Here is a 288,358-nt window from a genome sequence, read left to right on the forward strand (position 1 = left end):
CGGGCATCCATTGCTCTAGGTGGATTTACAATTGGCCTTGGGGATGTAAGAGGAGTAGGAACAATGATAGCAGCTGATGATGTAATTGGTGTATGAGGTGTCGAAGGAGGTGATGAAATACGAGATTTTTGAGGTGTTTATGGGATTGAGGGAGGAGAAGAGATAGGAGGTCTCTGATCTGATTTAGTGGGTTGCACGGGAATGGTGGGAATGAAAGGAGGTTCGGTAGGATTTCCAGAACTAGATGCAATAGTGGATGAACCAAGAGTTGATGATGCGGATTATAAGCACTCAGGAATATTTGAAGCCATAATGGAAGTCTCAATATTCAAGATGTAACTATCAATTGATCTATTTGCCCTTTCAGCTTCAAGATCTTTGACAAACTCTAGATTTAAGACAGTAGAACTAACAACACTTTCAGATTTAGTCTCAAATAATGACAGATCAAACTTTTCGTCAAATTCAAGATCTTCAAGATATTAAAAAACAATAGGACATGAACAAGATTTAAACACAGGAATCACAGAACTTTCTTGTCGGAGAATTCTTGGGATGAGATTTGGGTTTTCATACAAAGGAGGAGGATCGGGATCAGGATTGGCTCTGGTGTATCGTCTGGAAGCCAGTGTGTTGAATTAATCCCAAAAATCAAATGGAAGAAATCAACTTGTTTAGCCTATCAAATTCTAAACTCATCATCCAGAGTCTGGAATTTCTTAATGATACTAGGGTAATCATTTAGATTAGATGTTCAGTTTATAAACTAGACCGAAGATTGACTGAAGCAGCATTCATCTACTTTCTCTAATACAAAGCAAGAGCATTTTGAAGGCTACCTGGCTAACTTCAGGCTCCGTCTGTAGTATACAAAGCAAGAAAATGATAATACAATTTCTTCCCCAGTACGATCACCACTATGTTAGGACCTAAATCTACCTCAGGCTAAGAAAGGCAGGATCTAGGGTAACATCAAACCATGCTTAACCTGGTAGCTAGCCCTACCAGGTCTGGAGAGGGCTCTCTCCTTGTCAATCTCAGGAAAATATGGCCAATAAAGCTTGAGATAACTAATGTAATGACTGATTTTAGGCTAGGTATGTGTACAAAGATGTTTGAATGAATTTAATTTTTGTTTGTTGGCTCAATTGTGAAAGGCAGATTTGGGTCCGGCGAATGGACATAGTCTTGCAGAGATCTCTATGGGGCGAGGTAGGAAAATGGTTTAGCACTTCAAATTGAGTGATATGGAGAGCTTTTATACTAGTGAGGAGTCGGAGAGGGCATGAAAGTCTCAAGGATCCTCTTCAAATAGCTAAAAACATAAATAACTAAACAAAACCCTAGGTAGAGCACTACAACTTCAATGAATTCTACCTTTATCCTTGTTTGATTTAGTTAATATGAAGCAAAGAGAGATGATGGTATCCATAAAATACATGTAAGAGTTGCATTTACAGAAGGAAACACAATACCAAATCAATTTGCCACAATAATCCCATAAAGTGTTGCAAACCCTGGTCTATTCCTTAGCCAAACTGCTAAAATGAGTGTACAATAGTGCTCAAAGCATTCACAAGAGTCCAACCTTTACAAATGACTAAAAACTACTAGATATAGGCATCAAACAACTCATGCTAGGCTTTAGGGGTCGAATTCATGAGTTTAGGAGCTCTTCAAACAAGATCTAAACTAAGAACTGAAAAGTAGGCAGTGGAACAGCATGCCTCTAAAATCTAGGAAACTGATTCATTCAGTTGCAAACTACTTTTTCATGATGAATCTACCTCTATGAGTGAAAATTTAGCATAATTACATCATAATCCATCAAGTCACATTAAATTACATCATGAGATTGACTATTAGCAAGAGAAAAGTCAAATTGTGGAGAAACTAGGCGAAAAACAGAGTTTTTTGGCCAAAATGAAAATTTAATCCTGTGCACCGCGTTCCTGTCCCTATGCACCGTGCTACTTTGAAGCTGATTTTGGAGGCCTTCCTGAGCACCAAATTTTCTCCAAGTGGTCTTGTTGAAAAGGGCGGCCCATCTACTTTCCAGAACAAGTGAAATTTATGAATTTGGTCTCAATTTGCCCCTCCAAAAATGAGTTCTCCCAACACTGCTTCCTGTGTGTCCAAAAAGGGGTAGAAAGGTCATTTTTGAGTTGTTTTTGACATTTTTGGAAGCTCAAAACCTGTCAAAATTTCTTGTCCATGTGAGGGAATTCATATTTTTCCATGAGAAATCCAAAAATGTTGAGTTTTCCTCAAAATGAAGTCTCCCGCAAAAGCGCGTGTCAGGTGGTGCGGCGCATCAGGCAAGAAAACCTATTTTTTAGGCCAAAAATTCAAAATTTGCAAAATGTTTCACAAATTTCTTGAAGTTTGGGCTGAGTGTTCCTCATCAGGTGCTATGTTGGGCTAAGGAAGCCTCAACCAAGATTTGGAGTCTGTCTTTCTCTTTTCTCTTCCTCATGGCTTTCTTCAACTTGGCCTTCAAAATCCTAATTCTCGCTTGGCACACCTTGTTTCTCCTCAAGTATTGGTATGCCATGTTCCTCAACATATTTTTCTCATTGTTGGCCTTCTCTAACATCCTCTCCAAGTGCAAGTTTTTCCTCTCAAGACAAGATTTACGATCAGCTTGAATTTCTTGTTCAAGTGTTGTCAACATGGTTTTCCTCCTCTTGGTAGCTTGTTCTTTTGCCTTCATGTTTTGGAGCTCCATGATGGTTTGCTAATACTCTAGCTATTTGTTCCTCTACTCCAAATAGTTAATTATACATTTGGCTCTTTCCAAGTTGAGAGACAAATGTTGAATGTCATCTTGTTGCTCTCGAAGGATCTCTTTAAGCTTTGAGTTTTGTGAGCCCAAATCAGTGTCATCATCTTGAATGAGGATGAAATCTGCCTCTTGACCTCCTGAAGGTCCCTCATCATGCAAGGGCTACTTACCCTTGTCCTGTACCTGCTCTGCTGATGGAGGAAATGAGACCCCTTCCACCCCAGGTGGAGATAGTACTCATTTTGCTGCTGCAAACAATCTTCTAGTGCCCTTTTGGTATGTGACAAACACTGGCACACTAGTGGTTTGTGTCTCATGAACCTCCTGCTGATGTGAAGGCTCTCCTACCTCATGAAAAACTGATAGGGGCACTTGAGGACTAGTGAAGACCTCATGTGAAATGAAATCCTCCCATGAGATATTCAGTAAACCAAGCTGATGCAAAACCACAATTTTGATTAGTGCAAAGTGATAGATGTTGTTATACTGCTGCTGAGGATGCTTCCTTTGCACTAAGGTGGTCGTCTTCTCAATGTTACGGCAAATGAAACAAGGGAGGTTCATCATCCTCACCCTAGTAAAGTGCATCAACAATCTAATATGATAGGCGTACAGACGAGAAAATCTACCCTCACAGCTGAAATATGTAATTATGAGTTTCATTAAGGGAGTATATGTGTCCTGTAATACTTGAATGGGAAAACTCTACTGACATGTCTCTAAAAACTAGCCTTGATGTAAGGCTCATAATGATCTCTATCTACCAGCTGCCTCTTATTCCACTACTCACCGACATTTGGAATACCGGTTGCTTGAGCAATAGTCTCAGGTGTCAAGGTGAATGTCACACCTGCCAAATTGACTTGACCATTATGAAGATGGAGCACAAACAATCTGGCCAACTCATGGTGATATTTGACTCTTTCCACCATCTCACAGAACTGATAACAAGATTGGTGTTGGAAGCATGTGATAGCAAAAGGACAGGCCAACAGCTTAGCAAGTGAGGTAGGCTCCTCTCGATTATTTTTTCCAATCTTATGAGGCCTCCTTGGTGCATGAATTTCTCTTGAAGAGTCACTGACTGTTTCCTCATTTCTGTCATAGGAAGAATCTCACTCCATGTTTGCCAATGTTTGAGTTTTCCTAGATGATTATGAACAGATTTTATGGTCTCAATAGGGTTTTGTTGTCAAAGATATAAATGTATGAGGGATTATGGAGGGAATGTGTATGAGGGGTTTGCGAATGTTGCTGATAGGTTTTTGGGGAATAGAAGGGTTTAGGGGATGATATTTAGAATTTGGGAATAGAAATTGGGGTTTGGGGATATTTGACTAGGGTTTGGGATAGTGGGATTAGGGATTTAGGGTTAGTAGTTTAGGGATATGGGGAATATGGAATGGGTAAATATGAATGAAAATGGAGGGAAAAAATGAAGTGAGGGAGTGAGAGAGTGAAAATGATAGGAGTAGGTTTAGCAGCAAAATATGCAAGGTGTAAACCCCATGCAATTGTTTTAACAAGCAATGCAAGGAGCTAGGGTTTCAATTTCTTTGCTATTAAATCACCATAAACACCAAGATAAACTCATTCATTAGCCATTAAGGAGTGTTAACTTACTTGGATAATTGAGGAGTTAGTGATTTTTTGATTTTGGAGGAAGCTGCGAGTGAATTCGGGCCCCGTAGTCCTATGTGCCGCACGACCTCACAGGTGCACCACACTGCTTCAATGTGTCATGCCCATTATAAAAAGACACTGTAAAACACTGCCCAGTGCGCCGCGCCCACACCCAGGTGCGTCGCGCCTGTGATTTTTCTTGTTTTGGCACAAAAATCACTCTCTTGGCTCTTGAAACACAAATACACTTGCTCTCTTCCACTTGGGGACACAAATGATTCTTCTTTGATATGAATAGATTTTATATAGCAATGGCTTTTAATTTTTCACTTAAGAAAACCCACTCTTCTAATGTTTGATTTTGACTTGCTTTTAAAACTCTGTTTTTGGGTAGTTTGCTTTATTTTTTCCTTTGATGGATTGAATGCTTTGACTTTTTGTTTCTTTTGCAGGTGATGGAGTTGCTGAGGCTTGGCAAGGTGAACAGGGCTACCTTTGAAATTATTACATATGGAAAAATGAAATTACATCAAATTTGTACATGAAAACATAAAAACTCTGTTTTTCCTCAAAATAAGGTTTTGAGGAAAAATCAATCACTAAGCATGTGATTATTTAAATTATTGTTGTTGGGACTTTATTTGACCTCCTCATGTGCCTGATGACTGTTATTGAGCATTTTGAAGACCTTATTGAGGAAACACTAGACCTAATGAGACTTAAAACCCTAAAAATGACTTTTGCAGATTTAAAGACAAAAAATGACTGCAGATGATCTAGATGTATGAAAATGGGCCAGTAAGTAAAGGACATGAGGGGAAAATGTATAATATGCCCCTACCATCAGATGATCCATGACCCTAATGGAATGTAGCTGATCGAGTGAGACACCTAACATGCAATGCAACAAGAGAATTTGATCATTGATGGAGGGATGAAGATACTGATGCTAACAACAGCGATGTGGAGCAGTTGGGGCATCAGTTTGAAAAATGTATGGAAACATAGTTTTAAATGTCCATGCTTGGTGAGTTATCCATCTTTTTTGGTCTGCAAATTACTCAATACCCACGAGGAATTTTTATATCTCAATCCAAATACCTCAAGGAAACTTTGAAGAAATTTGGAATGAAGGATTGCAAACCTGTCAGCACACCCATTACCATAGGCTGTAAATTGTACAAGTAAGATGAAATGCCATAGGTAAATCAAACCGAATACAGATTGATGATAAGAAGCTTGATGTATCTTATAGTTTCAAGGCCATATATCATGCAAGCAGTGGGAATTATGGCCAGATTTCATGCTAGTGCATGAGAAGGTCAAGTAGTCGTTGTTAAGAGAATTTTAAAATATCTTCAAGGTACAGAAGAGTATGGGTTGTGGTATTCCAAGAGTAAATAATTTAATTTCAAGGCATACACAGATACAGATTGGGTTGGAAGTCTAGATGATAGGAAGAGTAATTCTGGTGGAACTTTATTTTTGGGTGATTTCTTGGTATCATGGGTTAGCAAGAAGCATGGCTCCATCTCACTATCGACTGCTGAAGTAGAATATATTGTTGTTGCGACTTGTTGTACATAGATTCTATGGATGAAGCAAACCTTAACAGATATACAGATAGTGTTTCCTAATCCAATTCCAATAATGTGTGACAACACTAGTGCAATCAACATCTCAAAAAATCCAGTCATGCATTCAAAAACTATGGACATTCTTATCAAGTATCATTTCTTGAGGGAACAAGTTGCAGCCAATATTATTAAACTTGTATATGTGCCCACTAAAGAGAAAATGAAAGATATCATTACCAAGCCACTTGCAAGAGAACAATTTGAGTATCACAGGCAACAGATAGGAGTTGTTACTCCTCCATCCAAATGCCTTCACATTGGTAAGATGTGGCAGCTACTGAAGGAACTCATGGCATAGTAGGTTGCATTGGTTCAAGGGGAATGCAAGTGAGGTTTCCTTTGCATTGATGTCAAAGGGGGAGAAATTTGGCATCATAGCAGATCATGCCAAGCCAAGGGGGAGTCCGTAGTGTTTCCATCAATGCCAAATTAGGAGATTGTTGGATATTTGATGATATGAAGGTGGCTATATGTGTAAGTGTTGGCATTGATATCAAACAAGGCTTAGCCTGCTGATGGGTCTTAATGCCTTGGTTGTTGTGATTCCATCTAAGTAAACAATTTGGAGCCATATTTTGAGGAAAAATATGGGTTTAGTGGCTAATCAAAGTCTTTTCATTGGAAAGTTCTCTGGAAGAGCTTTCCAACGATATGTAAAAGTCCAGAAATGGACTTGTGGTTTGAGAGCTATAGCTTGCTAATGTTCAGGATGATTCGAGACTTGTGCAGTGAGGAATACCGAAGATCGGAGATCCTGAAGAATTGCAATCAGAGGTCCTGACAAATCAGAGGTCTCGATGAATTAGAGGTCCCAGCGAATCATAATCGAAGGTACTGGAAAATCTAAGGTCCTAACGAAATTCATATCAATGATCTCGCATCTCGGAGGTCTCGTAATATCGGGGGATAAGTCAGGACTGTGCATTCCTTGTTAAATCTTCGGGGAGGCCAAAAAGGAAAATACAAAGGAATTTGGTGAAAAACTAGAGTAGGTGAGGCCCCTTTCTCTCTCCTCTAGGAAGGACACGTGGAGGCATCCAGCTGGCTCTAATAAGGAAAGAAGGCAACATTAGAGGAGCTCCAATGAGGACAAGTGGCAGTACCTAATTGGTTTCGATAAGGGACAAGTAGCTTCTTACATCAGCATGATGTCATGTTACAAAGGGACACATGGCAGGCTATTTCATTTTTTGTGGACGACCTAATGGACCGTATCTGAGTAACATGTTTCATTGGTCAGAAGATTCCATGTGGCATGAGATGATGTCACTTCGACAATAAGAAATCGGAGGTTTGCAATGTTTGGTTCATCTTCTAGAATGAAATTTTATTAGGATGCAGGATAGCATGGGGTCGCAAAGTATTTATAAGGGAACCAAAGTCCCCTGATAGAGAACTGAAAGATTTACCGCCTTAGGGCCAAGCCTCCAGTCATCGCCCTTAGTCCTACGGTGAGAAGTATGCGGTAAGGGCTTAGCGAAAGGAGGTTAAAAATCAGAGATCAGTGATCAAAGGTTTGTGGTTGCTGGCACATTGGCCACAAATGAAAAACGCCAATATGGGGGGCTTCGATATGGTTAGCGCTTGGTCACTAAACCAAGTCCTATAGTGGAGATATAGCAGGGGTCTAATTCAAAGGGGCTAGACTTGATCAGAGGTCGGAAATCAACTATTTCATAGTGTTACACCACTATGCAACACTACGATGAAAAACTATGATATGATGGTACAGGGTGCCATTAAGATGTATGAATCGAAAATTGTGTTTTTGAATGCAGAACTATAAGGTTGATGACCGAAGACCTCCTGTGCTCACATTATAAATAAATGCAAAACAAAGACTCCATGACGATGTACAGGTAGATCTCTGTGAATCATAAAGAAGTATGGGGAGCCTCTGTGAAATATGTAAGGAGGGTTGATATTTAATACACATCATGGAGATTTAGTTGTATAACATAAGTGATCAACTCCCATCGCTTTGAGTTTAATGCAACAAATGAACTAGAGTTTGTGTAAATCAGCAAAAGAATGGGGTGCCATGCCTGAGGTGCATGCATGAGCATAATTGATGATGACAATGACTACATCAAGCCCAGAGCAGCACATGAACAAAATTTTGGAACTCCATTGAGCTAATGGGGGAGTGGAAGCATACTTGCAAGAGACTAGAGCAGTGAGCTGCAAATTGTAGTGGAGTGTTGCAAGGGTAGTTCTGTGGTGAAATAATGGAGAGCCCTGAGTAGAGTAACCAAAGCACAGGGTAGTGTTGTGGTTAAACAGTGGAGAGCCTTGAGTAGAGAGAAGCACAAGTGTTGCAGTTGGCAACAATAGGAATACTGCCACAAGTGTTGAGAAAGAAGAGTGCAGAAGTTGAGTCTACAGACTACCATTAAGTTGGTATTTTATTTGTAATTTGTATGCCTATGTTTTTAGTATGAAAATGGTATGAAATGGTAAAAAAAAAGGTAGGGACAAGTTGGTGCCTACACACTTAAGAGGTTGGTGCCTCTAGGCAAGTTGGTGCTTGCTAAACAAAAGAGGTTGGTGCCTCTGGGCAAGTTGGTGCTTGCTAGACAAAAGAGGTTGGTGCCTCTTGGCAAGTTGGTGGTTTCTAAACAAATGTGGTTGGTGCCTCCCGTGAGTGGGTGCTCACAAACAAACAAATGTAATTAATTTGGTGCTTAAATTACATCATAAAACAAACAACAAATTGGTGTTTTTTCCCTCTGGGTTTCCACATGAAAACACTGTGTCAAATGTATGTTGATCATGAGATTGTTGTTTTAGTATGTTTTTTGAAAGTTTATACGAGTTATTGATTCATGAATGAATCATTTCACATATGAAAGAACATAAGAAGGAACTATAAGCATATTAATAAAAGAAAATTATGACTTTCTTAAATTACTAATTCACCCCCGCTCACTCTGGACAATTTCTTAATTCCAACAATCCCATGATCTCTTATACTCCTTGCTCTAGATTTTATGCCATCTTGGCTTTATTCCCTCACTACATAATCCGACCACTTGTTTGTATTTGAGGTCTATTAAAGCATTTGAAAATAGAGAAATAATGAAAAATGTTAATGCATAGAGATTTTACATGGTAAAGCCCTATTGATTTGTCAATCAAACATCCATAGGAAAGGCAGGTTTTCTTATTATTGGGAGAAAATTATAATGAGACTTACATTTCATCTCAATATCTTGACCTTCGTAAATGATGTAGGTATTGTTATAATAGGTTTGATAACTACCATTTGGTTAATAAACCAACATTGTTAAAGTAACCTAGTAAAATTTACTTAAGTAAATTAATTTTTTTAAATTTTCTTTTAATTGAACTATTTTCATACTTTTACCAATATGTAACTTGAAAAAAAATTCTTAATACTTTTTACTTGCCAAAGATCACCTCTTCTATAAGTCAGGAGACAAACATCATCTCAAGTTCTCTAATAACACTAGTCTCGTAAACATGTCTACACAATTTTCTTCTGTGTGCACCTTTTTAATATCTACACCACCTCCATCAATGATATATCTTACAAAATGGTACTTTATATCAATACACTTAGTTTTACAAATGATAAGTTGGATTTGTATCCAAATGCATAATAATTTGACTATGGCAAATATATTTAAGTTATGTTTCTCATCATTCTTTGAAATTAATCTAGATGACCTTTCAACCAAATCTCACCTTTATAATCATGTCAGATTAAAATATACTCTAAATCAAGGGTGGATAAAGAAACTGCTTCTTATAGCTTCGACATCCAAGTAAAATCTCCCCTTGCACGAGTAAAGATATAACCTGAATCAGACTTCCTTTTGTATAAACCACTAGCAAAATATGACTTAACATGCCCATAGGCATAATTTTAAGAACCATTATAAGTTATGCAATAATGATTGGTGCCTCTAAGATGCCTAAGCGCCGATTTTACTGCATTATAATGTTCTTTTCCTATATTTTCCACATACCTGTTGACAACAGCCAATGCATGTAAAATATCCAATATTATGCATACCATCACATACATCATACTTCCTACTAATTTGACATAAGATACATAAGACATATAACACTTAGCTTGCTTACTGCTAAGACATAAACCTGAAGAAAGCTACAATGTGAAGCCAAAAATATATTCATAGGTTTCACATTATTCATCCTCAATTTCACAAGAACGTTTTCAACATAACTGTATTGTGAAAACTTGAGATACCATTTTCTTTGTCTTTGTATATTTCAATTCTAAAGAATTGTTTATTTTTCTTGGATCCTTCATATGAAAGATCCTAGCCATTTGAGCCTTCAACCTATTGATCAAAATAAGGTAATGTTAAACAACAACTTATCCAATCACCCAATTTATAAATTCATCAATTTAAAAAGATAAAATGAAATGGATTGTCATTCACTTATACATACACATGTGAAGAAATTTGATATAAAATCCAATGTTTTAATAATATATATGTCCAATATAAAGATTAATACTCTTGGTGTGCAACTAAAGATGAGAAAATTCAATGCAAAATGATTTTCATGAAACAAACTTCTCTGTGGATTCAACGAGAATATCTCATGTCCTAAGTTTCTTGTATAGATTTTCATAGATTATAACTAACGATTCTTTTCAATCATGTCGGAAGGGTGGTTGAAGGAAAATAATGGCTTATGGTTTTAGACTCTGTATGTACCCTACAAAGTAGCCATAATAGAATGAACATTCCGAGAAAATTGTCAATGGAGGTGCTAGGTAGATTGGTTCATCAATTGGTTCAACCAATGTGTATGAAGGGTTGTTCTTGATTTGTTTCTTGGTCCTAATTATGAATGTCATCTGGATCTCTTACATCTAAATATTCCCAATCTACATAGGATTCTACTTGAAGCTCCAAATTCCATCATGTATAGCCTAGGTACAGTTATTGAACCTTTTCATCCATAGGTAGTTCTAATGTAGCAAGCACAAATCATACAAGTATCTTCTCTGGCACAGGGGCTTTACTGGGAGATAAATACCATACCACATGGGTTCATATTGGGGGATATATATTGAGGAATAAATGACATAATATATTAAGCATATAATAGGGGGTAAAGGGTTATTATATTAGCAAGTATAAAAAATAGAGATCAAACTTAATGAAAAAATATAAAGGGGTATAAAAAAATGTTAATGAAAAAATGGATACCTAAAATATCTAGTGAAAGTAGAGGGTTTTTAAATTGGGAAGGTGTATTGGGTTCATATTGGTAGGGGGTTAGATAATGTGATTTTTAGAGGTATTTTCCAATATGTAGTCAAATTAGGGGTATTTTTTAGTATGCCATGAATGCACGTGATATGTTAAAGGTTCATTGAGTGAAGCCCCCATGCACTCCGGTATTGATCTAGTTGTTGGTTATTATGGTAAAGATCCATAAATTGTTCTTCAATATGAAGTAATACCTTGATGGAATTTTGTGGATAGAATCTTGGCCATAGGACTCGTCAGCTCATGAGTTTTCACTTCACATCTCTTTTTTATTCTCTTCTTTATGTGGATGTTTCCAAAGTATATTAACTAAATTGTGGTTTACATGTGGTTCTTGTTATCCCCAACAACCACCCAATGCCAAGAAAGGTGGTCGAATGAGGTAACCTCAGACCTATTTTGCTTGATATCTAGCCCTATCAAGCTGGAGAGGGTTCTCTTCCTGAAATATGGCAATCAATTGTGATGATTGGAGATCATTCAAATTTTTAGGCTAGATCTTATGCTCATTGTGTTTGAAAATTTGGGATGACGATGCTCAATGAGGGAAAGTGTCACTGTAGCTAGGTTTTGAGATGGCAGAAGGATTACATCACAACCAAAAATAGGAGCAAGGTAGCAACAAGTCAGTGATAGATTAATTTTTAAGTCAAAGTAGTGTAGGGTCTGAAAATGAAGAGAGGGCCTGGTGAGCATGAGGGTCACGAATTCACCAATTCTTGAAGAAAAACATACAAAACGATATCTCAAAACAAAACAAAGCTTCAAAAGCAAGAATTATGTTCATTAAACTTATGGAAAATCACTGAAGACATGAAATATGGAAAGAGGGAATATATAACAATCATAGATAGCCATAACATGAGAAAAAATGATCAGAAACTTACTACACAAAAATTACTATAATATGGTTGCAATTGTTTCTTTTGATTAATCCAAAAGATGAAGTGCAAGCTACAATACCCTATATCGCTGATGTCCAACCATTCTAATGAATGAGAAAATTACACATACAGACAAAAATAACCTTTCCCCTCTCTCAGGGGTCAAATCAATGAGATGGGGAGTAGTTCCCAAAGCATATTTGACTAAAACCTAGTAACCAAGGAGGTTATCAACTACTTCCTCTTTTAGCTAATAAACAAGAGGGAATCTCTCCATACATTAAATAGAGGTAAAGACACGTATTTACCCATATACTAACCCATTTACATTTACATTTGACCACTTACATTCATCCACTTTCATGCTTTGACTTTTACAAAAGTCAAACTAGAAACTCTGAAAAATTACACAATGAAATTTTTAATTAAAATCTCAGAAAATTGCAAAAACGTATCGCCAAGTTTGAGGCCATTTTTCGGTGCCTTCCAGAGGTAAAAATAGAAATATGAAAGAATGTTAAACTATCCTTGGTTTCTAGCTTCCAAAAAATCTTAAATATTTGAAAATGACGCATGGGAACACCTCCAAAAACTCATTCTCCCAAGGTGTCTCCAGAAGGGTCACACTTCTCCTTAGAATTGTCGCACTTCTCCTTAGAAGGGCCGCATTTCTCCAAAAATGCAACAAAACTCTATATTTTCACAAATTTTTCTCGAGCATGATGATGACTGAGATGCTTGAAAATTTAAGAGTGAAAATGAATTAAAAACAACTCATATTACCCTTTTAAACTTGAACTTGGAACCTTGACACTTTATGACCTTTGAAATTTGAAACTTGGTAACTTTATTGGCTTTCTTAAGACATTGGGTATTTTTGGAACTCTAAACTACAGTCTTTTGAACTTTGAAGTACTTATTAAATATAAAAACATAAAATTACATTTGATATCAAAATGTATTGAAGAGACTTGCTTATTACCACTCCTGCTTTGCTAGATTTTATGCATGAAATGAAAGTTTTAGTGACCTTGAAACCCTAATGACCTAATGGAGACACTCAACTGAATGAAATCATGATGGTGATGACTGACATGATGATGATAGTCTCTTAATGATGATACACTTAGCTGAGTGATGAAAGTGACTGACATGTGAAATTCTTGAGAGAGTGGAAATAACCCTAGACACACTAACCAGTGACCAAATTTTATTATGAAAACATAGTGACATGATAAAATTTGACTTTGAGACTCCTAAAAAAACTTGGTAAAATCATATTTGATCACTGGTGACAGGAAGAACTGACTGACACTAACATTGGCTCCAGCTAGGGATGGCAGATCCTTGGAGGTGTCCAGAACACTATAGACCTAGTAGCCTTGTTCATTGGGCATGGAGTCAAAATGAAAAGAATAAACTCAAATTGAAAACTGACTGACTAACTGACTTCGACAAACAATAAACAAAACAAACTGACTAAACTTACTTATGGCAGCAGACCATCGGGATCTCAACCGCCCACCTGTTGAAGATATATATAAACAATCATGTGTAATGATCCATTGAATGTAACCAATCCAACAAATGGATACTTATTTGAATTATGCTTGTACTTTCTTTGAGTAGGTAGAAAAAACAAAAGCTCGGCCACTCGAAGTGTCCACTGAACATGTGTACATGATCCATAAATATAATAAAACGCATCTCCCTTGATGACTGCAACAACTTAACAAAAAGATCCTAAAACTCATAAATGACTACCTTTTCTTGATGATCAACAACGAGACAACAATCTTCTTCCTTTTCATACATTGGTTGTTTTATAAAATGAAGTTGTCATTCTCAAGCGAAATAGATGTAGACTGCAAATTCTTGGATGAACTTTGTAACGAGACTCCTACTAAATAAGACAATGAAGCCAGTTGCCTGATCAAATTTATGTCATCTTTGTTTCAAAGCTCATAGTTAACTAATGGAGGACTTTGACTATAGATACCATCAACAACATCAACTATTAGATCAAGGAGAACTTGAGAGGATTGTTGCAACTTGTCATACATTGTTTCCAATTAGGCTGCATGATTTTCCATAAACTCTTCATGTTCTACACTTTCGGTTGCATTTTCAAACTGAATGTTGCTTGGTAATTGTGATAGTAGACTAAAAAAAGGTTCTATATTAAAAACAACATTCTCAACAACTTCAAGGGAAGGTTTACGACTACTTTCAACTTGGTTATTTTCTTCCTTGGTAACTTTATAGTTTTCTCTTATTATTTCTGATGCAGGAGCATTCAGATCAACAATTTCATTATGTCTAGTTAACTTAGGGGTTTTGTGTTTTCAAGGAAGTTTGATTCCTATGTATGTGATCATTAATGTTTTTAGTGATTAGAATAGGAATTAATTAGATATTTCGAGGATATTTGTAAATTCTCTCGAATGTAGGAGAACATGAGTGATGATGAGTGATGACGAGAGAGTTGGAAATCAATTATAAGTCTTAGACTAGAAAGTGGTGTCATGATTTGTGGAACTAGAGAGGATTCTTAAGGATTAACTGGAGTTAAAAGTGTACTTAGAGGATATTCAGGATTTAGTTCAGCAGATTAAGGATCTGAACCAGAATTGGTTAAATAGAACCTTTTGTATAAATGTAAGCCTAAAAGGCATAGTAGGAGGTAGAGAAGTAGAGAGTCAGTAGTCGCAGTCAATGTCAGTCAGTCAATTAAGCCTACGGGCAACGTAGGGAAAGGGCACTGATATAGAATATCAGGCCAAGAAGGAATTCACTATGTTAATGGTTGTTTATTAATACAAATAACTTGTTTTTGAGTTTGTATGATGCGTGCTATGTAATTGAATTATAGATTATGTGTGACTAGAGTAATTCTGCATAACATAGGTTTCAAGTGTGCAGAACCCGAGAAGAGGTGCAGGGAGGAGTGTTATGGCTTTACACACATACAATATAGGAGGAAGCCTTTAATGTTACAACAAAGGTGAAAAAGGCATAAAGGTGCGAGTAGAGATCACGATCAAAACAAGTGAAGATCAGAAGGCGAAAACAAATTCACAAGGAGAAAACCGAACGAATGGCTTTTACACACTAAGAAATAGAAGAACATAGCAGTGAAGCACAGTCGTTGGATCAATCAGATCAACAAGTGAGAGTGAGGGAGATATACGACTAAGATTAAGTCGTGCATAATAAGTCAAGAAGATGGATGGCAGAGATTAAAACCATGTGCTAGAAAAGGATGAAGCGGTCTCACAAAGGGTAAGCAGTTTCTTCCACTGCCAAAAGGTAGTAAATGGTATTTCAGAATTCTACGCGATTAGCCTTAGCGGTTGACACGTAGCACATGGAGGAGAGAGAAAACCACTTTTCGCAAGTGCCTTCATTCTAATATCGATCGTGCTTAATTCCGCATGAGATTGCGTGATAACTGTTGGATCAAGCGGGATTGATCAATGGTGAAGATCAACCAAGCTTGTTAGTGATTGGGTGACGCGACAGCCGTTGGATCGAACGGAGAAGATTAATGGTGGAGATCGTCCGAGATAGTTAATGATCGGGTGATGCGATAACCATCAGATTGAGGAATGATATTGATGGTAGGGATAAAATGCGCTAAAGAGAGCATCAATACATGTGCAAAGATTCGAAGAAATGCAGAAAGGTAAAGCTTTAAGTGTGTTTTATGAGTTATTTCTATTATACAAGAATTATAATAGAAATGCGCAGAATTAATGTTTTATGGGTTAAGTTTGGGTTTTAACCAAAGTCTGAATACATTGGTATGGTTGACATGTGTAGGTAATAAAATTAACCAAAAGTTTAAGATAGAAGGGTTAAGAGAGAACCAAATATATTTCCGCTTAAAGACTTAAACTTTGATAAAGTGGGTTTTTCATTAGATGTCGTATTTCCTCTTAATAGAGCTTAATTAAAGAGAGTTAAACCTTGGGTTATGAAAGGTTTCCCCATGTAAGGAGTTTTGGAATTCCTGGGACACACATAGTGTGACATGCAATCTTATTTGCATACTATGGGTATATGCGGCTTAGGCTGCATCATTGTGGGATTTGTAGCTTAGGATGGCATCATTTGGTATCAAAGAAGAACAAGGAAATTCTGTGTGTAAGAATTCTTTGAGAGAACTCTATTCTAAGAGTTATGTTTTGAAGGTATGTGTGCAGGCAAGAGGAGATCAGATTTTTAATCTAACAAACAGTAGGCACACATAGATAAAGTGTAGTAGAATTTGTAGATGCAAAGGAAACATAGAACAATCCATTAAAAGTGTAGATGAATGCTATAACAAGATCATGCAAAGGCCTTTAAGGTGAGAATATTGCAACAACCTAGAGCATGGAGTGCTCATATGGTTCCAGAGGAAAGAACTAGAGAGATGCCAAAAGATTGAGCTCAAAGGAGAGAAGCTTAGTGAGGCATGTGTAGCAAGAAGGAGACTTGTTACTGTAGAGGTATTGTTTCAGCTCACAGGAAAATCATAAAGGCAATTCCATAGATGATGTGGGTAGAATTGCTAAGGAATGAAGAAAGATGGTAAGAATTTATGAGTGAAAGAAGAGGTGGTTAGAACCTAGTATTTCATTGTGATTGAAATACAAGAGGAAAATTGTGTTCTTAAAAGGTGCAGATGAGTTGAAGCCTAGAAGGAGTAAAGAGAAATGCTCGAGAGGTTCCAGAGAATAGAGAACCAAGTGCTTGCCAAAAGACCAAGTACAGAGGAAAGCTTGGTGAGGTGAGTGGCAGCAGGGAGGACTTGTTGTTGCAAAGGCTTTAATGCATCTCATAGTAAGTGAGTAAGGAAATCATGAAGATAGAGAAGAAGATGACTACTGATAGTCATAACAGAGATAACAGAGCTTCTGAGGAAGACCACAGCAGAAGAAAAGTGGAGAAGGAGGATGCCAGGGAAAATGGCAAGAGAATGAGTCAAGAGGAGCATGACAAGGAGATTGTAGAGTTAAAAGAACAATTCAATGTATTAAGGATGATACTAGAGGAAAACTAAAGACAAGGTTGGGTCGTGAGGAAAAAGGCAGTGAAATCGTCTGAGTTACAGAGAAGGCTACAACAGAGGCAAGTGAAGTGGCTGATGGAAAATCTTAGAGAAGCTGAGTTGGAAATGGAAGTTTCCATTTGTAAAGCAGAAAATGGTGAAGTTTGTAGAAATTCCCACTGTAGATCACCTGATAATGCAATATACTAAAGCAAAATACTATATCTACTTCTACAATCAAACTTTGTGGAAGCTTAATCAATTTGAGCTAGATCAATCAGAACACATATAACAGAGAAGAAGAAATCATACACATGAAACACAGAAGAATAATCTAGGGAAAGCCTCAGCCTAAAACCCCAACTCTGTATTATCATACAAGTGGAAATATAGTCCAGATTACAAAAAGAATCAGCTCACAAGCTATCCTGCTCTCTCTGCAATCCCTCTGCTGCTCATAAACAGTCGAAAGCCTCTCTCAAACCTTCTCCTCTGCCCTTCAAGCCTCTTATTTCTTTGTGCAATTTTTCTTGGGGTCCAGTGAAGCCACATGTGTGAATTGGCCTCTTCACACACTCAGTAACCTTTGATCTAACTGCGTTGTCCTGAAGTAGATAAATCCTTCTCCATGGATGAGTTTCCTTTATAGGAAAAATCCATCCAACTGATAGTACACTGTCCCTCCTCTAATCTCAACTGGGTCTCTGTCTGAATTGACATGCATGAGTTATTCATGGGAGAATATTCAGTTATCTGAAGTGCAATAGTTATATGCAAGCATGCATTAACTAACTGAACTCACATTAATTTAAACAAATTGTTTAAATCAATCTAATTGGACTTGAATCAGTTAACTGAGCCAACTAATTAAAACTCAAATTCGAACTCATCGTTATCTCTTTAACTAATGGATAAATTCCTCAATTAATAGAGAAACTGTTGCATGTCCTCACATAGACTTCATGTTTGATTTTTCACAACTAATTAACTCATGGTGAATTAATTAATTTATTTTCAAATAACTGTTAAGTTCAAATTCGAATTTTACTTCCTATTTTAGTCTAGGGACTGACTAAAAATAGGAATGCATCCCAAACTACTAAAAATAGAATGCTATTTTTAGCACTTCCATTTTTCATTCTCTGTTGCTCAATCCAGCACTGGTACACAAACTGCTATTTTTAGCACTTCTGTTTTTAGCATTTCCTTTTTCTATTTTCAACACTCCCTCTCAACAAGAAAGGTATTCAACTCGAACCCAATCCTGTACCTTTGGAATGTTCTGCATGGAACACTTCTACCAAGTGTGGTTGCTCCAGCAACTCTAGAAACAAAAAACTCTCCATTGAGCTCTTTGTTGGGCTAGAAACATACTTTGATGCTGAAGCTCTACCTGCTGCTGACAAGTGCTCCCTCTCTGACCTCTAAGCTACTACAACACTCCATGCATCTTGCACTATTGCACACCTCTCTGTGCCATCCTGCTCTGGTGCAACACTCTTGTGCCTCTCGCATTATTGCAGCCTGCTAGCTCTGCACTGTCTTCGGATTCCTGCACTGTAGCTCTCTTTGCCACTCTATCCGCATCTATCTCTACCCACTCAGCCAGTCCTGCTACTCCTTGCTTGGGCTCCCATAGCAAGGTCTAATCAAAGAGGTTGGGTACCTCAATGATCCTGCCACTATTCCAGCCTTCTTGGGACTATCACTCCACATCGCCCCACCTCCTACCTGGAGGTATGGATGCATGTGATCCCTCTGCCCACTTGGCTCGAAATTCCCCCTACTTGAGGTCTCTGCATGAGTGGATGGCTCCACTCGATCTCCTCTTGGCTTCTCTAGTTGTGGCTGCTCCACAACCTCCTGAAGCTGCTTCAGCAATTATGGCTCCTCCACAATTGTCTGAGACTTCTTCTGGCACTGCATGTTGAGAGGTAATTTACTCTCCCTCTCAACCACCAAGTATCTAACCTTTGCCTTGATCCTCAAGCCTTTGAATGCATTTTGTACCTCAAGAGCATATAGGTTCTTGGCTAGCACACCAATCTATTTCATATTTCTCGCCGTCACGAAATTTTCTAAAAAAGGAGCTGATTTTAAATCAGTTATATCTCCCTCATCCGAACTCTGATTCAGCCAATTGTTTTTTTGAATTTGGGTTTTTTTCTGTAAGGAATCCAAATCTGCTATTTGTTTCTGTAAATTTTATACAAAAATTTTCAGATCTGCTCTGAAAACTGTCAGCCCAAAACTCAAAACTTTGAAATCTTCTCTCGGTATAATGTTCTCTCCTTTGATCACCTTTGCTCTAATACCATGTAGAATTTTTCTTCAAATCATCTAGCTCTGATACCATGTAGAAATTCCTACTGTAGATCACCTGATAATGCAATATACTAAAGCAAAATACTAGAGCTACTTCTACAATCAAACTTTGCGGAAGCTTAATCAATTTGAGCTAGATCCATCATAACACATATAATGGAGAAGAAGAAATCATACACATGAAACACATACGAATACTTCCGGGAAAGCCTCAGTCTAAAACCCCAACTCTGTATTATCATACAAGTGGAAATATAGTTCGGATTACAAAAAGAATTAGCTCACAAGCTATCCTGCACTCTCTGTAATTCCTCTGTTACTCGTAGACAGTCAATGGCCTCTCTCAAACCTTCTTCTCTACCCTCCAAGCCTCCTATTTCTTTCTGCAATTTTTCTTGTTGTCCAGTGAAGCCACATGTGTGAATTGGCCTCTTCACACACTCACTAACCTCTGATCTAATTGCGTAGTCTTGAAGGAGATAAATCCTTCTCCATGGATGATTTTCCTTTATAGGAAAAATCCATCCAACTGATAGTACATTGTCCCTCCTATTATCTCAACTGGGTCTCTGTCTGAACTGACATGCATGAGTTATTCATGAGAGAATATTTAGTTATCTGAAGTGCAGCAGTTATATGCAAGCATGCATTAACTAATTGAACTCACATTAATTTACACAAACTGTTTAAATCAATCTAACTGGACTTGACTTAGTTAACTGAGCCAACTAATTACAATTCAAGTTAGAACTCATCATTATCTCTTTAACTAATTGATAAATTCCTCAATTAATAGAGAAACTATTGCATGTCCTCACATAGAATTCATGTTTGATTTTTCACAACCGATTAACTCATGGTGAATTAATTAATTTATTTTCAAACAATTGTTAATTCAAAGTCGAATTTTACTTCCTATTTTAGTCCATGGACTAACTAAAAATAGGAATCCATCCCGAACTGCTAAAAATAGAATGTTATTTTTAGCACTTCCATTTTTCATTCCCTATTGCTCAATCCAGCACTGTTACCCAAACTACTATTTATAGTAGTGCTATTTTTAGCACTTCTATTTTTAGCATTTCTAGTTGGTATTTTCAACAACGTTTTGGGTGAAGATGAAGACTGGAGATCCATGGAAGATCTTATGAATTAATTTGAGAATTCAAGATAGCAAGGAGATATGATGACTAAAGCATCAAGGGAGACCATAGGGTCTTATGCTTTTAAAACTGATAGTTTGTGTATGATTACAGGTAATACAGGAGAAAAGAAACTTTATGAAGATGTCTTCAGGATGGATGAAGATACTGAAGTAAAAGGTGACAAAGAAAATTTCTCAGAAGAGGAAGAATTTGACTGGTTACAGCAGAAAGAGTCGATGGATGAGTCACTCAATGAGAGAGGATAGTCATTTAAAGTTGTCATAGAGATGGAAGATCATAATCTTATTCTGATGAAGAAAAAAGGAATATTGTCTCAGAGAGGTAATCTAAGGAATTTGATTAATGTTATTGATGAAGAACAAATTCAGGGGAATATTAATGCAGATGATGAGGCAATGGTAGCTCTTGAAGAAGGGTTACAGAGAGACAACAAGGAAAAACTTATTGAAGAAGAATGACATCTACTGAAAGATGTTAAGAAAGAAGAAATATATGCTAAAGATTTAGCAAAGTGAGAAAGGACATATGATGATTGGTCAATAAAAAAGGAAGGTATGGAAAATTCTGTGAAATTTCCAAATTCTACTCCAATTGAAATTATTGAGTTATATGGAAAATTAGACTTTCAAAGAAGAGAGTTGGAAAAGGAGAGGATGTATACTCAAGATAAATTGTTGGAAAAGGAAGACAAAGAAATTGTCATGAATGACAATCATAAGGAAAAGGAGATGGTAATGAAAGTTCAACAAATTGACATTACAGAAGGAGGAGTTCATTATTGTGAACTAGACGAGAGAGATATCATTGAAACATATGATATTGAGGACAGTTTAAATCAACATACTGATGTGTTGACAAGGGAATTGAAGGAAAACTTAGAGTAGCATACTGAGGTGTTGCCAGAGAAGGAAAAGGTAATGAGGCCTTATATATTTAATTCTAATAATTGTTTTATGATTACAGGATTTGATGAAGATGAGACATACATATTTCAAGTTGAAGAGTCAGTTTTAGAACTGAAGAAGATTGGAAGTTTCCAGGACAGACATGCTGATAAGGAAGAAGAAAAGCATGAGGATACCATGCTTGAAGAAGTTAAACTGATTGTCAGAATCAGTCAAGGAAGTGAAGGATAATTACTGAGGGTTGTCAAAGAAGAGGGAAGAAAGTTTGCTGGAATTGAAAAACAACATAGTGATATGTTTGAGAGGAATCAAGTACAAAGGAAATTGGGGGACAATTTACTTTTTGAAAGTAAATTTCCAAATATTGAACAAAGGTTGTTTGGAAAGCAACAAGAGGGTAAGGATGAAACGGCGGTAGTAAGAATCCAACAACTACAAATAGAAGACAGTAAACAACAGTTTGAAGATGAGTGGACAGAGTACAAATGGCAAAGTAATTATTAGTCAAAAGATAAATTGGGCATAGAGATTGAAAGAATAATAAGATTGATGATGAAGGTACCTCAGAAGAAAGCAGCAGTAAGAATACCAAGGAGTAGCAGAAAGAGAAAGATAGTAGCAGAATGTGACAACATAGCTAGTGGAGCAAAGCAACATAAAGTTTGGAAACCTGGAGAGCAACAACAAACAACAACAACAACCAAAGACAAACTACAAAAGAAAGTATGGGATCCAGGTAAATAAAGGTTAGAAGCACATGATCAGGAGATCATGATTATTTTAACCTTGGGAGTCTGATGTAGGAGCATTTAGCTCAATAATTTCATTATGTCTAATTAACATAGGGGTCTTGTGTTTTCAAGGAAGTTGGATTCCTATGTATGTAATCATTAATGTTTTGAGTGATTAGAATAGGAATTAATTAGATATTGTGAGGATATTTGTAAATGCTCTCGAATGTAGGAGAAAATGAGTGATGATGAGTGATGACGAGGGAGTTGGAAATCAATTATAAGTCTTAGACTCGAAAGTGGTGTCATGATTTGTGGAACTAGAGAGGATTCTTAGGGATTAACTAGAGTTAAAAGTGGACTTAGAGGATATTCAGGATTTAGTTGAGCAGATTAAGGATCTAAACCAGAATTGGTTAAACATAACCTTTTGTATAAATGTAATCCTAAAAGGCATAGTAGGAGGTAGAGAAGTAGAGCGTCAACAGTCAGAGTCAAAGTCAGACAGTCAGTTAAGCCTACGAGAAAGGTAGGGAAAGGCCACTAATATAGAAGATGAGGCCGAGAAAGAATTCACTATGTAAATGGTTGTTTATTAATACAGATAACTCGATTATGAGTTTGTATGATGTGTGCTGTGTAACTGAATTATAGATTGTGTGTGTGACTAGAGTAATTATGTGTAACATAGGTTGCAGGTGTGTAGAACCATAGAAGAGGTGCAGAGAGAAGTGTTATGGCTTTACACATAGACAGTACAGGAGGAAGCGTTTAATGTTACAGCAAAGGTGAAAAAGGCATAAAGGTGGGAGAAGAGATCGATATTAGAACAAGCGAAGATCGGAAAGAAAAAACAAATATACAGGCAGATAGTCGAACAAATGGCTTTTACACAGTAAGAAATAGAAGAACGTAGCAGCGAAGCGCAGTCGTTGGATCAATCAGATCAATTAATGAGAGCAAGGGAGATAGATGGCTAAGATTAAGTCACACATAATAAGTCAAGAAGATGGACAGTGGAAATTAAACCCATGTGCTAGAGAAGGATGAAGCGGTCTCGCAAAGGGTAAGCAGTTTCTCATGCAGCCTAAAGGTAGCAAATTGTATTTCAGAATTCTACGCGATTAGCCATAGCAGCTGACTCGTAGCACATGGAGGAAAGAGAAAACCACTTTTCTCGCGTTCCTTCATTCTAATATCGGTCGTGCTTAATTCTACATGAGATTGCATGATAACCATTGGATCAAGTGAGATTTATCAACGGTGAATATCAACCAAGATTGTTGGTGATCAAGTGACATGACAGTCGTTGGATCAGACGCATCAGATCCACGGTGGAGATCATCTGGGATAGTTAATGATCGGGTGACGTGATAACCGTTGGATCGAGGAATGAGATCGACAGCATGGATAAAACGTGCTAAGGGAGCATCGATATATGTGCAAAGATTCGAAGAAAGGTAGAAAGGTAAAGGTTTAAGTGTGTTTTATGAGTTATTTCTATTATACAATAATTATAATAGAAATAGGTGGAATTAATGTTTTATGGGCTAAGTTTGGGTTTTAACCAAAGTCTGAAGACCATGGTATGGTTGACATGTGTGGGTAATAAAATTAACCGAAAGGTTGAGTTATAAGGGTTAAGAGAGAACCGAATATATTTCTGCTTAAAGACTTAAACTTTCATAAAGTGGGTTTTTCATCAGATGTTGTATTTCCGCTTAATAGATTTTAATTAAAGAGAGTTAAACCTTGGGTTATGGAAGGTTTCCCGAAGTAAGGAATTTTGGAATTCCTGTGACACACATAGTGTGACATGCAATCTTATTTGCATACTTTGAGTATATGTGGCTTAGGTTGCATCACTGTGGTATTTGCAACTAAGCCTGCATTAATTTTAAAAGAAGAGAAACACAAAGGTAAGGAGTCTTGGTCAAGAATTTCATGGTATTCCATGTGCTTAACATCAAAACTAAAAGATTGCTTAATTAGAACCTCCTAACCCTTGTTTTCAGTTTCACAAACAACTAAAGGAGGATCACTAGGGATGCAGAATCCATAAAAATAATAAGATATCAAATCATTCAAAATCAAAGAAGGTTGTTCCATTTTAAACTATCTTTAGACTGCTTCTCTACTTTGGTGAGTTTATGATCTTCTTTATTAATTTAAATGCAGCATAACATAAAGGTAAATAGTTACTGTCATCCATTTCATTACTCTCTTTGTGTTCATTGTCCAAGATGTAAAAATATTTACCTAATTTAGAGTTTTCATCAAACTCCTCCTCTCTGTCATAAACCACGTGTGCAAGTTGACTGTCTTCCCTAAAGTGTTGAAAACATGTTGCTAGTTGCTCATCGAAATCATCATCATATTCATCGTACTTAGGAAAATCAGGTTCAGGAGAAACATCATCAAACATGAACATTAATAAAGAAGACTATTTTCCTTCATGTTGATCTATAAATCTAGTTTCAGGATTGTCCTCAAGCAAATACATAAAACAATCATTTTCTGATCTATGATAACTGAGAAGCAACAAAATGGTTAGGGTCAGCAACTTCTTCTTCTGTAATAAGTGGGCCATGGTGTCTTTGAATAACAAGTTCATCTCTCATGGTGACCTTTTGCATCAGTTCTTCCATTGTGCTTACCAAAATGTTGAGCTTCACCTATGAAGATGTTAGATGTTCCTTCTTTATGTTCTCCCTCACTTCTTCTTTCAACTTTGACCTCTTGACCAACAGATTAGCTTCAATAGCTATTGCACTGTCCTGCATTTCTCCGAGTGTTGTAGTGTTCCTTTCTCTTAATTGAAATGCCATTTCCGGGTCAAAGGCATCTGGGTAGTGTAAGAGAGCTAAACCAGGAGGCGGTTTTATATCAGTGGGCATTAAATAGTATACTTGATTGAACCTCACTGAAACTTGTTGCACTGTTTCTCCTGGTTGTCTTTCCAAAGGATTATATTCTTCTAAAATAAAAAAAGGATTTCTCTTGATCACCCATCTATCAAGGAAGTCTTTCACAAACTTATGAAAACTGAAAATGCTTGCAGCAGGCAAGTTATTAAACCATTTCTTAGCTTCACCTTGCAAAGTTAAAGAAAAAATCCTGATACTGACATCATCTTCTTCAACCTCAAAAAGGTCGAGAAAATTTTCAAAATTCTGAATATGTTTCTCAGTAGTGACATTACGATATTCTCAATCAAGCCTGGGAAGATATTTGTAATAATGCTTAGGGAAATCATGGAGTATAGGAGGTAAGATGAGTGGCTTGTATCTATCTAGAATTTTACAAGATGTAGGAGTATGTACATTAGCTATAGGATTAGTCTTGATCTCTTGAGGCTCATCAAGCTGAAGATGGTTATCGTAAGATTTAGAAGAAGGATCTTGACCACGATAAAAAGCATACGAAGAATTTGTATTCACAACCTTCAAAGGAAAAGAATCAAATGTGGGTCTGGGATATTTTCTCAAATACAGTACACTTTGGAAAACCTTTTTGACATTCTCAGGTAAAGAAAAGAAATAAATAACATGAAGTCTTGGATGAAAGTCCAATTTGAGTACCTAATCTTCCCATATTGTCCTTTCATGTTTCTGTTGGTAATGCTCATCCTCGAGTGGAGTCATTGAATTAAATTTGAAACTAATTTGGAGTCGCCAATTGAATGACTTCAGCCTTCATATGTGTCTGACCGCTGTCCACCATCACCAAATCAGATCTAAACTTTGATGATCTTTCCCGGGGAATATGAAACTGTTCATTCCCCAGTAATGACGCCAAAATGTTATCCGCCACAATGTCCCAGGATAGTGAGGAGATCGACGAAGGTAACCACAGACCAAGCTTTTAGTTTGGTAGCTATCTCTACCAAACCATAGAGAGCTCTCTATGGAATCACAACTAAGAGATGACTGGATGATAAAGGATTTTAGGCTAGATATGTTTAGATCAAGGTTTGATTTTTGGGAAATTTAGGGTTTTTGATGCTGGATAAGGGAGAAAAACCAAGTAGCTAGGTCAGAGGGTCAAAGGATTACAACAGCAAAGATATGAAGGAGAAAGGTAGCAACACTTTTGTGATGAATTTTAGGTTTTTTTGGTGTAGTGTGATGTTGAGAAGAAGCATAAAGGTTTTAATGAGCATGAAACATGAATTCATTAGGCAAGAGTGAAAATAACATATAATAGTTTTCCCTCAAAACAGAGCTTAATGAAAAGAATTTTGTTTATCAACTGCAAGGAAAAATATTGAAGAGATGATGAATGGAAAAGGAAGCTAAATATCATTCATATAAAGCAATAACAGAGGAAAAAACAACATCATAAACTTATTGCACAAGAATTCCTAGGTAATAGCTGCAGATTGTGTCCTTTGATTTCTAAAAATGTCAAATACAGGCTACAATGGTTCTCTCGTCAAATTTCCAACCATTCAAATGAATGATAAAATGATACATATAGACCAAAATAACCTTTCCCCTCTTTGAGGGGTCGAATCCTTGAGATGGGGAGTAGTTCCCAAAGCATCTTTGACTAAAATCTAGTAACTAGGGAGGTTATGAACTGCTTCCTCTTTTAGCTAATAACCAAGAGGGAGTCTCTCCATAAATTGAATAGAAGTAAAGAAACCTATTTACCCATATAGTAGCCCATTTACATTTACATGTGACCATTTACTTTCATCCACTTTCACATTTTGACTTTTACAAAAGTAAAACTAGAAACTTTGAAAAATTACGTAGTGAAAATTTTAATTAAAATCTCAAAAAATTACAAAAATGTAGTCCAAGTTTGAATCCACTTTTAGGTGATTTCCAGAGGTTGAAATTAAAAACGAATTCTCCCAAGGTGTCTCCAGAAGGGTCACGCTTCTCCTCAGAAGGGCCGCACTTCTCCCAAAATGCAACAAAACCCTCGATTCTCACAATTTTTTCTCGAGCATGATGATGACTGGAAGATGCTTCAAATTTTAAGAGTGCAAATGAGTTAAAAACAACTCATCTTTCCCTTTTAAACTTGAATTTGGAACCTTGACACTTTATGACCTTTGCAATTTGAAACTTGGTAACTTTATTGGCTTTCTTGAGACATTGGGTATTTTTAGAACTCTCAACTATAGCCTTTGGAACTTTGATGTACTTATTACATATAAAAACATAAATTACATTTGATACCAAAATTTATTTAAGAGACTTGCTTATTACCACTCCTACTTTGTCAGATTTTATGCATGAAATGAGAGTTTTAGTGACCTTGAAACCCTAATGACCTAATGGAGACACTCAACTGAATGAAATCGTGATGGTTGTGACTGACATGATGATGATAGTCTCTTAATGATGATATAGTTAGCTGAGTGATGAAAGTGACTAGCATGTGAAATTCTTGAGAGAGTGGAAATAACCCTAGACACACTAACCAGTGACTAAATTTTATTCTAGAAACATAGTGACATGATAAAATTTGACTTTCAAGCTCCTAAGAAAACTTGGTAAAAGCATATTTGATTACTGACGATACGGAAAATTGACTAACACTAACAATTCTAATGTCCAACAACTCTAAAGTGATCTTATTGGTTGTCTTATGTTTTGATTATCTATTTTTAATTGAAACTAAAAATGATTTATGGTAATATTTATAGATGATAAATATGATTAGTGTAAAATTGTAGTTATTTTAAGTATAAGATATAAGCCTTATCCTATTACAACTTATATAAAGAACTAAAGTGATCTTATTGGTTGTCTTATGTTTTGATTATCTATTTTTATGTGAAACTGAATATGATTTATGATAATATTTATAGATGATAAATGTGATTAGTGTAAAATCCTAATTATTTTAAGTATAAGAAATAACCCTTATCCTCATACAACTTATATAAAGAAAATGAACTCTTAGGTATTTGTGAGAGGATATTAAATTTTAATTATTAATGTGAAAAAAATATGGTTAATAAAAAAGGAAATATTTTATTTTGTTTAAGAAATTTTGAAAATTTTGAAAAAAATAATTAAAATTTTCAATTATTATATTTTAAGGATTTGAAATTTAAATCTAAAATTACTATCTAGATTTTTTTTTAAATAAATTTCTTAATTTTCTATGTTTTTATATTATTTTAAATTTTAAATGAAATTTGAGCCCAAAAAATGAAGATATTATTATTATTATTTAAATTTTAGTAAATTAACATTTTTCATCAATATTACATTCAATATTTATCCAAAAGTCAATTTCAATGACTCAAAGTTGAAAATATTATTAATTTCAATTACCAACATCATTGGGTACTATTTTGTTCATACTTATAAAAAAAACCACCTTATATTCTTCATAATAGTAAAAAGGTTTATCATCTATAGGTGCCAAGTCAATTTCAATGACTCAAAGTTGAAAATATTATTAATTTCAATTACCAACATCATTGGGTACTATTTTGTTCATACTTATAAAAAAAACCACCTTATATTCTTCATAATAGTAAAAAGGTTTATCATCTATAGGTGTTGGCACAAAGATAACAGCTTGAGAATTTTTTCGAAGGATGTTTTACACTAAACGTTAATACACTAGATTTAATGGTTGACATTCAAGTGGATTCGATCCAATGGTATTTGAATCTCTAATTTATCGAGTTTATAACTCGATATTTAAGAAAATAAAGGTTCATTGGAAATGTGTTTACATGAAGGACCTCAGAAAAATATGGTTTATTTAGGTATACATGTTAATCACATTTTCATAAATACAAATACAATTAGAGTTGGTTCCATAAATACAAATACAAGTAGAGTTGGTGGCCAAGATTACCTAGGACGTATATTTTTTGGTGCTCAGTTTAAGTGCTTAAAGTATATCTAGATTTACATAATTATCTCTCTCAAAGATAAATCAAATGTTTGTGATGCTGAAAGTGTTTCACCAAATTATCCAAATTTTTGTAAGTCAAGTTTTGTCTCTCTTCGCTTCCTTCCCTTTAACTACAATTTGTTACAAATACAATATTTTGTTCAATGGTCAATTAGAAGTACAAATATTGATAGTGCATATTTTTTATTTATTTTCTAGATCTTTCTTTTCATATTTAATCAAGGGAAGCCACATCAAAGTGACATGTTTTTTTTTAAATTACAATGATTTATTTATGTTAAGCCTATTTTCTATATATTGTGTTTGACTAGAAACATTTCTCATACATTTTGGATAACTAATTTGTGATATCTTATTATTATTATTGAGATCCTTCTGAAATTAGTAGAAGATACACATATTTTATGTTTATATCTTGGATCCATTAAAGCATGTCTTTACTTAAATTCTTCTTTATCCCAATCAATTTGAAATGTTCAAGTCCTAATGTAAAGTTTCTTGAATGACCCACTATGATATTTATTTCTCGTATATCTATTAGAGAACACAATTAACTCTTTATTGACAAAAATGTGTTGAGAAGAATGTATATTTTTAATCTCTTTAATTAGAGCTAGTGGTCAAGGTCACATGAGATATACTTTATGAAAACTTAGTTAATGTGATTAATATACATTTGAAATCACACAACTCTCTCTCTCAAGGATAAAGAATTCCACCAAGTTCTCCCAAATTTTGTAAGTATCAAGTTTTGTTTCTCTCCTTTTTTCCTTTTCTCTAAGTACAAGTAGCTACAATTAATATTATTTCATCATTAGTACAAATTTCTAATTTTGCATATTATTTATTTCCTATATCCTTATCTTCATATTCATTACAAGGACGCCCTATCATGGACTTCAAAGGCACATGTTTTATTTTAAATTCAAATGTCTTTCATATATTGTAGAGTCCTAATTTTAATGATCTTATTATTAATTTTGAGATCCTCTTGAAACTGTTAGAGGATATACAGATTTTATAATTATTTTTTTGATTCATTTAATCATGTATTTACTAAATTTCGCCTCTATGCTTATTGATTTGAAATGACGAAATATTAATATAAAGCTTCTTGAATGATCTACTATGAAACTTGTTTATTTTTCATTTATTAGAAAACATAATTAAGTATTTATTGACAAAATATTTTTGAGAAGCATGTACATTTTCAATCATTTTAATTAGAGCTAGTGGCCAAGATCACATGAGAAATACTTTCTCGACACTTAATTCAAGTTCTTAAAGCACGCAAGAAAAATTTTAGGGGCTAATATTTGCAGGTGGGCTAATTTTCTATGCTCTTTTCCGAAGAAGGATTCACTAATGTCCATTTTTTTCTAAAATGATTTGCCCGAATTTTCTAGTACACTAATATTTTACCTTAGAAATCACCAAAAATATTATATCGACTAATATTAAATCATTGGAAATCTAAATATTTCTACAAAAATATCACCAAAATTTTTACAATTTGCATATTAGGGACTAATAAGATTCGCTAAGGTTTCTAAATTTTAAGATAAACTTTCATCCTTAAAATTTTCCCGAAGGCACATGTAGATAGACAATGATCTCTCTCATGGTTAAATAAAACGATTGTGCTAGTGAAAAAGTTCCACCAAATTCTCCCAAGTTCTATAGGTCTCACGTTTTGTTTAATTCTTTTCTTCCTTCCATATAACTATAGTTTGCTACAAATACTATCTTTTCTTGATTGATTAATTAAAGGGCCAAAAAAACTAACTATGCACATTAATTAAATCCTTCTCTTCTATTCGATCCAAGAAAGCCCCATCATGGACTTAAAAGATATATGCTTTGTTTTATTACATTATTTATGTATTTCAAGCATATTTTTAATATATTGTGTTTGTGTAAATACATTTTCCATAAATTTTTGAATAAATATTTTTTAAGATTTTATTATTTTTGAGATACTCAAGAAAATATATATATATATATATATATATATATATATATATATATATATATATATATATATATATATATATCTTGGATCTATTTACGCATGTATATAGTAAACTTCCTCTCTATACTCATTGATTTAAAATGATGAAGTCTTAATGAAGAGTTTCTTGAATCACCTATTATGACATTTTTTTCATTAGAAACATAATTAAGCTTTTACTGAGAAAAAAATAATAATAAATGATCTTTTATAGTTATTCCAATCCTTATGATTCACAAGAAACATATCTATTGTCATTACAAATTATTGTTATTACGAATTATTGTAATTACAAATTATTATAATTAGGAGATTATTATTGTGAATTTATTTTTAAAATCTTTTTTGGCTTCCTAGTCTTAGGGGTTGGTGGAGATATTTATAGGAATGGTAGAGATATTTTGTGAACTTATTCCTTGTTTTATGTACATATCCTAATTTGTTGGATATGGAGAGTCTTTCTCTCCTTAGTTTGTTGAGATAGTTTTCCTCCTGTAAATATATTTAAGCTTCTCATTTGCTTAATAAAAATTTCTATGAGTTTTTATTATCACTTTTTGTCTATGAAATTGGCTCATGTGTGGGATTTCCCACTTCGTCGAGAAATACCATATCAATTTTTTGTCGTTTTTTCTTTGTAATAGATTAAGAGGTTCGATGCTGAAGAGAATCTACTCATATTTATAAATATGTTGCTTTTATTTACCAATGATAGTTGTCTTCTTTTATTATCTTCAAATTCTATCGAGAGGAAAAAACAATGAAAATAGGCTTCCACAAAATCCTTGAAAAAAACTCAAAAAATATAACCAAAATCTTTAATATAACTAGATAATACTTTAAAAATGCATTATTACCTAATAAAAAATTTGATAGAATTAATTGTAATTGTTTATATGGTATGAAAAATAAGAGAATATTTGTATATGAAAAAATTGATTACAACTCATATACTTTAACATCTAAATTTTAAAATATATTAAACCACATGCGCACCACTACCACCCATCATATCTTTTAAAGATGCTTGAGAATGTTGAATCCTTAAATACCAAATGGGTTTGCAAAGGATTAAATATTCAACACTCCTCAAAACTCCACCTTTGAATTTTAAATGAAAAAATCATAAAGTAACGTAATATCCCATATCCCTTTAGGGGGAACTTATCAAATGAAAATGGTTTCGAGGAATTTGCCTACTATCTTCAATGTTTCATGCTGTTTCCTTTCTTACTATCTCATGAGTCATTAAATAAGTTCAAACTAATGTGTACATATCAAATTACAAAGATGCATTGATATAGATAAATAATTATCTAAAAATTTATTAGCTTTTTATCGGTAGGGATGGAGCTTCTATACGCTTGGAATATATCAAATCATAGAAGAAGAAGAAAATGACAAATATTATCCCATGATGTTTATAGTCTTAATTCTTAAAAGATGTAATGGAAAAACAAATAATTTAAAGGGGAAATGGATGAAAGTAAATTTGTTTAATTTTTTTATTTTAAAAAATGTGAAGGAACTTTTTATATATAGTTTTAACTATTGTAGCAAAATCACAAGGTTTTTATTTAGTGAACTTATGATATAGCGTATTCATTAATGAGATATTAAAGAATATTATTATATTAATTAGATATTAATAAATACATCTTAAATTTTTTTGTTGAATTCCTATACCAATACATGTTTCCAATTAAAAGAATCCTAATTTTCATCTAATACTCTTTTTTATACCCACAATACCTCTAAATCTTCTTAATATCATGCATTATCCCCAATAAATATAATATATTGACATTATTTTATACAATTTTCAACCCCCATTTATGAAGGAATGTGATGGGATATTGGTCAACAAGATGAATCCTCCACGAAGAAGCCTTAACTTCCTTAGCGATTTTGTAGATTCATGTACCTTTGCAAGCTACAACTATAACTTGATTTAGTCATTCTTTGATAAATTCATAAAGTAATTCCATGATTGTCTCCTCACCCTCGCTTAACATGAATATTTCTTCTTTAATACCACCTAAGGTGCCATGTTGTCATTTGGATATTAATTAATGTTATATATTTCCAATAATGAATTTTGTAAGCCATCTCCCTATTTTTACTTTTGAGAAACTAGCAAGGCTACCAAATCATGATCCCATAGAAACATTCATTATCTTCAATTTGAGTAACCATTGCAATTGGGGTCAAAAAATGTTGTTTATTAGGATGTTAATTTCCACAAAAATCCTTCATGTCATTTTATGCCTTGGAATTGGTTGTAGCACTAAAAAAATTCTCACTAATGTCACTTTATTGACACTTCCAAATGTCATATTACCTTGAAGAGGTTGGAAACTTGAATTTCTAGCTAGAGATATAGCTAGGTTTTGACTTTGGAATATTGCTTCAAAAATAATTATTTACTCATGTTTTTTATGTCATTTGAGAAATATTTAAATGTTGATATATTTAAATATAAACATTTTTTTATTGTGTTAACATAATTTTGAGGTAACAAACAAATGGTTTATATAATGTGAGACACAATTTATATGTCTTAAAGTTCTCATACTGAGTCATGTCCATGTTTTGTATCAACCAACTGAATGTTGAATCAATTTGTCTTGCACTTGGACATTAAGACCTTGCCCCCATCCCCACCTACTCCTCTTGAAATTTATCTTCCTTAGGATTATAAACTCAACACCAGCAAGAATGAAAGTATATTTATAATATTAAGACAAACACATGTTTTTCCATACAATTCCACTTGCAATATTGGGATGCACCCCAACAGGCGAACACCCATTCAATTTCCCCTACAATACTCATCAAAACATTTCATGGGTTCATTTTACACATATTTAAATATACCTATGCTACATGCACCCACAACTAAATGAAAAAAAATCTTATCATTGTTCATACATGATTATGTAAGATCGACATACATCCCACCACTAATTATGAAAACTTGGAATGGCATGTCTATGAGCTTTCATGATGAAGAATATTGGATTAAGTACCAAATATTAAGGAAAATGGTAGATATTTACAAAAGGAAGTCATATACGATAAATTAGTAGGAAAACATTAACTAACAAAAATAAACTTGACTCACACAAGGAGAGGTATAGTGACATGATGGTGCAACGTTCTTTTTGAGGTAGGGGACATATGATTCCTATGAGAGATCATTCATCTTTGAAGGTGTGGGTATTGTGTTGTTTTGGGAGTTGTATTTCTTATTATTGATAGCATTATGGAGAAAAAACATTAGGTTTCAATCACTCCTAAAAAACAATTTACAATTCCATATGGCCATACTTGAAACAATTATACTATAACAATATACTCTACCCCAAGGCTTACTACCAATATTAATAGAACTAGAAGCAAGATCGATGTCATTCACTCCAAGTAATTATTATATTACCAAAGGGTCTCGTGATGATTCCATATTCTAAGAGATTTGAGTTAATGAGACTCAATAAAATACTTAAACATGGAATTTATCATAATATCATTTTGGTCATAGAAGGAATGCATGCCATCCATAACAAACATTCATAAATTATGGGAAGAGAGTACATACATAAAAAAATAAAATAAGGAATCATATAGGGGATCCAAATAGGTTGAAAACACATTCAATTAGTATTAGGAAAAGGAGTTGGATTTGATGCATGGGACCCTTTACGCATGTTCTTAAATTTGAATGTTTATTTGATAAATCCTTAGATGCAAGTTAAATCCTTAAAGACATGATAGGTAACTAAAGTCACTATTGTATTGGAATATGATTAAGGTATTTTAATGGCATGTATTTCTACGACCAAAAGGGTATTAGAGGAAGATAAAGGGCAATGCATAGTTAAAGCACCATGGATCCTTATAGGTAGAGAAAAACTAAAAAAGGAAAAGAGACATTCCAAATAAATTTCAACCTTTATTGTAAGTACTATCTACACAAAATTAATATGAACTAAATTCAAACCTTATGTGGATATATCTCTCATTAAAATATTTAGTTTAAAACTTAATATCTTGTCGTTATGAGTTGTTGATAACGATAAGCCAACATGAAATTAACCATTGATCTCCATTAAAACTCTTTAAAAATAAATTTCTAACCATAACCGACATAATATGGATAAGAGAAACACTTGAAGTGCATGAATCTCAATCTATAACATTAATTAATAAAAAAACATTTTACATCAGCAAATGTCACTTATTTTATTTGTGCAGGGTGCAGACGCAAAGAGTCTCTTAGAATCTACATTTACCATATTTCCAATACTTAAAAGAAAATTAGAAATGAAAATGAATGAACCTAGGTCTAGCATGCATCACATATATACTTTTTTCAACCAAGTGAACACATTTTGTATGCTCAATTAAATAGAAAATAAAACAACATGATGTTTCACGAAAGGAAAATCCAAATGCCCCATCATTAAAATATAGAACATTACAAATCATCTCCACTAACTCATGTACACATAATATTCTAGTATAAATGTACAAGGCATCAAATAATTAAACCACAAATAGAATACGTAATATAAGTTCAACCATGAACCTACACAGTGTTAAAATATGTCAAATTCATTGTTAAACTCATATGTTAGAGGGCTTCCTCCTCATGGTTGATTCTTCCTTGATTTAGTTCGAAGTTAGAAACTAACACATAAATGTCATTTACATTACCTAAACATCATTCATACAAAGAGATTACGCATCTCTCAAGATGCAGGTTAAGGGTTTTTCCGTTAAGATTGATTAAGGGCTAATGGGTAAATAATGGTTATTAAGGGGTTTGTAGCTTTATAGGGCTTTAGGGTTAATGTCAATTTAGGGTAAGGTGGTTATATTAATTATGTATTAAGAGGGATATGTATGCCAGGGTTGTGTGCCTTTACGTGGTTGAAGAGTTAAATGCGACGAATATTAGGGGTAGTAATGTAGTAGTCATGGTTAGTGGATAAAAAATTAGGGTTGTGTTAGTTGGGTTATAATAATTAAGGATTAAGGATAATTAAGAACTAATAGGTTATAATAGTCAGTATTTTTCAAGGTTAGTTATGGGATACACAAGTATAAATGGACTAATTTATGATTATACAAACAAGAAGTTTTCTATGGTGCTTGTTATAAGTTAGATGTTAGCAAATTTGAGAATTTGTTTATGTATTTTAAATGACATTATTATACATTATCGATAGAAATTAATAATATAACTTAGAGATAAACATATATAACTAATTAATGAATATAAATTAATATTATATATTGCTCATAGTAGTATAGTCATTTTAGTGTGATTTATCGTGTTAATTAGAATTTTTCATGTTGAATTCATATTTACAATATGCATGGATGTGTCAACTATGCTTCATGACACTTGATGAAATAACATGTACAATATAATTATTTACAACACCAACTACTAGTAGCCCAACTTAATGATGACCATGACAAAAACCATATAGCATTTCTCAAATATATGTATTATTTCCAAATTCAACTAGTTGCGTCACTTAAGATTGGATTCCATGGCCGAGTATTGTAAATTTAATATTCAGTCAATCTTATAATTTCATCTTATAATTCAACATTTCCATATTCATGTGTGTCGTTACCCCCACCTTATTCAACATAGGACAAAGAAATGCACTTTAGTGATATATTTAATTTATTTCCCTTTAGATTGAAGCTCATAACCTACAAGGATGAAACAAATTATTAATCTCCTTAAATGTACTATACTTTGGATACAATATTACCATGTTTCCATTTTAGATGTTTAACATCTACATAAACCTCTCATGTGAAAAACAAAATTTTGTTGCCATCTTGTAAGATGAAGTCAATTGACATGTGTATTGAAGAATGAAGGTTTTGAACCTTGAAATAAAACTCAATACCATAAAATTCATCACCAAAAGTTTCCTTCATGAATTGATATCCATCAGTGTTTAACAACCATTATATTTATATGGATGCACTAGTATATACTATTTCATCAATACATATAGATTACAATACACTGATGTCAAGAATCACACACACACACACACATAATGTAACACTTATGGTATATTGCCCCTAATTTTGTAATGTAATAGTGCTATGATTTTTAATGAATTTAAATTCAATTGATGGTATGAAGAGTGTGATGCAAATCCATGATTTGAGGGGAAGGATCTAAGCGGTGTTGATTTGTAGAAAATCTGATGGTAGGTTAACCTAATAATGCAATATAAATCAAAGTAGAGTACTATAACCTACTTCTGCTATCAATTTGTGGAAGCTTAAAGATCGAGCTGAACAATATAACTAGAAGAAGAAGAATCAATGCACAATACACATGAAAATACTTTGGGGAAAGCCTCAACTAAAAACACCACACTATTGTATTACCATACATGGTGGAAATACATAGGAATTATACTTCGCCATAGCTCTCATAGCTAGCCAGCTCTCAATACAATCCTCACAGATGCTCACAGGCAATCTTAGCTTCTCTCATGCCTTCCTATCTACCCTCCAAGCTCATATTTCCTTGCGTTGTTCCTTGTGGATGATTATCTTGTTACTAAGTGGATGATCTCCTCCAAAACTACGCAATCCTCGAGGATTTATCCTTGACTACATGCATGAGTTTTCTCTTTGAGAAAACACATGCAACTGATAGTACATTGTCCTTGATTTTAATCTCAACTGGGTCTTTCTCAAAATAGACATGCATGATTTTCTGATGAGGGAATCTTCAGTTAACTAGAGTAGCACTAGTTGAGTGCATGCATGCATCAACTCACTATTAACTCACTATTGATTCCTCAGATAGTTTGGAACTAATTTAATTAGACTTAACTCAGTAAACTGAGTTAACTAATTACAACTCAAATATAACTCAATCTTATCTCCTTAATTTTAGGGATAACTCTTGCATGACTTTAGAAAGACTTCTAACTTGAATTTCTCCAACTAATTAAGTCAAAATAACTTAATTAATTATTTCCAAGTAGTTGTTAAGACTAAATTCGATTTTAATTCACAATTTAATTGAAGGACAAATTAAATTGGAATATTCGTGTTTCCATATTTCAACACTCCCTCTCAACAAGAAAGGGATTATCTACCACCTTGATCCTGTCTCTATGGAACTCGAATTTACACTTTGACAAGGCCTTTATCAAAATGTCAACATCTTGCTCCTCTGTCGAAATATACTGCAGCAACATGATCCTCCTCACTACCTGTGAAAAGCCACGGGCAACATATCTTGCCTTATGCTTGTCCACACTACCATCAGCAGCTTTCTTTACCACGTAAAGCTAATGGGAACTCACAACTGACTTGTTCTCTAGTCTTGGAACCACATCCCAAACAATGTTACGAACTATGGAGTTTTACTCCTCCACCATAGCATCAACCCAAATCGGCTACTACACTACTTCCTCAAAGAAATATGGCTTGGTCTTAACACATTCCCCAGCAAGAGCCATGTATCCAGTGTACCTCTCAGGTGACCTTCTCTGCCTGCACTAAGAAGATGGTGCTCCCACATTCTCTCTCACATCCTCCAACAATCTTTCAACTTCTCTTATGCGTTTTCGTCCATCTCTAGAAGACTTTGCTTGAGTGGATGTCTCCACTCCTAGAACCTCTACATGTGGCCGCTCCAAATCAGTCTGAGTCTCCTCCTCCTTAGGAACCAATAGTTCCTCCATAGCCTGTAGTTGGAGCTCCCTCTCAAGGGAAACTCGCATGGCCTTCTACTCATCAAACTTGAGATCTCTGCGAACCATTGTCCTCCGACTAGTAGGCAAGTACACCCGATAGTTGTGAGGTGTATCAATGTACCCCAAAAATATCCCCAACTCTGTTGTTGGCTCAAGATTCTTCCGTGCATCCTTTGTCACATGGAAATATACCAATGAGCCAAAGATCCTGAAGTGACCGAAATCTAGTATCTTACTGGAGAAGGCTTCCTCTCGTGTCTTCATCCCAAGTATGCGATGCAGGCTTCTATTCTGCAAATAGACTGTTGTGTTGCATGCCTTAGCCCACAAGTGAAGTGGTAGGCCTTGGTCATGTAGCATTACCCATGTTACCCCTACAATATTTATGTTCTTACTCTCGGCCAACCCATTATGTTGTGGGTTATGAGGTGCCGTCAACTCTCGTTTAATTCCTTTCACTGCATAGAAGTCCTTAAACTCTTGAGAGACATATTCTCCACTATTGTCACTTCTCAAGGCCTTGATCTTCTTCCTTGACTCTTTTCCGACCAAAGCTTTGAACTCATAAAACTTTTTGAAAGTTTGGTCCTTCTTCTGCATGAAATAAATCCAACATTTACAAGAATAGTCATCAATGAAAATCACATATACCTCTGCTTCGCTATGGATTCTGTCAAGAATGGTCCACACAAATCAGTATGAACTTGCTCTAAGATAGCCTCTACTCGAATTTCTCGATCATGAAAGGAAGACTTGGTGTACTTTGCCAAGGTACAACATTTGTATGTGTCAACTTTCTCAAGTTTACCTTTGGGAAGTCTTACAGATATCTCCTGCAGTATCTTCAAAGCCCCATGATGCAAATGGCCCAACTGCCTATGCCACAACTCACCAATGTCTTGCCTTTGCACCAATTCTACTTTCATACTCAATGTTGCAAAATCATCTACCTCTAGTTTATAGATATTGTTCACCTGAATCCCTATCCTCTTGGTCTAACCCATGGCTATGTTTCTTAGGAACACCTTTCCTTTATTCAAGACAACATCGTAGCCTTTGTCCTCCAAGATCGTGACTGATACCAAGTTCTTCTTCAGTCTAGGCACATACATCACACCTGACAAGGTGGGAGGAGCTCCATGCTCCCTCTGAAAAGCAACTGTGCCCACTCCTGAAACACTATACCTTTCGTCGTCATCCATCTCTATGCGCATCTTGAGTTCTTTCTCCTCCAAGGCACTGAATAAATTTTTATCACCGGTCATGTGGAATGAGGCTCCACTGTCAAGATACCATACACAACCCATCATTAATGACACCATGCATGCGATGAGCGTAAAGTCCATTTCGAACTAAGAGGTTAATGCCTCAACTTTCGATCTTTTTGAGGATCCCTTCTTGGACTTCTTCGATGGGAAATTAGTCGCATAATGTCCCATCTTGTGACAATTAAAACATCTTACTTTAGACATGTCACCCTTCTTCCCTCCATGAGAAGAATTCGATTTGAAATGGGAAGCCTTCCCCTTCCCTTTCCTTACCTTACTTGTTAAGGCCATATTTTCTTCATCATCATTCTTGGATGAAGAACCATCTTGTGTGCTCCTCCTATCTCCTCCTGCATAAGATCCGACCATGGTCGTTCCCAATCCGATAGTTTCTCCCTTCCATTCACAGAGTCCTGGTAGTTATTCCAACTATTTGGAAGGCCAAGGAGAGCGAGGCTCGCCATATCATCATCGGAAGTGGTTATTCCCACACTGCCAAGCTCATCTCTGCAGGTGGTGAGCTTGTTCAAATATGTGGAAATAGTATCGCCCTTCTCCATCTTGATTCTTTGAAGCTTATCCTTGAACGCCAATTTCCTCTAGTTGCTACTGTTCTGGTAGAGGTCCTTCAATGTCTTCCACATTGAAAATGGAGTATCCTTTGGATGGAGACTCGAGACAATATGGTCTCGAACTCCCTCAAGGATGATCAGCCTTGCCTTCGCCACACACTTCTTCCACCCAGCCAGCTCTTGTGCATTAGTTGAAGCTGGCTTTGGGATTTCTTGATCAATGAATTCCTTCAAGCCATTGTCTTCTAATATAGCCTCCATTCTATTTTTCCATGCTATGTAATTCGAGCTACCTTCCAAGGCATACTCAAGTCTCAAGCCATAGAAGCCATTGGCCAACCTTGAAGTCTGATATGAATTCGATTTGCACCTGCAACCCTGAACTTCAAACTTCGAATTCTCTTCTTTGTATATTGTTCACAGCTCTGATACCATGTAGATAATTTCTACAAATATAGCCTCTGATAACATGTAAAATTTCTACAAATCCAACTTTGATACCATGAAGACAATTTCTACAAATCCACCTCTGTTACCATGTAGAACATTTCTACAAATCCAGCTCTGATACCATGTATAAAATCTGATGCTAGGTTAACCCGATAATGCAATATAAATCAAAGCAGAATACTATAACCTACTTCTACTATCAATTTTCGAAAGCTTAAAGATCGAGCTGAACAATATAACCTGAAGAAGAAGAATCAATGCACAATACACATGAAAATAGTTTGGACAAAGCCTCATCTAAAAACCCCACACAATTGTATTATCATACATGGTGGAAATACATAGGACTTATATAATGCCTTAGCTCTCATAGCTAGTCAACTCTCAGTATAATCCTCACAGATGCTCACAGACAATCTTGACTTCTCTCCTGCCTTCCTCTCTACCTTCCAAGCTCCTATTTCCTTGCACTGTTCCTTGTGGATGATTCTGCTGTTACCAAGTGGATGATCTCCTCCAAAACTATGCAATCCTCAAGGATTTATCCTTCACTGCATGCATGAGTTTTCTCTTTGAGAAAACACATGCAACTGATAGTACATTGTCCTTGACTTTTACCTCAACTGGGTCTGTCTCATAATAGACATGCATGAGTTTCTAATGAAGGAATCTTTAGTTAACTAGAGTAGCACTAGTTAAGTGCATGCATGCATCAACTGACTATTAACTCACTATTAGTTCCTCAAATAGTTTGGAACTAATTTAACTGGACTTAACTCAACAAACTGAGTTAACTAATTAAAACTCAAATATAACTCAATCTTATCTCCTTAATTTTAGGGATAACTCTAGCATGACTTCAGAAAGACTTCTAACTTGAATTTCTCCAACTAATTAAGTCAAAATAACTTAATTAATTATTTCCAAGTAGCTATTAAGACTAAATTCAATTTTAATTCACAATTTAATTCAAGGACAAATTAAATTGGAATATTCTTGTTGCCATATTTCAACATGATTTGCGGAGACAAAAAATGCACCCACGTAATAGTTGGCAAGAGAGATTCTCAAGAAAACACCCAAGTTTTCCTACCTCTTAGAAGGAGAATGATTAGGGGACATGAACACCACACAAACAAGATAAATATGGATGTGGAAATTAAGGGAGTTGCTTATTTGAGCAAGGAAATTTTATGAGAAGAATGTTGAAGAAAGAGATATCTTGAGGGCATGCTGAGCACTGGTGTAGGCTACTGAGGTTGAGGGAATGGAGTTCCCTACATTGTTTTGTTGTGAGTTGTGGGTTGATGTTTCCAAGCTCCAGGAAGTCCTAAAAGTAAAATCCCCATTCTCCTAGAAATGAATATAATTCTTAGTTGATTCTACTTGAGAATTTCCCTTGGATTTTGGATCTACCTTATGGGTGATAGCTGCAAGAAATTTTAGGCTACAACCAATCTATGCTTGGGTGGAAGGTTGAAGTGTCGCCTTCAGTTTCTAGCTTATTTAATACATCCCAATAAGTGTTTACCTATGTATTTATGTGTCTATATGTATATGCATATGTATATGTTATAGGTGTGTTTGAATGGTTAATCTGTATGATGAGCTCCTTGGATGATTTGAAAGAGACATTCTTAGATGATTGCATGAATGACTAATATGTCTCGAATTGGAATTCTAAAATCACCCAAGGTTAGTTGTGACACATTAAGGATAAATTATTTTCATATCTTCGTAACTTTGGGCAGCCAATGCATGACCATGGTTGTGGGTGATCTTTTTAGTAGATAAATTCATGTGACGAGTGTATGCATTGTTCCACCTCAGAGAGGTGTTTGAGATCTTTGTGTGAATTCTTAGTTTCTTATGCCTCTATAGTTTAGGGATGAGGATAAATGAGTTGCTACTATTATCTTGGATTACTGATTTATATACATAAGTATGAATGGTTTCTTAATATACATTAGTACCATTGAAAAGATGGTGTATTCTTGTATTGGTTGTGATGAGATGTTTGCATGATTGTTCTCATGACATGAGAGATATAGGAATATATGTAACGTTGGTATAATGACAGTAATTTCATGACTCAATTGGGTGGTTTACGTACTCATATTTTTGTTGTGGTATATGGTATTTTAAGGTTTGCAATTTATAAAGGACAACATACCCCTTCGACTAGATAATGTGCTTAATGTGCTTGATATGCATGTATGGATGTCCTAGAGTTTATGGATTTTGCATGCTTTATTGGTCCTTACTTTTCTAACTCATGGAATGGTTTTTTATGCATGGATGAACCAACAATAAATGGTTTGGATGTTACTAAGTTATAGAGCACGATTTTCTATGGATTAGCTACATTAATGATTGTGCATGAGGCAGAATTCATGCCTCTATGAATGTGTTTATTTATTGGTCAATTTCACTTACAATTTTCTTGTTATAAATCGAAAGTGATTTATGTGTTAAAGAAAGGTTGGGAAGATTAGATGCTCATATGAGCCTTGGTCAATTCCCTATATCAGTTCCAAAAGCACATAAATTTCCTCTTTTCATTTAAAGGAAAAATCAGACTTGGAGCAGGTTGGTTTGGTCCTAATTCGGTGATTTTGAGGCCCAATTATGTTTGCAAACATAAAGGATGTCTTGAGTGGAGTTCTAGTCCAAGAGGGCCCAGTGGATTTTGAGTCTGAGTGGGATGAATGCAGGACTGGGGGTCTTAGAGTTCAATCTTAAATAGCCTAAGTGTCCCAAACAACCTAAATTGCCCGACACCCGAATGGTATGAAGGCCATTTGAGTTTGGGGGCCCATTTGTGTTCGAGGGCCCATTTGATTTTGGGGTCTAGTTAAATATGCCACACAAACATTATGTGGGTGCCATGTGGCAAGGTTGTGCCTATGTGGCAGGTAATTAAATGGTGAACTTTAAAATCTCATAACTTTTTATTTGTGTGTCAGATTTTAACAACCACACCCTCCATCCACTATTTATCTATTTACCAACTCTTCATATTTCTTTAAGTCTTGAAGATGGAGCCAACTTGTGGTTCCAAGACATTGACTAAAACTCTTGAATCTATGGATCTTCCTCCATTGGTAAAAAAATTATATTTTGTGAGAAATCTCTCGATCGGACTACTGCAATGGTGGTGTTTGTTTTTTATTTTTGAATGTTGAAATTTGAGGCTTTTTGAAACCCCATTTCCATAATGATACCATGGAAGTCGGGTTAGCTTGATGTAACACCTTCCACTACCTGAGAATAATCCAAGAGTGTGGGAGGGCGTTAGTGTTATATCTATCTATCTATCTATATATATATATATATATATATATATATATATATATATATATATATATATATATATAACACTTTTCTATGGGATAGAGGGTGGGGTGTTGGTTATATATATATATAACCAACACACCACCGTCTATCCCATAGAAGTGTAATATATTTCCAATGGCTCATGATCTCAATAACACTTAGTTCAAAAAGAGTCATACATGTTCCAAGTGGTATTTGAGCCTAGTGAGGGGTGGGGGGATAGCATTTATTCTCTCTAACCAATAGAGATAGACTCAATTGACAATCATACGTAAGAAAATATGTAGCCATTAATTATTATATAATATCTAACATGTAAATTACTAGCGAACAAAATAACATAAAAAATAAAGCATTTTCTAGCCTGCATGAAAATTTAAATATAGAAAACAAGAATGAACCGATTAACAGCATGGAAGGAGGTTTGATTTTGGTGACACATTGACATATTTCAGGGATTTGGAAGGAAAGTGACTAGTCTAATAGAAAATTAAGACTTTCCATTTAAGATTAGGGAGATAATTTTTAGTTTTCTCTCTAATTTTGGATGATAAAACAAGTTTGATGATAGGATTTAGGAATTTTGATGGGTATGTTTGGTGGGAAGGTGTGTTGATGTGAAGATTATTTTTAAAAATGGAAAATAATTAGGATATTTTATCATTGGTTCTTATTGTTGGTTAATTTGAGGGGAGTGTCTTAATATTGTGTATGTATTGCCACTATGAAGAGAATGTGTAAGATTGTCAAAAGGTAGAGTAAAAGTGTGGAAATGTAGAAGGAATATATGGAGAATTTGGAAGATTTCCCTTTAATAGTTATTGTTTATTCAAAGATATGTCCTTTTTTTATTTCCCAATGTTTGTAGTTAGGAAAATGTAAATATTAACATTGTTTTTGGGGGTTATTTAGGGTTAATATAGTTATTAAAGGTTAGGTTTTTCAATATTATTGTTAAAATGATATTCCAACATATTCTACCACCATTTAAAAAAACAAGCCATTTTTTTTTTAAATAAAAATGTCAAAACACACCCACCAATAACCCATTCATTATTAGTAGTTGAAATTCAAAACATAGAAATTTCATGAGAATAAGAACCTTTATTTACTATATGTGAGAAAATATATATGGCCACAAAATCATAGAAAAATAAATGAATGCACAATTTGATACATGATACACATGATAAGGCCTTTGAAAGAGAAATATCTATAAAGAAAATTGATAGCGCTCCATTATTTCTCTCAATTTTATGAGGAAAAATCAATCCTTTTATTACCAAATAGATGCTTGGATGTAAACTTATCTTTTATTTATATCTCACCACACTAATAATTCAACGATTCTCCAAACTATAATTACCTAAACTTGTGATTTATCCATATAATTGATAACTGAAATTTATTTATTGTGTATAATTAGATTATTTACATATGGAAAATTAGAAGTACAAATCAGATAAAACTAAAACTTGTATATAAACTACTATTTATAATCCCTTATGATCTGATTAAAATTTAGTAGTACCTCCCTTAATGTTTTTTCCTCCCCTCGAAGTACCTTCTCATTCTTCTTTTTCCTCTTCTCTCTCCCTTTGAGCTATTATATTGGATCCTCATTTCTTTTAACTTGTTGCTCCTCATGGTTCCCCTTCCCCTTCCCATTCCTTTGTCTTCCTTCTTTCCTCCTCCCACTCTTCTCTTTCCTTTTTTGTTCTTCTTTATTCCCCTCACCCTTAAGCTCGATTATATATACTTCCTCTTTTGACCTTACCCTCTCATTTTCTTTCCCTTTAGTTTCTCCCTCACCTCCTTATATATCTCTGTTCCTTATCCTATCTCTTTCATCTGCGAGATTATGTTTTTTTTTACTTTTGGATAATTTTAAGCCTTTCTAGTCCTAACATAATATTATTCCCATATTATTAACCCCTCGCCACTTTAATTATTAATTACACTAAATTAATACATTTTTCCTTAATATTAATAATGTAATCCGATTCCTATAAAGATAATACTTTGCTTTATCAATTGCAACCTCATTTATTAAAAATATTATATATTAATCTTAATTATAAAATAAAACATTATAATGAATTCTGTCACCCTCTTTATTTTCTATTGCATTTATTGTCTTATGGATTATGCATTTTTATTAGTGTAATATAATTATTGCAAAAAAAAAATTAGATACTTTAGGATGGTACACATTTTCTTATTGGATTAATATATATTAGTATAATATATATCTAATATAGTAGCATAGAATATCATTTTTAGAATACATATTTAGAATACTTTTTATTACTATTAATTATTCCCTTATAGAATTAATTCCTCTCCCTTATTAATTTCATTCCATAGAATTTCTACAGTGTGGAATCATATATATTATTTTTCCTTTGTTTTTATAGGATTCTCCTTCAAGTTCGTCCCCTTTTGTGGTGTGTTTTCTTGTTTCTTATTTTATATTTATTATTTTTATTGAACTATTTTTTTGAAAAAATTTATCTAGATGATGATTATTATTTTACATTTGAAATATTGATCAACAAAATGGACACTGTGAGTTATTCTCTAATTATACAATCACCCACAACAACAACCAAAGAAATATACATGTTGAAAAAATGTAGCAAGAAAGACTCAATTTGACTTTAGCCTTAGTCAAATTGAGTAAATTAAATTTCCACATTAGCAGGACAACTTGGAGGAAATTAACTTGTGTGACATGGATATTATCACTCAGTTAGCTCAGTAAAATTGAGTTAGAGGGCCTAGAGTTCATTTATGCATGTGTGGTTGCTAAATTTTAATAATCCAGTTTAGTTATTTTTGGTTTTATTCAGTTAACTAACCTCTAACTATTGATAGAGCCATTAAAGGTCAATTGTGTAGTGGGACAAAAGTCTAACTCAGAGATCTACTAGCTAGCTGATCAATCATCCCAAAATACCTAGTGCATGTGGAGAGTTTGATTTCCTCAATTGAAGTAGAAATGTTAAGGAAATGTAACATAAATTATAGACTAGTTTTGAGTGTATAGGTGTTGTGTGCAATTAGTGAACAATCCTTGGTAATTGCACAATAAATTTGGAGGAATTTCCTAAATAATAGGGTCTAATTTCCTCAGTATTTGCACAAGCAAATAGAAGGCTAGGTGAGATGATATTTGGTTAAGTGTTGGTTAGAATTGTTCATTGAGAAGAGAGAATATTTATTCTTTTGTAGGTTGAGCTCATAGATGAAGCTAGCAATTGTAATAGTTTCCCTATTCATTTGATTAATGAAAAGAGTTTTGAGTATTTTTTCCCAATTATGCTCTGTTGAAATTGGAAGCCACGAAAAAATTATCAAAGGAAACTCATTTTCCCTAATCAAGGTTTCTATTAATGAAAGGAATTACATTAATAATGTCAAATAAAGAAAACAATAAATATATTAACAACGAAATTTCAGTTTGAATTTGTCCCTGCAAATAGTTTCAAGTTGGCTCTAATATTAGTTATAACCCTTTGGTCTCATGACATATAGAAAGGAGATATCTATCATCCAAACTTACATCAACTTGGTTTGCATGTCATAACTTGCTCTATTGTATGGTTTGCATAACTTTGGAAGGGTCACATTACTTGCTGCATTACCATGGAAAAACTACATTAGTTGTAATCACTATTTTTTGATACATTTACTATGGATTGATTTACATGCTCCATGCATCAGTAGAATAACCCTTTCTCTTCATACATCTCTGATCATTGCATGAGGGTATGGTCTAGGCACCTCTCAATGGTATGCTCTATACATTGCATAGAATATCAATACAATATAGATTATCTTGGCATATCATATTTTTATTGCCACCACTCGGTGGCATGGTCCGGACATCACATACACAGTCATCATCGTAATATACAGTCATCATATATTATTTACATGTCATCACATTTACTTTACTTGGTATCTCATATAGTCTTGTCTCCATTATCGATTATAAACTGAAATATGTCTTATAAATAGAGCATGCGTAAGGATAGCTCAGATGTCTTGTTCTATAATTCACATAAGAATTTTTTATGGCATTAGATGGTATCTAAGATTATGACATTGGTATAGGCATCATATCTCCATACATAGCAAGTATGGTCTCACTTTGGTCTTGCATTATTGTTGAAGTTATCATATATATATTCTCAATATAATGCACAACGACATGGTTTCTATTAACATCATATGGCCAAGCATAGTTCTTCATACCCTAGTTCATAATAAAAAATTGTTGACACAATATGACAATTTTCTATGAAACAAGTATATGTTTGGCATCTGACATTAAAATAATTCATGTAAATATTGTATCAGGTATTAGGATGATGTATTGAGCTTTATATATTTGAGATGTAAAGTTTGATGTATGTGTCAATCTTTCCAATAAGAAAGTAATGGAAGCATGATAATGATCTACTATGGCACTTATATCTTATGATTCATTTATTAGATCCATTCTATGGTATATATGATAGAGGACTTCTATGATTCATGATATTTGATAACATTGACTATGAAAATAGATCTTATTTCTATGATGATGATGATGATGAATCTTATCTCTATGGCATGGATATTTCCTCTCACAGTGATATGGCAACAACTTAATTCACAAATGAAATTGTGAACTGACTTGCATTGGTCCGAAGAGGCTCGATGTAATGATGTATCTCTCCCTTTGGATGTACTTTGTATCTTAGCTGGACATTTTAAGAAATCTAATAGAAGAAGAAGAATTGATTCTAGCTTTCCCCCTTAGGGTTCTTCCATGTTCTCTGACTAAATCTCGATGTCTCTATGTGTGTTTGATTTTCTTCTATTATGTTGAATTATTGTTGATATTGTTCTTTCTACATAATTGCATTTGATATAATGGTGTTATGATGTTGTGGGGTGAAGTCAATGTACATGTGAATGATAAAAATATATAATACAATTATCTAAAGCAAAGAACATTATAGCCCTTAGAAAAATTAACATGGTATCAGAATTCGGATGAAGAAACATGCCTATGAAGACACTTATGTCATATAGAAGTAAATATTATGAAGACCTAAAATAAATCTAGGGTTTGAATGAAACCTTAGGAAGCAAGAGAAGTTAGGAATTGATGTATATCAGAGGTTAGCGTTTGGATGGAACCCTTAAAGTTTGCTTGAAACGAGACGCTTGCTAGAGGTTTTGAAACCCTAGTGTGAGCTATTGCCTCAACATCTGTGACAGATTTAGTGAAAACCTTAGATGACTTGAAGAATATATGTTTGATCTTAGCCAATGATAAATTCGATTTATTATGCATACTATTGCTGATGTTCTGTGGTATTTTATGATTTTGGGATTTTGTAGATGATGAACTATAGTTTCTTCTGAAGATCAAATCAAGAGGGAGCTAGATAAGTATCTTCAAAACCTATTTTTTATGGTTATCTTTTTTAGGTTTATCACTTTGATTATTGTTCCTGCATGAATATTTGAAGCATTTGTATGCTTCTAACCTCCTAATGAAAGAAGATTCTTCTTAAGAATCATCTAGTGCAGGGAGGAAGATGGTGCAAGAAAAGGAAAGTTAGAGTAGGAACCTAATATTTTGCAAGATTTTAAAAAGTATGTACTACGAAGGTTGAATATTACAATTTTTTAATATGTAAATTAGGTTGATGACTTGATTGAAAATTGAAGAGGCTTCACATTCAGAGGGAGAAATCCTTGATCCCATATCCTTCTATTTATTTGTGGTGGATGATTAGAAGTCCCATCATAGCCTCTTCAAGGGGGAAACTTACTTTACATCACATAAATGAACAATTATTTGATGATACAAATGATTATACCTCCTTTCTATATATAGGAGTCTGAGGGGTCACAATATAATTAGAGCCTACATAAAAATAATAATGTAAAGGCACAACAATAACAGTAGTGGGATTCTATGGTGTATAATAACAATATGGGGGCTACATAGGAACAATAATAACAATAAGGGACTACACTAGTATTATAGGGACCTAACATGCCCCTGTCCTTCAAAAGAGTGTTGTCCTCAATGCTTGAGTAGTTTTGGATGCTTCTGTATAAAATTCTCATCCTCCTACATGGAATCTTCAACAGCTAAGTTCTTCCACTTAATGAGATACTCTGAAATTGACTGATTTCGTAGTTGTCAGGTTCTTATTTCCATGATTTCTTCAGGCTCCAATATGATCTTTCCTTCTTCATCAAGTTCTGGAAATATTGTTTGAACTATGAGCTTATCATTGATAACCTTCTTTAATCATGAAACATGGAAAAATGGGTGTACTCGGGAAGATGTAGGAAGATCCAATTTGTATGCTATGGTTCTGATATTTTGCAGCACCTTGTAAGGACCATAGTACTTGGGTGATAATTTATTATCCTTCTTAGCTTTATTTATGGACAATTATGTGTATGGTTGTAGTGGTAAAAATACCCAGTCACCTGCATCAAAAATTCTTTCATTGCAATTTTGCTCAACCTGTTATTTCATTCGATTATGTGCCCAACTAAGGTTATCCTTTAAGATTTCAAGAACTCGTTCTTGATGCTTGATGTGATATTCCACTTCTTGAACCTTATAATTTTGCCTTAGATATGATGTGATGGATGGTGGATGATATCCATAAAGTGCCATAATTGTTTACTGCAATATGGAAGGAAGTGTTATACCACCATTTAGGCAGAGGTAACCACTTGACCCATTGTGTTTTTTTATCAGATACAAAGCAACGAAGATATCCTTCTAGACATTTGTTTACTATCTCAGTTTTTCCATTAGATTGAGATGATAAGATGAGTTATGATCTAATTGAGTACCTAGATAAGAAAATAATTCCATCCAAAAATTTCCACTGAAAATGGGTCTCTATCACTTATAATAATCGTTGGGTTTCCATGTGGCTTTTGAATTGTTTCCATAAATGCAGTAGCTTGTACTAGACTTAAATGGATGAGATAATACACAAAAGTGTGCATACTTGGTAAGTATATCAACTATAACCATGATGACACTATTTCCTTTAGACTTGGGTAAACATGTGATAAAATCCATTGATACCTCCTCCCAACGTTGACTTGGAATGGCTAAAGGTTGTAAGAAACCCAAGGTCTTAATTGTCTCAAATTTCTTTTGTTGGAAAAGAAAACATTCCGCCACAAACTACTAAATATCATATCTAAGTCCATCCCAAAAAATTTCCTTTTTGACCCTGTGGTAAGCTTTTAAAAATCTTTAGTGCCCTCCTATGGGGGAGTTGTGCAATTCCAAGAGAATCTTTTGTTTGAGTTGGGAATTCTTATAGAGATATAAACGATAGATGTACCATAATGAATCATTTTTCCAGATAAATGTATCATATGTATTGGGGTATTGCTACAACTTTTGAAATAATGTCCACACCTCTTCATCTTTCTTCCATTCATCCCTTTCTTTAGTTATCCAATCATGTTGGATAATAGAAATGGCATAGAGAAATGCTTCCACATACTCATCTTTTCTTGAGAGTGCATTTGCAACAACATTTTGCATCCCTTTTTGTAGATGATTTCAAAGTAATAACCCAACATCTCGGTGACCCATTTTTGTTGCTCTTCTGAAGATAATATTTGTTCCAAAAATTATTTAAGACTACTGTAACCTTTTTTTACCTTGAAGTGTCTTCCCATTAGTTAAGGTATCCATTTCTTTAGTGCATGTAGTATTTTCAACATTTCCTTCTCATAAATAAGCTTGTGTAAATACTCTCCATTGATTGGTCAAATTTCAAAAGAAATGGGCCTTCCCTCTTGCATTAAAACAACACCAATTCCATTTCCTGAGGCATCACATTCCACAACAAAGGTTTTTTGAAATATGATGTAGCTAAGACTAATTCTTAGCACATTGCCTCTCTAAAATGTTCAAAGGCCTTAGCTTCTTCTAGAGTCCATGAAAATGCATATTTCTTTAGTAATGTTGTCGGAGGCACTAGTATTCTCCCAGAACTCTTAACAAACTTGCAATAATACCCAGTCAACCCAAGAAATCCTCAAAGATTCTTTAGGGTTGTGGGGATTTTCCATTCCTTAATGGATTTAATTTTGTTAGGGTCTACCTTAACACCCTCATGAGATACAATATGACCCAATTATTCCAGCTCCTGTACTCCAAAGAAGCATTTGCGGGTTTTTTCATATAATTGTTTCTCCTCTAATAGTTTGACCACCCTGTCAATATGTTGAACATGATCCTTACAAGAATTGTTGTAAATTAGTATATCATCAAAAAATACTAACATAAATTTTACAAGGAAGGGTTTGAAAATGGAATTCATCAAACCTAGAAATGTGGAAGGTGCATAAATAAGGCTAAAAGGCATAACCAAAAATTCATAATGACCTTCATGAGTTCTAGATGTTTTCTTTGGATTTCTTCAATATTCATTCTAATTTGACGGTATCCTAAATGAAGATACAACTTGGTGAAGTAAATTTCTCCATGTAATTCATCTAACAATTCATCCGTGACGGGAATGGGAAATTTATATTTAAGAATGATATTTCTGAGCTTCCTATAATCCAAACACATGCACCATGATCCATCCTTATTGTGCACCAATACTATTGGAGCAAAGAAATAAATTTGACTAGTTTGAATTATACCAGCCTCTAGAATTTCTGTAACCATATGTTCAATTTCACTCTTTTGGGCATAGGGATATCTTTAAGACCTAATGCTTGGAGGAACACTTCTTGGAATCATTTGAATAACATGATCATAATCACGAATAGGTGGGAGGTCTTTGGGAGTCTCAAATACCTTGGAATGATTGTCTAAGACTTTTTTGAGATCTGGAGAAATAGATTCTTTCGATGTTTGAACCTATAGTGCGCATAATTGTGCAATTATTCCCCATTTCTCTTTCTTCAAAATCTTTTTCATGCCATTGGAGCTAATTATCTTCCCCAGTTTTGTTGCATTACGCCTTAATTCAATTCCTTTCCTTCCCAAAAAACAATCATGAAAATTTATTGAAATTAAAAGCTATCGTCCCCAAATATTTTAACAATTGGACTCCCAGTTCAACATCAACACCACCCATTGGAATGGAAAGAATTTAACATTCAATACATATTCCCCCATTGTTAGCTTGACATTATGGAATTTCTAGAGAATTTTATAGTTCCTCCATTTTCAACCATCACTTGAAACTTTGGTGTTCGATATAGAAATAAATTTAATTCCTTGCATATCTTACAATGAATAAAATTATGGGTACTGCCAGAATTAATCAACACAATTACCTTTTTATTCTTGATATATCCTTCTATCTTGAGAGTTTGGGGAGTGGTAATTCCTACTAAGGCATTACAAGATATGGTCAGATTCATTTATTGTTTCACTGGGGTTGTTTTGTGGTGTATATCCTCTTATTTTGATGTTTCTTGTTCTTTTTCTTCCTCCTCTTCATAGTCTATGTAAAATAATTTATTCTCAGCACACTTATGACGTTTAGTGTATTTTCTATCACAACTATAACAAAGCCCTTTTTCTACTTTTTCCTCCAATTGTTGTGGTTTCAACCTTGTAGGTTGTGGAAGGCTAGAAGGAACAACACTTCCTCTTTATAGTTGTGAGTGGTAGATTTCCTTGTTGCCATAATTTTTCTTTCGATTTTTCTTGCTAGCCTAAATTCCTTCTCAATTGAGTCATGTTCCCAAAGGAAAACCTCACGTTAGATGTTATGCTATGCCCCTCTAGAATATCATTTACCTTGATATTCAATCTTTGGAATTCCTCAATGTTCTCTGACACTGAACCCTTTTGTTTGAGATTTATGAACTGGTTAAAGAAGGTATTCCTCCTTGTATCCTCATAATATGCTTCCAATTCTTCTACAAAAATTCTTCAAGTGACAATTGATTTACGACAAAAAAGGCATTGATACCACACAAATTGATTTTGTTCTAAATATAAAGATGCAATGTGTACCTTTTGTGTGTTTGACACATTATGTAGATCAAAGAATTTCTCCATCTCTAGTATCCATGTTACTAGATCCTTTCCATCAAACTTCCTCATATCAATATTTGGAATGTGTCTAGTCTTCAACCCACTATTGGAGTATATAAAATCAAAATTCGTATTCCTTTTATCCTCATCATGATTTTCATGGAGTACCTTATCACCACTAGGAAGCATTTCTTCTAGCAACTTTGTCAAAACTTCTTTCAAATATTCCACGTCCCTTTTCATTTATGTTTTTAAACCATTCTTCAAACCTTCCATATTAACATTTATGCCATCCTAAAAATATTCCACATCTGCTATTAAACCATTCTTGAGGCCATCCATCTTAGCTTCCATGTCTTCTTTTAAACCATTCTTCAAGCCATCCATCTTAGCTTCCATTTCAATTTTGGTTACTCTTTGTGAGAGTGAAATTTGTTGCACTTGGTCTCGTAATTTTGATATATCATGTTGCATTTATTCTTCTTCATCATGCATCATAGGAGATCTTTCTGGCTACTTACTAGGTGTGCATTTTTTTTTCTTATAGGAATTTTAGAATCAAACAACGATATCTATGCTTCACTATGCCCTTTAAATCACTTCTAACATATTTTTAAAACAAAGTTTATGATTTTTTTTTTTTAATACACACGTTTTTCTTGCTTTTTAGGAGCTCAATATTGAAACTATTGTAGCTTCCTAAGTTCATCTCTTCAAGATCTAAAATTCCATCTTCTAGTATCCCTATGAATCTTCTTTCCCATTCCACAAGTCAAACCAAAATTGGATTCTTCAAGATGAAGTTACACCAAATCTCCCATGATGGCCTCATTATGGTCTAGTTCAGTAGAGAAAACTTGTATGGAATTCCACATGTCACGGTTTCATATTTTAGCCCTAAAATTGATACCTGAGAAACCAAATTCCATGAAATTTTTCTTAGTTTTTACGAAATTAAAATTTGATTCTTGAAGGGAAATTTATGATGATTTTCCTTAGGCCAATTGTTTAAGATTGAATTCTAGAGCATGCAAGAACCCTAATTTCTTTGACCCATATCTCATAAAATATAGCAAACCAAGATTTGAAACTCCTACACAATGTTCACCAAGATTTTGGCTCCATGTCGTTACAATATTAATGGCTTAATATTTGTAGAGAAAACGTTATACCGAAAATTCCGATATGTCCTATTCGAGGAAATAAAACCCTAGAATCCAAATCTCTGGCACCAAATGTTATGCAACTAGATCACAAAAAAAGAAATAAATTCAAAAGTAGCCTCTCTGGGGAGGAAACCTCCTTTACATCACATAAATGAACATATATTGGATGATACAAATGATTAGACCTCATTTCTATATATAGGAGTATAACGGGTCACAATATGATTAGAGTTTACATAACAATAATAATGTAAAGACACAACAATAACAATAGTGGGCTTCTATGGGGCATAATAACAATATGGGGGCTACATATGAAGAACAATAACAATAGAGGGCTACACTAACAATAATAAAAAAGGGCTACACTAGTATTATAGGAACCTAACAGATGGATAAGGAAAATAAAGGAGTTTTTCTCTAAGTTCTACATAAGGCAACATGATTTTTTAGTGATTTATTTCAGTTGATATTGAACCTCACTACGTACTCAAGTTTGTTGCAAATAATCTTCTAAGATATCTTAGTGGCACTATCAACTATGGAAATTTAAGGCTACATGGATATTTTGATGTTGACTAGGCTAATAGTGTGGTGGATAGAAAGAGCATGTCTGGATGTTTAGATCTACTTTAATTAATTGGAGCATGAAGCAGAAATTAGTTGTTCTAAGCACCGCCAAAGCCAAATATAAGCTAGTATGGCCTATTTTGAAGCTATTTGGTTGAGAAAGTTATACAAATATGTATTCGAGCATGTTTTGGATAACATTGTTATCTATTTTGGCAATCAAAGTATGATTCTCCCTTCAGATAATCTCATGTTCCATGATCACTCCAAGCATATTGATATCATATTAATATGGTAAAATAAGGAGCAATAACGCTCCATCTCATCAGGATAGATGATCAAGTTGTATTCATCCTCATGAAGCCCTTGGGGAAGGTCGAATTCTTACCCTTCCAAGAGAGACATGGAATCATGGAATGACCCTCCCATGAGGGTCCCACTTAAGTTGGACATTGAGCTCTAGGAGTTCCTGGGGGACTGAGGTACTTCTTGGAGCTATGCACGACCATAGGGTGAGTGGTTCACCTTCCCTTATAGGTACATTGTGTACAGGGTGAGTAGTTCACCTTCTCTTGTGATACCCCATGATGATATATGTGAGCATAGGGTCAGTGTTATGAAACCAGCTCACAAAAAGATAGAAATGATAGATCAACGCCTTAGAATTCAACCTCTTCGAGGGGGCAACCTCCTTTACATTACACAAATAAATGACGCTTTGATGATTCAATTGACAAAACCTCCTTTCTATATATAGGAGTCTAAGGAGTCACAATATAATGCAGCTGACCTAACAATAATAATATAAAGGCACAAAAATAGCAATAGAGGGATTCTATGGGGCACGGTAAGAACAATATGGGGACAATAGGGGCACAACAATATTAATAAGGGATAAAACTACATTAGTAATGGGATAATCACTGGTATTATAGGGACCTAACATGCCCCTCTCCTTCAAAAAAGTTTTTTCCTCAACGCTTGAGTACTTCTGGATGCTTCTGTATAAAATTGCCATCCTCCCATGTGGAATATTCAGTGGATAAGTTCTTCCACTTGATGAGATACTCTGAAATTGATTGATTTCATAACTGTCGAGTTCTTGCTTCTGTGACTGCTTCTGGTTCCAATATAATTTTTCTTTCCTCATCAAGTTCTGGCAATATTGTTTGAACTGGGAGCTTGTCGCCTATAACCTTCTTTAAACATGAAACATGGAAAATTGGGTGCACTCGAGAAGCTGCAGGAAGCTCTAATTTATATGCCATAGTACTAATCTTTTGCAACACCTTGTACGGATCGTAATACTTTGGTGATAATTTATTATCCTTCTTAGCTTACTTGAGGGACATTTGTTTATATGGTTGTAGCCGTAGGAATACCCAATCAACTACATCAAAACTTCTTTCGCTGCGATGTTGATATGCTTGTTGTTTCATTCTATTGTGTGCCAACACAAGGTTATCCTTTAAGAGTTGGAGGACTTGTTTTTGATGCTCGATGTGATGTTCCACTGCTTGAACCTTAGAATTTTCTCTTAAATATGATGTGATGGATGGTGGCTGATATCCATAAAGTGCCATAAATGGGGTCATTTTTGTTGTTGTATGGAAGGAAGTGTTATACCACCATTCACCTAGAGGCAACCATTTAACCCATTGTGTCTGTTTATCAAATACAAAGCAACAAAGATATCTTTCCAAAAATTTGTTTACTATCTCAGTTTGCCCATTAAATTGAGGATGATAAGATGAGCTATGAGCTAACTGAGTACGGAGACAAGAAAATAATTCTGTCCAAAAATTTCCACTGAAAATGGGGTCTCTGTCACTTACAATAATCTTTGGGTTTCCATGTGGCTTTTGAATTGTTTCCATAAATGCAGTAGAAACTGTATTGGCTTTAAATGGATGTGATAATGCACAAAAGTGTGCATACTTGGTAAGTGTGTCAACTACCACCATGATGACACTCTTTCCCTCAGACTTGGGTAAACCTGTGATAAAATCCATTGAAACCTCCTCCCAATGTTGGCTTGGAATGGATAAAGGTTGTAATAGACCTGGGGTCTTAATTGTTTCAACTTTATTTTGTTGGCAAACCAAACATCCTGCCACAAACTTTTGAATATCCGATTTAAGGCCATCCCAAAAAAATTCCTTCTTAACCCTGTGGTAAGTTTTTAAAAATCCTTAGCGCCCTCCTAAGGGAGAAGTGTGCAATTCCATAAGAATCTTTTGTTTGAGTTGGGAATTCTTACAAAGGTATAAGTGATCTTTGTACCATAACGAATCATTTTTCCAGCTAAATGTATCAGATGCACTGGAATCTTGTTGTAACTTTTGAATAAGTGCCCACACTTCTTCATCATTCTTCCATTCCTCCCTTGCTTCGTTTATCCAATCTGGTTGGATAATAGAAATGGCACACAACAATGCTTCTACATCCTCATCCTTTCTTGAGAGTGCATCTGCCACCACATTTTGCTTCCCTTTTTTGTAGATGATCTCAAAGTCATAACCCAACATCTTTGTGACCCACTTTTGTTGCTCTTCAGAGGACAATCTTTGTTCTAAAAAGTATTTAAGGCTATCATGATACGTTTTTACCTTGAAGTGTCTTCCCATTAGGTAGGGTCACCATTTCTTATGTGCATGTAGTATTGCCAACATTTCCTTCTCATAAATGGCTTTGTGTAAAAACTTTCCCTTGATTGGACGACTTTCAAAAGAAATGGTTCTTTCATCTTGCATTAAAACAACACTAATTCCATTTCCTAAAGCATCACATTCCACAATAAAGGTTTTTGTTAAGTCAGGTGTAGCTAAGACCGATGATTGGCACATTGCCTCTTTAAGATGTTTGAAGGCCTTTGTTGCTTTTGGAGTCCATGAAAATGCATCTTTCTTCAATAATGTTGTTAGAGGTGCTGCTATTCTTCCATAATTTTTAACACACTTGCAATAATACCCTGTCAACTTGAGAAATCCTCGCAGATGCTTTATGGATGTGGGGATTTTCCACTCCTTAATGGCTTTAATTTTGCTAGGGTCTACCTTAACTCCTTCATGAGATACAATATGACCCAAATATTCCACCTCTTGTACTCCAAAGTAACATTTGGATCTTTTTGCATATAATTGTTTCTCCTCCAATAGTTGTAGCACCCTGTCAACATGTTCAACATGATCCTTCCAAGACTTGTTGTAGATTAGTATATCATCAAAAAATACTAACACAAATTTTCTAAGGAAGGGTTTGAAAATGGAATTCATCAAACCTTGAAATGTAGAAGGTGCATTGGTAAGGCCAAAAGGCATGACCAAAAAATCATAATGACCCTCATGAGCTGTAAATGCTATTTTCGGAATGTCTTCAGTCTTCATTCTGATTTGATGACATCCTGAATGAAGATCCATCTTGGTGAAGTAAATTGATCCATGCAATTCATCTAGTAATTCATCAATGACAAGAACGGGAAACTTATCATTAATAGTGAGCTTTGTGAGCTCCCTATAATCCAGACACATGCGCCATGATCCATCCTTCTTGTGCACCAATACTACTGGAGCAGAGAAATAACTTTTACTAAGTTGAATTATACTAGCCTCTAGCATTTCTGCAACCATACGTTCAAGTTCACTCTTTTTGGCATAGGGATATCTGTACGGCCCGATGTTTGGAGAAACACTTCCTGGAATCAGATGAATAGCATGATCGTGATAACGAATAGGTGGGAGACCTTTGGGAGTCTCAAATACCTTGGAATGATTGTCCAAGACTTTTTGGAGATATGGAGAAATAAATTATTTCGATGTGGAAACATCTAGCGAACATAATTGTGCAATTACACCTCTTTGTTCCTTTTTTAGAAGCTTTGTCATACCGTTAGAGCTGATTATCTTTCCTAGTTTCCCTGCAACACCCCTTAATTCAACTTCCTTTCCTTCCATAGAAAATTTCATGAAAAGTTCTTGAAAATTAAAAGTTATTGTACCCAAGGATTGTAGCCATTAGACTCCTAGTACAACATCAGCACCTCCCATTGGAATGGAAAGCATTGGGCTAGTCAATACATATTCTCCCATGGATAGCTTGATATTATGGCACTTTCCAGAGCAATTTATTGTTCCTCCATTTGAAACCATCACTTGACACTCTGGTGCTGGATATAGGAAGCAATTCAATTCTTTTGCTACCTTACAATGAATAAAATTGTGGGCACTTCTTGAATCAATCAACACTATTAACTTTTTCTTCTTGATTTGTCCTTCTATCTTGATGGTTTGAGGAGTGGTAATTCCCACCAATTCATTACAAGATATGGTCGAATTCATTTCTTCTTTATATAGGCTTTGTTCCTGAAGTATATCCTCTTCTTTTGACCTTTCTTGCTCCTTTTCTTCTTCCTCTTCACAATCTATGTAGAATAATTTCTTCTCAGCACACTTATGACCTTTAGTGTATTTGCTATCACAACTGTAACAAAGCCCTTTTTCTCCTTTTTCTTCTAATTGTTGTGGTGTCAACCTTATAGGTTGTGGAGGACTAGGGGGAACAACACTTCCATCTTTATAGTTGTGAGTGGTATGCTTCCTGGTTGCCATAATTCTGCTTTCCATTTTTCTTGCTAACCTGAATGCCTTCTCTAATGAATCAGGTTCCCAAAGGCAAACATCATGTTGGATATTATACTTTAAATTCACTATTAACACATCAATCCTATGCTCCTCTTGAATATTTTTTACCCTTATGTTCAATTTTTGGAACTCTTCAATGTGCTCCATTATTGAACTCTTCTGTTTGAGACTTATCAATTGGCTAAAAAAGTGTTGCTTTTTGTATCCTCATAATGTGCTGTCAATTCTTCCGTAAAAATAGCCCAAGTGATAATTTTTTTACGAGAGCAAAGCCATTGATACCATACAAATTGATTTGGTTCCAAATATAAAGTTTCAATATGTACCTTTTGCGTTTTTTTGGACATTATTGAGATTGAAAAATTGCTCCATCTGTAATATCCATGTTGTGGGATCCTTGCAATCAAATTTCCTCATATCGATTTTTGGAATGTGGTGGGTCTTTGATCCAACTGTAGAGTCTATGAAATCATGATTAACATTTCTTTTGTTTGCATCATGAGTTTCCTTTACTACCCTTTCACCATTTGTAAGTATTTCTTGTAGAAAATTTGTCAAATCTGTCTTCAAATCTACCATGTCTGTCTTCAAATCTGTCTTCAAATATATCTTCAAATTGTCCATCTTAGCTTCCACACCATTCATCTTAGCTTCCACGCCCTTTATCTTAGATTCCACACCATTTATCTTAGCTTCTATTAGCTTTTGTGAGAGTGACATTTGTTGCACTTGGTCTTGTAATTTTGATATATCATGTAGCATTTATTCATCTTCTTCATGAGTCATGCTAGAGCTTTCAGGTTGCTTACTAGGTGTTTACATTTTCCTTCCTTGGGGCATTAGTTACTGATAATAATGCTCTACTATGCCCTTTGAATTCCTTCAAAATAATTTTTCAAACCAAGCTTAAGCAAAAATTTAAAAAAATCTACGCACCTTTTTTCACTTTGTAGGAGTTCGATATTGCCTCTGATGTATCTCTATAATTTCGGATCATCCAGTTTTGAAATTGTGACCTACAGTAGCGCTTTGTGTCCTCTTTCCAATGCCACCAGTCTGATCCAAATTAGATTCTCCAAGGAAGAGTTATGCCAAATCTCCCACAGTGACCTGATTATAGACTAGTTCAATAGAGCAAACTTGTATGACATGCCACATGTCCCTGTTTTGACCTTTGGCTTTGAAAAATATATAGAAGAAACTACCATCCGTCCTCTTTCTGTACCTTTTTATGAAACTTGAATCCGATGCTCAGAGAGAAGGTTATGATGATTTTTCCAGGTCACCTGTTTTGAATGTAATTCAGCAGTTTGCAAAAAGACCAACTTCCTCAGATCATATCTCCGCAAATATAGCGCGAAAAGCTCTGAAATTCAGATCCAAGGTTCAGTGCAATTTCATCTCAAATGGGTTTTATTTTTCGCTTTTGAAACATCGCAAAAAAAAGTTATAGCGAAAATTCCACCATGACCTATTTGGAGTAGCGAAACCCTAAAATCCAAAGCTCTAATACCAAATGTTATGAAACCAGCTCACAAAAAGATAGAAATGATAGATCAATGCCTTAGAATTCAGCCTCTTTGAGGGGACAACCTCCTTTACATTCCACAAATGAATGGTTCTTTGATGATTCAATTGAAAAAACCTCCTTTCTATATATAGGAGTCTAAGGAGTCACAATATAACCTAGCTGACCTAACAATAATAACATAAAGGCACAAAAATAAAAATAGAGGGATTCTACGGGGCACAGTAATAACAATATGGGGACAATAGGGGCACAACAATATTAACTACAATAGTAATGGGGTAATCACTAGTATTATAGGGATCTAACAGTCAGTGGATCACCTTCCCCTATGGCTAATGATATATGCATAGGATGAGTGGTTCACCTTCTCCTATGGCACATGAGCAGGATGAATGGTTCACCTTCTCCTGTGGATGCCCCAACATACATCCTACCGTTGCAATCTAGTACTCTTGGGAAGTACTTCTCATTTGGCCAATGAGTTGGGAAAAGTGGTCAGGGACCATAGCACTACATATGGACGCATCATGTAATGTCGTACTCCCTATGTCTAGGATGCATGAGGTTTAATAGCTTGATCACTAAGGATCACATCGAGTAGGGGTTCTAACCCTAGACATGAGGACTTTCCTCTATCAATCTTGTTGAGGGAAACAGGGTCTTACAACCCACCCTCTTTTGATCCTTAGAGTGTGATCCTTGCCCTTCTGGTAAGTTGATCTTGATTATTGGATACAAGGTTGGTCTAGGCTCCCCGTTGTTGTTCCAGGTTGAGTAGGGTTCCCTGATGTTGTTCCAAGTTGATCTAAAATCTTTGATGTTGTTGTGAGTTGAGTTGGGATCCTCTACAATGTTACATTATTTAGATTCAATATTATTCAATGATGGAGATGCGCCAATATGAGATGATGATGATGATTCTATTTATTAGTGGATATAGGATGGAACATCGATAATTCCCTATGATAATGATGTGGGTTGAGATGGACTCCCGTATGATGATTATTCTTCTTCTTTAGATCGAGATTGTTCAACTTATGATCAAAGGATTCCTTGTTTATATCGTTGAGATGGAGGTCATGTGATTTGACTTAAAGTTTGGTAGGGTTTGATGGATTGATATACACTACCATTGGTTATGGATTCCTCTTCTTTCATGAGATAATATGAGATGGGTATTAATGATGATACAAATGTTTATCTTCCATATGTACTCTCAAGATACATCATGATGAGGTGATATTTATAATGCAGTTGGATATTTCTGATTCGGATTTAAACAAGAACACAACAAATTATAGATATAATCATACATACAGAGATGTAGCATAAATAATACTTCATTTCATTACTGTAAAATACTGAAATATGCTGACAAACAGAAATGGAAATAAACTAGCTAAGGCAATGGTAGCTTATCTCTGAGAAGAGATGTGGTAGCTACATGCCTGTGAACTATCTTACAATGAAGCTCGAAGGCCTATTTATTGTTGAGAAACAATGGAAAACCCTAAACATCCAAAAACCTAACCCTAGGAGATGAAGCACCAACTATGGGCCCCGTTTTGGGTAAATTGGTACATCAACTTCCCGGGGTCATAATTTTGGCATACGATCTTCATTTGATGCGCACAATACCTGGTTAGAAAGATATATCAGAGGACTACAACTTTGGGAAGATAAAAATTGGTACATCAACTCATGTTGCTCCCAGTTTTCCTAAAAAACATCATTTAGGGCCTCAAAATGACTCCGAAAGTTCAGGACCTGAAAAACTGCTAAAATAGTAAATTGTGCTACAATTAAGGAAAGTGAAAAACTAAAAGAAACAATGGTGAGGGTCCAAGTGGAATTGATGAGTGGCCACCAATATCCACCTGGATCATTCCTCCCCCCTTAAGCAACAATGGTCCCCATTGCGTTGAGTTCGTCCATGAGATGACGAAACTTCTGCTGAACTTGGTCCCTGGTGAGCCACTTGCCCTGGTGAAGGAGTTAGCCTACTTTGAAAACTCGATACAGTTGGATCTTTTGTTGGTGAGTGTGCTTGATCTGTGTGTGCATGATCTGATCAGTTGCATCTTGTTCCATGCAATCTGGATTTAACTCTGTTGGTGTGAGTTGTTCTGCAATGTCGGATGTGTCTAGTAATGGTGGAAAGTATTGTCAAAGGCGGTCCACATTGAACACTGGGTGCAGGCCAAGGAATGGGGCAATTCTAAGCTCAAATGCATTGTCCCCCACAACCTTGGTAATGGTGTAAGGACAATATCGGAGTGGTCTGAGTTTCTGATAGGCTTCGGTAAGGTGTTCCTTCTGCAAATGCAGCTAGACTTTGTCGCCCACTTGAAACGTGTGTGACACCCGATGTTGATAATGTCGTTGCTTGTACATGGAATTTGATTTCTCCAAAATGTCATGGACCTATTGGAGGATATGTTGGAAGTGCTTAATGAAGTTATTTTCCTTATTTGTTTCGGACTGGATATGAGCCGAATCTGCGTGAGTGGCTGCAAATGGCATGGCCACATCAATGGGACATAGTGGCTGGAATCCTAAGCCCACCTGAAAAAGACTGTGGCCAGTCGAGCTGTGGAGAGCCTGGTTATAGTTTTGTTGAACATAGGGGAGGCTCTCATCCCATGTTCTTGTATGCTTTGGGTTGTACATGTGTAGAATGTGTACGATCATCTTGTTGACAACCTCCATCTGACCATCAGTTTGGGGATGGAAGGCTGTGGACGTAGTGAGTTTGGTGTCCAGCATCGACCAGAGACTGGACCAAAATGTACTGAGGAACCTGTTGTCCCAATATGAGATGATAGACTGTGGGATCCCAAAGTGTACCCACACTCATTCAAAGAAGAGTTTAGTAGTGGCTTCTACTATGATATTTTTCTTGCAGGCTATCATAATGGCCATCTTCGAGAACCTATCGACGACCACAAAATCACAGTTGTTTCCATGCTTAGTAGAAGGAAGGCCTGACATGTAATCCATGGAGATGGATTCCCAAGGTCTACTAGGGGTATGAAACAGAGTATAGAGGCCTTGCTTCTTGATGGTCGGTTTGACAATGGCGTAGGCAATGCAGGATCTGATGTACTTCCCGACATCCTATCAAAGATTCGGCCAATAGAAATACTTCTATAGTACTAACACCATTTTCTCGACCCCGAAATGCCTAGCAGCCTGATTATAGTGTGATTCCCAAATAATCTTGGCACGCTCACTTAAAGGAACACAAAGGTGACCTAGGTGGCATAACAGGGCATCCTAGAGGTCAAGATCTAGAACATGCTGACCCTCCAAGAGTGTCTGGTATGTGTGGCCAAATTCTGGGTTGCTTTTGTAGAGAAGTGGCCAATCAGAAGTCTCGTGCCCACAAGAGTTGAGCATGGTGGTTAACGCCATGATCGGTGGTCGACTGAGGCAATCTACAACATTATTGGTGTTGCCCTTCTTATACTTGATATTCAAATGGAACTGTTGTAGGTATGTGTACCACTTCTGATGGCGATCATTTTGCAACTTCCCTTGCATCTCTATGAACTATAGGGGCCGGTGGTCTATGTGGATGACGGTTTCCTTCCCCAAAATGTAATGCTTCCATTGTCGGAAGGCCTGAATAATGGAATACATCTACTTTTCATAAGTGGGATACTTCTGAACTGTGTCTGAAAGTATCCCAATGTGATATGCCACTGGATGCCCGTGTTGACTAAGGACTGCCCCAATAGCATAGTTATAGGCATCTGTCTCAATCTCAAATGGTTGTCTCAAGTTTGGTAATGAGAGCATTGGTGTCGAGGAGAGGCGATGTTTCAACTCTATGAATGCCTTCTGTTGAGATTCAGACCAAAAGAATTTTTCTTTAACTCCTCCCTTGGTGACTTCACTCAAGGCCCAAGTGATATGAGAAAATCCCCACACGAACATGTAGTAGAAGCTGGGAAGACCCAGAAAGCTGTGGAGCTTTGTCAGAATGGTTGAAGATAGACAATCCCAAATGAATTGGATCTTGGATGGATCCACATGCACCCCCTGTTCATCAATAATGTATCCTAGATACTGAACTTGGGTCATGCCAAAAGTGCATTTCTCCAAATTGGCACATAACTTATGTTGCCGCAGTGTTTGGAGAACCTGTCGGATGTGGTGGAGGTGCTCTTCCCAACTCTAGCTGAAGATCTGGATGTCATCCAAGTATACCACTACAAATGAGTTGGTGAATGGCCGCAAGATGTCATCCATTAGCCTCATGAAGGTTGCAAGAGCATTCGTCAACCCAAAATGCATAACCAACCATTCAAAAAGGCCCTCCTTGGCTTTGAATGCAGTCTCTCACACATCAAAGCGTTCGATTGGTACCTAGTGATATCTTGACTTCAAATCGATCTTGCTGAAATATTTTTCCCCCTTCAGTTGGTCCGGAAGGTCATCAATCCGTGGGATAGGGTACCTATTCTGGATAGTGAATCTTGTTCAGCGCTCAATAGTCAATACAGAGTCTCTAAGTCCCATCCTTTTTCTGTACCAACATGATTGGGCTCCCATAGGGCAATGAACTCGCGAGATGTGACCTTTCTACAACAGCTCCTTAATCTACCTCTTGATTTCATCATTCTCCAGAATGGAGCACTGATAGATTGGTCCATTGGGTAGCGGTGCACCTGGGGTCAGATCGATGGAATGCTTGACTTAACAATGCAAAGGAACCCCTGCGGGGGTGGTGAAGATGTCCTCGTACTCCTCCATGACCCTGTCCATTTGTAGTTGTCGTGCGGATGGGCCCTGTCTGGAGGTCGTGGTCACTGTCTTCTTCTTTCCTTGAGAGCTTATCATTAGGAAAACAAATTTCCCGGTTTTGGAAATGAGCTTACTGCATTGTCTTCAAGTAACCAAAGAGAGAGTGGTAGGTGGTGCTACCTTCAGTATCATGTACAACTTATTTCCCAAAGTAACAATAACAGCACAAGGCCTTGATTCATGCACAACATGTCACTTCCACAAGTATGGTTTTCTTAATAATACATCACAAACATTAAGGGGGAAACTTCACACAATACCTTATCTGTGAAGGGCTTGATGTTGTATGGAAGGTGACACTACTGGATCACACGAAGATCCTGTCCTTGGTGAAGCCACCCGATGGTGTACGGTTGTGGATGTGTTGTGGTCGGTAAGCCTAGCCACTTCATGACCTATGACAAAATGAGGTTCTTTTGGCTCCCACTGTTGACAATGAACTGTAGCAGGGATCCCTTTACCCACATCTGGGAGTAGAAGAGGCGCTCCTCCTCCTTTTGGATCTTCGTGGTGGAAATGGTGGCATTGAGCTTCACCTCGATAATATGCTTCCCTTTATCATTCCCCTTGTCAGGTTTTGACTCAAATTTGGAACATGCATCTGATTTTGAAACCTTTAGCTCTGCCACCAGTGACTGCTTGGCCCGACACTTGCTTGTGTTGTGAGTGGAGCTCTTATGGAACTCACACCACCTTCCCATGTACTTTTTTGGCTTCGCGGCATTGTTCTTTACTTGCAACTTTGGTAGGTTGTCTTGGGCCACCCTACCTTGGCTTTGTCCTTTGTTCTGCGGTTTGGGGTCACCTTTTCCTTGCTTTGGATTCACAGATCCAAAGTCTCGCTTCTTCTGTTTAAACTTTTACTCAATCTTGATGGAATGTCAGTAGGCCGTGCCGAGCGAGGAGATGTTCAGGAATTCTATTTCTTCCTGGATGTACTAGTGCAGGAAGCCGTGGTATTTGAGTACCAAATGTTGGTCCAAATCCTTGATACCCAACTTTTTGCGAAGGGTGTGGAAAATATTGGTAAACTCTGGCATGTCTTGGTCCCTTCCCTGCCATAGTGTGGTCCACTTTATTGACCCTCATAGCTTCCGACAGGGTAGTACTGCTCCTTGATGGCAGCCTGGAATGAATTCCAAGTGGATGTGGCTGAAAACAATGAGGTTGTACTTCATGCTTCTACTCACAGTAGGTTTCCCACCAGTCCTTGACGTGGGGGGCAGCTTAGAGAAGAGCGAAAGTAATCTTTTCCCGGCTAGAAAAATCATGAACATAAAATACCCTTCTAGTATATTTAACCATTTATCTATGGCGTCTGCATCTATCTGATCCTCAAATATGGGAATGTCAAAGTTATCTTGTACCTTAAAGGGTGTGGCACTTCTAGAGTAGCTGTTGGAAGTAGATGTGTCACCCCTGGGTAGCTGTTGAAGGATATGTGAAAAGTTGTCCATCATTGCATTCCTTTTTCACTCGAGGGCCTCTTTGAGCAAGATTTTGATAGGAAATCCTACCCCCTCATCTTTATTTTCATCTGCCATGGGATGCCATCAGGATTTGCGAGGCGAGTCTTGTAAAGGTTCGACCAATTCAATCCCTAACTCCTTATATCCTGACCTCGTTGGGGACATGTAAAGAAAGACAAAGAAAGAACAGACCGCTCTGATACCACTGATCTATATTTAAATAGGAATGCAACAAACTACAAATAGAATCATACATACAGAGATGCAATAGAAATAATACTTCATTTCATTATTGTAAAATACTGAAATATGCTTACAAACAGAAATGGAAATAAACTAGCTAGGGCAATGGTAGCTTATCTCTAAGAAGAGATGTTGTGGATACATGCCTCTGAACTGTCATACAATGAGGCTCGAAGGCCTATTTATTATTGAGAAACAATGGAAAACCCTAAACATCCAAAAACCTAACCCTAGGAGATGAAGCACCAACTATGGCCCCCGTTTTGGGTAAATTCGTACATCAATTTCCTGGGGTCGTAACTTTGGCATACGATCTTTGTTTGACATACAGTCACCTGCATGAAATTCTTGCAACATTTTATTAGATTCCTCCTTTAATAAACAATTCAACAATATGCCTTCATGATTTTCCAAAATAAGTCATTATAAATTATGCAAAACTTTAAAGATTTCATCTTTAAAAACCTACTTTTAGTCCTAGATAGCTCTGGAGGAGCTTGAAGGTTTTGTAGAACATATATTATGTCAGCATACCATGGTGATTTTGTAAAGGCTTGGCTGATCTGTGGAGTCGTCATCTCCTCCTCGTTATCCAGTTCTCCAATGAAGTTTATTTCTAGGGCTCGATAGTTTGATTCAGCCATTAGCTTAGCCAAACCTTGGCCTTTCATCAATTTTGTAGGCTTAATTATCAAATCATACTCTAATATTGTAGATATCCATTTCCCATTTTTCCATCAGGTCCATCCTATCTTAGAATGTCTTTAACCACAGCATTGGGAACATAAGCTACTATATGGGAGTACAAAATATAAACTCTGAAATATTTTATGGCTTTAACCAAAGAAAAAGCTTGTTTCTCCATTATGTTATAATTTAAAGGTGCATCTCTCAAGGCTTTACTAAAGAATGCTATTGGCTATTTGAAACCTTGATTATTTTTCTACAAAAGGACTACAGCAATGGTGTGTTCTGAAGCAAAAGAAAATATGATAAATTCCCTATCAAACATTGGACTGATTAGGACTGGTGCTTGAGTTAAGGCCATCTTTATATCTTCAAATGACTTTTTTTCCTCTAGAGTCCATATAATAGTCAAATCTTTCTTTAACATGTTGTTTAGTAATCTAATTAACTCAGCTAAATTAGAGATAAATCTCCTCAAAAAGTTTATCTTCCCTAGAAATGCTTGAAGTTCTTTGATATTCCTGGGATGTGGTATCTGCAAAATAGCTTCAATTCTTGTTGGGTCAATCCTGATACCATCTTTGGAGATAATGTGGCCTAATAATTTCCCTTCTTCCAACCCAAATAGAGACTTTTTAGGATTCAAAGAAATTCCATATTTCCTGCATTTAATAAATACTTGCCTAAGATGATCCAAGTGTTGTTGATCTGATTTAGAGAATATTGTGAGGTCATCAAGGTAAATTACCAGGAAGTCATGGATGTCTTTAGCAAAGACTATGTCCATTACTCTTTGAAAGGTGGCCCCTGCATTTCTTAACCCAGATGGCATTTTCACATAAATGAAAATGCCCCATGGAGTTGTGAATTCATTCTTTGCCTGATCATCTGGGTGGACTAAGATTTGGTTATAACCAAAGAACCCATCTAGCAGTGAGATCCCGGAGGAACCTACTACCCTCTCTAGTATGTGATCCATTTTCGGAAGAGGATATTTATCCTTAAGTGAAATTATATTCAAATTCCTAAGGTCAACACATAGCCTAATTTCGCTAGTTTTATTTCTTGTGGGTACCAAATTGGAAACCCAGTCTAAGAACTTGATAGGTGCAATGATTCCTGCTTCATACATTCTCTTAATCTCCTTTTCAATAGAAGGCAGTAGAATAGGGTTAATTCTTCTAAGCCTCTATTTAAAGGGCTTTTGATCTTCCTTTAATGGAATAGTGTCTTGTATTATCCTAGTATCGTAGGATTTTAGGTCCTCATAACTCTAGGCAAAAAGATCCTGGAATTCTTTCAGTAGTTCCATATATTTTAGTTTTTCATTGGGAGGTAATGATTTTGACAGCTTTATTAATTTTGGATTCTCTTCCTATCCTATGTTACATTCCTCAATGTCTAATTTCAAAGGTTCCATTTTAGGCTTTTTGGGAATACCATTTGAATCAAATAAGTCCTCCAAAGAAGTTAATCCTTTGGGTAGAAAATTATCTTTAAGGTTTATGACTTCAGTTTCTTCATCAATGACTTCATCAATTTCCATTTGTTTTAGGTTTTGAATATCTGCTTTAGTAAACTTTGTAGGGTGAAATGTATCTATCTGATCATCTTCTAGTTTGTTAATTTCTACTTTATCAGAACAATCAATCTCTACTGTTATGTCTGTGTCTATGTTACTATTCACAAATTCCCCATTTAGAGTTACAAAATGGTTAATTTGCTAATCATTATCAAACACTTGTTAGTTCTTTAAATTGTCAGGAATAGCAGGTCTATACCTAACCTCAGTAGTGTACTAATGGTTGGGCTGAAAAGGCAACTTACAAGTACTAGCAAACATTGCTAAGCTGTGAGCCTGCACATTGTGTTTTCTGGGGATAATAGCAAGTTGGGTTTCTAACAAAGTATTTGGTATATCTATGATTGTTCCTCTATAAAACCCTAGTCTAGGATCTCTAGTTATATAAACAACATTAATTTGTTTAATCACTAACTCAGAATCTCCCATGATAGAGACTCTAATGGCTCCTAACCTTTCGACTAGCTTTAGACCTAACAGAAGTGCTTCATATTCGGCCATATTGTTTGTGCATTTAAAGTTCAACCTGTAGGCATGACCTTCTGAATGATCATTTTCTAAGTTATAAATCCATGCACCTACTCGACACCTAATTTGTTGACTGCCCCATCAAACTCCAGAGGCCATAGGATTTCATGCTCATAATTTTCATCTGGGGTAGTGAGATCTTTCTTGACTGAGGTATCTACATTATCTTTTTTATCTGATGTTGGATGAATTTGGACATTTTGATTTTCTTTTAATATTGCAATTTCTTTTGGTTCTATTGTTATACTACTTGAATTGTCTTCTTGATTATTTTCATCATTGTAAAGTATGAAGGAATCAATATCAGAATGTAATGAATATATGGGAAAATTATGAGGTCTCTCCTCAGAGCTCACTACATGCTTCATTAGAGTCTCTCTATATAGCTTCTTCGGGTGTCCAAAGACTGATATGGTAGCATAAGACATGTCCAATTGCATAGATCCCTGGAGTTTGGCGCCCCAAGATCTAGACAACAGCATACCATACTTGGGTGGTATGTCAGCAACAACTATGTCCATAAGTATGGTCTTGGTAGGGTATTGAACTAGGGTGAAACACAAATCTTTTATGAGACCTAAGAATTTAACTTGGCTTGAATCAAAGGAAAAGAGATCCTTATAAGGCTTGGTGATATCCAAGTTTAACTTTTCCATTACAGACTTAGGCATAAGATTATGTGAGGCCCGAGAGTCAAGCATGGCATTATGTAGGATTTTATCGTGGATGTTAAGGCTGATGTAGAAGGGTGGTACCCCTCCTTCAATTGGCTTTACATTAACATCTGGTCCAAAAATTAACTTAGGTTAGTCATCAAATAGATTCACAAAATCTTCATTTTCAACAAACTTCAAAGATTTACTAATTTGAGATCTGTAAGTTTCATGTTTAACCAATTTTGTCAAAGGCACTGAAATTTTGAGTTTGGCCACCTCTGCTCCCAAATTGAAAGGCAGAGAGGATTTATATGTTTGAATATTTGAAATTTCAGAGCCAAAGTTCTGAGTAGTATGTTTTTATTTTTCATTGTTAAGAGTGTTTTTGTTCAAATTTGCTAATATGATTTCAGGAGGTTGTTCCACCATTACTTTGAGGAGGACTGAAGTGGAAGGCTACTCATTAGAAGGTTGGTTATTGGTTATATCTTCAATGGTGGGACTAGGATGATTTTGATATGGTATAGAAAGGATTTGTAAGGTTTTTGTAACTTGAGGATTCTGATTTATAGCTTTTACTTTCTTAGGTTGGTTAGGTATTTCTTTTTTATTCTGATCAGGAACATCATTGTTCTTCTTCCTTCTTAAGTTGTACTATTTATGAACTTCGAAAATCGTAGATTCATACCCTTTCTTAAAGTCGAAAGATTCTCCTATTTGAGTTTGTAATTGTTGAAGCATGTATAATTCTTGATCATCCTGAGTTAGAAAAATAGTTTCTTCATTATCTAAACTGTAAGGTTGATCTAGGTGTCTACCTGAGGGTCTTCTTGGTGGGAAGTCTCAGCATAATTTTCTTGGAAGGGTGGCCTAATGTTTTGATTAGGTCCATTTTTACCAGTGTTTTGGTTCTGGATTTTCCTAAAGTTTGGGTTCCTTACTGGATTAGCCTGTTGGTTATCCCAGTGAGGTTTTCTTTCAATGACTTATATTATATCCATCAATATTTCCATTCCTTTAGCTAAAGAATCCATTTTCTGATCAAAGGGTGAAGATTCATCTTTAAAATATGTTCTTCTCTCATTTCTAACTCTAGCCCTTTTAGACAACAAATTAGCTTCTACGCTAACCACTACACTTTGCATATCTTCAAGTGTAGGGGGATTCCTTTCTCTAAGCTGAAAAGCCATATCTGTGTCATATCCGTCTAGAAACTTAATCAGGGCTAAACCATGTAGAGGCCTAAGGTCAAGAGGGATTACATTGTACACGTTGTTAAACTTGGTACAGTGGTCTTGAACAGTTTCATTGGTCCCATTTTAAGGTTTTCATATTAAGATAGAATTTGAAGGGGGTTCTTTTTCTTCTCCCACCTATTAAGGAATTGTTGATAAAGGACTTCTAAACTATCTATGCTCTGAGGGGGCAAAGATCTAAACCATGTTCTCACTTCTCTAGCTATACTTTGGACAAAGATTCTCATTTGGACATCTCCTATGTCAATCTCATGCAGTTCAAAATAATTTGTCATTTCTCAGTGTGTTGTTGTGCTGTGTATGTTCCAATGCCATCAAATGAGGTGATTTTACTTTGATAATCTGTTGGTAAGACACTTTGAGGAGCAAGCATTACAAGGGGGGTATATCTGAGTGCCATAGCTGTAAGCTGTACAGAGTTGAGAACAGAAGTTGGGGTAATTGGAGGATTTGGGACAACAAGGGGAGTTGATATAACAGAGGTAATAGGTGTTTGAGGGGTAGTGATGGGCTGATGAGGGATTGAAGGTATGAACGGAAATGAGGTTGAGGGATGATCTTCATTGGTTTGGGGAAAATATGGTGAGCTAAAAGATGTTGAAGCTGTTTCAGAAAGTTCAAGGTGTCTATCAGTGGAAAGGGGTGTTTGAGAGGAGTTCAATAAATTTTCATCAATTGACAAGTTGGCTCGTTGGATTTCAAGTTCTCTAAGGAATTCCGGATCTGGGACTAGGTCCAATAGTTCACTATCAGATGTGGTTCTGAGCAAAGAGAGACAAAAATACTCATCAAAAGGGATGTCTTCAATGAATAACCACTCAACAGGGCATGAATGGGATCAAAAAATAGGTCTGAGGCTTACTAAACTTTCTTATCTTGTGATTATCCTCGGAATAAGGTTTGGATTTTCAAATACAGGGGGAGGATTTGGATTACGGTTGGCCCTGGTATAGTGAGTTCTCCTTGAAGCTAGATTTTGAGCTTTTTATGATTGTTTTAAATTTTATGAACTTTTGAAACAACTTCTAATAACCCTTTAAGATGCTTATGAATAAAATTTTTAATTCTTCAAAGGTTTACTAAAACTAAGGGTTTTGAATCCCCAATATGGTCGCCACTATGTTATCACTCAGGTTTTTTCCTTAGAAGTTATTAACGAAGGAATGGCCTAAGGTAACCACAAACCAATCTTTTTGACTCAAGTTCTAGCCAACCTAAGTCTAGAGAGGGCTCTCTCTTTATAATTTAACTTTGTTGAATTAGGATTTCAGGCTAGTTCTTAATGTTCAAGGTTGTTTGTTTTGATTTGGTGGTAGAATTAAGAAGACAGATGGGTAGAGCAAATATTTAGGCCATTGAGCTATGGATTCAATTAAGAAAGGCTTAACTGGATTTGATTTATCACTGAGGTAAGAGTTCACAGGGCAGGCTAACACAGCAAGATCAAATTTGCAGGTTTAAATGGATGAGAGTCCTAACCAGGGCTAAGGGCAATGAAGAATCCTTAATAGGGATTAAGACAAAGAAGGGAAGAATGGCCAGTAGCAAAGGGCAATGAAGAATCATATACTATGGGCCAAAGGGGGTAAACTATGGAAGTAAGGAGGCAATTAAGAATCTCTGGACCAAGGCAGTTTAGAAGAAAACATAAATAAAGCAAACAATCAAAACAGAGAGCACTTTAGCTAATTCTGATGATATCTTTCCTTCTTTGCTTTTAAGATTATATAAGAAACACATATGAATGATTCATGACATAAAGAGAATACAATATTTAAACATGAGAAAATGATACTTATTTGTTCCATATGTGCACAAGAATCTAGTGAAATGTCCTCAGCTTTATTTCATAATCCAATAAACCAATCCAGTCTTGAATACAATAGCTCCTTAGCTTAAAACAAAATGTCTCTAGAAATTCTTTTTTAATCCACATTGATTTCTTCGACTTGTGAAGTATTTATACAAAATTTGATACAAAATATCTCATAACTGTATGAGAATCAATCTATTAAACAAAAATTATCTTCTACACGAAGATAGAGATAGATGGAAATCTATTTGCTTGCTGTCCCTTTATTTATGAATGTGTTGGCTGCTGGAATTCGGATTTGGATCTTGTAGTTTCCTTGGTAGTTATGTGATGGATTCAATCTTATCTTTAACCTACTGATACTCTTTACCTCTCTTGATTAATCCTGTATTACCTAGATGTTATCTTTACCTTCTATATTTACTACAGTAACTTATAGTAAATCTATAAAATTGATCCACCATTCACTTTCTGGTAATTTTATTCTAATCATTTTCCTGTAGACTTCATCGGCTTCTGTATATCTAGCAAAACTGGGTTTGCTGGTAAACAAGCGCTTGATTTCATGTTCTATATAGAACAGATTCTCCAGGCCATCATAAAGTACCTTTCCTATGGGTAATGCTTTTACTCCTAAAGAACTATCTTAGCTCTCGGACTGTTTGTGCAATCTATCAATGTAATCTTCTTTTGTCATTAATTTTTCATGTATGACCAAGGGACTAGGAAGTCCTTTTTCTCTCAAAATGCCATATTTTAACATGAAACTATTGATGTTTGCTTGAATGCTTTGACATTTTTTCTCCAAATTCGACATCAGGTTCCTTTTAGTAATAACCTTCTTTATCTCAACGATAGTTGTGGTTTTGTCTTGAATTTCTAATTCATCCAGTTGGTACCTATTTCTACTGTTCAAAAAATCTATCGATTGATTTGATTCTTCAGGCTTGTCTCCCAGTTCTTCCTTTGTCTTTTGTATGGTTTCCATGGCTATTTTGACTAATTAAGTTTGCTAAAAAATAACCTGAATGGAAAGCCAAATATCATTGATGGAATCAATGATATTGGTCCATAGTATATCCTTGATATCTCCCAATGGCTTTTCTAGTGTCAAATCAGTTTCAAGGATTCTTATTCATTCTACCATTCTTTGGTTTTTTCGTGCTTCTTCTTTATTCTGAATTTGTGCAAGTTCACAACTTATTTCCAAAATTGTTACTTGGTCTCTGAGCTTCTTCAGTTCTGTGGCTTGGATGCTCATTTGTTCCATATCCTTAACCAATTCATATGTTCTTTTTGTTTTTGTCCCTGTACTGGTTGATGTACCTATGGCTAAAGTAGTACCTGCAACTGGCAATGTTGTTACTGTTGGAATCGTTGGTGCCAAAGAAACTGCCAGGGTAGAGGGTACTGCTGTGGAAAATGTAGGTATTATAGTCTGAGGAGTGGTGGCCAGCTCACTCTGCTTGGACTGCATAAAATTCTCTAATTCTTTCTCAGTTTCCTTTAATTTATCATTCAACTTAAGGACTAGGTCCATAAGCTCTTCCTCCTTCTATTTTTCTAAAAGGAGGAATCTTAAGTTGCTTCTTTAGTGCAGCTATGTCATCATTTTTCTTCTTTATTAATTGCTTTGCTTCTTTGACATCCTTGGCATCATGTCCCAGCTCTATGATCAAGTCTTCCAAAGTATTTATTCTAGTGTTTTTGGCCTGAGAAGAGGCCTTTTCCAATTGAAGCTGTGCAGATGTGTTATTGAATGAGTTCCATAGTTGATGAGTTGAGATTGCTTTGTTGGTCAATGTAGAGCAAACCATTTCGCTTGTTTGTTTATGCAACTCTATTTGGTCAAAGGGATGAATATCCTTTGCCAAAACTTCAAAATCAGTTTTCAAATAGTCAACCATTGATCTTAGTTGTTGCATAGTTGGCTTAAGAAAGCTCATTTTCATTTTTCCTTCTTTTATATCAAAGGTTGACATCAGCCTTGTCTGGTTGGTCGGAGCCATTTTGAGATAATGAGCGTAGGTTTGGACCTTTAGTTTTTCATTCCTTACTTTGATTTCTTTATACTTTTCTTTAATATCCTGGCTCTGACCAGAAGGAGCCCTAAAGGAAGATACCTCTGTGCTATGTTTCCTTTCTAATACCTAGAACTGTAAGGTAGATGGAGTGCCTCCTAAAGGGGTAGTATGCCCACTATCAGTTCTTTATGCCACTATGTTTCCTGCTATTTCTTCAGTGTATTCTTGTTTAGAAAATGGGTTTAACCTTTGCCTCTTACCAAAAGTTTGATCCATAGGCATGCTGGAAGGAGTGGGCTCCTCTTGGTTTCTCTTAAGGTTTCTTTCCTCATTGAGAGGAGTCTACAAAACAGGATGATTTCTCAAGATTTTTTCAGGTTGAGAAAATTCCTCTGAAGTTTTAGGCTACTCAGATTATTCTTGTTGTTCTGAAAGCTCCTATTATTTTGATGGATCTACTTGTTCTAATGGTCTAGCCTCTAATGATCTTGGTTGGCCTGATGGCCCTACTTGCTCCGAAGTCTGTCCACTGTGTTCCCGTGACTTGCTTTGAGATGGATTTTCTCCAGGCACCTGTACATATAAATCTTTATCAATCCTCCTTTCTAAATTCATCAACACATTGTCAATTGCAACCTGTGTACTATCTTGATCTACTAATTTTTTTTCCATCCATTTAGTTTGATTGGCATACTGTTCAATTTTTGGGATCCTATGGTGGATTTAAGGACATAGCTTATTTTTCTTCCTCCTATTACAAATAAAGTTGTAGGGATCATAGGTCCATATGAAACTTTATTTTAATCTTAGCCTTTGGAGGATTTCATCTACCTCCTTTCCTGCTTCTCTACTGTTACAAATGAATGGGCCAAGATGATCTTTGATTCTTAGTTGGGCCTTCTTCTTGATTTTAAGAAAATGAATCTTATCAGAATTGATCATTTGCCTTTGGTACTCCAAAGAAAATAATCTCATGGGGAGATACCTTGGCATTTTGTAAGGTGGCAACTCACATCCATAGATTCTGATTTCTGTATGGTTTTGGTACAAGTACCAATCCCCTACTTTGTATTGCTTTAACAATTGCAAGACCCTCTTGATGTCTGCACTGATCTTGGGAGGAGGGCTTCCTAGCAACATGGTAGCCACTGGGTGTACAAATAGATCAAGGAAATATGTATATGTGAAGGGAGAATTTGACCTATGGAATAGAGGGGTCCATAAGACAACAGATCTAGCATTTCCTTTGGTATCAAGTTTTTGGACAGAGAAGGGAAACTTATCAGTCTGATAGTAAAGAAATAAATGGTACAAGACTGATGAATATTTGAACACTCTTTCATTTTCCAATCTTATAAATTGATCATGCATCTTATCTGAGATGAATTTTGCATAATCAAATTTGACTGCAGGAGGCTGGCTAGGAGTGAAAATAGGCATGCAGGCAAAAATGATATCATCTACATATTCACTAGTGGTAAAACCTAAAATGCTTGATATCATTTTGATATCTTTGCCCGAACCAGAAAAGAAGACAGACATGTAAGACGAGGGGTTCTTTGTTATGTATCTTTCTTCAGAAATGAAAGTGTGGAGGATTTGAGTACTTTTGGAACTAGATAGTTTGGAGAATCTGTCGAGCAAGTCAGCAATGGTAAGGGGGTTGAGGTTTTCACCGTGTTGTAACTGTAACATCTCATTTATGGATTCTCCAGTGATAGTAAATAGGAATTTCTAATTTGGGGACATTACGGCTCTCATGATAGGGTCATAATGTGCATGACAGTAGTGAACAATTTCCAGGAAGACATGAACGCTGCGGAATTGATACTTGGGCAAGTTTGATTCCTAGAGGCCTATCTTATCTGCATGGCTCAAGTAGTTATCTTGGTGTCTGGAATGTAATTTCAAAGGGGATTCTTCAAAGATGGGGTCTTTAATCTGAAAATATTTGTTAGCCGGGGGAAGATGGTCTAAATCTTCGTGGGGAGAAGTAACTGGCATGACATTCAAAGCAATTGGGGCGTCCATTCTTGGTTCTTGTGGATTCAAGGATGTGGCAAAGGGTTTCAGAATAACTGGGAATAATTGGTTTGTTTCAGAGTGTTTCAAGACTAACATATAGCTTAGCTTACTAAATTACTTAATTTTTAAAGCAATATAGTTCAGGTTTGGCACGAAAACAGGGTTTCTCAGTCGAAAATATGGTAAATACTTGGTTTTGGTAGCTTGAACGGTAAAATGGTGGTTGTGCATTGTTTGTAGGAAGCGCACAGATCTACACAATGGTCTGGAGTTTAGCAGCTGTGGAAGGTTGACGGTAGCAGGTTGACAACTCGAACGTACTCTGTGTTTGCATGGATAACAGAAGGTTCTTTTCTTGGTAGAAAACAACAACAATGAGTATTTTTGGTTTATCTACAAAGTCAATGATTTTGGCGGGTATAATGGAAACCAATAGCTAGCGCCAACTAAGGAGGTGTCATTTTGTCATGTAGTGGAGGTGGTAAGTGGAATCTATCACAACGCTTTTGGGGACTTGGCAGTATTGGGAGAGGTCTGCCCGATGCCATTCATCGGGCGACACGTAGCATAGGGATGAATAGTAAAACCACTTACGTCGGGCAGGTAAAGGTTAGTATCAGAGGCCGCCCGATATGAGTGCCAGCCATTAGATCTGAAGGGGTCAGATCATATGGTGATCTGGAATGTGACTTGATTAGGGAGTTAATGGAGGGGCCCGACGGGATTTTAATTATGAGTTAGGGCAGCTTAATGATGTTAGGGGCAATGTGATTGGAGGAAGGGTTATTAATTAATCATGGTTTTATACATTAATCCCTTTTTTTAAGGTGAAGCGTTATGGCTCTTAATTAGTCGCAACTCGATTAATTAATCCATTTAATTATTTATTATTATGGTTTGTTTTTCAAACCATCAGGGCAGGATATTTAACATATGGGATTTTAATTAACTATACGAGAAAAGGGTTTTGTTTCTTGGGAGTTAAATATAATAAAAGTTAAAGTTAATATGAAATGGAAATGAGAACAAATCGTGCCAAGTATAATGTCTTGACACCTTTGCTCATGCATTTGAATTTACACATCATAACTTAGGCTTAATGCTCTTTTATAGGTTTTTATGTAAACAAGGGGTTTCAGGTAAGGTTAATTACTTTTCTTAGGTAAATGGTAATTTTACTTTAGGAAAAGGGATTTTTAGGTGAGATGAATGTTTATGAAGGGAGTGAATGTTTGTAAAGGGGTTGAAGTACTTAATCCTTATAAGTTATTGGGTCGAGGGTCCAGTCCCTCTAGAAGTTAGAGAAATGCTCTAATCCCCTTTAACTTAAAGTTTTAGGCACTTTGATTTTTGCTTGTGGGAAATTAGTAAAAAATTGAAATGAATGGGGGGGAATTAATCACTTGACTTTGTAATTGTTCCATTGTCATCCACACTTTAAGTAATTTGATGATGAAAGTAAATGACAAGATAAATCACCATAATTCTGCAACCATCCAACTACTTACCCATCTACTCTTCCTACCATTTTTCTACTCTTTATTAGGGTGCACTTAAACTGGCAAACCCTTATCAAACGTTTCTTTTCTTTTACAATAGAAATCTATCTAAATCTATCCTTATTACATCCAAGGTCTCACATTAAACTGTTGAGCTCCTTTTTTATTTACTCTACCTATCTACTTATCTGCCAAGATTAAACAGTTTGGTCGGATTTTATTCTCTATCTTTAAGCATGCAATTGAAAACATGGAATAACCAAGATTAAACTATTTAGTTACCATGGATTGTGGAATAAATAACAAGTTGCACACAATCATTATTGTACAAAAAATAAAACAGTAGTGGCATTTGGACTCGCACACTTTCCCGGTCTTTTTTCTTTTTTTTTTTTCTTTTTCTTTGGGGTTCATTTTTCATCTTTTTTGACATTTTTCATTCTTTTTGTCCTTTGATTTTTCTTTTAGGACCTAACCTCTTTACATTATCTAATTTTTTTTATTTTTTAAAAATATGGAAAACATTTGCAGAAAGCAAAGGTATGTACATATTATAGATTTAATCTCATCCATTCATATATTATGACACCTATTGGTATAGGAACATAACAGTGGCTCCACTTGGGGATGGAATTTCCTAGTGAAATTTCAAGAACTAGTAGATCAATGGCCTTCTAAATTTCTATGGTTTTTTACTCTGAAACTTTCCTTTTTACTTTGCTGCTTTATTGATATTTATTAATAGTAAAAATTTAAAGCTTAGAGCCTTGTCTTCAGGCTTCAACCCCAAAGCCTACCATCCAATCCACACTGAATTTTATGCAGGATACAGTATGTACAAGTGATTAGTGGAATCAATAACTCGGATCTATATAATGTTTAATCATTTGACCATTCACTGGTCCTCCTTCTACTTCTGCACCATCTAGTTCTTTAAGAAACTATGCATTATTACCTCTGAAAGCATAAATAATGTAAGGACCTTTCCATAGGAAGTCAAACTTCCCATGTTTCTCCTTATCTTCCCTTCTTCAATCCCATTTCAGTGTTTTGTCTCCTAGATAGAAATATTCTGCCTTAGTTCTTTTGTCAAATGTTTCTTAATTTTCTCCTGCACCACTTGAGATCTGATGTAGACTTGTTCTCTGGTTTGCTGCAAATGAATAGTCTGGTTGATCCTTCTCTGAATATCACTAGGCTCAACTTGTGCTTCTTGAAGTAATTTCATCACAGGAGTTCCCAAAGAAGATGGGAAGATGGCCTCCATTCCATAGACTAGTTGATAGGGACTAGTGCTAATAGATTTCTTTGTGGTCAATCTGTCTGCCCACAAAGCATTCACCAATTTCTTATTCTAAGTCTTGTTATTGTCTTCCAATAGTTTTTCGATGATATTAATTAGGCTTTTATTGGATGATTCTGTAATTCCATTTCCCTGGGGATAGTAGGCTGTGGAATGACCAAGGTTTATGTGATATATGTTGCAAAAATCAATCATCCTTTTTAATTTAAAGGTTTATGGAAATTTTATTATTTGGCAAATTTGGATTTGCTGGTGAACAAGTGCTTTATTTCATATTCTATATAGAATAGATTCTCCAGGCAATCATAAAGTACCTTTCCTGTGGGTAATGCTTTTACTCCTGAATAACTAGCTTGGCTCTTGGACTGTTTGTTCAATCTATCAATGTAATATTCTTGTGTCATTAATTTGTCATGTATAACCAGGGGACTAGGAAGTCCTTTTTATCTCAAAATGCCATATTTTAACATGAAACTATCGATGCCTACTTGAATGCTTTGACATTTTTTCTCCAAATTAGACATCAGGTTCCTTTTAGTAAGAACCTTCTTTATCTCAATGATAGTTGCAGTTCTATCCTGAATTTCTAATTCATCCAACCGGTACCTGTTTCTACTGTTCAAAAAGTCTATCAACTGATTTTCTTCTTTAGGCTTGTCTCTCAGTTCTTCCTTTGTATTTTGTATGGCTTCCATGGCTGTTTTGACTAATTCAGTTTGCTCAAAAATAACCTGAATGGAAGGCCAAATATCATTGATGGAATCAATGATATTGGTCCATATTATATCCTTGATATCTCCCAATGGCTTTTCTAGTGTCAAATCCTTTTTAAGGATTCTTATTCGTTCCACCATTATTTGGTTTTTTCGTGCTTCTTCTTTATTCTGAATTTGTGCAAGTTTACAACTTGTTACTTGGTCTCTGAGCTTCTTCAGTTCTGTGGCCTAGATGCTCATTTGTTCCATAGCCTTAACCAATTCATCTGTTCTTTCTATTGTTGTCCCTATTCAAAAAATCTATCAACTGAATTTCTTCTTCAGGCTTGTCTCCCAGTTCTTCCTTTGTCTTTTGTATGGCTTCCATGGCTGTTTTGACTAATTCATATTGCTAAAAAATAACCTAAATGGAAGGCCAAATATCATTGATGGAATCAATGATATTGGTCCATAGTATATCCTTGATATCTCCCAATGGCTTTTCTAGTGTCAAATCCTTTTTAAGGATTCTTATTCGTTCAACCATTCTTTGGTTTTTTTGTGCTTCTTCTTTATTCTGAATTTGTGCAAGTTTACAACTTGTTTCCAAACTTGTTACTTGGTCTCTGAGCTTCTTCAGTTCTGTGGCCTAGATGCTCATTTGTTCCATAGCCTTAACCAATTCATCTGTTCTTTCTATTGTTGTCCCTATTCAAAAAATCTATCAACTGAATTTCTTCTTCAGGCTTGTCTCCCAGTTCTTCCTTTGTCTTTTGTATGGCTTCCATGGCTGTTTTGACTAATTCATATTGCTAAAAAATAACCTGAATGGAAGGCCAAATATCATTGATGGAATCAAGGATATTGGTCCATAGTATATCCTTGATACCTCCCAATGGCTTTTCTAGTGTCAAATCCTTTTTAAGGATTCTTATTCGTTCCACCATTATTTGGTTTTTTCGTGCTTCTTCTTTATTCTGAATTTGTGCAAGTTCACAACTTGTTTCCAAACTTGTTACTTGGTCTCTGAGCTTCTTCAATTCCATGGCATGGATTCTCATTTGTTCCATAACCTTAACCAATTCATCTATTCTTTCTTTTGTTGTCCCTGTACTAGTTAATGTACATGTGGCTGAAGTAGTAACTGCTACTAGCAATGTTGTTACTGTTTGAATCGTTGGTGCAAGGAAATTGCCAGGGTGGAGGGTACTATTGTGGAAACTATAGGTATTACAGTCTGAGGAGTGGTGGCCAGCTCACTCTACTTGGACTACATCAAATTCTCCAATTCTTTCTCAGTTTCCTTTAATTGATCATTCAAATTAAGGACTAGGTCCATAATCTCTTCCTCCTTCTATTTTTCTAAAAATTTAGCAGTTTGAGGATGGTGAAGAGGAGAAATCTTAAGCTGCTTCTTTAGTGCAGCTATGTCATCATTTTTCTTCTTTATTAATTGCTCTGCTGCTTTGACATCCTTGGGATCATGTCCCAACTCTATGATCAAGTCTTCCAAAGTCTTAATTCTGGTGTCTTTTTCCTGAGAAGAGGCCTTCTCCAATTCAAGTTGTGTAGATGTGTTATTCAGTGAGTTTTGTAGCTGATGAGCTGCGATTGCTTTGTTGGTCAATGTAGAGTAGACCATTTCACCTCTTTGTTTATGTAGCTCTATTTGGTCAATGGGATGAATATCCTTTGCCAAAACTTCAAATTTAGTTTTCAGATAGTCATCCATTGATCTTGGTTGTTGCACAGTTGGCTTAAGAAAGCTCATCTGCATTTTTCCTTCTTTTATATCAAAGGCTGACATCAGCTTTGTCTAGTTGGTTGGAGCCATACTGAGATAATGAGCATAGGTTTGGACCTTTAGTTTCTCATTCCTTGCTTTGATTTCTTTATACTTTTCTTTAATATCCTGGCTTTGACCAAAAGGAGCCCTGAAGGAAGATACCTCTATGCTATGTTTCCTTTCTAATCCCTAGAACTATGAGTTAGATGGTGTGCCTCCTGAAGGGGTAGTATGCCTACTATTAGTTCCTTCTGCCACTTTGTTGCCTACTGTTTCTTCGGTGTATTCTTGTTCAGAAAATGGGTTTAACCTTTGCCTCTTAGAAAAAGTTTGATCAATGGGCATGCTGGAAGGAGTGGCCTCCTCTCAGCTTCTCTATGTTTCCTTCCTCATTGAGAGGAGTCTGAAAAACAGGAGGATTGCTCATGATTTGTTCAGGTTGAGCAAATTCCTCTGAAATTTCAGGCTACTCAAATTATTCTTGTTGTTCTGAAAGCTACTATTGTTTTGATGGCTCTGCTTGTTCTGATGGTCTAGCCTCTGATGATCTTGGTTGGCCTGATGGCCCTGCTTGCTCTGAAGTCTGTCCATTGTGTTCCTATGACTGCCTTTGAGATGGAGTTTCTCCAGGCACCTGTACAAATAAATCTTTATCAAGCCTTCTTTCTAAATCCATCAACACATTGTCAACTGCAACCTGTGTACTATCTTGATCTACTAATGTGTTTTCCATCCATTCAGTTGGATTGGAATATTGTTCAATTTCTGGGATCCTATGGTGGAGGTAAGGAGATAGCTTATTTTTCTGCCTCCTATTACAAATAAAGTTGTGGGGATCATAGGTCCATATGAAACTTTCTTTTAATCTCAACCTTTGGAGGATTTCATCTGCCTCCTTTCTTGCTTCTCTACTATTACAAATGAATGGGCCAAGATGATATTTGATTCTTAGTTGGGCCTTCTTCTTGGTTTTAACAAAATGAATGTCATCAGTATTGATAATTTTCCTGTAGTACTCCAGAGCAAATAATCTCATGGGGAGATACCTTGGCATTTTGTAAGGTGGCAACTCACATCCATAGATTTTGATTTCTATATGGTTTTGGTACAAGTACCAATCCCCTACTTTGCATTTCTTTGACAATTTCAAGACACTCTTGATGTCTGCACTGATCCTGTGAGGAGGGCTTCCTAGCAACATGGTAGCCACTAGATGTACAAATAGATCAATGAAATATATATATGTGTAGAGAGAATTTGACTTGTGGAACAGAGGGGTCCAGAAGACAACAGATCTAGGATTTCCTTTGGTATCAAGTTTCTGGATAGAAAAAGGAAACTTATCAGTCTGATAGTAAAGAAATAAATGGTACAAGACTGATGAATATTTGAACACTCGTTCATTTTCCAATCTCAAAAACTAATCATGCGTCTTATCTGAGATGAATTTTGCGTAATCAAATTTGACTGCAGGAGGCTGGCCAGGAGTGAAAATAGACATGAAGGAAAAAATGATATCATCTACATATTCACTAGTGGTAAAACCTAAAATGCATGATATCATTGATGTGATATATTTTCCCAAACTAGAAAAGAAGGTTGACATGTAAGGTGGGGGGTCCTTTGTTATGTATCTTTCTTCAGTAATGAAAGTGTGGAGGATTTGAGTACTTTTGGAACTAGATAGTTTGGAGAATCTGTCGAGCAAATCAACAATGGTAAGAGGGGTGAGCTTTTCACCAGGTTGTAACTGTAACATCTCATTTATGGATTCTACAGTGATAGTAAATAGGACTTTCTGATTTGGGGACATTATAGCTCTCATGATAGGGTCATAATTTGCATGACAGTAGTGAACAATCTCTGGGAAGACATGAACGCTGGGGAATTGATACTTGGGCAGGTTTGATTCCCAGAGGCCTATCTTATCTGCATGGTTAAAGTAGTTATCTTGGTATCTGCAATGTAATTTCAAAGGGAATTCTTCAAATATATGGTCTTTAATCTGAAAATCTTTGTCAGCCAGGGGAAGATGGTCTAAATCTCTGTGGGGAGTAGTAACTAGCATGACATTCAAAGCAATTGGGGCATCCATCCTTGGTTCTTATGGATTCAAGGACGGGGCAAAGGGTTTCAGAAGAATTGGGAATAATTGGTCTGTTTCAAAGAGTTTCAGGTCTATCAAACAACTTAGCTTACTAAATTACTTAATTTTTAAAGCAATATAGTTCAGGTTTGGCACAAAAACAGGGTTTCCCAGTTGAAAATAAGGTAAATACTTGGTTTCGGTTGTTTGAACGGTAAAATGGTGGTTGTGCACTATTTGCAGGAAGCACACAGGTCTGCACAGTGGTCTGGAGTTCAGCGACTGTGGAAGGTTGACGGTTGCAGGTTAACAACTTGAATGTACTCTGTGTTTGCATGGAGAACAAAAGGTTCTTTTCTTGGTAAAAAACAGAAACAATGAGTATTTTTGGTTTATCTGCAAAGTCAATGATTTTGGCAAGTATAATGGAAAACGACAATTGGCGCCAACTGATGGAGGTGACATTTTGTCGTATAGTGGAGGTGGTAAGCGGAATCTATCGCACCTCTTTTAGGGACTTGGCAGTATTCAGAGAGGTCCGCCCGATGCCATTTATCGGGTGACACGTAGCAGATGGATGAATAGTAAGACCGCTCATGTCGGGTGGGTAAAGGTCAGTATTGGAGGTCACCTGATATGAGTGCCAGCCATTAGATCTGAAGGGGTCAGATCGTACGGTGGTCAGGAATGTGACTTGATCGGGGAGTTAATGAAGGGGCCCGATGGGATTTTAATTACAATTTAGGGTAGCTTAATGATGTCGGGGGCGATATGATTGGAGGAAAGGTTATTAATTAATCATGGTTTGATCAATTAATCCCTTTTTAGAAGGCGAAGGGTTATGTCTCTTAATTAGTCGCAACTCGACTAATTAATCCATTTAATTATTTATTATTATGGTTTATTTTTCAAACCATTAGGGCAGGATATTTAACCTATGGGATTTTAATTAACTTTACAAGAAAAGGGTTTTGTTTCTTGGGAGTTAAATATAATAAAAGTTAAAGTTAATATGAAATGGAAATTAGAACAAATCGTGCCAAGTATAATGTCTTGACACATTTGCTCATGAATTTGAATTTACTTATCATAACTTAGGATTAATGCTTTTTTATGGGTTTTTATGTAAACAAGGGGTTTCAGGTAAGGTTAATCACTTTTCCTAGGTAAATGGTAATTTTACCTTTGGAAAAGTGATTTTTAGGTGAGATGAATGTTTATGAAGGGAGTGAATGTTTGTAAATGGGTTGAAGTACTTAATCCTTATAAATTATTGGGCTGAGGGTCTAGTCCCTCCAGAAGTTAGAGAAATGCTCTAAGCCCCTTTAACTTAAAGTTTTAGGAACTTTGATTTTTGCTTGTGGGAAATTAGTAAAAAAGTGAAATGAATGGGGGGGAATTAATCACTTGACTTTGTAACTGTTCCATTGTCATCCACACTTTAAGCAATTTGATGATGAAAGTAAATGACAAGATAAATCACCTTAATTCTACAACCATCCAACTACTTACCCATCTACTCAGCCTACCATTTTTCTACTCCTTATTAGGGTGCACTTAAACAGTTTGGTTGGATTTTATTCTCTATCTCTAAGCATGAAATTGAAAACATGGAATAACCAATATTAAACTATTTGGTTACCATGGATTGTGGCATAAATAACAAGTTCCACACAATCATTATTGTTATAAAAATAAAACAATAGTGGCATTTGGACTTGAACACTTTCCTGGTCTTTTTTTTTCTTTTCTTTTTCTTTGGGGTTCATTTTTCATCTTTTTGACCTTTTTCATTCTTTTTGTCCTTTGATTTTTGTTTTAGGACCTACCCTCTTTACATTTTTTAATTTTTTTGATTTTTTACAAATATGGAAAACATTTGCAGAAAGCAAAGGTATGTACATATTACATATTTAATCTCATCCATTCATATATTATGACACCAATTGGTATAGGAACATAACAGTGGCTCCACTTGGGGATGTCATTTCCTGGTGAAATGTCAAGAACTAGTAGATCAATGGCCTTCTGAATTTCTGTGGTTTTGTACTCTGCAACTTTCCTTTTTACTTTGCTACTTTATTGATATTTATTGACAGTAAAACTTTAAAGCTTAGGGCCTTCTCTTCGGGCTTCAACCCAAAAGCTTACCATCCAATCCACACTGAACTTTATGCAGGATACAATATGTACAAGTGATTAGTGGAATCAATAACTCGGATCTATATAATGTTTAAGCATTGGACCATTCATCGGTCTTCCTTCTACTTCTGCACCATCCAGTTCTTTAAGAAACTATGCATTATTACCTCTGAAAGAATAAATAATGTAAGGACCTTTCCATAGGAAGTCAAACTTCCGGTTTCCCTTTATCTTCCCTTCTTGAGTCCCATTTGAGTACTTTTTCTCCTAGATAGAAATCTTCTTCCTTGGTTCTTTTGTCAAATGCTTTCTTAATTTTCTCCTACACCACTTGAGATCTGATGTAGACTTGTTCTCTGGTTTGCTACAAATGAATAGTCTGGTTGATCCTTCTCTAAATATCATTGGGCTCAACTTGTGCTTCTTGGAGTAATTTCATCATTGGAGTTCCCAAAGAAGATGGGAAGATGACCTCCATTCAAAGACTAGATGATAGGGATTGGTGCCAATAGATTTCTTTATGGTCAGTCTGTCTTCCCACAAATCATTCACCAATTTCTTATTCCAGGTCTTCTTATTGTCTTCCAATAGTTTTTTGATGATATTAATTAGGCTTTTCTTGGATGATTCTGCAAGTCCATTTCCATGGGGATAGTAGGTTGTGGAATGGCCAAGGTTTATGTGATATCTGTTACAAAAATCGATCATCTTTTTTTTATTTAAAGGCAGTAGCATTGTCTATGATGATTTTAGTTGGGCAACCGAATCTGGACAGAATGTTGGTCTCAAGAAAACCTATTATGACAATATCAGTGGCTTGTCTTGAGGGTATTGCTTCTATCCACTTTGTAAAATAATATATGGCAGTTAAGATCCATCTATGTTGGGTAGAGGAGGGAGGATGAATTTCACCAATGAAGTCAAGACCCCATTGTTGAAAAGGTGTTTCAGTAGATATAGGTTTCAAAGGTAATGGTAGTAGTTTTCTTTCCCCTTCAAAAATTTAACATTTGTGGCATGAGCTTACAAATTTTTTCATATCAACAAATAGAGTGGGCCAACAAAAACTATCCCTCAAGATCTGATCAGCTTTTGTCTTCCAATAGAGATGTCCCCCACAGTCACCTACATGAAATTCTTGAAAAAATTTATTAGATTCCTCCTTTAATAAACAATTCAACAATATGCCTTCATGATTTTTCCAAAATAAGGCATTATCAATTATGAAAAACTTTAAAGATTTCATCTTTAAAAACCTACTTTTAGTCCTGGATAGCTCTGGAGAAGCTTGAAGGTTTTGTAGAACATATATTATGTCAACATACCATGGTGAGTCTGTAAAGGCTTGGCTGATCTATGGAGTCAACATCTCTTCCTCGTTATCTAGTTCTCCAATGAAGTTTATTTCTAGGGCTCGATAGTTTGATTCAGCAATTAGCTTAGCCAAACCTTGGCCTTTGATCAATTTTGTAGGTTTAATTATCGAATCATACTCTAATATTGTAGCTATCCATTTTCCCCTTTTTCCATCAGGTCCATCCCATGTTAGAATGTCTTTAACCACAGCATTGGGAACATAAGCTACTATATGGGAGTATAAAATATAAACTCTGAAATCTTTTATGGCTTTAACCAGAGCAAAAGCTTGATTCTCCATTATGTTATACTTTAAAGGTGCATCTCTCAAGGCTTTACTAAAGAAGGCAATTGGTTGTTCGAAACCCTGATTATTTTTCTGCAAAAGGACTACAGCAATGGTGTGTTTTGAAGCAAAAGAAAATATGATAAATTCCCTATCAAACATTGGACTGATTAGGACTGGTGTTTGAGTTAAGGCTGGCTTTATATCTTCAAATGACTCTTTTGCAACTAGAGTCCATTTAATATTTGAATCTTTCTTTAACATGTTGTTTATTAATCTAATTAACTCAGCTAAATTAAAGATAAATCTCCTCAAAAATTTTGTCTTCCCTAGAAATGCTTGAAGTTTATTGATATTCCTGGGATGCGGTATCTGCAAAATAGCTTCAATTCTTGTTGGGTCAATCCTGATACCATATTTGGAGATAATGTGGCCTAATAATTTCCCTTCTTCCAACCCAAATAGAGAATTTTTAGGATTCAATGAAATTCCATATTCCCTGCATTTAATAAAGACCTACCTAAGATGATCCAGGTGTTGTTGATCTGATTTAGAGAATATTGTGAGGTCATCAAGGTAAATTTCCAGGAAGTCATGGATTTCTTTGGCAACGGCTATGTCCAATGCTCTTTGAAAGGTGGCCCCTACATTTCTTAACCCAAATGGAATTTTCACATACATGAAAGTGCCTCATGGAGTTGTGAATGCAGTGTTTGCCTGATCATCTGGGTGAACTAGGATTTTGTTACAACTAGAGAACCCATCTAGCGATGAGACCTTGGAAGAACCTACTACCCTCTCTAATATGTGATCCATTTTTGAAAGAGGATAGTTATCCTTAAGTGGAACTTTATTCAAATTCCTAAGGTCAAAACACAGCCTAATTTCGTTAGTTTTCTTTCTTGTGGGTACCAAATTGGAAACCCAGTTTGAGACCCTTATAGGTGCAATTATTCCTGCTTCATACATTCTCTTAATCTCTTTTTCAATAGAAGGCAGTAGAACAGGGTTAATTCTTCTAAGCTTTTGTTTAAAGGGCTTTTGATCTTCCTTTAATCGAATAGTGTGTTGTATTATTCTAGTATCATAGGATTTCAGGTCCTCATAACTCCAAGCAAAAACATCCTGGAATTCTTTCAATAGTTCCATATATTTTAGTTTTTCATTGGGAGGTAATGATTTTGATAGCTTTATTAATTTTGAATTCTCTTCAGATCCTATGTTACATTTCCCAATGTCTGATTTCAAAGGTTCCATTTTAGGCTTTTTGGGAATATCGTTTGAATCAAATAAGTCCTCCAAAGGAGTTAATCCTTTGGGTAGAAAATTAACTTTAAGGTTTATGAATTCAGTTTCTTCATCAATGACTTCATCAATTTCCATCTGTTTTATGTTTTGAATATCTGCTTTAGTAAACTTTGTAGGATGAAATCTATCTATCTAATCATCTTCTAGTTTGTTAATTTCTACTTTATTAGAACAATCAATCTCTACTATTATGTCTATGTCTATGTTACTATTAACAAATTCCTCATTTAGAGTTAGAAAATGGTTAATTTTTTGATCATTATAAAACACTTGCCAGTTATTTAAAGCGTCAGGAATAGTAGGTCTATGCCTAACCTCAGCAGTGTACTGATGGTTGGGCTGAAAAGGCAACTTACAAGTACTAGCAAACATGGCTAAGCTGTGAGCCTGCATGTTGTGTTTTCTGGGGATAATAGCAAGTTGGTTTCTAAGAAAGTATTTAGTATCTCTATTATTGTTCCTCTATAAGACCCTAGTCTAGGATCTCTAGACATATAAACAATGTTAATTTATTTAATCACTAACTCAGAATCTCCCATGATAGAGACTCTAATGGCTCCTAACCTTTTGACTAGCTTCAGACCTAATAGAAGTGCTTCATATTTGGCCATATTTTTTGTGCATTTAAAGTTCAACCTGTAGGCATGACCTTCTAAATGATCATTTTCTAAGTTATAAATCCATACACCTGCTCTTGCACCTAATTTGTTGACTGACCCAGCAAACTCTAGATTCTATAGGAGTTCATGCTCATAATTTTCATTTGGGGTAGTGAGATCTTTCTTGATTGAGGTATCTAGATTATCTTTTTTATCTAATGTTTCATGAATTTGGAAATTTTGATTTTCTTTTAATACTGCAATTTCTTTTGGTTCTACTGTTATACTACTTGAATTGTCTTCTTAATTATTTTCATCATTGTAAAGTATGAAGGAATCAATATCAGAATGTACTAAATATATGGGAAAATCCTGAGGTCTCTCCTGGGAACTCACTACATACTTCATTAGAATCTCTCTATATAGCTTCTTGGGGTGTCCAAAGATTGATATGGTAGCATAAGACATTTCCAGTTGCAGAGATCCCTGGAGTTTGGCGCCCCAATATCTAGACAATAGCATACCATACTTGGATAGTATGTTAGCAAGAACTATGTCCATAAGTATGGTCTTGGCAGGATATTGAGCTAGGGAGACACAAAAGCTTTTATGAGACCTAAGCATTTAACTTGGCTTGAATCAAAGGAAAGGAGATCCTTATAAGGCCTGGTGATATCCAAGTTTAGCTTTTCCACTACAGACTTAGGCATAAGATTATGTGAGGCCCCAGAGTCAAGCATGGCATTATGTAGGATTTTATCATGGAATTTATGGTGGTACCCCTTCTTCAACTGGATTTCCATTAACATTTGGTCCGAAAATTAACTCAGGCTGGTCATCAAATAGATTCACAGAATCTTCATTTTCAACAAAGTTTAGACATTTACTAATTTGAGATCTGTAAGTTTCATGTTTAACCAATTTTGTCCAAGGCACTGAAATTTTGAGTTTGGCTACCTCTACTCCCAAATTGAAAGGCAGAGAGGATTTATCTGTTTGAATATTTGGAATTTTAGAGCCAAAGTTTTGAGTAGTGTGTTTTTCTTTTTCATTGTTAGGAGTGTTTTTGTTAGGATTTTTTAATATGATTTCAGGAGGCTGCTCCACTGTTCCTTTAAGGGGGCTGAAGTGGAAGGCTGCTCATTAGAAGGCTGGTTATTGGTTACATCTTCAACGATGGGACTAGGAGGATTTTGATGTGGTCTAGAAAGGATTTTTAAGGTTTTTGTAACTTGAGGATTCTGATTTATAGCTTTTACTTTCTTAGGCTGGTTAGGTATTTCTTTTTTATTATGATTAGGAACATCGGTGTTCTTCTTGCTTCTTAAGCTGTACTATTTATGAACTTCAAAAATAGCAAAGTCATACCCTTTCTTATAGTCAAAAGATTCTCCTATTTGAGTTTGTAATTGTTGAAGCATGTATAATTCTTGATCATCCTAAGTTAGAAAAACAGTTTCTTCATTATCTAAACCCATAAGGTTGATCTAGGTGTCTATCTAAGGGTCTTATTGGTGGGAAGTCTCAGCATAATTTTCTTGGAAAGGTGGCCTAATGTTCTGATTAGGTCCATTTTTACCATTGTTTTGTTTCTGGTTTTTCCTAAAGTTCGGGTTCCTTACTAGATTAGCCTGTTGGTTATCCCAGTGAGGTTTTCTTTCAATGACTTCTATTCTATCCATCAACATTTCCATTCCTTTAGCTAAAGCATCCATTTTCTGATAAAAGGGTGAAGATTCATCTTTCAAAGGTGTTCTTCTCTCATTTCTAACTCTAACCCTTTTGGACAGCATATTAGCTTCTACACTAACTGTTATACTTTTCATATCTTCAAGTGCAAGGGGATTCCTTTCTCTAAGTTGAAAAGCCATATCCGTGTCAAATTCGTCTGGAAACTTAATCAGGGTAAACTAGGTGGAGGCCTAAGGTCGAGAGGGATTGGATTGTACATGTTGTTAAACCTGGTACAGTAGTCTTGAATAGTTTCGTTTGGTCCCCTTTTAAGGTTTTCATATTCAGATAGAATTTGAAGGGGATTCTTTTTCTTCTCCCACCTATTAAGGAATTGTTGATAAAGGACTTCTAAACTATCTAAGCTCTAAGGGGGCAAAGATATAAACCATGTTCTCACTTCTCCAGCTATACTTTAGACAAAGATTCTCATTTGGACATCTCCTATGTCAATCTCATGCAGTTCAAAATAATATGTCATTTTCTTAGTGTGCTGCTGCGTTGTGTATGTTCCAGTTCCATCACATGAGGTGATTTTACTTTGATAATCCACTGGTAAGGAACCTTGAGGAGTAGGCATTACAAGGGGGGCATATCTGAGTGCCATAGTTCTAAGCTGTATAGAGTTGAGAATAGAAGTTGGGGTAACTGGAGGATTTGGGATAACAAGGGGAGTTGATGTAATAGAGGTTATAGGTGTTTGAGGGGTAGTGATGGGCTGATGAAGGATTGAAGGTATGAAAGGAAATGAGGTTGAGGGATGATGTTTAGTGGTGTGGGGAAAGGATGTTGTAGCTGTTTCAGAAAGTTTAGGGTCTCTATCAGTGGTAAGGGGTGTTTGAGGGGAGTTCAGTAGATTTTGATCAATTGACAAGTTAGTTCGTTGGATTTCAAGTTCTCTAAGGAATTCCGGATCTGGGACTAGGTCCAACAGTTCACTATCATATGTGGTTCTGAACAAAGAGAGACCAAAATACTTATCAAAAGGGATGTCTTCAATGAATAACCACTCAACAGGGCATGAATTTGATCTAAAAATAGGCCTGGGACTTACTGAACTTTCCTGTCTTCTAATTATCCTTAGAATAAGGTTTGGATTTTCAAATACAGGGGGGAGGATTTGGATCAGGGTTGGCCCTGGTATAGTGAGTTCTCCCTGAAGCCATATTTCAAGCTTTTTATGATTGTTTTAAATTTCATGAACTTTTGAAATAACTTCTAATAACCCTTTAAGATGCTTATGAATAAAAATTTGAATTCTTCAAAGGTTTATTAAAACTAAGGGTTTTGAATCCCCAGTATGGTCACCATTATGTTATCACTCATTTTTTTTCCTTAGAAGTTATTAAAGAAGGAATGGCCTGAGGTAACCACAAACCAATCATTTAAACTCAGGTTCTAGCCAACCTAAGTCCAGAGAGGACTCCCTCTTTATAATTTAACTTTGTTGAATTAGGATTTCGGGCTAGTTCTTAATGTTCGGGGTTGTTTGTTTTGATTTTGTGGTGGAATTAAGAAGACAGATAGGTAGAGAAAATATTTATGCCATTGGGCTATGGAGTCAATCAATAAAGGCTTAACTAGATTTGATTTATCACTGAGGTAAGAGTTCATAGGGCAGGCTAACACAGCAAGATCAAAACTGTAGGTTTAAATGGATGAGAGTCCTAGCTAGGGCTAAGGGCAATGAAGAATCCTTAATAGGGATTAAGACGAAGAAGGGAAGGATAGCCAATAGAAAAGGGAAATGAAGAATCCTATAATATGGGCCAAAGGGTAAACTACTGAAGTAAGGAGGCAATTAAGAATCTCCAGACCAAGGCAGTTTAGAAGAAAACATAAAATTAAGCAAATAGTCAAAACATATAGCACTTAAGCTAATTCTGATGATATTATTCCTTGTTTGCTTTTAAGAGTATATAAGAAACACATATGAATAATTCGTGACATAAAGAGAATACAAGTATTTAAACATGAGCAAATGATACTTATTTGTTCTAGATGTGCACAAGAATCGAGCGAAATGTCCTCAGCTTTATTTCATAATCCAGTAAACTAGTCCAGTCTTGAATACAATAGCTCCTTAGCTTAAAACAAAATGTCTCTAGAAATGATTTTTTAATCCACACTAATTACTTTGACTTGTGAAGTATTTATACAAAATTTGATACAAAATATCTCATAACTGTATGAGAATCAATATAGAAAACAAAAATTATATTCTACACGAAGATAGAGGCAAATGGAAATCTATTTGCTTGTTGTCCCTTTATTTGTGAATGTGTTGGATGCTAGAATTCAGATTTGGCTCTCGCAGTTGCCTTGGTAGTTATGTGCTGGATTCAATATTATCTTTAACCTACTGACACTCTTTACCTTTGTTGATTAATATTGTATTACCTGGCTGTTATCTTTACATTCTAGATTTACAATAGTAACTTATAATAAATCTGTAAAATTGGTCCACCATTCACTATCTGGTAATTTTATTCTGATCATTTTCCTGTAGACTTCATCGGCTTCTTTCTACTTGGAAAAATTGGGTTTGCTGGTGAACAAGTGCTTGATTTCATGTTCTATATAGAACAGATTCTCCAGGCCATTATAAGGTACCTTTCTTGTGGGTAATGCTTTTACTCCTGAAGAACTAGCTTGGCTCTTGGACTGTTTGTGCAATCTGTCAATGTAATCTTATTGTGTCATTAATTTGTCATGTATGAACAGGGGACTAGGAAGTCCTTTTTCTCTCAAAATGCCATATTTTAACATGAAACTATTGATGTCTTCTTGAACTCTTTGACATTTTTTTCTCCAAATTAGACATCAAGTTCCTTTTAGTAAGAACCTTATTTATCTCAATGATAGTTGTGGTTCTATCCTGAATTTCTAATTCATCCAACTGGTACCTGTTTCTACTATTCAAAAAATCTATCAACTGATTTTCTTCTTCAGGCTTGTCCCCCAGTTCTTCCTTTGTCTTTTGTATGGCTTCCATGGATGTTTTGACTAATTCAATTTGCTCAAAAATAACCTGAATGGAAGGCCAAATAGCATTGATGGATCAATGATATTGTCCATAATATATCCTTGATATCTCCCAATGGATTTTCTAGTGTCAAATCATTTTCAAGGATTCTTATTCGTTCCACCATTCTTTGGTTTTTTCGTGCTTCTTCTTTATTCTGAATTTGTGCAAGTTCACAACTTGTTTCCAAACTTGTTACTTGGTCTTTGAGCTTCTTCATTTTTGTGGCCTAGATGCTCATTTGTTCCATAGCCTTAACCAATTCATTTGTTATTTCTATTTTTGTCCCTATACTGGTTGATGTACCTGTGGTTGAAGTAGTACCTGCTACTAGCAATGTTGTTACTCTTGGAATTGTTGGTGCCAAGGAAACTGCCAAGGTGGAGGGTACTGTTGTGGAAAGTATAGGTATTACAGTCTGAGGTGCGGTGACCATCTCAATCTGCCTGGACTGCATCAAATTCTCCAATTCTTTCTTAGTTTCCTTTAATTGATCATTCAACTTAAGGACTAGGTCCATAAGCTCTTCCTCCTTCTGTTTTTCTAAAACTTTAGCAGTTTGAGGATGGTGAAGAGGAGGAATCTTAAGCTGCTTCTTTAGTGCAGCTATGTCATCATTTTTCTTCTTTATTGATTTCTCTGCTTCTTTGACATCCTTGGGATCATGTCCCAACTCTATTATCAAGTCTTCCAAATTCTTTATTCTGGTGTCTTTGGCCTGAGAAGAGGCCTTATCCAATTGAAGCTGTGTAGATGTGTTATTCAGTGAGTTACTGTAGTTGATGAGCTGCGATTGCTTTGTTGGTCAATGTAGAGTAGACCATTTCACCTGTTTGTTTATGTAGCTCTATTTGGTCAATGGGATGAATATCCTTTGCGAAAACTTCAAAATCAGTTTTCAAATAGTTAGCCATTGATCTTGGTTGTTCCACAGTTGGCTTAAGAAAGCTCATCTGCATTTTTCCTTCTTTTATATCAAAGGATGATATCAGCCTTGTCTAATTGGTTGGAGCCATTCTGAGATAATGCGCATAGGTTTGGACCTTTGGTTTCTCATTCTTTGCTTTGATTTCTTTATACTTTTCTTTGATATCTTGGCTCTGACCAGAAGGAGCCTTGAAGGAAGATACCTCTATGCTATGTTACCTTTCTAATACCTGGAACTGTGAGGTAGATGGTGTGCCTCTTGAAGGGTTAGTATGCCCACTATCAGTTCTTTTTTCCATTATGTTGCCTGCTATTTCTTCAGTTTATTATTTTTCGGAAAATGGGTTTAACCTTTGCCTCTTAGAAAAAGTTTGATCAATAGGCATGCTGGAAGGAGTGGCCTCCTCTTGGTTTTTCTTAAGGTTTCTTTCCTCATTGAGAGGAGTCTACAAAACAGGAGGATTGCTCATGATTTGTTCAAGTTGAGCAAACTCCTCTGAAATTTCAGGTTGTTCAGATTCTTCTTGTTGTTCTGAAAGCTCCTGTTGTTTTGATGGCTCTACTTGTTCTGATGGTCTGACCTCTGATGATCCTGGTTGACCTGATGACCCTGCTTGCTCTGAATTCTGTCCATTGTGTTCCTATGACTACCTTTGAGATGGAGTTTCTCCAGGCACCTGTACAAATAAATCTTTATCAAGCCTCCTTTCTAAATCCATCAACATATTGTCAACTGCAACCTGTGTACTATCTTGATATACTAATGTGTTTTCCATCCATTCAGTTTTATTGGCATACTATTTAATTTCTGGGATCCTATGGTGGATGTAAGAAGATAGCTTATTTTTCTACCTCCTATTACAAAGAAAGTTGTGGGGATCATAGGTCCATATGAAACTTTATTTTAATCTCAACCTTTGGAGGATTTCATCCGCCTCCTTTCCTGCTTCTCTACTGTTACAAATGAATGGGCCAAGATGATCTTTTGTTCTTAGTTGGGCCTTCTTCTTGGTCTTAACAAAATGAATCTCATCAGAATTGATCATTTTCCTGTAGTACTCTAGAGCAAATAATCTCATGGGGAGATACCTTGGCATTTTTTAAGGTGGCAACTCACATCCATAGATTTTGATTTCTGTATGGTTTTGGTACAAGTACCAATCCCCTACTTTGTATTGCTTTGACAATTGCAAGACCCTCTTGATGTCTACACTGATCCTGGGAGGAGGGCTACCTAGCAACATGGTAGCCACTAGATGTACAAATAGATCAATGAAATCTGTATATGTGTAGGGAGAATTTGACCTGTGGAACAGAGGGGTCCAGAAGACAACAGATCTAGGATTTCCTTTGGTATCAAGTTTTTGGATAGAGAAGGGAAACTTATCAGTCTCATAGTAAATAAATAAATGGTACAAGATTGATGAATATTTGAACACTCTTTCATTTTCCAATCTCAGAAACTGATCATGCATCTTATCTGAGATGAATTTTCCATATTCAAATTTGACTGCAGGAGGCTAGCTAGGAGTGAAAATAGACATGTAGGAAAAAATGATATCATCTACATATTCACTACTGGTAAAACCTAAAATGCATGATATCATTGATGCAATATCTTTGGCTAGTCTAGAAAAGAAGGCTAACATGTACGCCAGGGGGTCCTTTGTTATGTATCTTTCTTAAGCAATGAAAGTGTCGAGGATTTGAGTACTTTTGGAACTAGATAGTTTGGAGAATCTGTCAAGCAAGTCAGCAATGGTAAGGGGGGTGAGGTTTTCACCAGGTTGTAACTGTAACATCTCATTTATGGATTTTGTAGTGATAGTAAATAAGACTTTCTGATATAGGGACATTACAGCTCTCATGATAGGGTGATAATTTGCATGACAGTAGTGAACAATCTCTAGGAAGACATGAACGTTGGGGCATTGATACTTGGGCAGGTTTGATTCCTAGAGGCCTATCTTATCTACATGGTTCAAGTAGTTATCTCGGTGTCTGCAATGTAATTTCAAAGGGGATTCTTCAAAGATGAGGTATTTAATTTGAAAATCTTTATCAGCCAAGGGAAGATGGTCTAAATCTCTGTGGGGAGTAGTAATTGGCATGACATGCAAAGTAATTGGGGCATCCATCCTTAGTTCTTGTGGATTCAAGGATGGGGCAAAGGGTTTCAGAAGAATTGGGAATAATTGGTTTCTTTCAGAGTGTTTCAGGACTATCAAACAACTTAGCTTACTAAATTACTTAATTTTTAAAGCAATATAGTTCAGTTTTGGCATGAAACCAGGGTTTCATAGTCGAAATAGGGTAAATACCTGGTTTTAGTTGTTTGAATGGTAAAATGGTGGCTGTGCACTATTTGCAGGAAGCGCACAGGTCTGCACAGTAGTCTGGAGTTCAGCGATTGTGGAATGTTGATAGTAGCAGGTTGACAACTTGAACGTACTCTGTGTTTTCATGGAGAACAGAAGGTTCTTTTCTTGGTAAAAAACGAAAATAATGAGTATTTTTGGTTTATCTAAAAATTCAATGATTTTGGCGGGTGTAACGAAAAACGACAGCTGGCACCAACTGACGGAGGTGACATTTTGTTGCGTAGTGGAGGTGGTAAGCGGAATTTATCACACTACTTTTGGGGACTTGGCGGTATTGGGAGAGGTCTATCCGATGCCATTCATTGGGCGACACGTAGCAGAGAGGTGAATAGTAAAAATACTCACGTTTGGCGGGTAAAGGTCAGTATCGGAGGTCACCCAATATGTGCGCCAGCCATTAGATTTGAAGGGGTCAGATCGTACGGTGATCGGGAACATGACTTGATCAAGGAGTTAATGGAGGGGCCTGATGGGATTTTAATTACGAGTTAGGGAAACTTAATGACGTCAGGGGAGATGTGATTGGAGGAAGGGTTATTAATTAATCATGGTTTTATCAATTAATCCATTTTTGTAAGGCAAAAGGTTATGGCTCTTATTTAGTCACAACTCAACTAATTAAATTTATTATTATGGTTTATTTTTCAAACCATCGGGGCGGTATATTTAACATATGGGATTTTAATTAACTATACGGGAAAAGGGTTTTGTTTCTCTGGAGTTAAATGTAATAAAAGTTAAAGTTAATATGAAATGGAAATGGGAACAAATCGCGCCAAGTAAAATGTCTTAACACATTTTCTCATGCATTTGAATTTACACATCATAACTTAGGCTTAATGGTCTTTTATGGGTTTTTATGTAAACAAGGGGTTTCAGGTAAGGTTAATTACTTTTCCTAGGCAAATGGTAATTTTACCTTAGGAAAAGGGATTTTTAGGTGAGATGAATGTTTATGAAGGGAGTGAATATTTGTAAAGGGGTTGAAGTACTTAATCCTTATAAGTTATTGGGCCGAGGGTCCGGTCCCTCCAGAAGTAAGAGAAATGCTCTAAGCCCCTTTAACTTAAAGTTTTAGGCACTTTGATTTTTGCTTGTGGGAAATTAGTAAAAAAGTGAAATGAATGGGGGGGAATTAATCACTTGACTTTGTAATTGTTCCATTTTCATCCACACTTTAAGAAACTTGATGATAAAAGTAAATGACAAGATAAATCACCATAATTCTGGAACCATCCAACTCCTTACCCATCTACTCATCCTACCATTTTTCTACTCTTTATTAGGGTGCACTTAAACTAGAAAACCCTTATCAAACCTTTCTTTTCTTTTACAATAGAAATCTATCTAAATATATCCTTATTACATCCAAGGGCTCACATTAAACTGTTGAGCTCCTTTTTTATTTGCTCTACCTATCTACTTATCTGCCAAGATTAATCAGTTCGGTCAGATTTTATTCTCTATCTCTAAGCATGAAACTGAAAACATGGAATAACCAAGATTAAATTGTTTGGTTACCATGGATTGTGGCATAAATAACAAGTTGCGCACAATCATTATTGTACAAAAAATAAAAAAGTAGTGGCATTTGGACTCACACACTTTCCTGGTCTTTTTTCTTTTTTGTTTTCTTTTCTTTTTCTTTGGGGTTCATTTTTCATCTTTTTGATCTTTTTCATTCTTTTTGTCCTTTGATTTTTCTTTTAGGACCTACCCTCTTTACATTTTTTTATTTTTTTTATTTTTTACAAATATGGAAAACATTTCCAGAAAGAAAAGGTATGTCCATATTACAGATTTAATCTCATCCATTCATATATTATGACATCTATTGGTATAGGAACATAACATGTGCAACAAATTTTCTTCAGGATCGAGAGAATGTCTTTCAACAGACTGAGACTGGAGTATGCCTTTGAAGGTAGCTCAAATTTCATAGCCTGTAAGGATTGAATGAAATCAGTGCTCTATGACAATTGTATGTTAGAATATGTTAAAACTGATATTGAAAAACCTCCACAGTCGGATGCAGAACAATTAGCCCAATGGAAGAAGGATGTTCCAAATACCAGGTGAATTCTTCTGGAGGGTGTGCGAGACCACGTGGTCTCAAATATCCATGGAAAAGAGATACCATTTTCTATGTGAAAGGCACTGACTAAGCTATTTGAAAATAGCAGTGACCATAGAAAATTGGTCGTGGAAGATAAAGTTGGAAACATTAAGATGCAGAAGAATGATACTATTCCGCAGTATCTCTCTAGATTTACACAAGTTCAAGATGATCTTGGAGGGGTTGGGGAAAATGTTGTAGAAGATCACCTGGTGAGCCTAGCTCTAGTAGGCCATCCAAAATCCTGGCACAACTACTAGGACCCTATGAATGGAAGGGAAAAATTACTGAATTGGGAAAATTTGTGGTGTGATTTGGTTCGAGAAGAGTTTAGGAGAAATAACCAGGATGGAACATCATCCAAAGTTGAGGATGAAGATAATTTTTCATTGGTTGGAAAGGGGAAGAAGGGAAAAGGGAAGAAGACCCAGAGGAAACCTGATTCTAGCCAAAATAATGGCAAGAAGAAAGAAATTAGCAAGGCAAAATGCTTCTACTGCCATGAGTTGAGGCACTATGCAACAAAATGTTCGCACAAAAAGTCTAATAAGAAGCATTCAAGAGGAACATCAGTTGAAGAATTGGCTTCAAAATTCGAATTAGACTTCACCCAAGTAACATGCATGGCCAAAAATGTTATGGGGAGTGTGTGGTACCTTGATTTAGGTGCCTCATTTCATATGATAGGGTGCAAGGAGTTTTTCGGTAGCCTGGAGGAGAAGGATCTCCAAATGCATATCAAAATGGGGGATGATGGGTGATGAGCGCCAGTATTGCAGCAAGGATGTTGCAACTCTTGGGCTACCAATTTTACTTTATCAACTCGAGGTTTGTACAAACTTGGAGGTGACAATGTTGTATACACAAGTAAAAGTGATGGTTCTACCTATTATCACTATTCAGCTGGTGAGAGACCACTAGGGTTTCAATCCAGACTTCTATGGAGTCATAAGAAGCTTGATTATTTGATGGAAGAAAGGTAAATCTACTCTAAGAGAGATCTACTCTAAGAAATGTTAAATCAACATGAACCAAATGCTACTATCTAAGTTATAGAAGTAAGAAGAATCAAACATCACTAATGTGCAAGTAAATAGATTGAACTAAATCTGTTTTTGTTTTTTTTCCTTTTTATGCAAAATCAAGTATGCAAACTAATTGCTTTTGTTGATGTGGCAGGTGAATTAAGGATGTTTGAGGATGGTTGGAAGGGTTATGAGATGGTTGGATGGTTTCGAATACGCTTGGGAGGCTTTTGGTGACTTCCTAGAGGTTTTCCATCAATTTGGCCTCAAAGCAGGCCATTTCAGGAAGACCTACAGGATGGAATAGAAACTGAAAGGATCCCCTCTAAACCTACATGATACAGCTGAGAGAAACATTTGAGGTGTTGGAGGTGATGGAAGGCCAAGTAAAGGTGTTTGATGGGTGGAACGGAGTGGCAGAAGGTCTAGGATCACTCATAAGTCAACATCAAAGATAGTAGATGGCTGAATTCGCTCAATGTGCTTGGAAGAATTTCTATGAAAAATGATGAAAAATAGTGAAGGTGATGGTGAAAACAAGGGATGGCTAAGGTGGATGTAGTGGAAGGTGGATATTGGCTATGAATTCTTAGTCTCCTCTGAAATCACCTGCTCTACAAAAAACATGTATATCTTCCAAAAATCTATACAAACAAGAAACATTTTCATAAACTAGCAAAGCATAATTAATGAATTAATTGCCTACACTATGTATGAGGAAAGTTGTTGAAAGGAATGGAAGCATGGATGAGATTTTCTGCAGAAATGAAGATGAAAAATATGACAATGGAAATCTACCTTGCAAAACTAACCAAATACTAATTTAAACACAACAAACTCCAAAGCTCATAAAAGAACTAGAAATCTGTGTTTTTGGGGCTGCTTAAGGGTCCTTTCCTCAAGTCATGATCCCAGAGGGAGGAAGTGAGGCCGAGACACATGCTGACGACCTTGTGGTGATCCTTTTATCTCTGTTAACCTACTACTGAAGTCAAGCACAAATGGAAGCAAACCAATAAACAACCAATCTAATCTACACGACTTGTAATGGAAATGCATCTAAAAAGCAAATTAACAATGAAGCTATGAAACTACACTAAACATAGTTATACAAGAAAGAGGAGCCTTGGCTGCTAGGGTTGGGCCCTAACCCAAGAGCTTTAGCCCTCTGAGTTAACTCAGTGTTGGCTCAAAATAAAACTCATTCTTATTACCAAAACAACAAATTACATCAATAGAACTTTCACAAGTCTGGAGCTCGAAAATAGCTTAGAGTTTTACAATAAAAATTTGAATCCTAATGAGGCTCTAGGCCTCTCTACTTATACAACTGAAGTCCCCAATGACTTCCTTAAAATCAGGGAGGCTCGGCTCCCGAACTCGAGATAAACTAGCTCTTTGTCTCTCACTTGCTCGACTGCCTTCTAATCCTCATGGCTTGGCTGCTTGCACTCTAAGCTGGTGTGATGGATGGAGGAATATTCGAATGGGGGATAAGTAAATGAGGATGATTTTCCTCCTACAATTCCTCTCCCTTGTCCCATTCGAGTTTTAACCTTAGTATTTGCAAAAATTCCTTGATTTTCTCCTTCAATCCTACATTCAATGCATATTAGTCCACTAGGCATAATATCCAACTCTAACTCATCTCATAAACAAAATATAATAAAAAACATGTAATAAGTTGTGAGAAAAGTTGGTTTTACTAAGCTAGGAGGTGAATTAAGGCCCATATAATTACCCAATGATGAAGCTCATCATCATCCCCCTACTGAAAGTGTTGCACATCCTTTGAGAAACTCAATCAATATCCATATCCTTCATAGCTCTAGTGGCCTCCCTAACATCCCATGCCTCTGTTGTGGTCTCCTCTTCTTCTCCATAGAAGCTTGCTTTCCTCTCTACCTCCTCCCACTGCCTCCCTTCTTCTTCTTCCTTCCTTCCTTCTAGCATTCCTAAGAGTAGTGGTGGACTAGGTTTCAGGCCAATCCAATTGACTTTCAGCCTTTGCATAGATTGCTTGTACATGGGTGTCATATTTAGTACCTCTCTAAATCTTTGTGGGGAGTGGTACTCTCTTATCTTTAAGCTGTATGGAATTGTGTTCCATCTCCTTAGGCAAGCATGTATGACATCATCCCCTAATAGCCTAGACTTGTCCTCAAAATGTGAAATTGCTTGCTCTTGGGCTGGAAGATATCTAAGTGCAAGCTGAGGATCATTTGCAATCAAATTATGGGTACTAATGAGGGCCATGAGGTTTGATTTTTCAACTCTAATCATAAGAGGTTCAGTTTGTTCTCTTTCCAATATCTTCTTCATCTCTACAACCCTTGACTTCTCATGGTTCATCCATGATGCCAAAGCCATCAATTGTAAATCTCCTAGCTTGGCATTAGGGTCCCATACATTCATGTATGTTAGGGCCATGTTGTGCAAATAAAACTCAGTCATATTGGCCTGATCTTCTAGTGTGCTATGATCACAGAGATAAATGAACTGTCTATAGTCGTAAAATGGCATGGTGCCTCTTTGTGCTAAGGTCTTGATCTAGAACTACAGCTACTGTTCCTTGAGGTATAGGGCATAGGATTTAGCTATCATCCTACACTGGATTTCTTCCAAAGGGAGATTGGCCATACATGCCAATTGATTCTCACTTTCCTGCAGTTGTCCTCTCAACCATGCATTTTCTATCTCTAGTTGATTTTTCATTATGGCCTCTTTGTCTCTCAAGCCACTTAGGTCTCTACCCATCTCCTTGAGTTTCTCCTCCATGTGCCCAATGTCTTCCACCCCCTTTGATTTGGCGATTTGCATCCATCGGTGAATTCTGACCCTCTCCTTCTTAAGCTTGAAGAACAGTCGGATAGAAAGTTTTTGAGGTATGACCTTGCCTCCTTCAATAAACCTGTAGTACGAGTCCAAGTTAGGTTGGGGGTTGGGCTCTTTTGTCTCTGGGTCCTCTTATTTAGTTTCTTGTTGCTCCCCTGTCCCCTGCACCCTTTTCCAATTTTTGTGCCTCATGTAGGCTCAACAGAGTATCCTTTAGGATTGCTTCTGCTTCCTATAGATTCTGTTGCGTATCTTGTAGGATTTCCTTTCCCTTGGAGGAGGTTGATCTAGTAATAGACCTTCTCACATAGGTGATAAGAGACTTAGGGGAAGGCATTTTCTCCTTTTTTTTAGGGGAGTCAATCACAATAGGAATTTTGGTTGGTGTTTGGGGTTTCCCATGTCTTATTATTGTTCTTTTTCTTGTCCTAAAATATAAGGGGTCTGCCTATGTCTTTTGCCTTTTTACTTCATGGGGGTGCTAAGAGCAGTGAGGGAAGCTACTTCCTCTCCCTCAGTGGGTTCTAGAGACACCCTAGGTGAATCCTCCTTGTTTTTTGTCCCCTCTTTTCCATTTCCTTCTTCACCTATGTCCTTCCTTTCTTCTTCCTCTTGTAGATCCTCAACATCTTTATCAGTTTCCTCCTTAACATCCTCCTTTGTTTCTTCATCATCCTCCTCCTCTTTCTCCTCTTCTTCTTCATCTTTCCCATTTTCTATTGTTTCATCTCCTTCTTCATCCATCTCATCTTCATCTCCTTCTGTTTCTTCCTCTTCCTTCTTTACTTCTTCTTCCTCTGCTTCAGTCTCTTCCTCTTTCTCTTTACTAACAGTAGGACTAACATCATATGTGAGAGCTTTGATGTTGTCCTCTCGCGACATGTCTCTGAAAACTGACCATGTTATACGAATTCTAAGGTTTTAGAGGGCATCTTCTATAAGGATCTTAATTAACCCATGGTGAGCTAACTGTTGGGAATTTCCCTCCTACACTTTGATGCTTAAGTCTATTAGTGATTGCAGCAAGAAGTATGGTATGTTGAGCCTTTGGTGAGGGGGTGTTTCTGCTCCAAATCTTAATTCTTAAAGAATCCTAAAATGATAGCCATATACCACACTATACCTACCCTCACATGAAATTTATTTGATCAGTTGATAGCTTACCACATTCTAGGGATATGGCAGACTTGCCCTTCTTACTCCATTTTTGTCTTGAGTGGGTTCCTCAACTTCTAAAAAGAACGTCCTTTTGGTAACCTGGCTATCTCCATTGTCTTCTTTCCTCCATGGTATTCCTAGGGGAAGTGTGGTAACTCTGCTGATGAGCTTAGGGGTGAGTTCTAAGGAGAGGTCTCTTACCACAACAGTGGCATGGATTCTGGTGAGTGGAATGAGGGAGAGAGAAAACTCTCGGGCCACCTCATCATCATACCCTTTGAATTCTTCGAAAAACCCCATCCAATTATGTCTTGTGAAGATTTCAAGCACTTTGGGGTGTTGGTTGGATTCTCATAGTGTTACTGGGCTCCCTGTTATTAAATTCTCCTGTCATCTTGGTTGGTGAAGTTTGAGGAGATGAGAAGGTTGAGACAATTTTCAAATGCAGAACCAAAACTGAAATGACTATGTGTGTAATTCCGTTACAAAACTGCTAAATTCACTCAATCTTAGAGGACTTTTGGTTCAATTACTTGTAAAGAGGGATGTAATTACAAAGCCTACCTCTTCATAGTGTTTGTAGTGGCCAACTCCTGTGTTTTCCCCTCTGAAACTCCTCTCAGCCAATCCTGTAAACAATCCCTGTGTATCCTGTAGGAATTCATGTGCATGATCTTGTAGGAATTCCTGTGCATGATGCTGTAGGAATTCCTGTGCAATCCTGTAGGAATTCTTGTGCAGTAAAATGATGGATGTTTGCTTTCAGTAGGTTTCTTGGGTATGAGAGTGACCTGTGAGAGCGAGCTTCGAGGAAGTGAATGTGTGAATGCATGGGGATGATGAATATTTCCTCTTATGGTCATTCAGGGTGAGGCGATGTGCTGGCAGCAAAGGAACATTTCCATTTTTGGACCATTGATCCCCACTACCACCTCATCACTCCCCACTCCTTGTAATCAGCTCCCACCTTATGCATCCATAGCTTTAACTACTTTTTTCCTTCTCCTTCTCTATTTTTGAGTTGACTAAGTGAAGGTGACCAAGTTAACTGGCCACCTTTTCGCTTATAAACCAACTTCCTCGTAAATTTTACATTTTTTTGACTACATGATGCATATGAGAGAGTGAGCAGGATACTTACCTATGGTGCCAATACCTTGTTATAGTTTTTGAAGACTAAAGGTTCTTGTTGTGTGTATGGTTGCATGCTATTCTTCTTCCCTTCTTGTTGCTTTTTGATGATCCTTTTGTTTGTGAAGGTACCTTTTGTTGAAGATGGTGGTGGTGTTGCTACTTTTGATCTCCTTCTGCTCCTGGATCATCATGCTGGAGGCTTGTTGTTGTTATGATTTGTATTTTGTGGGATAGGCTGCTACAAGATTTCCTACAGGATGTCCTGTAGCTACTTCTCCCTCATAACTCTTAGTCATACACTTTTCTGAAATGGTGACATGGATGGAGAGAAAGACTAGGAATGTGGAGAACAAGGAATACTCAGGTGATTCTCTCTGTTCCTCCCTGTTTCCCTTCTTTTCAAAGACTGAAAAAAATATATATATTTTGAAACTAATTTTGTTTTTAAGGGTGAGTGCAGGAGTGATGATGGTGGACAAGGTATAATGATGGAATGATGAACGAGGTGCATTTTATTGGCATAGAAAGTAATTTATTTGCCTTAGGACTACCTCCTGTAGGACTCCTAGGTCACTGTAATTCCTATAGGATCATCCTGTAGGATTTCAAGGGATTCTGTACGTTTACAGGGGATCATGTAGAAAACATAGTCTCTTTGTAAACTGAACTAAAGGAGTGGAAAAAATGATAGAAATGGTGGAGGAATGAATGGTAATGAGTGGTAAAATAAAAATGTGAGTGACAAGAGTCTCTTTGTGATCCTCCTTTGCTCTTTGACCATCCCTCTTACTGACTTGCAAATGGAAATTTAATGATTTTTTTTTTGAAAACAACTACGTTGCCTCTGAGAGGTTTTCACCCTAGCTATTTGCCCTGAGCACCTCAAGAGAGGTTTTCACCTAGGAATCTTTCTTTATTTTTTTTATTTTTTATTTTTTGACACCACTGGGCTGCCCCAAGAGGTTTTCAACCCAATGGTGGGACTTAGGAACCTTATGGAGGTTTTCGCTTGAGTCCTTATTTTTCTTTTTTCTTTTATTAGTGATTTGATGAGGGAGGAGCTAAAACTTGCTCCACTATCATCAGTGTTTTATTGATATCATCAATTAACTGTTGTTTTGATAAAGGTCTCTTGTAAATTTTCAATCAGTGTTCATTAACAAGTAAAGGGATGGCCTCTTCATCTATGGTTTTGATCTGCACTGAACCATTATCATGGCATATTTCTACAACATAAGGTCCTAGCCATCTTGTCCTTAACTTGCCCTTGAAGTCTCTATACCTGGAATCATATAATAATGCTCAATCACCTTCTTGAAATTGCTTCTCCTTGATTTTTTTATCATGATAGATCTTCCTCTGAAGTTGAACTACCTCTTTATGTAGGACGGCCTGCATTCTGAATTCATCCAGACCATTCATTTGGAACAATCTCTCTTTTTGTGCATTACTGAGATCTAGATCTAGTTGGGCTACCATCCTTAATGTGTTATACTCAAATTCAATGAACATCAAGGCCCTTTTTCCATAGATGACCTCAAAGGGTGTGAATCCAATGGTGGTCTTCCATGTGGTATTATAGGGCCAGGTGGCCTGAACTAGTCTATCTGCCCAATCCTTCCTGCTGCTTCTTACCACTTTGGTCAAGATGACCTCCAGTGCTTTGTTGGTCACCTCCACTTGCCCATTAGCTTGTAGATGATAGGGAGTGGAGGTTCTATGCTTGATCTTGTGTTGGCTAAGCAAGTCTTCAATCATGTTGGAGGTAAACTAGCTGCCTTGGTCTGTGACTAGCTCTCTAGGGTACCCAAATTTGTAGAATACATTCTCCCTTAGGAACTCAACCACATTCTCCTCTGTTGTTGCATTAATTGCCTTGGTTTCAACCCACTTAGTCAAATAGTCAGTGCACAAAATGATGTATTTTTTTTGCTTGGAAGGAGGGTCAATAGACCCAATGAAGTCCATGCCCCACTTGTCAAATGGCTTGAAAGTCACTTGAGGCTGTAGAGACATTTCATCTCTTGGAGTATTCCTTCCAATCCTTTGGCACCGATCACACTAACTAGTATATATTTTCAGATCTTGATGAAGAGTGGGCCAATAATAGCCTGCTTGTAACACTTTGAATGTTGTCTTATTTGTTTCAAAGTGACCTCCACAAGGCCCATCATGATAGGTCAGAATGATGTCAAAGAATTCCTCTTCCCTAACACACCTTCTCAAGATTTGATTTGGGCCAATTTTGAAGAGATTTCCCCCAATCCAAGTGAAGGGGGTGCTCTTCCTTACTATCTTGCTCTTTTCTTTGGAGGACAAGTTTGGTGGGAACTGTACTGATACTAAATATTTTGCTATATCAAAAAATCATGGAGAGAGAACAGAAATAGAAAATAAGCGCTCATCCAATAACTGGTCGTCAACCATTCCTTCTTCACCTATAGGCAAATTTACTCTAGAAAAGAATTCTGCAACAACATTTTCCTTACCAGGATTATCAACAATAGTTAGATCAAACTGTTGTAATAAAGGTAACCATCTTATAATCCGAGCATTCACATATGGTTTGTTCATTAAATATTTGATTTCATCATAGTCAGTATGCACAAATGTTTGATAGTATATAATATAATGCTTGAATTTGTTCAATGATTACACAACAGCTAGGAGTTTCTTTTCGGTCACTGTGTAATTTAGTTCAGCCTTTGACAGATTCTTATTGATAAAATAGATAACATAAGGAAATTTTTCATCAATCTGACCTAGGGTTGCCCCTATGTATTTTTGTGAGGCATCAGCATGAATATGAAAGGGGAGGGCCCAATTTGGGCCTCAGAGAATCGGTTTAGTGGTTAGCTTGTCCTTTAGAATGTTTAAGGCCTATTGATAGCTTTTTGACCATATAAACTCAGTCCTTGGCCAAAAATCAAATAAAGGAGAGGCCAAATTGCAGAAGTCCTTTATGAACCTTCGGTAGTACCCACCTAACCCTAGGAAACTTCTGACATCTCTCTACTTTTGAGGAGGTGGGACCCTTTGAATGATAGCTATTTTGTTTGGGTCCACCTGCAGTCCTTTCTGAGATATTGAATGACCTAGCATGGTCCCTACAGTCATCAAGAATTTACATTTTTTGTGACTGAGATACAGGTTCATTTTCAATGCATTTTTGCAGTACTTTTCCTAGGTTAGATAGAGCTTCTTGAAAATCATAGCCATAAGGTGTAAAATCATCCATATAAATTTCCACCGCATCATGGACTAACTCAGAAAAAATACTCAGGACTTCTCTCTAGAAAGTGGCATGAGAATTACATAGGCCAAAAGGAAGGACCCTATAGGAAAAAGTACCCAAAGGAAAAGTGAAGGTGGTTTTGTCATGGTCTTCCGGGCTGATCTAGATTTGGTTGTACCCACTGAATCCATCTAGGAAAGAGAAAAACCTTTTCCCTACCAGGCCATCTAGCACTTGTTCAATGAAGGGTAGAGGGAAATGGTCCTAATTTGTGGCTTTGTTCAACTCCCTATAATCGACACAAATTCTCCACTTACCATTTTTCTTTGGAACTAACACCAAAGGAGAGACCCACTCACTGTTGGATATAGTGTAAATGAATCCTGCATCTAGCGGATTTTGCGGTTCTTCTTTGACTATATCTTTAGGAGCTAGATTCATCCTCCTTTGCGTTTGTTGGACTAGCTTTCAACGTTCTTTGATGTATATGCGGTGAGTACACACTAAGGGTTGTACTCCCTTCATTTCTTTGTAACTCCAAACAAAGGCTTCTAGATTTTCCTTTAGCATGTTGAATAACTTCTCTTCTTAGAGAGCAGAAAGAGATGGATTGATTTTCAATGTTCTCTTCGGGCCGAATTATATGGTTTTGACATGGAGTGGGTTGGAATTGGCCAAGTATAAGTCATTTGGATTATTGTTTTTGGTTTCCTTTACTACATCTTCTAAGTGAGATGAACTAGGAGTTGGACTTTGGAGTAGGTGTTCAATCAAATCATCCTCATCCTGCTATCCTCCCCCCATGGTCATTTCTAAAGTATAAAGTTGGGCAGAATAAAATTCATATTCTTCCGCCTCCTCCAACCATAAAGGTAAATCATGCTCTAGAGAAGGCTGAGCAAGAGGGTATATGACTAACTTCTTGGACATATGCCCATTCTCGATGGTCATATTCCCAGCTCTGCAACTAATGTAAGCATCGACAAGGGCCAACCATGGTCTCCCAAGGATGAGAGGGTAACCAGTAAACTTAGCCTTCGGCTAGAGAACTAGGAAATCTGTAGGGTACTCCCAAGAGTCAATGGAGACCATCACATCCTCCACAATTCCCTCAGGGGTTATTGTGGAGCAGTCTACAAGTTACAGAAATGTTGTGGTCTTCCTCAATGAACCTTGTAGGTTGAGCTTGAGGATGGTGTCCTTGGTCATCACATTAATGGCAGCCCCAAGATCGATAAGAGTGTGTGAGATAATGGTGTGATTGATGTGCACATCTACTACAGGGCTTCGATAGACCAAATATTTTGGATAGATTACCTGCCCCAACATTAAGCCACACAACTGTCCAATGAAATTAATGGTAGGGGCATCCCTTCTTCACCTCCTTGGATGTTTGAAGCACTTCTCCTTAATCAACTTATTGTAAATAGGAACATCTTTTATCGCTTGGAGAAGTGGAATATTCACACATAGATTTTTCAATTCTCCAAGAAGTTTAGTCTCTTTTGGGGTAGGCTAGAGTAGTTAGGGTAATCTCTCACGAAAGGGTGGATTCACTTTAAGATTGTTTTCCTCTCTTTCTTCCTCAGCCTCCCTAGGTGGAGGTGGAGGTTGGTTATCAGGGAGAACTCTCTCAGATCTCAAGTTAATCTCCTGGATTTCCACAGCATAAGTTGGATATGATGTATCTCCACTGTATACTTGTTGAGCCTACCTGTTGTTCAGGTTCGGATTTGGCTAGGCAGGCATATAAGGTTTCTTAGGTGGAGAAGAGTGTAGCAGTTGTGGTTGGGTAGTTGGTGGAGACAATAGAGCTAGAGCATTGTTGTATTGGGGTCTCCACCCTGGGGCAGTGCATTCGATTAAGGTTGTGGCAGAGCATAAGGTTGAAATGACTAGCTGGCTAGTTGGGTGTGATAATGAGATGAAAATGACCAAGGAGGAGGTACAGACTAGGAAGGATGAGCAGGGGGTCCCCAATAATTCATGGTTGTGGTTTGGTTGGGGTTGTAATATGCATGCGACGACCCTTGCATGCCCTATTGGTATGGTCTAGGCACATGAGGTCTCCTTTGGTTAATGTAGCGGAGCTACTCAGTGACCCACTTAGCTCCTTGATATACAACTTTGAGTCTAGGCAAAAAAGGGCACTTGTCTGTGGAGTGGTTTTCTTCATAGACTGAGAAAATTTCAATAGAATTCAATGGACATTCATTCCTAGGATGCCTCCTGGTGCATTTAGGACAAAAAATGGTCAAGGCTCTCTCTACTTCCTCCTACTTCCTCTTAATGTGCATGGTGTCCATTTGCAAGGCAATGGTTTGGAGCATCTCACTTTTGAAATCTTCCAGCATGTTTCCAATTTCACCCTTGATGGATGAGTTGGAAGACGATGTATTGACCATAGGTTGACTACCGCTACCCTTTTTCTTAGCTGCCCTAGAATGGTTTCTAAAGACAGTATTGATATCGTCATAGGGTAATTGGTAGATATCTCCTCCTGTTAGAAAATGTAGGGTATCCAAAAGATCTTCCCTTACTCACCTAAGTAGGACCAGCTTTAGTGACTCAGGGTCAAGTGTGCACTGGCCCTTTTGTAACTAAGAGGGAATCTTTCTTCGTAATCCTCTAGGGATTCATCATTGCCTATGGTCATTCGGAAAATTTCCTCTTTAGAATCCTTTGACCTACAGTAGTCCCAATATTTGTTATTAAATGCTTGTTGCATCTAAGCCCAAGTTATGATGCTATCTCCAGGTAAACCTATGAACTAGTGCAATGTTGCATCCTTGACGGTAGATGGAAATAGTTTTAACTTCTACTCATCATCTGTATAGTCATAGGTTCGGCATATAATAGAAAACTCAAATAGGAAAGTGTCGGGGTCCTCTGTGGCTAGGCCATGGAAATGAGGTAGGTCAGAGGGTATTATATTTTTCATCTTAGTGTTCCCATTGGTTTCCCTGATGGGGAAGACACCCTCAACTCTCTCTCTGTCCCCTCTGTCATTTCGGTTTTTAGCCATTGGTTCAGTAGGGATGGGTTCTTCTTCTTCTTCTTCCACTGTAGGTTCTTCAAATATGTCAGGTTTCTCACCTAAGGGTTCCCCCAGTTCACATCCATCGAAGAAGAGGGAAGATTGGTTGTTTGATGCAATGGGGGTATTTGGCAAAAATTTCCCTAAGCTGTCCCTATTCCTATGAGGCATGAAAAGAAATGTTTTTGGTTTGGTTTCGTATTTTTTCAAACTTGGAAAGTACTTTGCAGAATTGAAATTGTTGATTGAATGAAAATTACTGAAGGAATGAAAAAGCTACTTTCTGAACTAAAATATTGCTTGCAAAATGGAAAGGAAAGAAGAAAATGCAAAATGGAAGAAATGAAACAACTAGATTACACTTGCAGAAATAAACTAATGGAGGAATATTGAAGAAAAGAAATAGAAGAAAAGAAAACAGTAATCACATTTTACTCAGACACCTCCCCAGCAATGGTGCCAAAAAGTGATGAGTGTCAATATTGCAGCAAGGATGCTACAACTCTCGGGCTACTAGCTTTACTTTATCAACCAGGGGTTCGTACAAACTTGGAGGTGACAGTGCTGTATACACAAGTAAAAGTGATGGTTTTGCCTATTGTCACTGTTCAACTAGCGAGAGACCACTGGGGTTTCAAGCTAGACATCTATGGATTTAAAAGAAGCTTGATTATTTGATGGAAGAAAGTTAAATATACTCTAAGAGAGAGCTACTCTACTACAATAATGGAGAAGGTCGACATGTAATGCTAAATCACACCATTTCCTAATTAATCGCTAAGAAACTATGCTTGGAAAAAATTCTAAATCAACATGAACCAAATGCTACTAACTAAGATATAGAAGTAAGAAGCATCAAACATCACTAATGTGCAAGTAAAGAGATTGAGCTAAATCTGTTTTTGTTCTTTTGTCTTTTAATGAAAAATCAAGTATGCAAACTAATTGCTTTTGTTGATGTGCCAGGTGAATTAAGGATGTTTGAGGATGGCTGGAAGGGTTATGAGATGGTTGGATGGTGTGGAAGACCCTTGGGAGGCTTTTGGTGACTTCCTAGAGGTTTTCCATTAATTCAGCCTCAAAACAAGCCATTTCAAGAAAACTTACAGGATATACTAGAAACCTACAGGATCCCCTATAAACCTACATGATACAGCGAGAGAAAAATGTGAGGTGTTGGAGGTGATGGAAGGCCTATGAAAGGTGTTTGATGAGTGGAATGGAGTGGGAGAAGGTATAGGATCACTCAGAATTCAACATCAAAGATAGTAGATGGCTGGATTTGCTCAATGTGCTTGGAAGAATTTCTATGAAAAATAATGAAAAGTAGTGAAGGTGATGGTGAAAACAAGGGATGACTAAGGTGGATGGAGTGGAAGGCAACTACTTTCTATGATGTCTTAGTCTCCTCCTGAAGCACCTACTCTGCATAAAACATGTATATCTTCCAAAAACCTATGCAAACAAGAAACATTTTCATAAACTAGAAAAGCAAAATTAATGAACTAACTGCCTACACTATGCATGAGGAAAGTTGCTGAAAGGAATAGAAGCATGGATGATATTTTCTGCAGAAATGAAGATGAAAAAGATGACAATGGAAATATATATTTCAAAACTAACCAAATACTAATTTAAAGACAACAAACTCAAAAGCTCATAAAAGAACTAGAAATCTGTGTTTTTGGGGCTACTTAAGGGTCCCCTCCTCAAGTCATGATCATAGAGAGAGGAAGTGAGGCTGAGACACCTGCTGACAACCTTGTGGTCATCCTTTTATCCCTGCGAACCTGCTATTGAAGTCAAACACAAATGGAAGCAAACTAATAAACAACCAATCTAATCTACACTACTTGTAATGGAAATGCATATAAAAATAAAATTAACAATGAGGCTATGAAACTACACTAAACATACATATACAAGAAAGAGGAGCCTTGGCTACTAGGGTTGGGCCCTAACCCAAGAGCTTCAGCCCTCTAAGTTAACTCAGTCTGGCTCCAAACAAAACTCATTCTTATTAACAAAACAACAAATTACATCAATAGAACTTTCACAAGTCTGGAGCTTGAAAATAGCTTAGAGTTTTACAATAAAAAATGAAATCCTAATGAGGCTCTAGGCCTCTCTACTTATACAACTAAAGTCCCCAATGACTTCCTTAAAATCAGGAAGGCTCGGCTCCCAAACTCGAGATAAACTAGCTCTTTGTATATCACTTGCTCGACTGCCTTCTAATCCTCATGGCTTGGTTGCTTGCACTCTGAGTTGGTGTGATGGATGGAGGAATATTTGAATAGGGGATAAGTAAATGAGGAGGATTTGCCTCCTACAATCCCTCTCCCTTGTCCCATTCTAGTTTTAACATTAATATTTGCAAAAATTCCTTGATTTTCTCCTTCAATCCTGCATTCAATGCATATTAGTCCACTAGGCATAATAGTCAACCCTAACTCATCTCATAAACAAAATATAATCAAAAACATGTAATAAGTTGTGAGAAAAGTTGCTTTAACTAAGCTAGGAGGTGAATTAAGGACCATATAATTACCCAATGATGAGGCTCATCAATGGGAGGCACAAAGATACACGAATTGGTACTATCACCTTTGAGAGGGAGAAAGCCTCTCCTCTTTGCCTCAAAGATGTTATGTTTGTACTTGGGCTGAAGAAGAAATTGATCTTTATAGCAGTATTGGAGGATCATGGTTATGATTTTATTTTGAGTAAAGGGAAAGCATTTCTAAAACACATATCTACCGAGAATGTAAAGTAGATCGGGGTTCGTTTGAATAAACTGTACAAAATTTAGGTGGGAGGTTGCATTGCATTGAGCAGTAAGGCAAAAAAGTTGTAGAGTCAAGATGTTGGAGGAATCTAGCACATGAGATTAGGTCAACTACACCATGGAGCCTTAAAAATCAACCAGAAAATTACCACCAATCTCCCTAAAGGCTCCTTTGACCAACAACATGTCTGCAAGGGTTGCACGATATGGAAATATGTAAAATCCACTTTCCATGACTGAGAGAGAAGAGAAAATGCAATCTTATTGTGAGTCCACTCTAATGCTTATGGACCCTTTTCCAAAACCTCCACAAAAAAAAATAATTACTATGTTATTTTCATTGATGATTTCTCTAGAAAATGTTGGATCTTCTTCATGTAGAACAAGGATGAATTTTCTCAAAATTTGTTGAGTTCAAGGTAGTAGTTGAGAAGGAGACTGGGAAGAAGGTTAAGGTTATGAGAAGTGAAAATGTAGGTGAATTTGTTTCGCATGCCTTCAAATATTTCTATGCGAAAGAAGGTATTCAAAGAAAACTAACAACACCCCATAACCCACAACAGAATAGGGTAGAAGAGTGGAAGAACATGAGCATAGTGGGATCAACAAGGTCCACATTACATGATCAGGGGCTTCTATTACATCTATGGGAAAAAGTGTTGGGCCTTGAAATTGTCATTGGCTTCTATTACATCTATGGGAAAAATTGTTGGGCCTTGAAATTGTCATTCACTTCCATTACATTTTCACTTATGTTTCCATATTCTCACCTTCATTCCACCTTTATTTCATTACATTTACCTCCATTTCATTACATTTACCTTACCATTATCATTATTGGGTCACATTTATGTTTTTCCAAGCTTTATTAATTCTTAGCATTTTTAAGTGAATTTATGGTTAAAAATTAGAAAATAATGTGCATACTCTTATACCTAACAAGTGGGATGAGATTGTTGACATGTGTAGGTCAAAAGGAAGCTTCTAAAAGACCTTTATGTGGCCTCCCAAAACCAAATTCGAATTTGAGTGGAGAAGATCATGGGATCATGAGGATATGTGTCTCATTTCCTATTTGTATTGAAACTCTAAGAAGGCATGTGTCTTATTATTTCCTATTTTGATTGTAAATCTAGAGATATGGGGAGAGATTCATGGACTCTCATTAATGAGATAGCTTGTCATATTTTTGTATAAATATGTTAGGTCCCTATACTACTAGTGTAACCCCTTATTGTTATTAGTACAACCCCCTTATTATATTGTTGTGACCATGTACTCCCCATATTGTTATTATTGTGCCCCGTAGAAGCCCACTATTGTTATTATTGTGCCCTTACATTATTATTGTTATGTTAGCTTTGATTATATTATGACCCCTTAGACGCCTATATATAGAAAGGAGGTCTTGTCATTTGTATCATCCAAGACTTGTTCATTTGTGTAATGTAAAGGAGGTTGCCCCCTTGAAGAGACTTATTCCTAAGGCGTTGATCTATCTTTTCTATCTTTTTGTGAGCTGGCTTCATAACATTTGGTATCAGAGCTTTGGATTCTAGGGTTTCGCTACTCCAAACAAGCCATCGTAGTATTTTTGCTATAACTTCTTTTTTGCGACATTTTAGAAGCTAAAAAAAACCCATTTGAGAAGAAATCGTGCTGAACTGCACATCCAAATTTCAGATCTTGTCTCGCTATATCATCGGAGATATGATATGAGGAAGTTAGGGTTTTCACAAGCTCCAAAATTTCATCTAAAATAGGTGATCATGGTATTTTCGTTATAAACTTTTCTCTACAAAGTTTTAGAAGCTAAAGAAAAAAAAACCCATTTGAGAAGAAATTGTTTTGAATCTCGGGTTCGAATTTCAGATCTTGTCTCACTATATTTTCAAATATATGATCTAAGAATGTTAGGGTTTTTGAAGACTCCCGTATTATATCCTAAATAGGTGACCTTGGGAAAATCGTCATAACTTTCTCTTTGAGAAAAAAATTTAAATTTCGTCAGAAGTTACAGAAAGAGGACAGACTATAGTTTGTTGTGCATAGTTTTCAGATTCGAAGGTCGAAACAGTGACACGTGGCACATTGTACAAGTTCACTCTACTGAAACATTATATAATCAGGTCATCTTAGGTGATTGGCATAACTCCTTCTTGGAGAATCAAATTCTGATCAGACTTGCGGGGTTAGAAAGAGGACTCAGAGGGCTATTGCAAGAGACAATTTTAGAACTTTTAGATCTGAAAGTATAGAGTTACAGTCATTTCAAGATCGAGCTCCTGAAATCAAGAAAAGGTGATATGAGGAAGTTTGATGGAAAGGATCCAGTAAATTGGATACTATAGATGGAGCAATATTTTGATCTACATGGTGTACCACTGTTACAAAAGGTATGTATTGAATCTTCATATTTAGAACCGGATCAATTTTTATGGTATAAAGGGATTTGTTCTCATAAAAAACTTGTTACGTGGTCAATTTTCACGGAGGAAATGATAGAACATTATGAGAATACAAGGAGCAACACCTTCTTTAGAGCAACACCACAACAATTGGAAGAAAAAAGAGAAAAAGGGCTTTGTTACAAAGTGGAAAGAAAAATTATGGAAACAAGGAAGTCTACCCCTCATAACTATAAAGATGGAAGTGTTGTTTCTCCTAGCCTTCCACAACCTACAAGGGTTACATCACAACAATTGGAAGAAGAAAGAGAAAAAGGGTTGTGTTACAATTGTGATAAAAAATACATTAAAGGTCATAAGTGTCCTGAGAAGAAATTATTTTACATTGATTGTGGAGAGGAGGAAGAAAAGGATCAAGAAACATCAAAAGAAGAGTATATGAACCAAGAACCAACCCAAGAGAAGGAAGAAATGAATCCGACCATATCTTGTAAAGCATTGGAAAGAATTACCACTCCTAAAACTCTCAAGATAGAAGGACATATCAAGAAGAAAAAGTTTCAAGAAGTGAAAGATCACATCGAGAAAGAATGAATGAATCCGACCATATCTTGTAATGCATTGGATAGAATTACCACTCCTCAAACTATCAATATAGAACGACATATCAAGAAGAAAAATGTTCAAGAATTGAAAGATCACATCGAGTCTCAAGAAATCAATCTGACTATATCTTGTAATGCATTGGAAGAAATTACCATTCCTCAAAATATCAAGATAGAAGGACATATCAAGAAGAAAAAGGTAAGAGTGTTGATTGATTCGGGCAGTAACCATGATTTTATTGATTGTAAGATAGCCAGGGAATTGAATTTCTTCCTATATCTAGCACTGGAGTGTCAAGTGATGGCTACAATTGGAGGAACCATAAATTGGTCTAGAAAGTGCCATAATATCAAGATATCCATGGGAGAATATGTATTGAACAACCCAATGATTTCCATTCCAATGGGTGGTGCTGAGTTTTTTCTAGGAGTCCAATGGCTACAATCTTTGGGTATGATAGCTTTTAATTTTCAAGAAATTTTCTTGAATTTTTTTTGGGAAGGAAAGGAAGTTGAATTGAGGGGTATCGAAGGAAAACCTTGAAATATAATCAACTCTAATAGCATGACAAAGCTTCTAAATAAAGAACAATGGGGTGTAATTGCACAATTATGTTCACGAGAGAATCCCACATCGAAATCATGTATTTCTCCAGATCTCCAAAATGTTTTGGACAATCATTCCAAGGTATTTGAGACTACCAAAGGCCTCCCACCTATTGGTGATCATGATCATGCTATTCATTTGATTCCATGAAGTGTTCCTCCAAACATCAGTACTTACATATATCCATATGCCCAAAGGAGTGGGAACTCATTCAAAAGTTGTAGAAGATCTCAGTTCAAACAATATTGCGAGAACTTGACAAGGAAATAAAAATCATATTGGAACTTGAAGCAATCACAGAACTGAGAAATCAAAAGCTACGAAATAGATCAATTTCAGAGTATCTCATCAAGTGGAAGAACTTACCCACTGAAGATTCCACATGGGAGGACAAGAATTTATATAGAATCATCAAGAACTACTCAAGCATTGAGGACAACACTTTTTGAAGGAGAGGGGCATGTTAGGTACCTATACTATTAGTGTAACCCCTTATTGTTACTAGTACAACCCCCTTATTATATTGTTATGCCCATGTACTCCCCATATTGTTATTATTGTGCCCCATTGAAGCCCACTTTTGTTATTATTGTGCCCTTACATTATTATTATTATGTCAGCTTTGATTATATTATAACCCCTTAGACTCCTATATATAGAAAGGAGGTCTTGTCATTTGTATCATCGAAGAATTGTTCATTTGTGTAATGTAGAGGAGGTTTCCCCCTCGAAGAGGCTTATTTCTAAGGTGTTGATCTATCTTTTCTATCTTTTTGTGCGTTGGTTTCATAACAAAATAGGGGAAATTTTCTCCTATCATTTTCATGTGTAAAATTGGAATTATACTCAAGCTTTGAATATAGAATTAGATTGTGGCACCTTACTCATGAATGTTCCTTCATTTTGACTTGGTTTTGCTTACATATGGAGCATCTCGATTTACCATCTCTCACACTTTTAGATCAGCTACCTAAAATGTGTGAGATTTAATTGCTTTTATAGATTAAAGTTCATTTTCTTTCTTATTATTAGTTTTAGAATGACTGTCTAATCTTTTATTTTTTAAAAACATTTCAATAGAAAAGATTTATGTATTTTCCAATTGGATTAAGTTTGAGGCAAGAGCTCATAGTTATTTAGTTTCCTTTCATTTTCTGAGCAAACTAGGGCGAATCTCAAAAACTGAGACATGAGTTTTCTCTGGAACGAGGGAAATTAGGTAACACATGAGTGATTTTCTGGATTTTACAACCGTTTAGGAGAAATCCAAAATTGATTTGTGCAGAAATGTAATTGCTAGAAAGCGTAAATTGTCTCAACACCCTATTTTAAAACGAATTTTTTGAGAAAACCAGGGCGCATCTAAAAACATTGGGAAATGATTTTTTCAAGGGGATGAGTTTAGTAACCCAGAAGCCATTTCCTCAAATTCCTACCTTGTTTGGTGACTACATGAGGAAAACAGATTGTTTTCATGCACGAGGTTTTGCTGGCAATAACAAATTTAATTCACTAAGACTTCTAATAAAAAAATGACTCTTCCTCCTCTGCAAAATTTCAACAGATTTACCCTCCTTACATCTTTGAACACTTGGAAGAAATTGCTAATTTAATGCGACACCCATGTGTATACTTGTTTCATCACATGTCAGTGCAGTCAAGGAGTGATTCTGCTTTGAATGTTATGAAGCATGAATACACAATCAATGAATTCATATTTGTGCTTGATACATTAATGTGACTTGTGCCAGACATGTAGATAGCAACCAATGTGAGATGTGGATTTCTAGGTGAAACAAAGGAAGAAAATTTTGAGGCCACTATTAATCTTATCAAAGAATACATGTTTCTGCATGTTCACATTTCACAGTTTTATCCAAGGCCAAGAATGCCAGCTTCGAGAATGAGAAAGGTCCCTACTTCTGAAGTAATGAAGCGAACAACAATAATTTTCAAAGATTGAATCAAAGAAATCATTTTATTTGTGAAAAAAAAATTGCGATAATTAATACATATGTAGTGAATTTATTGAAGCAATTTATAGAGCAAAATATACTTGCAAAATTTGATTGAAATAATTTTTATTTTTTTTGTACAAGTACTTTTTCATATTTTTGCCACTTCAAATATTTTTGACAACATGTTATCTTTGTAGCACAAATGAGGATTCAATAATGGATTGCAAAACAATTGGAAAATTATTTAGATGATTTATGAACATTTGGCATTAATATTGTTGCTGTGTATTTTCCTATGAAGTTTTAACTTGCAAAGCACATCAAATCTTTGTGATGCCAATTGTTTTACCAAGCATAGTGCATGAAGTCATCCGACAACAGGGAGTTAATTTAATTTTCATGGTTATTTCTTAAAATTGGATTGTTATCAATATCATGAATTGGACTGAATATAACACTTTTGATTTTCCTTAATCTGTTTTATTTGACATTTACATTTTGCATAAGAATCAGAAAGTAATTTGGCCATTTCTTTTTTAACACACTTATGTTCTTTATGTCAAGTTTTTTTGCAAGTTTGGGATGATCAAATGATAATTGAAGAAAACTAATTGTGCACACAATTGGTCTTCAAAGGACCGATTCCATGAGAAACATAAGAACAAGTCCATGTCCATATCCATCAAAACCATTACCTTTCCTCCCTTTTGAATTATAAATCCAACCAAGCAATTCAAAGCAAGTCACAGTTATTTTTCTCAGTAAGAGTCAGTTGTTCATTTTCCTTTATTCACATACACTTTCCGCCTGACCCACAAATAAAAGCAAGAAGCTCACTTACATGCTTATTGGCCATTGTCATTATTATTTTCTATTGTCATCTTCCATTTTAATTTTTCCTTTCCTATACTTTTTCATTTCACAAATAAACCCTACTTCAATGCAAATTTTTGAGTCCATAGTCCTTTGAGTCTAAAAGCCTTGCAAAAACACCTTCAGGCTTGCATGCCTTAATGTTAATTCCTCATGCCGACGAATAATGGGAATACATCAATGTCCCTTATTCATCGGATCTTCTAGGTACTCAACAACAACAAAATTATTCATACTTAGCAAGATGTGTTTGAGCATCTTAACTCTCATTGTTATCAATGGTGAGAGTTCTCGTGTTGACTAGTGGCATCCACTAATTGAAACTAAGTCAACAATTTCTTGCTATGTTCAAAATCAGAAAAATTGTTCACATAGCAGGAATTGTGCCAATGAGTTTTGAAGACATGAAGACTGCCATATTCAACATTTTGGAGCAAATGTAGAAGATATGCAGCTACAAAACCAGATGGCAGCTGTGGAATCAGAGAGTAGCTGCAGAACCAGATAGCAGCTGCAGAATCAAACAACAGCTGCAGAATCAAATGACAGCTACAGAATCAAATAACAGCTGCAGAATCAAATGGCAGCAACAGAATCAACACTATTCCGCAGTAGATTCAGCAAGTTTTAATAAAAACAAATAAAAATTCATCTTGACTCTTTTCTCCATGACTTGTCCAACCACTTGAATAATATTATGATCATAATTTTGTAGCCACCACACATACAATTCATCCATTTTCAGACGGTAAGTTAAGGTACGTCATTTTCTAACTTTTTACCATAGAATTCCTTGAAAAGCTAGAATGATAATTTTTGGAAAAAAAAAAAAAACATTTCTCTTCCTCATCTCATAAAATTTCCAATATCATTAGTTGTGTGTGGGGAGGGGGTTACATTCATAATTACGTTTTTCCATATTCATATCACATTCAAAATCCCACATACTTTCAAAAGATATTAACTATTACATTATTGTTATGAGCATACAAAGCTTTGTCAAAAGTACTAAAAAGATAATTGGATACAAACACAATCATGGTTGTAGCACAAGAACCAATCGTGTTGCAATTCAACTAAAAGATTTTTGAGAAGTAAGAAGTTATCAAATGATATCATGCAAAGTTCAGCCAAAGTTCAAGGGTCAAAAAAAATTAATGTAATAGATTGCATGAGGACATGCAATAGCTTCAGTTGAGGGGTATGTTGGGCTTTGAAATTGTCATTCACTTCCATTACATTTTTACTTATATTTCCATATTTTCACCTTCACTCCACCTTTATTTCATTACATTTACCTCCATTCCATTACATTTACCTTACCATTATCATTATTGAATCACATTTATGTTTTTCCAAACTTTATTAATTCTTAGCATTTTTAAGTGAATTTATGGTTAAAAATTAGAAAATAATGTGCATATGGTTATACCTAACAAGTGGGATGAGATTGTTGACATGTGTAGTTCAAAAGGAAACTTCTAAAAGACCCTTATGTGGCCTCTCAAAACCAAATTCGAATTTGAGTGGAGAAGATCATGGGATCATGAGGATATGTGTCTCATTTCCTATTTGTATTGAAACTCTAAGAAAGCATGTGTCTTATTATTTCCTTTTTTGGTTGTAACTCTAGAGATATGGGGAGAGATTCATGGACTCTCATTAATGAGGTAGCTTCTCATCTTTTTGTATAAATAGGGGAAGTTTTCTCCTATCATTTTCATGTGTAAAATTGGAGTTATGCTGGAAATAATACTGAGAGGGGGGGGTGAATCAGTATTATCTAGCAATTTAATAAATCTTCCTTATTTGATCTTTGAATTATTTTTGCATGTCAGTACCATAAAATAATGAGCATGAACAAAGAAAACAGATAGTCACACCAAAGAACACAAGATGTAAGGTGGAAACCCAATGTGGGTGAAAACCACCTGCTGCAATATGTCTCTATCTTCTTTCAAATTAGAAACTCCTTTTACAATGATTTTGTACTGGTGCAGTCCTTTACCAGTACGCAGGCTGCAACCTGCAGAGAGCTACAACTCTCTCTCTCGTTTTCCAGTCTTCTCCTGGAAGGGAGCTACAACCCCCTACTTCTTTTCATAAAGCATCAAATGATCATCAAGTACATCACAGTTACAGTCCACTACAGTTATCAGATCAGTAATAATAGAACTAACCCAGAACACCTTATCAACAGAGAAATTCAATCAACAGAACATCTTAAGACAGAGACACAGTTTTCCCTTCTGTGGCCTGTGACCAGACGCAGTTAGCCTTCCGCTCCGCTGCGTCCACACGCAGAGATCCTTCTGCTGCGCTGCGTGCCCACACACTGTTCCTTGAACTGCACTGCGTCCTGTTGCTGCAGGGACGCACCCAGAAACACTATCGCGCCGCGTACTTTGCTGCAGAGACGCACCCAGAAATGCTATCGCACCGCGTCCTTTTTCTCCAGGGACGCACCTGAACCTTAGTCGCTCTATGTCCCAACGCAGATCTCCTGTTACTGCACTGCGTCCCAGACGCACCTGAACCCTTCTGCGCCTGCGTCCCGGCGCACCTGAACCCTTCTGCGCCTACGTCCCGGCGCACCTGAACCCTTCTGCGCCTGCGTCCCTCCGCACCTGAACCCTTCTGCACCTGCGTCTCGGCGCACCTGAACCCTTACTGCACCTGCGTACCTCCGGGCATAGATGATTTCAAGACTTCAAGAGTAACCCAAACAGTCAGATCTACAGATCTGATCATGCGCCAAAGAGATCTCAGTCTTTCAGAAGATTCGCCTTTTTAGATCTAGACCAGATCTAGCCTCATAAGATATTCAACCAAAGACATATCCAAACCAAATGATCTTCTTTGCTTTATATAGGCAAGCTCCTCCTCAAAACATGGAACAATACCACGAGCCGACACCATAGTAACACAATACCGTCGGCTAGATACCAAGAGTAAAACACAAGAAACCCCCACGTGTGCTTTTATCTGCCTTAAAATGTGTGCACTGGGTGGACGCACCTCCTGAATAGCTGGCCTGCGTCTCTGGACGCGGCTTCTGCATGGTGTACCTGTGGGTACGCATCTTTTGAACTGATTTCCTGCGTCCTTCTTTGTTTTCAATAAAAAGAGAGCCTTGCCATGGGAGTTGCCATCAAGTACAACATCTGTAACATATATAGCCATTCCTGAAACATAATGCCAACAATCTCCCCCTTTGGACTTGATGGCAACCTCACAAACTTTGCTTCATTCTCCCCCTTTGACATCAAGGGCAAAGGGTATGCTCCCCCTAAGATCATGTTCCCCCTGAACCAGATCTACAACAAAGAACCATAATCCTCAATGAAAGAGATAGAGACATATTGCAGCTATTTCCAAGATCTCCTTCTGACCATCCTCCATAATGCCAACAATGCATTATGTGCTCCCCTTGAACCTGTACCATCAATCAGAAAAGGTTCAACAATAAGATGATGCATCAACAACCCCTAGCTTTTGCCTGAGGTATTCAAAAGTGTCCCTGGGCAAGGGTTTGGTGAGAATATCAGCAACTTGTTCCTTAGAAGGAACATACTCCAACTTGACCTTCTGTTCAAGCACTTGTTCCCGGAGAAAATGATACTTGATTGGTATGTGCTTGGTTTTTGAATGCATAACCGGATTCTTTGAGATGCTGATTGCACTTGTGTTATCACATAAGATGGGGATAGGTGGTGTACAAGTGATTTGAAAATCCTGCAAAGTCTGCATCATCCAAAGGAGTTGGGTGCAACAAGATGCAGCAGCAACATATTCCGCTTCAGCTGTAGACAAGGCAATCAAACTTTGTTTCTTGCTTAACCAAGATACCAGTCTAGAACCCATAAAGAATGCACCACCACTTGTGCTTTTCCTGTCATCCACGCTTCCGGCCCAATCTGCATCTGTATAAGCATGAAGTGTAAGATCTGTATCTCTAGGATACCATAAGCCATAATTTTGAGTCCCTTGAAGATATTTGAAAATTCTCTTCACTGCCTGTAGATGAGTCTCCTTCGGATTTGCCTGAAATCTTCCAACTATTCCAACTGCATGCATGATATCCGGTCGGGTACCTGTCAAATAAAGTAAACTTCCAATCATAGATCTGTAGGTTGGTTGATGTACTGCTGCAGATTCATCATTTGCACTGAGACTACATCCTGTGACCATGGGTGTACATACTGGTTTTGCATCTTCCATGCCATATTTCTTCAAAATCTGTTTGAGATACTTGGTTTGAGATAAAAAGATTCCTCCTTCTTTTTGTTGGATTTGCAAACCAAGGAAATATGTCAGTTCTCCTAGCAAAGACATTTCAAATTCTTTCTGCATGACCGAGGCAAAGTTTTGACTCATAGCTTCTTCATTGCTCCCAAAAATAATGTCATCTACATACACAACAAGTATTAGCAATTTGTCATTTTCAACTTTTATATAAAGATTGCTATCTGCTGATCCTTTTGAAAAACCTTGTTGATGAAGATATTTGTCCAAACGGTAGTACCAAGCCCTTGGAGCTTGTTTGAGACCATAGAGAGCCTTTTTTAATCTGCATACAAGATTTGGATCATTTCCAAGAATGAACCCATCTGGCTGTTCAATGTACACTTCTTCTTCCAAGTCTCCATTTAGAAAGGCTGATTTCACGTCCATTTGAAATACTTTGAAGTTTTGAAAACTTGAGAGAGCAAGAAACATTCGGATGGCCTCAAGTCTTGCAACAGGAGCAAAGGTTTCTTCAAAATTTATCCCTTCTTGCTGCGCATATCCTTTACAAACAAGTCTGGCTTTGTTTCTAATTACTTCTCCATTTTCATTCAATTTGTTTTTGAAGACCCATTTAGTCCCGATAACATTCTTATCTTTTGGTCCAGGAACCAGCTCCCAAGTGTTGTTCTTTTCGATCTGCTCAAGTTCTTCATCCATTGCTTTCACCCAACATTCATCTTTGCATGCTTCTTTCACATTTTGTGGTTCAGTCGAGGAGAGTAATGCCAAATAGCTTGAAGCTTCTGCAACTGTTCTTCTAGTTTGTACACCTGCTTCTTTTTGTCCCATGATCTGAGATTCTGGATGGTTCTTCTGAACATATCTGGATGGAGTCTTTTCTTCTATTCTTGTTTGCTCCTCTGGTTCTTCTTGAGGTTCTTCTTGAGGTTCTTCTTCTTCATCATTCTATTTTTGAGGGTAGCCTTCATCTTCTTCGATGTCTTCACGATGTACTTGCCTAGGAATGTATCCCTTCTCATCAACCACTACATCAATGCTGTCAACAATTCTGCCAAGTCTTTTATTGTAGCATTTGTATGCTTTGCTATATGGAGAGTAACCAAGAAGAATGCCTTCATCTGCTCTAGGTTCAAGTTTGCCAAGCTGCTCATCAGTATTCTTGATATAGCATTTGCTCCCAAAGATTTTGAAGTGCTTTACTGAAGGAGTTCTACCACTCCAGAGCTCATGAGGAGTTTGAGTGCTGTTCACCCGGACATTTGTTTTGTTGAGAATAACAACCGCAGCATGTGCAACTTCACCCCAGAAAGTTGCGGGAGTTCCTGATTCATCAAGCATAGCACGAGCCATTTGTTGGATTGTTCTGTTCATTCTTTCAACAACTCCATTTTGCTGAGGAGTTCTAGCTGTAGAGAATTCTCTCCTTATCCCATGTTCATCACAGAAATCGAAAAATTCATTTGAAGTAAATTCCCCACCTCTGTCGGATCTGAGGCACTTAATTTTGTGACCTGATTCATTTTCAACCAAGGCTTTGAAAGATTTGAATTTTTCAAATGCTTCATCTTTGTGCTTCATAAGTCCTAACCAGACAAACCTGGAGAAATCGTCAATGAATAATATCAAGTATTCTTCTCCTCGAGGTGTCCTTTTTCTGAAGGGACCGCATGTATCTGTATGTACTAGCTCAAGAGGCATGCTAGCTGATCCTTCTTTCTCTGGAAAGTTAGTTCGGGTTTGTTTTCCAAACTGACATGATTTGCATATGGTGTTGTTAGGAATTTTGATATCTGGAAGATCGCGAACTGCCTGATATTTGCATGCTTTCCTTATTTGTGAGAAGCTTAGATGTCCCAACCTTCGATGCCATAACCAGTGCTCTTCATCCTTGCTCAGATAGCATTGTTGTTGTCCTTCTTCAAATATGTACAGATTATTTGGAGTTCTTTTGCCTTTGAGCACTGTTTTACCTGTATCAAGATCACGAACAAGACATCCATTTGATCTGAATATAACCTCGGTTCTTTGATCACACATCTGGCTGACACTTAGAAGATTATGCTTCAATCCATCAACATACAAAACATTTCCAGCCTTGACCTTTTCTTTTAATTGAGCAATGCCTTTTCCTTTTATAGTTGCAGGAGTATCATTTCCAAAAGAGACTTTCTTTCCCTTTTCTAAAGTAGAATAAGACTCAAGTTTTTCTTTATCACCTGTCATATGCTTCGAACATCCACTGTCAATATACCATAGATTTTCCTGTCCCTCTGCATAAAATGCTATCCCACATCTTTCCGTTTGAGGTTCCTTTATTCTCCATGTTTTGGTGCTTGAGGCTTGTTCCTTTTTCTGCTCTTGTTCCTTTTTCTGCTGAAACCTACTCCTGCATTCAGAGTCTTCATGACCAAAATTATTGCAAATAGAACATTCAACTTCATTTTCAAGAACCGAAAAGTTGTTATAGGTCCTTTTTGTAATCCCTGTCATACTTCTTTGTTTTTGAGCTTCCCTAGTCATGATTGTTTTATATGCAACACATTGAGCTGCTTTGTGACCAAAGTTATGGCAAGAAAAGCATTGTCCATTGAAGAAGCTTCTGCGGTTATTGAATCTACCAGCCAACTGATTGTAATTTCTATTTTCATCTATTCTTGAACCAAACTGAGAAGATTTTACCTGTGGCTGGTTGTAGCTTTTGTTCACCCTTAAGATAGATTGCCCCTGATAGTTTCTGTTTGTAATACGTCCCTGCTTTACCTGATGATCTTCATTGTTCTTTTGCTCATTTCTTCTTGCCGCATCAAGATAACTTTTTGAGGTGGATGCTTGAGAGGTTTCTCCATTATAACCCAGACCTGTCTTGTTTAGAGGGGACCGCTGCACATTGATAATCTCATCCAAAGTTTCAGATCCTTTGACAAACTTAAGATTAATAGCTTTTTTTTTCTCAATCTCTTTTCTAAGACCAACAACTTCACCTTCTAGTTTTTCAAGGTGTTTTTCCTTTTCATCAATTTGAAATTGTAGAGTATCAATGATCACATTCTTTTCTTCTATACATCTCTTGAGTCTAGTAATTTCATCATAAAGGTTATCCACATCTACAGCATCCATATAATCATCATCTTCAAATGCCATTAACAACTTATATTTATTACCTTGTTCATCTTCATCACTGTTTGATAAACCATCACTATCTTCATGGGTGTAGTAGCTTTTCTTATTTGCACCTTGTTTCTTGTTCCATCTAGCAGGTTCCTTTCCTTTATCCTTATAAGGACATTTTGCAGCATAATGACCTACTCTTCCACAAGCAAAGCATTTAAAAGGCAGCTTACCTCTGAAACTTCCAGAACCCCTTTGAAGATTTCTGACAAAATTTGATTCTTCTTCCTCTTCTTCTGGAACATGGCTTGCTTCATAATAATCTTCTTTGCCTGATGCCTTGAAAGCAGCTTCCCTTCTGTCTGATGGACCTCCCTTTCTCATTTCATAAGCAGTTAGAATTCCATGTAGCTGAGACATAGTGAGAATTCATAGATTTTCCTTTTCTTCTATAGCAGATACTTTAGATTCAAATTTGGGGGACAATGATCTTAGAACCTTTTCAACCACTATAGCCTCTCTTATTTCTTCACCCAAATTTTTCATACAATTAACAATCTCATCTACTCGAAGAAAATAGTTAGCCACACTTTCATCATTATACATCTTGAGAGTCTCATACTGAATCCTGAGAGTTTGAAGTTTAGCACGCTTTACCTGTTCATCTCCTTCATAGCTTGTGACAATTTTGTCCCATATCTCTTTTGCATATTTGTAGTGCATTACCTTCATGAATTCCGTTTGGGATATACATCCTAACAGAGTACTGACTGCTTTTGCATTTGTTTCATACTTCTTTTTCTCTGCTGGATCTGTAGGAGTAGCTGAAGGAAAAGCGTAGCCTGTTTCTACAATGTCCCAAACTTCTGTACCAAGAGATTGAAGATATGCAGTAACTCTTACCTTCCAATAATTGAAGTTTGTCCCGTCAAAAACCGGTGGCCTGATTGATGCTTCTCTCTCGTAGTTGCTCATGATGAACGATCTACCTTCAAGCGATCAAGCTTCTCTGAAGGACCTGCTATGATACCAATTGTTGGAAATAATACTGAGAGGGGGGGTGAATCAGTATTATCTAGCAATTTAATAAATCTTCCTTATTTGATCTTTGAATTATTTTTGCATGTCAGTACCATAAAATAATGAGCATGAACAAAGAAAACAGATAGTCACACCAAAGAACACAAGATGTAAGGTGGAAACCCAATGTGGGTGAAAACCACCTGCTGCAATATGTCTCTATCTTCTTTCAAATTAGAAACTCCTTTTACAATGATTTTGTACTGGTGCAGTCCTTTACCAGTACGCAGGCTGCAACCTGCAGAGAGCTACAACTCTCTCTCTCGTTTTCCAGTCTTCTCCTGGAAGGGAGCTACAACCCCCTACTTCTTTTCATAAAGCATCAAATGATCATCAAGTACATCACAGTTACAGTCCACTACAGTTATCAGATCAGTAATAACAGAACTAACCCAGAACACCTTATCAACAGAGAAATTCAATCAACAGAACATCTTAAGACAGAGACGCAGTTTTCCCTTCTGTGGCCTACGACCAGACGCAGTTAACCTTCCGCTCCGCTGCGTCCACACGCAGAGATCCTTCTGCTGCGCTGTGTGCCCACGCACTATTCCTTGAACTGCACTGCGTCCTGTTGCTGCAGGGACGCACCCAGAAACACTATCGCGCCGCGTACTTTGCTGCAGAGACGCACCCAGAAATGCTATCGCACCGCGTCCTTTTGCTCCAGGGACGCACCTGAACCTTAGTCGCCCTATGTCCCAACGCAGATCTCCTGTTACTGCACTGCGTCCCAGACGCACCTGAACCCTTCTGCGCCTGCGTCCCGCCACACCTGAACCCTTCTGCGCCTGCGTCCCGGCGCACCTGAACCCTTCTGCGCCTGCGTCCCGCCACACCTGAACCCTTCTGCACCTGCGTCCCAGCGCACCTGAACCCTTACTGCACCTGCGTACCTCCGGGCATAGATGATTTCAAGACTTCAAGAGTAACCCAAACAGTCAGATCTACAGATCTGATCATGCGCCAAAGAGATCTCAGTCTTTCAGAAGATTCGCCTTTTTAGATCTAGACCAGATCTAGCCTCATAAGATATTCAACCAAAGACATATCCAAACCAAATGATCTCCTTTGCTTTATATAGGCAAGCTCCTCCTCAAAACATGGAACAATACCACGAGCCGACACCATAGTAACACAATACCGTCGGCTAGATACCAAGAGTAAAACACAAGAAACCCCCACGTGTGCTTTTATCTGCCTTAAAATGTGTGCACTGGGTGGACGCACCTCCTGAACAGCTGGCCTGCGTCTCTGGATGCGGCTTCTACATGGTGTACCTGTGGGTACGCATCTTTTGAACTGATTTCCTGCGTCCTTCTTTGTTTTCAATAAAAAGAGAGCCTTGCCATGGGAGTTGCCATCAAGTACAACATCTGTAACATATATAGCCATTCCTGAAACATAATGCCAACACTTATTATTTCCTTTTTTGGTTGTAACTCTAGAGATATGGGGAGAGATTCATGGACTCTCATTAATGAGGTAGCTTCTCATCTTTTTGTATAAATAGGGGAAGTTTTCTCCTATCATTTTCATGTGTAAAATTGGAGTTATGCTCAAGCTTTGAATACAAAATTGGATTGTAGCACCATACTCATGAATGTAACTTCATTTTGACTTGGTTTTGCTTACATATGGAACATCTCAATTTACCATCTCTCACACTTTTAGATCAGATACCTAAAATGTGTAACATTTAATTGCTTTTATAGATTAAATTTCATTTGCTTTCTTAGTATTAGTTTTAGAATGACTTTGTAATATTTGCTTTTCTAAAAACATTTCAATATGAAAGATTTATGTATTTTCCAATTGGATTAAGTTTGAGACAAGAGCTCATAGTTATTTAGTTTCCTTTCATGTTCCATTAATTACTTTCTTAGATCAAATTATCAATTCATTGTATAAATGAATAAAATATCAGGCCAAGAAGGTGACTTCAAATTGGGTGATTGAATGTTCAACCTATGCAATCATTGAGTTTTACATTTTCATGCTTTTATATTTACTTTTAAGATCCTTAATTAATTACATTAACTGATATTCCTAAAGATCATTCTATGAAATTGATTTAATCATATTTCAAGATTGAATGGTTGAATATTTAATGCATGCAATTACTGAGTTATTTTATACACACTTTACTTGCTTTTCTACGAAAGTAGAAGTTAAAGTATAAATAGTTGCTTACACATCATCTCAAGAAGGTAACACTTCATAATTGAATGCTAGAGTAACTAAGTATACATTAGTTGTTTTTTATTTCACAGGTTAGTTGAATTTCATTTTCATTACTTGATTTCATAGATTAGATGAATTGGTTTTCGTTATTTTGTAGTTAGATTGATCTAAACTGAAAGACAATTTACAACACATACAGTGCACGCATGCTTCACAAGTTTATGAAACCCCCGGATTGACCAATTAAATGACAGGAAATCACTTTTCCCCAACAAAAAGTATGAAACATCATAGTCTACTTACAGAACAAGAGTCCTCATAGAATACTTGGTATGCTCACACTAGAGGAAGATTTCTCTGGGAGAAAGAATTATGTGTCTCATTTCAAAAATTTTGGAGCTTCAATTTATTATCATGTCTCCAAGGATTCGAGGAAGAAACTTGATCCTACAACAAAGTTGGGAGTTTTTGTATGACACTCTGAAAGTGCACACATTACCGGGTGTATTTTCCTTCACTGAGGATGAAAATTGTGAGGAGAGATGTCAAGTTTGATTAGGACAAGGCTATCATATGCTCTTTGGAATGAGAGCTAAGTATCCCACTAGAGCTGGACCTTCTACCTCTAGAGGAGGAGCCTCAAGATGAGCTTCAGAAGGTTTTGGAGCAGCCACATGTAGGAGAGTAGACATGAGGTGGAGTGGAGGCACCCACTCAACTAGAATCTTCTAGAGAGGGGAGAAAGAGAACCAGAGAAGTTAATATATTGTTGCAGGATGCATGGTAGAATGTGGGTGCCCCCACATCACATCATAGGAAGAGGAGGTCGCCTGATAGGTACACTAGTTACATGGATCTCATGGTAGAGATCATCGAGACAAAGCCTTCTTCATTTGAAGAAGAATTTTGTCAACCTATTTGGGTTGATGCCATGGTGGAAAAATATGAATCCATCATGAAGAACAATGTATGGGAAGTGGTGCCAAGTCCAGAAGGGAAAAGAGTGGTCAAGTCGATATGAATCTATAAAGTGAAGCATGCAGCTGATGGGAGCATCGGGAAGTACAACACCAGATTTGTGGCCAATGGATTTTCTGAGACAAAGGGAGTGGACTATGAGGAATATTTTGCACCAATTGCAATATATTCCTCAATAAAATCCATTTCAACATTGGTTGCACAGATGGCATGGAAAATCCACCATATGGATGTGAAGACCGCCTTTCTCAATGTTGTTATTAAGGAGGAAATTTTCATAGAGTAGCTAGAAGGATTTGAGACATATGATCAAGAGTCACATGTGTGCAGAATCAAGAGAGAATTATATGGTCTCAAATAGTCACTCCAAGCATGGTACACTCAGATCAACCATTATCTCATTGGATTGGGTTTCACCAAAAGTGAAGTAGATGTGAACCTTTATCGTATTGTGGTAGATGGTAATTTGCTTATTCTTTTTTTCTATATTGATCATTTATTATTGATAGGTGATTAACAATTGGTCCACTCTTGCCTAATGCCATGGCCTAATGCATTACTTCATCAGGCTAGAAGTATGGTAAGGTGATGGTGAATTATTTGTGTTCCAGGGGAAGTACACCTATGAAATACTTCAAAGATATCACACGGAGATGAAATACTTACTAGGTGTGCCCATTTTTTTCTTCTAGGAATTTTGGAACTAAAGAATGATATCTATGCTTCACTATGCCCTTTAAATCACTTCTAACTTAATATTCAGACAAAATTTATGATTTTGTTTTAAATACACACCTTTTTATTCCTTTTTAGGAGCTCAATATTGAAACTATTGTAGTTTCCTAATTTCATCTCTTCAAGATCTAAAATTCCATCTTCTGTTATCCCTCTAAATCTTCTTTCCGATTCCACAAGTCAAACCAAAATTGGATTCTTCAAGCTGAAGTTACGCCAAATCTCCCATGATGGCCTCATTATGGAATGGTCTGGTAGAGCGAACTTGTATGGAATTCCACGTGTCACGGTTTCATATTTTAGCCCTAAAATTGATACTCGAGAAACCAAAGTCCGTGAAATTTCTGTTATTTTTTACGAAATTCAAATCTGATTCTTGAAGGGAAAGTTAGGATGATTTTCCCTAGGCCACTTGTTTAAGATTGAATTGTAGAGAATACAAAAACCCTAATTTCTTTGACCCATATCTCATAAAATATAGCAAAACAAGATCAAAAACACCTACACAATGTTCACCAAGATTTCAGCTCCATGTGGTTACAATTTTAACATCTTAATATTTGTAGAGAAAATTATGCCGAAAATACCAATATTTCCTATTCAAGGAAAGAAAACCCTAGAATCCAAAACTCTGGCACCAAATGTTATGCAACCAGATCACAAAAAAGAAAACTTCAAAATTATCCTCTTCGAGGAGGAAACCTCCTTTACATCACATAAATAAACATATATTGGATGATACAAATGATTAGACCTCATTGCCATATATAGGAGTATAGGGAGTCACTATATGATTAGAGTTTACATAACAATAATAATGTAAAGACACAAAAATAACAATAGTGGCCTTCTATGGGGCATAATAACAATATGGGGGCTACATATGCACAACAATAACAATAGAGGGCTACACTAACAATAACAATAAAAGGGTTACACTAGTATTATAGGGACCTAATAGATGGATAAGGAAAAAAAGGGAGATTTTCTCTAAGTTTTTCATAATGTAGCATGATTTTTTAGTGATTTGTTTCAGCTGATACTGAGCCTCACTACATACTCAAGGTTGTTGCAAATAATCTTCTAAGATATCTTCATGGCACTATCAATTATGGAAATTTAAGGCTACATGGATATTCTGATGTTGACTAGGCTAACAATGTGGTGTATAGAAAGAGAATGTTGGGATGTTGGGATCTACTTCAATTACTTGGAGCAGGAAATAGAAATCAGTTGCTCTAAGCACTACCAAGGCCAAATATATTGCTACTAGTATGGCCTATTGTGAACCTATTTGGTTGAGAAATTTATAAAAATATGTATTTGAGCATGTTTTTGATAATATTGTTATCTATTGTGGCAATCAAAGTATGATTCTCCTTTTAGAGAATCTTGTGTTCCACGATCACTCCAAGCATATTGATAACATATTAATATGGTAAAATAAGGAGCAATAAGGCTTCATCTCATCAGGATAGATGATCAAGTTGTATTCATCCTCATGAAGCCCTTGGGGAAGGTCAAATTCTTAGCCTTCTGATAGAGACTTCGAATCATGGAAGGACCCTCCCATGAGGGTCCTGCTTAAGTTGGAAATAGAGCTCTAGGAGCTCTTGGGGTCTTGAGGTACTTCTTGGAGCTATGTGTGACCATAGGGTGAGTGGTTCACCTTCCCTTATAGTTACATTGTCTACAGGTGAGTGGTTCATCTTCTCTTGTGACACCCCATGATGATATATATGAGCATAGGGTGAGTGGTTCACCTTCCCCTATGGCTAATGATATATGCATAGGATGAGTGGTTCAGCTTCTCCTATGGGACATGAGCAGGATGAATGGTTCACCTTCTCCTATGGATGCCCCAACATACATCCTACCCTTGTAGTCTGGTACTCTTGGCAAGTACCTCTCATTTGGCCAATGAGTTTGGAAAAGTGCTTAGGGACCGTAGCACTACAGATGGACACATCGTGTAATGTCATACTCCTTATGTCTAGGATGCATGATGTTTAATAGCTTGATCACTAAGGATCATGTCGGGTAGGGGTTCTAACCCTGGACATGAGGATTTTCCTCTATCATTCTTGTTGAGGGTGGCAGTGTCTTATGACCCACCCTCTTTTGATCCTCAGAGTGTGATCCTTGCCCTTGCAGTAAGTTGATCTTGATTATTGGATAAAGGGTTGATATGGGCTCCCCGTTGTTGTTCCAAGTTGAGTAGGGCTCCTTGATGCTGTTCCAGGTTGATATAAACTATTCGATGTTGTTGTGAATTGAGTTGGGCTCCTCTACAATGTTACATTGTTCAGATTCAATATTATTCAACGATGGAGATGTGCCAAGATGAGATGATGATGATGATTCTATTTATTACTAGATATAGGATGGAACCTGGATGATTCCCTATGATGACGATGTGGGTTGGGATGGAACCCTGTATGATGATTCTTCTTCTTCTTTAGATTGAGATTGTTCAACTTATGATCAAAGTATTCCTTGTTGATATCGCTGATATGGAGATCATGTGATTTGACTTCAAGTTTGGTAGGGTTTGAAGGATTGATATACCCTACCATTGGTTATGGTTTCCTCTTCTTTCATGAGATGATATGAGATGGGTATTAGTGATGATACAAACATTTATCTTCCATATGTACTCTCAAGATACATCATGATGATATGATATTTATAATGTAGTTGGATATTTCTCCCTACTTTAGAGAGAGTGTTGAAATTGGCAGTCGAGGAGAAATTATCAAAGGAAACTCATTTTCCTTAATGAAGAATTATATTAATGAAAGGAATTACATTAATAAGGTCAAATAAAAAAATAAAATTTGAATTTGAATTTCTCCCTCCAAATATTTTCAATTCAACTCTAATATCAGTTCTAACCGTTTGGCCTCATGAGATATATAAAGGAGATATCCATCATCTAAACTTACATGGACTTGGTTCATATCCCTTAGCTTTCTCTGCATTATGGTTCACATAACTCTTTAAGGTTCACATTACTTGTCACATTACCATGGATACACTACAACAATTGTAATCACTATTTTATGATACATTTACCATGGATCTATTTACATGCTCCATGCATCAACGAAATAACCCTATCTCTACATACATCTCTTAGAATCACATAAGGGTATGTGATGAGCCTCATCATTGGATAATGATATTGGCCTTAATTCACCTCCTAGCTAGTCAAATCCACTCTTCTCACAATTTACTACATGTTTTCATTATATTTTGTTTAATGAGATGAGTTAAAGTGAGATATTATGCCTAGTGGACTGACATGCATTGAATGCATTTTTGGAAGAGAAAATCAAGGAATTTCATAAAGACTAAGGTTTGAAACTCGAATGGGACAAGGGAGAGAGATTGTAGTAGTTAAGTCCTCCTCATTTACTCCTCCCCCATTCGAATATTCCTCCATTAATCACACCAGCTCGGAGTGCAATCAACCAAGTCATGAAGATCAAAAGGCAGTCGAGCAAGTGATAGATAAAGAGATATTTCATCTCAATTTTGGGAGCCGAGCCTCCCTATATTTAAGGAATTCGTTGGGGACTTCAATTGGATAAGTAGATAGGCCTAAAGCCTCATTGGGATTCAAATTATTATTGTAAAAACACTAGTTATTTTCGAGCTCCACACTTATGGAAGACATTGATGTAATTTTTTTTTTGATAATGAAAATGAGTTTTTTCTTGATACAAAACTGAGTTAAATCAGAGGGTTGAAGCTCTTGGGTTAGCACCCAACCCTAGTAGCGAAGGATCCTCTTCTTGTATCAGTATGCTTGGCTTAGTTTCATAGATTCATGGTTAAATTGTCTCTAGAAGTATTTCATTGCAAATATTGTGGATTTGATTAGTTGTTTATTAGTTTGCTTTGATTTGTGCTTTACCTCAATAGCAGGTTAGAAGGGACAAAAGGAGCACCACAAAGCTGTTAGTGAGTGTCTTTGCTTCACCTCTTCCCTCAGGAATCATGATTTAAGGAAAAGACCTTTATGCAGTCCCAAAAAGACAGATTTCCATTTTCTCATAAGACTTAGAGTTTACTGTACTTGAACCAGCATTTGATCATTTTTTCAAGTGTAGGATTTAATTTCCATCTCTTCCATCTTCATTCTTATAGTAGATATCATCCATGATTCCATTTTATTCAGCAATTTTCCTCATGCATGAAGTAGACAACTAGTTCATTAAATTCTTATTTTCTAGCTTGTTAGAATTCTTCTTGTTTACATGCCTTTTTGGCAATTATAAATGTTTGATGTAGAGCAGGTGACTCAGAAATCTAAAGAGATATCATAGCAGGAAACCACCTTCCAACTTCATCCATCCATAATCATTCCTTTCTTTCACCAAGATCTTCACCAATCTCATCATTTTACATACAAATTCCTCCAAGCATGTTGAGCGAATCCAACAATCTCCTAACTTAAGTTTTGAGTTTTGAATGATCCTAGGAATTTTATCACTCCATTCCACCCATCCACCACCTTCCCTAAGCCTTTCATCACCTCCAGCAACCATCATTTTTCTCTCGATTGTATCATGTAGAAATACAGGGAATCGTGTAGGTTTCTACTACATCCTGTAGGTTTTCCCGTGGTGGCTTGTTTTGAGGATGAATTGAGGGAAAACCTCTAGGAAGCCACACTAGGTCACCCAAGAGTCTCCCAAACTCTCCAACCATCTCCTAAACCTCCCAACCATCCACCAACATCACTAAGCCACATGCCACATCACCAAAAGAGATTAGGGTTTACACTTGATTTTCCATAAAAAGAATAAAAGGAAAAAAAAATATTTATTTAAGTCCTTTACATGCATAGCAATAATGTTTGATGTTTTGAACTTCCATGCTTAAGATAGTAGCATTTCATACATGTTAGCTTGGCATTCTTGTAAAGCATAGTTTCTCGACAGTTAGTTAGAAAATGGTGTGTTTTTAGCATAGGATTTCAGTAATTTTCCTTATTTGCAGTAGACAAGCTTACTCCTAGAGTAGATTTCTCTTTCTTTCATCAGAAGTCAAGCTTATTTTGAATCCATAGAAGTCTCGCTTGGAAAACCTAGTGGTCTCTTGCCAGCTGAACAATGACAAAAGGCAAAACCATCACTTTTACTTGTGTATACAACACTGTCACCTCCAAGTTTGTATGAAACCCAAGTTGAGAAAGTAAAGCTGGTAGCTCCAAGAGTTATATCATTCTTACTGCAATACGGGTGCTCATCACTGTTTGGTACTGTTGCTGGGGAGGTGTCTAAGTAATATGTGATTACTGCTTTCTTTCTTCTATTTCTTGTTTCTAATATTCTGCTCTTACTTTCATTTCTACAAAAGTAATTTAGTTTTCTTTCTTTTTCATTCTACATTCTTTGCTTTCCTTTCCATTTTGCAAGTAAAATTTCAATCAAGTTGTTAATTTTTCATTCAATCAGTAGTTTTCATTTAGTCTTCAATTTCAATTTTGCAATTACTTTCAAAGTTGGAAAAAATAAAAAACCAAACAAAAACATTTTTTTCATGCCTCGTAGGAATAGGGATACCTTAGGGAAATTTTTGCCAAATACCCCCACAGCTTCAAATAGCCAACATTCCCTCTTCTTCGGTGGTTGTGAACTGTAGGGACCCTTAGGTGAGCAACCAAACATATTTGAAGAACCTACAGGGGAAGAAGAAGAAAGAGAACCCATTCCTACTGAACCTATGGCTGGAAACAGAAATGACAGAGGAAATAGAGAAAGAGTTGAGGGTGCCTTCCCCATCAGGGAAACTAATGGGGATACTAAGATGAAAAATATAAGCCCTTCTGCCTTCCTCATTTCCATGGCCTGGCCACAGAAGACCCAAACAATTTCTTATTTGAGCTTTTTGTCATATTCCAAACCTACGACTATACAAATGATGAGCAGAAGTTGAAACTATTTCCATCCACTCTTAAGGATGAAACTTTGCGCTGGTTCATGGGTTTACTTAGAGATAGCATCACAACTTGGGCTCAGACGTAGCAAGCCTTCAACAACAAGTATTGGGACTACTGTAGGTCTAAAGAAACCAAAGAAGAAATTTGTAGGATGACCTTAGGCAATGATGAATCCCTAGAGGATTATGAAGAAAGATTCCAACTTAGCTACAAAAGGGCCAGGTTCACACTTGACCCTGAGTCACTAAAGCTGGTTTTGCTTAGAGGAGTAATGGAAGACCTTCTAGATACCCTACACTTGTTAGGGGATATCTATGTGTTACCCTATGAGGATATCAAGGCTATGTTTAGAAACCATTCTAGGGCAGCCAGGAAAAGGGGTAGGGGTATTCAACCTATGGTCAGCCCATCCTCTTCCAATTCATCCATCAAGGGTGAAATTGGAAATATGTTGGAGGATTTCAAAAGTGAGATGCTACAAAACCTTTCCCTACATATGGACACTATGCACATTAAGAGAAACAAGGTGGAAGCAGAGAGAGCCTTAGCCATGTTTTGTCCTAGATGCACTAAGAGGCACCCTAGGAACGAATTTCCATTGAATTCTAATGAAATTTGTTGTCTGTGAAGAAAACCACTCCACACACAAGTGCCCCTCTTTACTTGGACTCAAAGTTGTATATCAAGGAGATGAAGGGGTCACTGAGCAGCTCTACTACATAAACCAAAGGAGGCCTCATGGGCCTAGGCCATACCAGCAGAGCATGTAAGGGTCATCCCATGCATATTACAACCCCAAACAGACCACATCCATACCTCCTTGGGGGTCCCCTGCTCATCGTTCCTAGTCTACACCTCCTCATTGGTCCTTTGCACCTCAATATCATTCCTAGCTAGTGATTTCAACCATATGCTCTACCACAACCTTAGTGGAATGCACCGCCCCAGGGGTGGAGTCCCTAATACAACAATGTTCAAGCTTTATTGCCTTCGCCATTTGCCCAACCATATCTTTTACACTCTACTCCACCTAAACAACCACAGATGCCTACCCAGTGAAATCTGAACCCGAAAAACAAACAGACACAACAAGTATACATTGGAGGAACACCATATCCAGCTTATGTTGTGGAGATTCAAGAAATCAACCTGAGATCTGGGAGAGTACTCCCAGACAACCAAAATTTACCTCCACCTACAGAGGTTGAGGAAGAAAGAGAGGAAAGCATGCTTAAAGTAAATCCACAACCCTTTCCTAAGATATTAACCCAAACACTCTAGCCTACCCTAGAAGAGACTGAACTTCTAGGAGAATTGAAAAACCTATGTGTCAAAATTCCACTTTTCCAAGCTATTAAGGATCTATCTATTTACAACAAGTTGATTAAGGAGAAGTGCTTCAAGCATCCAGGGAGGCGAAGAAGAGATGCCCCTACCATTAATGTCATTGGACAACTGTCCGACTTAATGCTAGGGCAGGTAATCTGTCCAAAGTATTTGGACCCTGGAAGCCCTGTAGTAGATGTGCACATCAATGGCACCATTTCCCACACACTTTGATCGATATTTGGGCTACCATTAATGTGATGACCAAGGACACCATGCTCAAGCTCGATCTCCAAGCTTCATTAAGGAAGACCAGAACAATTTTGCAACCTGTAAACCGCTCCATAGTGACCCCTGGGGATTGTGGAGGATGTGATGGTCTCCATTGATTCTTGGGAATACCCTATAGATTTCCTAGTTATCCAGCCTAAGGCTAAGCTTACTAGTTACCCTCTCATCCTTGGGAGGCCCTAGTTAGCCACTGTCGAAGCTTACATTCGCTGCAGAGATGGAAATATGACCATCAAGAATGGTCATATGTTTAAGACATTAGTCCTATACCCTCCTGCTCTGCCATCTCTAGAACATGACTTACCTTTGTGGTTGGAAGAGGATGAAGATGAAGTTTATTCCACCCAACTGTATACTTTAGAAAGAACCATGAGAGGGGGACAACAGGATGAAGATGATTTGATTGAACAAATACTCCAAAGTCCAACTCCTAAGACATTATCCTTAGAAGAAGTAGTAAAGGAAACCCAAAACAACCATCAAATTGATCTATGCTTAGATGATTCCAATCCTATCCATGTAAAAACCATAAAATTTGGCCCCGAGAGAACTTTGAAAATCAATCCATCTCTTTCTGTTCTCCAAGAAGAAACATTATGCAACATTCTAAAGGAAAATCTGGATGCCTATTCTTGGAGTTACCAAGAAATGAAGGGAGTGAACCCCTTGGTGTGTAATCACCATATTTATATCAAGGAAGGTTGCAAGCCAATCCAAAAACCCCAAGGGAGGATGAATCCAACTCTTAAAGATATAGTCAAAGAAGAACTGCAAAAACCGCTAGATGTAGGATTCATTTACTCTATCTCAGATAGTGAGTGGGTCTCTCCATTGGTGTTGGTTTCAAAGAAAAATGGTAAGTGGAGGATTTTTGTCTATTACAGGGAGTTAAACAAAGCCACAAAGAAGGATCATTTCCCTCTACCTTTCATTGACCAAGTGCTAGATGGATTCAATGGGTACAATCAAATTCAGATCAGCCCGAAAGACCAGGATAAAACCACCTTCACTTGTCCTTGGGGTACTTTTGCCTATAGGGTCCTTCCTTTTGGCCTATGCAATGGTCTTGCCACTTTTCAGAGAGCAGTCTTGAGTATCTTTGCCGAGTTAGTCCATGATGTAGTAGAAATCTATATGGATGATTTCACACCTTATGTAGGTGATTTCGAGGAGGCTCTATCCAACTTAGGTAAGGTTCTGCACAAATGCATTGAAATGAACCTATCGCTCAGTCCAAAGAAATGTGAATTCTTGATGACTGCAGGGACCATGCTAGGTCATTCAATATCTCAGCAAGGACTACAAGTGGACCCAAACAAAAAAGCTATCATCCAAAGGCTCCCACCTCCACAAAAGAAGAGAGATTTTAGAAGTTTCCTAGGGTTAATTGGATACTACCAAAGGTTTATAAAAGACTTCAGCAAGTTGGATTCTCCTTTATTTGGGTTATTGGCCAAAGACTCTAAGTTTGTATGGTCAAAAAGTTGTTAAGAGGCCCTAGATATCCTGAAGGAAAAGTGAACCACTGCACTGATTCTCTGAGGCCCAAATTGGGCCCTTCCTTTTCATATTCATGCTAATTCCTCACACAAAGCCATAAGAGCAACCATAGGCCGGATAAATGAGAAATTGCCTTATACCATTTACTTTATCAATAAGAATCTGTCAAAGGCCGAACTGAACTACACAGTGACTGAAAAGGATCTCTTGGCTATTGTGAATTCATTGAAAAAATTTAGGCATTATATTATAGGCTATCAAACATTTGTACATACTAACCATGCTGCAATGAAATATTTAATGAATAAACCATATGTGAATTCTTGGATTATTTGATGGTTACTTTTATTACAGCAGTTTGATCTAACTATTGTTGATAAGCCTAGCAAGGAAAATGTTGTTGCAGACTTTTTCTCTAGATCAACTTTGCGTACAAGTGAAGAGGGAATGGTGATTAGTTACTAGATGAGCACTTATTTGCCATTTCAATTCTCTCTCCATGGTTTGTTGACATATTAAACTATTTAGTATCTACACATTTCCCACTGAATTTGTCCTCCAAAGAGAAAATAAAGATTGTGAGGAAGAGCGCCCCCTTCATCTAGATTGGGGGAAACCTCTTCAAACTTGGCCAAGATCAAATTATGAGAAGATGTGTCAGGGAGGAGGAAGTCTTTAACATCGTTCTAACTTGTCATGATGGGCCTTTTGGAGGTCACTTTGCAGCAAAGCGGACATCATTTAAAGTGTTACAATTTGGGTATTATTGGCCCACTCTTGATCAGGATGTGAAAAGATATACTGGTGAGTGTGATCGGTGCCAAACGATGGGAAAGCCTACTCCAAGAGATGAAATGCCTTTGCAACCTCCAGTGACTTTTAAGCCATTTGACAAGTGGGGCATGGACTTCATTGGACCTATTGACCCTCCTTCTGAGAAAAAGCAGTATATCATTGTGTGCACTGACTATCTGACTAAGTGGGCTGAAACTAAGGAAATTAAGGTAGCAACATAGGAGATGGCAGTTTAGTTATTAAGGAAGAATGTATTTTACAAATTTTGGTACCCTAGAGAATTGGTCACTGATCAAGGTAGCGAGTTTACCTCCAACATGATTGATGATTTGCTCAGCTAGCACAAGATCAAGCTTAGGATCTCCACTCCCAATCACCCACAAGCTAATGGGCAAGTGGAGGTAACCAACAAAGCATTGGAGGACATCTTGACCAAAGTGGTTAGCAGCAATAGGAAAGATTGGGCAGATAAACTAGTTGAGGCCCCCTCGGCCTATAATACCACTTGGAAAACCACCACTGGATTCACACCCTAAGAGTTGGTCTATGGGAAAAAAGCCTTGTTTTCCATTGAATTTGAGTATAACAAATTAAGGATGGTAGCCCAACTAGAACTAGATCTCAGCAGTACACAAAAAGAAAGGTTGCTCCAGTTGAATGGTTTAGATGATTTCATAATGCAGGCCCTCCTACACACAGAGGTAACTCAACTTCAGAGGAATATCTGGCATGATAAGGACATCAAGGATAAGCAATTTCAAGAAGGTGATTGGGCTTTGTTATATGATTCCAGATATAACAACTTTACAGGCAAGTTAAGGACAAGATGGTTAGGGCCTTATGTTATAGAGAGATGTCATGATAATGGTTCAGTGTAGATCAGAACCATAGATGCAGAGGCCATTACTTTACTCGTTAATGGGCACAGACTGAAAGTTTACAAGAGGCCATTTTCAAAGCAAGAGTTCATTGATGGTATCAATAAAATAGTGATGGTGGTGGAGCAAGCTTCAACTCTTGTCTCATCAAGTCATTGAGAAAAGAAAAAAGAAAAATAAGGACTCAGGTGAAACCCTCCATGAGGCACCTGAGTCCCACTATTGGGATGAAAACCTCCATGAGGTGCCTGAGTCCCACTATTGGGCTGAAAACGTCTTGGGGCACCCCAATGGTGTCAAAAAAAAAAAAAAAAAAAAAAATATCTGCGTGAAAATCTCTCTTGAGGCACCCAGGGAAAGCCGCTAGAATGAAAACCTCTTGGAGGTAGGTTAGTTGTTTTCAAAAAAAATGAAAAAAGAGAAGAAAAAAATCATGAAAAAATGTTTGTAGGTTATTAGGAGGACAACCAAAGAGCAAAGGAGAGTCAAAAGGGACCTCTTCCGATCACATTTTTATTTTTCCATCCATTATCTTGCATCATTCCACCATTCCTTTCATTTCTTCACTCATTTGCCTTAGTTTTCAAGGGTACTGTGTTTTCTACAGGATTCCCTGTAAACCTACAAGATCCCCTGAAAACCTATAGGATGATCCTGTAGTAATTAGAGTGGCTTCAGAGTCCTAAAATGAGTAACCCTAGGGCAAGGAAATGACCTGCCCATGTCAAAAAATAAAAAATACCTACATCATAACTTCATTACCATACCTCTCTCCACCACAACTGCCCCTGCATCCATCAAAAAAAACAAAATCAGTTTTCAAAAAAAATCACAATCTTCAAAAGAAAACACAGAGGAAAATGAAACTGGGAGCAGAAGGGAACATCACCTGAGTGTACTTCTCACTATTCACACTCCTATATCTCCTCTATATCCATGTCATCATCCTTAAAGTCCCAGCAAAAGAAATGGTTAAAAATTCTGAGGGAGAAGCAACTACAGGACATCCTATAACAGCCTATCCCACAGAATAAAAATCATGAGTAGCAACATCCTTCCATCATGAATACCCAAGGGCAAAAGAACCTATAGAGCAACAACAACACCATCATCTTCAACACTGGGTACATGCACATCAAGGGAATCATCAGAGGGCAATAAAAAAGGAAGGAAAAATAACATGCAGCCAGCATAGCAAGCACCTCATGTCTTCAACAAATTGCAGCAAGGTATTAGCACCATAGCTAAGTATCTCACTTCACTGTTTCATTTTCATTATGTAGTCAAAATATGTAAAGGTTGTGAGTGAGTTGGTTTATAAGCAAAAGGTGGCCAATGAGTGAGTTGGTTTATAAGCGAAAGGTGGCCAATTAACTTGGCCACCTTAGTTCAGTTGACAAAGACAAAATAGTTGGTCCTCCAACACATGGCAGCAGTCAAGTCAAAAAGGGAATAAGAGGAGGACGAAGGCAATTAAGGCTATGGATGCCCGAAGTGGGAGTTGATTACAAGGAGAGGGGAATGATGAAGTGTTAGTGGGGACCAATGGTCCAAAAATAGCAAAAATTGTACCTCAGCTGCCATCACACCACCTCACTCAACTCGACTATAAGAGGAAATAATCATTGATCCCCATGCACCCTTGCATTCATCTCCTTGAGGCTCACTCTAGAAAAATTTCTCTCGTACCCAAGCAACCTACAAAAGAGAAAAATTCCAACTTTCTCCTACACAGGACTTCCTATAGGATCACACAAGACTTCCTATAGGATTACATAAGAATCCTATAGGATACAGTTGAAAAATCTACAGGATTGGCCAAGAGTAGTTCCAGAAGGGAAAACACAGGGGTTGGCTACAACAAACACCATGAGGAGGTAGGATCTGCATTTCCTTCCATTTTTCCAAGTGAATATAACAGAAAAATCCCCTAGTTTGAGTGAATTTGATAGATGTGTAAAGGAATTGTCTCCTCAAGTATTTCAGCCACATTTCCTCCTGCATTAATATTTGTATCAACCATCATTGCTCCTCAAAATTCATTAGAAAAAATGATTGGGGGGTTTAATATAAGGGAGCCCATTAACACTGTGAGGATTCACCAACACCCTCCTATGTTAGAAATCTTCATGAGGCATAATTGGATGGGGTGGCTCGAGATTTTTCTCTCTCCCTAATTCCACTAACCATAACCCATGCCACTATTGTGGTGAGAGGCATCTCCATAGATCTCACCCTTGAACTCATAAGAAGAATTACCACACTTCCCCTAGGAGTGCCTTGGAGAAAGGAAGACAAGGGAGATATGCAGACTGCCAAGAATAAATTCCTTTTAGAGGGAGAGGAGCCCATTGAGGACAAGAATGGAGTAAGGAGAATAAGCCTACCATACCCTTGAAATGAGGTAAGCTACCACCTTATAAAATACATATTATGTGAAGGTAGGTATAGTGTGGTTTATGGTTATCACTTTAGGCTCCTTGAAGAATTGAGATTTGGAGTAGAAACACTTCCACACCACAGGCTCAACATATCATACTTCTTTCTAGAATCACTGATAGATACAAGCATAAAGGTGTAGGAGGGGAGCCCCCAATAGTTAGCCCACCATGGGTTAATTAGAATCATCATAGAAGGTGCCCTCCAAAACCTCAGAATTCCTATACAATGGGATATTTTTAGAGACATGTAGACAAATGAGGATAGCAAAGCCCTCACATACAATATTAGCCCTACTATCAGTGAAAAGGATGAAGAAGAGAGAAACAGATGGAGAAGAAGCAGAGAGGGATGAAGAGGAGATAGATGAGGATGAAGAGAAAGAGAAATAGAAAGAAGGTGATGAAGAAATAGAGGAATATGTCAAGGAGGAAACTAATAAACAAGATGAGGATATAGAGGGATAAGAATAAGGGGAAGGCATAGGTAAAAAGGGCAATGGAAAAGAGGGGGAAAAAGACAAGGAGGAGTCACCTAGGGTGTCTCCATAACCCACTGAGAGAAAGGCAACAGTTTCCCTCACTGCCCTTAGCACCCTTATCAAACAAAAAGGCAAAAGACAGAGGCAAACCCTCTTATACTTTAGAACAAAGAAAAGTACAAGGATAAGGCAGGGAAAACCTGAAAATCTAGCCAAGGTTTCGATTGTTGTTGAGGAGTCACTTAAATAGTAAGAGAAGATGGCTCCTCCTATAAAAACTCAAGAAGAAGGATCCTTAGCACAAACCTCCCCTAAGTATCCTATCACCTATGTGAGAAGGCTTGTAACTAGGCCTACCTCATCCAAAGGAAAATACATCCTACATGATACACAGTAGGACCTATAGGAAGTAGAGACAGTCCTACAGGAAACTCTGCTAAACCTACAAGAAACTCAAAAATTGGATTAGGAAAGAAGTAAGCAGCCAGAATCAAATAGAGAGAACCCAGAGCTAAGGGAACCTAGTCCTCAACCAAACGTTGACTCCTACTATAGATTTATTTAGGGGGTAGGGTCATTCCACAAAATTTTTCCATTCCATTATTCTTTGATCTTGAGAAAGAAAGAGCTAGAACTCATAGATGGATGAAAATTGTCAAGTCCAAGGGAGTGGAGGACATTGGTCACATGGAGGAGAAGCTCAAAGAGATGGGAAGGGAACTAAGTAGCTTGAGGGATGGAGAGGCCATCATGAAGACTCAGTTGGAGGCAGAAAATGCATGGTTGAAAGGATAGCTACAAAAAAGAGAGAATCAATTGACATCCATGGCCAGTCTATCTTTGGAAGAAATCAAGTGCAGGATGCCAACTAAGTCCTATGCACTATACCTTAAGGCATAGTGGTTGCAGTTTCAAATCAAGACCCTAGCATAGAGAGGCACCATGCCATTCAAGGATTATAGATATTTCATTGATATCTATCATCAAATTATAATAGAGGATAGGGCTAAGATGTCTGAGTTCTACTTGCATAACATGGCTTTGACAGATATGAATGTATGGGACCCTAATGCAAAGCTAGGAGATTTACAATTGATGGCTTTGGCATCATGGATGAACCATGAGGAAGAAAGGGCTACATAAATGAAGAGGATATTGGCAAGGGAAAAAATAGAGCCTCTTATGATCAGAGTTGAGCAGTCCAATCCAATGGTTGTCATTAGCACACATAATTTAATTGCAAATGATCCTCAACTTGCACTCAGGTATCTTGCTACCCAAGAGCAAGTCATTACACATTTTCAGGACATGTTCAAATTGTTAGGGGATGACAACATGCAAGCTTGCCTAAGGAGATGGAATACCTTTCCATACAGTTTGAATATCAGAAAATACCACTCTCCCCAAAGGATGAGAGAAGCACTAAACAGGACACCCATGTACAAGCAATCCATCGAAAGGCTCAAAGTCAATTGGATTGGCTTGAGACTCATTCCACCACTACTCTTAGGGATGTTAGAAGGGAGGAAGGAAGAATAAGAAAGAAATTAGTGGGAGAAGGTAGAAAAGAAGGCAAGATTATATGCACAAGAAGAGGAAACCACAGTAGAAGCATGGGATGTCAAGAAGGCCACTAGAGCTATGAAAGACATGGATATTGATTAAGTTGCTCAGAGGATGAGCAACACTTTCATTTGAAGGTGATGATTAGCCTCATCATTGGGTAATTATATCGGCCTTAATTCACCTCCTATCTAGTCAAATAAACTCTTCTCACAATTTATTACATGTTTTAATCATATTTTGTTTAATGAGATGAGTTAAAGTGAGATATTATGCCTAGTGGACTAATATGCATTGAATGAAGGTTTGGAAGAGAAAATAAAGGAATTTTGGCAAGACTAAGGTTTGAAACTAGAATTGGAAAATGGAGAGAGATTGTAGGAGGTAAATCCTCCTCATTTACTCCTCCCCGATTCGAATATTACTCCATTAATCACACCAGTTCATAGTGCAATCATCCAAGTCATGAAGATCAAAAGGCAGCAGAGAAAGTGATAGACGAAGAGTTAGTTCATCTCGAGTTTGGGAGATGAGCCTCCCTAGATTTAAGGAAGTCATTGGGGAATTCATTTGGATAAGTAGAGAGGCCTAGAGCCTCATTAGGGTTCAATTTTTTTTGTAAAAACACTAGTTATTTTCGAGCTCCAGACTTGTGGAAGACATTGATGTAATTTTTTGTCTGGTAATGAAAATGAGCTTTTTCTTGATCCAACAATAAGTTAACTCATAGGGATGAAGCTCTTGGGTTACAGCCCAACCCTAGCAGCAAAGGCTCCTCTTCTTGTATCTGTATGCTTGGCTTAGTTTCATAGATCATGGTTAAATTGTCTCTAGAAGTATGTCATTACAAGTACTATGGATTCAATTAGTTGTTTATTAGTTTTCTTCCATTTGTGCTTTACTTCAGTAGCAAGTTAGAAGAGATAAAAGGATCATGACAAAGCTGTCAGTAGGTATCTTGGCCTCACCTCTTCCCTTAGGGATCGTGATTTGACAAAAAGACTCTTATGCAGCCCTAAAAATATGGATTTCCATTCTCTCATAAGATTTAGAGTTTACTGTACTTGAACCAAGATTTGATAAGTTTTACAAGTGTAGGATTTAATTTCCATCTCTTCCATATTCATCCTTATAGTGGATCTCATCCATGATTCTATTTTATTCAGCAATTTTCCTCATGCATGAAGTAGACAACTAGTTCATTAAATTCTGCTTTTCTAGCTTGTTATAATTCTTCTTCTTTACATGACTTTTTGGCAATCATAAATGTTTGATGCAGAGCATGTGATTTAGAAATATAAATAGATACCATAGCAGGAAACCACCTTCCAAATTCATTCATCCATAATCATTCCTTGCTTTCACCAAGATCTTCACCAATCTCATCATTTTACATAGAAATTCCTCCAAGCAAGTTGAGCGAATCCAACCATCTCCTAACCTTGGTTTTGAGTTCTGAGTGATCCTAGGGATTTTCTCACTCCATTCCACCCATCCACCACCTTGCCTAAGCCTTCCATCACCTCCACCAACCATTGTTTTACTCTCAGCTGTATCCTGTTGAAATACAGGGAATCTTGTAGGTTTTCCTATAATGGCTTCTTTTGAAGTCGAATTGAGGGAAAACCTCTAGGAAGCCACACCAGGTCACCCAAGGGTATCCCAAACCTTCCAACCATCTCCTAAACCTCCCAACCATATGCCAGCATCACTAAGCCACCTACCACATCACCAAAAGAGATTAGGGTTTACACTTGATTTTCCATAAAAAGAATAAAAGGAACAAAAAAGATTTATTTTAGTCCTTTACATGAATAGTAGTAATGTTTGATGTTTTGAACTTCCATTCTTAGGATAGTAGCATTTCATACATGTTAGCTTGGCATTCTTGTAAAGCATAGTTTCTCAACAGTTAGTTAGAAAATGGTGTGTTTTTAGCATAGGATTTCAGTCATTTTCCTTATTTGCAGTAGACAAGCTCACTCCTAGAGTAGATTTCTCTTTCTTTCATTAGCAATCAAGCTTATTCTGAATCCATAGAAGTTTGTCTTGAAAACCCTAATGGCCTCTTGCTAGATGAACAGTGACAAAAGGTAGAACCATCACTTTTACTTGTGTATACAACATTGTTAACTCCAAGTTTATACGAACCCTGGGTTGATAAAGTAAAGCTGGTATCTCTAGGAGTTGCAGCATTCTTACTGCAATACTGGTGCTCATGAGTATGATCTGGGCACCACTCGGTGGTATGGTCCAACCATCACATACAATCTCGGCATAATGCAAATATTCTTAGCATATCATATTGGTTTGGGAACCACTCAGTGGTATGGTCTGGACATTGCAATCACAATCATCATTATATATACAGTCATTATATATTATTGACTTGGAATCACATTTACTCTACTTTGGATCACATACAGTCTCACCTCCATTATTGATTATAAATTGAAATATGTATTATCAAATAATGCATGCATAAGGATAGCTCATATGTCTCATTCTGTAGCTCGCATAAGAATTTCGATGGCATCAGATGGTCTCTAAGATTATAGCATCGGTATGGGTATCATATTTTTAGACTTAGTAAGTATGGTCTCACTTTGGTACCCTATTATTGTTGAATTTATCACACACACACACATATATTCTCAATATAATGCACAATGACATGGTTTCTACTGACATAATATGTCCAGGCATATCTCAGCATACCTGTTGAGTGATAAAAGGTGTATTTTTAACTCCTATTTATCCTGCATTAACTATCAAACTGGGTAAGATTTTCTATTTCAAGAGTGTACACAGTATGTGGCGGAAATTTCTTCAAAAGTAATGTTTCTAAATTGCAGTACAGTGCTTTTGAATACAAGAGTATACAGATGCTTGAAATAAAACTTACTTGTAATTAAAAGAAACTCAATGCTCAAAAACTAAATCATTCACTCAGGAAATTAACAACAATTATCACTCAAGGATACAGTAGCAATAACTCCTTCCTCTTTTAACTGATGCAAATGAAATCAAACATAAAGAAGATTCTCAATCTAAGAACTCTGGCAGTAATAGCCAATGTCCTTTATAGTTTCTGATCTCACACTCCACACTAAATGACCGATTGGAAATGACAATGAATTAAATCAATAATGCTGCTGATAGAAATGGAATAACTATGCTAATGGTAACAATGCTAAAAGGCAAAACCAAATGCTCATAGAAAGGAAATGAACAACAATGCTATTTAGTAGAAATGAACAGCAGAACTTATGAAACTATAATGAACAACAAAGTTAGTTTACTGGAATGAACATCGAAGATCTATAATTGAGATAAACAACATAACAATATAGTTGCAGAGAATAATAATCTTATTATGACAAGAAGGAATAGCAACGTAATTTAGTTATAGCATATATAATGGAAAAATTCATTAAATCTAGAAACAAGAAGCAGTAAAGCAATGCAATTCCAATAAACAAAGATCAAACCAAACCATCACACAATAGATATTGTAAATGAATGGTACAGGGTAGCAAGTCGATCCACCAGGGCCAGGCCCTTAGCCGCTAGTGAAGCACCGTTAGACTACTTCAGTATAGAAGAAAGAACAACAACTGGATTATGTATTAATCATATGCAAAAATGGTTACAACCAGTCGTACTATGTTTTAATCAACGAGAGTCGATGATCAAAGTGACAATACAACAGTGAGTTCTAAATAATGATGATTCCATTCTTCTTTACAAGCGTTGTCCCTTTTATAATGGCCAGCTGGATAAAACAGGAATACCAGATAGACTAGTAATAGTGACCCCTCAGGATCAAGAGATCCTAAGGGATCCATTCAATCTTCTAACTCCAATTGACTCTTTGTCTTTTGCACTGATTTCCATTATTATCCTTAACTGTGCACTCCAATCTTGACCTGCTATCTGGATACGGCTTCCTAGTGAAGGAATAGCAGTTACTTTGTTTTGTCTTTTCCTCTGGAATGGTAATTTTCCATTTCTTCTCTTTCCTGCATGAGAAAAGACAATAATCAACTAAATTGCAATAATCAATAACTCCCTAGTTTTTGCTATAATTCTTTGATATATTATCATCTTAGAATATAAAGGAGATATGATTAAGGAGAAAGATAACGAAATACATGTCAAATTCATACCTTTTCCATAGCTCAACACACTCCCCTACTTACCCTTTTTCATGCCCTCATGAAAACCATGTAGTTTGTGTGCAAAGCAGTCAAAGAATAGGTTGGAGAGGTATGTCATGAAGTGGTCTAAAACCATGATTTTTAGAGAGAATTTCAATTATGGGCCTTGTCTACCCTTCATGCAATTCATAGATGGCTTTATACCCTTATGTAGGATAATATATAATAGGGCTTTGAAACCTACAACCTAGCCAATACAGGCCTTCCCTCAAGATGAGGTTACTATAGGTAACCATCTGCGACTAATTTAAAGTTTTTGTAGTTGAATGGCTCTCTGTCCTGGATATTCTGATTGGAAGTCTTCCATCTAAATTTAGCTACTGCCAAGGAATTCTATTTGATAGAGAGGAAATATTCTATCCCTTGCTGGACAATTCCTTTGTGGATAGGTCCGAAGGTCTGGATTACTCCCTCCTTTTGCATTAGACTTTTATGTTTAGCTAGCAGTTGTAATGGGTTTTTCAGTTCACCACTAACCCAAAGGTCTAAACCATTCTTTTGCCTCTGAAAAGTGTTATGGGCTTTGAGCCACTTCAACTAGTTAACAGCAAATGAAATGAATGCTTGAAACTGTACATCACCCACAAAAGGACTGGGATTCTTCTCCATTTCTTCTTCCAATACAAAATTATGTAAATAAAACTCACAAAGTAATCGTTGAACTTTTACTCCATGGTGTTTGTAGCAGTTTATAAAATCCTCAATAGTTTTTAATTCTATAGGTTTCCCTGCCCTAACATCCTTAATTTTTAACTATAAATACCTCTCTAACAAAAATAAAGCATATTTTTGGCAGGGGTTCCACATGATAAAACATATGTATATAAGGAACAGAGAGTATCCATTTGACACATGACTGTTTTCAGTCTGTTCTTTATCTCTTCAGCTCTTTCTTTTGCCCTCCGATATTTATCGAAGGCTTCATTTTCTGATGCATTGATGTCCCTTAATTGTTGCTGTAATTCTTGGTATTTCTGCTGAGGAACAGTCTCTTCCTCAAGCTTCTCTATGGTCAGCTGAGCCTGTGCTAGGTCCTCTTGGAGATTTGTTATACCAGGATTGCTATATATCAGAACATCTTTAGCTTGGAGATCTATCTGGGTACTTTTATTACAATACTGAGTGCCTGTAGTCTGCGTCCCTTTATCATGGAATGGAATGAATGAGGTCTGCGCTGCATGTTGTTCCTTATCATTTTGAATGATTATGGGCTCATTTTGAGCCTCCGTGGCTCTTGTATCATGGAGTTCAATTTGAATAGCTGCATTCACTATTTTCGGGGTTCTTCTTGAGATTTTCCCCCTTTTCAGTGCCCTTATCTTTTGTCCAAGTTGTTTCACTAAATTTTTTAGCTTTTCTTGTTCCTTTCACAACCTCTTAATTTCGCTTTTCTTCTTCTTTTTGGGAGGAACAACTATTTCCTTAACCATTTCTATTCTTTCTAGACTTGGCTGCTCAGTTGGATTTTTCTCTCCAAGGGTTGTGCCTTTGCCTTGGCTATTTTCTATTTCCTCTGTTTGGAACATATCTTCTATGTTCGCATTGTTCTGACTAGGTTCCTCTAGAGAGGTAACCCTAGTTTGGTCTGCCACTTCCTGAGTGGCTTCTGCTTCTGCTTCTACATCATCATTTATTTCTTCTGATATACTCTTGTTGTGGGCAGAGTTTTCTCATGATTCTTCAGCTTCAATATTAAGGTTGAGCGGACTTTGGGGCTGAATATATTCACTCATATTGTCCAAAATCTGGGCCAATTCATCCTTTTGTAATGGGTTTTGTGGTGGACTTGCGCTGGGGGTTAAGGGAAGTTCTACTTCCTCCCTCTCTTCTTCACTAGTATGCTGTGTTTCTTCCTCCAATTCTGATTCTTGGTTGTCTCTCCCTTCCAGAAATAAGGGTTGTTCATTTTTAGAGCTATTTAATTATAAGGGTTGGTTGCTGCTACCCTAGAGGTTCTCAAATGTTCCCCTACTTGTTCTTAATCTGGAAGGGTGTCTACGTTTGGTGGTTTGCTTGCTGTGCTGGTGGTTCTTTTTCTTTTTGGGGCAGTTAAGGCTAATCCCCCGTCTATAGAAAACACCGATTCTTCCCAACTGGTCTATTGCTGAGCAAGGCTATAACTTACTATCAATTGAATTAAATAATGGTGGCTCACTACAGTATCTATATGGCAAGATTTTTTTTATGCTCTGAGTAGCATCATGCAACAAAAAATTTAAATATGCAGGCAAATTTACAGCACATTTTTATTTTAGTACTGCTATTAATTTGAGGTGGCATGGTCTTACCATGTTCTTTCTTTTGTCGCATGTAATGTAGCTCTACACTACTCTAGCCAGCTCTATCCATGGTTCTCCTAGACATGAAGGTTGTACTCCTTTTCCTTTGACAATCAGGTTCTGTCCCTTGTCCCGAAAGGTGGCCATGGCATCTTGAAGTCTCAATTTTTTATGTGTCCATATGGGTCTGACTGCTGGTAGTCTAGATACCTCAGCAATTACTATATCCGTCACTGTTATTTGTCTTCCTCTTACTGTGGAATGATCATCCTACAAATTCTGCAAAAATTCAATCACCAGAGTTTCATGGGGTTGCTGAAGCCGTGTAAAATATGAAATCCATCTAGCCCTTACTAAAATTTCTTGCGTAGCATCGGAAACTACTAGTACCTGTGGCTCACTGTGTACTGATCATCCTCCCATTTCGTCTAAGTTATGCACACTGTTATTTTTACACAATAATACACAGAGATAATAATGGAATAGCAAATTGTGCATATTAGATAATACCCTTTTTTTTAACATCAATACCATTAAAACTTGTTATTAAGGGATCTGATGCGGTTTAGTACACCCAAATGAAATACTGATACGTATGCAGGAGTATTTTGGAAGTCACCCACGCCCCCCTGAAAAATGATAGGTCGTCCTTGACCAGTTAAATGGAGGTGCGATGTACTGGACGACAATCATACAGTGTAAAAAGGGCAAGGTGTACATATTCATGACAAGATCAAAAAAAGTATCGAGTTGCTAAAATCGAGGCTTAAGATGAAAATCGTGAATAGATATGGAGATGCTATGGAGTGATGCAAAAAAGGGAAAAGGACAGCTGACGTAGGTAAAATGTTATGTGGTCATTATTTCACTTAAACCGTTATGATTGACTTTTTTAAATGATATTTCATGCATAAAAGGTTCAAAGGGAATTGGGAACATAATCTCTTTTGAAATAAAGATAAAGAAATAAGAAAAGGGTTTATAATTACTATTGATGTTGAAAAATATGACTCCAATACCATCAGCAGAGCTCTGTTGCCCATAGGTGTTTATAACCTTGACAAAGTTGCTTTTTCACCCTTTGGAACCATAATCCTTTATGTATGCCTAGGAAAGTGCCTTGTGATGTCAGAATGGAGGCCATTGTGCTGGGTTGATAATTAGATGAATCACAATGCCATTCACTGGGAAGGAGTGAAAGGTGGACAGGCCGGCTCGTTATGAGACCTCCTGTTCCAAGGACTTTTATTTTTCTAATGTGTTCATTGGATCATATCCCTGGTGTGGTGGCCATAGTGGGAATGCCACTTCACTACTCCCTTATGATCATGGTAGGCTGGCTCTTGATGAGACCCCCTATCCTCCATCTGACAAATCATAGAATTGTTAGTAATCATATACATATATATATTTTTTTCTTTTCCTTTTCTTTTATATGGCACTTTCGATTTATATATAGAGGATGGCTCAACACTCCTTAAGAGTAGGGATGGTGGAAGAAGTCTGAACATCTCAATAGAAGAAAATATGCACTTATTCTTATTCAATAATAATAATCAAAGAGGATTATGAGAATTAGGGAAGAACCAACATGATAAAAATAAACAATCAATTTGAGTTTTACTGAAAATAGGGACAACAAAGTGATATAGATAGTTGTGTCCTTTCCTTTTACTTATCAATACAAAGCAATCTCATTAAAGATGATAACTTTTCTTTGATTTGCTTATTTTAGTAACCTCTAAATTTTGTCTCCTTGCATATATTTGTGTCTTTGCCTTGAAAGGATCATGAAGAGTGAAACTTTATTCACAAAAACTCTTAAAAAAGTGTTGTTCTTTGAGAGGAACAATTGTTGTTCCTTAAGAGAAATAGCAAAAAGACAGCTGCACACAAAAATGTGGTTCCTTTAAGAGGAACCGGAAAAATAAATAAATAAATATAAATAAAAATAAAAATAAAAATTGCACACGAAACTGTTGTTCGTTAAGAGGAACAATAGAGATTCCTTAAGCAGAATAGCGAGTAAAATAGACACAAAATAAAGTTCTGATCCCTTGGTAGAAAAGCCTAGAAAACACTCCAAATCGACACTATTGTTCCTCAGAAGGAACGACAGAAAGTAAAAAAAATAGTGAAACTGTTGTTCCTTTAAAAGGAATGGTAGTTGTTCCTTAAGAGGAACAACACAAATGTAAGCAGGCGATATTATTGTTCCTTAAATGGAACACTTGCTGTTCCTTAAGAGGAATAGCAGTTGTTCCTTAAATGGAACAACAAAAATAGAATACATGCGGATTGTTGTTCCTTAAGAGGAACAACAAATATAAGAGCACACAAGGCTGTTGTTCCTTAAGAAGAACAACTGTTGTTCCTTAAGAGAAAAATAAAAATATGAACACACAGAGTTGTTGTTCCTTAGGAGGGATGGCTGTTGTTCCTTAAGAGGGACAACAGTTGTTCCTTAAGAGGAACATCAGAAATAGAAACATGTGAAAGTGTTGTTCCTTAAGAGGAACAGTTGTTGTTCCTTAAGAAGAACAACAGCGGTTCCTTAAGAGGAACAGCGAAAAATGGAAACACACAAAGGTGTTGTTCCTTAAGAGGAACGGTTGTTGTTCCTTAAGAGGAATAGCGGCTATTCCTTAAGAGGAACAACAAAAATAGATACATGTAGAAGTGTTGTTCCTTAAGAGGAACAGCGAAAATAAAAACACACAGAAGTGTTGTTCCTTAAGAAGAACAACTCCTATTCCTTAAGAGGAACAACAACTGTTCCTTAAGAGGAACAACAAAAATAGAAACACACAGAAGTGTTGTTCCTTAAGAATAATGGCCGATGTTACTTAAGAGGAATGGCTACTGTTCCTTAAGAGGAACAACAGTTGTTACTTAAGAGGAACAACAAGAAAGGAAACACACGAAGGTGTTGTTCCTTAAGAGGAATGACTGTTGTTCCTTAAGAGGAATGACAGTTGTTCCTTAAGAGGAACAACAAAAATAAAGCGTCAAACGACTATTCCTTAAGAGGAATGACCGTTGTTTATTAGGAGGAACAAAAAAAATATATCAACATGCAAAGATGTTGTTCCTTAAGAGGAACAGTTGATGTTCCTTAAGAGAAACAATAGTTGTTCCTTAAGAGGAATAGAAAAAATATGAGCACGCAAAATTGTTGTTCCTTAAGAGGAATGACTGTTGTTCCTTAAGAGGAACAACACGAAAATTAAATAAAGAAACCTCTGTTGTTCCTTAAATGAAACAACTACTGTTCCTTAAGAAGAACAACACTAAAATCTGTACAAAAAAAACAGTTTTATCAAGCAAAATTAAAGAGAAAAGATTATATACAACATTCAAAAACAAAGGAATTGTTCAGTGAATTAATGCTGAGGAGGGGTTATCTTCCTCAACAAGAATTTTCATAGCAGAATATACTCGTAATTGCTGGTAAAAGGATTCCCTGGTAAGCAGTTTGTGATAAAGTCGCACTTGATGACTATTCACTTTGAAAGAATGTCTAGATCCATCAATGGTTGTCAATGTAATGTTGCCATTGTCATGCACTTTCTGTATCTCATAAGGTCCAAGCCATCGTGTCTAGAGTTTCCTAGGGAAATCCTGGAACCTTGAATCGTATAGGAGTGCCCAGTCTCCTTCATGGAAGATTTTCTTTTTAATAAGGGCATCATGCCATTTTTCTCTCTGTTGTTGAATTAATGTAGTGTGTTGAAGAGATGAGAGCCTGATTTCATCTAACTCATTGATTTGTTGTAATCTATTGATCTGGGCTTCATTTAAATTCAAACCCACCTCCTACGTTGTTCTTAATGTTTGAATTTCGAATTTGATTGGGAAGATGGGTTCTTTTCCAAATACTAATTGATATGGTGAATACCCCGTGGTGTTTCTCCACATTGTTCGATATGCCCACAAGGCTTTTGACAATCTTGAAGCCCAGTCATGTCTATGTGATGCAACTGTTTTTGTGAGTATTGGCTTGATCACCTTATTAGTGCTTTCTACTTGACCATTTTCCTATGGGTGGTATGGAGTTGTAATTTTGTGCAGAATGTGGTAATTTTTTAATGTTGCAACAATCTTATTACCTACAAATTGTGGTCCTCCATCTGTAATTATGTCCCTTGGAAGGCCAAATCACACAAATAATTGGAAAAGAAAATGTATTACTGAATCCTTTGTAGCTCTTGGCAGTGCCTCTGCTTCAACCCATTTAGTAACATACTCTGTTGCAACTAGTATGCATGTTTTCTGATTTGATGATAGGTTAATAGGACCAATGAAATCGAGTTCCCATTGCTCAAATGGATCGATTACTAACTACGGGTTCAGAGGCATCTCATCCAATTGTCCAAGGCATCCCGCCGTCTGGCAGCTATCACAGGATTGAACAAACGTTTTAGCATCTTTAAAGATAGTGCGCCAGTAATAGCCTATTTGTAAAACTTTGTGGCCATTCCTGTGGTCTGCAAAATGTCCACCACATGGCCCATTGTGGCAGGCTTTCAAAATTTCAAATAATTCATCTTCTTGGATGCATCTTCTGATGTGCATATCTGCCTCTGTATGAAATAAGTAGCCCCCAATCCAAGAGAATCAGGTACTGCGTTACACTCTGTTTTCTCTCATTAGGCGTTAGATGCTTGGGTAATTTGCCTTCTACTAAGTAATTTGCGACGTCGGCATACCATGGTGTTTTGACAGTAACAACAAACAAATGTTCATCCGAAAATTGATCTTCGACTACTGCTGCATCCGCTAGCTTTGGCATTCGTGAGAGAAAATCAGCTACAGGATTCTCTTTTCCAGGTCAATCCTTAATTGTGATATCAAATTCCTGCAAGAGAATCAACCATCTTGTCACTCTTCCATTTGTAACGGGTTTATTTGCTAAATATTTTGTGGTAGAGTGATCTGTATATAAACTACATGATACCCAGTTATGTAATGTCTAAATTTATTTACAGCATATATTACAACTAAAAATTCTCTAAGATAGAAGAGGAATGACCTGTTATATAGTTTTATGAACCCAACGTTTTGGACTACCAAGTGAGTCCATCATCAAGGGTGCTTCAATAGATATTCTAAGGATATTAATTGTCCTCTATATTAAACTATCTTCACCTGTATGGATTCATTATTTAAAAATTCTTTTTCAGTCACAGTATAGTTTAATTCAGTAGGAGAGAGATTTTTGCTAATATAATAAATTTCATATGGCTTTTTATCTTCTTCCTGCCCAAGAACTACTTCGATTGCTGTGTCTGAAGCATCAGATGAAATTTGGAATGGCAAATCCCAATTTGGGCCCCTTAGCACTGGGGCTATTGATACAAGATTTTTTAGATCCTCAAAAGCACGGTCACAATTGTTTGTCCAAATAAAATCAATATTTCCTGTTAGTGCATATAAAGGTGCAAAATCTAAGAATTTTTTTTTTATAAATCTTCTATAATAACCAGAAAGTCCCAAAAAACTGCATACCTCTGTTTGTGTGGTAGGAGTAGGTATTAACAAAATTATCTGAATTTTAGCCGGATCTACTTGTATTCTAGCTATTGAAATATAATGACCTAAGATGAGTCCCTCGGTCATCATCATATGACACTTTTCATGGCTCAAACAAAGCCTGGTGGAAATGCATCTTTGCAGCACTTTTTCTAATGTTTGTAATTTTGGCTCAAAGTCATCCCCGTAAGGTTTGAAGTCATCCATATATACTTCGAGCCCTTCATTTATTAAATCTGAAAAAATGTTGAGTACAGCGCTTTGAAATGTGGTAGGGGCATTGCATAGCCCAAAGGGTAAGACCATGTATGCAAATGTTCCCCAAGGACAGGTAAAAGTAGTTTTATCCTAATCTTCAGGCAAAATCTAAATCTGATTGTATCCACTGAAGCCATCTAGGAAAGAATAGAATTTCTTTCCTGCTAATGTGTCTAATACCTGATCAATGAGTGGAAGGGGGAAGTGGTCTTTCTAAGTTGCTTTGTTCAATTCCCTGTAGTCTACACATATCTGCCACTTTCCATTCTTCTTTGGCACCACTACTAATGGAGAGACCCACTTGCTATTAGATATTGGGTAAATAAAGTTTACATCTAAAAGTTTTTGCAATTCAGCTTTCACAATATCCTTAAGATGAGGGTTTAATCTCTGTTGGCGTTGGCGAATAGGTCTAGCATCCTTTTTTGTATAGATGTGGTGCGTACACAACTAGGGATAAATTCCTTTCATGTCTGGGTAATCCCATGCAAAGGCTTTTGTTATCACTCAGGTTGTTCCCCTAAAGTTTGTAAGAAAGGGGAATACGGCCGAGGTAACCACTAACCAATCTTTTAGATGCAGATTCTAGCCAATCTGCAGCTAGAGAGGGCTCTCTCTTTATAATTTAGCTTTGTTTAGGGGCATATTAGGCTAGTTATGAAGTGCAGGTATTTGTTTGATTTTTGGATTGTGACATTCAGTAGAACAGGGATGCAAAATATGAGAAGTTTCAGTCCATTGGGTTAGTGGAGTCAATGAAAATGAACTTCTGGGTATGGTTTCTTTGACAGAAGGGGGTACTATAGAGCAAGGTAATTAACCATGGAACAATTTTCAAGCTGGAATCAGGTGAAATGGAGTCAGGGGGTGAAGGGCAACTAAGAATCCTTCATCATGCTAACAGAGGGAAAGTGGGTGAATATTACCAAGGAGCAGTTAAGAATTCCTTAGTTATATTCAAGGTGTAAGAACCAGGGAAACAGGAGCAGTTAAGAATTCCTTAATTATATTCAAGGTGTAAGAACCAGGGAAACAGGAGCAGTTAAGAATTCCTGCATATGCTAATTCTGAAGAAAACATTTAAAAATAACAGGGATTGAACACAGAGTACAGTTAAGTAAGTTCTGAGCTATTCTTTTTCCCTGAAATTTAGAGTATGATATGTAAATGATATACAAAACACAGAAACAGTAAAACATGAGTTTAAACGACTTATTGATCCATGAGATAATTTGAGAATTCTGTAACATGGTCCTCTATCATCAAATCCACATCCAACAAGTTCAGCAACAGAGCATTCCAGCAATCTTTTATTCAGAAGAGTTCTCAAATTTACAGCGCAGTTCCAAAATGGTATCACCAACCCCTAATACTTAGCTTGGGGAGGTATTTGTACAAAAATGTATAGAAAATATATCAAAGAGATAATATCTTGCAATAACTTCTTTCACCTACTCTACAGAAGAAATAAATGATCTTGAAAAAAGAGAGAAATGAATGCAAAAGTAAGAAATGATGTGTTGGCCACTCAGTTGGTGAGATGCATTGATTATTTGCTCAGCGAGTCGACCAATGGATACTTTAATGAAATCCAGTGCTGCTGGCTTTGCTTTCCTGGGTGCTTTTAATAGCGCTTTAATAGACCATTGCCTAGCGCGATTTTTATCTGCTCTCTTTTCCACTTTATGCTATCTGTTGTGTTCTGGGAAAAATAAACAAAACTTTGAAATCCGCCTACAAAATTTCATCATACTCTGCCACCATTGGTAATTTGGTAATTGGTGTCTGCGCATTTTTATTAGAGTTTCATCTGCATTCGTGTACTTGAAGAAAGTAGGCTGGACTGTGAAAAGATGCCCCACCTCATGCTCAATAAAAAACATATTTTCTAAATTGTCATACAAGCTCTGTCCAGATGGGAGTGCCTTCTCTCCTGAAGAACTTGATGATGTTGTGACTTGATTATCCACATATGTATTCAACCTGTGAGTATAGTCTTCATGTGTCATCAGTCTGTAGTCATTGGTTAATAAATTGGGCAGACCCTTTTCCTCCAAAGCTGTGAATCTCTATGTGAAGGCATTTATCTCCACTTGCATTTCTCGGCACTTCCTCTCCAGATTTTGTATGAAGTTCCTCATGGTTAGAACCCTTTTAATTGTTAGAATAGTGCCTGTCCTGTCCCTGATATCTAGTGCTGCCAGATCTTCCTTGGTGTGGGTGTTCAAAAAGTGTATTAGCCTATTGGCTTGTTCGGGCATGTGTCCCAATGAATCCCTAGCCTTTTGAATTTCTTCTTGAGTTACTGCAACTAAATCAATTTGCTCACGAATTATTAGTATTGATTTCCATATATCAGTGGTGGATTGGCCAATGTTGGCCCACAGAATGCTCCTGATTTCTCCCAGAGGCTTGTCTAATAAGAGGTCCTTTTCCAATGCCTTTACCTTGTTTTCCAATGCTTTTACCTCCCTTGTTTTTTCTGCCACAATCATCTTGGATTTATCATAACTCACTTCCAATTTTGCCAATCGCTCTTTGGCATCTTTTAATTCTAATACTTGGAGTCTTAGATCCTCCATAGCCTTTATCAGTTCTTCAGTAGTCATGGTAGTGCTGTTGCCTGCTACTATTTTTGTTGAAGTACTTGGTGTTGTTGATGCCAGGACAGTAGGAGGGGCTGCTGTTGTGACTGTAGAAGGAGCAGTTGAAACTATTGGAGCTATTTTAGATAGCTGGGAGGTCGACTCTCCCTGCTTTCCTTGCAGTGCTTCCTCCAATTCCTTCTCCGTTTCTGCCAATCTCTCATTCATTTTCATTAGTAGGTCCATCGTATCTTCTTGTGATTTTTGTTCAACAATCTCTGTAGTTTTGGGATGCATGGTAATGGACAGCTTGAGTTGCTTCCAGAGAGCTGCAATGTCTTCTTCCTTCTTTTTTATTAATGCTTTGATGTCTTTGGAATCCTTGGGATCATGTCCCAGCTCTATGATAATCTCTTCCAAGGAATTAATTATGTTATCCTTAGCTAAAGAGGAATCCTTTTCCAACTCCAATTGGGCAGAGGTATTATTTAAAGAATTCTGCAATTTGTGGGCCAATAATGCCTTGTTTGCCAATGTGGAGAATACTATTTCTCCAGTTTTCTTATGTAATTCAATCTGGTCCATTGGCTGGATGTCCTTGGCTAATACTTCTAGATTGGTCCTGATGTAATCAGCAGCTGACTGTGGTTGCTGCACTTTGGGCTTGAAGTGACTCAGGATCATCTTTCCTTCTTGGATGTCATATGCTGACATTAACCTTTGTTGATTTGTGGGAGCCATCTTCAGCAAGTGATTATAAAGTCAAATTCTTATTGGCTCATTTTTTGCCTTTATTTCAATAAATGTTCTCTTAATGTCAGAGCCTTTCCTACTTTGCTGCCTGGCAGAAGAGAATTCCACACTATGTTGTCTTCCAATCTCCTGTCTGTGTGAACTGGTTAATGTTTCTGTGACTAGGGATGTATCCTGGATGACTTCTCTTTCTTCCCTTAGACTGTCTGGGGTCTCCTAAATAAATTCCTCCTCTAATAGGGGGTTCAATCTCTACCTTTTTTCCCCTAGTTGCTCTTCAGGACCGCTGATCGGTGTGTCTTCTTGCCTGTCCCTTTTCTTGCCTCTTTCCTCATTTAGAGGAGTTTGTAGTACATGGACTTCTGGTGCTTTTGTTTGTGCTGGGGGGACCTGCCGTTAGCCTTGTTCCTTTGAGGTAGCTGGCTGGTCTATCATTATGTCCTGTTCTGAACCTATTACCTCTTTTCCCTTTGCTGACCCTGTGTTGGCTTTTTGTGTGGGTTGCTGAGGAGTCCTGGCAAAAGATGTATCACCTCCAGTGTGCTGGGGTAGTTTGAAGGATACCTGTCCAAAAGAGTCTAGGTCAAGCATTTTTTCAAACTCTTTCATGGCTTTTTCCTATTTCTCTTCCTCAGTAATCTCTTCTACTAATGTGCCTTCTACCCATTCTTGTTGGTTAGCATATTGTTGAATTTCAGGGATTTTGTGGTGAACATATGCTGTAAGCTTGTTTTTCACTTTTCTATAACTTATGAAATGTTCAGGGTCATATGGTGCCCAATAAAAACTTTGTTTCAACTTAAGTTTCTCCCCTAAAATCTTGTCAGCCTCTTCCCAGGCTTCCCTTTTATTGAAGACAAATGGGCCCAATTGATTTCTTATTTTGAGCTGTGCCTTTTTCCTAGCACCACAGAAATGAGTCAAATCTGAGCTAATAAATTGCCTAAAGTATTCTAGGGCAAACAGTCTCATAGGTACATATTTTGGCAGCTTATAGGGGCACAACTCACAGCCATATATCCTGATCTCTGTGTGATTCTGGTAAAAGTACCAGTCACCTATACTGTAGCCTTTTGAGAGATGTAAAATTTTCTGCATTTCACTAGAGAGTCTGGCAGGAGGAGTTTTCATCAATAAAGAAGAGGCTGGATGTATGGATAGGTCAATGAATTTACAATAACTATAAGGAGAGTTATGGACTTCATGGAATACTGAGGTCCAGAAGATTACAGACCTGCACTCTCCTTTGAGATCCAATTTTCTAAGGGGAATTTGAAAACTATCAGGTTGATTGTACAACAACAAATGATATATGTATGATGTGTATTTGAACACTATTTCTCTGTCCAGGCTCATGAATTTCTCATGGATCTTATTAGCTGTGAAGGTGGCATAATCATATTGGATAGCAGGGGGCTACCCTGGAGTAAACATGGACAACAAAACTAATATAGTCTCATCAATATGCTCACTGGTTTTAAATCCCAAGATGTAGGAAATCATGCCAGTAAGGAATTGTCCAGCTTCATTGAACCAGACCTGGTTTTAAGGAGGTGGCTGCCTGGGCTGGCGATCTGGTCTCATGAATAATTGAGCTATTCTAGTTATCTCTGAACTGGGCAGTTTGGCACCTTGGTCAAGCAAGAATTCCATGGAGAGAGGAGCCAGAGGCTGAGTTGGCTTAAAGTGTAGCATTTCATTGATGGATTGAGGGGTAATATAGAAGAGGATAGTCCCATATGGAGCCATAACTACTCTTTGTGTGGGATCATAATTGGCACAGCATAAGTGGATGAGATCAGGAAGCACATTTACTAAGGGGAGGTAGTACATGGGCATGTTGGACTCCCAAATTTCATAGACATCAGCATTGTTGCGGTAGCTATTTCTAATTTCACAAAGAGCTTGAAGGTGAGGCTTTTCACCAATTAAGTCATTAATCTGGAAATCTCTGACAGCAAGGGGCAACCATTCCAATTCTTTATGTGGTGCATTAAGGGGGCCAACATTGAGGGCCACTGGAGCCTCCATTATTCAACCTTCTGTGATTTTTTAATTTGAAATTTGGGCTTGATGTAGCAACAGTAGGTAAAATAATAGTTTTGGGAGGTTTCTCAGAGAATTTTACAGGCGAAGACCAGTTTGAATTTAGCTTGGTGGGCGAATTTGTAGAGGGAGAAAGAGTTCACGGAATTTCTTGGAAAAAATGGCTAAAACTGTGGTTACAGTGCACGAGTTTGAAGGCAGCACGGCGTTTCTAATTCAAATTTGGGTGTTTTTGGCGAATTTACAGAGAAAACTAGAAAAAATGGGGTTTGGGAGAAGAATTTTGGTAAATACCTATTTTAATGGCGCCCTGGGTGAAATGCAGGCGGCGGACCGAGCTCAGGGGTCGAGCTGTGGACTCAATTTAGCGGGTGGCGGACTGTATAGTTGAAATGTTTCTTTGGATGTGAAAACGTATGCAAAGGTTGCGCAGAAGAAACAAACAGAAATGAACGAAAAAATGAGGTTTTACACCTTTTTGACAAAAAATTTATTTTGGCAGGTTTTGGCGCGCTTCGGTTGGGTGACGTCAGCATGACGTAATCTTTGTCATGTAGCAGGGGTACGGAGGTTGACTTGGCGGTGATGTGGGTGACACAGTGGATGATGCGGAGGTGAGGTGGCGGACAACGTGGGTGCTAACGTGGGCGAAGACGTCAGCAGTGAGAAGCGGGGGCGGTATATGGTATTATCCCGCACCACTTTGGACAAAGGCTGTTTTGGGCGGAGGCGACGCGATAAAACCAGGCGGCGCCACATGCATTCTGTACGACGACAAAACCGCCATTTTCCCGAGTGCTATTGTCTGGCTATCGGAGGGGTTTCGATATTGACATGGGTCGTCTGATGGGAAAGCCCGGAGCGGACGCTCGATGAATGGGTGGAGTTGGCGGAGGCGTATGGTGTAGGGACCCACCATATAATTCGGCGTTTTGTAATTTTTTTGCAGGGATTTGCAATGTATTTCAACTTTGGGTTTGTTGGGCGGGTTGGTTATTCATTTAACCAAATGTTAAATGAAATCCATTGTTTATATGCGCGCACGGGGAGGGTTGTCCATAAGGTTTCGGATAAACCTTAGACCCCCTTTAAAACATTAACATATGGCTTTAATTAAGCCCGGGGCGGAATATTAAAAACTTTGGGGTTTTATGTATTTTATGTAAATAGGGGCGGGGAAAACATTATATAGGAGTTATATAATAGAGTTAATACGTTAAAATGAGAAGTATTTACAAACCAAGCACCAAGTGAAAAAAGTGGAACTTAGGCTTTAGGAAAATAAAAAGGGATTCAATCATGAACTTGGAAAGCTTAGCATAAATAGAAAAGAAACATTTTTACACAAGAAATGTGACTTCCTTTGCCTAAGTAAAACAAAGTTTCACTTAATCTTTTCCATGAAATGAAGCGAACTAGTAGCACTGAGCAAATCTCAATGTCCTTGATGGGATGTTAGTAAGTGTTCTTGGAGGAATGGGAGGGAAATTAGTCATGCTCCATCTATTTTGCAGCCACCTTGCCATGGCACTAATGATATCCATGAGATGCATCATCTTTAAAAAGACAAAGCTGCTCATAAACCTGCTTCTGTAACATCAAAACTGCCTACCCAGCCTAATATACTTAACATTTCTTCTTCCTTTTTTCCTTGGGTGCATTTAAAATAGCAAATCCTTACTCTCTTCTTTTCTTTTAGCTTCCCTCCTATCTAAATCTACCCTTATTTCTTCCAGGAGCTCAGATTTTGCTGGTGAGCTCCCTTGCTTCTATACCTAACTACTTATCTGCCAAGTTTGAACTATTTGGATAGATCTTATTCTCTTGTTCTAAAACAAGAAATTTAAACACGGATTGGCCAATATTGAGCTATTGGGCCATCCATCAAGTGTGACAGAAGTCATTGATTGCACATATTGAATTTCTTTGCAAAAAAATAGGATAGTAGTGGCATTTTGGACTAGCACACTTTCCTGGTCTTTTCTTTGGGGTTCATTTTCTTTCTTTTTGACCAATTCATTCCTTTTTGCCCTTTGATATTTCTTTTAGGGCATACCCTCTTTTCATTTTTTAATTTTTTTTTGATTTTTTGAAAATATGGAACCTTTGCAGCATGGAAAGCATGATCATATTTGGCATTTGATCAGTCAATCATGAAATATGACACCTATTAGTATAGGAACCTAACAGTGGCTCTACTTGGGATGGATTTTCCAGGTGAAAATCCAAGAATAGTAGGTCGGACGGCCTTATATTCAACTCTTGTTGCAACCTAAAATTTCCCTTTGCTGTAGATAAACAAAATTGTGCCTCTATAACATATATACATTCTTCATAAGCTGATTTGAACAATTACAGCTCTGTCCTTGATAGTTTTTCTAAATGCTTGCCATCATATTTACAGCTCCCAAGTCTCCTTCTTCAATTCTTCTGATAAACTCAAACTATAATACAAAAGGTGGCACAATTCCTTTACTTTTCCTCAAAATTTGTTACATCTTATTCCCTATCTTATTGTTGTAATAAACTGTATAAAATAGACACTATTATATACAAATTATAGTCCTGATATATCAACCAAGTGGATCAAAATAATCCTTGAGCATCTGACCATAGATTGGCCCATCTTCTGCTTCTGTACCATCCAGGCTTCTCAAAAAGTAGGTGTTATTTCCTTTTACAGCCTGAATAGCAAAAGGCCCCTTCCATAGAAGTCAAACTTCCCATGTTTCCCTTTATCTTCCCTTCTGGAATCCCATTTAAGTACTTTATCTCCTATGAAAAAATCCTCTGCCTTTGTCCTCTTGTCAAATATCTTCTTAAGTTTCTCTTGTAGAATCAGAGATCTTTGATACACTTCTTCTCTAGTCTATTGTAAATGAATTTTTTGATTGATTCTCCTCTGAATGTCATTGGGTTTTGCTTGCATTTCTTAGAGCAATTTTATCACAAGGATTCCCAAAGTGCATTAACAAGCTTTTTATGCCAGTTTTTCTTGTTTTCCTCCAATACTTTTTTAATGATGTTAATCAAGCTTTTATTAGATGATTCAACTAGACCATTACCTTGAGGGCAATAGGCTATGGAATGGCCTAAGGTAATGTGGTATTTGTGGCAAAAATTGATCATTCTTTTGGATTTAAAAGCAGCAGCATTGTCAGTTATAATCTTTTCTGGACAGCCAAATCTAGATAAGATATTGGTTTCTAGGAATTGCATGATTGTTGAATCATTTGCTTGTCTACAAGGGATGGCTTCTATCCACTTGGTGAAGTAGTCGGTGGCAGTAAAAATCCATTTATGCTGGCCAGAAGAGGGAGGGTGAATCTCCCCAATGAAATCTAAACCCCATTGTTGAAATGGTCTCTCAGTGGAAATTGGCTTTAGAGGTAAACGTAAAAGCTTTCTCTTACCTTCAAAGATTTGAAATTTATGGCAAGAAGCTACAAATTTCTTAACATCAGCAAACGGGGAGGGCCAATAAAAACTAGCTCTTAGGATTTTATCAGCTGTTGACTTCCAATACAAGTGTCCACCACAGTCCCCAGCATGAAATTCCTTGAGCACTTTGTCAGTTTCATCCTTTGTTAAGAAATTCAGCAAAATGCCTTCATGATTTTTCCAAAACAAAAAATTATCTATAATACAGAATTTTGAAGCTTTCATTTTGAGAAATCTCTTTTTAGTTCTGGATAACCCTGGAGGAGCCTACAGGTTTAACAATACATATACTATATCCACATACCAAGGTGATTACAAAAAGGCTTGATTGATCTGTGGAGTCGCCATCTCCTATTCGTTATCCAGTTCATTGATATCAAAGGCTTGAAAGTTGGTTTCAGTCATTAATTTAGCTAATCCTTGTCCTTTTATCAGCTTTGTTGGTTTAATTTCAATGTCATATTCCAAAATGTTAGCTATCCATTTGCGTCTCTTGCCTTCAAGTCCTTCCTCAGTTAGGATATCTTTGACCACAACATTTGGGACATAAGCTATTACATGAGAGTATAAGGTATAAACTCTGAAATCCTTGATAGCCTTTACAAGGGCATAAGCTTGTTTTTCCATGATTTGATATTTGAGTGGTGCATCTCTAAGTGCTTTGCTGAAAAAGGCAATGGGTTTTTCACATCCCTGATCATATTTTTGTAGTAGGACAGCAGCAATAGTATGTTCAGATGCAAAGGAAAAGATGATAAAATCTCTATCAAATTTCGAGCTTGTGAGGACTGGTGTTTTAGTTAAAGCTATTTTGATCTCTTCAAAGGCTTGCTTAACTTCTATTGTCCATTTGAATTTAGAATCTTTCTTCAGCATGTTGTTCAAAAATCTTATCAGTTCAGCCAAATTGGGTATGAATCTTCTTAGAAAATTGATTTTTCCTAGAAAAGCTTGTAGTTCTTTGATATCTCTTGGGTGAGGAACTTGTAAAATAGCTTGTATTATATCTGGGTCAATTATAATTCCATCTTTTGAGATTATGTGACCTAACAGTTTACCTTCTTCTAGGCCAAATAACGATTTCTTTGGGTTAAGTGATATGCCATATTTTCTGCAAATTAAAGAAAACTTGTCTGAGATGTTCTAAATGTTCTTGATCTGATTTGGAAAAAGCAATGAGATCATCAAGGTATATGACTAGAAAATCATGAATCTCCTTTTCAAAGGCTATGTCCATTGCTCGTTGAAATGTTACCCCTGCATTCTTAAGTCCAAAAGGCATTTTTACATACTTGAAAGTTCCCCAAGGTGTTGTAAAAGTAGTTTTATCTTGATCATCAGGGTGAACTAGAATCTGATTAAAGCCTGAGAATCCATCTAATAGTGAAATTATGGAAGCTCCCACTACCCTTTGTAAAATGTGATCCATCTTGGGTAAGGGGTAGTGATCTTTTAGAGAAACTTTATTCATATTTCTCAAGTCAACACATAGTCTTATTCCTCCCGTTTTCTTCCTAGTGGGAACTAGTTTTGAGATCCACTCTGAAAATCTAATAGGTGCAATTATTCCAGCCTCATACATTCTTTTGACCTCATTTTCAATAAGGGGAATGAGGATAGGATTGACCCTTCTAAGTTTTTGTTTAAAAGGTTTTTGATTTTCTTTTAAGGGTATTGTGTCCTGGATCACAGAGGTGTCATAGGACTTAAGGTCTTCATAGCTCCATGCAAAAACATCTTGAAATTCCTTACACAGTTCAATGTATTTCAGTTTTTGGTCAGGAGGCAAGGCTTTGGACAATTTTATCATTTTAGGCTTTCGTTCAGTGCCTATGTTGCAGTACTCAATTTCGGCGTTTAATGGATGCATTTTTGGATTTCTTGGAATATCATTTGAGTCAAAAATATCCTCCAAAGGAGTCAAGCCTGTGGGTAAAAAATTATCCTTTAACTCAATTACTTCAGGCTCTTCTTCAACAACTTCATCAAAGTTTGTTTCTTTTAGCTCTTGCACTTCTTTGCTGGTAAATTTTGTTGGATGTAAAATCTGATTCGTTGTTTCAGCTGAAATATTAGTTTCAATTCTGTCCATTTGATGTTCTTCACAAATGGTGCTTGTATCTATGTTTGTGTTGGAAAACTCCTCTTTCAAAGTCAGGGAGTTGTTGATCTGAGTGTGATTTTCAAACACTTACCAATTTTTAACATTGTCTGGTACAACAGGTCTGTGTTTAATTTCAGCAGTAAAATGATGGATGGGCTCAAATGGCAGCTTACAAGCGCTGGCAAATGTTGCCAAACTATGAGCATGCAAATTGTGATTTCTTGGAATTTTGGTAATTTGTGATTCTAGAAAAGTATTAAGTATTTCAATTGCTGCCCCTCTATAAGCTCTTAACCTAAGATCGTTTGTGACAAAGTTTCCTTTCATCTGCTGAATAATCAAATCAGAGTCTCCCAAAGTTGAAATCCTAGCTGCCCCTAGACTTTTAATCAATTTGAGACCTAGCAAGAGGGCTTCATATTCAGCCATGTTATTTGTGCTTCTAAAGTTCAGTTTGTATGCATGTCCTTCAGCATGATCATTTTGCATGTTATGTATCCAAATGCCTTCCCCTGCTCCTAATTTATTTACTGACCCATCAAATTCTAAATACCATAAGGTTTCTTGATGACAACCAGCATTAGAAGTTTTAGAAACTCTCTTAGTGGGCAGATTTGGATTTTGTAACTCATATGATTTGCCTTGTGTGTTTGTTGCATCAATTATTTTAGTAATTCCTAGATCTTGAGCAATGGATTCTTCATTTATGCTTCTTCCTTGTGCTGATCCTAAAACTTTGTCATCAGTTTTGGGACCTATTTCAGCATTGTACAGGATGAAAGAATCCATATCCGAATGCATGGAATAAATGGGGAAATTTTGGGGTTTCTCTTGACTGCTGACCACATATTTCATCAAAGTTTCCTGGTACAATCTCTTTGGTTGGCCAAAGACTAAAATGGTTGCATAAGACATGTCCAATTGTAAAGATCCCTGAAGCTTTGCACCCCAAGATCTGGACAAAAGAATTCCATATTTAGGTGGGATATCAGCTACCACCACATCCATTAAAATTGTCTTGGCAGGGTATTGTACTAGAGATACACACAAATCTTTGATTAGGCCTAGACACCTGACCTGGCTGGAATCAAATGAAAACAAGTCTTTATATGGCCTTGTGATATCTAGGTCCAATTTTTCCATCACAGACTTAGGCATTAGATTATGGGAAGCTCCTGAATCAAACATTGCATTGTGGAGTATTTTGTCATGAATTTTTAGGCTTACATAGAATGGAGGAACTCCTCCATCTACTGATTTACCATTTACTTCAGGGCGAAAAATTAACTCTGGCTGGTCATCTAGAACATTCACTGCATCTCTTTTTTCGGAAATTTGAAGTGTCCTATTGATTTGTTCTCTATAGACCTCATGTTTAGCCAATTCAAATAGTGGAATGGCTATTTTTAACTTGCCAATTTTGGTTTCTAGGTTGAAAGGTTTTTCCACTTAAATTTTTACATTTTGGGCAGCAAGATTTTCTTTTTCTATTGTGTTTTCAATGGTTTTTTCTCTATTAGAAGTGCTGTTATGAACTCAATCTGCTTTAAAATCAATTTCAGAAGATCTGTTTGCATTTTCTTTGGGAGGAAAGGAAGTGGATGGTTGATTGCTTGATGGCTGTAAGTCTGATATGTCCTCAACTGTGAGCTCTTTTGGGTTGAGATCTTTTCTAGCAAGGAGTTCTATAGGGGAACTTTTATTCTTTGCTTTTTTAGGCTGCTTGGTATCTTTTTGCTTGTTGGTTTTAGGAACATCTACAATTTTTCTTCTCAGTTTATATTGTTTATGAACCTCATAGACAGCTACATCATACCCCTCTCTAAAATCAACGATTTGGTTTGGAATTGATTAAAGGTGTGAGCTTCTTGGTCATCCTGGGTTAAAAAGATTTGTTGTTCACTATTCAGACCCATCAAATTAATCTAAGTATCCTCTGTTGGCTCACTAGAGGTTGAAGCTTCAGCATAGTTTTCTTGGAATGGAGGTCTAATGTTTTGGTCCGGACCAGCCTTTCCAGCATTAGGATTGTGATTTTTTATGAAGTTTGGATTTCTTGCAGTGTTACTTGGTTGACCTTCCCAAGAAGATTTCCTTTCAATTGTCTCCACTCTATCACCAAATCTATCCATTCATTTGATAATTGCATCTAGTTTTTGCTCAAATGTAGAAGGTTCCTCTTTGAAAGGAGTCCTTCTTTCAGCTCTAGCTCGAGGTCGTTTAGAAATCAAATTGGCCTCTAAAATGACAGCTATGCTCTGCATGTATTCTAAGCTTGGAGGAGCTCTTTCCATTAGTTGATATGCCATGTTAGAATCAAATCCATCAGGGAATTTGATCAAGGCCAAGTCTGGTGGAGGTCTAAGGTTCTGAGGAATATCATTGTACACATTATTGAATCTAGCACAGTAGTCTTGGACAGCTTCTTGTTGGCCTCTTTTCAGGCTTTCATATTCTGATAGGATATGTAATGGATCCTTCTTCTTTTCCCATCTGTTCAAAAAGGTTTGGTAAAGGGCATCTGGATCAACAATTGTGTTTATAGGAAGTGCCCTAAACCAGGTCCTCACATCACCAGTTAAGCTTTGAAAAAAAAAATTCATTCAGACATCATTATCATCAATTTCATAGTTATCAAAATAATCCATCATTTTCTTAGTATTTTTTTATGCTGAGTAGGTTCCAGTACCATCAAAATAGGTGATTTTTCTTTGATAATCTTGAGGCATAGCCCCTGGATTTGCAGGCAACAGTAGAGGAGCATATAGGTTTGCCATATTTACAGGTATAAATGGGACAGCTAGAAGAACAGGGATAACAGTGGAAATATGTGCTACGGATGAAGGAGTGGAAAAGATGTTTTGAAGTGATGATGGTGAACTAGAAGAAGCTGCAGCAATGGCAGAAAGGACTGTTGCTTTTCCGAGAGTAAGCTCATATTGGGTAAGGTTCTGCTGAAGTGTGTCAAGGTTTAAATTAGCAGAATTTTCTTGATTATCTCGGCTTCTAAGGTTCTTTGGGATCAAATTAGGATTTTCAAAGATAGCTGGAGGATTTGGGTCTGGATTTGATCTGGTGTAACGGATTTTCTTCTTTGGAGCCAGCTTCTAAGTATATTTTTGGGTATTTTCTGAAAAAAATTTAAGAATACAAGTTTTGACAATATTTTGAAGAAAGCTTTTGAAATATACGAGGCTTTGGGCTTTCCTTCAAATATGTTTAAACAAGGAAACTGATTAAGTCTTTGAGACAATTGTTTAAAGCCTAAAACTAGACTAGAGATAGACTGAAGCAGCGTTTATTTACTCCTCTAATTGCAAAGCAAAACAATTTCAAAGGCTGCTTGGCTAACTTCAGGCTCCATCTATAGCTTTAGAAAATAGACAGCAGTAACAAACAATCGTTCGATCTCCAGTTGAGTCGCCAATGATGTTATCACTCAGGTTGTTCCCCTAAAGTTTGTAAGAAAGGGGAATATGGCCGAGGTAACCACTAACCAATCTTTTAGATGCAGATTCTAGCTAATCTGCAGCCAGAGAGGGCTCTCTCTTTATAATTTAGCTTTGTTTAGGGGCATATTAGGCTAGTTATGAAGTGCAGGTATTTGTTTGATTTTTGGATGGTGACATTCAATAGAACAGGGATGCAAAATATAAGATGTTTCAGTCCATTGGGTTAGTGGAGTCAATGAAAATGAACTTTTAGGTATGGTTTCTTTGACAAAAGGGGGTACTATAGAGCAAGGTAATTAACCATGGAACAATTTTCAAGCTGGAATCAGGTGGAATGAAGTCAGACGGTGAAGGGCAACTAAGAATCATTCATCATGCTAACAGAGGGAAAGTGGGTGAATATTACCAAGGACCAGTTAATAATTTCTTAATTATATTCAAGGTGTAAGAACCAAGGAAACAAGAGCAGTTAAGAATTCCTACATATGCTAATTCTGAAGAAAACATTTAAAAATAACAGGGATTGAACACAGAGTACAGTTAAGTAAGTTCTGAGCTATTCTCTTTCCTTGCAATTTAGAGTATGATATGTAAATGATATACAAAACACAGAAACAGTAAAACTTGAGTTTAAAAGACTTATTGATCCATGAGATACTTTGATAATTCTGTAACATGGTCCTCTATCATCAAATCCACATCCAACAAGTTCAGCAACAAAGCATTCCAACAATCTTTTATTCAAAAGAGTTCTCAAATTTACAACGCAGTTTCAGAATGGTATCACCAACCCCTAATATTTAGCTTGGGGAGGTATTTGTATGAAAATGTTTACAAAATATCTCAAAGAGATAATATCTTGCAATAACTTCATTCACCTACTCTACAGAAGAAATAAATGATCTTGAAAAGAGAGAGAAATGAATGCAGAAGTAAGAAATGCTCTGTTGGCCGCTCAGTTGGTGAGATGCATTTATTATTTGCTTAGCGAGTCGGCCAATGGATACTTTAATGAAATCCCGTGCTGCTGGCTTTGCTTTCCTGGGTGCTTTTAATAGTGCTTTAATGGACCATTTCCTAGCACGATTTTTATCTATTCTATTTTCCACTTTGTGCTATTTGTCATGTTCTGGGAAAAATAAACAAAACTTTGAAATCTGCCTACAAAATTTCAAGCATACTCTGCCACCACCAGTCATTTGGTAATTGGTGTCTGCGCATTTTTGTTAGAGTTTCATCTACATCCGTGTACCTGAAGAAAGTAGGTTGTACTATGGAAATATGCCTCACTTCATGCTCAATAAAAAACAAATTTTCTAAATTGTCATACAAGCTCTGTCTAGATGGGAGTGTCTTCTCTCCTGCAGAACTTGATGATGCTGTGACTTGATTATCCACATATGTATTCAACCTGTGAGTATAGTCTTCATGTGTCATCAGTTTGTAGTCATTGGTTAATAAACTGGGCAGACCCTTTTCCTCCAAAGCTGTGAATTTATGTGTGAAGGCATTTATCTCCACTTGCATTTCCTCGCACTTCCTCTCCATATTTTGTATGAAGTTCCTCATGGTCAGAACCCTTTTAATTGTTAGAATAGTCCCTGTCCTATCCCTGATATCTAGTGCTGCCAGATCTTCCTTGGTGTGGGTGTTCAAAAAGTGTATTAGCCTATTGGCCTGTTCGGGCATGTGTCCCAATGAATCCCTAGCCTTTTGAATTTCTTCTTGAGCTGCTGCCACTAAATCAATTTGCTCATGAATTATCTGTATTTATTTCCATATATCAGTGATGGATTGGTCAATGTTGGCCCACAGAATGCTCCTGATTTCTCTCAAAGACTTGTCTAATAAGAGGTCCTTTTCCAATCCCTTTACTTTGTTTTCCAATGCTTTTACCTCCCTTATTTTTTCTGCCACAGTCATCTTAGATTTATCATAACTCACTTCCAATTTTTCCAAATTCTCTTTGGCATCTATTAATTCTGATACTTGGAGTCTTAGATCCTCCATAGCCTTTATCAGTTCTTCAGTAGTCATGGTAGTGCTACTGCTTGCTGCTGTTGTTGTTGAAGTACTTGGTGCTGTTGATGCCGAGACAGTAGGAGGGACTGTTGTTGTGACTATAGAAGGAGCAGTTGTAACTATTGAAGTTGTCTGAGATGGCTGGGAGGTCGACTCTCCCTACTTTCCTTGCAATGCTTCCTCCAATGCCTTCTCCGTTTTTGCCAATCTCTCATTCATTTTCATTAGCAGGTCCATCGTATCTTCCTATGATTTTTGTTCAACAATCTCTATAGTTTTTGGATGCATGGTAATGGGCAGCTTGAGTTGCTTCCTGAGACCTGCAACGTCTTCTTCCTTCTTTTTTATTAATTATTTGATGCCTTTGGCATCCTTGGGATCATGTCCCAGCTCTATGATAATCTCTTCCAAGGACTTAATTCTGTTATCCATAGCTAAAGAGGAAGCCTTTTCCATCTCCAATTGGGCAGAGGTATTATTTAAGGAATTCTGCAATTTGTAGGCCAATAATGCCTTGTTTGCCAATGTGGAGTATACCATTTCTCCAGATTGCTTATGTAATTCAATCTGGTCCATTGGCTGGATGTCCTTGGCTAATACTTCTAGATTGGTCCTGATGTAATCAGCAACTGACTGTGGTTGCTGCATTTTGGGTTTGAAGTGACTCAAGATCATCTTTCCTTCTTGGATGTCATATGCTGACATTAACCTTTGTTGATTTGTGGGAGCCATCCTCAGCAAGTGATTATAAAGTTGAATTCTTATTGGCTCATTTTTTTCCTTTATTTCAGTAAATGTTCTCTTAATGTCAGAGCCTTGCCTACTTTGCTGCCTGGCAGAAGAGAATTCCACACTATGTTGTCTTCCAATCTCCTGCCTGTGTCAACTGGCCGATGATTCTGTGACTAGGGATGTATCCTGACTGACTGCTCTTTCTTCCCTTAGACTATCTGCGGTCTCCTAAATAAATTCCTCCTCTGATAGGGGGTTCAATCTCTGCCTTTTTTCCCCTGGTTGCTCTTCAGGACCGCTGATCAGTGTGTCTTCTTGCCTGTCCTTTTTCTTTCCTCTTTCCTCATTTAGAGGAGCTTGTAGTACAGGGATTTCTGGTGCTTTTGTTTGTGCCGGGGGGACCTGCCCTTGGCCTTGTTCCTTTGATGTAGCTGGCTGGTCTGTCATTATGTCCTGTTCTAAACCTATTACCTCTTTGCCCTTTGTTGACCCTATGATGGCTTTTTGTGTGGGCTGCTGAGAAGTCCCTACAAAAGATGTATCGCCTCCTATGTGTTGGGGTAGTTTGAAAGATACCTATCCAAAAGAGTCCAGGTCAAGCGTTTTTTCAAGCTCTTTCATGGCTTTTTCCAATTTCTCTTCCTTAGTAATCTCTTCTACTAATGTGCCTTATACCCATTCTTGTTAGTTAGCATACTGTTGAATTTCAGGGATTTTGTGGTGAACATATGTTGTAAGCTTGTTTTTCACTTTTCTATAACTTATGAAATGTTCAGGGTCATATGGTGCCCAATAAAAACTTGGTTTCAACTTAAGTTGATCCCCTAAAATCTTGTCAGCCTCTTCCCAGGCTTCCCTTTTATTGAAGACAAATGGGCCCAATTGATTTCTTATTTTGAGCTATGCCTTTTTCCTAGCACCACAGAAATGAGTCAAATCTGAGCTAATAAATTGCCTGAAGTATTCGAGGGAAAACTGTCTCATAGGTACATATTTTGGCAGCTTATAAGGGCAAAACTCACAGCCATATATCCTGATCTCTATGTGATTCTGGTAAAAGTACCAGTCACCTATACTGTAGCCTTTTGAGAGATGTAAAATTTTATGCATTTCACTAGAGAGTCTGGCAGGAGGAGTTGTCATCAATAAAGAAGAGGCTGGATGTATGAATAGGTCAACGAATTCACAATAAGTATAAGGAGAGTTATGGACTTCATGGAATACTGAGGTCCAGAAGATTACAGACCTGCGCTCTCCTTTGAGATCCAATTTTCTAAGGGGAATTTGAAAACTATCAGGTTGATTGTACAACAACAAATGATATATGAATGATGTGTATTTGAACACTCTTTCTCTATCTAGGCTCATGAATTTCTCATGGATCTTATTAGCTATGAAGGTGGCATAATCATATTGGACAGCAGGGGGCTATCCTAGAGTAAACATGGACAACAAAACTAAGATAGTCTCATCAATATGCTCACTAGTTTTAAATCCCAAGCTGTAGGAAATCATGTCAGTAATGAATTGACCAGCTTCATTGAACCAGACCTGGTTTTAAGGAGGTGGCTGCCTGGGCTGGCGATTTGGTCTCATGAATAATTGAGCTATTCTGGTTATCTCTGAACTAGGCAGCTTGGCACCTTGGTCAAGCAAGAACTCCATGGAGAGAGGAGCCAGACGCTGAGTTGGATTAAAGTGTAGCATTTCATTAATGGATTGAGGGATAATATAGAAGAGGATAGTCCTAGATGGAGCCATAACTACTCTTTGTGTGGGATCATAATTGGCACAGCATAAGTGGATGAGATCAGGAAGCACATTTACTAAGGGGAGGTAGTACATGGGCATGTTGGACTCCCAAATTCCATAGACATCAGCATTTCTATTGTAGATATTCCTAATTTCACAAAAATATTGAAGGTGAGGCTTGTCACCAATTAAGTCATTAATCTGGAAATCTCTGTCAACAAGGGGCAACCATTCCAATTCTTTATGTGGTGCATTAAGGGGGGAAACATTGAGGGCCATTGGAGCCTCCATTATTCAACCTTCTGTGATTTTTCAATTTGAAATTTGAGCTTGATGCAGAAACAGTAGGTAAAATAATAGTTTTGGGAGGTTTCTTAGAAAATTTTACAGGCGAAGACCGGTTTGAATTTAGCTTGGTGGGAGAATTTGCAGAGGGAGACAGAGTTCACAGGATTTCTTGGAAAAAATGGGTAAAACAATGGTTACAGTGCATGGGTTTGAAGGTAGCACTACGTTTCTAATTCAAATTTGGGTGTTTTTGGCGAATTTACAGAGAAAACTAGAAAAAACAGGGTTTGGGAGAAGAATTTGGGTAAATACATGTTTTAATGGTGCCCTGGGCAAAATGCAGGCAGCGGACCGAGCTGTGGACTCAATTTAGCGAGTGGCAGACTGTATAGTCGAAATGTTGCTTCAGACGTGAAAAGTCATGCAGAGGTTGCGCAGAAGAAACAAACAGAAATGAACGAAAAAACAACGTTTTACACCTTTTTGACAAAAAATTTATTTTGGTGGGTTTTGGCGCGCTTCGGTCGGGTGATGTCAGCATGACATAATCTTTGTCGTATAGCGAGGGTACGGAGGTTGACTTGGTAGTGATGTGGGTGACATGGCAAATGATGCGGAGTTGAGGTGGCAGACGACGGGGTGCTGATGTGGGCGAAGACGTCAGTGGTGGGAAGCGGGGGTGGTATCTGGTATTATCCTGCACCGCTTTTGGACAAAGGCTGTTTTGGGTGGAGGGGACATGATAAAACTAGGTGGCGCCACGTGTATTCTGTACGACGGCAAAACCGCCATTTTCTTGGGCGCTATTATTCAGCTATCGGAGGGGTTCCGACATTGACGTGGGTCATCCGATGGGAAAACCCGGATTGGACAGTCGATGAATGGGTGGAGTTGGCAGAGGTGTATGGTGTAGGGACCCACCATATAATTCAGCGTTTCATAATGTTTTTGTGGGGATTTGCAATGTATTTCAACTTTGGGTTTGTTGGGCAGGTTGGTTATTCATTTAACCAAATGTTAAATGAAATCCATTGTTTATATGCGCGTGGGGAGGGTTGTCCATAAGGTTTTAGATAAACCTTGGACCCCCTTTAAAACATTAACATATGGCTTTAATTAAGCCCAAGGCAGAATATTAAAAACTTTGGGGTTTTATGTATTTTATGTAAATAGGGGCGGGTAAAACATTATATAAGAGTTATATAATAGAATTAATAGGTTAAAATGAGAAGTATTTACAAACCAAGCACCAAGTGAAAAAAGTGGAACTTAGGCTTTAGGAAAATAAAAAGGGATTCAATCATGAACTTGGAAAGCTTAGCATTAATAGAAAAGAAACATTTTTACACAAGAACTGTGGCTTCGTTTACCTAAGTAAAACAAAGTTTCACTTAATCTTTTCCATGAAATGAAGTGAACTAGGAGCACTGAGCAGATCTCAATGTCCTTGAAGGGATGTTAGTAAGTGTTCTTGGAGGAATGGGAGGGAAATTAGTCATGCTCCATCTGTTTTGCAGCCACCTTGCCATGGCACTAATGATATCCATGAGACGCATCATCTTTAAAAAGACAAAGCTGCTCATAAACCTGCTTCTGTGACATCAAAACTGCCTACCCAGCCTAATATACCTAACATTTTTTCTTCCTTTCTTCCTTGGGTGCATTTAAACTAGCAAACCCTTACTCTCTTCTTTTCTTTTAGCTACCCTCCTATCTAAATCTGCCCTTATTTCTTCTAGGGGCTCAGATTTTGCTGGTGAGCTCCCTTGCTTCTCTACCTAACTACTTATCTACCAAGTTTGAACTGTTTGGATAGATCTTATTCTCTAGTTCTAAAACAAGAAATTTAAACATGGATTGGCCAAGATTGAGCTATTTGGCCATCTATCAAGTGTGACAGAAGTCATTGATTGCACATATTGAATTTCTTTGCAAAAAAATAGGATAGTAGTGGCATTTTGGACTAGCACACTTTCCTGGTCTTTTCTTTGGGGTTCATTTTATTTCTTTTTGACCAATTCATTCCTTTTTTCCCTTTGATATTTCTTTTAGGGCATACCCACTTTTCATTTTTTATTTTTATTTTTTGAAAATATGGAACCTTTGCAGCATGGAAAGGATGATCATATTTGGCATTTGATCAGTCAAACATGAAATATGACACCTATTGGTATAGGAACCTAACAGTGGCTCCACTTGGGGATGGCTTTTCCAAGTGAAAAGCCAAGAATAGTAGGTCAGACGGCCTTATATTCAACTCTTGCTACAACCTGAAATTTCCCTTTGTTGTAAATAAACAAAACTGTGCCTTTGTAACATATATACATTCTTCATAAGCTGATTTGAACAATTACAGCTCTGTCCTTGATAGTTTGTCTGAATGCTTGCCATCATATTTATAGCTCCCAAGTCTCCTCCTTCAATTCTTCTGATAAAATCAAACTATAATACAAAAGGTGGCACAATTCTTTGACTTTTCCTCAAAATTTGTTGCATCTTATTCCCTATCTTATTGTTGTAATAAACTATAGAAAATAGACACTATTATATACAAATTATAGTCCTGATATATCAACCAAGTGGATCAAAATAATGCTTGAGCATCCAACCATTGATTGGCCCATCTTCTGCTTTTGTACCATCCAGGATTCTCAAAAAGTAGGTGTTATTTCCTTGTACAGGTTGAATAGCAAAAGGCCCCTTCCATAGGAAGTCAAACTTCCCATGTTTCCCTTTATCTTCCCTTCTAGAATCCCATTTAAGTAATTTATCTCCTGTGAAAAAATCCTCTTCCTTTTTCCTCTTGTCAAATATCTTCTTAAGTTTCTCTTGTAGAATCTGAGATCTTTGATACACTTCTTCTCTAGTCTGTTGTAAAGGAATTGTTTGATTGATTCTCCTCTGAATGTCAATGGGTTCTGCTTGCATTTCTTGCAGCAGTTTTATCACAAGGATTCCCAAAGAAGAATGGAATACAACCTCCATGCGATAAAGCAACTCATAGGGGCTTGTTCCAGTGGATCTCTTTGTGGTCAACCTGTCTGCCCAAAGTGCATTAACAAGCTTTTTATGCCAGTTTTTCTTGTTTTCCTCCAATACTTTCTTAATGATGTTGATCAAGCTTTTATTGGATGATTCAGCTAGACCATTACCTTGAGGGTAATAAGCTGTGGAATGGCCTAAGGTAATGTGGTATTTGTGGCAAAAATTGATCATTCTTTTGGATTTAAAAGAAGCAGCGTTGCCAGTTATAATCTTTTCCGGATAGCCAAATCTAGATAGGATATTGGTTTCTAGGAATTGCATGATTACTGAGTCATTTGCTTGTCTACAAGGGATGGCTTCTATCCACTTGGTGAAGTAGTCGGTGGCAGTCAAAATCCATTTATGCTGGCCAGAAGAGGAAGGGTGAATCTCCCCAATGAAATCTAAACCCCACTGTTGAAATGGTCTCTCAGTGGAAATTGGCTTTAGAGGTAGAGGTAAAAGCTTTCTCTTGCCTTCAAAGATTTGATATTTATGGCAAGAAGGTACAAATTTCTTTACATCAGCAAACAGGGAGGGCCAATAAAAACCAGCTCTTAGGATTTTATCAGTTGTTGACTTCCAATACAAGTGTCCACCACAGTCCCTAGCATGAAATTCCTTGAGCACTTTGTCAGTTTCACCTTTTGTTAAGCAATTCAACAAAATGCCTTCATGATTTTTCCAAAACAAAACATTATCTATAATACAGAATTTTGAAGCTTTCATTTTGAGAAATCTCTTTTTAGTTCTAGATAACCCTGGAGGAGCCTGCAATTTTAACAATACATATACTATATCCGCATACCAAGGTGATTGCAAAAAGGCTTGATTGATTTTTGGAGTAGCCATTTCCTGCTCGTTATCCAGTTCATTGATATCAAGGGCTTGAAAGTTGGTTTCAGTCATTAATTTAGCTAATCCTTGTCCTTTTATCATTTTTGTTGGTTTAATTTCAATGTCATATTCCAAAATGTTAGCTATCCATTTGCCTCTCTTGCCTTCAAGTCCTTCTTGAGTTAGGATATCTTTGACCAAAGCATTTGGGACATCAGCTATTACATGAGAGTATAAGATATAAACTCTGAAATCCTTGATAGCCTTTACAAGGGCATAAGCTTGTTTTTCCATGATTTGATATTTGAGTGGTGCATCTCTAAGTGCTTTGCTGAAAAAGGCAATGGGTTTTTCACATCCCTGATCATCATTTTGTAGTAGGACAGCAGCAATAGTATGTTCAAATGCAAAGGAAAAGATGGTAAAATCTCTATCAAATTTCGGGCTTGTGAGGACTAGTGTTTTAGTTAAATCTATTTTGATGTCTTCAAAGGCTTGCTTAGCTTCTATTGTACTTTTGAATTTAGAATCTTTCTTCAGCATGTTGTTCAAAAATCTTATCAGTTCAACCAAATTGGGTATGAATCTTCTTAGAAAATTGATTTTTCCTAGAAAAGCTTGTAGTTCTTTGATATTTCTTGGGTGAGGAACTTGTAAAATAGCTTGTATTCTATCTGGGTCAATTCTAATGCCATCTTTTGAGATTATGTGACCTAACAGTTTGCCTTCTTCTAGGCCAAATAATGATTTCTTTGGGTTAAGTGATATGCCATATTTTCTGCAAATTAAAAACACTCGTCTGAGATGTTCTAAATGTTCTTGATCTGATTTGGAAAAAGCAGCGAGATCATCAAGGTATATGACTAGAAAATCATGAATCTCCTTTTCAAAGGCTATGTCCATTGCTCGTTGAAATGTTGCCCCTGCATTCTTAAGTCCAAAAGACATTTTTACATAATTGAAAGTTCCCCAAGGTGTTGTAAAGGCAGTTTTATCTTGATCATCAAGGTGAACTAGAATCTGATTAAAGCCTGAGAATCCATCTAATAGTGAAATTCAGGAAGCTCCCACTACCCTTTGTAAAATGTGATCCATCTTGGGTAAGGAGTAGTGATCTTTTAGAGAAACTTGGTTCAGATTTCTCAAGTCAACACATAGTCTTATTTCTCTCGTTTTCTTCCTAGTGGGAACTAGATTTGAGATCCACTCTGAAAATCTAACAGGTGCAATTTTTCCAGCCTCATACATTCTTTTGACCTCCTTTTCAATAAAGGGAAGGAGGACGGGATTAACCCTTCTAAGTTTTTGTTTAAAAGGTTCTTTATTTTCTTTTAAGGGTATTATGTGCTGGATCACAGAGGTGTCATAGGACTTAAGGTCTTCATAGCTCCATGCAAAAACATCTTGAAATTCCTTACACAGTTCAATGTATTTCAATTTTTGGTCAAGAGGCAAGGCTTTGGACAATTTTATCATTTTAGGCTTCTGTTCAGTGCCTATGTTGCAGTCCTCAATTTCGGCGTTTAATGGCTGCATTTTTGGCTTTCTTGGAATATCATTTGAGTCAAAAATATCCTCCAAAGGATTCAAGCCTGTGGGTAAAAAATTATCCTTTAACTCAATTACTTCAGACTCTTCTTCAACAACTTCAGCAAAGTTTGTTTCTTTCATCTCTTGCACTTATTTGCTGGTAAATTTTGTTGGATGTAAAATCTGATTTGTTGTTTCAACTGAAATATTAGTTTCAATTCTGTCCATTCGTTGTTCTTCACAAATGGTGCTTGTATCTATGTTTGTGTTGGAAAATTCCTCTTTCAAAGTCAGGAAGTTGTTGATCTGAGTGTGATTTTCAAACACTTGCCAATTTTTAACATTGTCTGGTACAGAAGGTCTGTGTTTAATTTTAGCAGTAAAATGATGGTTGGGCTCAAATGGCAGCTTACAAGTGCTAGCAAATGTTGCCAAACTATGAGCATGCAAATTGTGATTTCTTGGAATTTTGGTAAGCTGTGATTCTAGAAAAGTATTAAGTATTTCAATTGCTACCCCTCTATAAGCTCTTAACCTAAGATCGTTTGTGACAAATTTTTCTTTCATCTGCTGAATAATCAAATCAGAGTCTCCCAAAATTGAAATCCTAGCTGCCCTTAGACTTTTAATCAATTTGAGACCTAACAAGAAGGCTTCATATTTAGCCATGTTATTTGTGCATCTAAAGTTCAGTCTATATGCATGTACTTCAGCATGATCATTTTGCATGTTATGTATCCAAATGATTGCCCTTGCTCCTAGTTTATTTATTGACCCATCAAATTCTAAATACCATAAGATTTCTTGATGACAACCAGCATTAGAAGTTTTAGAAACTCGTTTAGTGGGCAGATTTGGATTTTGTAACTCATATTATTTGCCTTGTGTGTTTGTTGCATCAATTATTTTAGCAGTTTCTAGATCTTGAGCAATGTATTCTTCATTTATGCTTCTTCCTTGTGCTGATCCTAAAACTTTATCATCAGTTTTGGGACATATTTCAGCATTGTACAGGATGAAAGAATCCATATCCGAATGCATGGAATAAATGGGGAAATTTTGGGGTTTCTCTTGACTGCTGACCACATATTTCATCAAAGTTTCCCAGTACAATCTCTTTGGCTGGCCAAAGACTAAAATGGTGGCATAAGACATGTCCAATTGTAAAGATCCCTGAAGCTTTGCACCCCAAGATCTGGACAAAAGCATTCCATATTTAGGTGGGATATCAGCTACCACCACATCCATTAAAATTGTCTTGGCAGGGTTTTGTACTAGAGATACACAAAAATCTTTGATTAGGCCTAGACACCTGACCTGATTGGAATCAAATGAAAACAAGTCTTTATATGGCCTTGTGATATCTAAGTCCAATTTTTCCATCAGAGACTTATGCATTAGATTATGGGAAGCTCCTGAATCAAACATTGCATTGTGGAGTACTTTGTCATGAATGTTTAGGCTTACATAGAATGGAGGAACTCCTCCATCTACTGATTTACCATTTACTTCAGGGCCAAAAATTAACTCTGGCTAGTCATCTAGGACCTTCACTGCATCTCTGTTTTCGGAAATTTGAAGTGTCCTGCTGATTTGTTCTCTATAGACCTCATGTTTATCCAATTTAGACAGTGGAATGGCTATTTTTAACTTGCCAATTTCGGTTTCTAGGTTGAAAGGTTTTTCCACTTGAATTTTTGCATTCCGAGCAGCAACATTTTCTTTTTCTGCTGTGCTTTCAATGGTTTTTTCTCTATCAGAAGTGTTGTTATGAACTGAATGTGCTTTAAAATAAATTTTAGGAGATCTGTTTGCATTTTCTTTGGGAGGAAAGGAAGTGGATGGTTGATTGTTTGATGGATGTAAGTCTGATATGTCCTCAACCGTGGGCTCTTTTGGGTTGAGGTCTTTTCTAGCAGGGAGTTCTATAAGGGAAGTTTTATCCTTTGCTTTTTTAGGCTGCTTGCTATCTTTCTTCTTGTTGGTTTCAGGAACATCTACCATTCTGCTTCTATGTTTATATTGTTTATGAACCTCATATACAGTTGCATCATATCCCTCTCTAAAATCAAATGATCCTCCCGATTTGGTTTGGAATTGATTAAAGGTGTGAGCTTCGTGGTCATCTTGGGTTAAAAAGATTTGTTGTTCACTATTCAAATCCATCAAATTAATCTGAGTATCCTCTGTTGGCTCACTAGAAGTTGAAGCTTCAGCATAGTTATTTTGGAATGGAGGTCTAATGTTTTGGTCCGGACTAGCCTTTCTAGCATTAGGATTGTGATTTTTTTTTAAGTTTTGGATTTCCTGCTATGTTACTTGGTTGACCTTCCCAAGAAGATTTCCTTTCAATTATCTCCACTCTATCACCCAATCTATCCATTCATTTGATAATTGCATCTAGTTTCTGCTCAAATGCAGAAGGTTCCTCTTTGAAAGGAGTCCTTCTTTCAGCTCTAGCTTGAGGTCGTTTAGAAATCAGATTGGCCTCTACACTGACAGCTATGCTCTGCATGTCTTCTAAGCTTGGAGGAGCTCTTTCCCTTAGTTGATATGCCATGTCAGAATCAAATCCATCAAGGAATTTGATCAAGGCCAAGTCTGGTGGAGGTCTAAGGTTCTGAGGAATAGCATTGTACACATTATTGAATCTAGCACAGTAGTCTTAGACAGCTTCTTGTGGGCCTCTTTTCAGGCTTTCATATTCTGATAGGATATGCAATGGGTCCTTCTTCTTTTCCCATTTGTTCAAAAAGGTTTGGTAAAGGGCACCTGGATCAACAATTGTTCTTAGTATGTTGTTGTGCTGAGTAGGTTCCAGTACCATCAAAATAGGTGATTTTTCTTTGATAATCTTGAGGCATAGCCCCTGGATTTGCAGGCAACTGTAGAGGAGCATATCGGTTTGCCATATTTGCAGGTATAAATGGGACAGCTGGAAGAGCAGGGATAACAGTGGAAATATGTGCTGCGAATGAAGGAGTAGAAAAGATGTTTTGAAGTGATGATGCTGAACTAGAAGAAGCTGCAGCAATGGCAGAAAGGACTGCTTCTTTTCCAGGAGTAAGATCAGATTGGGTAAGGTTCTGCTGAAGTGTGTCAAGGTTTAAATCAGCGGAATTTTCTCGATTATCTTGGCTTGTAAGGTTCTTTGGGATCAAATTAGGATTTTCAAAGATAGCTGGAGGATTTGGGTCTATATTTGATTTGGTGTAACGGATTTTCTTCTTTGGAGCCAGCTTCTAAGTATATTTTTGGGTATTTCTAAAAAAAAATTAAGAATACAAGTTTTGACAATATTTTGAAGGAAGCTTTTGAAATATAGGAGGCTTTGGGTTTTCCTTCAAATATGTTGAAACAAGGAAACCGATCAAGTCTTTGAGACAACTGTTTAAAGCCTAAAACTAGACTAGAGATAGACTGAAGCAGCATTTATTTACTCCTGTAATTGCAAAGAAAAACGGTTTCAAAGGTTGCCTGGCTAACTTCAGGCTCCATTTGTAGATTTAGAAAATAGACAACAGTAACAAACAATCGTTCGATCCCCAGTTGAGTTTCCAATGGTGTTATCACTCAGGTTGTTCACCTAAAGTTTGTAAGAAAGGGGAATACAGCCGAGGTAACCACTAACCAATCTTTTAGATGCAAATTCTAGCCAATATGTAGCCAGAGAGGACTTTCTCTTTATAATTTAGCTTTGTTTAGGGGCATATTAGGCTAGTTATGAAGCGCAGGTATTTTTTTGATTTTTGGATGGTGACATTCAGTGGAACAGGGATGCAAAATATGAGAAGTTTCAGTCCAATGGGTTAGTGGAGTCAATGAAAATGAACTTCTGGGTATGGTTTCTTTGATAGAAGGGGGTACTACAGAGCAAGGTAATTAACCATGGAACAATTTTCAGGCTGGAATCAGGTGGAATGGAGTCAGGGGGTGAAGGGCAACTAAGAATCCTTCATCATGCTAACAGAGGGAAAGTGGGTGAATATTACCAAGGACCAGTTAAGAATTCCTTAATTATATTTAGGGTGTAAGAACCAGGGAAACAGGAGAAATTAAGAATTCTTGCATATGCTAATTCTGAAGAAAACATTTGAAAATAACAGGGATTGAGCACAGAGTACAGCCAAGTAAGTTCTGAGCTATTCTTTTTCCCTGCAATTTAGAGTATGATATGTAAATGATATACAAAACACAAAAAAAGTAAAACATGAGTTTAAAAGACTTATTGATCCATGAGATAATTTGAGAATTCTGTAACATGGTCCTCTATCATCAAATCCGCATCCAACAAGTTCAGCAAAAGAGCATTCCAGCAATCTTTTATTCAGAAGAGTTCTCAAATTTACAGTGCAGTTCCAGAATGGTATCACCAACCCCTAATACTTAGCTTGGGCGGGTATTTATACAAAAATGTTTACAAAATATCTCAAAGAGATAATATCTTGCAATAACTTCTTTCACCTACTCTACAGAAGAAATTGTTAAGTTATGGTATGTTCTATGCTTATAACAGTTTACTTATTTTTCTTATTATATTCCACCAATTAGAAATCACATGTACATAAAGTAAAGTGCAGATAGAACATTAAACGATCGACAAAAAACAAGCCAAGACAAGAGACACAAGATGTGGCGGCTAGCCAGGGACAAACCCCACAATGTGTGGGGAAACCCTTTGATCAAATATTCTTTTATCTTCAATAATTCAGCAGAGAGAAATAGTACAATAAATCTAATTCATATCAGCAATAGCAAACCCTAGATCAATAGCATCAGCATTAGCGGCTTCATTATCAAACTAGTGCAGACCATATCTCACAAACCGACAGTCGGATTGACTTCATTCCACCACCAAAAGTTTCGGCTTCCAGAGGAGGTTCAGATGAACCTACAGTGAAGTTCAGATGAGGAGATATTCTAGGCCACGCAAGTCAATCTTTACTTCTGCAGTTGCAGCTTCAGTTTCAGCAGTTTTCGGCTTCAAACTAGGGCAGTCGATATCTTGCAAACCGTTCATCAGATTGACTTCATTCCACCACCAAAAGTTGCGGCTTTCAAAGGAGGTTCAGATGAACCTACAGCACAGTTCCAAAGAGGAGATCTTCTAGGCCACACAAGTCAATCTTTACTTCTGCAGTTGCAGCTTCAAATTCAACAACTTCCGGCTTCACATGTGTGAGAGAGAGAGACCCATTTCAGCGCAGTAGAGAAGAGACTCATATCTGCGTAGTAGAGAGAGAGAGATGTGATGAGATGAGTGAGTCCAAATGAGGAAAAGTCCTCTTATATTTATACACAACGTTGGTGGGTGAATAGATGCGACTGTTGGGCTTCTGAGCCTACATGAGTTGTAGGTCGGCTTGATAATAATTCCATAATCAAAATAAATTCATATCTCCATGAATACTTATCGAAATTGGATGATCTTTATATCAATCCTACACCTCTCGACAAGAGGAATCTAATAAAAATATTATTAGCCATGAATAAGATGACCCACATGAAGTTTTGCCCTGGTTGCCAATTTTAACACTCCCTCTCAACCATGGAGAACTCCATCTGCAATCTGTCTATCGGTCATTACTATTCATCCATCAAATGCACTGCCTTGTACAGCCTGACCCTTGCCCTGCTCTGCTCTATTTTGCCTATTCTTCTCTGTCTTGTTCTGCCCTGCACTGATCTGTACTGTTTTGTTCTGTTCTGCTCTGCTCTTGCATTGTTCTGTTCTACTCTGCTTTTGTCCGAATTATGAAGAAGAAGAAATGATCGAGGATGTATCACACTGACTCAAAGTCAGTCTCAGAGTATGTACCACTGGTCCCAGACCAGTCTCAACCAACCCAAAGTCAGCGTGATAGTGAGTACAACTCCAATGGTCCCAGACCAATATCATCCTCCACTGACTCAAAGTCAGTCTCAGAGTATGTACCACTGATCCCAGACCAGTCTCAACCGACTCGAAGTCAGTGTCATAGTATGGTACAACTCCTACCACTGGTCCCAAACCAGTATCATTGATCCCAGATCAATGGAGGTCATCCTAGCGTGGGGAGTACGGTAGTTACAATGATGCGTCCATCGGTACTACCATGGTCCCTAACTTCATTTCCCTGCTCATTGATCAGATGAGAGGTACTTCCCATGAGTCCTAGACTGCATGGGTAGAATGCCTCAACAGGAGAACTAATCAATCCTGTCCTCACAGGAGAACACATCAATCCTGCTACAATTGCCATGGAGAACACATCAATCCAGGCCTCATAGGAGAACACATCAATCCTGCTACAATTTCCATGGAGAACACATCAATCTAGGCCTCACAGGAGAACACATCAATCCTGCTACAATTTCCATGGAGAACACATCAATCCAGGCCTCACAGGAGAACACATCAATCCTGCTACAATGTCGCCACGGGGTGTACATGTATACCACCAGGAGATAGTGAATAATCCTGTGGTCATATGCTGCTCCAAGAAGCACCCCGCACCCCCCTGGAGCTTTCAGAGCTCAATGCATCATACATGACCCTCATTGGAGGGTCTTTGAACAACTCCAAGTTGTTCACGGAAAGTCAGAAATTTTACTTTCCCAAGGGGTTTTGTCAGAATGTCAGCGACCTGTTCATCTGTACCAATATGATGGAGCCTATCTCGAATATAATGGTATCTGATATCAATATGCTTGGAGCGATCATGGAATACAGGATTCTCTGACAAACGAATCCCACTTTGGTTGTCACAAAGGATCACAGTGGTATCCAATGTGAATCCAAACAACTCACCGAAGAGCTTTCGCAACCAAACTGCCTCACAAGAAGCCATGCTAGCAGCAATATACTCTACTTCGGCGATGCTCAAAGCCACCGACTTTTGTTTCCTGCTCATCCAGGATATCGAAGCAGATCCCAAGGAGAAACAACACCCGGAAGTGCTCTTACGGTCCTCCACATTGCCTGCCCAGTCAGCATCTGTGTATCCAAATAGTCTCACATCTCTGGCAATGTATCTTAACCCATAAGTGATAGTGCCACGAAGATATCTCAGCACATTCTTGGCACCAATCCAGTGTATGTGGTGGGGTTCAACCATATGTTGGCTCAACGTGTTGACTGCAAAGCATATATCTGGATGGGAGTTCACTAAGAACATTAATGCTCCGACGAGTTGCCGATACTTGGTAGCATTTCGTAAAACAGGTCCAGTAGCACTACCGCTTAACTTCTTGAAGTCAAGCTCCATCGAAGTAGTTACAGGCTTGCAATCCACCATTCCGAATCTTTCCAATATCTTCACCACATATTTTCCTTGAGATAGGAAAATTTCTCCTGGCTTTTGCCACACTTCAAGTCCTAGGAAGTAGTGCATCAGTCCTAGGTCTTTCATTTCAAATTCAGAGGCCAGCTCCCTCTTACATTTGTGAATGAGAGGGTCTGCACCTGTTAGAAAGAGGTCATCCACATACAACACCAGTATGAGAGGCTTGTCATCTTCAACCTTAAAGTAAAGGTTAGGATCGGCTTCACTCCTAGTGAATCCCAGCTTCATCAAGTAGTTATCGATCCTCTCATACCATACTCGGGGTGCTTGCTTCAGCCCATAGAGAGCTTTCTTCAACCTGCATACATGAGATTTTCGATCATAAATCTCAAATCCTTCGGGTTGCTCCACGTAGACCTCTTCTTTGATCGAGCCATGCAAGAACGCAGTCTTGACATCCATCTGATGTAGGTTCCATCCTTGTGAAGTGGCAAGGGCTATGATCGAGTGGATGGTCGTATATCTGGCAACAGGTGCAAATATCTCATCATAGTCTATACCTTCCTTTTGGGAGAAACCTCGAGCAACAAAACGAGCCTTATACTTTTCCGTGCTTCCATCTGCTGCATGCTTTATCTTGTAAAGCCATTTGGAAGTAACAACAGTCTTGTCCTGGGGTCTGGGAACTACTTCCCAAACATCATTCTTTATGATATACTCATATTCTTCGGTCATAGCATCCTTCCATACTTGATGTTTGACGGCATCTGAGAATGACGAAGGCTCATTTTGTATGATCGTGCTCATGATGGTCAGGTATCCTTGATACCTATTAGGTTTCTTACTTTCACGAAAGGTTCCTCGGGGTGTAGCATGTCCTTCAGCATCATCAAGTAACCTCTTAAGCCATGAAGGCCTCTTCCTAGAAGAGGAAGGCTCATGTGGAGGAGGATCAATCAGATCCATGGGTTCTTCTACATCAGGCATTGATTCATCATCCTTTTCTTTCGGTTCCCTGGTGTCAGCTTCTTGAGAGCTCCTCAAAGTCAGAAGATTGATCACCTTGCTGAGAGCCATATCTTCGTCAAAGGTGACATGATGACTAATTATGACTTCCCTTTGACCGGCTACATAGATTCTATAGCCTTTAGTATTTTCACCATAGCCCATGAAAATTCCCTTCTTTCCAGATGCTCCCAATTTATTTCTTTTCTCTTTCGGCACATGAAAGTATACAGGGCTTCCAAAAATTTTAAAATGAGAAACATCAGGTTTCTTACTGGTGAATTTTTCTTCAAGAGTCTTGGAACCCAATTCTTGATGAGGGCATCGATTTTGTACATATACAGCAGTGTTTGCAGCTTCATCCCATAGAAACTTAGGAAGACTTTGATCATGTAGCATGGCCCGGACAGCTTCCATAATTGTGCGGTTCTTCCTTTCTGCCACACCATTTTGTTCAGGAGTATATGGTGTAGTAGTCTCCCTCTTGATGCCAGCCTCTTTACAAAAATCATGGAACTCATTAGATTCATATTCAGTCCCATTGTCAGTTCTTAAGATCTTGATCTTCTTTTCGGTTTGATTCTCGATTAGGGCTTTGAAGTGTTGGAACCAAGGGAACACTTCATCCTTCTTTTTCAAGAAGTATATCCAGGTCTTTCGAGAATGGTCATCTGTAAAAGTGAGATAATATGAGTATCCTCCCAAGGAGTTCACAGGCATCATACCTGATATGTCTGAGTGAACTAGTTGTAATATATCGGAGGTCTTGCTTTGACTTGAAGGGAATGGTCCCCTTTTGAGCTTTCCTTTGGCACATCCTAGACATACACCTTCTTTCTCTACTTGGAATTCAGGCATCCCTGTTACCATCTGTCTTACATCGGGTAGAGCTTTGTAATGAAGGTGGGCAAACCTCTGATGCCAAAGTTTGGACTGAAGTGTTGTGTCACAAGACATGACACCTAGCGGACTTCCACTGACTTGATATAAAGAATCAACTCGAAACCCAAGAGTGAAAGCATCTTTAACATTATTTTTCCATATGCGTACCTTACCATCGCTGAAGGTTACCTTATAGCCTTTGTCTTCCATTGCCGAGATGGATACCAGGTTCTTTTTGAGATCAGGTACATATAATACATCTTGTAAGTGAATCGTATTACCTTGATTCAGTTTAAGAGAAACATTGCCTACACCTTTCACTGGGTATTTCATGTCATCTCCAAGGACAATTTCCAAGTTAGTTTCTTTCTCTACCAGATTATAGAGTACTTCTTTGTAACCAGTGAAGTGTCTTGAGGCACCACTATCAATGAGCCAAATTCCCATTGAGTCCAAAGGAGCGGAGGTAGATAGAGCAGCTGGTAGATAATATTAAGCCTGCTTATCGTCAATAGTGTTAGATTCATACCTGGAATTTCTAGCCTTCTTGAATGGTTGCCCTCTTCCTTGATTTCCCGCATTCCTTTTTCCTTTGTTGTTGAATTTTCCATTCCTTCAATTACCATGAGAGGGATTTTGATCATCGTCACGGTGAGAGTCCTTTCTATCAGGGCATTCCCTTGCATAGTGACCTGCTTTATTGCAAATGAAACATCGTCCTTTTCTTCCACCCTTAAATCCAGCCTTTCTTTTCGATTTAGACCCAGAATTATTTATTTTCTTAGCATGAGAAGAAAAAGCAGTAGGAGGACCTTTAGTCAAGGGCATTTCCTGCTCTTCTACCCTTGTTTGTTCTTGAATGCATCTAGCCATTAATTCCTCGAGACTAGGAATTACATTATTGTTCAGAAGAGTAGTCCTGAACACATACCATTCACATGGTAATCCTCCGAGAGTTGTGAGTGCCATTTCTCTGTCAGTAATGGTTTCCCCAATAGATAGGAGATTGTTCTTGATCTCAGTGATTCTTAAGAAGTATGCTTGCATACTTTCATCTTTACCCTTCTTGATTTCCCTCAACTTATTTCTAAGAAACAAAACTTGATTTGCATCATTAACTTTAAATAAACTCACCAATCTTTCGTAGATTTCCTTGGAGGTGTCTAGATTAGAGATGTAGGCCACCAAGCGCTTGTCGATAGAGTCCCGAATGATCTTCTTTGTTTTGACTTCTCCATTTTTCCATTTGTTCCAGGTAGCAGCAGATGCATTTGATGAAGGCTCAACAATATTGCCTCTTATATGGTCCACCACTCCTTGATCTTCAAGGGTTAGATTGATAGAAATCTTCCATCTGTGATAGTCAGCTTTCTCACAGAGCTTGTCTTCGGCAGGAAAGAGTGTTGAGGACCCCATAGTTCTTTTAGGATATCCTTGCCAATCTTCTCTTCAATGATTTCTCTTGCTCTTGCTCGGGCTTTGTCTTCACCTCAGCTCTGATACCATGTTAAGTTATGGTATGTTCTATGCTTATAACAGTTTACTTCTTTTTCTTATTATATTCCACCGATTAGCAATCACATGTACATAAAGTAAAGTGTAGATAGAATATTAAACAATCGACAGAAAACAAGCCAAGACAAGAGACACAAGATGTGGCGGCTAGCCAGGGACAAACCCCACAATGTGTGGGGAAACCCTTTGATCAAATCTTCTTTTATCTTCAATAATTCAGCAGAGAGAAATAGTACAATAAATCTGATTCATATCAGGAGTAGCAAACCCTAGATCAGTAGCATCAGCATTAGCGACTTCATTATCAAACTAGGGTAGACCATATCTCACAAACCGACAGTCGGATTGAATTCATTCCACCACCAAGAGTTTCAGCTTCCAGAGGAGGTTTAGATGAACCTACAGCATAGTTCAGATGAGGAGATATTCTAGGCCACGCAAGTCAATCTTTACTTCTGCAGTTGCAGCTTCAGTTTCAGTAGTTTCCGGCTTCAAACTAGGGCAGTCGATATCATGCAAACCGTTCGTCAGATTGACTTCATTCCACCAACAAAAGTTGCGGCTTTCAAAGGAGGTTCAGATGAACCTACAGCGTAGTTCCAAAGAGGAGATCTGCTAGGCCATGCAAGTCAATCTTTACTTCTGCAGTTGCAGCTTCAAATTCAACAGCTTCCGGCTTCACACGTGTGAGAGAGAGAGACCCATTTCAGCGCAGTAGAGAAGAGACTCATATCTGCGCAGTAGAGAGAGAGAGATGTGATGAGATGAGTGAGTCCAAATGAGGAAAAGTCCTATTATATTTATACACAATGTTGGTGGGTGAATAGATGCGACTGTTGGGCTTCTGAGCCTACATGAGTTGTAGGTCGGCTTGATAATAATTCCATAATCAAAATAAATTCATATCTCCATGAATACTTATCGGAATTGGATGATCTTTATATCAATCCTACACCGCTCGACGAGAGGAATCTAATAAAAATATTATTAGCCATGAATAAGATGACCCACATGAAGTTTTTCCCTGGTTGCCAATTTTAACAGAAATAAATGATCTTGAAAAGAGAGAGAAATGAATGCAGAAGTAAGAAATGCTGTGTTGGCCGCTCAGTTGGTGAGATGCATTGATTATTTGCTCAGCGAGTCGGCCAATCGTTACTTTAATGAAATCCCACGCTATTGGCTTTGCTTTCCTGGGTGCTTTTAATAGCGCTTTAATAGACCATTGTCAAGTGTGATTTTTATCTGCTCTCTTTTCAACTTTATGCTATCTGTCGTGTTCTGGGAAAAATAAACAAAACTTTGAAATCTGCCTACAAAATTTCAAGCATACTCTACCACCACTGGTCATTTGGTAATTGGTGTCTACGCATTTTTATTAGAGTTTCATCTGCATCCATGTACCTGAAGAAAGTAGGCTGGACTATGAAAAGATGCCTCACTTCATGCTAAAAAAAATAGATTTTCTAAATTGTCATACAGGCTTTGTCCAGATGGGAGTGCCTTCTTTCCTGCAGAACTTGATGATGTTGTGACTTGATTATCCACATATGTATTCAACCTGTGAGTATAGTCTTCATGTGTCATTAGTTTGTAGTCGTTGGTTAATAAACTGGGCAAACCCTTTTACTCCAAAGCTTTGAATTTCTGTGTGAAGGCATTTATCTCCACTTTCATTTCCTCGCAATTCCTCTCCAGATTTTGTATGAAGTTCCTCATGGTCAAAACCCTTTTAATTGTTAGAATAGTGCCTGTCCTGTCCCTGATATCTAGTGCTGCCAGATCTTCCTTGGTGTGGGTGTTCAAAAAGTGTATTAGCCTATTGGCCTGTTCGAGCATGTGTCCTAATGAATCCCTAGCCTTTTGAATTTCTTCTTGAGTTGCTGCCACTAAATCAATTTGCTCATGAATTATCTGTATTGATTTCCATATATCAGTGATGGCCAACAGAATGCTCCTGATTTCTCTCAGAGGCTTGTCTAACAAGAGGCCCTTTTCCAATGCCTTTACTTTGTTTTCCAATGCTTTTACCTCCCTTGTTTTCTATGCCATAGTCATCTTGGATTTATCATAAGTCACTTCCAATTTTGCCAATTTCTCTTTGGCATCTTTTAATTCTGATACTTGGAGTCTTAGATACTCCATAGCCTTTATCAGTTCTTCAGTAGTCATGGTAGTGCTGCTGCCTGCTGTTGTTGTTATTGAAGTACTTGGTGTTGTTGATGCCGGGACAGTAGGAGGGACTGCTGTTGTGACTATAGAAGGAGCAGTTGTAACTATTGGAGCTGTTTGAGATGGTTGGGAGGTCGACTCTCCCTACTTTCCTTGCAGTGCTTCCTCCAATGCCTTCTCCGTTTCTGCCAATCTCTCATTCATTTTCATTAGCAGGTCCATTGTATCTTCCTGTGATTTTTGTTCAACAATCTATGTAGTTTTGGGATGCATGGTAATGGGCAGCTTGAGTTGCTTCCTGAGAGCTGCAATGTCTTCTTCCTTCCTTTTTATTAATGCTTTGATGCCTTTGGCATCCTTGGGATCATGTCCCAGCTCTATGATAATCTCTTCCAAGGACTTAATTCTGTTATCCTTAGCTAAATAGGAAGCCTTTTCCAACTCCAATTGGGCAGAGGTATTATTTAAAGGATTCTGCAATTTGTGGGCCAATAATGCCTTGTTTGCCAATGTGGAGTATACTATTTCTCCGGTTTGCTTATGTAATTCAATCTGGTCCATTGGTTGGATTTCCTTGGCTAATACTTCTAGATTGGTCCTGATGTAATCAGCAGCTGACTGTGGTTGCTACATTTTGGGCTTGAAGTGACTCAGGATCATCTTTCCTTCTTGGATGTCATATGCTAACATTAACCTTTGTTGATTTGTGGGAGCCATCTTCAGCAAGTGATTATAAAGTTGAATTCTTATTGGCAAATTTTTTTCCTTTATTTCAGTAAATGTTCTCTTAATGTCAGAGCCTTGCCTACTTTGCTGCCTCGCAGAAGAGAATTCCACACTATGTTGTCTTCCAATCTCCTGCCTGTGTGAACTGGCCGATGTTTCTTTGACTAGGGATGTATCCTGACTGACTGCTCTTTCTTCCCTTAGACCCTCTGGGGTCTCCTAAATAAATTTCTCCTCTGATAGGGGGTTCAATCTCTGACTTTTTTTCCCCTGGTTGCTCTTCAGGACCACTGATCGGTGTGTCTTCTTGCCTGTCCCTTTTCTTGCCTCTTTCCTCATTTAGAGGAGTTTGTAGTACAGGGACTTCTGGTGCTTTTGTTTGTGCTGGGGGGACCTGCCCTTGGCCTTGTTCCTTTGATGTAGCTAGCTGGTCTGTCATTATGTCATGTTCTGAACCTATTACCTCTTTGCCCTTTGCTGACCCTGTGCTGGCTTTTTGTGTGGGCTGCTAAGAAGTCCCGGCAAATGATGTATCACCTCCTGTGTGTTGGGGTAGTTTGAAGGATGCCCATCCAAATGAGTCTAGGTCAATCGTTTTTTCAAGCTCTTTCATGGCTTTTTCCAATTTCTCTTCCTCAGTAATCTCTTCTACTACTATGCCTTCTACCCATTCTTGTTGGTTAGCATACTGTTGAATTTTAGGGATTTTGTGGTGAACATATGTTGTAAGCTTGTTTTTCATTTTTCTATAACTTATGAAATGTTCAGGGTCATATGGTGCCCAATAAAAACTTTGTTTCAACTTAAGTTGCTTCCATAAAATTTTGTCAGCCTCTTCCCAAGCTTCCCTTTTATTGAAAACAAATGGGCCCAATTGATTTCTTATTTTGAGTTGTGCCTTCTTCCTAGCACCATAGAAATGAGTCAAATCTGAGCTAATAAATTTCCTGAAGTATTCCAGGGCAAACAGTCTCATAGGTACATATTTTGGCAGCTTATAGGGGCACAACTCACAGCCATATATCCTGATCTCTGTGTGATTCTGGTTAAAGTACTAGTCACCTATACTGTAGCCTTTTGAGACATGTAAATTTTTTTGCATTTCACTAGAGAGTCTGGCAGGAGGAGTTGTCATCAATAAAGAAGAGGCTGGATGTATGAATAGGTCAATGAATTCACAATAAGTATAAGGAGAGTTATGGAATTCATGGAATACTAAGGTCCAGAAGATTACAGACCTGCGCTTTCCTTTGAGATCCGATTTTCTAAGGGGAATTTGAAAACTATCAGGTCGATTGTACAGCAGCAAATGATATATGTATGATGTGTATTTGAACACTCTTTCTCTATCCAGGCTCATGAATTGCTCATGGATCTTATTAGCTATGATTGTGGCATAATCATATTGGACAGCAAGGGGCTGTCCTGGAGTAAACATGGACAACACAACTAAGATAGTCTCATCAATATGCTCACTGGTTTTAAATCCCAAGATGTAGGAAATCATGTCAGTAATGAATTCTCCAGCTTCATTGAACCAGACCTGGTTATAAGGAGGTGGCTACCTGGGCTGGCGATCTGGTCTCATGAATAATTGAGCTATTCTAGTTATCTCTGAACTGGGCAGTTTAGCACCTTGGTCAAGAAAGAATTCCATGGAGAGAGGAGCCATAGGCTAAGTTGGCTTAAAGTGTAGCATTCATTGATGGATTGAGGGGTAGTATAGAAGAGGATAGTCCCAGATGGAGCCATAACTGCTCTTTGTGTGGGATCATAATTGGCACAACATAAGTGGATGAGATCAGGAAGCACATTTACTCAGGGGAGGTAGTACATGGGCATGTTGGACTCCCAAATTCCATAGACATCAGCATTAATGTGGTAGCTATTCCTAATTTCACAAAAAGCTTGAAGGTGAGGCTTGTCACCAATTAAGTCATTAATCTGGAAATCTCTGTCAGCAAGGGGCAACCATTCCAATTCTTTATGTGGTGCATTAAAGGGGGCAACATTAAGGGCCACTGGAGCCTCCATTATTCAACCTTCTGTGATTTTTCAATTTGAAATTTGGGCTTGATGCAGCAACAGTAGGTAAAATAATAGTTTTGGGAGGTTTCTTAGAGAATTTTACAGGCGAAGACCGGTTTGAATTTAGCTTGGTGGGAGAATTTGCAGAGGGAGACAAGGTTCACGGGAGTTCTTGGAAAAAATGGGTAAAACAATGGTTATAGTGTGTGGGTTTGAAGGCAACACGGTGTTTCTAATTCAAATTTGGGTGTTTTTGGCAAATTTACAGAGAAAACTAGAAAAAAGGGGTTTGGGAGAAGAATTTGGGTAAATACCTGTTTTAATGGCACCCTGGGCGAAATGCAGGCGGCAGACCGAGCTGAGGGGTCGAGTTGTGGACTCAATTTAGCAGGTGGTGGACTATATAGTCGAAATGTTGCTTCGAACGTGAAAAAGCATGCAGAGGTTGCGCAGAAGAAATAAACAAAAATGAACGAAAAAACAACGTTTTACACCTTTTTGACAAAAATTTGATTTTGGCGGGTTTTGGCGCACTTCAATTGGGTGACGTCAGCATGATGTAATCTTTGTCGTGTAGTGGGGGTCTGGAGGTTGACTTGGTGATGACGTGGGTGACACGGCGGATGATGTAGAGGTGAGGTGGCAGACGACGTGGGTGCTGACGTGGGTGAAGATGTCAGCGGTGGGAAGTGGGGGCAGTATATGGTATTATCCCGCATTGCTTTTGGACAAAGGCTGTTTTGGGCGGAGGGGACACGATAAAACCAGGCAGCGCCACATGTATTCTGTACGATGGCAAAACCGGCATTTTCCTAGGCACTATTGTTCGGCTATCGGAGGGGTTTCGATATTGACGTGGTTCATCCAATGGGAAAGCCCGGATCGGACGATCTATGAATGGGTGGAGTTGGCGGAGGTGTATGGTGAAGGGACCCACCATATAATTCGGCGTTTTGTAATGTTTTTGTGGGGATTTGCAATGTATTTCAACTTTGGGTTTGTTGGGCGGGTTGGTTATTCATTTAACCAAATGTTAAATGAAATCCATTGTTTATATGCGCGCGCAGGGAGGGTTGTCCATAAGGTTTCGGATAAACCTTGGACCCCCTTTAAAACATTAACATATGGCTTTAATTAAGCCCAAGGCAGAATATTAAAAACTTTGGGGTTTTATGTATTTTATGTAAATAGGGGTGGGGAAAACATTATATAGGAGTTATATAATAGAGTTAATAGGTTAAAATGAGAAGTATTTACAAACCAAGCTCCAAGTGAAAAAAGTGGAACTTAGGCTTTAGGAAAATAAAAAGGGATTCAACCATGAACTTGAAAAGCTTAGCATAAATAGAAGAGAAACATTTTTACACAAGAAATGTGGCTTCCTTTGCCTAAGTAAAACAAAGTTTCACTTAATCTTTCCCATGAAATGAAGTGAACTAGGAGCACCGAGCAGATCTCAATGTCCTTGAGGGGATGTTACTAAGTGTTCTTGGAGGAATGGGAGGGAAATTAGTCATGCTCCATCTATTTTGTAGCCACCTTGCCATGGCACTAATGATATCCATGAGATGCATCATCTTTAAAAAGACAAAGCTGCTCATAAACCTATTTCTGTAACATCAAAACTACCTACCCAGCATAATATACCTAACATTTTTTCTTCCTTTTTTTCTTGGGTGCATTTAAACTAGAAAACCCTTACTCTCTTCTTTCCTTTTAGTTGCCCTCCTATCTAAATATGCCCTTATTTCTTCTAGGGGCTCAGATTTTGCTGGTGAGCTCCCTTGCTTCTCTACCTAACTACTTATCTGCCAAGTTTGAACTGTTTGGACAGATCTTATTCTCTAGTTCTAAAACAAGAAATTTAAACAAGGATTGGCCAAGATTGAGCTATTGGGCCATCCATCATGTGTGACAAAAGTCATTGATTGCACATATTGAATTTCTTTGCAAAAAAATAGGATAGTAGTGGCATTTTGGACTAGCACACTTTCCTGGTCTTTTCTTTGGGGTTCATTTTCTTTCTTTTTGACTAGTTCATTCCTTTTTACCCTTTGATATTTCTTTTAGGGCATACCCTCCTTTCATTTTTTAATTTTTTTTTTCTTTGAAAATATGGGACCTTTGCAGCATGGAAAGGATGATCATATTTGGCATTTGATTAGTCAATCATGAAATATGACACCTATTGGTATAGGAACCTAACAGCTTCCTTAAATTTTCTCAGTAGTTGGACCAACTTTTCTTCTTGTTCATAAGTCAGGTTTTTGTTAATGTTCAAAGTTTTTCCCGGCTCAATCTCTATGGTTTTGCTGTTATAAACAGAGGTGGTTGGTATTGATTGATCATGAGTATCTTTTAGGGGATCTTCTTCTACTTCATTATCAAATGTTGCCTCGATCATGTGACATGGTAGATGGGATATGTTTTCTGGTTGGTTAATGAAGTTGTTAATGATGTCATCCTCTGTTTGGTCTTTAAATTCGAGGGCATCTTCTATGGTTAGTGGTGATCTAATGTTTTCAGTTAGGTATGATATAGGTTGTTTTTTTGTTTTGATTATTGTTAAGCTTGGTTGGGCTGGAGGGTATAAGGCTAAATTCTTTACATTTATCCCTCTTGCTATCATCATGTTGCCTTGTCGATAGCCAATGTAAGCGTCAGCAATTGCTAGCCAAGGTCTACCTAGAATTAAAGGGTGTCCATCCAGTCGATTTTTGGGATTAATGATCAGAAAGTCTGCACGGTACTCCCAAGAGTCTATAGATACCATTACATCATGTAGTGTTCCTTCTGGTCTGACTACCGATCGGTCAGCCAACTCCAATAAGGTTGTGGTTGGGTCTAATGATGTAATGCCAAGCTTTTGACAAGTGGTGGTTGTTAGAATATTGATTGCAGCTCCTAAATCAACTAAGGCATTGGGGAAGGAGTATCCATTGATTTGCACCGTGACTATAGGATTCCCTGGGTCCTCATATTTTACAGGTGCTTCCCTTCCTGATAGTAAGTCAGATAGGGTACCGACTACTTGGACAGTTGGATTAGTTGTTATTTTCCTCTTTGGTTTTTTTATACATAATTATTTGATGGTTTTGGTTTAAATTGGGATGTCTTGAATAGCCTGGAGGAGGGGAATTTTTATACACAATTTTTTTAGTTCTCCTAGAAGATCAATATCAAGATGTTCTATCGGCGATGTATGATTAGTCATTCTAGGAATGGTGGAGAAGAGATGGTTGCTTGTTCATGAGTTTGTTGTCTAACCAAATTCTCTTCTTGTGATGTTTGTTCTAAGGGTAACGAATTTTCAACTTGAACATTTTTATCTCCCTCTGATTCTATTATATGCCCAAATCTTAATTGAAGGTCGTTGCACTCCCTTAACTCAGTTTCTAGTTTTGGTCCTTTGATTATTTGTACAGATTGAACTGGTCTATTGTTGGGGTTCAAGTTGGGTTGGGTTGGGAGCTACAGTCTTAAGTTGGTCTTCGGATTTTGTTGCAATGTATAAGGTGCTAGCAGTGTAGGTTGAGGGAAAGGAATCGTTCCAGCTCGCTGATTCATAAGTCTTTGCCAGTTCGACTGCCAAGTTTGACTCTGTGAGGTGGAGGGCAACCATTGTGTTGAATACTCTTTATTTTGCCAAAATGGTGGACAGTAAGAAAAGTTCGGCCAATTGGTTTGATTTGTTTGATTTGGCCATGGTGATATGGGGAATGGCTGTTGTGAAAAGGTGGTTGATTCTGCTACATTCCATTATATTACTGAGCATTATATTGAGGAGACTGAAAAGAAGAGAATGGATCAACAGGTATACCTGTTTGTCATGGCTGCCACTGGCGGCACTGATTTAGTAGATACATTGGTTTTGGTTCTACTTCTACTTCCTTGTAGACTACTTTCAATCCTGGGAGTGAGGGGCAGCTTTCTATGGAGTGATCTTTCGTGCAGATGGCGTAGACTTGGACTGTATCTAGTGAGAACTCTTTGTGGCTATGTTTCTTTCTGCATCTAGGGCAAAATATCACCAAATTTTGTTCTTCTTCTGCTTGCTTTTGTTTATCTTGCATAATGTTGAGCTACGTTGTTAGAGTCTCTAGAATATCAATTTTGAAATATTCTAGTTGATTACCGATTTCAGCACAGGTTATACCTCCACCAGAGATCTTGTTATCCCTTTTGATCATGTCATGTTCTGTGGGCTTCAGTCTTGTGCTATCTCTTGAACTCCTGATACACAAATCAATGATGTCAGCAAAATTTTCCTGATATATGTCACCTTTGCCCATAATGTTTAATGTTTCAACCCATTGTTCTTTCATTCCCTTAATTAGTGTAGTTTTTAACACATTGTCAAGCAAGGGTAAAGATGCATAAGGAGATCTTTGGAGATTATATTGAAAGTGTTCTACATATTCCTCTAGTGTTTCACTAGGTCTTGCTGTCATTTGAAATATTTCATCCTTTTATTCTCTAGATCTACAATAATCCTGATATTTCTTTATAAAAGTAGTTTTCATCTGATCCCAGTCATTTATAACACCTCCACCTAACCCCATAAACCATCGTAAAGCTGCTTCTTTTAATGTGGGGGGAAATAATTTTAGTTTTTGGGGATCAATGGTATAGTCATACCCCTGGCATAATACATCAAACTCAAACATAAATACATCTAGATCCTCTGATGTTAAGCCATGGAATGTAGGAATATTCTACAGAGGAATGGCCTTCATAGGTGCATTAACTACTGTGTCCATGATGGGATATTGTAGTGTGGAGGTTTGAGGTGTTTGTTGGTTCTGGGCCATTTGATCAAATATGTGCTAATATCCTTCTAGGATTTTTAGAGAGTTATTCCTAGGATGACTAGAAAGAGTAGGAATGAGCTTAACAGCACTTCCTTGGTCTGGGTTAATGAGTGTTCCTTGCTAAACTACGATCTGGGAGGATCTTTGCTCCTTAGGTTCTTCTACTTTGTTTTGGATGATCTTGACAGCACTCCCCTTATCTGGGCTACTGAGTGTTTAAACTATTTCGAGAGGGGCTCTTGGCTCTTCTGTTTCCCTTGTTTCTCCTGCTCCTTCATGGAGATGACTAGAATTCCCTTCTTGTAAAGAAATTGGGCGAGAATTCTCAATTTCTTGAAAATCTTGCTCAGTCTCTTCTATTTTGTTGTGCACCTCAGGAAAGGCTACAGATGGTGAGCCTGTGGCCCGAAGGGAGCCAATAGGTTGTCTACAAGAAACTTTTCTAGGGCCCACTAATGGCTAAGATTCAGCTTGCTTAATGATATCGTCTATGAAGGTTGATCAACCAAGGGTCACCGATCCCTTAGCTTTGTCAGGTTTTGGTAGTGGTTTTGGATTATTTTCAAGTTTTTTCTTCTTAGTCATACACACAACTCAAATATTTATTTCTACCCAAAAAGATGAAAAATTCTGCTAGAAACTGGGCAGGGGAGCAAGGCTTTTACATGATTCGTACATAGGTTCTTATCTTCCATTTTTAATACCCAATTCTCTCTTAACAGGCACTCATCAGATGCACACTACTCTTTTAAAAAAAAATGGCTACACTCTCCCCGGAAATGGCGCCAAAATGTTGAGTGATAAAAGATGTATTGTTAACTCCTATTTATCCTACATTAATTATCAATCCGGTGAAGATTTTCTATTTCAAGTGTGTACACAGTATGTGGTGGCAATTTCCTCAAGATTAATGTTTCTAAATTGCAGTACAGTGCTTTTGAATACAAGAGTAAATAGATGCTTGACATAAAACGTACTTGAAATTAAAAGAAACTCAATGCTCTGAAACTAAATCATTCACTCAGGAAATTAACAACAATTATCACTGAAGGATACAGTAGCAATAACTCCTTCCTCTTTTAACTGATGTAAATGAAATAAAACATAAAGAAGATCCTCAATCTGAGAACTCTGACAGTAATAGCCAATGTCCTTTACAGTTGTTGATCTCACACTCCACACTAAATGACCAATTGGAAATGACAATGAATTAAATCAATAATGTTGTTGATAGAAATGGGATAATTGTGCTAATGGTAACAATGTTGAAAGGCAAAACCAAATGCTCATAGAAAGGAAATGAACAACAATGCTATTTAGTAGAAATGAATAGCGGAACTTATGAAACTATAATGAATAGCAAAGTTAGTTTACTGGAATGAACAGTGAAGATCTGTAATTGATATGAACAAAATAACAGTATAGTTGCAGAGAATAATAATCTTATTATGACAAGAAGGAATATGAACGCAATTCAGTACAACATATATAATGGAACAATTCATTAAATCTAGAAACAAGAAACAGTAAAGCAATGCGATTCCAATAAATGGAGATCAAACCAAAGCATCACACAACAGATATCGTAAATGAATGGTACAGAGTAGCAAGTGGATCCACCAGGGCCGGGCCCTTAGCCGCTAGTGAAGCACCGCCGGATTATTTCAGTATAGAAGAAAGAACACCAACCAGATTATGTATTGATCATATGCAAAAATGGTTACAACCAGTCATACTTTGTTTTAATCAACGAGAGTCGATGATCAAAGTGACAATACAATAGTGAGTTCTAAATAATGATGATTCCCTTCTTATTTACAAGTGCTGCCTCTTTTATAATGGCCAGGAGGATAAAACAGGAATAGCATATAGACTAGTAATAGTTACCCCTCAGGATCAAGAGATCCTGAGGGATCCGCTCAATTTTCTAACTCCAGTTAACTCTTTGTCTTTTGCGCTGATTTCCGTTCTTATCCTTAACTGCACGCTCCAATCTTGACATGTTGTTTGGATACGGCTTCCTGGTGAAGGAACAACAGTTACTCTGTTTTGTCTTTTCCTCCGGAATGGTAATTTTCCATTTCTTCTCTTTCCTAAATGAGAAAAGACAATAATCAACTAAATTGCAATAATCAATAACTTCCTAGTTTTCGCTAGAATTCTTTGATATATTATCATCTTAGAATATAAAGGAGATATGATTAAGGAGAAAGATAAGGAAATAAATGTCAAATTCATAGCTTTTCCATAGCTCAACAATACCCTGCCTCATAATAAAGATTGTTGACAAGATATGACAATTATCTATGCAACAAGTATATCCCTGGCATCTGAAGTTAAAATAATTCATGGAAATATTGTATCATATATTAGGATTATGTATTGAGCTTTATGTATCTAAGATGTACAGTTTGACGTATGTGCCAATCCCTCCAATAATAAAGTGATGGTAGCATGACAATGATCTTCTATGGCACTGATCTCCTATGATTCATATATCATTTTCCTTCTACAATATATATGATAGAGGACTTCTATGATTCATGATATCTAATAGTAGTGACTATGAACAAATATATCATTTCTATGATGATGATGATGACTCTTAGGTCTATGTCATGGATATCGCTCTCATAGTGATATGGAAACAACTCAATTCACATATGAAATTCTGAATAGACTTCCATTGGCCCTAAGAGCCCTGAAGTAATGATATATATCTAATTTTGGATGTATTTTCTATCTCAATTGAATATTTGAAGAAATCTAATAAAAGAAGAAGAATTAATTACAGGTTTTCCCCCTTGTGGGATTCTACCCTGGTCTTCGACCAAATCTTAGTGTCTCTATGTGTGCTTGCGTTTCTTCTATTATTTGATGCAGGAGCATCAAAACACCCTTAATCAAAATTTAAATTCAAAGCTGTGAAAGGGGAGATGTGGACAGTCATTGTAAAATGGGGAAAATTCTATTTAAACAGAGCTAAATTGATGGAATTCATAAGTCTCTCAAAGGCTTGATTAAATTTAATTATCTGCCATTCATGCGAATAAAGAGATTTAGGGGTTTGATTCAGCAATTGTAGGAGAAACTCATTGATCTTAAATGATTCTTCCCTCTGTAAATTCCTATATAAGAGAGTCGGTGTTGTGTGAAGGGGATAGATAGGGTATGCAATGTAGCCGCACGACAATTTGTGACTCGGGCCATGAGGCCTTAGCCTGTAATCGACTTCTCTTTATAATTGAAATATGTGTGTTATCTAGATTTCATGTGTCTGTGTTTTGTTTATATATACATTCTTTCCTGTAAGTTGATAAATTGTGTGTTTGTGTGTAAGGGATGAAGTCCTTATGAACTTCGCCTTAGACAAAGTATGGCAGAGATAGATTTGTGTTGAAATGCAAATTCCACCGATAAGTGAATGAGAGATCCATTGGATTTGAGAACAGATCAATGGAGGAGAGTTTCAATCGAAACTGGAGTCGATTGAATAGCACAGCGGAAACCATCGGATCAGCCAGATTGACGGATAATAATGATGTAAGAGGAATGGTGGAGATTAACACCATGTGTTAGCAGAAGGATGGAGTGGTCTTGGAAAGACGGTAAGCGGTATCTCGCGCACCCTAAAATTTGTAACCAATATTTCTAAATTCTATGCGATTAACCTTAGCGGGCGACACGTAGCACAAGAAAACCACTTTTCTCGTGTGCTCTCGATATGATATCGGTCATGCAAGAATTCATGCGAGAATGTGCGATAGCTGTTGGATAACGCGAGATTGATCGATGATGGATATCAGCCAAGCTAGTTATCGAGTAGGTGACACAATATCCATTGGATCTGAATGAGTGAAATCGACAGCGTGGATTGAAGTACCTGACAAAGGGAAAAGTCAAAGAAGGACCGATGGTGATTGGTCAGGTTTTGTTGTGAAGTTCGCTGATTAAAATGCTTCCGATGTACACATGGGCCCATAACCCACAGCTCCACGCGCAAATTATGTAAAGATGCATTTTTTCTGCACCAAAGTGGTGTTAGAGCAGGAAAAAGGTTTCCTGTGAGAAAAAGTTTGTGTGCAAAAGGAGGTACAACTATGTTGAATATTGGCAAGTTTGTGGTCTTTACATTTTCGTACAAGTAGCGGCAGAAGAAGGTGAGAAGATTGCAGCAGCCTAGAGCCTAAAGTGCTCAAATGGTTCCAAAGAAGAGAGAACCAGAGAGATGTCGAAAGACTGAGCTTAGAGGAGAGAAGCTTGGTGAGGTATCATGTAGCAGGGAGGACTTGTTACTGTAGAGGTATTTTTGCAACTCACGAAAAGATCATAAAGGCAATTCCACAGAGGATGTGGGTAGAATTGCTAAGGGATAAAGAAGGCATGTGACCAGGAGGTCATAAAAATTTTGTACCTTAGGAGTATGATGCAAGAGCATCGGAACACCATTAATCAAAATTTAAATTCAAAGCTGTGAGAGGGGAAACATGGACAATCATTGTAAACTAGGGAAAATTATGTTTAAACATATCTAAATTGATGGAATTGATAAGTCTCTAGAAGGCTTGATTAAATGTAATTATCTACCATGCATGCGAATAGATAGATTTAGGGGTTTGATTGAGCGATTGTGGGAGAATGTCATAGATATTAAATGATTCCTCCCTTTGTAAATTCATATATAAGAGAGTCTGTGTTGTGTGAAAGGTACAAATAGGTTATGCAATGTAGCCACAGGGCAATTTGTGACTCGGGTCATGAGGCCTTAGCTTGTAATCGAATTCTGTTTATAATTGAAATATGCGTATTATCTGGATTTCGTGTGTCTGTGTACTATATATATATGCATTCTTTCCTGTAAGTTGATAAATTATGTGTGTGAGTGTAAGGGATGAAGTTCCTATGAACTTCACCTTAGACAAAGTATGGCAGAGATAGATTTGTGTTGAAATGTGAATTCCATTGATAAGCGAATGAGAGATCTGTTGGATTTGAGAACAAATCAACGTAGTAGAGTTTCAATCGAAACTGGAGTCGATTGAATAGCACAACGGAAACCGTTGGATCAGCCAGATCGACGAATAATAATGATGGAAGATGAATGGCAGAGATTAACACCACGTGTTAGAAAAAGGATGAAGTGGTCTTGGAAAGATGGTAAGTGGTATCTTGCGTGCCCTAAAAGTTGTAACCGGTATTTCTAAATTATATGCGATTAACCTTAGCAGGCAACATGTTGCATGAGAAAACCACTTTTTTCACGTGCTCTCGATCTGATATTGGACGTGCAAGAATTCATGCAATATTGCATGATAGCCATTGGATCACACAGGATTGTTCGATAGTGGAGATTAGCCAAGCTAGTTGGCAAGTGGGTGATGTGATATCCATTGGATCTGAAGGAGTGAAATCGACGGCATGGATTGAAGTATCTGAGAAAGGGAAAAGTCAAATAAGGATCGACGGTGATTGGTCAGGTTTTTTTGTGAAGTCCACTGATTAAAATGCTTCTAATGTATATGTGGGCCCATAACCCATAGGTCCACACACAAGTTATGTAAAGATGCAGTTTTGTTGCATCATTATTCATTTATGTTATGCTGCATTAATGTTGATATTATTCTTTCTACATAATTGCATCTGATATAATAGTGTTATGATGTTGTGGGGAGAATTCAATGCACATGTGAATGATAAAATGAAATAATGCAATTAGCTAAAGAAAAGAAAAATATATCCCTCATAAAAATTAATAGGTTCCCCAAGAAATGATTGTTTATTTGTGGTTTTCCTTACTACATGTTTATGAATGTTGTTCTAAACTATTATTTCCATTCCCTAGATCAATAAAGTAGAAATGTGTCTATTTTAGTTTAATTTTTTGAGCAGTTGCAATTCCTATCAAATTTCTACATGGTATCAGAGCCCTGAAATCACATTAGAACAAGTATTTTGAACTTGTCTCTCAAGAATTTCGAATTTGCAGCTTATGTGCAATAAATTTTCTTCAGGATCAAGAGACAACATTTCAACATATTGAGATAGGAGTATGCCTTGGAGGGTAGCTCTAGTTTCATATCCTGGAAGGATTTAATGAAAGCAGTGCTCGATGACAATTGTATGTTAGAATATGTTAAAATTGATATTGAAAAACCTCCATAGTTGGATGCACAACAGTTAGCCCAATGGAAGAAGGATGTTGCAAATACCAGGCGAATTCTTTTGGAGGGTGTGCGAGACCATGTGGTCTCAAATATCCATGGAAAAGAGATACCATTTTCTATGTGAAAGGCATCACTAAGCTATTAAAAAATAACAGTGACCATAAAAAATTGGTCATCGAAGATAAACTTTGAAACATTAAGATGCATAAGAATGATATTATTCTGCAGTATCTCTCTAGATTTACACAAGTTTGAGATGATTTTGGAGGGGTTGGGGTAAATGTTGAAGAAGATTGCCTGGTGAGCCTAGCTCTAGTAGGCCATCCAAAATCCTGGCACAAATACTAGGATCCTATGAATGGAAGGGAAAAATTACCAAATTGGGAAAAGTTGTGGTTTTATTTGGTTCAAGAAGAGTTTAGGAGAAATAACCAAGATGAAACATCATCCAAAACAGAGGATGAAGAGAATTATGCATTGGTTGGAAAGGGGAAGAAGGGAAAAGGGAAGAAGACCTAGAGAAAACCTGATTCCAACCAAAATAATGGCAAGAAGAAATAAATTAGCAAGAAAAAATGCTTCTATTGCCACGAGTTGAGGCACTATGCAACAAAAATGTCTACACAAAAATTCTAATAAGAAGCATTCAGGAGGAGCATCAGTTGAAGAATTGGCTTCAAAATTCGAATTAGACTTCACCCAAGTACCATGCATGGCCAAAAATGTTATGGGGAGCATGTGGTACCTTGATTCAGGTGCCTTGTTCCATATGACAGGGTGCAAGGAGTTTTTCGGTAGCCTGGAGGAGAAGGGTCTCCAAATTCATATCAAAATGGGGGATGATGGGAGGTACAAAGATACACAAATTGGTGCTACCACCTTTGAGAGTGAGAAAGCCTCTCCTCTTTGCCTTAAAGATGTTAAGTTTGTACTTGGGCTGAAGAAGAAACTGATATTTGTAGCAGTATTGGAGGATCATGGCTATGATTTTATTTTCAATAAAGGGAAATAATTTCTAAGACACATATCTATCGGTCAAGTAAAGAATATCAGGGTTCATTTGAATAACCTATACAAACTCGAGGTGGGAGGTTGCACTGCATTGAGTAGTAAGGCTGAAAAAGTGTAGAGTTAAGATGTTGGAGGAATCTAGCACATGAGATTAGGTCAATTACACTATGGAGCCTTAAAAATCATCCAAAAACTTACCACTGATCTCCCTAAAGGCTCACTTGACCAAAACGATTTCTGCAATGGTTGCACAATAGGGAAATATGTCAAATCCACTTTCCATGACCGAGAGAAGAGCAGATGTAATCTTGGAGTGAGTCGACTATGATGTTTATGGAGCCTTTTCTACAACCTCCACAAAAAAAAAACATAATTACTATGTTATTTTTATTGATGATTTCTCTAGAAAATGTTGGATTTTCTTCATGTAGAAGAAGGATGATTTTTTCTCAAAATTTGTTGAGTTCATGGTATTAGTTGAGAAGGAGAGTGGGAAGAAGGTGAAGGCTATGAGAAGTGAAAATGTAGGTGAATTTGTTTCGCATGCCTTCAAATATTTATATGCGAAAGAAGGTATTCAAAGACAACTAACAACACCCCATAACCCACAATCGAATGGGGTAGAAGAGTGGAAGAAAAGGAGCATAGTGGGATCAACAAGGTCCATGTTGCATGATTAGGGGTTGCTATTACATCTATGGGAAAAAAACATGAAACATCATAGTCTACTTGCAGAACCAGAGTCCTCATAGAATACTTGGTATGATCACACCAGAGGAAGATTTCTATGGGAGAAAGCATGATGTGTCTCAATTCGGAATTTTTGGAGCTTCAATTTATTATCATGTCCCCAAGGATTCGAGGAAGAAACTTGAACCTACAACAGAGTTGGGAGTTTTTGTATGATACACTGAAAGTTGACACATTACTAGTTGTGTTTTCCTTCACTGAGGATGAAAATTGTGAGGAGATATGTCAAGTTTGATGAGGACAAGGCTATGAGATGCTATCTGGAATGAAAGCTAAGTATCCCACTAGAGTAGGATGTTCTAGCTCCAGAGGAGGAGCCTCAAGATGAGCTTCAAAAGGTTTTGGAGTCGCCACATGTAGAAGAGTAGATAGGAGGCAGAGTGGAGGCACCCACTCAACTAGAATCTTCTAGATAGGGGAGAAAGAGAACCAAAGAAGCTGATAGATTGTTTCAGGATGCAAGGGAGAATGTTGCTTCCCCCACATCACATCATAGGAAGAGGAGGTCACCTGATAGGTACACTAGTTACTTGGATCTCATGGCAGAGCTCATTGAGAAAAAGCCTTCTTCATTTGAGGAAGAATTTTATCAACATTTTTGGGTTGATGCCATGGTGGAAGAATATGAATCCATCGTGAACAACAATTTATGGGAGGTGGTGCCAAGTTCAGAATGGAAATCAATGGTTGGGTCAATATGAATCTACATAGTGAAGCATGCAGTTGATGGGAGCATCGGGAAGTACAAGACCAGATTTGTGGCTAAAGGATTTTCTTAGACAGAGGGAGTGAACTATGAGGAATATTTTTCACCAATTTCAAGATATTATTCAATCAAATCCACTTTAACATTGGTTGCACAGATGGCATGGAAAATCCACCATATGGATGTGAAGAAAACCTTTCTCAATGGTGTTATTGAGGAGGAAATTTGCATCGAGTAGCTAGAAGTATTTGAGACATATGATCAAGAGTCACATGTGTGTAGAATCAGAGAGAATTATATATTCTCAAATAGTCACCCCGAGCATGGTACACTCAGATTGACAATTATCTTAGTGGATTGGGTTTCACCAAAACTGAAGTAGATGCGAACCTTTATCATATTGTGGTAGAAGGTAATTTTCTTATTATTTTTTTCTATGTTGATCATTTAATATTGACAGGTGATTAATAATTGGTCCATTCTTACAAAGATGATCTTGTAAGGGAATTTGAGATGAAAGACATGCGCTTAATGCATTACTTCCTCAGGCGGGAAGTATGGCAAGGTGATGGTGAATTGTTTGTGTCTCAAGGGAAGTATGCCTATGAAATACTTCCGAGATATCACACGGAGATGAAATATTTATTAGGTGTGCCCATTTTTTTTTCTTCTAGGAATTTTGGAATCAAACAACAATATCTATGCTTCACTATGTCCTTTAAATCGCTTCTAACTTATTTTTCAAACAAAATTTATGCTTTTGCTTTTAAATACACAACCTTTTCTTGCTTTTTAGGAGCTCAATATTGAAACTATTGTAGCTTCCTAATTTCGTCTCTTCAAGATAAAAAAATTCCATCTTCTTCTATCCTTCTGAATTGTCTTTCCAATTCCACAAGTTGAACCAAAATTGGATTCTTCAAGATGAAGTTACTCCAAATCTCCCACGATGGCCTCATTATAAACTAGTTCAGTAGAGAAAACTTGTATGGAATTCCATGTGCCACGGTTTCATATTTTAAACCTAAAATTGATACCTGAGAAACCAAAGTTCATGAAATTTCTGTTATTTTTTACGAAATTCAAATCCGATCCTTGAAGAGAAAGTTATGATGATTTTCCCTAGGCCACTTATTTAAGATTGAATTCTAGAGCATGCAAAAACCCTAATTTCTTTGACCCATATCTCATAGAATATAGAAAACCAAGATCTGAAACTCCTACTCAAATTTCACCAAGACTTTGGCTGCAAGTGGTTACAAATTTAACGTCTTAATATTTGTAGAGAAAGCGTTATACCAAAAATACCAATATTTCCTGTTCGATGAAACAAAACCCTAGAATCCAAATCTTTAGCACCAACGTTATGCAACTAGATCACAAAAAAAAAAAAAAAAAAAACTTCAAAATTAGCCTCTTCAAGGAGGAAACCTCCTTTACATCACATAAATGAACATATATTGGATGATACAAATGATTAGACCTCATTTCTATATATAGGAGTATAAGGGGTCACAATATGATTAAAGTTTACATAACAATAATAATGTAAAGACACAACAATAACAATAGTGGGCTTCTATGGGGCATAATAACAATATGGGGGCTACATATGAACAACAATAACAATAGAGGGATACACTAACAATAACAATAAAATGGCTACATTAGTATTATACTGACCTAACAGATGGATAAGGAAAACAAAGGAGTTTTTCTCTAAGTTCTGCATAAGGCAACATAATTTCTTAGTGATTTATTTTAGCTCATACTGAGCCTCACTACGTACTCAAGGTTGTTGCAAATAATCTTCTAAGATATCTTTATGGCACTATCAAATATGGAAATTTAATGCTACATGGATATTCTGATGTTGACTGGGCTAACAATGTGGTGGATAGAAAGAGCATGTCTGGATGCTGGCATCTACTTCAATTACTTGGAGCAGGAAACAGAAATCAATTGCTCTAAGCACTGCCAAGGCCAAATATATTGCAGCTAGTACAGCCTATTGTGAAGCTATTTGGTTGAGAAGGTTATACAAAGATGTATTCAAGCATGTTTTGGATAACATTGTTATCTATTGTGGCAATCAAAGTATGATTCTCCTTTCATAGAATCTCATGTTCCATGATCACTCCAAGCATATTGATATCATATTAATATGGTAAAATAAGGAGCAATAAGGCTCCATCTCATTAGGATAGATGATCAAGTTGTATTCATCCTCATGAATCCCTTGGGGAAGGTAAAATTCTTAGCCTTTCGAAAGAGGCTTGTAATTATGGAAGGACCCTCCCATTAGTGTCCCGCTTAAGTTGGACATTTAGCTCTAGGAGCTCCTGGGGCCCTGAGGTACTTCTTGGAGCTTTGTGCGACCATAAAGTGAGTGGTTCACCTTCCCTTATAGTTACATTGTGTATAGGGTGAGTAGTTCACCTTCTCTTGTGATACCGCATGATGATATATATGAGTATAGGGTGAGTGATTCACCTTCCCCTATGGCTAATGATATATGCATAGGATGAGTGGTTCACATTATCCTACGGCACATGAGTAGGATGAATGGTTCACCTTCTCTTGCGGATGCCCCAACATACATCCTACCCTTGCAGTCTAGTACTCTTGGGAAGAACCTCTCGTTTGGCCAATGAGTTGGGAAAATTGGTTAGGGACCATAGCAATACATATGGACAAATCGTGTAATGTCTTACTCCCTATGTCCAGGATGCATGATGTTTAATAGCTTGATCACTAAATATCACGTCGGGTAGGTGTTCTAACCTTAGACATGAGGAATTTCCTCTATCATTCTTGTTGAGGGTGGCAGGGTCTTATGACCCACCCTCTTTCGATTCTCAGAGTGTGATCCTTGCCCTTACGGTAAGTTGATGTTGATTATTGGATAGAGGGTTGATCTAGGCTCCCCGTTGTGGTTTCAAGTTGAGTAGGGCTCCCAGATGCTGGTCCAAGTTGATCTAAACTCTTCGCTGTTTTTGTGAGTTGAGATGGGCTCCTCTACAATGTTATATTATTCAGATTCAATATTATTCAATGACGAATATGCACCAAGATGAGATGATTATGATGATCCTATTTATTATTGGATATAGGATGGAACCTAGATGATTCCCTATGATGATGATGTGGGTTGAGATGGACTCTCAAATGATTATTCTTCTTCTTATTTAGATCAAGATTGTTCAACTTATGATCAAAGGATTCTTTGTTGATGTTGTTGAGATGGAGGTCATGTGATTTGACTTCAAGTTTAGTAGGGTTTGAAGGATTGATCTACCCCACCATCGGTTATGGATTCCTCTTCTTTCACGAGATGATATGAGATGGGTATTAATGATGATATGAATGTTTATCTTCCATATGTACTCTCAAGATACATCATGATGAGATGATATTCATAATGTAGTTGGATATTTCTCCCTAGTTTAGAGAGAGTGTTGAAATTGGCAGCCGAAGAGAGATTCTCAAAGGAAGCTCATTTTCTTAATCAAGAATTATATTAATGAATGGAATTACATTAATAAGGTCAATTAAAAAAAATTGTCAATAAATATATTAAGAATGAAATTTAAATTTGCATTTGTCCTCCAAATATTTTCAATTTAGCTCTAATATTAGTTATAACCTTTTGGACTCGTGAGATATATAAAGGAGATGTCCATCCTCTGAACTTACATGGACTTGGTTTGTATCCATTAGCTTGCTCTACATTATGGTTCACATAATTCTAGAAGGTTCACATTACTTGTCACATTTCCATGGATACACTACAGTAGTTGTAATCACTATTTCATGATACATCCACTATGGATCTATTTACATGCTACATACATCAACGAAATAACCCTATCTCTACATACATATCTTGGAATCACATGAGGGTATGATCTGGGCACCAATCGGTGGTGTGGTCCAAACATCACATACAATATTGACATAATGGAGATATTATTAGCATATCATATTGGTTTGGGCACCACTCTGTGGCATGGTCCAGACATCGCATACACAGACATCATCATATATACAATCATCATATATTATTGAATTGGAATCACATTTGCTCTACTTGGCATCACATAAAGTCTCGTCTCCATTATCGATTATAAATTGAAATATGTATTATCAAACAAGGCATGCATAAGGATAGCTCATATGTCTCATTATGTAGCTCGCATAAGAATTTTGATGGCATCAAATGGTCTCTAAGATTATGGCATTGGTATGGGCATCATATCTCTAGACTTAGTAAGTATGGTCTCACTTTGGTACCCTATTATTGTTTAATTTATGATATATATATATATATATATATATATATTGCTATCTATAATGCACAATGACATGGTTTCTACTCACATCATATGTCCAGACATAGCTCTTCATCCCTGCCTCATAATAAAAGATTATTTACAAAATATGACAATTATCTATGAAAAAAGTATATGCCTGGCATTTGAAGTTAAAATAATTCATGGAAATATTTTATCAGATATTAGGATGATGTATTGAGCTTTATGTATCTGAGATGTACAGTTTGACGTATGTGTCAATCCCTCCAATAATAAAGTGATGGTAGCATGACAATGATCTTCTATGGCATTGATCTCCTATGATTCATTTGTAATTTTCCTTCTACAATATATATGATAGAGGACTTCTATGATTCATGATATCTGATAGTAGCAACTTTGAACAAATATATCATTTCTATGATGATGATGATGATGAATCTCAGATCTATTTCATGGATATCGCCCCTCAAAGTGATATGGAAACAACTCAGTTCACATATGAAATTGTGAACTGACTTCCATTGGCCCTAAGAGGCCTGAAGTAATGATGTATCTCTCATTTTGGATGTACTTTGTATCTCAATTAAACATTTGATGAAATCTAATAAAATAAGAAGAATTGATTACAGGTTTTCCCCCTTGTGGGGTTCTACCCTAGTCTTCAACCAAATCTTAGTGTCTCTATGTGTGCTTTTGTTTCTTCTATTATTCATTTATGTTATGTTGCATTATTGTTGATGTTAATATTTATACATAATTGCATCTAATATAATAGTGTTATGATGTTGTGGGAAGAATTCAATGTACTTGTGAATGGTAAAATGATATAATTCAATTAGCTAAATAAAAGAACAATATACACCTCATAAAAATTAACAGGTTCCCTAAGACATGATTGTTTATTTTTGGTTTTTATTATTGCATGTTTATGAATGTTGTTATAAACTATGATTTCCATTCCCTAGATCAATAAAGTAGAAATGTGTCTCTTGATTTTAGTTTAATTTGTTTATTAGTTGTGATTTCTATCAAATTTCTACATGGTACCAGAGCCCTGAAATCACATTAGAACAAGTATTTTGAACTTGTCTCTCAAGAATTTCAAATTTACAGCTTATGTGGAACAAATTTTCTTCAAGATCGAGAGAATATCTTTCAACGAACTGAGATTGGAGTATGCCTTGGAGGGTATCTCGAATTTCATAGCCTGGAAGGATTGAATGAAATGAGTTCTCGATGACAATTGTATGTTAGAATATGTTAAAACTGATATTGAAAAACCTCAACAGTCAGATGCACAAAAGTTAGGCCAATGGAAGAAGGATGTTGCAAATATTATGCGAATTCTTCTCAAGGGTGTGCAAGACCATGTGGTCTCAAATACCCATGGAAAAGAGATACCATTTTCTACATGAAAGGCACTGACTAAGCTATTCGAAAATAGCAGTGACCATAAAAAATTGGTCGTGGAAGATAAACTTTGAAACATTAAGATGCAGAAGAATTATACCATTCCGTAGTATCTCTCTAGATTTACACAAGTTCGAGACGATCCTGGAGGGGTTGGGGTAAATGTTGCAGAAGATCACCTGGTGAGCCTAGCTCTAGTAGGCTATCCAAAATCCTGGCATAACTAATATGACGCTATGAATGGAAGGGAAAAATTACCGAATCGGGAAAAGTTTTGGTGTGATTTGGTTCAAGAAGAGTTCAGGAGAAGTAACTAGGATGGAACATCATCCAAAGCCGAGGATGAAGAGAATTTTGCATTGGTTGGAAAGGGGAAGAAGGGAAAAGGGAAGAAGACCCAGAGAAAACCTAATTCCAACCAAAATAATGGCAATAAGAAAGAAATTAGCAAGAAAAAATGCTTCTACTGCCACGAGTTGAGGCACTATGCAACAAAATGTCCACACAAAAAGTCTAATAAGAAGCACTCAGGAGGAGCATCAGTTGAATAATTGGCTTCAAAATTCGAATTAGACTTCATCCAAGTACCATGCATGGCCAAAAATGTTATGGGGAGTGTGTGGTACCTTGATTTAGGTGTCTCGTTCCATATGACAGGGTGCAAGGAGTTTTTTGGTAGCCTAGAGGAGAAGGATCTCCACATGAATATCAAAATAGGGGATGATGGGAGGTACAAAGATACGCGAATTGATACTATCACCTTTGAGAAGGAGAAAGCCTCTCCTCTTTGGCTCAAAGATGTTATGTTTGTACTTAGGCTGGAGAAGAAATTAATATTTATAGAAGTATTGGAGGATCATGGCTATGATTTTATTTTCAGTAAAGGGAAATCACTTCTAAGACACATATCTATTGAGAAAGTAAAGCAGATTGGGGTTCGTTTGAATAACCTATACAAACTTGAGGTGGGAGGTTGCACTGCATTAAGCAGTAAGGCTGAAAAAGTGCAGAGTCAAAATGTTGGAGGAATCTAACACATGAGATTAGGTCAAATACACAATGAAGACTTAAAAATCATCCAAAAAATTACCACCGATCTCCCTAAAGGCTTCCTTTGACCAACACAATGTCTGCAAGGGTTGCATAATAGGGAAATATTTCAAATCCACTTTCCATGACCGAGAGAGAAGAGCAAATGGAATCTTAGAGTGAGTCCACTCTGATGTTTATGGACCCTTTTCCACAACCTCCACAAAAAACATAATTACTATGTTATTTTTATTGATGATTTCTCTAGAAAATGTTGGATCTTCTTCATGTAGAAGAAGGATGAATTTTCTCAAAATTTTGTTGAGTTCAAGGTATTAGTTGAGAAGGAGATTGGAAAGAAGGTGAAGGCTATGAGAAGTGAAAATGTAGGTGAATTTTTTTCGCATACCTTCAAATATTTCTATGTGAAAGAAGGTATTCAAAGAGACCTAACATCACCCCATAACCTACAACAAAATGGGGTAGAAGAGTTGAAGAACAGGAGAATAGTGGGATCAACAAGGTCCATGTTCCATGATCAGGGGTTGTTATTACATCTATTGGAAAAGGCATGAAACAACATAGTCTACTTGTAGAACCAGAGTCCTCATAGAATACTTGGTATGATCACACCGGAGGAAGATTTCTCTGGGAGATAGAATTATTTGTCTCATTTCAAAATTTTTGGAGCTTCAATTTATTATCATGTCTCCAAGGGTTCGAGGAAGAAACTTGAGCCTACAATAGAGTTGGGAGTTTTTGTATGATACACCAAAAGTCGACACATTAGCGAGTGTATTTTCCTTCACTGAGGATGAAAATTGTGAGGAGAGATGTCAAGATTGATGAGGAAAACGATATGAGATGCTCTCTGGAACTTGAGCTAAGTATCCCACTAGAGCAAGATCTTCTAGCTCGATAGTAGGAGGCTCAAGCTGAGATTCAGAAGGTTTTGGAGTAGCCACATGTAGAAGAGTAGATAGGAGGCAGAGTTGGGGCACCCACTCAACCAGAATATTCTATAGAGGGGAGAAAGAGAACTACAGAAATTGATAGATTGTTGTGGGATGCAAGGGAGAATGTGGGTGGCCCTACATCACATCACAGGAAGAGGAGGTCACTTGATAGGTACACTAGCTACATGGATCTCATGGCAGAGCTCATTTAGACAAGGCCTTCCTCATTTGAGAAGGAATTTTATCAACCTGTTTGGGTTGATGCCATGGTGGAAGGCTATGAATCCATCATGAAGAATAATGTATGGGAGGTGGTGCCAAGTCTAGAAGGGAAATTAGTGGTCAGATCAATATGAATTTACAAAGTGAATCATGCAGTTGATGGGAGCATCGAGAAGTACAACACCAGATTTGTGGCCAAAGGATTTTCTCAGACAGAGGGAGTGGACTATGAGGAATATTTTTCACCAATTGTGAGATATTCCTCAATTAGATCCATTTTAACATTGGTTGCGTAGATGGCATGGAAAATCCACCATATGGATGTGAAGACCGCCTTTCTCAATGGTGTTATTGAGGAGGAAGTTTACATAGAGTAGATAGAAGGATTTGAGACATATGATCAAGAGTCACATGTGTGCAGAATCAAGAGAGAATTATATGGCCTCAAATAGTCACCTCGAGAATAGTACAATTGGATTGACAATTATCTCAGTGGGTCGGATTTCACCAAAAGTGAAGCAGATGCGAACTTTTATCATATTGTGGTAGATGGTAATTTTCTTATTCTTTTTTTATATGTTGATCATTTAATACTGGAAGGTGATTAACAATTGGTCAATTCTTGGAAAGAGGATCTTGTAAGGGAATTTGAGATGAAATACATGGGCCTAATGCATTACTTCCTCAAGTTGGAAGTATGGCAAGGTGATGGTGAATTGTTTGTGTCTTAGGGGAAGTATGCCTATGAAATACTTCAGAGATATCACACAGAGAACTGTAAGCCCATGGACATATCTCTAGCTACAAACTGGAGGAAGGATAATGCCACTTTAGGTGAAGAGGTTGACGTTACCATTTAAATTCATCTTGTGGGGTCTTTGATGTATCTTTTGTACACAAGACCTAACATGTGTTATGCAGTAAACCAATTGATCCAAGCTATGGTGAGGCCTACCAAGATGTATTGGAAGGTAACAAAGGATGTGTTATGGTACCTCAGAGGCACTAATGAGTATGGCTTATGGTATAGGAGGAGAGAGGGGGTGAAACTCCAAGGCTTCACCGATGCATATTGGGTAGGGAGTCCATGAGAGGGAGTGAAGCTCCAAGGCTTCGTCAATGCAGATTGGGTAGGAAAAGTACATCAAGTTGTATCTTCAATGATGGGTCCACAACTATTTCTTGGTACAACATGAAGCAAAGGTCTATGGCACTCAGCTCAATAGAGGATGAATACATTATTGCAATTCAAGCAACATGTGAGGCCATCTAGATGAGTAAAATACTTATGGGTCTTTTTAGTCAGAATATGGATCTGAAAGTGATATATTGGGATAATCAGAGTTGCATTAATATCTATGAGAATCCATTATTTCATGGCAGGTCTAAGCACATTGATATCTTGTATCATCATTTGTGGAACTGTGTGGAGAGGATAATTATGTTGCTATGGTACTTCTAACTAGGAGCAAGATGCTGAAATTTTGACAAAGGAATTGTCAAGAGGTAAATTTGCATTCCATAGGTGAGGAACAGGGGTGGTGAAAAATCCCTTTATTACTCAGAGGGAGTGTTGAAAAAATGTAGCAATAAAGGCTCAATTTGACTTTAGCCTTAGTCAAATTTAGTAAATCAAATTTCCACATCAGCATGACAACTTGGTAGCAGTTAGTTTGTGTGACATGGCTCTTGTTACTAAGTTAGCTCAGTAAATTCAAGTTAGAGTGATTGGAGTTAAGTTATGCATGTGTGATTGCTAAATTTTAGTAATCCAATTTAGTTATTTTCAGTTGCATTTAGTTAACTGATCTCTAACTATTGATAGAGTCAGTTGAAGGTCAGTTGTGCAATGGAACAGTAATCTAACTCAGAGATTTATAAGTTAACTAATCAATCAACCAAAAATAGCTAGTGCATGTAGACAAATAGAGTTCCTTAGCTGAAGTGGAGATGTCAAAGAAGTGTAACATCAGTAGTAGACCAATTTTGAGTGTGCATGTGTTGCATGAAATTAGTGATCAATCCTTGGGAATTGCGCAATCAATTTCAATGAAATTCCTAAATAATAGGGGTTAATTTCCTCATGGTTTGCACAAGGAAATAGGAGGCTAGGTGAGCTGATATTTTGCTAAGTGTTGGCCAGAGTTGTTCATTGAGAAAAGAGAACGATTATTCTTTTGCAAATTTTCTTAGAGCTGGAGCTAGCAATTGCAATAGTTTCTCTATTCATTTGATTAATGCAAAAAGGCTTAAGAGATTTTTCCCAGTTGGGTTCCCCTAGAAATCACTGTGTATTTGTGGTTTTTATTATTGCATGTCTATGCATGTTATTCTAAACTGTGATTTCCATTTGGCAAATTAGTAGAGTAGAATTGTGTTTCTTGATTTTAGTTTAACTTCTTTAGCAGTTGCAATTTCTATCAAATTTCTACAATATAAACAAAAATTCGTAATGTGTTTAATAATTTAAATGATCCTTTGATTATCACAACTTGTAATATATTTACTAATTTAATGAGTCATTAATTATTGTCATTTTGTAATATATTTATTTCTTTGAATAGTGACTAATTTCCAACTCTTCATAGTAGCACAATATAATCTTCATCTCTTATAAGAAGACTAAAATAATAGTAATATACATAAATACTGTTTTGAGTTGAGTGTGGAATAACATGTTCAGCGTTTTTAATCAAACCCAATGTTTCAAACTTCTACATGAGTCCATCTTCAGGGGAACGCCAATTATTTTTTAGAAGATTAATTTGTGTGTATTATAATTTAGTTGCATCATATATTTATTGCTAATTTGGTAGTTGTTAGTAGTCATATTGTGTTCCTTTTAATAGTTATATTTGCGTTATATTTATCATTAGTGTAATAGTTTCATATTTTAAGCAATGATTCCAACTCTAATCTTTGAAAAAAATAAAGTCAAATTTTAATAAAATAATGAAATAATAAATTAAATATTTTATTAAATAAGGAAAAAATTAATAGCCTCTATCATAATTTAACAATAAATTTCTCTACTTCCATAAACAAGTTTTATAACAAAGTGTCATGTAAAAAGGAAATTATAATAAGCATCATGGGGTATGATAAACAATTTAAGATTGGTAATATGTCTAATGAGTCTTTATATTATAATATAAATAAGTAGAACAAATAATTAAAAGGGAAATTTTTAATATATAAATAAAAGTAAAGAGAATATTTTACAATTCTCTACAATAGATCCTAGAAAAATTTGGAGACGAATTTTAACTTGTAAAACTAAATAAACCACTATGATCCCTTAAAGGGACAAGAGCTCCTACCTTAAAATGATTTATGAATATATGAATCTCATAGACAAAATTCAAACAATTTCTATAAAAGAATAAGGTTTTTCAATAGAAGAAATAGAGTATGGGGTTAAGTAACTTACAAAAGGAAAATATTATCGAAGGCTACCAGAAAAAGGAAAAAATAAAAAATGAAATAACTACCTTTTTCCCTCACATCTAGAAACTCTTTGATATATTGGTTAAGAAGGGATTTTGTAAACATTGGTCTCAGAACCCCATTATATATATATTTAAAAGGAGATTAAAAAATCACTCTAGTTATAGTACACAATTATGATTATTGTTGGCATTATGATATAGGTGTTGTCCTTGATGGAAACTCACATAGATGACAGTTCATGGTGCAACAGGTTAACAACAAAGGATTATAGATCACACTCTAGATATGGAAGAAAGAGAATGGTTTAAGAAGTATACGCTGGTTTACTTTGTCCAAGTAGCGTATACACACTAGTTCACCGAACAAAAAGAGCGTATATGTATGCACACATTTTCACAAGAGGAACCGTGTGTATGGGTTGGAAAATCAAGGAAATTCAAGAGTAAAGAATACCAAGGGTCAATACCATGGTATTAGCCCAAAATATTGAGCGAAATAATGACTATTTGATCCCATCCAAGAATACCACAGGTTCTAAGTGTTGCTTTGGTCTGAGGTATTGAGAAATGCCAATAACTCTATAAGGAGGAGAATATCAAAGAGCCAAGTGTGAAAGTGAAAGCGTTTCTTAGGAAATACTTCTATCTGAAGTATATTTTATGTTGCAGGGGCTATGATTATGATATGATCTGAAATAGTTTGTGCACCTTGGATACGATGTTGGATCAAGATCATGAGACCTAAATGACTTATCATTGTATGATCTGATATTGATTGGGCTAGATCTGATTACTTAAGCATGTTTTATTCTGCAAATGTTTTGATCTAGGTATGACTAAAGTCTGGAATAGCTGTGAAGTTTCAAGTTAGTATTTGCAGATCTTACGCTAGTTTGCCTTGGTGAAAGCGCATATACACGTTGGTTCGGTACTTTGAAGTAGTGTAAACATTATGAGATATGAGGTTTGAAGTTTCAGTTGGTTCTGGTTGATGCAGATTTCTGGGTTCTGCTCTGTGTTTTGGTGACTGTGTTCTAGTGATAGTTTTCTAAATGTTCAGATTCATTGATTGTGATTTACTTCAGCGTTGATGGGTTTGCAGTGATTGGTTGTATTGTAGTAGTGATTGATCTTGAGCTTCAATGTTTCTGATGGGTCCAATATGAAAATTGGATGAAACTTGGCCTTCATATTGTGTTTTTGAGTGCTAGGAGTATCCAGTCTGAAAATTAATGAAATGTGGTCCCTGGAGGAAGAGAGAAGGTTGTAGCCTTCTGTAGGTTGACACCTACATGTTGGTAAACATATCGACTAGTACAAGAGCCAGGAGGTTGGATCTCCCTTCTAGTAGCAGCTGGAGAATGAGTGAAGGTTGAAGCCTTCTGTAGGTCGACACCTATGTACTAGTAAACATATCGGCTAGTAAAAGAGCCAGGGTGTTGTAGCTCCCTTCCAGTATAAGTTGGAGAACGAGAGAATGTTGTAGCCTTCTGCAAGTGGGTACCTACGTACTGGAATGAGTCTACACTAGTACAATACTGTAAACAAGTTTTTCTAATATTAAAAGAAGACAAAGACGACAACAAAAAGTGTTTTTTCTCCTGCATTGGGTTTCCACCTTAAATCTTGGTGTTCATGTGTGTTGCTTATGTGTGATGGTTTATTCTGTTATTACTGCACATGGTTACTATTTAAATGTTTAATTAAGTACTGATGCACTGATTAAATCTCAACATATGATGAATTAACTGAATCATAAGTTCACTGGATATATGTTGGTTTCCTTAAGAATAGTTGCATACACACGGGAGTTCCATTCACTGAAGTAGTGTATATAGATTTAATTATGAAATGAAAAAAATATTGATTTGATAATACTAATTCACCCTCCCCCCTTCTCAGTATTATTTCCAACAATTGGTATCGGAGTAGGTCCTTCAGAAGAAGCTTTATTGCGTGAAGGGAGATCTTTCAAGATGAACAATCACGAAGGCATGGGATCTATCAAAACACCAATATGAAATGGGAACAACTTGGTATATTGGAAAACATGAACTAGGGCTTATCTTTAGTCACTTAGAGCTGATGTTTGGGAAATTGCGGAAAGAGGATAGAAATATCTAGCAACAGTCCCCATGAATCCAGCAGAAAAGAAATCATATGAAATCAATGCCAAAGTTGTCAATGCTTGATTGGGAAGTCTATTAGAATTAGAATTCATCAAAGTCATGCAGTTCAACACAACAAAGGAAATATGGGACAAAATCATTCAGAGCTATGAAGGAGACTCCCAGGTAAAACGTGCTAAAATCCAAACTCTCAGAAACCAGTATGAAACTCTCAAGATGCATAGTGATGAAATTATTTTTAGTTATTTATTGCGAGTAGATGGGATTGTAAATCATATGAGAAATCTGGGTGAAGAAATAAAGGAGGCTACTATAGTTGAGGAAATTGTGAGATCTTTGTCTTCTAAATTTGAGTCAAAAGTATCTGCCATTGAAGAAAAGCAAGATCTACAATCTGTTAATATTGTTCAACTTCATGGAATTTTAACTTCCTTTCAAATGAGGAAAGGAGGTCCATCAGAAATTAGAGAAGTCGCTTCCAAAGCTTCTGCAAAAGGAAAAGAAAAGGGAGATCTCAAAGAATGAAGATATATATCAGAAGAAGAAGAGGTAAACTTTGTGAAGAAACTTCAGCGGGGTTCCGGAAGATTCAAAGGTAAGCTTCCCTTCAAATGTTTTTCTTGTGGAAGAGTTGGTCATTACATTGCTAGATGCGCTCATGACAAAGGAAAGATTCTGCAGAAGGCAATAGAAGATATTATAGTCATGAAGATAGTGATGCCATGTCTACTAGTGATGATGATGATCAAGATATTAAACTACTCATGGAATATGAAAATGATACCTTAGAAAAGGAAGATTTCTTTAAATAAATTACTCAACTCAAAATTTGTTTGGTAGAAAAGGATATAGTCATAGACACAGTGACACATCAACTCACTGAAAAGGACAAGCACAATGAAGTGTTAGAATGTGAAGTAGTAAGTCTAAGAAAAGAACTTTAGAAGACAAAAACTCTGAAACTTAGATTTGCTAAAGGATCGAAAAAGTTGGATGAAATCATAAAAGTTCAGCGTTCTCCTCTTATAAAGATTGGTATTGGTTTTCGGAAACTGTTGAAGGTGAATCTAGCTCACAAGATGAGGTAAGGAACTTTAATGAAAAATATGAAATGCTCAACAAGGAGATAAGAGGTCAACCCCATCAACAACCAAGGAAAGAAAGACTTCAAAGGAAATCATTTCCTCCTAACTATGGAAGGGATAATCATTTCTTTCCTCTGAAAAATAATGTTGAATGTTTTATATGTCAAAATTTTGGACATGTTGTAGCTAGATGCATAAGTAGAATGGTTGAAGGCCATCACACAGAAAGATCATCAGTTTCCAGGTACTTTAAGGGATATTGTTTTTCTTGCAATATGTTTGATCACAAAGCTATTTATTGCGATAGAAGGAATATGAAACATATAAGATGTTATGTGTGTAACAAATTTGGACATATAGCAAAGGAATGCAGGAGCAAATTTCGGCCACCATACCAAAAGGAGCAAACATCATCACAATACAAGGTATTGAAGAAGAAGGAATTGTTGTCAGAAAGATGTGGCATAGCATAGTATACAGACATAACAGACCCAGGGGAAGCTGAAAGTGTAAAAATCAGTATTCCAATTCTCATATGCAGTTATTATGAATACAAGTCATGTATATATGCGAGTTAGAAGCTGCATAGTTGCGTATATGGTGTTTTGAGGAAAAAGCAGTGGGACAGACTCAGGAAAAGGGGTCTGATATGGTTCAGTCAATTATCAATTATCTGTTCTATTCTGATTGATGATGATTCCATTTTTCTGATGATATGTGGAAGTGTTTTTGGCCTTCATAAGCTGTTAATAATTTGATGAATAACTAGTTGATGATGATGCTTTGATGATTCTTATTAACAAATGCAATGATCAGCTCTGATAGTGAACGACTGGCACAGGTTCAAGGGGAGCATATTCTTCTAATAATGAATTGTTGGCATTATATTAGAAGACTTTGGTACCTGATTATGCTTATATTTCTTTATCCACATAGTTGCTTTGATTCATATGATTCTTTTGATGATGGGCATATAGAGGTTGTTGATATTGATGCTACTGACAGATGCTTATGGTGAAGATCATATATGGTGTATAATAGTTGTTGATGACTATCATGATCTTATTTAGATTACCGATCCTTGTTATAAATGTCATGTATATCATTTGATGTAAAGGTCATGTAAATACCTGTAATGTAACCCCACTATGCATGGGAAGGATGATGTAATAATTGAATTTTTTTTGTAATGAACATTTGGTATATCCCAACTTGGTCGAGTGATTGATGTATGTATGAGTCATTGGTGATAGGAAGGTCATACTCACTTAGTTGAGTTATAGAGTCATGTACTTCATTTCACATCCATCAGAGATTTCGGTAAAAGCTCAAGGGGAGCATGACTAGAGAATTAAACATGTTAAAAGAGTCCCTACTAGGGAGAATATCTTGGTCCACCCTTTGCCCTTGATGTCAAAGGGGGAGAGTATCTTGGAGTTTTGGTTTCCATCAAGTCCAAAGGGGGAGATTGTTGGCATTATGATACAGGTGTTGTCCTTGATAAAAACTCACATAGATGATAGTTCATAGTGCAATAGGTTAATATCAAAGTATTACAGATCAGACTCCAAAGATGGAAGAAAGAGACTGGTTTAAGAAGTATACGCTGGTTCACTTTGTCCAGGCAACGTATACACGTAGGTTCACAAAACAAAAAGATCGTATACGTATGCATGCACTTTCACAAGAGGAAAAGCGTGTATGGGTTGGAAAATCAAGGAAATTCAAGAGTAAAGACTACCAAGGGTCAATACCATGGTATTATCCCACAATATTGAGTGGAATAATGACTATGATCCATGTGTTGTTTTGGCCCGAGGTATTGAGAAAGGCCAAAAATTATATAAGGAGGAGAAGTTCAAAGGGACAAGTGTGAAAGTGAAAGGGTTTCTTAGGGAACACTTCTATCTGAAGTATAGTTTATGTTTCAGGGGCTATGATTATGATATGATTTGAAATATTTTGTGCACCTTGGATACAATGTTGGATCAGGATCATGAGACCTGAAATTAATTATCATTGTATGATCTGATACTGATTGGGCTAGATCTGATTACTTACGCATGTTTTGTATGTCTGAAGTCTAGAATAGTTGTGAAGTTTTAAGTTAGTATTTGCAGATCTATATGTTAGATTGCCTTGGTGAAGGCATGTATACATGCTAGTTCGATACTTCAAAGTAGCATGTACATTATGAGATATGAGGTTTGAAGTTGCAGTTGGTTTTGGTTGTTGATGTAGAGTTCTGGGTTATTATTTGTGCTTTGGTGACTGTGTTTTGGTGACAGTGTTTTGAATGTTTAGATTGATTGATTGTGATTTTCTTCAGTGTTGATGGGTTTTCAATGATTGGTTGTATTGCAGTGGTGATTGATTTTGAGCTTCAATGTTGTTGGTGGGTCCAGTATGAAAATTGGATGAAATGTGGCCTTCATATTGTGTTGTTGTGTACCAGGAGTATCCAGTCTGAAAATTAATGAAACATGGTCCTTGGAGGAAGAGAGAAGGTCGTACTTTTCTATAGGCTGACACCTACATACTGGTAAACATATCGCCCAGTACAAGAGCCACGAGGTTGGAGCTCCCTTCCAGTAGCAACTAGATAATGAGTGAAGGTTGGAGCCTTCATAGGCCAGCGCCTACATACTAGTAAACATATAAGCTAGTACAAGAGCTAGGGGGTTGTAGCTCCCTTGAAGTAGAAGCTGGAGAACGAGAGAAGGTTGTAGCCTTCTGTAGGTGGGCACCTGCATACTGGTATGAGTCTGTGCTAGTAAAAGATTGTAAACAAGTTTTTATGATATTAAAAGAAGACAGAGATGACAACAGTAGGTGGTTTTTCTCCCGCATTGGGTTTCCACCTTAAATCTTAGTGTTCATGTGTGTTGCTTATGTGTGATGGTTTATTATGTTATTACTATACATGGTTATTGTTTAAATGGTTAATTAAGTATTGATGCACTGATTAAGGATCAACATATGATGAATTAACTGAATCATAAGTTCATTGGATATACACTAGTTTCCTTAAGAACAGTTGCGTACACATGCAAGTTCCCTTCACTGAAGTAGCAGATATAAATCTGATTATGAAATGAAAAAGTTATTGATTTGATAATATTGATTCACCCCCCCCCCCTCTCAGTATTATTTCCAACAATTATACCCCCTTAATGATGTCATACAATATTATTTGGAAAAACGAATCAACATATACATAGAAAATCATGGAAAAGAGCTAAAACCCAAGTCAAAGTTAGGATCTACCATTCAATTACTACTATATTATGTTTAGTATCATTGTGGAAGAGTATTGCAATAAAAAAAAAATTCTCTTGTGTTGTTTTGTTGACTATATAAAATATTTTGATATAGTATGTAGGTCTAAGATTTATAATAGATTATAAAATATTATTTTGAGTGGAGAATTTTTGGGTTTAGGTTGTATGAGAATGATATTTCCAAGTTTAATATATTGAAGGTTGGTCAAAAGAAGTTAATTTTAATATAGAATATAAGAAAAATATTCCCTATCCTATACTCATTTTTTCATATGCATCAAAATGCTAGAGGGTTGTTTGGAAAAAACAAATTGTGTTATCCTTACTCTAGCTAATATATTCATCATCCTTCTTCTTTACATTGATGATATTATTCTTATGGTAAGGAGTACATATAATCTCAACAAGCAACTAAAATTTCTCAATGATTTTTTCTCTAGTACAAGAATTATTGTTATCAATGAAAAAATGAAGGCTACTATAATCAAACATAATAAGATGAATTATGATAATTTTGTGTGCGACAACAACAACTCAAAGGAAATGACTTCATACAAATATATAGGAATCAATCTTCATCATGAGCTTCACTAGAACTATAACATGTAGAGATGGATAAATGGAGGGTGGAAGGATCATTATGGACTGGAAAATAGTTGTAAATAAGTGTATCTTTGAATATAGAATAATAAGAAACTCCTCTTTGATATTCTAATCTTGCTTGATATATTATATATAGCTTTAAAGCTTGGGGTTGCATCATGTAAAGAGAATTATGCATAAAGATAGTGTAAATCCAAAATATTTTAATAACTTAGAATATGAAAAATTAAAAGCAATATAGCTTATCATATATTCCTCACAGTATCAAGTCTTTCCTCCATTCAAAGCATAGTTATGACTATGTAAGTAATGTACAACAACAAGATAAACAACACGAAAAACAAAAGGCTTCTTAAGATTACTTCAAACCAACCACCTTCAAATCAAGTGATGTTGGCATAAGATGCCAACTTGTGACTAAATTATTATGTAAACAATGAAGATGCCATTATACAAAATTATGAAAATATTAAACATATTATTATATTTAAATTTAAGAAGAAATTGTTGTGAGATAAAGAATTAGAGGATAAAAGAAAATTAAGATACTATAAGGAGGTTATTAACCTAATGTAAAATATGTATCTCTCTATTTTGACTAGTGTAGAGAAAAAAATCAACATTTCTAAAATAAAAGTAAGCTCTCACAGGATTTGTGGTGAAACAACACTACCAATTCCTAAAATATCCTAGGTTGAGAAGAATTTGTCATCATTGTGATACTAAAAGGGTTGAAGATAAAAAACACTCTCTTAAAATGTTGTACATGCACCCACATTAAATTAGAATTACAAAATAGTTGTTACAATATATACCTTCCTAATATTTTAAGTCATAAAACTATGGTGATTAAAATTTTACACATACATCCCTGTTAAATCACAATTTCAAAATATTTGTTACGAAATCTACCTTCCTAACCTTTTAGGTCATAAAAGAATAGTGATTTAAGAATGATTATCTAGCAAAGCAAGTATTTTTTTTAGTTTTCTCAAGATCAAAATGACCAAATTTGTTGTCATTAGATATTATCTACCATCATCATTTTTTTTTCTTAGGTAATGTAAGTCTTGAGATGACTGGCATGCCTAATCCGTGCCTTGAGTAGCTGTGATCCAGGGGCATCTCAGTCATTAAAATCACCTAGGTATTTCACCCACCCTGGGCCACACCAACCCTTAGCATGGATGGATTGTTTCCCATAGAGATCTGAATTGGTGACCTTTTCACCGAAAAATTCCTCAACAAAACACCCTGTCACCATCTATTCTACATTCCATTGACTATCATCATTGTTATCACCTGGATTAAACCTCGGGCTGAAGGAAGGCAATGCCAGGGTAACCAAAAACCATGCTTAGCCAAGTAGCTAGCCCTACTAGGCCAGGAGAGGGCTCTCTTCGTAAGGATCTCAGTGAAGATTACTGGATCAGGAAAATAATATTAGGCTAAGTATATTAGCACAAGGTTTGATTTGATTTGAAGGGGTTTTGCTGGATTAGGAGGAGCCAGAAAATTTGGGCAAGGAAACTAGGTCAGAATTGCAGGGTGTTCAATGGGCCAAGGTAGGAATAAGGTTTAACGTTCTAGGGCTTGATGGGCGAGGTGTTTTAATATTGGTGAGAAAGCTAGGAAGAGCATGTGATTACCATGGATCCTTCATAAACTGTAGAAAACATATAATGGTGAATATTTCCCCAAAGCAGAGAATGATGTTATGAATTCTACCTATCAACTTGAAAACATTCACTTAGAAGCAATGAAATGATTAATGAAGTACACAAAACATATTAACATATGATCACCAGAGAAGAAACTAAACTAAACTCCATACCACATGGATCCCAAAGAAATATCTACAATTTTTATTAATCTCCTACTAAGCTGCTACAAAATGATGTACAATCAAGGCATAAGCCTCTAGATGAGTCCAACCCTGTACAATGAGAAAGAAGAAGAAGATATAGGCATGTTTCAGCCTACTCCCATCCTCAGGGGTCGAATCCCTAAGATGAGCAGCTAATCTAACCAACACTGAACAAGAAACTGGAATTTAGGCATCCTAACAACTTGCCTCTAAAAGTGAGAAAATTGACTCATTTGTGCTCAAACTGACTTTTAATCTAATGAACCTACCCTCTACTACTAATTATCCTTAATATTTACAAACCAAGCCATCATTTACATCAGTAAAACATCCTCCATGAGAGAAAATCCATGAACACAGTCAAAACACAAAAAAATGGCCATCCTGTGCAAAAAAATTCCTACGCACAGCGCCACCTTCAGGTCTCATTTGGGGTCCTTCCCGGCATGCAAATTGATCTCATGATAGCTCAATCGAAAGATACTCAAATCTACTTTCCAAAACACCTGGAATTTCTTCATTTGAAGCTCATTTTACCTCTCAAAAGTTGATTCTCCCAAGACTTCTTCTGTGTGTCCAAAAAGTGCCAGAAAGGTCATTTTTAGGGTGTTTTTTTTACTTTTTGGTGAACCATATCTGTCCCAAAAACTTAGAAAATCCATAGGGTGCATGTACTCATCACTCTAAATCCAAAAATGTAAACCATTTTTCCATTGGGTGCCCCTAGGAAAATCTGGCATTGCGCTTTGAGCCAGATTTTTTGTGTTTAGAATTTTCAAAATTTGCAAAAAACAAAATCTCCTCCAAACCTGACCAAAATTGGTGAGAAGCACCATCATCAAGCATCTTGATGAGCCAAGGAAGCTTCAGCAAGCAACCTAAGCCTATCCTCCTCTTTTTTTCCCTCTAGAGCCTGCCTTAGCCTACCTATCATCTATTTGACCCTCATGTTGCAAATTTTGTTCTGGGTCCTGTAGTGGTAGGCCATGTGCCTAATGATCTAGTTGTCCCTATTGGCCTTCTGCAACATCTTCCCCAAGTGAAAATTGACTTTTCCAAGCCAAATCTCTCTATCACCCTCAATTTCCTTCTCAATGGGAGTCAAAGTGACCGGTGCCTCTTCCTTTTGTATAGTTGATTCACCCTTGTCACCTTGTCTTTTTATCTTGAGAAGTTCCAACTCCATGAGGACCTACTTATCACTAAGTTTTTATTCTCTTGTTCTAGATATGTGATGACATACTTGGCTCTCTTCAAATTTTCCATCAATTCTTGGACTTGGGCCTCTTTTTCTTGTATGATGATGTCCTTTATTGTTGCTTCATCCTGAGCCTCTAAGTCAATTATCTCTATGCCATGATGAATATAATGTTGTTCTAGCTCATCATGCTCCGTCAAATCAAAGTCTCTTTCTTCCTCTTCATCATCAAGATCTTCCACCTGCATCTTTTCTTTCCCTTTGTGCAGATGTTGCACCTGTTCCTATAGTGTTGATGAAGAAGGCAAAGCCCCTTCCACATCCTATGGAGCATGAATTTTCCTATGAGTTGATGAAGAAGGTAAGGTCCCTTCCACCACCCGTTGAGCAAACACTTGCCTATCAGTGGCAAACAATCTCCTTGTGCCACTCAGATATGTCATGTATGTCCCAGGCACCTTAGTAGCTCTAGTCTCTTTGGCCTTCTCATTTGTCTTCACCTGAGCACTACTAGAAGGTCCTCCTGATTCTTGAGAAACTAGTGGAGGAATTTGAGGACCCCTAAAGATATCATGATCAATGAATGTCTCCTAATAGATGTTTAGGAGGCTAAGATGATTAAGCACAATCATTTTGATGAGGGAATAATGATAAAGAATACTCATCTGCTGAGGGTATGGCTTTTTTTGCACAAAGTGGGCCATCTTCTCAATATTCCTGAATAAGAAATAAGGGAGGTTTAACATCCTCACCTTGGTAAAATGCATGAGAAGCCTAATGTGATAGATGTATAGTCTGGAAAATCTGTCCTCACAAGTGAAATATTTCATGATAATTTTCATCATGGGGGCATACTTGTCTTCAAGGAACCTGAAAGGAAAAAGCCTTTTTTGCTTCATTTCTGTACCTGGGTTTGATATAAGACTCATAATAGTGTTCATCCAGGTCCTGTGCCTTGTACCACTTCTCCCCTACATTTGGAATCTTGGTTGCATCCGCAATAATGGAAGATGAAACTGTAAATGTCACCCCAGCAAGAGTCACCTTATTGTCCTGCAGATTAGCTACAAAAAGCATGGTGAGCTCAGGGTGGTGTTGAACTCTCTCTACCTACTCACAGAACTCATATCACCCTAGATGCCTAAAACAAGTGACAGCCAATTGAAAGGCCTGCAATTCTTTGAGATTTGATGGCTCTTCCTTGGTAATTTTTCCTCCCTTATGTCATTTTCTCTGATGCCTAAGTCTATCTGCTAAACTATCACTGTCAGTGTTTTCCTCCTCCTCATAGTCTCTATCTTCTCTATCCATGTTTGTAAATTTTGAGGTTGTGCACTCCTAGAAAAGGGATGAAGGGAGTGAGCAAGAGTGATTAGGAATAAGGGAATGGGAGATGACCTTGTGAGGTATTTGGTGGGCTAGAAAATGAATGGGAGGGTATGAATCATGAAAATGAGGGAGAGGGGCTTGGGTCCTTTTTTGAAGTATAGCTTGTGGGATGAAGGATGAAGGGGTATAAAATGTTATGGAGTGATATAGGGGAGGGGTTCAGGGCTTTAGTGATAGGTGGTGGGAGAAATAATGGGGGTTAGGGTTTCTAGGGTGTAATTGAGGAAGAATCTAGGGTTTCTCTTTTGCCAATGTAAATTACCTTCAAACACTTCAATTGCAAATCAATGACGAGGTATAGTGATGACACTTACTTGCTTTAGGGATGAGAGGATGATTTTGGACGTTTTTAAGAAGCTGGAGGCTCCTTTGGCCCTTGTTGCTCAACATGTAGTGCCTTCTATAGGCGCGCAACACCCTCCTGAAAGTGCAGCGCATTGTTATTTTACACTGCCAGAATCACCCTACACGTAGCGCTCAGCCTATACGCACAGTGCTCTGACCTGAACGCGCAACACCACCTCCACTGCCTGAAATGCACAGCACCAAACTCCAAAAGTGCAGCGCCACTTCTCCTTGGCCCAAAAATGACTCAACTTCTCCTCTTTTCTTCACCTTTTGACTCCTTCTTTGCCAAATGAGAATGATGAACTTGAAAATGAAATGTGACACCTTATATAGGAGTAGATTTTTATTTTTCACTAGAAAATCCCACTTTCTGATGTTTCTTGACCTTTTTCAAATCTCTGTTTTTAATGCCTTTTCTTCTTTGTTCCTTTTCAGGGGGATGATGCTCAATTTGAACTGATTTTTGTAGTGTTTCTTTGTATTGTAGCAAGGAGAGATACATTGGTGCAACAAGGATCATTTATTACATAAAGTGACTTAAAATTACGTAAGAAATATAAATTAACTCAAAATACTCCGTTTTCACCTTAAAAACATGTTTTTTGAAGTGAAAATTACATTATTTAAAAAGATAATTATATAGTGACTATGAATTACAAGCCATCATTCTTGATTTATTTATCATCCTCATCCCCTTGCTGCCCTTTATTTACACCTTTAAATCATGCCTTTGACCTTGGAAATGAAACCCTAAGACCTATTGTAAACATGGCCTAAAACCTAATGAAAACATGATTGCATTTTGACCATGAAACCATGATTGAATACAACCTGAAGATGGGTCAGCAAGTATACTTTATGAGGGAGAAATTAGATTTTCTGAGGAGAAGACAACCATCAGTGGATCAGCTTGACATGACCTAATGAAATAATGTAAAAATTTCAGTATGGGACCCCTAAAATGAAGATACAAAGAGCAAATTTGATCCCTAATGGAAGTATGCATATACTGACACTAACATTGGCCTTATTAGGGATGGTAGCTCCTTGGAGGTGTCAAGAACACTGTAGACGAAGTGCCTAGCTGATTTAGCCAATACGGTAAAAAAAAAAACCTTTTTTTTACAATTTTAAAGAATAATGACTCAATACAAACTAGAAACTGACTCACAACTGACTCTAAACTTGACTCAAAACCAAATCAACCAAACTCAACACAAATCATTCAAGCTTTATAGCCTTCACTTCAGGCCCCAAGCTCAGATGACAGTGTACTTGAAATCTTGCAAGGAAAAGTAAACCGGTATATACAATGACGGTGAAGCAACTTCAGGGAACAACATCAAAAGTAGTAGTGTTTCAGGAGCCTACCATTCACTGGTCCTCCTGAGCACTCTTGACCATCCATTTCCTTTAACAAAAATTCATTCTGTCCTTGATAGGATGAGATTTTATATGGTCCTTTCCATAGATTGTCAAACTTACCATGCTTTCCTTTTTCTCATTTCATGCATCCCATCGCAGCACTACATCTTCCGCTGAAACTTTTATGCCTTGGTTTTGTGGTCATAAATCTTCTTTATCTTCTCTTGTAGCTGGAAAGTGTTTTGAGAAACCTCTTCCCTTGTTTGCTGAAGGTGAATCATTTGATTAATCCTGCATTGAATATCATCCTCTTTGCTGTCGGCTTCCTGTAATAACCTCATGATCGGGACTGCAAATGATGTGGGAAATACCGTATCAGTACCATAAACTAACTCAAAAGGTAACATACCTATTGATTTCTTACTACTCACTCTGTCGGCCCACAAGGCATTAACAAGCTTTTGATGCCAATTCTTCTTGTTAGCCTCCACCATTTTCTTGATAATGTTCACCAAGGATTTATTTGATGACTCAGCCAATCCATTGCCCTGTGGGTAGTATGTCGTGGAATGACCCAATGTAATATTGTACGTGTTGCAAAACTCAACCATCCTCTTTGACTTAAATGCTACTACATTATCTTTTATAATCTTGTGAGGGAAACCAAAACAAGACAAGATATTAGATTATGAAAACTAGATAATTACCGTGTCCATGGCTTGCCTTGTCGGAATGGCCTCAATCCACTTGGTGAAGTAATCGGTAGCTGTCAAAATCCATCTGTGTTGTGCTGATGATGTAGGATGGATTTCTCCTATGAAATAAATTCCCCACTACTGGAAAGGTGCATTTATTTCAACTGGCTTCAAAGGGAGAGGAAGCAACTTCCTTTTTCCTTGAAAAACATGGCATTCATGGTAGCTCATGACTATCTTATATAAATCTGAAAACAAAGTTGGCCAATAATATCCTGCTCTCAACAGTTTGTTAGCTGTTGTTTTCCAAAACAAATGACTGCCACAATCACCTCTATGAAAATCATTCATCACCTGCTGAGCTTAATCTTCAATCAAACAATTAAGAAGAACCCCTCCCGGGTCTTTCCAATAGAGAGCACTACTTAAGATGAAGATTTTGTAGACTTTAGTTTTAGTGATCTACATTTACTTCTTGACATTCCAGGAGGCGGCGAAAGATGTTGAAGAACATAAACTATATCAGAATACCAAGATGATTTGAGAAACATTTCTAATACTTGAATGAGTGAGCCACCATCTTCGCCATCTGACATTACTGCAATGATATTTATTTATAGAGAGTGCATATTTGATTCAACCATCAGTTTCGCCAAGCCTTGTCCTTTGATCAGTTTGGTAGGCTTAATCTCAAGATCATACTCCAACATTTCTGCTATTCACTTACCTCTTCTTCCCTCAATATCAGTTGCATGAGAACATCTTTGACAACTGTGTTAGGAAAATATGCTATGGTATGTGAATGCAGAATGTATACTCTGAAATCCTTCAATGCTTTTATAAGAGCCAGAGCTTGCTTCTCAATGATATTGTAACACAAGGCAGCATCTCTAATAGTCATACTGAAAAAATCAATGGGTTGCTCCACCTAATCCCTCTTTTGCATCAACACCATAGCCATACTATGCTCAGATGCAAATGAAAATATAATAAAATAATGAGTATAATTAGGACTGATCAAAACTAGGGTTGTGGTCAAAGCAAACTTTACCAGGTTGAATGATTTCATGGCATACTAAGTCCATTTCACAGTGTTATCCTTCTTCAACATATTAGTTATTTCACGTAAATTCTTAGCCAAATTTGGTATAAATCTATGTAAGAAATTCATCTTACCATTGAAAGCTTGAATCTACTTTTTGTTTCGCAGAAAGTCTATTTGTTGGATTGCCTCCACCCTTGAAGGATGAATGCAAATACCATCTTTAGAAATTATATGACCAAGGAGTTTACCTTCTTCCATGGAAAAAAGACTCGCTTTCGGGTTTAGAGAAATCCCAAAATTCCTAAATTTCTGAAAAACAATCCTTAAGTGGTGCAAATTCTCATCATCAGAGCCAGAAAATACCATCAAATCATCTAAATAGACTACCAAGAAAACATCCTTCTCATTAGCAAAAGCTATGTCCATCACCCGCTGAAAAATGGCTCCGCCATTCTTCAAACCAAATGGCATCTTGGCATACTGAAAAGTTCCCCATGGTGTTGTGAAGGCAGTTTTGTCTTGGTCTTTTTCATGCACCAAGATCTAATTATATCCCAAGTAGCCATCTAGTAGTGACATCCGTGATGCTCCAACTACTCTTTTCAGAATATGGTCCATCTTAGGAAGAGGGTAGTTATGCTTTAAGAACAATTTTTTGAGGTTCCAGAAATCTATGCACAACCTTATTTCTCTTGTCTTCTTTCATACCAGGATCAAATTTGAAATCCAATCAGAAAATCTAATTGGAACAATGATGCTAGCTTTAAACAATCTATTTACCTCTTTCTTGATGGATGGCAGCAACTTTGGATTGATTCTTCTCAACTTTTCTCTAAAAGGTTTTTGATCCAGCTTGATAGGAATAGTATGTTGAATGATGTTCTTGTCATACACTTTCAAATCTAAATAATCCCATGCAAAAACATCAGAAAATTCAAAAAGCAACTTAACATACTTACCATTTGCTTCTGGAGACAATGTTTTTGATAACTTTACAAGCTTGGGCTGGTCTACTATTCCAAGATTTACATCTTCAACTCCTTTGTCCGTAGGAACCAATGTTGGTTTTCTTGCTACATCATCTTGATCAAAGAGCTCCTCTAAAGGTATGAGACCTCTATGAATAACATTACCCTTTAGCTGTAAAACTTCCATTTGATTTAACTCAATGCCTTGTTCATCGGAATCACAATCATCATCAATGAAAGTATTCTTAAACTTTCCTTCATTCTACAAAAAGGCATTAATTTCATTGTCATCCCAAAAAACTTGTCAATACCTCAAATTATCAGGAACAGTATGCCTATGTTCGACATGAATTTCAAATTTATTGCTAGAATTCATTAGAATCTTCAAATTGTGTGCTGCAGTGGCGAGTGAATCTGCAATGATGATTTGACTTTCGGGTACCACTATCAAGGTGTATACCGGAAACATCTTCAAAATATCTAGAACTCCATTTCTGTAGGCTCTCATCCGCGGATTCTTTGCTTGATATTCTCCTTTTACTTATTTAATCACTAGCTCTGAATCACCATACACAGAAATCCTTTTCGCGCCCAGTTTCTTCAAAAAATTTAGACCTATAATCAACGCCTCATAATCCTCTTCATTATTAGAGCAATCAAAAGCTAACTTGTAGAAACATACTCTAACTTTACTTGGGACTTTCGCAGGCTAGAAAGTAGGGCTTCAAATCCAAATTCCAATACCGACACTATCTTTACCCACAACACCATTGAAATCCATGCTCCAAAGGCCGGCTTCATCTTCTAGATGCTGGAATTATGTTTTATTCTTAACCTTACCATCGCTGATTACTTCATTTTTTTGCTCCACTGACCTTTTGCTTCTATGTAGGTTGCTCAGAAGAAATTGCTATTTTTTCTTTTTCTTGAATAAGAACTACTCTAAAATTCTCAGAAATTTTCGGTACATCATCTACTTCTACAAGCTGAATATCTACATCATTCAATCCACTATCAGAGTACAAAACAAAAGACTCTAAATCAGTATGTACATCATTTATCATATGATTCACAAGCTTCTCTTTACTAGTGATCATATACTTCATTTTCTTTTCCCAGTACAACTTCCTTAATTGACCAAAAATAGGGATTGTAGCATAAGAGAAGTCAAGTTGTAAAGTGCCTTTGTGTTTGGCTCCCCACGATCTAGATAAGAGCATACCAAATCGTGGTGGTATATCAGCAACCACCACATCCATAAAGATATTTTTGGCTAGGATTTGATCTGAACAAACCACCAAATATTTAATGAGACCAATGCAACTAACTCTACTAGAATCAAATGAGTACAAATCATGATATTTCCGGGTGATATTCAAGCCCAACTTTTCCATAATGGCTTTGGGCATCAAATTTTTGGAAGCTCCGAAATCTAACATAGCCTTATGGAGAATATACTTATGCAGTCTAACACTCAAATAAAAGGGAGGGACTTCGCTAACTTCAGGCTGACCTTCTATGGATGGACCAAAAATGATTTTAGGATGATCATCCTCGACATTCACCATGTGAGACAAAGAATCTATTTGCAATATTCTAGATACATGGTGTTTATAGTTGCTATTCTTAACAAGCTCACTCAAAAGAATGGACGCTTTCAATTTAGCAATTTCACTTTCTAAATTAAAACATGAAACTTTCTCTACCTCTTTGACAGCAATGTTCTTCTTATATATTTTCTCTTTTGTTGTACTATCTTTTTGTTGATTGTTCTTCTCATTTGCAGTGGTACTTGTTTATGGTAACTTGCTGGGATTCAGATCAGCAAGTTCTTTTCCTTTCTTTTGAGTGTTTGAGGAATCATTCTTTGATTGCACATCCTTTCTTTTTTGAATGGGATTGACGAGTACATCTATGATCCTTAAAGAGTATTGCCTCTACTGAGTCAAAGAATTCATATAACCATGTTCATAATCATCAGATTATGCCTCCAAAACCACATCATTTCCTAAGATGTAATCCTCATCCCTTTGAATATCTGGAACTTATGCATATTCTTCATCTTCGGTCACAAAAAAGGGCATACCATCATCGGTGAAAAAGTGATTTGTTTCAATTACCGGATCGTCCTCAGCTTCTTCTTCCATTCCTTGAACATAATTCTACTGTAAGGGAGTTATGATCTGCTATTGTTGTTGTGTTGGTTGTTCTGGTGCTTTTTGTTCTCTCTGCTTAATTCGGAATTGGGGCTACTGCTGGACTCTAAAATTTGGATTCCGGATTTGAGGGTCAGGTCTATCTATGATGGATAACCGGTCAACCATCCTTTCCATAAATTGAATCAGTGTATCCAATTTTACATCTGAAGTAGATTATTCTTCTTTCATGATCACTTTTGTCTCAGATCTCATTCTTGCTCTTTTGGCCAACAAGTTTTCTTCTACGCTCACAACATTCTTTTGCATGTCTTCTAGTGTTGTAGGATCACGTTCCCACAACTGATATGCCATATCAGTATCGAAACCGTTCAGAAATTTGAGAAAAGCCAATCCCTCCAGTGGTTTAATGTTTGCAAGAATAGCATTGTATACTGTATTAAACCTCACACAATAGTCTTGCACACTCTCGCCATGTTATAGATCTGATATGAAAATAAAAGACAATGCAAATAAATCCAAGACATAACAAGATCTGAATATGGGTAGAAATGATTCACTTTATTGATCAAACCCTAAAGGTAGAGCAACACTATATATTCACTCCTTAAGGAAGGTGAACACTCCACAAGCCATAGGCCTGTTCATACAATAATCCTTCACATCCCTCAATGTGGAGTCTCTAGCCTCTTTATAGGCTTCATACATACAATACCATGGGTCATTACCATGGTTCCCTCAATACCATCTATCTAATACCATGGGCCCATTACATTATTACTAACTACTTGTGGTCCCTTACATGATATGGGTTAACCACCTTATTTATTACTATGGCCCATCCCATTATTACATTATTCCCTTAGGTACCTCCCTTTGTACCCCATGTTATCCCCCCTAGGTATATAACATTCGCCAACATTTCTTTTGATGTCCTCACACTCGAACAAAATCTAAAGGGGATTCTTCTTCACCTCCCATCGATCCAGGATTTGCCTATGGAGGATTGGTAAAGTGATGACAGAAGCTGTTGGTAAGGCTCTGAACCATTTATGAACTTCACCTCGAAAGCTTTGTACAAACAACCTCATCATCACATCTTCAATTTCTACTTCATGGAGGTCAAATAAATCATTCATTTTATCTACATGTTGCTGAGCTGTAATGGTTTGAGTGGCATCAAAGAAAGGCATTTTGGTTTGATAATTAGCAGGCATGGCACCAAGATTTTGCGGTAACACAAGGGGTGCATATCAAGCATCCATAACTTGAGGTGGGGGAGGTGGATTTAAAGCAAGGATAGGGGTACTCGGTATATTTAAAGGGGAATATTTAAAGGGGAATTAACAACAGCTGGAGTAGTATGAACAATCTGTAAAGATGAAAGCAGTGAGTAAGGAATTGTTTGAGTTGCGGTAGATGTAAAGGAGTTATTTCGAAAATTAAAATATGGCCTATTTTTCACCCAAGTGTCTACATTTGAAGAAAGGTTCTGCAACTGATTGAGAGCATGAATAAGCTGTGACCCTGATTTACTTTGTGTAAACAAGTCTTCAATGGGGTTATCAAGAGATATAGAAGAATCAACAACTATTTGATCAATCCAACTCAAAGACTTACTGCGAAATAGACTTTGCTCAAAATGAACATCAAACTCAATATCTTGCAGAGTGTCTAACCTTTCCGGGAGTGAATGAACGCAAGGAATGAAAAGTTCACTTGATTGTTCTTCTACTACACTGAATTTCTCTGCTGCTTTCTTAGATTTTTTCCCAATTTTATGAGGATCACTGACAATGGTTGGAGGATTCAGATCTGGTGTATTTTCAAGAAGCTAATATGCTCAATTTTGAAATTTTATATATTTCTTTACAACTTTCCAATTCAGCCTAGTAAATTCTAAAACTCATCATCCACAAGCTTAAGAATTCAAATGAAAGATATTACTGGGGTGATTAATCTTTTGTGTCCCCAGTATGGTCGCCACTATGTTATCACCTGGATTAAACCTCAAGCTGAAGGAAGGCAATGCCAAGGTAACCACAAACCACGCATAGCCAAGTATCTAGCCCTACTAGGCCACGAGATGGCTCTCTCCATAAGGATCTCAACCAAGATGACTAGATCAAGAAAACAATATTAGGCTAGGTATAGTAGCACAAGTTTTGATTTGATTTGAAGGGGTTTTTCTGCATCAGGAGGAGCCAGACAGTTTGGGAAACGAAACTAGGTCAAAATTGCAGGTTGTTCAATGGGGCAAGATAGGCATAAGGTTTAGCACTCTAGGGCTTGATGGGTGAGGTGATTTAATATTGGTGAGAAAGCTAGGAAGAGCATGGGATTACCATGGATCCTTCCTAAACTGTAGAAATCATATAATGGTGAATATTTACCCAAAGCAGAGTAGTGATGTTATGAATTATGCCTATCAACTTGAAAACATTCACTTAGAAGCAATGAAATTATTAATGAAGTACACAAAACATATTAACATATGATCAAAATAGAAGAAAATGAACTAAAGTCCATACCACATGGATCCCAAAGAAATAGCTGCAAATTTTATTAATCTCCTGCTAAACTGCTACAAAATGATGTACAATCAAGGCATAAGCCTCCAGCTAAGTCCAACCCTTTACAATGAGAAAGAAGAAGAAGATATAGGCATTGCTTCAACCTCCTCCCATCCTCAGGTGTCGAATCTCTAAGATGAATAGTTATTCTAACCAAAAATGAACAAGAAACAAGAATTTAGGCATCCTAACAACTTGCCTCTAAAAATGAGAAAACTGATTCATTTGTACTCAAATTGACTTTTAATTTAAAGAATCTACCCTATAATAATAATTATCCATCATATTTACAAACCAAGTCATCATTTACATCAGTAAAACATCCTCCATGAGATAAATCCATGAGCACAGCCAAAACACCAGAAAATGGCCATCCTGTGCAAAATTTGTCCTACACGCAGTGCCACTGGTCCAACGCACAGCGCCACTTTCAGGTCCCTTTTGGAGGCCTTCCCGGCATCCAAATTGATCTTATGATAGCTCATTGGAAATATATCTAAATCTACTTTCTAAAAAACCTAGAATTTCTTCATTTGAAGCTCATTTGACCTCTCAAAAGCTGGTCTCCCAGCACTGCTTCTGTGTGTCTAAAAACTGGCAGAAATGTCATTTTTAGGGTGTTTTTTGACTTTTTGGTGGACCCGTTCTACCCAAAAAACTTAGAAAATCCATAGGGTGCATGTAATCATCGCTCTGAATCCAAAAATTCAAGCCATTTGTCCATTTGGTGCCACTAGGAAAAGCGCAACACCAGTGGCGTTACGTGTTGAGCCAGATTTTCTATGTTTAGAATTTTCAAAATTTGCAATAAACAAAATCTCCTCCAAATCTGGCCAAAATTGGTGAGCAACACCATCATCAAGCATCTTGATGAGCCAAGGAAGCTTCAGCAAGCAACCTAAGCCTATCCTTCTCTTTTTTTCCCTTTGGAGCCTGCCTTAGCCTAGCTTTCATCTGTTTGACCCTCACGTTGCAAATTTTGTTCGGGGTCCTGTAGGGCTCCTTTGGCCCTTGCTGCTCAACGCGCAGCGCCTGTTACAGGCGCATAGTGCCCTTCTGAATGCACAACGCAGTGTTATTTTACCTGTCAGAATCACCCTACACATAGTGCTTAGCATGTACGTGCAACACTCCGACCTAAACACAGCGCCACCTCCACTGCCTGAAACATGCAATGCCAAACTCCAGAAGCACAACGCCACTTCTCCTTGACCCAAAACTCACTCAATGTCTCCTCTTCTCCTCTTTTCTTCACCTTTGACTCCTTCTTTGCCAAATGAGAATGATGAACTTGAAAATGAAATGTGACACCTTATATAGGAGTAGATTTCGATTTTTCACTATAAAAACCCACTTTCTAATGTTTCTTGACCTTTTTCAAATCTCTATTTTTAAATCCTTTTCTTCTTTGTTCCTTTTTAGGTGGATGATGCTCAATTTGAACTGATTTTTGCAGTGTTTCTTTGTCTTGTCACAAGGAGAGATGCATTGGTGCAGCCGGGATCATTTATTACATAAAGTGACTTAAAACTACATAAGAAATATAAATTAACTCAAAATACTTTGCTTTCACCTCAAAAGCATGTTTTTTGAGATGAAAATTACATTATTTAAAAGATAATTATATAGTGAATATGTCTTACTAGCCATCATTCTTGATTTATTTATCATCCTCATCCCCTTGCTGCCCTTTATTTACACCTTTAAATCATGCCTTTGACCTTGGAAATGAAACCCTAAGACCTAATGAAAACATGCCCTAAGACCTAATGAAAACATGATTTCATTTTGACCATGAAACCATGACTGAATACAACCTAAAGATGGGTCAGCAAGTATAATTTATGAGGGAGAAATTAGATTTTTTGAAAAGACAACCATCAGTGGATCAGCTTGACGTGACCTAATGAAATAGTGTAAAAATTTTAGTATGGGACCCCTAAAATGAAAATGCAAAGAGCGAATTTGATCCCTGATGGAAGTATGCAGACACTGACACTAACCTTGGCCTTATTGGGGATGGCAGCTCCTTGGAGGTGTCATGAACACCATAGACCATGTGCCTAGCTGATTGGGCCAATATGGTCAAACAAACAAACAAAACCCCCCCTTTTTTTTACAATTTTAAAGAATAATGACTCAATACAAACTGGAAACTGACTCACAACCGACTTTGAACTTGACTTAAAACCAAATCAACCAAGCTCAACATAAATCATTCAATCTTTATAGCCTTCACTTTGGACCCCAAGCTATGATGACAGTGTACTTGAAATCTTGCAAGGAAAAGTAAATTGGTATATACAATGACAGTGAAGCAACTTTAGGGAACAACATCAAAAGTATTATTGTTTCAGGAGCCTACCATTCACTGGTCATCCTGAGCACTCTTGACCATTCATTTCCTTTAACAAAAATGCATTCTGTCCTCGATAGGCTGATATTTTATACGGTCCTTTCCATAGATTGTCAAACTTACCATTCTTTACTTTTTCTTCATTTCGTGCATCCCATCGCAACACTACATCTTCTAGTTGAAACCTTTCTGCATTGGTTTTGTGGTCATAAATATTCTTTATCTTCTCTTGCAGCCAGAAAGTATTTTGAGAAACCTCTTCCCTTGTTTGTTGAATCATTTGATTAATATTGAGTTGAATATCATCCTCTTCACTCTCGGCTTCCTCTAATAATCTCATGACCAGGACTGCAAGTGATGTGGGAAATACCGTATCAGTACCATAAACCAACTCAAAAGGTGACATACCCATTGATTTCTTACTGCTCACTCTGTCAGCCCACAAGGCATTAACAAGCTTTTGATGCCAATTCTTCTTGTTAGCCTCCATCATTTTCTTGATAATGTTCACCAAGTATTTATTTGATGACTCAACCAATCCATTGCCCTGCATGTAGTATGTCGTGGAATCACCCAATGTAATACTGTACTTGTTGCAAAACTCGACCATCCTCTTTGACATAAATGCTGCTACATTATCTGTTATAGTATTGTGAGGGCAACCGAAATGAGACAAGATATTAGATTCTAAAAGTAGGATAATTATTGTGTCCATGGCTTTCCTTGTCAAAATGGCCTCAATCCAGTTGGTGAAGTAATCAGTAGCTGTCAAAATCCATTTTTGTTGTGCTAATGATGTAGGACGGATTTCTCCTATGAAATCAAGTCCCCATTGTTGGAAAGATGCATTTATTTCAACTGGCTTCAGAGGAAGAGGAAGCAACTTCCTTTTCCTTGAAAAACTTGGCATTCATGGCAGCTCATCACTGCCTTATATAAATCTAAAAGCAAAGTTGGCCAATAATATCTTGATCTCAACACTTTGTTAGTTGTTGTTTTCCAAAACAAATGACCGCCACAATCACCTCTATGAAAATCATTCATCACCTGTTGAGCTTCATCTTCAATCAAACAATTAAGAAGAACCCCTCTGGGATCTTTCCAATAGAGAGCACTATTTAAGATGCAGAATTTTGTAGACTTTAGTTTTAGTGATCTACCTTCACTTCTTGACATTCTAGGAGGCGGCAAAAGATGCTGAAGAACATAAACTATATCAGAATACCAAGGTGATTTGAGAAACATTTCTGATACTTGAATGAGTGAGCCACCATCTTCATCATCTGACATTGCTACATGAGATTTATGTCTAGAACGTGCAGATTTGATTCAGCCATTACTTTCGCCAAGCCTTGTCCTTTGATCAGTTTGGTAGGCTTAATATCAAGATCATACTCCAACATTGCTACTATCCACTTACCTCTTCTTCCCTTCAGATCATTTTGCATGAGAACATCTTTGACCACTGCATTAGGAACATATGTTATGGTATGAATGCAGAATGTATACTCTGAAATCCTTCAATGCTTTTGTAAGAGCCAAAGCTTGTTTCTCAATTATATTGTAATGCAAGGCAACATCTCTAATAGTCCTACTGAAAAAGAAATGGGTTGCTCCACTTGATCCTTCCTTTGCATCAACACCGCAACCATAGTGTGCTCAAATGCAAATGAAAATATAATAAAATCATGAGTATAATCAGGACTAATCAAAATTGGGGTTGTGGTCAAAGAAAAATTTATCAAGTTGAATGATTTCATGGCATCCTTGGTCCATTTCACAGTGTTGTCCTTCTTCAACATATTAGTTAATGCACTTTAATGCTCAGCCAAATTTGGTATAAATCTTCATAAGAAATTCGTCTTACCATTGAAAGCTTGAATCTCCTTTTTGTTGCGCGGAGAGTCTATTTGATGGATTGCCTCCACCCTTGAAGGATCAATGTGAATACCATCTTTAGAAATTATATGACCAAGGATTTTACCTTCTTCCATGGAAAAAAGACTCTTTTTCGGGTTTAGAGAAATCCCAAACTTCCTACATTTCTGAAAAACAATCCTTAAGTGGTGCAAATGCTCATCATCAGAACCAAAAAATACCGTCAAATCATCTAAATAGACTACCAAGAAAAACTCCTTCTCATTAGCAAAAGCTATGTCCATCGCCCGTTGAAAAGTGGCTCCGACATTCTTCAACCCAAATGGCATCTTGGCATACTGAAAAATTCCCCATGGTGTTGTGAAGGCAGCTTTGTCTTGGTATTTTTCATGCACCAGATTTGATTATAACCTGAGTAGCCATTTAGTAGTGACATCCATGATGCTCCAACTACTCTCTGCAGAATATGGTCCATCTTAGGAAGAGGGTAGTTATCCTTTAAGGACACTTTTTTGAGGTTCTAGATATCTATGCACAACCTTATCTCTCCGGTCTTCTTTTCTACCGGGACCAAATTCGAAATCCAATCAAAAAATCTAATTGGAACAATGATGTCAACTTTAAACAATCTATTTACCTCTTTCTCGATGGATGGTAGCAGCTTTGGATTGATTCTTCTCAAATTTTGTTTCAAAGGTTTTTGATCCGGCTTGATAGGAATAGTATGTTGAATGATGTTCTTATCATACACAATCAAATATGAATAATCCCATGCAAAAACATCAGAAAATTTAGAAATCAACTTAACATACTTACCCTTTCTTCGAGAGACAATGTTTTTGATAACTTTACAAGCTTGGGTTGGTCCGTTGTTCCAAGATTTACATCTTCAACTCCTTTGTCTGTAGGAACCAAGGTTGGTTTTCTTGCCACATCATCTTGATCAAACAGCTCCTCTAAAGGTATGAGACCTATGGGAATAACATTATCCTTTAGCTATAAAACCTCCACTGGTTTACCTCAATGTCTTGTTCATCAGAATCACAAAAATCATCAATGAAAGCATTCTTAAAGTTTCCTTCATTCTGAAAAAAGGAATTAATTTCATTGTCATCCCAAAAAACATTCCAATACCTCAAATTATTAGGAATAGTATGTTGGGTCCCTATAATACTAGTGATTACCCCATTACGATTGTAGTTGTACCCCTTATTAATATTGTTGTGCCCCTATTGTCCCCATATTGTTATTACTGTGCCCCATAGAATCCCTCTATTGTTATTTTTGTGGCTTTATATTATTATTGTTAGGTCGGTTGGGTTATATTGTGACTCCTTAGACTCCTATATATAGAAAGGAGGTTTTGTCATTTGAATCATCCAAGAATTGTTCATTTATGTAATGTAAAGGAGGTTTCCCCCTTGAAGAGGCTAAATTTTAAGGCGTTGATCTATCTTTTCTATCTTTTTCTTGAGCTAGTTTCATAACATTTGGTATCAGAGCTTTAGATTCTAGGGTTTCGCTGCTCCAAACAGGTCATCGTGGAATTTTCTCTATAACTTTTTTTCTGCGACGTTTCAGAAGCTAAAAAAAACACCCATTTGAGAAGACATCGTGCTGAAGCTTGGGTCCGAATTTCAGAGTTTTTCGCGATATATTTGCGGAGATATGATCTAAGGAAGTTGATATTTTTGCAGACTCCTGAATTACATTCCAAACAGGTGACCTGGGGAAAATCATCATAACTTTCTCTCTGAGGATCAGATTGAAATTTTGTAAGAAGGTATAGAAATAGGACGGGCTGTAGTTTCTTGTATATATTTTTCAGAGCCAAAGGTCAAAACAGGGACACTAGTACGTCGTACAAGTTCTCTCTACTAAATTAGTCTATAATCAGGTCACTATGGGAGATTTGGCATAACTCTTCATTGGAGAATCCAATTGGGGTCAGAATGGTGGCATTGGAAAGAGGACATGGAGGGCTACCAAAGGTCATAATTTCAGAATTGGATGATCCGAAATTACAAAGATACATCAGAGGCAATATCGAGCTCCTACAAAGTGAAAAAAGGTGTGTAGATTTTTTAAATTTTTGCTTAAGCTTGGTTTGAAAAATTATTTTGAAGGAATTCAAAGGACATAGTAGAGAATTAGTATCGGTAACTGATGCCCCGAGGAAAGAAAATGCAAACACCTAGTAAGCAATCTGAAAGCTCTAGCCTGACTCATGAAGAAGAGGAAGAAATGCTACATGATATATCAAAATTACAAGACCAAGTGCAACAAATTTCACTCTCACAAAAGCTAACAGAAGCTAAGATAAATGGAGTGGAATCTAAGATAAAGGGCGTGGAAGCCAAGATTGATGATTTAAAGATATATTTGAAGGCGGATTTGACAAATTTTCTACAAGAAATACTTACTAATGGTGAAATGGGAGGAAAGGAAACTCATGATGCAAACAAAGGAAATGTTAATCATGATTTCATAGACTCTAATGTTGGATCGAAGACGCACCATATTCCAAAAATTGCTATGAGGAATTTTGATGGCAAGGATCCCGCAACATGGATATTACAAATGGAGCAATTTTTCGATCTCAATAATGTGCAAAACACACAAAAGGTACGTATTGCAACTTTATATTTGGAACCAAATCAGTTTGTATGGTATCAATGGCTTTGCTCTCGTAAACAATTTATCACTTGGGCAATTTTTACAAAAGAATTGATAGCAAATACACTAAAGGTCATAAGTGTGCTGAGAAGAAATTATTATACATAGATTATGAAGAGGAATAAGAAAAGAAGCAAGAAAGGTCAAAAGAAGAGGATATACTCTAGGAACAAAGCCTAGATGAAGAACAAATGAATCCGACCATATCTTGTAATGAATTGGCGGGAATTACCACTCCTCAAACCATCAAGATAGAAGGACAAATCAAGAAGAAAAAGGTAATAGTGTTGATTGATTCAGGAAGTACCCACAATTTTATTCATTGTAAGGTAGCAAAAGAATTGAATTGCTTCTTATATCCAGCACCAGAGTGTCAAGTGATGGTTGCGAATGGAGGAACAATAAATTGCTCCGGAAAGTGCCATAATATCAAGCTATCCATGGGAGAATATGTATTGACTAGCCCAATGCTTTCCATTCCATTGGGAGGTGTTGATGTTGTATTAGGAGTCCAATGGCTACAATCCTTGGGTACAATAGCTTTTAATTTTCAAGAACTTTTCATGAAATTTTCTGTGGAAGGAAAGGAAGTTGAATTAAGGGGTATTGCAGGGAAACTGGGAAAGATAATCAGCTCTAATGGTATGACAAAGCTTCTAAAAAAGGAACGAAAAGGTGTAATTGCACAATTATGTTTGCTAGATGTTTCCACATTGGAATCATCTATTTCTCCAGATCTCCAAAAAGTCTTGGGCAATCATTCCAAGGTATTTGAGACTCCCAAAGTTCTCCCACCTAATCGTGATCATGATCATGCTATTCATCTGATTCTAGGAAGTGTTCCTCCAAACATCAGGCCATACAGATATCCCTATGCCCAAAAGAGTGAAATTGAACGTATGGTTGCAGAAATGCTAGAGGCTGGTATAATTCAACCCAGTCAAGGTTCTTTCTCTGCTCCAGTAGTATTGGTGCATAAGAAGGATGGATCATGGCACATGTGTCCAGATTATAGGGAGCTCAACAAGCTCACTATTAAAGATAAGTTTCCCATTCCTGTCATTGATGAATTATTGGATGAATTGCATGGATCAATTTACTTCACCAAGTTGGATCTTCATTCAGGATATCATCAAATCAGAATGAAGACTGAAGACATTCCGAAAACAGCATTTAGAACTCATGAGGGTCATTATGAATTTTTGGTCATGCCTTTTGGCCTTACCAATGCACCCTCAACATTTCAAGGTTTGATGAATTCAATTTTCAAACCATTCCTTAGAAAATTTGTGTTAGTATTTTTTGATGATATACTAATCTACAGCAAGTCTTGGAAGAATCATGTTGAACATGTTGACAGGGTGCTACAACTATTAGAGGAGAAACAATTATATGCAAAAAGATCCAAATGTTTCTTTGGAGTACAAGAGGTGGAATATCTGGGTCATATTGTATCTCATGAAGGAGTTAAGGTAGACCCTAGCAAAATTAAAGCCATTAAGGAATGGAAAATCCCCACATCCATAAAGCATCTACGAGGATTTCTCGGGTTGACAAGGTATTATCGCAAGTTTGTTAAGAATTATGGGAGAATGGCAGCACCTCTAACAACACTATTGAAGAAAGATGCATTTTCATGAACTCCAAAAGCCACAAAGGCCTTCGAACATCTTAAAGAGGCAATGTGCCAAGCACCTGTCTTAGCTACACCGGACTTCACAAAAACCTTTATTGTGGAATGTGATGCTTCAGGAAATGGAATTGGTGCTGTTTTAATGCAAGATGAGAGACCCATTGCTTTTGAAAGTCATCCAATCAAGGGAAAGTTTTTACACAAATCTATTTATGAGAAGGAAATGTTGGAAATACTCCATACACTTAAGAAATGGCGACCCTACCTAATGGGAAGACACTTCAAGATAAAAACGGATCATGATAGCCTTAAATACTTTTTAGAACAAAGATTATCCTCTGAAGAGCAACAAAAGTTGGTCACAAAGATGTTGGGTTATGACTTTGAAATCATCTACAAAAAAGGGAAGCAAAATGTGGTGGCAGATGCACTCTCAAGAAAGGATGAGGATGTGGAAGCATTGTTGCATGCCATTTCTATTATCCAACCAGATTGGATAAACGAAGCAAGGGAGGAATGGAAGAATGACGAAGAAGTGTGGGCACTTATTCGAAAGTTACAACAAGATTCCAATACGTCGGATACATTTAGCTGGAAAAATGATTCGTTATGGTACAATCGCTTATACCTCTGTAAGAATTCCCAGCTAAAACAAAAGATTCTTATGGAATTGCACACTTCTCCCTTAGGAGGGCACTTGGGATTTTTAAAAACTTACCATAGGGTTAAGAAGGAATTTTTTTGGGATGGCCTTAAATCATATATTCAAAAGTTTGTGGCGGAATGTTTGGTTTGCCAACAAAATAAAGTTGAAACAATTAAGACACCAGGTCTATTACAACCTTTATTCATTCCAAGCGAACATTGGGAGGAGGTTTCAATGGATTTTATCACAGGTTTACCCAAGTCTGAGGGAAAGAGTGTCATCATGGTGGTAGTTGACAGACTTACCAAGTATGCACACTTTTGTGCATTATCACATCCGTTTAAAACCAGTACAGTTTCTACTGCATTTATGGAAACAATTCAAAAGCTACATGGAAACCCAAAGATTATTGTAAGTGTCAGAGATCCCATTTTCACTGGAAATTTTTGGACAGAATTATTTTCTTATCTTGGTACTCTGTTAGCTCATAGCTCATCTTAGCATCCTCAATCTGATGGGCAAACTGAGATAGTAAACAAATTTTTGGAAGGATATCTTCATTCATTTGTATCTGATAAACAGACACAATGGGTCAAATGGTTGCCTCTGGCTGAATGGTGGTATAACACTTCCTTCTATACAGCAACAAAAATGACACCATTTATGGAACTTTATGGGTATCAGCCACCATCCATCACATCATATTTAAGAGAAAATTCTAAGGTTCAAGCAGTGGAACATCACATCGAACATCAACAACAAGTCCTCCAACTCTTAAAGGATAACCTCGTGTTGGCACAAAATATAATGAAACAACAGGCATATCAACATCGCAGCGAAAGAAGTTTTGATGTAGGTGATTGGGTATTCCTATGGCTACAACCATATAAGAAAATGCCCCTCAAGCAAGCTAAGAAGGATAATAAATTATCACCAAAGTATTATGTTCCATACAAGGTGTTGCAAAAGATTGGTACTATGGCATACAAATTGGAGCTTCCTGCAGCTTCTCGATTGCACCCAATTTTCCATGTTTCATGTTTAAAGAAGGTTATAGGCGATAAGCTCCCAGTTCAAACAATATTGCCAGAACTTGACAAGGAAGGAAAAATTATATTGGAACCAGAAGTAGTCACAGAAATAATAACTCGACAGCTACGAAATCGATCAATTTCAGAGTATCTTATCAAGTGGAAGAACTTATCTGCTGAAGATTCCACATGGGAGGATGAGAATTTTATACAAAAGCATCCAGAACTACTCAAGCATTGAGGACAACACTTTTTTGAAAGAGAGGGGCATGTTGGGTCCCTATAATAATAGTGATTACCCCATTACTATTGTAGTTGTAGCCCTTATTAATATTGTTGTGCCCCTATTGTCCCCATATTGTTATTATTGTGCCCCATAGAATCCCTCTATTGTTAGTTTTGTGGCTTTATATTACTATTGTTAGGATGGCTAGGTTATATTGTGACTCCTTAGACTCCTATATATAGAAAGGAGGTTTTGTCATTTGAATCATCTAAGAATTGTTCATTTATGTAATGTAAAGGAGGTTGCCCCCTTGAAGAGGCTAAATTTTAAGGCGTTGATCTATCTTTTATATCTTTTTCTTGAGCTGGTTTCATAACATAGTAGGCCTATGTTTGACATGAATTTCAAATTTATTGCTAGAATTCATTGGAATCTTCAAATTGCTTGCTGCAGTGGCGAGCGAATCTGCAATGATGTTTTGACTCTTGGGTACCAATATCAAGGTGTATTCCGAAAACATCTTCAAAATATCTAGAACTACATTTCTGTAGGCTCTCATCCGTAGATGCTTTGCTTGATATTCTCCTTTTACTTGTTTAATCACCAGCTCTGAATCACCATACATAGAAATCCTTTTCGTGCCCAGTTTCTTCAAAAAATTTAGACCTGTAATCAATGCCTCATACTCCACTTCATTATTAGAGAAATCAAAAGCTAACTTGTAGGAACATACTCTAACATTACTTGGGACTTTGGTAGGCTGGAAAGCAGGGCTTCAAATCCAAATTCCAATACCAGCATCGTCTTTACCCACAGCACCATCGAAGTCCATTCTCCAAATGTCGGCTTCAACTTCTAGATGCTGGAATTCTATTTTATTCTCAACCTTACCTTCACTGATTACTTCATTTTTTTCTCTTCACTAACCTTTTGCTACTATGTAGGCTGCTTAGAAGAAATTGCTATTTTTTATTTTTCTTAATTAAGAACTACTATAAAATTATCAGAAATTTTACATCATCTACTTCTAAAAGTTGAATATCTACATCATTCAATCCACTATCATAGTACAAAATAAAACACTCTAAATCAGTATGTACATCATTTATCAAATGATTCACAAGCTTCTCTTTACTAGTGATCATATACTTCATTTTATTTTCCCGGTACAACTTCCTCAATTGACTGAAAACAGGAATTGTAGCATAAGAGAAGTCAAGTTGTAAAGTGCCTTTGAGTTTGGTTCCCCACAATCTAGATAAGAGCATACCAAATCCTGGTGGTATATCAGCAACTACCACATCCATCAAGACATTTTTGGCTGGGATTTGATCTAAAGAAACCACAAAATCTTTGATGAGACCAATGCAATGAAATCTACCATAATCAAATGAGTACAAATCATGATATTTCCAAGTGATATCCAGGCCCAACTTTTCCATAATGGCTTTGGGCATCAAATTGTGGGAAGCTTCAGAATCTAACATAGCATTATGGAGAATATACTCATGTAGTCTAAGACTCAGATAAAAGGGAGGGACCTTGATATATTTAGGCTGACCTTCTATGGATGGACCAAAAATGACTTCATGATGATCATCCTCGACATTCACCATGTGAGACAAAGGATCTATTTGCAATATTCTAGATACATGGTGTTTATAGTTGCTATTCTTAAAAAGATCAGTCAAAGGAATGGACACTTTCAATTTAGCAATTTCACTTTCTAAATTAAAAGATGAAACTTTCTCTACCTCTTTGACACCAATGTCCTTATCTGTTTTCTCTTTCGTTGCACTATCTTTTTGCTGATTGTTCTTCTCGTTTGCAGCAGTACTTGTTTATGGTACCTTTCTGGGATTCAGATCAGCAAACTCTTTTCCTTTCTTCTGAGTGTTTGAGGAATCATTCTTTGATTGCACATCCTTTCCTTTCTGAATGGGATTGACTGGTACATCTCTGATCCTTAAAGAGTACTACCTATGCTATGCAGTCAAAATATTCATATAACCACGCTGATAATCATCAGATTCAACCTTCAAAACCACATCATTTTCTCAAATGTAAACCTCGCCCCTTTGAATGTCTAGAACTTCTGCATATTCTTCATCTTCGGTCAGAAATATGGGCATACCATCAGTAGTGAAAAAGTATTTGTTTCAATTACCGAATCATCCTCATCTTCTTCTTCCATTCCTTGAACATAATTCTATTGTAAGGGAGTTTTGATCTATTTTTGTTTTTGTGTTAGTTCTTTTGGTGCTTTTTGTTCTCTCTGCTTGATTCGGAATTGGGGCTATTTTTGGCCTCTAAAATTTGGATTCTAGATTTGAGGTCCATCTCTATCTGTGATGGATAACTGGTCAAACATCCTTTCCATTGTTCGAATCAGTGTATCCATTTTTATATCTGAAATAGATGCTTCTTCCTTCACGATCGCTCTTTTCTCAGATCTCATTCTTGCTCTTAGGCCAACAAGTTTGCTTCTACGCTCACAGCATTCTTTTACATGTCTTCTAGTGTTGTAGGATCACATTCCTGCAACTAATATGCCATATCAGTATCGAAACTGTCCGGAAACTTGAGCAAAGCCAATCCCTCCGGTGGTTTAATATTTGCAGGAATAACATTGTATACTATATTAAACCTCACACAATAGTCTTCCACACTCTCACCAACATTTCTTTTGATGTTCTCATACTCGGACAAAATCTGAAGGGGACTCTTCTTCACCTCCCATTGATCTAGGAACTACCTATGGAGGATTGGTAAAGTGGTGACAGAAGTTGTCGTCAGGCTCTGAACCATTTCCGAACTTTACCTCCAAAGCTTTGTACAAACAATCTCATCGTCACATCTTCAATTTCTACTTCATGGAGGTCAAAGAAATCATTCATTTTATCTACATCATACTGAGTTGTAATGGTTTCAGTGGCATTAAAGAAAGGTATTTTGGTTTGATAATCAGCGGGCATGGCACCAAGATTTTGAGGTAAAACAAGGGGTGCATTTCAGGCAGCCATAACTCGAGGTGTAGGAGGTGGATTTAAAGCAAGGATTGGGGTACTCGGTATATTTAAAGGGGAATTAAAAACAACTGGAGTAGTATGAAAACTCTGTAAAGATGAAAGTAGTGGGTAAGGAATTGTTTAAGTTGTAGTAGATGTAAAGGATCTATTTCGAAGATTAAAAGATGGCCTATTTTTCACCCAAGTGTCTACGTTTGAAGAAAGGTTCTGCAACTGATCGAGAGCATGAATAAGTTGTGACCCTGATTTATTTTGTGTAAACAAGTCTTCAACGGGGTTATCAAGAGATATAGAAGAATAAAAAACTATTTGATCAATCCAACTCAAACACTTACTATGAAATAGAATTTGCTCAAAATGAACATCAAACTCAATATCTTGTAGAGTGTCTAACCTTTCCAGGAGTGAATGAACACGAGGAACGAAAACTTCACTTGATTGTTCTTCTGCTACACTGAATTTCTTCGTAGCTTTCTTAGATTTCGCCCAGTTTTATGAGGATCACTCACAATGGTTGGAGGATTTAGATCTGGATTGGATCTGGTGTACTTTCGAGAAGCCAGTATGCTCAATTTTTGAAATTTTATATGTTGCTTTGCAACTTTCCAATTCAACCTAGTAAATGCTAAAACTCATCATCCACAAGCTTAAGAATTCAAATGAAATATATTATCGAGGTGATTAATCTTTCGTGTCCCCAGTATGGTTGCCACTATGTTATCACCTAGATTAAACCTCAAGCTAAAGGAAGGCAATGCCAGGGTAACCACAAACCACGCTTCGCCAAGTAGATAGCCCTACTAGGCTAGGAGAGGGCTCTCTCCTTAAGGATCTCAGCCAAGATGACTAGATCAGGAAAATAATATTAGGCTAGGTATAGTAGCACAAGGTTTGATTTGATTTGAAGGGGTTTTGCTGGATCAAGAGGAGCTGGATAGTTTGGGTAAGGAAACTAGGTCAGAATTGCAGGGTGTTCAATGGGACAAGGTAGGCATAAGGTTTAACACTCTAGGGCTTGATGGGTGAGGTGTTTTAAGACTGGTGAGAAATCTAGGAAGAGCATGTGATTACCATGGATCGTCCTAAACTGTATAAAACATATAATGGTAAATATTTCCCCAAAGCAAAGTAGTGATGTTATGAATTCTGCCTATCAACTTGAAAGCATTCACTTAGAAGAAATGAAATTATTAATAAAGTACAAAAAACATATTAACATATGATCACAAGAGAAGAAACTGAAATAAACTCCATACCACATGGATCCCAAAGAAATAGCTGCAATTTTTATTAATCTCTTGCTAAACTGCTACAAAATGATGTACAATCAAGGCATAAGCCTCCACCTGAGACCAACCCTTTACATTGAGAAAGAAGAAGAAGATATAGGCATTTTTTCAACCTCCTCCTATCCTTAGGGTCGAATCCCTAAGATGAGGAGCTAATCTAACCAACAATGAACAAGAAATTGGAATTTAGGCATCCTAACAACTTGCCTCTAAAAGTGAGAAAACTGATTCATTTGTGCTCAAATTGACTTTTAATCTAATGAATCTACCCTCTACTACTAATAATCCATCATATTTACAAACCAAGTCATCATTGACATCATTAAAACATCCTCCATGAGAGAAAATCCATGAACACAGTCAAAACACAAAGAAATGGCCATCCTATGCAAAATTTGTCTTATACACAACGCCACTTTCAGGTCCCTTTTGGGGGCCTTCCCGGCATCCAAATTGATCTCATGATAGCTCATTGGAATGATCTTCAAGTATACTTTCCAAAACAGCTAGAATTTCTTCATTTGACCTCTCAAATGTTGATTCTCCCAAGACTTCTTCTATGTGTCCAAAAAGTGGGAGAAAGATCATTTTTAGGGTGTTTTTTTACTTTTTGGTGGACCAGTTTTGCCCCAAAAACTTAGCAAATCCATAGGGTGCATGTACTCATCGCTCTGAATCCAAAAATGCAAGCCATTTTTCCATTGGGTGCCCCTAGGAAAAGTTGGTGCTGCATGTTCAGCCAGATCTTCTGTGTTTAGAATTTTCAAAATTTGCAAAAAACAAAATCTCCTCCAAACCTGACCAAAATTGGTGATCAGCACCATCATCAAGCATCTTGATGAACCAAGGAAGCTTAAGCAAGAAATCTAAGCCTATCCTCCTCCTTTTTTCCTTTAGATCCTGCCTTAACCTAGCTTTCATCTGTTTGACCCTTATGTTGTAAATTTCGTTCTGGGTCCTGTAGTGGTAGGCCATGTGCCTGATGATCTGGTTTTCCCTATTGGCCTTCTACAATTGCTTCTCCAAGTGAAAATTGACTCTTTCAAGCCAAATGTCTCTATCACCCTCAATTTCCTTCTCAATGGGAGTCAAAGTGACTGGTGCCTCTTCCTTTTGCATAGCTGATTCACCCTTGTCACCTTGTCTTTTTATCTTGAGAAGTTCCAGCTCCATGAAGATCTACTTATCACTAAGTTGTTTTTTCTCTTGTTCTAGACATGTGATGACATACTTGGCTCTCTCCAAATTTTCCATCAATGTTTGGACTTGAGCCTTTTTTTCCTGTAAGATGATGTCCTTTATTGTTACTTCATCCTGAGCCTCTAAGTCAATTGTCTCTATGCCATGATGAATATAATGTTGTTCTGGCTCATCATGCTCCATCAAATCAAAGTCTCTTTCTTCCTCCTCATCATCAAGATCTTCTACCTGCATCTTTTCTTTCCCTTTATGCAGCTATTGCACCTGTTCCTGCAGTGTTGATGAAGAAGGCAAAGTCCCTTCCACATCTTGTGGAGCAAGCACTTGCCTATGGGTTGATGAAGAAGGCAAGGTCCCTTCCACATCCTGTGGAGCAAACACTTACCTATCAGCTGCAAACAATCTCCTTGTGCCCCTTTGATATGTCATGTAGATCCCAGGCAACTCAATAGCTCTAGTCTCTTTGGTCTTCTCATCTGTCTTCACCTGAGCACTACTAGAAGGTCCTCCTGATTCTTGAGACACTGGTGGAGGAATTTGAGGACCCCTGGAGATGTGATGAGTAATGAATGTCTCCCAAGAGATGTTGAGGAGGCTAAGATGATGGAGCACAATCATTTTGATTAGGGAATAATGATAAAGACTACTCATCTACTGAGGGTATGGCTTTTTCTACACAAAGTGGGCCATATTCTCAATATTCCTCAACAAGAAATAAGGGAGGTTTAACATCCTCACCCTGGTAAAATGCATGAGAAGCCTAATGTGATAGGTGTACAATCTGGAAACTTTTCCCTCACAAGTGAAATATTTCATGATGATTTTCATCATGGGGACATACTTGTCTTCAACGAACCTGAAAGGAAAAATCCTTTTTGCTTCATTTATGTACCGAGGTTTGATGTAAGGCTCATAATAGTGTTCATCTTGTGCCTTGTACCACTTCTCCCCTACATTTGGAATCCTGGTTGCATCCACAATAATGGAAGGTGAAACTGTAAATGTCACCCCAGAAAGAGTCACCTTGTTGTCCCGAAGATTGGCTAAAAAAAGCCTGGTGAGCTCAGGGTGGTGTTGAACTCTCTCTCCTACTCACAGAACGCATAGCACCCTAGATGCCTAAAACAAGTGATAGCCAACTAAGAGGCCTACAATTCTCTGAGGTTTGATGGCTCTTCCCTGATAATTCTGCCTCCCTTGTGTGGTTTTCTCTGATGCCTAGGTCTATCTGTTGAACTGTCACTACCGGTGTTTTCCTCCTCCTCATAGTCTTTGTCTTCTCTGTCCATGTTTGCAAATTTTGAGGCTTTGCGCTCCTAGAAAAGGGATGAAGGGAGTAAGCAATAGGGATTAGGAATAGGGGAATGGGAGATGCCCTTGTGAGGTATTTGGTGGGCTAGAAAATGAATGGGGAGGTATGAGTCATGAAAATGAGGGAGAGGGGCTTGGGTCCTTTTTTGAAGGATAGCTTGTGGGATGAAGGATGAAGTGGTATAAAATGTTATGCAGTGATATAGGGGAAGGGTTTAGTAAAGCTAGTTGTTCATAGCTCAATGCATTCAAATCTTTTAAGATACGTTTCACCCTTTTTGCAAATGGAATCTCCACTGTAATCCATTCCAATTATTTCCACCGCAGCTTCTCAGCAAGAGTGTCTGTAGGTGGAAAACTCATGTACAAGTTTGAAAATCCGTGAGCCAAAATATCAATTTAGAATAATTTCATGTGTATAAAAATTATTTAAAGCATTTTTTAAGGAATACTTTTGATTTTTTTTTAAATATTTAACCGTGTAAGATGTGTAAGTATATATAGCAAAACTTCTTACAGATCACTAACTAGTAATTTTTTTGACGGGATAATTTTTCTTAAATAACAGTGATAATTCTCAAATAATAACCAACCCCATTATTTATAAATAAAAACTATTCAAATTATTACTCTCTTGCCTGCACTTTGTTGCCACAACATTTTCTTGTTGGGTGTCCTTGAACATTTGTAAATTACCACATCAATACATACAATTCTTTTTATTTGAAAGGATAAATGGCCAATTTTTGAAGTTATCATTTAATTATAAGCTACCTGGTTACACTTGGGATTTTGGTAGGGAAGTGTTTTAATTAAAAAACTTATTATTGTATTGATTGTATTGATTTTAAAAGGACCTTTGAGAAGTGTATAAGACTAATTATTTAAGTAGGTTATAAGAGTGAAAGTATTTTTTTAAGTTGAAAGTTATTAAAATTGTATTAAAATATTGCTATTAAATTTAGGAATATTAAAAGATAGTGAGAAGAAATAAATTACAATATAAGAGTTAAATAAAATTTCCTTTTATATTTTACTATTTTTGACATATATATTTATAAATTAGATACTTGTTTGGAATAAGCAAGATGTGTCAACTCATATTTCGTTATTATGACCATCATATGTTGTTTTAGTTGCTTTAAGATGGTGATATTGTTATTATCACCAAGAACATATATGATTTCAACAAGCAAACTATGGGTATGATTGTTTTTTTTTTACTTTAATGGTTAGATTTTTATTTAAAAGGCGGCAAAATAGCTACCGCTTGCTTTTACATTGGATTGAGTTCCTCAAATTCATTTCTCTCTGAGTTCATGAGATCCACAGATCCATGATCAATCTTTGATTCAGGGTCGCCTTTTGGAGAAGAAACGATGTGTCTCTGCCGAAGGGTTCTTTACCTTGATGATACCTGCTGTCTCTGAAAACCTGAGTTTGCCTTTCTGGAGCCGTCCTCTAACTCTGTTGCCAGTGGAGCGAAACGGATCTGAGCTATTTCCACTTGGGGGTATGAATATCGTTTTCCATCTCTAGTCTTCATTCTAACCTTCCAACGCCTTGATTTTTCGATTATGGATTCAACTGTGATCCACAGGTTGATCCCTTGGATTGTTGAAATATTAATTTCCCCTGCTGCGTACTGTTTCCAGAAAACCAGTACGCTTCCCAGCACAAATTAAAACAGCAGACACCTGGACAGCAGTTTTGCCAAAGCAATTTTCCCTGGAGCAGATAGAGCCGTGCGATATGGATGGGCAGCTGTCCAATTGAATGTACAGGGCCTGACGTCAAAATTTACGTTGCTGAAACACCACGAGCAGCGTTGCTGAAACACCAGTTTCAGCAACTGAAAAAAAAACTGTGTTGCTGAAACACCATTTCCAGCAAGCGATTTTCTGGGTTTTCTGTGTTAAAACAGAGTATAAAAACAACGCATTTTTTTTTTGTCTGTCTATTATGGAATTTTCACAAATTTCCAACATGGATAACCACTTGATGTTGTTTACAGAATCGATGCACTAACAGTTTCAATGTAATGATCAGCTTGCGCTAATGCTGAATTCATAGATCCCTTTGTAGGAGGCGAGTCGAGGGCACCGGTGGATATGGAGTAGCCTGACACTGGAACAACTTCCTGTAGAAACGAAGAGCCTAAAATTTATGCTGCTGCCATTCTCCACAAGCTTGAGAGTTAAAGGGCAGAAGAGATCCAGTCTTTTGCTGTCATTCTTGGTTTACTTCAGAAATGAGGTTGTGGAACCTGTGATAACACTTTTATTTCTTCCTTAAACACACCTGCAAAAAGCAATCTGCCTGACTCACAACGCTCAAGCCGGAACCTGCTTGGAACAGAGAATAAAGGGCCAGCCAGAGACAAAAAATCCAATGCATCTGACATTTCTTAGTTGCCTGTCCTTGGTGCTTGGTGTAACTGATTCCTGTAGCTAGAACAGCGAAAGCCTGAAGGAGTTTGAAGGGTTTCCGAAACATCTGGATCAGTAGCTGAGCCCCACAACCTCATGAAGAACAGAATTCCTGGTTAATCCGATTATGGGATGATGCAGAGAGAATCTTCCAAGTTGACTGATAGGGTTCTTTGGCTTCTGGCAGCTCCAAGGTTGGCTTCAGAATCAGCTTGAGTATTAAGCTGCCTCATAATGTGGAAGAAGGAGATTTTCCGAAACTTAGCCAGTATGGGTCTTATTTTCTTGAGAATTCGGCCTAAATGGATCTGCAACTGATTCGAAGGAGAATTTATTGCTTGAATGATGAGCCGAGAGTCTCCGAAGACCGTCAATGTTTGAATGTTCCGTTTTAGAGCCAGAGTCAGCCCCTGCCACAAAGCTAGAGCCTCAGCTCTATTATTTGATTCGATTCCCAGACCCCAATGGTACTTGAGTAAAGTAGACCCATCGGGTTTCAGCAGCACTCCACCTCCACCCGCAGCTCCTGGATTGCCTTTAGAGGCCCCGTCGAAGAAAAGACAATGGTCATCTAGTGCCGATCTCCACTTTAGAAATTCCTGTTCTTCCATACGGATTTCCCACTTAGCATGGCAAGTGGTTGGAATAGTAGGGATGGGTTGATTATTCAGAGCGATTTCTTTTAGCCATAGCTCCTCCTCATTGTCCAGCTTTACTTCATTCCTTAGGGCTGTCTTAGCTTCCAAAGTCTCTCCCAATAAAGCTTTAATTTTGGATATAACGTTGTTTACAGTGCAGATTTCTCCTCTGAAGATTCTGTTGTTCCTTTCCAGCCATAATTTCCAACAGATGTATTTAGGGGTCCACATCTAAGTAGTCTTAAGGAAGTTTTTATTGTTGGTGCAGATTGGAGGTAGCTTGGCCCACTCGTAGAACAGGGATGGCACATTTCTTGGTAGCTCAATCTTGTCCGCCCTTGAACTCAGGACCCCTTTCCAGACTGCCTTGGAAAAGGGGCACAGCAGCAACAGGTGATCAGCTGTTTCTTCCTCTGATATACATAATGGGCATCTGGAAGGCCCTTCCATTCCTCGTTTTCTCAGGTTGTCTCCTGTGAGAATACTATTATGAGCAAGTGTCCAGCAGAAAAAGTCTATTTTAGGGAGAGAAGGAAAGCTCCATATGAATTTCCATTGCGTTGGGTCTGGAGGGACATTCGGGACAGCAATTAAACTTTTGTATCCTTCAGCTACCGAGAAGGAGCCAGTATGGGAGCCCCACCCTCTTTTATCCTTGGCTGTTGCTGATAATGGTGATTTCCCTTGCAGATTGTCTAACAGTAAAGAAGCTTCAGATTGCAAATGGTGTGGTACCTCCCCGAGATTCCAGCTGTCCCATCTTCTTTCAGCATCCTCCGTCCAGTTGGTTATGTCCCACAGAGTTTCCTTGTTGTTGGAATGCAGCCATAGCTTAATATTTGCCAGGCCTTTTATATGATGAAGAGGCTGGTCTCCAAGAATTTGATCATTCCAAATTCTTATTTTTTTCCCATTACCTGGTATCCAATAGAGGTTGGGGCTGAAGTTGTCTAGAGCAGCGATACAAAGTTTGGATATTGGGGAGCCTTTGGAATTTTTTGGAGGAAGATCAAAACATCTCAATCGTTGACCTTGAAAGTATTTCTTCCACAGCACTTTCTTGCTCCAGCTTATTTTCCCTGCCAGAATATTCCACAATATTTTTGAGCCAAGAGCGAGATTTTGGGCAGCCAAGTCTCTCATTTGCAGACCTCCTTCTATGAAAGGTTTCTTAATGGTATCCCAATTTACTAAATGAAGCCTTCTTTCATTGTTTTTCCCCCCTTCCCACAGAAATCTTCTCAGCATACCATCCATTTTACTGAGAAAGGTTTTGGGAGCGAGGAGAATGGAATGCTGAAACAGAGGCATGCTTGTTAAGACAGATTTTATAAGGATAATTTTCCCAGCAGTGTTCAGCCAGGAGGCTCCCCAGGCATTAATTCTGAGTTTGAGCTTGTCCAAAAGGGGCATCCAATGGGAAACTTTGGGGATGGATCTGAAAATTGGGATCCCAAGATATTTGAAAGAATCCCAGTCTTGACAGATTCTCATTTCAAGAAGCCTAGCTATGTCAGCAAGGTTTTTAGCTGAGCAATTCCAGCCATAGATTGTACTTTTTGAATAGTTAATCTTGCTGCCGGATGCTTCCTTATAGATGTCCAGTTCCTTTTTGAAAGAATTGGCCGAAATAATGCTCGCTCCACCTAGTAGCAGAGTATCGTCGGCAAATTGAGCATGGTTTATTTCTTTGACATTTTGCACCATTCTGAGACCTGGCAGAATTTGGATTTGCTGACAGTAGTCGAGCTGGAAACTCAGCACTGAGGCTTGTATAGCATAGAGAAGCGGGGACAGCGGACAGCCTTGCCTTAATCCCCTTGAAGCTGTAAAAAATTCAGTTGATCTTCCATTTACCAGCGGAGCAATCCAAGGAGAGGCGATGCAGGCTTTCACCCAATTTGCGAATTTTGTTGAAAAGCCCATTTTTGTCATAACTGCAAACAGGAAGTCATGCCTCACCCTGTCAAAGGCATTAGCCAGATCTAGTTTTATTACCATTCCTTTCTCTTTTCTCTGGACACTTGAATGTACTGCCTCTTGAACCAGTACAATATTATCCAGTATCTTTCTCCCTTTGATGAAGCCTCCTTGGTTCTCCGGTATGATGTCCGACAATATATTCTTGAGGTGCATGGATATAATTTTGGTAATAAGTTTATAGCTAGTATTACACAACGAAATGGGGCGAAATCTACTGAACTCAGTAGCTCCTTTTTCTTTCGGAAGCAAAGCCAGGAAGGCTGAATTGGTGCTGCCTCCTATCTTAGTACACAATTGGGATTTCCTTACCATTCTCAGAAGGTCTTTGTTGATAATTGACCAGCAAGATTGAAAGAACCTGGCAGTGAACCCATCAGGCCCTGGCGCTTTATCCGGATCCATGCAATCCAAAGCTTTCTTGAGCTCATCCATGCTGATCGGGGCAGTCAGCATATTATTAACGGGGTCTTGCACACAGAAGGGGATCAGATTGTACGGATATGCTTGGAGATCTATAGGCTGGTCATCAGGAGCTGAATAGAGATCTTTAAAAAAGGAGTATGCTGCTCTCTTTATGCCCTCAAAATCATTAACCACTGTGTCTTGGAATCGGATTTCTGAAACATTTTTGTATTGCTTTCTGGCTTCGGCATGCTTGTGGAAGAAACTAGTATTTTTGTCGCCGGCTTGTAACCATAAATTTCTAGATTTTTGTCTCCAATACTCCTCTTCGTCCCTACTGGCTTTATGAAAGGCTTTTTGTAACTCAACTTCTTTTTGGAGCAGGCTTTGGGTAATAACTGAATTCTCCATTGAGGATTGGAGTGCAGTAAGATTTTCTATAGACTCTTTTCGCTTGGCAGCAGGTGTTTTCAAAGCTTTAGCCCACTCCTTGAGCTTTCTCTTAAGAGCCCGCAACTTTTCTTCCCACACGAAGAAAGGGGATCCCTGAATTTTCCGGTTCCAGACTTCGGCAACCACCTCATTGAACCCCTCTTGCTGAATCCATAAAGGGCTAAATCTAAATGGAATGGGTCCAAGGAAACTATCCATGGAAAGCTCCAGACTTATGGGTTTATGGTCAGAGGTGCAGTTGGGCAGAATTTTGGATGAGGTCATTAGTCCACTAGTGAGGAAGGAGGTTTGGACAAGGAATCTGTCCAAGCGAGCTGCTATATGGCTGGGACCTAGTCTTTTATTAGACCAAGTGTATTTCCCAGCTGAAGGTTTTATGTCCTCCAAATCCCAATCGATCATGATGTCTTCTACCCATTCTCTGGCAGGGTCCCTTACAGGTGAACCACCTTTTTTCTCTTCAGCGGCTAGAGTAACGTTCAGATCCCCTGCAATAATGATATTTCCTGGATTGTGCAAAACAAGAAAGGACTGGAGCGAGTCCCAGCAAATTTTTTTCTCCAATGGCAAGACTGGAGCATAAAGGTTAAATAAACTTACTTGTTGACCAGAGTCTTTGTGAAGGAGCTGAGTGAAAATCCAGTGCTGGCCACTTTCTTCTTGAATCAAGTCGTATTTGGAGCTGTCCCAGAAGGAGGCGATCCCACCAGAAGCACCTCTAGCACTGACAGCTCTACCAGGGCCTTTGCGCCAGAATGTTTTGCAGGATTGGAGGAGAAGAGTGTCCTCCATCTTTGTCTCCTGGATGAGAAGGATTTCAGGCATGTGCAACCTTACAATGTCTTTCAGGGCCTCTTCTTTTAGCCTGCTACCTAATCCTCTGCAATTCCAGGAGATGTATTTCATTATTTACTGGAGGGGGGGGGAGTGGCTCCTTTTGGAGCCTTGTTGTTCTTGCGCCCAGATCTGGTATTCATCATTCCCTTGAGGGTTTTCTGGGAACCTTGGAGAACATCCATGTAGGTTTTCTCCTCTCTTTGTTTCTTCTTGGATTTTCGGCCCCTGGTTGATTTGATAGGGGAGATTTGAGAGCTGTCTGATTCAGATTCTCTTTCTTCTGATTCTTCTCCTGATTCGGTGGCAAGACTAATATGCTCGTCATCGCCTGCTTTTCCCCCTTGATCTGCCTTGGTTAGTTGGGGATTTGATTCTTCTTCGGATTCTTTCCTTTCCTTCGACTGACCTTCAGTTTCTTCATGTTTCTCTGAGGCCTCCCCCTTTTCAGCTGTGGATGGGCCTCCATTTGGGACTGTTTTGGTTTTGTCATTGGGCTGGGGGTTTCCCTTTGGTTCTGTCTGCTTCTTCTCGTTTGACTTTGAGACTACCTTTCCTTTTTTTATTTCCTTCCATCCTTCTTCTTCCTCTTTGTCCCCTGATGGTGCTTTAGGGCAGTTTCGTTGAAAATGGCCGTGTTCATGGCAGATCCTGCATTTAAATGGAAGTTGTTCGTAGTCCAGCTTCTGGTAGTGGTGCCAATCTCCCACTGTCAGCTTGATAGCTTCCGGTAGCCTAGCTTCGAGATCCACTTCCACGCATATTCTGGCACAGGTGTATTGGCCCTTGTTATCAGCTTTGTCGATGAATCTTCCCAGTCCATTTCCTATCTTTTGCAGTGCTTGATAGCTCCAACAGTGTATTGGCAGATTGGGAAGCCGAACCCAAACAGGGACCTCCTTTGGGACATCGACTGAGGGGTCAAAGTCGGGTGTCCATTTATTCAGAAAGAGACCTTGGTTTCCCATGAAATATGGGCCATTTCTGAACACCAGATCTCGGTCTTCTTTGGTAGTGAATTCAAAGATGAAGAAGCCCCTTCCAACCGCGTAGCTGATCACATTGTTTGGAAGCAGGGGTCTCCAGTTTCTTTGCACCCATTCATCAGTCGATTTTGTTGTTGGCCATCGACCCATAAATTGCCCTACTAAACCTCTGTCAGCCAGGGCAAGGGCGATTTTGATTGTCTGGTCTTCTGGTAGAGCAATTTCTGGAATTTCTTCTAATTTTTTGATAAACTTCGGGGCTTCAGGCTGCATTCGTTTTTTCCCTCTCTGCGTAAGAATCCTCCTGAAGGCTTCTGCTGGCAAGATCAGAGGGGTGGGAGAGGTCTCCGCACCCCCTGGAGCAGCCATGGCGGCGGCAGTTGGTCGCAAACCTAGCAGGGAGCATTACCTATCGCGCGCGCTCAAAAAACTCTCTCTGTTACAACACGATTGATTTCTCACAACTATGGGTATGATTGTTAACACTGACAAATTCTAGGTTATAATATTATAAATCCAAAATTATCGTTTTTTTTTGTAAGCTGATGCAAAGTATTTTCATTAATAAAAAAGTGTATACATTGAGATCATATTTCTCACTAATGAAGCAAGATAAAATAGAGTAACATAAACAAGAGTATCACCCAACTTGGGGTAGGGTTTCAAATCTACTTTTCTTTACTTTTCTTTTGGCTCCTTTCACCCATCCATTGGATGAAGGAGTAACCAAGGCTACCTGAAAATTGTCCTAACAAGCTGCTGATGCGCCTTTATCATAGTCTGAGGAGGTTGATTCGTGGGCTCGCTTTACCGGTCCCAACAGAGTAGTGTTATTGTCTATTTCTCTTTTATTTCTTGAAATTTGGTTCTCCTTACTCTCCTCGTCAGGCTTTGAGCATGTCATCATTTTACTCACTACCCTGTTGGTTCGAAGAGAAGTCCTCTTCCACCAAAGGGGGCGGGTTGTATGGATTCCAAGCCCACCATAATTTACTGTATGAAAAAATCACTTAAAGGGTGCAACTCCATACAAATATATTAGAGGCAATCTTCATCACAAAATAAACTCTAATAACATTGTGAAAATGATCAATGGAGGGTGGAAAACTTATTATGAGCTTGAAAAGAATTATTATTCGACCATCTACTATGGGATTTAAAAAAGAAAAAAACCTCTTTGAGGTTGTGATCACTCATGATATGTTATATGGTTGTGAAGTCTAGGGCTACAATATTTCTAGAGAATTATAGAACAAGATAGAGAAAATCCAAAACCATTTTATAATTATAATTTCAAAATTAAAAGAAATGCACTCTATAATATTCTGCTAATAAAAATGAGCCTTTTCTCCATTAAGAATAAAGCTATGACTATGTCACAACTATGTACCTAAGGAAACTTCTTAAAATTGTTCTCCACTAATAGCTCAAGCAAGGATGACATAAAAATGCAAATTCTTAGCTAAATCGTTGAAAAAAAAATTAATTACTATGTAAAATAACAATAATATTATGAAAATAATAAAAATAGTACTTTAATTAATTTTATAATGAAACATAGAATTAATATTAGACTATTCCTAAAACATAAATAATAAAATTGTGATAATTTTTCAACGTACTAAATTTAAAAGAAAAAATATTCTCTTAAAATTATTTCTCTACATTTATATTAAATTTTATTTTGGAATTAATATATAATATTTTAAAATGGAATTAATATATAATATTTATTTTTTAAAATATTAGATAATAAATTATTTTAATATAAATTATAAATTATATAATAATATATAAATTGAGATACGGAAATTTTATTTATAATTTGATATTAAAATATTATTATTATTGTTATTATTTGAAATGTTATGCATTAACTTCAATATATAAAACAATAAATAAAAAAATAAATTATATATATATATATATATATAATTGTAAAATATTTCAAAATATTTTTTTTAGTACTATGTCATTTATTTTTTTAAATAAATATAAAAATGATATATAATTTCTCATATATATATATATAGTGTTATGTATTTCATACGAAGAATATATATATTTTCTTTATTACAATAGAGTTTGTAATGTTATTTGTAAAAATTGAATGAAAATGGAAAGAGTTTTATTTATTTTTCTCAACCATATAAGATAACCTCAATTGAAACACACTTTTTAAATGAAAAAAATAAGAAATTTGTTATACTCTCTATTGTAATGTTATTTGTAAAAATTGAATGAAAATGGAAAGAGTTTTATTTATTTTTCTCAACCATATAAGATAACCTCAATTGAAACACACTTTTTAAATGAAAAAAATAAGAAATTTGTTATACTTTTAAGCATTTGATTCCTTAAAATATGTTAAATGAAATTTTAAAATTAATTTATATTTAATAAAATTTTAGCTTAATAATCCTTAGCTCAATATTAATATTTTATTTTATTTTTTTACCTAATATCAATATTTAATTTAAAATTTAATGTTAAGTAAAATATCAAATTTCACTTTATTGATGAAATTTAAAAGTAAATCTATTTTTTGTTTTATCTAAAAATTATAATTGGAAATCATTGAATAAAACACATTGGTTATCCTAACTTTAGAAATTTCGAGGTCACATTACCAAATTTTCCTTGCAATAACATGATTTATTTACTTTTTTCGTTATTTAAATGGTAATTAAAAACATAATTTTTATGATTTAATTATAATCCAACTTATATTAAAAAAACTAAAACAATATTAAGTTATAAATCTCAATTTTAAATTATTAGTTTTACTTTCATTATTGGTTATTACAAAGGTCATGATATGGTACTATCATATTCATAGCCCAACACTTAAAAAGTCCAATTATTGTCCAACGAACTTATACCCTTCATTATGCTTAAAAAATGGAGCATTGTTATTAGCCACTAGCACAAAGATGGTAACGGGTAATGGGACATTTTCAAAAATATTTCTACATTAAAAACATGCATGCATCACTTTGAAATATATGTGTGACATCATTTAAAACACCCTACAAAACCATCATTAATGACCGCATTATCATATAAACTGTATGTGCACACAATCTTAAAATGCCCACATCTTAATAGTGTATGCACGATATTCATTTCACTAAATATTTTCCTTTCGATGGACGTTGATCATGACCTTTGCTTTAGATCTGTTACCTTATCATATATACAAAACGGAGATTATTTTTTAAGTTTTTTAGAGTTTGCGAGGTACTTTTCCTTTTTTAAATTAAATTCTTAGTAAGTGCTTTCTGCTAATCATGTTATTTTATACCCATACATTCAATGATTTCAGGTAAATTATACTAGCACAACTGCAGGCAGGTGATATAGCTAAAAAATTTTATTCATAAATATATTAGTATAAATTTATTTTAAATATGGAGGGATTGAATATTTTCATGTGAAATTTTTTTATGAGTTTAATATTATTTAAATGTTTTGTATAGCTATTTTTAATTTTTAATATTTTAATTTTTAATTTTTTTTTGTCTATATGAACAAAAACATCATACTAGGCTATAGAATAAGCTTCTCCGCTCAACAACAATAAAAGTAATAATATTATTATTATCATTATAATTATTAATTATTAATAATTTATATTAATTAGTATTATTTATATTAAATTATTAAATTATTTATATTAAATTATGTAATATAAATTAATATTATTAGGTTTTTAATTAATATTGTTATGTATGAAAAATATAATATTGTTAATTTAATAATTTAATATTAATATTAATAGATACTAATATTAATATATATATATCTATATATATATATATATATATATTAATTATTAGTAGATAATATTTATTATTAATGATAAATAATAATAACTATAAATCTAACTATTAAATTTTAAAATCCTTATGTATTATAAACCGAAGGGAACAATATTAAACTTCAAAGGACCAACGTCAATTAAAAAAAAAACCACAAATATGCATAACAAACAATCTACAAGTCAATAATATGACATCATTTCATTCCAAAACATATAATTCACCACAACATATCCATGTACATAGTCAATGGTATGTATACACATTTCAAATAATTTATCTTATTTTCAAAATATCATATATGATTCCTCTAAAACTGTAAGGTATTATAAACCAAGGGAATAGTATCAAACCCAAGGGATTAATGGTATAAACCCAAGATATATAAACCTCAAGATAAATATTATAAACCCTAAAATAAACATGGTCCACCATTTTTTACCATGGTTGAATTTCATATTGAGATAATCTTTGTCACAATGCGGTGTTGGACCATGGTGGACCATGGATGACCATGGTTGTCATAATCTGACATTTGACTAAGAGATAATCTTCATCACAATGTGTCCATGATTATTGACCATGGTTGATCATGCTTGATTTTCACATTGACGAAATCTTTGTCACAATGTGACATTGTACTATGGTTGCTCATTGTTGACCATGGTCGACAATGGTAACCATGGTTGATTTTCATATTGATACAATTTTTGTCACAACGTGACATTTAACCATGGTTGACCATGATTGAACATGGTTGACTATGGTTGACCATGGTTGATTTTCATATTGAGACAATCTTTGTGACAATGTGATGTTAGACTATGGTTGACCATGAATGACCATGGCTGATGATGGTTGATGATTGTTGACGATGGTTGAACATGGTTGGTTTTCTCATTGAGACAATTTTCATCACAATGTGATGTTAGACCATGGTTGAACATGATTATAATCCCAATGGATTTATATTAAAGCCCATGATTAATATTATAAATGCTATGAATAATATTATAACCTAGGAATATGAACCCTTACATTAATAAACCCAAGGGATTATAAACCCAAGGGAACAATATTAAACCCAAGGTTATAATATTATAAACCTAAGGTATGTAAACCATGAGATAAATATTATAAACCCTAAAATAAACATGGTTTTCCAACATTGGACCATGGTTGACCGTGATTGATTTTCATATTGAGACAATCTTTGTCACATGTGACATTGGACCATGGTTGACCATGGTTGATTTTCATATCGAGACAATATTTTTCACAATGTGACATTGGACCATCGTTGAACATGGTTGTCATAATGTGACGTTGGACCAAGAGATAATCTTCGTCACAATGTGACCATGATTATTGACCATGGTTGACCGTGGTTGGTTTTCTCATTGAGACAATCTTTGTCACAATGCGACGTTGGACCACCATTAACCATGGTTTACCATGATAGACTATGGTTCACCACGGTCGATGATGGTTGACCATGGTTCATTTTCATATTGAGAAAATCTTTGTCATAATGTGATGTTGGACCATGGTTGACCATGATTCACCATGATTCACCATGATTCACCATGATTCACAGTGATTGACCATGATTTAGCGTACAATTTAGAGTATTGTTCAGGTGATCAATCCTTGAGAATTATGCAAGGAAATAGGAGTGAGTGCAACCAGCGCGAGTGTAGGCAGAGGGACTATGAGCAGTGTAGTTGCGGGAAACACGAGTACTGGAAACACGAGGGTGGGCACGCGAGTGTAGGAAAAATGAGTGTAGGATCAATATTTTCCAAAGAAATCTCAGGAGGCTCGAATTGGCCAAGTGTTGGCTAGAGGTCATAGGTCAGTAGGGAAAACAGTTTTACCTTTATAGGTGGTGTTTAGACCTGGAGCATGCAATTGTAATTGTTTCTCAATTCACTTGATTAATGCAAACAGGCTTAAGGGGTTTTTAGCAATTTATTTCCCCTAGAAACATCTATGTACCTATGTATTTGATGATGCATGTTTATGCATGTTGTTCGAAATTATGAATTAAATTTTGCAGAGCAGTAGAGTAGAATTGTGTCTCTTGATTTTAGATTAATTTCTTGAGCAGTTTCAATTCTATCACCTGAATTCTTCATATTAAATTCAAGGGATTAATGTGATAGATCTTAGGCAAATAAACCCTAATATAAATACTATAAACCCTACGTTTGGAACATGGTTGACCATGATTGATTTCCATATGGATACAATCTTTGTCACAATGTGATGTTCAACCATGGTTGATTTCATGTTGAGAAAATCTTTCACACAATGTGACATTGGACCATGGTTGACTATGATTATAAACTCAATAGATTTATATTAAACCTAAAGATTAATATTATCAACCCTATGAATAATATTATACCCAAGGAATATGAACCCGTAGATCAAAAAATGCAAGGGACTGATATTATAAACCCAAGGGATTAATACTAAAAATGTAAGGGATTATAAACCCAAGGGATTAATATTATAAACCCAAGATATATAAATCTAAGATAAATATTATAAACCCAATGAATAATATTATACCTTAGGAAAATGAACCATTAGATAAATAAACCTAGTGGATTGATATTATAAACCCAAGGGATTAATTCTATAACCTCCAAGGTATTATGATAAACATTGTTAACTATGATTGGCCATGGTTGATTTTCATATTGAGACAATCTTTGTCACAATGTTATGTTGGACCATGGTTGACCATGGTTAACTATGATTGATTTTCATATCGAGACAATATTTGTTGCAATGCGGCATTGGATCATGGTTGATTTTCATATTGAGAACATATTTGACACAATGTGACATTGGACCACGGTTCACCGCGATTATAAGCCCAAGGGATTTATATTAAACCCAAAGATTTATATTATAAAACTATGAATAATATCACACCTTAGGAATATGAACCCTTAGAATAATAAACGCAACATATTGATATTATAAACCAAAGGGAATAATAAACCAAAAGGATTAATACTAAAAACCTAAGGGATTATAAATCCAAGGGAATAATATTAAACCCAATGGATTAATATTATAAATATTAGGCATATAAACCCCAATATAAATACTATAAGCCCTAAAATAAAAATGGTTCACCATGGTTTACCATGGTTGATTTTCGTATTCATACAATCTTTGTCACAATGCGATGTTCGACCATAGTTAACCTTGTTTAAGGGATTAATATTATAAACCATGATTGATCATGATTGACTATGGATGAGCATGGTTGACCATGAGTGACCACAATTAACCATGGTTAACCATCTATCACCATGATTGACCATGGTTGAAAATGGTTTACCATGACTGGCCATGGTTTATTTTCATATTGACACAATCTTTGTCATAATGTGGCATTGAAACATGGTTGACCATGACTGGCCATAATATTAAGAGTAATATTAACCTAATATTATTACAAACCCTAGGATTAATAAAACCTAGCATTAATATTATTAACCCTAGCCATCCATTGTAAGTCTCCATGGTTGACCATGGCCATCCACTATGTTTCACTATAGGTCACTCATAGATACCATGATTCTCGAGATAAGTATGGTTCACTATGGTAGTCATGTTGACTAATGTTGAATATGATCCTCATGTTGACTATAGTTGACCAAGTAAACATTACTTAACCATAGTTACAGGTGTTAATATATACATATTTTAAACCCTAGCATAATCAACCACATTTTTCTTTTGGGTTTATAATATTAATAATCCCTTGGGTTTACGATGACAATATGGATGGGAATGACTAAAGTTTTTCTAACATTCACTATTTTCTTCTCGGTATATATATACATAAGCCACATGCCATGTCATGCCATATTTACAAATCATATTTTAAACTTGAAATCTTCAAAGACAATAGAATATATCTGACAATGTTGTTTACCTAACAATAAAAATCCATCAATATTACAAATATGTTTCTTTTCTTGTGTTAAGCTACTTCCATTGCACATTCCTTCATTTTGTTGACCATCTTTCTGTATGATTTTCTTTCCTCTGCAGAATAAAAAATAATATGGATGATGATGTAATTATGATAGATATTACATTTAATGTTTTCATCGCAATACAAAATTGAATATTGTTTTTTTTTGCTAACTATGGTAGTTTTACAAGTTGAAATCTAGAGGGATAGACTATGTATGTATTTTTATACATTATTAGTCATACAGGAAAAAAAATTTATTTGTCTCTCAAATAAAAGGATCTTCAACACCAATTTAATGTCTATCTTAAATTAACCTTAAAATTACAATATTATTATTTAATATTATTACAACCAAATTATAATGAAAACATATAATAACATAAAGTGTGATGTTTAGAAGCATGCAAGAAAGGATTGTTAAAAGTAGATTGCAAGGATTATAATTTGGTTTCAAGGAGAAGCCCATTGATTGGAAGACATCATACTGATGATGACAGGGTGAGAAGAGAAATGTAAAAAATATTTGCACAAATTGAATCTCTAGATAAATCTCAAAAAAATATGAAGCGAAGGAAAATGGCTTGATATAATGAAAACAATTGGGAAGAGTGTTTATCTAAGATATGTCAAGTTGTGTTAACTATGAAGGAAGATGGAGAACAATTAGAGTAGTAAGCACTCATGGTAGTGAAAAAAGAATTGATGTACTATGAGTTTGAATTATAGTAGCTTCCTAAAGTAATGTTGAAAACAAGTAAAGAAAATATGACAATATTGAATGAAGGGGTGAAGTGCCACATATAGTTCAAGTTTTAAGAGTTGAGGAGTGAAATGAAGAAGCAAGAAGATGTTGGACGGAGAATATAGAGTGACTATAATAAATGCATTCTTTTAAAAGAGAAGAAAAGAAATAATGAAGACCAAACTATATGTAATTATTGATTTGACCAACTCAAAAATAGTTAGTCGTAGTTACATGTGTTAATGTATAAATATTTTAAACCCTAGCATAATCGACCACATTTTTCCCTTGGGTTTAAGATGACAACATGGATGAGAATGAATGAAGTATCTCTAACATTCACCTTTTTCCTCTCGGTATATATATACATAAGCCACATGCCATGTCGTGCCATATTTATAAATCATGTTTTAAACTTGAAATCTTCAAAGGCAATAGAATATATTTGATAATGTTGTTTGCCTAACAAAAAAATCCATCAATATTAAAAATAGTTTCTTTTCTTGTGTTAAGCTACTTCCATTACACATTCCTCCAATTTTTTAACCATCTTTCTATATGATTTGCTTTCTTCTGCAGAATAAAAAATAAGATGGATGATGATGTAATGATGATAGATATTACATTTATTTTTTCATCACAATACAAAAATAAATATTGATATTTTTCTTGCTGACTATAGTTGTTTTAAAAGTTGAAATCTAGAGTGATAGAGTATGTATGTATTTGTAGACATTATTAGTCATAAAGGAAATGTAGTTTCTTTGCCTCTCAAACAAAAGGATCTTCAACACCAATTTAATGTCTAGCTTAACTTAACATTAAAATTACATTATTATTATTTAGTATTATTACAGCCAAATTATAATGAAAACATATAATTACATAAAATGGGGTGTTGAGAAGCATGCAAGAAAGAATTCTTAAAAGTAGATTGCAAATACTATAATTTGGTTTCAAGGAAAAGCCCATTTATTGGAAGACATCATGTTAATGATGACAACGTGAGAAGAGAATATAAAAAATGCTTGCACAAATTGAATCTCTAGATAAATCTCAACAAAATATGACGCGAAGGAAAATGGCTTGAGATAACGAAAACAATCGAGAAGAGTGTTTATCTAATATATGTCAAGTTGTATTAACCATGAGGAAATATTGGGAACAATTAGAGTAGTAAGAACTCATGGTACTACAAAAAGAAGTGATGTACTATGCGTTTGAATTGTAGTGGGTTGCAAGAGTAATGTTGAAAACAAGTAATGAAAATATGACAATATTGAATGAAGGGGTGAAGTGCCACATATAGTTCAAGTTTTAAGAGTTGAGGAGTGAAATGAAGAACAAAAAGGATGTTGGATGAAGAATATGGAGTGACTATATTAAATGAATTGTTTTAAAAGAGAAGAAATAAAATAATGAAGACCAAACTATATGCAATTAATGATTTCACCAAGTCAACAATAGTTAACCGTAGTTACATGTGTTAAGGTATAAATATTTTTAACACTGACATAGTCAACCACATTTTTCCCTTTGGTTTATAATATTAATAATCCCTTGGGTTTAAGATGATAATATGGATGATAATGACTAAAGTATGTATAACATTCACCGTTTTCCTCTTAGTATATTTATACATAAGCCACATGCCATATTTACAGATTGTATTTTAAGCTTGAAATCTTCAAAGACAATAGAATATATATAATAGAGTTATTTACCTAACAATAAAAAACCTTAAATATTACAAATATTTTATTTTCTTGTGTTAAGATACTTCCATTCCACATTCCTCCAATTTTTTAACCATCTTTCTATATGATTTTCTTTCCTCCACAAAATAAAAAATAAAATGGTTGATGATGTAATTATGATAGATATTGCATTTGTTTTTCTCATCACAATACAAAAATAAATATTGATATTTTTGTTGATGACTATGGTAGTTTTACAAGTTGAAATATTGAGGGATAGAGTATGTATGTATTTGTACACATTATTAGTCATAAGGGAAATGTAGTTTCTTTGTCTCTCAAACATAAGGATCTTCAACACCAAGTTAATGTCTATATTAACTTAACCTTAGAATTACATTATTATTATTTAGTATTATTACAACCAAATTATAATGAAAACATATAACTACATAAAATGTGGTGTTAAGAAGCATGCAAGAAAGAATTATTAAAAGTAGATTGCAAATATTATAATTTGTTTTCAAGGAGAATCCTATTGATTGGGAGACATCATACTGATGATGACAAGGTGAGAATAAAAACGTAAAAAAAAGTTTACAAAAAATGAATCTCTAGATAAATCTCAACAAAATATGAAGCGAAGGAAGATGGCTTGAGATAATGAAAACAACTGGGAAGAGTGTTTATCTAAGATATGTCAAGTTGTATTAACCATGAAGGAAGATGGGGAACAATTAGAGTAGTAAGCACTCATGGTACTACAAAAAGAAGTGATGTACCATGACTTTGAATTGTAGTGGGTTACAAGAGTAATGTTGAAAACAGGTAAAGAAAATATGACAATATTGAACGAAGTGGTGAAGTGCCACATATAGTTCAAGTTTTAAGAGTTGAGGAGTGAAATGAAGAAGAAAAATTATGTTGGATGAAGAATATAGAGCGACTATATTAAATGTATTTTTTTAAAAGAGAATAAATAAAATAATGAAGACCAAACTATATGCAATTATTGATTTATCAACAACCCTATGAGCAAGAGGCTCACTTATTTTCAACCAGGTGGCATGAACCAACAACATGCATAATATTTTAATAATCATGTCAATTAAAAAGGAAAGCGAGTTATTTCCAATTTCTAATGTAATAAAGAATAAGAGTGTTGAGAGTGGGGCCAACACAAATTGCTTGTTCCAAACACTCTTCTAGCTTATCCATGTATATGCCAAAAATGGATATCCTAATTAATATCTTCACTATTTTAATAATAACATTCTCATGCAATTTTGTCACAACCATGCTCGACTCAAATTATATATATATATATATATATATATATATATATATATATATATATATATATATATATATATATATATATATATATATATATATATATATATATATATATATATATATATATATATATATATATATATATATATATATATATATTTGAGTCGAGCATGGTTGTGACAAAATTGCATGAGAATGTTATTATGAAAATAGTGAAGGTTGAAATGTGTATACATATGTAAAAGTTGAATTTGTTGACTTATTTAACCATTTATGATGTTCACCTACAAAGTCTGCAAAAAAGTTGCATGGAGAAAAAACAATAACTCGTCATAGAATATGGTGGCGAATTGCATCCTTTTGATACCCATGAATGCATTTTTATTTTTCTAAGATGTTCCCCTTTTAATAAGCTTCACTTTTTCGACACTCTGTGAAGTATGCTTAACAGAAGATTGAATCATTAAAAATTAGTGACAAAGTTTTTTTTCGTCCCTTAATTTCATATCACTCTAACCTGATGACTTGAAAATGTGTTGAGGGTAATAATATTTTCCAGTTAATTATGGAACCTTGAAAAATGCTTTGCGAATGAAAATTTATTTGAACATTTAAAAAAAATAGTTAATTTGGTTTGAAATTTTACATGAATATTGTTATACGGAATCTACGGCTGCAGAATTCATGGCCTAGTCTAGAACAATAGAAAACAAAGAAACAAATGTTTTCCTGAAAATAAATGGACAATGGGATGAAGCCTACCTAGAATCCATCGTAAGCTTCACTCCTTTCTTGGCTTGTATTCTCCAATCCTAGCTCTGATCACTATAATTAAAACCTACACAATTAAAAAACACAAGACCACGATCTACGAAATCTATGTAGTATCAACCAATCACTTTATTCAATGGATAAACATGGAATTTAAATACATGAAATCATAACATCACATATAGGAAAATAATGAACTCTTTGTATTAATATAAATTGAGAGAGTTACAACCAAATATAGGAGTTTATCTTGTAGGATAACTCCTCCAGGATGACTTATCCTTCCTTGTCACAAAGTGTATCTCTATGTCACCATAATGCATGGAATAATGGCTCTCAAAATAGCAGCATGAGGGTAGAATCTATCTCCAAAAGCCAACCCCTAGCTTGTGGATGGTAGTAAATATATATAAGAGGATGGTTGTTTAGGAATTCTTATCCATTAACAATATAGGATTGAGATCCACTCTTGATGGGAGGATAAGCTCAAGGGATAAGGGGTGAAATCTCCAAGGTAGGATAGGAGAGGATTTGATACTTTCCTCCAAGGTAAATCAGTAGAACAACCTCTAGAAGCTTCTGGAAGAGGAAGCTTCAAGATTATTTTTATTTTTCCTAAATTTCTAGAATCAACGCACCCCAAACAAGGGCTAACCTGCTGGTGATAAACCTAGGTGCAGAAAGGGTCAACATGTTGGTGAACATAGTCTACTAAGGCAACGGGGTGCATTGAGCCTTAAAAGCATTGAAATGAAGTAGTTAAAGGCATGAATTCAGGGATTAGGGAAAGTAATGATTAGGCTTTGTGCAAGGGTGGTAAGAAGGAGTAAGAAAGATGTTGATTGATCTAGTTAACATGCTTATTGACCAGATGCGATAAA

This window comes from Pinus tabuliformis, chromosome 9 (assembly GCF_031772625.1).
Source record: "Pinus tabuliformis cultivar Carrire ecotype Pingquan chromosome 9, CPIR1, whole genome shotgun sequence".
In the NCBI taxonomy this organism is placed as follows: domain Eukaryota; kingdom Viridiplantae; phylum Streptophyta; class Pinopsida; order Pinales; family Pinaceae; genus Pinus; species Pinus tabuliformis.